Source organism: Thalassophryne amazonica, chromosome 17 (genome assembly GCF_902500255.1).
Source record: "Thalassophryne amazonica chromosome 17, fThaAma1.1, whole genome shotgun sequence".
Lineage (NCBI taxonomy): Eukaryota > Metazoa > Chordata > Actinopteri > Batrachoidiformes > Batrachoididae > Thalassophryne > Thalassophryne amazonica.
The window spans coordinates 35,711,541-35,999,898 of NC_047119.1; the positions used below are offsets into that span (position 1 = coordinate 35,711,541).

At 41.4% G+C, this 288,358-nt stretch overlaps 11 protein-coding genes, 2 long non-coding RNA genes and 1 pseudogene across 14 annotated transcripts; 9 read left to right on the plus strand and 5 right to left on the minus strand.

Moving 5' to 3' along the window:
* The first annotated feature begins 348 nt into the window (after positions 1-348).
* slc20a1b (solute carrier family 20 member 1b) lies at positions 349-16,126 on the plus strand. Its single transcript, XM_034191874.1, has 11 exons — positions 349-637; positions 6,125-6,834; positions 6,958-7,098; positions 7,241-7,326; positions 8,053-8,149; positions 11,759-11,878; positions 12,730-12,984; positions 14,113-14,719; positions 14,820-15,005; positions 15,148-15,232; positions 15,363-16,126. Exons 2-11 carry the CDS (start codon positions 6,486-6,488, stop codon positions 15,522-15,524), a joined length of 2,088 nt encoding a protein of 695 aa, XP_034047765.1. The 5' UTR covers positions 349-637; positions 6,125-6,485; the 3' UTR covers positions 15,525-16,126.
* A 10,187-nt stretch (positions 16,127-26,313) lies between these two features.
* LOC117529191 lies at positions 26,314-42,644 on the plus strand. Its single transcript, XR_004565945.1, has 3 exons — positions 26,314-26,333; positions 29,625-29,636; positions 41,365-42,644. It is a non-coding gene; the product is annotated as an uncharacterized LOC117529191 (long non-coding RNA).
* On the minus strand, positions 27,369-33,298 carry pcyox1 (prenylcysteine oxidase 1). The gene is made up of 7 exons (XM_034191880.1): positions 33,221-33,298; positions 32,745-32,881; positions 31,234-31,440; positions 30,974-31,148; positions 30,664-30,875; positions 30,436-30,588; positions 27,369-28,493 (listed from the first exon to the last, which is right to left on the minus strand). Exons 2-7 carry the CDS (start codon positions 32,863-32,865, stop codon positions 27,823-27,825), a joined length of 1,539 nt encoding a protein of 512 aa, XP_034047771.1. The 5' UTR covers positions 32,866-32,881; positions 33,221-33,298; the 3' UTR covers positions 27,369-27,822.
* fam136a (family with sequence similarity 136 member A) lies at positions 33,930-38,399 on the plus strand. The gene is made up of 3 exons (XM_034191890.1): positions 33,930-34,173; positions 37,637-37,777; positions 38,014-38,399. The coding sequence occupies exons 1-3, from the start codon at positions 34,087-34,089 to the stop codon at positions 38,200-38,202; spliced, it is 417 nt and encodes a 138-aa protein (XP_034047781.1). The 5' UTR covers positions 33,930-34,086; the 3' UTR covers positions 38,203-38,399.
* Positions 42,645-43,156: 512 nt separating the features above from the next.
* Positions 43,157-61,378, minus strand: gmcl1 (germ cell-less, spermatogenesis associated). Its single transcript, XM_034191881.1, has 16 exons — positions 61,062-61,378; positions 59,367-59,544; positions 59,133-59,256; positions 58,928-59,024; positions 58,753-58,850; positions 58,420-58,532; positions 58,267-58,332; positions 55,805-55,889; positions 55,619-55,709; positions 55,396-55,536; positions 48,023-48,092; positions 47,792-47,867; positions 46,780-46,925; positions 45,593-45,680; positions 45,318-45,487; positions 43,157-43,334 (listed from the first exon to the last, which is right to left on the minus strand). Exons 2-15 carry the CDS (start codon positions 59,540-59,542, stop codon positions 45,356-45,358), a joined length of 1,503 nt encoding a protein of 500 aa, XP_034047772.1. The 5' UTR covers positions 59,543-59,544; positions 61,062-61,378; the 3' UTR covers positions 43,157-43,334; positions 45,318-45,355.
* A 5,106-nt stretch (positions 61,379-66,484) lies between these two features.
* On the plus strand, positions 66,485-87,613 carry rcl1 (RNA terminal phosphate cyclase-like 1). The gene is made up of 9 exons (XM_034191883.1): positions 66,485-66,710; positions 67,102-67,173; positions 70,402-70,577; positions 71,117-71,191; positions 71,424-71,548; positions 74,060-74,185; positions 74,336-74,492; positions 85,401-85,504; positions 87,332-87,613. Exons 1-9 carry the CDS (start codon positions 66,542-66,544, stop codon positions 87,483-87,485), a joined length of 1,158 nt encoding a protein of 385 aa, XP_034047774.1. The 5' UTR covers positions 66,485-66,541; the 3' UTR covers positions 87,486-87,613.
* Positions 87,483-96,227, minus strand: anxa3b (annexin A3b). Of its 2 annotated transcripts, XM_034191886.1 has the most exons (14): positions 96,155-96,227; positions 95,846-95,884; positions 95,712-95,759; positions 95,010-95,097; positions 94,788-94,882; positions 94,584-94,697; positions 90,269-90,359; positions 89,968-90,047; positions 89,640-89,696; positions 89,050-89,143; positions 88,614-88,709; positions 88,389-88,447; positions 87,950-88,072; positions 87,483-87,830 (listed from the first exon to the last, which is right to left on the minus strand). In XM_034191886.1, exons 2-14 carry the CDS (start codon positions 95,855-95,857, stop codon positions 87,774-87,776), a joined length of 1,014 nt encoding a protein of 337 aa, XP_034047777.1. In that variant the 5' UTR covers positions 95,858-95,884; positions 96,155-96,227; the 3' UTR covers positions 87,483-87,773. The 2 variants fall into 2 exon arrangements, with proteins under 2 accessions (XP_034047777.1, XP_034047778.1); XM_034191887.1 differs by lacking the exons at positions 95,712-95,759; positions 95,846-95,884; positions 96,155-96,227 and adding an exon at positions 95,353-95,373.
* A 3,161-nt stretch (positions 96,228-99,388) lies between these two features.
* si:ch211-282j22.3 (ER degradation-enhancing alpha-mannosidase-like protein 3) lies at positions 99,389-119,420 on the plus strand. Its single transcript, XM_034191873.1, has 20 exons — positions 99,389-100,135; positions 103,554-103,599; positions 104,498-104,598; positions 105,247-105,286; positions 105,514-105,626; positions 106,393-106,546; positions 107,046-107,180; positions 109,336-109,441; positions 109,613-109,710; positions 110,793-110,918; positions 111,595-111,678; positions 112,415-112,498; positions 113,210-113,334; positions 113,551-113,716; positions 114,956-115,110; positions 115,191-115,308; positions 115,503-115,676; positions 117,064-117,229; positions 117,368-117,559; positions 119,062-119,420. The coding sequence occupies exons 1-20, from the start codon at positions 100,041-100,043 to the stop codon at positions 119,292-119,294; spliced, it is 2,511 nt and encodes an 836-aa protein (XP_034047764.1). The 5' UTR covers positions 99,389-100,040; the 3' UTR covers positions 119,295-119,420.
* On the minus strand, positions 100,391-102,474 carry LOC117529189. The gene is made up of 2 exons (XR_004565943.1): positions 102,416-102,474; positions 100,391-100,854 (listed from the first exon to the last, which is right to left on the minus strand). It is a non-coding gene; the product is annotated as an uncharacterized LOC117529189 (long non-coding RNA).
* A 14,096-nt stretch (positions 119,421-133,516) lies between the features above and the next one.
* LOC117529186 (neural proliferation differentiation and control protein 1-like) lies at positions 133,517-231,793 on the plus strand. Its single transcript, XM_034191893.1, is given in 10 exon segments — positions 133,517-133,826; positions 199,231-199,386; positions 223,073-223,179; positions 223,182-223,185; positions 223,384-223,650; positions 229,883-229,949; positions 230,472-230,562; positions 230,644-230,723; positions 230,807-230,906; positions 230,984-231,793. Coding segments are annotated over 10 exon segments (1,059 nt in total). The 5' UTR covers positions 133,517-133,711; the 3' UTR covers positions 231,056-231,793.
* Positions 231,794-241,660: 9,867 nt separating this feature from the next.
* LOC117529185 (POU domain, class 5, transcription factor 1-like) lies at positions 241,661-245,507 on the plus strand. The gene is given in 6 exon segments (XM_034191892.1): positions 241,661-242,646; positions 242,649-242,809; positions 242,962-243,073; positions 244,454-244,584; positions 244,808-244,969; positions 245,048-245,507. Coding segments are annotated over 6 exon segments (1,434 nt in total). The 5' UTR covers positions 241,661-242,039; the 3' UTR covers positions 245,309-245,507.
* Positions 245,508-250,416: 4,909 nt separating this feature from the next.
* LOC117530094 lies at positions 250,417-259,220 on the plus strand (annotated as a pseudogene).
* A 9,800-nt stretch (positions 259,221-269,020) lies between these two features.
* pou5f3 (POU domain, class 5, transcription factor 3) lies at positions 269,021-272,764 on the plus strand. The gene is made up of 5 exons (XM_034191891.1): positions 269,021-270,167; positions 270,320-270,431; positions 271,815-271,945; positions 272,169-272,333; positions 272,414-272,764. Exons 1-5 carry the CDS (start codon positions 269,397-269,399, stop codon positions 272,669-272,671), a joined length of 1,437 nt encoding a protein of 478 aa, XP_034047782.1. The 5' UTR covers positions 269,021-269,396; the 3' UTR covers positions 272,672-272,764.
* A 5,443-nt stretch (positions 272,765-278,207) lies between these two features.
* Positions 278,208-280,672, minus strand: LOC117529177 (fucosyltransferase 7 (alpha (1,3) fucosyltransferase)). Its single transcript, XM_034191885.1, has 2 exons — positions 280,500-280,672; positions 278,208-279,330 (listed from the first exon to the last, which is right to left on the minus strand). Exons 1-2 carry the CDS (start codon positions 280,521-280,523, stop codon positions 278,263-278,265), a joined length of 1,092 nt encoding a protein of 363 aa, XP_034047776.1. The 5' UTR covers positions 280,524-280,672; the 3' UTR covers positions 278,208-278,262.
* Between the last annotated feature and the right edge of the window lie 7,686 nt (positions 280,673-288,358).

The following is a 288,358-nucleotide window of genomic DNA, read 5'->3' on the forward strand; positions in this document are numbered from 1 at the left end:
GTAACAATACAATAAAATAAGAAAATGAGGTAGGAATAGAATATATATATATACATGATTTGAATTAAAGAATAGGAGCATCTTATTTACAATATGTGAAGTGATGGGGTCACACATTTAAGCAGTATGCAAAAAGCGTCTTTGGCGTTAACATTATTAATCATACCTTCAGAATCATACCTTCCATTAAGTTTTGTTTTTTTTTTCTATAAATTTTCTGTACTAGAAAGAGGAATTAGTGCACGCGCTCATTATGGGTGAGTCACGGACTAGGACGTGTCTACAGCTGGAGGCGTGGCCTGCAGTCGGCGTGTATCCAATAAAAAAAGGAGCCTGTATTTCCTTTCGGTACTGTGCACGAGGAAGTTCTGCGCGGGGTGGATTGATGGTCTTTTTGAAATTGAGATACATTTTTCAATTTAATTAAACACAAAGGACTTATTGCATATCAAACTCGCTGTTTTCATGGTCTAGACATTTTTTTAATCAAAGGCAATTTTTTGTTATTACATAATCAGTTTAATTTTAATTATCCCGCGCGCGCTCTCGTAACGGTGCGACGTGTCTGTGCGCGCGTTAATTATCTTAACTTGGTAGCAAGCGCTGCTCTTCACAGAACTAACAAGTTTAACGTGTGGTGAGTATATATTAAATTCTCTGTCAGAGTAGTGTATATGTTAATAGTGAGTGGTTATCGTAGAACCAAAAGGTAAATGTCGGCTGTCCATGTGAAGCTAATGCTAACATTAGCCGGTTTGAAATCATTGTCCCATTGTAACACACACGGTGACCTTTAAGGATTTCTTACATTTTGTGGGGGGCATTTTTGTCGTCCTATTGTCATGATAATTATTACGTCGACGTAAGATCCCATTTTTACAGGGTCGTGTTCAGCCGCTTTGTTCACTACACGCAAATAATGGCAACTAGCATATCACATTTGTTTAAAAAAAAAAAACGTGATGGTGATTATGATTATCCACCAGGCCTTTCTACTGCAAATTACTGCTATGGTGCCGTGGCTACCCCGTAAATTAAGTCATATTCGGTCTCTTTTTACGAAAATCCACGTCAACCATAAATTAAACTGCGTGTGGTCATTACAGGACCACTTACAATTATCCGAACAGTTTTTTTTTTTTATATTCTTTTTTTTTTCCGGCGAGCTTGATCAGTCTGGAACTTAAGAACCGTGTAGAAAGATAGCGCTCGTGAGCAGGGCGGGACAGTCTGTATGAATGAATGAGTGACACGTGCGCACCAAGGGGAAAAAAATAGATTCTAACACGTATCTGTAACAGTTTCGTCGTTTACAACACAAATGAACACGTAGCATTGAAAATGTATAATTCTGGTTGTTAAAATAAGGGTACGTTGCGGAGTCCTTGTGCCGGATATCCTTCATGCGACATTTACCCAAAAATGGCTTCCAGTTACCGGGAAAGTGCGAGTGGCGTATTTTCCGGTCTTGCACCAAATTCTGTGACTTAACCAGATTCTGGATACCGTTTTAAGAATTTTTTAATGTTCTCGGTTACTTGGCCACTATAAATATCGTATGTATTTATTTTGTTCATATTTAGTGTGTCTTGACCCTGGTGTGTTAAATTACTCTAAATAAACGCGGTTTTATGAAGACATCGACACTAGATGGGGAAACCTCCGAGAAACTACTGAAGTTCTTCCTTCATTTTTGGCTCATATTTTGTTAATGTGCCATTTCATATAAATTGACTATTGTGAGCTAAAATGAGGATTTCATGAAATAGTTTACCAGTGTTAAAAATAGCTGCATAGGTGGTGTAATTTCATATTTGTAACATCTTTATACTCTGTACTGGGGTACATTTTCTTGCCATAAGTCCCACTTTACTTGTGATTTGAGAAATAACTTAGTCATATAATTCAACCATATACCAGTTTGCATGATGGATATTTCAGTTGCTGTTTGAGCACTATTGATAGTTTTGGCCAAATCCTCATTCCCAGTTTGCACTATATGTATGCACACACACAAACCTAAACGTCCGTTTGTTTTAAAATGGGAATTTCTTAAGCATTTAAGCAAATTAACTCACTTTGTTGCAGTGTGTGCTTTATTGCTATGAAGATGCATACTGAAAAGCTTGTCTGCAACACAAGTGTCAAGTCTGTCCACTTGCTTGACCACCACAACATTTGTAGTGGATATTCTTCTGTGATTGGAAGAGGGCTTACTTTGGCTTTTTTGTCTGGAACACGTTGTGACGAGAGCAAGAGTGACTGGGTGGGGGTGGGATGTTAGGGAAAGAGAGTGGGGGGTAAGGGGTAGGGGTAGGGTTACAAATGGCAAAATAAAAAAATAAAGTGCCACGAAAATATTAAAATCCCATGACCTGCTAAAGTGGGTCACGTGATGATGTCATTATGGTCGACCAATCGCAGCGTGTTCTGGCCAAATAGCCACATATTGGTCACATTGGTCACAGAAGAATATCCACTGCCTCATAGTTAAGAGGATAAATGCACACAGTTGCTGAGTCTATTAGTAATAATGTACTGCTAGCACATAAACTATACAACGCTTCACTTTTTCCACATTTTGTTATGTTACCATTATTCTTGCCTTATTCCCCATGGAGGTAATTCATTTTTCCCTCATAATTCTACTCGCAACACCCATAATGAGAACATGACAAAAGGGTTTTTTAATTTTTTTGCAGCTTTCTTAAAACTAAAAATTAAGAAACCACATAAGTATTCACAGCCTTTGTGCAATACTTTGATGCGCCTTTGGCAGCAATTACAGCCTCAAGTCTTCTTGAACATGATGCTATAAGCTGGGCATATGGTGCCTTTTATTAAGGAGTGACTTCTGTCTGGCCACACTACCATACAGGCTTGATTGGTTGATTGCTGCAGGGGTGGCTGTCTGGAAGGTTCTCTTCTCACTACAGATCAGTGCTGGAGCTCTGGCAGAGTGACCATTGGGTTCATGGTCACCTCCATGATTAAGGCCCTTCTCCCCCAATCGCTCAGTTTAGACGGGCAGCCAGCTCTAGGAAGAGTCCTGATCCAAACCGTTTACTGATGGCCACTGTGCTCACTGGGACCTTCAAAGCAGCAGAAATGTCACTGTACCCTTCCCCAGACTTGTGCCTCGAGACAATCCTGTCTGAGGTCTACAGACAATTCTTTTGACTTAATGTTTGGCTTGTGCGCTGACATGCACTGTCAGCTGTGGGATGTTAAACAGGTGTGTGCCTTTCCAAATCACATCCAATCAACTGAATTTACCCAGGTGGACTCCAATTAAGCTGTAGAAACATCTCAAGGATGATCACTGGAAACAGGATTCACCGGAGCTCAATTTTGAGCTTCATGACAAAGGCTATGAATGCTTACGTGTATGTGATTCCTTTTTAATTTTTACCCAAGACCAAAATATGGCCATCAGGTATTGCAAGTACTTTCCTTGTGGTCGTCTGCCTTTGCTCAGTAGAAGATTATTCCTATTACTGGCAGGGTCTTCAGATTCACAGGGATCATTCAGCCCCGTGCTTCGACAAGTTCAAATATGGCTAATCTTGACTTGTTTTTGTTTCCTATATTTATACTCATGGCTGAGGGTATTTCAGCATTGCGTTATAGTGAATACATTTGCAAAAAAAATGGGGGGGGGGGGGTGCTGAATCCGAATCTGAGCTCAGATTTCCTCTATCGCATCATGCCCCCCCGTCTGCTTTAGTGCTGAATTGAAAAGATCAATTTGCCGATTTTAAGTCAATTCTCATTTTAAATCATACAGATCGATTCATACATCCAAAGATATATATATGTGTGTGTGTGTGTGCATGCACTTCTCGCCAGCATTATGACAGCATGTCTGGGGGAAAAAAATCTACGCTGCAGTTGGGCCATTGCGCTGTTTCCGAGGGTGAGTATTAGCCATTTAAATATGTTAATCATGACTACCGGGACTGTTGTTGCAGGCAATAATAGAGAATCGTCCGCCATTTAATTCACACATTTTTTTCTGTTCCTCGTAACGTGCCATTTCCATGGAACAGTGCACAAAGATGCTGTGGGAGCTGTGCTCTCCTGCTGCAGTAGAACTTCCCCCGCTGCAGGTTAATTTTTATAATAGTCGCGTTATCCTGCTGTAGCGTGCTGTGCTGGAGGCGCAGGTTTTGTAGGGGAGACGGGACCGTTATCCCCCAGAAAATATTTAAATTTATAACTCTCTGAAACACTATTGCTTCCATTTTGAGGGCCAGATTTTGTGAATTAGTATTAATAATGTTGCATAACTAGACAATCAGCTCAAACAGCTCAAAGAACAGTTTTAATAACACTAACCCAAATGGAGATCGTATTGAATTGAAATAATCGATTCTGATCTTGAAATTTGAATAGATACCCAGCTCTAGTCTCCATGTTCTGTATTGATGGATTATACAAAAGTTGCTTAATCAATTACGAGTTTGATGCCACTAATCATTCACAAAAGCATAGTTTTTAAACCAGGTTAGTGAAAAGTGAACAAGAGCCATAATATTGTGTGTGGTATCGAAGAGGTGTGTGAGACTGCAGCTTTTACTTCAGTGTTTGATAAGAGAAATGTGTTGGTGGGCACAGCTAACCAAAAGGTTAGCTTCAATAACCACTAATCTGCTAACTGAAAAGTTAACTTTTATAGCGCTAAACCAATAAACTCCTTAAATTGAGGAAGTTACAGCTAACCGCTAACTTTTAGTATTGACTCTGCACACTGTTGGCAACTGATAAACCAGTTTCAACTTTTAGCAGTGTAGATGAGACGCAAGTCGTTTTCACTCGTAGTTTCATTTATAAACAGACTAATTCCGGACAGTTTATCAACCACATTAACAGCAACTCTGTCATTTTTACAAAGTGAAAATATCACACCTTTAATTCTGAAGGTTTGAGTGTTATGGGAAGCCAGATTTGTGTGTCCCCCCACCCCCTGTCAAAACACAGAACGCTGCCATCCATGTGAAAAGTGGCCGACATGCTGAGTCAGAATTCACAAACAGAATTTTCAGTTTTGCGAATGCTTATATATATGTATATATATATATATATATATACACACACACAAATAGAAAACCACATCTATTTCATACCAACACACATTATTATTATTATTATTATTATTATTACTATTCCTTCCGGCAGCCAGACTGCCCACTTCTGGGGGAGTGCTGAGTTCCTTGCGGCAGCCTGGCTGTTGCAACATGCGCAACAGGAATTGATGTTTGGTTTTAGGGTTTACGAACGTTTTCGACTGTTCAGTCTTACTCACTATGCCAGCAAAGAAATGTTAGCGCAACTAAATTTAGTGGAAGCTAATTAATCTGCTGATGGTTTTCAAAGTTAGCTGAAAAGCCAACCTGCTAAAAGTTAGCTTAGCTAATTACCAGTTAGCAGATTAGCAGAACTGTACCCACCACTGGTTGTCATATCTGTTTTTGCCAATCACATCACAAAAACCGGATTTGGATTCAGTGCCCCCAAATTACGCAAAATCGATTGTGACAAATTCCATACAAGAAAGAACACGTTGACCAGTATTATACTGTATGAATTGTAGAATGGGCCGTCCAGAGGTGTGGGTTACACAGAATTTAGATCTCCCCCCTCCTTCAAATTATTCAGTAAATAATTTACTAGCAACTAACCATAAGTGGCCTTCTGGGTGCTTATGTTTGTAATGATTGAAGTTTTTAATCCTGAATGGTGTTCATCATAAGCCAAAAGCAGGTTTGAAGCAGCTACAAGCATGACAAAGGAGTCACATGTCGACAGTAGGAATAGACATGTTATTCAGCTCCTTTGCTTCCTGTTTGTCAAAAGCTTTGGAATTTGTCTGCATTGTCATCCCATCAATTTTATATTTACTTGTTGAAAGAGCTCAGCTCCAGTGATGAAACTGGTAATGTGCCCATCACACCAGTCTTTGTAACATATTTATTACTTGATGTTATTATCCATGTTGCTTTCTGTGCTTTTACCTTGATTGTTCTTTGCAGCAGCTCTCTGTGCCCCCCTCCCCCACAGTAAAATATCATGTGAAGTTTGACATGACATTATAATACAGCAACTCTTTTCTGTTTCTTTTCAGGATGTGCCCTTGTTCATCTGCAGTCCCAGATCCACAATGGCTGTCTGTTCAGTCTGCTTAATAGCTCAGCAACAAAGGATTAGCAACAGAGCTAGTATAATTACAGGATAGCAATAAGCCCAACCCACACTATACCTCTCTTTATTATAATTAATTTCTGGGCAATCCAGAGAGAATTATTATAGATTTGCACTTCTTAATAATAATAATTAATAATAAAAAAAAATCATGTTGGACAGGTCTGTATAAATCACTTATTTATTATATTTGTACCTCTTTATTTTAGTAGTTCAAAAAAATATATAGAGCTATATTGTCAGGCATTAGTTTCCTTAAATTGTGAAGTAATAGCTAAATAATTATGGTTTCTACAACTGCGGCTGCAATAACTGTGGCAATCACTGCAAGTGCAGCAACCCAGGCATACCTGACAGAGTACACGTGGCTTTTGGTTGTTGGCTTCATCATCGCGTTCATCTTAGCCTTTTCTGTTGGTGCCAATGATGTTGCCAACTCGTTTGGAACAGCTGTGGGTTCTGGAGTTGTTACGTTACGACAGGCCTGCATTCTGGCTACTGTGTTTGAGACGTTGGGCTCTGTGCTCCTTGGGGCTAAAGTGAGTGAAACCATTCGCAAGGGAATCATCGATGTTGGCATGTACAATGGCTCTGAGCAGGTGTTGATGGCTGGATCTGTCAGTGCTATGGTTGGTAAGTATCTGCAGTTATATTTTATTATTATTATCATCTTGCATATTTTACAGTGTTTCTGAAAGGTACTTGGAGCAACTAGAATGTGCTCAAGTCTTTTATCCATGAATTACTTCTTATCAGGTTCTGCGGTGTGGCAGCTGGCCGCCTCCTTCCTTAAACTCCCCATCTCTGGAACACACTGTATAGTTGGTGCTACGATTGGCTTCTCCTTGGTTGCCAGAGGCCAACAGGGAGTCAGGTGGTTGGAACTCCTTCGTATTGGTGAGTCAAACTACAAATGTCTTCAGTGTTTCATTTGATGGCATTACTAGTTAACTAAATAAATGTTTTGTGTGTGTCAAAATGGTCTCTTATTTAAAAAAAGTCAACTAATGTGCAACATCCTTGTATTTGATTTTCCCAGTTGGTTCCTGGTTCCTGAGTCCCCTATTGTCTGGTATAATGTCAGGCATTGTTTTCTACTTTGTGCGGATGTTTATCTTGCACAAGGTAAGCTTTCTGTATTTGTGACACTTGCTGAATAATTATATAGGATTAATTGCTGATAAGGGTCCTTATTCAAAAGGCAGTTTCAGTGTTTTCATAATGACCTTGACGCTACTTTTCATTCAGATAGTTCTGCATGTGTCATGGAGCCTGGTTCACAACTACTGTACAGTTGTTGGGCCATTAATTGAAACCAAATATTGACTGACTTTTTTAGGGATGTGCCTCTCTCCCTTTTATAAACAGATGTGTTCAGATACAATTTAGGAATGGTACTTTTTTGTTATGTTACAATGCAATCCGATACTGTACTTTGTTTATTGTAAACTTTCATTGTAATAATGATTCTGATTTTATATGGAACCTTTCAAGGAACCAAAGGTCACTTCTGTGAATTGGGATAAGCCCAAAATGATTTTGCTTGCTTTCAAATATTTCATGTGGGGGGACAGGGACCTTCTTCGGGTTTTTGCTGCTATGCTGTTCTTGGGGAAACGGAGTGCAGTAGCAGAAAGTGCTGGACACACAGACCACAGGAGTGCACACACTCTGTGATGGGTTCATTTATTTAAATGGCACCTTTTTAAACATTATGTAATTGCATGGGGCAAACAAATATTGTGATTATGATTGCAATGTGATAAATTGTGCAATGCTATATCTGTTCATTGTTTCCTCGTTTGTACAGAAGAACATATTTCTTATGTAGTACTCTTTTCTTTGCTGTAGAAAGACCCGGTACCTAATGGGTTGAAGGCCCTGCCTGTCTTCTATGCGATGACAATGGGAATCAACCTGTTCTCCATCATGTTCACTGGAGCGCCAAGTGAGTATCATTGTTTTGGCCATTTTTGCTCTGTATGCTTGACCGCAGCTTAAATAAGTGCTCCTCAGACAGATGGCCACATATTCCAGACTGTTTGCCATTCTCACTGAAAGTGTTATTTTAACATGTTTTTTGGGTCTGGCTTGCTTGTGGTTTTATGTGGGTCATAGCTGCAATGAAATTTTTAGAACAGAGCACAGCAGGGATCTGGAAATAAGATGTCACTGTCTATGCCCTTCAGACATGGAGGAGGAAAAGGGAAGTGAAGAGTGTTTGTAATAGTCATAGTTGCACCTGTTGGTAGTTGTGTTGCTGCTCAGGATTTAACTCTTTTTGTTGGCTTTTGATCTTAAAGAAACTTTATTAAATGAGCAACCTTTGCTCCTTTTTGTTTTCTTCTCTCTACAGGGCCTAACAGCTCAGGATGTTAGCTGGCCTGGGCCTTTAAATGCCGGCTACAGGCCAGAGTATGACCAGATAGTGTGCACTGACTGATGTGTACATGCACACTCAGAGGAGCTCATTTGCAGTTCTAGCATAGCCCCTAAACCCTGCTTAGTCAGTCATTCTGTACAGTATTGTGACGTCCATCACCCCTCAACACACTGTACATGGGGGGCATGTATTGGTTCCTCATCTTAAAAAGGTGTGAGATTGCATTCCATGCACACACATGCACACAATCTTCAATGAAGTAAACTTGACTAGGTTAGATATCACAGGATTCATACACACTAATGGAATTCTCAGGCACATTTAATTCAAGTCCTCAATGAAGCCATTGGGGTAAGATCTAAATGTTTGACTGAAATCGGCTTCCCAAGGACACAGTGAATAATTTCAGTTGCACTATTTTACTTGTAAGACATTTCAAGTTTTACAGGTAAACTGCAGAGGGACAAACTGTTCGGCTCCAGCAAAATATTGCTGTTGGCTGTGCCTGCCTGCAGCCATTATCTGCACAGTGTACAAAATGTTGTGATTCCTGTGATAGAACTTTGCATTCCCTGATCCTTGTGCTCTTCACAGTGATGTGAGCAGACACAAAGAAGCTTATTCCAGTAGTCACGACTTCAGTGCCAGAGACCACAATACAGTTTGTTCAGGACAAATTCGGGCTGAAGAATTTGGAGGTCAGATGTGGATCCTTCACAGCAGAGTCCTGGTGTAATTTTGAGTTTCTATACCCTTTAAATCAGTCACTGCTGTAGTGTGTTCACTGTAAAGTGCAACATTACACAGAAAAAGAATCCCGGTACACTTCTCGCTTGCTCCACATATCTTTGAAAATTCTTCTGTCGGCTCAGTTAAGCAATTCAGAAAATAATCAGTTCCATTTGAAGTGTTTTAACTTTTCTTTTTTTTCTTTTTTTTGGGATCTGGGTACTACAAAGTAATTGGTATGGTACAGGTTTAGGCTGCAAGTAACTATTGTCTGAAATGGATTAATCTGATTTCCTAGAGGTTTGTTTTTGTCTTATTTTCAAATTCAATGTCAATTTTCCTTTGGTTATTGTTTGCAGTAAATCATGATCATAAGTTCTATCACTTTAACTTTCAACTTTCCATTCAAATATTGTCTTAAAGTGTTTATTTTAATGTGTGTGTGTATATATATGTGTGTATATGTATATATATGTGTATGTATATATATATGTATATATATATATATATATACACACAATTTTTATCACAGCATATGAAGTGGCAAAAATAACATTACTGACCTGAGACAGCTCGGGATCCTCGCATATTTCATAAGGCCACAGCAATATTTTCCTGATCAGTTAATGTTTAATTATTAAAAAAATGGACTCAATTATTTATTGACTTACCAATATGCTTGGTGACTAATAATTGTTGCAGCTTTACTACATGTTGAGCTGGATATGTCATTACTTTATAGCTGGGTTGTACCAGTGCTTAATACCTACATTAGATGACCCCCCCCAAGAAGTCTCTTATAAAAGGGTTTTTAAATGTACAGTGTCATAGCGACCGTACATTATGACCCCCTCACATCGGCCTCTGTTGCATGTCAGTGTGTTTCACTAGAACACAAATTTTCTGCGTGAGTTGCCCTTTGGAAAACAAACACCAGTGGCATTTGTTTCTCTTTCAACAGTCAGTGGTGTAAGATTTACACTTGCAGTCTAGTGCACTTCTTCTTTTTTTTTTTTTTTTTTTTTTTTTTTTTTTTCTTGTACCGGTTGCTATTGTCAACTGCCGTTAAGAATGGTTCCCTCTTGTGTAGTGTGAATGATGGGATGAGACACATTTTCACAGCTGTTGCAGTGGTAATTTAATCCTGGTGTTCTTTTAAACGCTTACTGGTTTCTTTATAAAAATGAGGATAATTAAAGTACCGTTGCCAAGTGAGTCACAACTCTTTTCTGTGCTCTTCACAACCTGTGTGTGGGAGGAGAAAAAAACAAACCGTAGTGGAAAATAAACTAACCATGTTATTGTGTAATACCAGTCATGGGATTCTGAGAGGTTATAGGGAGCGGTCTGGAAGGCGGCTGTGGTTAAATTCCACTTCCTGCGCAGTCCTTTTCATCCCTCACTGCACAACTAAGGTTGTAAACACACCCCTTTGTGTCTGAGTGTTTATTTACCATCAGACAGTTCAACTGATGTATTTTTTTTATAATGTTTTATTTTATCACACTGTTCATCCAAACATTGTGATCACGTCGCCATGAATCCTGTTGATCTGTGTTCTTGTCATTCTCTGAAGCCACTAGGTAGAACCTCCTCCCAGTTTAAACTGTAATTCTGTGGGTTGTTGCAGTTCTTGCTCTTGAGCGTCTCCTGTGCTGGAGGTAATGTGCTTCCATTGCATAACAAAACCAACACATTGGTTGGGCACTCTGCAGTCTCGTGCTGCAGTGCGTGTCAGTACAGAGAGTCTGTTGTGGACTCTGCCCTTACATGAACACGGCGACCGAGACGCTTATCACATAGCCTTGGCCTTGTTTTCCTTTTGTTTCAGCTTGCCAATTAGTTGCCCAGTATGTCTTTGGTAGTTATGCATGGCTAAAGTCACCTCACCAGAGGAACTTTTCAGAATTTTTATGTCTGTTTTCTCCCTTTCCTGAGCAGTGCTGATTTGTATCCCTTGTGATGAAGGTGACTGCTTCCTTCTTAGTATAGAGACTTTTGCCAGCATGCTGGTGCATTAATTTATTTCTTCTGCACCAGCTTTGCTGCAGTCTTGGCAGGAGACGTAACATTGTAGCAGGACACTTCAGTGAATCACCACTTTTTGGGGGGATAGATTGTCCATGCAGTACTCTGGAAGTGGGAGTGCAGTGACTTTTCCTGTCAAAATTATTACTTTTATTATTCATATCAAAGGACTAAATATCCCCTTTTATTATGAGGGAGGACACTGTTTTTAACCTGTTGGTTGACATCCATGTGTTTTGTGAATTATTATATTGTTAAAATGTCCATATAACTTGGTAAAATTTTGTCTTATAACTCAGTTTCCCTGTGAAGACTGTAGGACCAGCTATCTTTTTTTTTTTTTTCTTTTTTTTTAACTGTTTTTTGCTTGCCTTTTGTGTGGTCTCCTCCTGTCTGTGGCACCTGGTGGTCCTTCAGCACTGGGATTTGACAAGATCCCCTGGTGGGGCATTCTACTCATCTCTTTGGCGTGTTCGCTGCTGACTGCAATAGTCGTCTGGTTTGTTGTCTGCCCATACCTCAAGAAGAAGATTCAACGTAAGTGAGCTTTTATTTATTTATTTATTTATTTATTTATTTATTTTTATGTAGGAAATGGTTACTCACGTCATTGTTCTCATATTGAGCTCTAACTTGACTTGATGGGTTTTCTCACTTAAGCCTCTGAAGTGAGGGATTTAGCAAGGCATAAGCAATTACATACTATTTACACACACAGCTCATAGTAATCCAGAAAATGAAGCAGTGGAATGAGAAAAAAAAAAAAAAAAAATATATATATATATATATATATATATATATATATATATATATTTTTTTTTTTTTTTAATGGTGTTGCTATAATGACAATCATCTGATAGTATTAGCACTCGTTTGCATTATGATTGGTATTGTCTGGAGTCCCCCATGGCCCACTTTCATCGCTGTAATGAAGATTGGTTATGTGGTTGAATAGGATCTGCTTTGAGCTACCTTCAGCCAGCTGTCAAAGCAACACAACTAGGTCAGTGATTCATTAATTGGTTTTTAACTGTGTCTAAATCTAGGGTGACTTAAGGTGTTGGCATGGCACAGGTAGAGTCAGGCTGACTGCTTAGTTTCCGGCTTGATTAGTTTAGATAAGTCAGGCTAACTTGCCAGAACATTCGTGGGATTATCACGTTGGCTCTCGGTATCTGATTCTTTTAAAACACAAACAGATGTCATGTGAGGTGCAGGCTGTATTGAGCGTTATTGTCTTTCATAAATCAAGCTGTGAGCAGCAGTCGATATGCACTTTGTGATAATTATGATCCTGTGAACAGATGAAGCACTTGCTGGACTTGTATTTGTCTGTTTAGTGTATGTTTGAACATGACCTCAAGGACATTCTTCTTCTCTCCTGTCAGGTGATGTCAAGTCTTCCAGCCCCTCTGAGAGCCCCCTGATGGACAAGAAAGATCTGAAAGAGCCCCATTGTCCAATCCTCAAAGAGACATCAACTCCTGCTGCCAATCGCACCCCTACTGCTGAGCTGCAGGCTGCCACTGAGGAGCGTAGGGTGGCATTTGACATCGAGGAGTCTGACGACGACACTAGAGAACGCAAAGTGGCCTTTGACATTGGAGATTCTGATGATGCCGACAACAATGGTGAAAATGAGGGTATGGTTTCCACTTAATCTGTTCTATTCTGAGCATGTACAACCCCTGGCAAAAATTATGGAGTCACCGACCTCGGAGGATGTTCATTCAGTTGTTTAATTTTGTAGAAAAAAAGCAGATCACAGACATGACACAAAACTAAAGTCATTTCAAATGGCAACTTTCTGGCTTTAAGAAATCAAGAAAAAAAGATTGTGGCATTCAGTAACGGTTACTTTTTTAGACCAAGCAGAGGAAAAAAATATGGAATCACCCTGTAAATTTTCATCCCCAAAACTAACACCTGCATCATATCAGATCTGCTCATTAGTCTGCATCTAAAAGGAGTGAACACACCTTGGAGAGCTGTTGCACCAAGTGGACTGACATGAATCATGGCTCCAACACGAGAGATGTCAATTGAAACAAAGGAGAGGATTATCAAACTCTTAAGAGTAAATCATCACGCAATGTTGCAAAAGATGTTGGTTGTTCAGTCAGCTGTGTCTAAACTCTGGACCAAATACAAACATTGGAAGGTAAAGGCACTGGGGAGATGGCTGTCATTAAATCATCGATAAATGCACAAGTTTACGTTGATATTTTGGACAATTGAAAGGATGTTTGGGGATGATGAAATCATTTTTCAAGATGATAATGCATCTTGCCATAGAGCAAAAACTGCAAAAACATTCCTTGCAAAACGACACATAGGGTCAATGTCATGGCATAGGGTCAATGAGCAGATCTGATTTGATGCAGGTGTTAATTTGGGGGATGAAAATTTACAGGGTGATTCCATAATTGTTTCCTCAGAATTGAGTGATTCCATATTTTTTTCCTTTGCTTGGTCTAAAAAAGTAACCGTTACTGACTGCCACAATCTTTTTTTCTTGATTTCTTATAGTGTTTCTTAAAGCCAGAAAGTTGCCATTTGAAATGACTTTAGTTTTGTCATGTCTGTGATCTGCTTTTTTTCTACAAAATTAAACAACTGAATGAACATCCTGAGGCCGGTGATTCCATAATTTTTGCCAGGGGTTGTATAAACCATGTGAAGAAATCGTGTAAAACGGATCAACCCAGTAGCTCGTTTTGAATTTTTTTTTTTTTTTTTTTTTTTTTTTTTTTTTGGTCTTCTCTCCACAGCACCCAAACAGGTTCAGTCAGACAACCAACATGCCAACGGCTCTACAAATTGTCCTCATCAAGTCCATTTCAACAAATTAGTACAGCTTAACAACAAGCCAGCGCATATGACAAATAATGGTTACAACCAGTACCACACAGTCCACAAGGACTCTGGCCTCTACAAAGACCTACTCCACAAGCTCCACCTGGCCAGGGTTGGTGACTGCATGGGTGAGGGAAGTGACCGGCCAATCCGCAGGAACAACAGCTACACCTCCTACACCATGGCTATCATCGGCTTGCATGGAGACTTCAGACATAAAGAAGCTGAGACTCGTGCTGCTGAGGATGGTGCCAAAGGTCCAGGGGGTCAGGACAGGAAGCGTGTGCGTATGGATAGTTACACCAGCTACTGCAATGCAGTGGCAGAGCACACGACTCCCGAGGGCCTTGGAGCAGGTGATGTGATAGTGGAAGTTGGGATGGAAGATGCCGGTAGTAGCCAAAGCTCTCTGGATGATGAGAGACCGGATTCAGACAAGCCTGAAGTTTCAGTTCTCTTCCAGTTTCTCCAAATTCTCACTGCATGCTTTGGATCCTTCGCTCATGGAGGAAACGATGTTAGGTATGAAATTGTCTTGATAATATTGGGGTGGAGTGTTGGGGTTTAATTGCTGTTCAGATGCAAAACATTGAACTTTAAAACTCCCTTCTTTCACCTGCAGTAATGCCATCGGACCATTGGTAGCCCTGTGGCTGGTTTACGAATCCAGTAGCGTGACCTCAAATGAGCAGACACCCACTTGGCTGCTCCTGTACGGAGGTGTTGGCATCTGTGCCGGGCTCTGGGTGTGGGGTCGCAGAGTTATCCAGACTATGGGCAAGGACCTTACACCCATCACTCCCTCAAGGTACACATGCAAACAGCGCACAACCTGTTTTCTCCTTAGTCAGAAAAACCACAAACTCCTCAGACATGACGAAGCTTTCAAATTAGCAGCCATGCTAAGAAAAACTCTTCTGAGACTCTGGTCTGGTTTTATTCCCCCACAGTGGTTTCAGCATTGAACTGGCCTCAGCCCTGACTGTGGTGGTTGCCTCGAACATTGGCCTCCCTGTTTCCACCACCCACTGCAAGGTGAGCAGCCCAAACACTAGTGTGGGAAGTAGACGAGACATGGAGGGAAAGAATGTTTGTGTGGGGAAGACTGTAAGCAAAATCCTAGCATGGCAGGTGTATTAAAAAAAATATCAAAACGTGTTTCCAGGTGGGCTCTGTTGTGGCAGTTGGATGGCTGCGTTCTAGGAAGGCAGTTGACTGGCGTCTGTTCAGAAACATCTTCATGGCATGGTTTGTAACTGTGCCTATTGCTGGCCTGATTAGTGCTGCCGTAATGGCCATTTTCATCTACGGCATCCTGCGCATCTAAACACTCACCCCACACAGGAAGAGGAGAAAGAAACTGCTTCAGTGTGCACCAGGAGAGGAGTCGAGTTAGGAAGCTGAAATATATCGCATCAAGCTGACAACTTGATTAGTGGAGGAAGGCGAAGCTTAAAAATTTGATGTGAGCACCTGATTTGTCTATCACTATTTTCAAAGCTGGTATTTGCTGTTTGTTTCGTTTGGACCACATTCATTCTCATGGGAAGTTTGTTACTCTGTTTTGACTTTTTCACTTCCTATCATTCTGTAAAAAGTTTTAAAGATGACTTTTCTACTATGTATTGCCTATTTTTACTCTGCAGTTCTGTGTATATGTTTTTGTGTGTGTGTTACAAGCTAGAAATGAACAGCTGAAGTGCAGTATTGGCAATCTGCAGACATATCGCCAATCATAACCAGCTGAAAAATATCGTAGCCAAAAGTATTTTAGTGGCAAAGAGAGACCAGTGGTATGAATCTCCCTTTCGCAATTTAAACTTGCATTTTGCTTCTAAAGTGTCCTGACAGTTGTTAAATTGACCTGTAACTGTTCCTGTAAATTTGAGAGTTGCAGAATGTTAGAATTGTTCTACTGCACAGAAAAAACAAGTGGTTCAGGTGCTTAAAATTGCTATTTGTATCTTATCTAGCTAGGTACAGCATTGTATGCAAAATACTATCATTAGCATTAAAGTCGGCATAATACAGAGGAGGGCAGATCTGTGATGGATAAAGTTGGATATCAATTATCATTCTTGACATGTATTTGAATAACTTTAATCTGAGAAGTATAACTGCAGAATGTTAATTCATTAAAAGACCTTAAGTTTCTTGTTAAAACTTGATTGCATCACCTGTTGGTTAAACGCTTCAGGCATGTTTCGGCCTTTGTAAAATTTTCAGTTCATCCTTCTCACCTAGTTTCCTGGTCTGCCAACATGTTTGCATTGCGCTTCCTTTTACTTGACCTGAGAAGTTCATTTACAGGTTTGTGTAGAGGAAATGACTACACACTGGAAGGTCTACAACTGCTAGGTGTGACGTATGATGCATGTTTGTGGTCATTCGGCAGCAGTACTAAATGCAACTCGATCCATTAGATGCTGTAGTTGCCTTAACTTTGTTTTTCCTCATTAGTACCAAAGATTTTTATTTTATTTTTTAAATGTACATCATAGTTTGAGCTATAGCTGTGGGCTTATAAACTGAAATAAAAATGGAAATGTAATGGACAAGAACTTTTCTTTTTTTTTTCCCCCTCTCTCTCTGAGTTGGACTGATGGCTCATGACATTGCCGTTTTATTCCTTTAAACATACTAAATTGTGGACACCAGACCATAGGCTTTGGCGATCAAAAGCTCATACATGAAACTTAAACTGAATCTCTGCTACATCTATAAGAAATACTTACTGCAGGTAGGTCTGAAGTGGTTATAGGGAATAACTAGTATGGCTACATGGGCTCTGATTGGCAGATTTCCCATATCAGACTTACTATGATGGTACAGCTCGTGTATCAGATTTGCAGCTTTTATAGTTTTCACAGCGCAAAATTTAAAAAAGCAAATTGAGTGGTGAAGAGACCATTCTGTGTGAATTTTATTACGCTGATGGGTTTGAATAAGTTTGACTTAGTATATTCCTGTGCAAAACCTCAACCCATTTGCTTGGAGCTTCACTTGCTTTTTCCTTTCACTGCACAATCCTTATTAGTGGGATCGTTTTAACTTTATAAACCATTGGAACATATTTTATGGTTTAGCACATTTCTGTGCAGAAATGCTCTATTGATGACTGTTCCTCTTCCTAATTTCCATCATCCATCAATTGTCCACTGACAGTCCAGCAGGTGGCAAACTCAACTGGGCTCGTTCAGAAGCAAAGCTGTTGCTTTCAGGATCAAAATGGTGCATCAAAGTTCACATTTGAATCAGTTTGTCCTTGTATAACTTTTTCAGTTGGAGATGTATAAATCTTTGTTTTTGATTTCTGTCAAACTGAGGGGGGCAGACTTAACTATTTTCTCACTGCATTCCACAGGGTATAATACATTTATATATTGTAAATGAAGAAAGCATGTTTGTTTAAAAACTTTAATTTTTGTAGAAGACAGGTTGTACTTGTTAGTGAAGTAGCTCCTTTATTATTTACAGTGGAGTGGATGTCTGGTACGGGCTGTGGGATCCACGTGGTGGTTTTCTGCGCTCACTCCAATACAGCTGTGAGGAACACAGGTTTAAATTACAAAAATAATCGTTTTCTCCAGGCCTGTCAAGAAATTCTTGAAAGTGTGTCTGACGTGTGTTGAATTTTGCCTTTAAAAATGCATTTCCTACATGTGCATCATGCCCTTTCAAAAACAATCCCATTCAGAGTAGTTTAGAATGAGGACAGCGTGTCTTAAAATAAACAGCACATGATGCCGTATAAATCAAGAACAATAACCAGCAGGGGAGGGACATAAGACTGGCCTGGATCTGTGGCCTACATTTCCTCACAGAGGCCTCAATCCATAAAAACTACCTTCAAAACCATGAACTAGTGCGTACAGTAAAAGAATCAGAAGCATTTTCCGGTTTATTATGAATCCAGTTTATAATTAGTCTCTCACACTATCTAAATCTTTGAGACTGGCTGAGAGTAGTCTGGTTTGTGAGTAACCCGTCATTTCGTCTTTATGTTCCCTGGCTCAGTCAAAACAGTTCACATCTCACCTAAGCTGGTAATAACTGAGCTCCCACAAAAATGTTAAACAGACTCTAAACCTGTTTCCTGTCAACATGAGGTGAAATGCAAAAACTTATGTATGGAGGATTTTGAGCTTTTGACCTGGTTCTGGAGCTGGATCATTGCTGACTCCGTCTGTGAAGGAAAAATTGGGATTTATAGGACTCTGGGTATTTGCGTTTCACAAGAACTTTGTGAAACCTTTTATTTAAACTTACCCAAACTGCTTGAAGCCTCTGTCGCTACTTCAACTTCTGGAAAGATACAAAAATGGACTTGAACAACAATCACATTTGGCCAAACCTTATTTTTATTTAATTCCAAACCTTTAAATAAATGGGAAAATTTTATTGTAATTAAAATAACTTGCTATTGAGCAATTAAGGAAGTTGTGGAAATATTAGTCGATTAAATATGATTTTATTATGGGTCCTTTCTATACCACTTGTAGAAGCCTGCACACAATACTAATGACAGAATATTATAATTATCTGTATTGCACTTTTTAGTACCAAATGTTACATTTTGAAGTGCTTTAATATTTACAATTACACATAATTGGAAGCACTATAAACGGTACAAAATTATAAAAACCTTTACAGTAAAACAATGTCTATACATATGTAAGAGAAAATATAGCACATGATGTAAATGGCATCAGCTGAATGCATAAAAAGACAAAGATATATTGTATTCATAAGTTATGTTAGAAGAGATGTCTAATTGATTTAAAAGAACAGTGTCAGACTGCCTTAGTACATACAGTATGTTTAGTAGGGGTCAACCAATTATTGGCACCAATAATCAGCCAGGCTGATTATATATATATATATGTATACAACCCCTGGCAAAAATTATGGAATCACCGGCCTCGGAGGATGTTCATTCAGTTGTTTAATTTTGTAGAAAAAAAGCAGATCACAGACATGACACAAAACTAAAGTCATTTCAAATGGCAACTTTCTGGCTTTAAGAAACACTATAAGAAATCAGGAAAAATAATTGTGGCAGTCAGTAACGGTTACTTTTTTAGACCAAGCAGAGGGAAAAAAATATGGACTCACTCAATTCTGAGGAATAAATTATGGAATCACCCTGTAAATTTTCATCCCCAAAACTAACACCTGCATCAAATCAGATCTACTCGTTAGTCTGCATCTAAAAAGGAGTGATCACACCTTGGAGAGCTGTTGCACCAAGTGGACTGACATGAATCATGGCTTCAGCACGAGAGATGTCAGTTGAAACAAAGGAGAGGATTATCAAACTCTTAAAAGAGGGTAAATCATCACGCAATGTTGCAAAAGATGTTGGTTGTTCACAGTCAGCAGTGTCTAAACTCTGGACCAAATACAAACAACATGGGAAGGTTGTTAAAGGCAAACATACTGGTAGACCAAGGAAGACATCAAAGCGTCAAGACAGAAAAAGCAATATTTCTCAAAAATCGAAAATGCACAACAAAACAAATGAACGAATGGGAGGAAACTGGAGTCAACGTCTGTGACCGAACTGTAAGAAACCGCCTAAAGGAAATGGGATTTACATACAGAAAAGCTAAACGAAAGCCATCATTAACACCTAAATAGAAAAAAAACAAGGTTACAATGGGCTAAGGAAAAGCAATTGTGGACTATGGATGACTGGATGAAAGTCATATTCAGTGATGAATCTCGAATCTGCATTGGGCAAGGTGATGATGCTGGAACTTTTGTTTGGTGCCGTTCCAATGAAATTTATAAAGATGACTGCCTGAAGAGAACATGTAAATTTCCACAGTCATTGATGATATGGAGCTGCATGTCAGGTAAAGGCACTGGGGAGATGGCTGTCATTACATCATCAATAAATGCACAAGTTTACGTTGATATTTTGGACACTTTTCTTATCCCATCAACTGAAAGGATGTTTGGGGATGGTGAAATCATTTTTCAAGATGATAATGCATCTTGCCTAAGAGCAAAAACTGTGAAAACATTCCTTGCAAAAAGACATAGGGTCAATGTCATGGCCTGCAAATAGTCCGGATCTTAATCCAATTGAAAATCTTTGGTGGAAGTTGAAGAAAATGGTCCATGACAAGGCTCCAACCTGCAAAGCTGATCTGGCAACAGGAATCAGAGAAAGTTGGAGCCAGATTGATGAAGAGTACTGTTTGTCACTCATTAAGTCCATGCCTCAGAGACTGCAAGCTGTTATAAAAGCCAGAGGTGGTGCAACAAAATACTAGTGATGTGTTGGAGCGTTATTTTGTTTTTCATGATTCCATAATTTTTTCCTCAGAATTGAGTGATTCCATATTTTTTTCCCTCTGCTTGGTCTAAAAAAAGTAACCGTTACTGACTGCCACAATTTTTTTTTCCTGATTTCTTATAGTGTTTCTTAAAGCCAGAAAGTTGCCATTTGAAATGACTTTAGTTTTGTGTCATGTCTGTGATCTGCTTTTTTTCTACAAAATTAAACAACTGAATGAACATCCTCCGAGGCCGGTGATTCCATAATTTTTGCCAGGGTTTGTATATATATATATGGTTGGTTGTCCATTCGGCTGCTCCCGTATTTTTGTGTGTGTGTGTGTTTGGGGTCGCCACAGCGGATACAACCAGATCCACAAAGGTTTTACACCAGATGCCCTTCCTGACGCAACTCCAGTGTTACCTGGAGAAACACACACAGCCGCTGGTGTATATATAGTGAGGAAAATAAGTATTTGAACACCCTGTGGTTTTGCAAGTTCTCCCACTTTTATGGAGGGGTCTGAAATTTATATCTTAGGTGCACGTCCACTGTGAGAGACATAATTTAAAAAAAAAAAAAAAAAATCTGGAAATCACAATGTATGATTTTTAAAAATAATTTATTTGTATGTTACTGCTGCAAATAAGTATTTGAACACCTACCAACCAGCAAGAATTCTGGCTCACACAGACCTGTTAATTTTTCTTGAAGAAGCCCTCTTATTCTGCACCTGTATTAATTGCACCAGTTTGAACTTGTTACCTGTTTAAAAGACACCTGTTCACACACACAATCAATCACACTCCAACCAGTCCACCATAGCCAAGACCAAAGAGCTGTCTAAGGACACCAGGGACAAAACTGTAGACCTGCACAAGGCTGGGATGGACTACAGGACAACAGGCAAGCAGCTTGGTAGAAGACAACAACTGTTATGATTATTTATTAGAAAGTGGAAGAAACACAAGATGACTGTCAATCTCCCTCGGTCTGGGATTCCATGCAAGATCTCACTTTGTGGGGTAAGGATGATTCTGAGAAAGCTCAGAACTACACAGGAGGACCTGATCAATGACCTGAAGAGAGCTGGGACCACAGTCACAAAGATTACATTAGTAACACATGATGCTGTCATGGTTTAAAATCCTGCAGGGCAGCAAGGTCCCCCTGCTCAAGCCAGCACATGTCCAGGCCGTTTGAAGTTCACCAGTGACCATCTGGATGATCCAGAGGAGGCATGGGAGGTCATGTGGTCAGATGAAACCAAAATAGAGCTTTTTGGAATCACCTCCACATACCACGTTTAGATGATGACAACCCCAAGAAAACCATCCCAGCCCTGAAGCATGGGGGTGGAAACAACATACTCTGGGGGTGCTCTTCTGCAAAGGGGACAGGACGACTGCACCGTATTGCAGGGAGGATGGATAGGGTCGTGTATTGCGAGAATTTGGCAAACAACCTCCTTACGTCAGTAAGAGCATTGAAGATGGTTCATGGCTGGGTCTTCCAGCATGACAATGACCCTGTTGGGAAAGTGTAGGTACACGGACCCACAACAGGGGGCGCAAATGAACGGACAATGGATGAGGTCAAATAACAACACTTTACTGTTGTGAATGGGCACAACAACTACAATCAGATTACAACAATAGACAAAAGCCAAATCACAAAAGGTGTCGTGTGGGCAGGCTCGAAGATAGGAGACGTCTGTCCAAAGCAGAACCGGAACCACACGATTTCCTCCGCCACCAGACCCGGGGAATACTGGAGCCGCCAAGTCCCGAACTTCCAGGTGGCCACTGCCTTCGCGTGTCGGACCTGGTACTGCTGGCGAGGAACAAAAGAACAATTAAATGTGGGTGCGTCTGCACCCAGGAATCCGCACGGCAGGAAAACTACCTCCACCACTCGTTGGAAAAGGAGTCAGCTAAACAACTCACAAAAGTCACAAAAGCTCACTGTTAACCAGTCAGCTGAGCACGTTACCTTCCAGGTAGAACGATATCTCGGCAAAGAGGTGGAGGCGTCGTCCTGCTGATATTCCCCTGCTGATCAGATGATGGGTAACATCTGTTGCAGGTGATGCGTGACAGCTGTCACACTGGCTGCTCCTGTGAGGCGGCTGCGCCCTCTCGTGCCTGAAGCCCGCACTTCAGGCAGGGCGCCCTCTGGTGGTGGGTCAGCAGTACCTCCTCTTCTGGCGGCCCGCACAACAGACCCCAAACACACAGCCAGGGCAACTAAGGAGGGACTCCGTAAGAAGCATTTCAAGGTCCTCGAGTGGCCTGGCCAGTCTCCAGACCTGAACCCAATAGAAAATCTTTGGAGGGAGCTGAAACTCCAAACCTGAAAAATTTGGGGAAGATATGTATGGAGGAGTGGACCAAAATCCCTGCTGCAGTGTGTGAAAACCTGGTGAAAAACTACAGGAAATGTTTGACCTCTGTAATCGCAAACAAAGGCTACTGTACCAAATATTAACATTGATTTTCACAGGTGTTCAAATACTTATTTGCAGCAGTAACATACAAAGAAATTATTTTAAAAAATCATACATTGTGATTTCCGGATTTTTTTTTTTTTAGATTATGTCTCTCACAGTGGACATGCACCTAAGATGAAAATTTCAGACCCCTCCATGATTTCTAAGTGGGAGAACTTGCAAAATCGCAGGGTGTTCAAATACTTATTTTCCTCACTGTATATATATATATACAGTGAGGAAAATAATCAAGGCTTTTAATCAAGGAAATACGGTACCCACTTTCCTTGAATCAGCCAGTGACAGTGCTGAACTTCATTTTGTACCTCTGTTACAACTGTGCACACCCAGACTACTCTGTACAGTACATGCGATGGGTTTTTAATGGAAATACACTGCAATGGGACAAGATGTTTTGTTCGATGTGAGCGAAAATCCGCTCAATCATAACAAGAGGCTCACCATCTGATTCCTCAGAGGATTCTGGAGAAAAGAGAAGTGAAATGAAGCGCCATTGGGATACTGGAGTCGACTAAATGCACTGGCGTTCTGTTAACAGTCCGTCATTGACATCTGCAGGCTGAGATTTAAACTGTATCCTACCTGCATGAGCTGCTGCAGCGGCAGGCGAACTCCCAGCAGGCTCTGCAGGAATATCTGGTTATATTTACACAGCTTGAAATCACCAAGTGAATATAAATATGTTATGACGAAAGGTTTTCTCTTACACACCTGTGGTGTCGTTGTCCTCAGAGTGCTCCTCATCTGGGCAAACATTTAAAGTTGGTATTTCCATGTCAGCTGAATGACTTCAGTTATGAGAATTCAACTACTTACCTGATTTGTCCTGAACAGCCTCTGAAAGATTTCATAGAAATCTTTTATCAGTCAAATGGGCAGTTTTTATTCAAACTAAATGTTGTGTAGCTCTCCTCACCCAGGTGGCGGCTTCCCTCATTCGACTCTTCTGTCACTTCATAGAGGAAAAAAATGACAAATTATCAGGAATGAGACAATTATTGTGAAAGTTAAAACAAACAAAAAAGGTAATCTGTCAGTCTTAAAGGCGTACCGTTCATTTGAGCGGCCTTGGCCTTTTGAGCAGCCTCGAACTCCATCTGATCTGTGAACACAGAAAAGTTTGTGTGTTGCTGGAAAGTAAAAACATTATTTCCCAAATCATTCAAAAACCAAAACTATCTGCTCTTGTACCTATTTTCTGCAGTGCTGTTAACCCATCTGCTGGGGGGAGACACAAACACAGGTTTTGGTGACCTGTAACATGACTCCTTTTGCTGATCAATGATGGATATATTGGACTTGCGGATGGTTTTCCTCACCGTGCTCAGCAGCTTTTTCCTGTTTATCTGCAGCGTCCAGAGATGCACAGATAGCTGGGAGTCATCACACACAAATGTACGAGTGGATTATTGTGCAGAAATGTAAGAAAAACCTCAAAAGCAAGATTTACTCGGCGCTTCATTTTTTTTTTTTTCCTCTTACCATTCTGAAACACTGCTACAGTCAGAAAAGCTGATAATGGCACTAAAAGTCTCATCTTGCGGCTCCGCTTGTGGATGTGGAGGATTTTTGGGGGGTTGCTTCAAGCTTTGTTGTTGTGGGTTTGCGACCCTTTTGTATGTTCGGTCACATCACATGCTTTGTGCGGATGGGTGGCTTTGGTACCATCGTCTCTGTGTACCTGAGAACACAGACGTGTCATTATTCAGGCTGTCAAAGCCGTCCTTTGTCATCTCCGCCGTCACACGGCTTTTTGTTGACGGTTTGTTTGTTCCACAAGAACAAAATGGGACTGTATGGAACAAAGCTGAAAACAGTTTGTTTTTCCTTTCTACTGCTCTTATGTCATTTTAAAGGAACATGAAACATTATTTGCAGAATTTTTTTCCCAAAGTTTTTTTACTTGACAGGCTGGAGAATCATTTTGGGATTACTGGGACTGCATGGTTGACATCATACCTACAGTAACTAGTCGTTCTCACTGCGTCTTGTACAACAACACTACTTTGAACCTTAGTGACATGAAATATGGGGTTCCACTGTCTTAACCCCCTGCTTTTCTCCCTTAATATAGCACCCTTTGGAAACATACTGCAGTGTTTTGGGATTACCTTTCATTGTTATGATGATGATACTCAGTTATACATGCCAATAACTGGTGGTAATCTCATATACATAAAATCCAAGGATTGCCTTGCATCAGTGAAAAGCTGGATGTCTAGCAATTTCTTATTTTTAAACTCTGACAAGACTGAAATGATGGTTCTTGGTCCAGCGAGACATTGGCATTAATTTGACCAGCTAAAGCTTAGCCTAGGCTCGTTCCAGTTGGCCTCATTTTACCAGAGTTGTGGCCCTTGAATAACAAAGCTAGACTCTGTCAGTTTCATGCTTGGGTGCCTGCATTCTGAAATCAACAACTCTCACACTTTTAGTAGGAATTTCCTGTAACTTGGTACAAATCCTTGTTATAGGTTGATAATAGGCATACTGTAATATTGTACAAGACTTACACATTTTGGCAGCGTTATGGCCCTTGATTAATAAACCTAGACACTGCCAGTTTCATGAGTTGGTGCCTGTATTCTGAAATCAACTTCTCTCACATTTTTAGGAGGACTGTCAGGAAACTTGGTAAAATTCCTTGAAATGTTATCAGAATGTAGTAAGCACTTGTACAAAATCAGCATTTGCCAGCGGGGATATTGTGCTCTTCGAGCACTCTTGTTCTACTAGTTTGGGAGGTACTGTGACATATACTCCAGGGCAAGTTACATACAGAATAATTACATTATTTATATAGTACTTTACTAGAATTCAAATTACTAAACAAAACAAATAATAAAAATAATAAAAGAATAAGTGCCGATAATAAATTGTACACTACAATAATGCACAAAAATCCCAAGTTAAAAGAGCTGCTAATACAGAAAAAAGGGTGTTGACTTATACGTGGGTTTTTTCCCTCTTGAAGAGGCATTTTAGTGGTGCAGCTTAGCTAAAATGTCCATAAAAACTGTTAATTTTGTGATAAAAGCATGGAATGTGGCACATGTATTCTAAATTAATGAATGTTTATTTTCAGATATGGAGCCATCCTGGAGCTGACCTCTAATGAGCTACAGGGATCAATAAAGAATTACACAGGGGTCAAAATTTTAAAATGCTCCAATCAAACTATAACTATATCATGTTATTTGTCTGATCATAAAGATTCCAAAAAGGTATGGATGATCTATGCCTGGATGTTCTGGAGTTATGTGTTAAATGGTGACAAAGGTCAGTTTCACCTTGTACAGGGGTCAATAGTTAAAGTTGTTCCAATTTTGTTAAAAAAAAAAGTGGTGCAAATTATTGGTTGAAATAAAAGGATTAATAAATGGAATAGTTTTGACTGTGTTAAATGGTTGGTCTCCAAAGTAAAAGTCAAACAAGGTTGACATCCATTGGATTCTATGACATATGACATATGTTACCCCGTAACATGGTAACTAAAGCATGACAGATGGTGCAAACTATTCCTTTTTAAAATGCTATTAACTCAACTAATATTTTGCATAATTTTTTTTTTTTTTACCAAAACTGGAGGAGCTTTAACTTTTGACCCCTGTACAAACTGAAACTGACCTTTGTCACAATTTTTGCTGTTTTTACCCCAGAACATTCAGTCATAGATAGTCCAAACTATACGTTTTTGGAATCATTATGATCAGACAAAGCATTTGAAGATGATTGGAGCATTTTAAATTTTGACCCCTGTGTAATTCTTTATTGACCCCTGTAGCTCATTAAAGGTCAGCTCCAGGATGGCTCCAGATCTGAAAATAAACATTAGTTAATTTAGAATGTGCGTGCCAAATTCCATGCTTTTATCACAAAATGAACAATTGTTTTGCTATGCCGCCCCACTATTTTTTAACTGGTGAGACTTATACTCCAGAAAATATAGGATACACCTTAATTAAAACACAAACAAATCATCACTTTTACAGCCAGTTTTCTTTACAAAACTCAGGGGATGAAACAAATATTTCCAAGTTCAACTTAATCTCTTGGTGTTAACTGAAATCAATCAGTAACAAATAGAAACTGTACAGTATCAGAATTTTATTTTGAATCATGTGACAAGTACACACTTCTGTTTTATACTGCGTTTACACAGACATGCACGTAAAACGATCAAAATTATGTGAAAAAGGATGAAGTCATTTAAGAACGATACAAACTCGTTACACTGATAGTTTTAAGGCAGCACATGTTCTGAAAGGCTTTGACATTGACAGTCTATAAGATTAGATCTTCTCCGTTTATCATCTTGATACTACGAAGGAAAAAAAAAACAATTAATACAAAGTGATTAACAGATTAAGTTTTCTAACAAACTCTTTTGTTGGAACCAATAAGGAAACAGTAGAAGTGCTACACAGGTAGAGAAGGAGAAAATTTATGAGAGTCAATCAGTGCACATCATGTCCAAAAAAAAAAAAAAAATCATTTACTCCATTTGGCACAAAGTGAGTTCTTAGACATTATCTGTACCGTATTCATATCAGCAGCAACATACATAAAAAAAACATCTAAAATATGTTCACTCATGGACAGACAGTAACCTGTAGATGTCGATCCTGATCTTGGTTCTCTGAGTGAACCTCACAGTGAAACCTGTTGCCCAATTTTTACTGCGGTTTGTGTCGCTGTTTGAGAACAAAGAACTGTGGCTGTTTAATGGTGATTAAACCTGATTGGGTGTTGCACCAACAGCGGGGTTATTACGGTGCGGCCGCGTAGTCTTTTTGTTTTTTGGATCTCCTGTCACTTCGTTTGTTCTCGTCAGAGTTCCCCTCGTAAACGCATGTGCAGGTCTTCCTGGTCAATCTTGTCCACTTGGTTGTGCCAGCGGTGGTGCGCCAGCAGGGCCACGTTCCTGGCAGAGATGGCGCTCATCTCCATGGCGCTAGCCGCCCACTCCACGGCATTGACATAGTAGAGCCGGTTGTGCAGGATAAAGGGCGGAGTCTTCCTGTGTGGTGACAGGTAAGCAGGGTAAGCTAGCCAAGGAGTCTCTGATACCAAATGTGAGGACAAAAACATGCGGCGCAGCTGTTCCTGAGAGAGCGTTTTTGGGGAGAACACCTTCCAGATTTTGGTCTGACTCGCTGGGAGGTGCTTGTAACCTGAAGGGATGTGAACAGGATCAAGAGAGATCAGACTGTTGATGATGGAACCCTTTAAGTCTGTGGTGAGGATGTCGGATACGGTGAACTCTGAGGCCGGCTGTGTAGTCCCGAGGTAGGACATGTTAAGCAGGCCGTAGACCAGAGTAGAGACTGTCTGGTGGTAGCGTCCAGGGTAGTGAGAAGGGATTGGTGGATAAAAGCCTGGGAAGCTGATGTCAGACATTCCCTGATGAAGTGGTGTTGCTACCACCACGATGTCATACAGAGCGTGTGCAGAGCCGAATTCTCCATCATAATTGACCTCGTAGAAAGTGGCCGCGCTGCCTGAGAACAAGGAAAAATAAAGTTCACTCAAAATGTGTTCATTACTGCTTAACTCAAACTTCTATTCTTCAATACTGCTTAAGAATCACTTGTATTTACACAGTGTGACACCAGATGGCGCAATCATGATTATGCATGTATATGCCTCCCCACCCCAAAATACAGTGGGTTTTTACTAGTTTCTGTAATGATATCAGGAAAGAGGTAAAAGTAATGCAGCCAGTCAGCAATCACCCATAAGTTCTATGTTTCACAAATACCCCTCATTTGTGTCTTTAAAGTGTAGGTGACATAAAAAAAAATGTGCACAAATAATCACTGAAAATGATGAAATGTTGATATTTAAAAAAATCTTGAACAATAAAAGTCGATAAGTGCTGCAGGTGAAGGATAAACTACAGCTGTCTAGAGCCTGCGCTCTATTTCAGCCCCGTTCAGCCATCAGCCACGGCCATATTGTTGCTACGTCATCACCAGAACAGCACCTGCTGATTTAAGGCCAAATCAATTGTAAACACAGTGGAGATCGAGCTGTTTTTGGACGATTTTTTTTTCTAGTGTGGAGCTTTTTTTATTAAGTCCAGTCTGGAAGATGATATTTTTGTAGTGTGGAGCTTTATTTTTTTAAGTCCAGTCTGAAGGTGTTTCTGAAGCAGCTGTGGGGGACACAGCATTTATGGTTTTGGGCCTTATTTAAATGACAATAAACTTTGGAGGAAAACCTTCACTCTGACAACAGTGATGATATTGGCAGAGGTCAAAACACAGAATGGTGATTATAACAAAAATAAATAATGCAGGCAATTTCGGCATGGGTGGAGGGGATAAACTGTTTTGTTTTCCCAGCTCTTTGGTCATAATCAGCTGATAAAAAAAAGTTTTACTATTTGTGACGTCAGAAAAAAGTGATGTGTGGATTTTTTTATTTTTTCTTAGAAACAATTTCAAATCCGAAAAATGTCATGAGGGACTGAAAATATCAGCTATTTCAAAAATAAATATTGTTTCCTCCTTGACTACATTTAATGTACTGTATGTAGTAGCGTTAACACATTATTATTAAATATTAAAACCATCCACTTTTACAAAATGACATCTGAAAATAATTTAATTCCTTCTGTCTTGGCTGAGAAAAGTCCATTTGTCACATGAGAGTTTTGGTGCCACCAGCGCCAGCTGTAATACGTTATTGCAGCTGATGGATCAGTCTCTGTTGTTAACAAGTGGCTTTGCGTTGCAAGAAAAATTATGCAAGTTATTGGTTGAAATAAAAGGATTAATAAATGAAATAGTTTTGACAGTGTTGAATGTTTGGTCTCTAAAGTAAAGGTAATGTCCATTGGATTCTATGACTTGTGACCCCGTTATGTTACCCCATAACATAACTAAGCGTGACAGATGGTGCAAACTATTCCTTTTTAGAACCCTATTAACCCAAACAATAATTTGCATCAGTTTTTACTGAAATTGGAGCAACTTTAACTTTTGACCCCTGTACAAACTGAAACTGACCTTTGTCACCATTTGTGTTGTTTTTACCCCATAACTCCAGAACATTCAGTCATAGATAGTCCAAATTATACCTTTGTGGAATCGCTATGATCAGACAAATAATGTAGTAAGGTTTTTTTAACATGACTGGAGCATTTTTTACATTTTGACCTCTGTATAATTCTTCATTGACCCCTAGCTGGCTACAGCTACCACTCTAGGATGGTTATCATATATTTTTGTGTAGGCCATGGTACACTGAGGCTGGATTCTAAGTGTCGTTTTGTCACCTTAAGTGGTACCGAAAACCTGCTTGGCCCATGGACTACAAGTGCAACACCACTGCAACTTTTTTCTCCCGGGTGTGCCTAATTTGATGATATGTCAGACTTATGCATGACATATTATTCAAGTCTTGAAGTGTCCACTTGTGCACCAAATTAAGCGATACCTGTCTTGGATGGTCGAACCTTGACTGAAATGGACGTCACTCTGGCTGGGATGAGTTCGCTCTTGCTGTGGTATAGCAGTCCTGAGCACATTCTCTTATTGCCCCCGTCCACTGCCCACAAGCCTGAATCTGCCCCTGCCAATGACACCGCACCTACAAATAAGGCAATAAAATATTTATACTGCCATTTCACACTTCAGCATGAAGCTGAAATCCTTCAAAACATACCCACAAAGCCATTGATGCGGACACTTTGGCCGTAATTGACACGAGTGATGGGTGCAACAATGTCATTGATGAAGATCTGTGAAAATCCTTCTTTCATCATGGCTTCCTCCAGGGTCTGATTCATCAAGGTTAGGAAAGTCTTGCCGCCCATGGCATGTAAGAGGCTCTCCACACTGGAGAAGGAGTAACCGTACTGCTGATACTGGTAGATCCTGTGAATAACAGCTCACATAATCAGCTTCATCTGTGTTAAAATGTACACTGAGACTTTCAACAATGTTCTATGTAAAATCAGAAAATAAAGGGTCACCTCATGAACTTGTCCAAAATGCTCTCCACCCACATGTACATCCGAAGAAAGTTGAACCCGTATCTCCAGAGCATGCGCAGGAAATTCACAATAAACCAGTCGCTCTCTTCAAAAGTCAGCTCCTTCCCATCGAAGATTGCTATCTTAGAAGGAACGTCTTTCCTTTGGGGAATACCTGAACAATTTATTTTTATTTTTAAATCACTAAAAATATACAACATACTGTAAAACATGCGCAACTCAGAAAATTAGTATTTTACCTAGTGTATCGATAAAGTGCTTCATATGTAGGTTCAAAGGATGGATTATAGAGCCTCCCGTCTCATACTCATCATCTCCAAACTTCACTGTTGCAAGTCGCCCACCGATAGTGCCAGATTCAAAAACATCGATCTTCACCCCGATTCCAAACTCCTGCCTGAGATAATATGCTGCTGCTGTGCCACCAATGCCTGCTCCAATCACAGCTTGAAAAGAGAAGAAGAAGAAAAAGCAACTTCAACGGGTTCACCTGGAATTGTTCTGTTAGGGTTACTGGATTCACACATTTTAACTCAAAATCCACATCCCTGTACAGCAGCGAATGCATCACACAGCTACAAGATGCAGGCTGTGGTTTCATCAGGGCTAGTCTATTAGCAGGATTACTGTCTGTCCAAAGAGGAGAAGTTTAAGTGTCTTGGGGTCTTGTTCACGAGTGGAAGTAAGTTGGAATGTGAGATCAATAGACAGATTGGGGCGGGGCCTAATGTATTCTGGATGCTGTACAGGACCATCGTGGCGAAGAAGGAGCTGAGTCAGAAGGTGAAACTCTCAATTTACACGCCAATTCATACTCCTGTCCTCACCTGTGGTCATGAACTTTGGGTAATGGCCGAAAGAATAAGGATGTGGATACAAGCAGGAGAAATGAGATTCCTCCGTCGGGTATCTGGGTTCACACTCCTGGACGGGGGGTGGGTAGAAGGTCAACCATCTGGGTGGGACTCTGAGTAGAGCCGCTGCTTCTTTGCATCAAAAGGAGCCAGCTGGGGTGGTTCATTCATCTGGTGAGGATGCCCTCTGGTCTTATCCCTAGGGATGTCTTCCAAACATGTCCAACTGAGAAGAGGCCTCGGGGAAGACCCAGGACACGCTGTAGGGATGATATTTCCCAGCTGGCTTGGGAATGCCTCAGGTTCCCCAGGGAAGAGTTAGAGGACTTGAGGATAAGTAAGTGTAGGATGAGCTGCGTGGTCTGCTGCTTAATCTGCTGCCACCATGACCTTGACCCAGATAAGTGCCAGAAAATAAATTAATGAATGAGCATTATTATCCTGAATGCCAGCATTTTGTATCTTCACAAAACAAGTGAGCAGATTTTCACAAAATTTGGCATGAATATTTATTGTGTTAGTGTCTCCAGATGGTTAACCTTTGAGGCAAGCCAGTCAAAGTAATCAAAAAGGTAATCAAAAAGTCTGAAAAAACACATTTTTCTAGTATAACACCACAACCACTAGGGCTAAAGCAATGATCAACAAAGCCTCTGAGTAAAAGCCCCATTTTCACTTTCTCAGATATGCTTCTCAGATTTGAGATCTTGTGATGTTCTTTGAAAACAATACCAGGAAGGTATCCGTGATGAACCGGGATGTTCATTTATTAGTATTATGTAGTTTTTCTAACTAGTAGATGCTAAATGGGGCTTTGGGTAGTTAAGCGTTTGGTGAGGCAACTGGCTTAGAATCCTTGACTTTATCTCACCATCAGTTACCTGGACCAGACTCACCTATCTTCCTGGGCTGGTCTTGGATCTCTGGAGCAGAGGCTAGACTTCTCTTTCCAGTGTGCCACAACCCCAGAAAAAGCAGGGTTCTCAGAGACAAAACTCTCAGAATCATGGTTGACATCAACTATTATAGTGCACTAAAATAAATAAATAAATGAATGAATAAATAAAAATACACATTAACCACATCTGCTAATTATAACAGCTTCTATCAGCGGCGGCCAAAGGTCACACTGTCAAGATTGTAACCAAAGAACAACAAAAGAAACGCAGGTATAAATGATTATAAGTTCAGCTCAGTTGATATTTTTAACTTTTAATGTATAAAACGAGCACTTCAGGTAGTTTCCATTCAATAGTGAGAACAAATTTTTTTTTGTCTCATTTGCACAATTAACTGACGAATACAGTGAAGTTAAAAGTTAAAAACACATCGAATAAGTTCTGTGAATTCAAAAGTAAATAAAATTACTAACTTATCTGAAACTTTAAACAACACGAACGTCACAGAAAGCGCTGTTGAACCGGTTCTTCTTCGTCTTCTGTTAATAGCGTTCAGCAAAAACAAGAATAGGTGCGTTACTGCCACCAGGTGGTATGGAAAGTGATCGGACTCTCAGTACGCCGTGTATTACACAATATTCAAAGTCTATAAAACGAAGCTAACAAAGCACAGACACAAACTACGGTGCTGTTTGTATGTCTGCATGTAGTCGGCTGTAGTAGGAGACGAACGAGGGAAGCCGCCAAGACACAGGCTTTTGTGCAACTTTAGTCTGCAACAAAACTACTTTTATAGCTTCATGCTGTAATACAAAAGAGGACTTTACAAAAGAAAAGTACAAAAGAAAGTTTGCAAGAAAGGTACATGAGGGACGCAATCCTGTGTTATTTATTTATTTGTTTAGTTAATTTGAATAATGTTCACATTATTTGGTTTTTGGTCCAAAGACTGTATCGCAGGGCCTATATCTAAAAAAACCCAATAATATTAAAGAGAGAAAATGCCTTTTATATTACGGAGAGCAATGGATAAGAAAAAAAGTTTAAAAAAGTAAAAATTGTAAAGTTCTGAGAATTTTAATAAAAGTGCTAGACCAGCGAATCGGTGAACTTGCAGATTTTTATTTTGACAGACAGCCGGCAAATGTAGCGGAAGTTGATTTTCCACTGGAACAGATTGCGGCATCAAACCGGAAGTAGTGTTTGTCAGCGTGAAGCATGGTTGAATGGAGGTGACCTTAGGTTCAGTGAAACTCTAAAATACAGGTATTTGGATATCGTCGTGCTGTTTTGTCTTGATGTAAGTTTTGAGTAGTTTTAAATCGCAAGAAGAAAGCAGATGGCGGAGGCGCACCAGAGCCACATGCAGGCTGTAGTGGAAGAAATGGTTCAAAGTCTAGAGAGGGATCACATCCGGAAAATGCAGGTTTGTGTGTTTTGTGTCCATTAAAAAAAATACCGCTTCAAAATGCTCCTCCGTGTGCAAACACTGGTTTTCTGACCTAATGTGGATAAACATTTGTGATAAAATTGTGTTAAATTGCACTAATTGTACAAAACCAGACCTGTTTACTTTGTACAACTCTAGTCAGAATTAAAAATCGTTAGACTTTTTTTCCACAAATTGCTGAAAAATTAATGAATCACAAATAGTATAGTTCTAGATGAACTCATACTGTTTTACATAGTTTTTATACAAACACTGTGCGTGCGTGTGCACAAATCCTGCACTGATTCTCCCCTTCAATCTAAAATTCGTAACGTGATATGGTTGCACATTCCTGAACCTTACAGGAGATGGCAGTGTCTTCCTTTTTACAAGTACACCAAAATGTGGTGGTAATAAATTAAGCAATCTCTTATCATGCACCTGTTCTGTGGAATGATCTTCCTGCGTCAATAAAACAGTCAAATTTTTTAGAGACTTTCAAGTCCAGACTTAAGACAATTATTTTCCCTTTCGTATGGCTAGCATACTGGCATAGTATGTTACTATGCTTCCTACCCTTTAAAATTAATTTTATTAGGAAACGGTGCTGACCGCAGCCTCAACTTTATCTAAGATCTGGGTCTTTTAGTGAAGCTTAGGGCTGGTGGCTGACGATCACCTTAGTATTTCTTCTGTTTTTCTTGTTGCTTAATGCTAACAAATTATACCATATTTGTAGTTTTTCTGCTGCCTGATTCTGTTTTGTTTTTTTTCCCCTCTGTTTGAGGTGTGGCTTCATCCAGAAGTCAGAGTGGGTGTCGTCTTCTGCAAGCCTCCTGTCCTGGCCACCAGCATGGAGTCCCAAAATTTAATCTATATTTGTATTGTCAACTGTATTGGTAGCATGGAACAAGTAGAGGATCACCCCCTTTGAGTCTGGTCTCCTTGAGGTTTCTTCCTGAAATCATCAGAGGGAGTTTTTCCTTACCATTGTCGTCTGTGTGCTTGCTCTAGGTTGGTAAGGTTAGACCTTACTTGTGTGAAGCATCTTGAGGCAGCTTTGTTGTGATGTGGTATATAAATGAAATAAATTAAATTGGAATTGAAGTAATGAATTGGAATGGTGTGTCATTGCAGAGTGTTTTTAAGAACCTAAAGCCCCAGTCACACATAGCAAGAATGTGCCGGAAGCATGCCCGATATGGCAAATATTGCCATAATCCGACACAGTCAGGAGGAAAAGAGGCGTGGTCTGCAGTGTCTGAGCCAGACAGACTGCCTCGTCCACACCTGTCAGATCGCATCCAGAGCGCATGTAGACGACACAGACTTGTCAGGCTGCCCAATCTCCAAATGGCTGATGGGAAAACACGGGACTCAAGCCTTTGTGTGCGTGGAGCACATACTCTCCTCGCACACGCCCGGGGCTGCAATTATCACTCAGCCCTGTGTGTGTCTGTGTGTATGCGTAACGCTGCATGGGCCACTAAGTGCGCATGGGCCACTGGGCAGCTTCGCTTCAAAGTTTGCTGGCATTGAGCCATGCAGTCCCTCAGACAGAGCGCCTTCCAGGGAACTTGCTTTTTTCTTGTTTGCCCACTTCAGGAGCACAACGCAACTCTGGACACCGCAATGGTTGGATTATCACATGGACTTAATTTTTTTTCTCATGGGTGAGAGGATTTTAACTGCAGGCTGTGGTGCTGTGAAACCCTCCTGGACCACTGATGGAGGTGAGATTCATTGTTTATTAATGCTGTAATGGACTGGCACAAGTTCCATGTCATATCTCCAACAGAGTTAGAAGGTGATCATTTATTACAGCATGAGATCCATTCAGCTCCGAGCCTGACGTGTGCAATGACGCGTTACTGCGCACCACAGAGAGAGACGCAGCTCTGTGTTATGATGGAGAAAATAGTTCACATTATTTAAGTCACCCATGGGAAAGAATAGACAAATATCTGTACTGTAAGGTCTATTGTGGATATAAAAGCCTGTTCAGATTTGTGGCAGCATGCACGCAGTAGCGCACAGAGCTCTTGGTTCGATAGATGCTGTTCACATTCACTGTACATGATAATAATTCATAATTATTATCATGATGAAGCGTACCACATACATTTTAACAGTTCCTTTGCACTCCGGTGGGGGGTGGACATTATTATATGTAGCATGTGCAGGTCATACTGGCAGGTTTTGCGGTGCCAGATCCATCTTGAGTTTCCCTCGTATGCGCTCAGATCATTCCAGATCCTGTTGTGCCACCATCAGAATATGCAAATTGCGGTCAGATGGTCCTCAGATAACACATGGACCACCGTGGGATAGGTGTCCCATCTTGACCGCGCCTGGAGAGTTTTGAACATGTTATCACACCCGGGGCCACCGGCCGATTTTGACCAACTGTGTCGACTTCTATAGATGGCTGTCAGAATGTTTTGGAACTGAACTCCGACACTTTTCAGATGTGCACGAATTCATAAGTCTGACACTACTCTGCGTGATTCCGGCTATGTGTGACAAGGGTATTAGACCTCAATTTTTAGAAGAGGAACTCAACCCTTTTTTTCCTGTTAATTATGTAATTTGTAATGTTAATTTACTGTCTTAATGTATTTATAAATTGTATAGGTTGTTATCATATACACAGTATTATCATTATTTTTTATTTTATTTTAACTTCTATCTTGTCATTTGATTTTTAAATGGACCACAATGAAAATAAGTGTTTTCACTTTCTTGTGTCATTCATGTATTTTTAAGTTGTTTTCAATTATATGCACTTATGTTTTTAGTATAAAGATGATTTACTGCCCCCTGCTGGAAAGGTGTGCGAGTCCAAAATGTAATTAGCAACGTTAGCAAATATTCGTAGCTTCTCCAAAACCATTAGTCCTATCAGTGTTCTGTTTTGGCGCCGTTCATCCTTGACCCAAAATACGTAAGCACATCAAACAGCAATTGTTAGCTGTGCTCAGTTTGTCTCTGATCGAAGCTGCACGCACGAGCACAGCTGCAGTAAGCAGGTGGTTTTATTTTGACCAAGACAGCGGCTCAAGACATTAAAACCACTAAACATTTCACTCATGGTACCAACATGAAACTTAAGTCACTCCTGGTAATAGCAACATTGAGTTACAAAAATACAATAAATGAATAACACTAACAACACTGTTAAACTAACATAAACCACAATAACAACATTTAAAACTAGCCCCAAACTCCCATGGTGCCTTGTAGCACAGCATTCATTGTTTATTGGTTATATAACTTGCTAATTTCTCCAAAAATATGTCCTGTCAACTTTCCATTTTCGCAGCATTCATCCTTGACCCAAAATACATAACAATAACAAATGTCAGTTCTCCCCCTTTTTTTTTTTTTTGTAATGAAAGAAATGAAATTAAATGTGACCACATCGTATTTACGCTTCTCATCTGCTGCATTTGTGCTTCAGGGCCGCATGTTCAAGTGCAGCGCAGAGTGCTGCGATCGCTCCACAGACTCCATGTCACAGGTGCACCAGTGCATTGACCGGTGCCACACTCCCTTGGCCAAGGCTCAGGGACTCGTCTCCTCGGAGCTGGAGCAGTTTCAGGTCCGGCTTGTGCACGGTGTAAAACCAAGTTTACATTTTCACAAATTTGTAATGATTACAAATTTGGATTACAGATATACTCTATCATTGATCCATTGTATAAAATTTTCCAAGTTGATCAAATAATAGCTTGAATTATTGTGTATAGACACACCGAGACTGTTAGAATAATTGTAAAAAAAGCCATAACCTATCAAAGCCATATCAAAGGTCTTTGCTCCTGTTCGTCCTTGTAGGATCGCCTGACCAGGTGCACAATGCACTGCAACGATAAGGCCAAAGACCTTTTTAACTCTGGTGCCAAGGAGCCAGCCGTGCGAGCTCTGATGGACCACTGCGTGGGCAGCTGCGTGGATGACCACATTAACCTGATCCCTAGCATGACCCGAAGACTCAAAGAGAACTTGGACTCTATAGAACAGTGAGGAGGAAGGTGTCATCCATCCCGCTGTGGTGCACAAAGGCTCCTCGTGCAGGAAACATTTTACCTGTAACACCTGAATAATAAAGGGCTTGTCACCGTTAAGATAGCTTGAAGTGTAAAATGAATCCTGTGATTCTAAATTTGAGGGTAAAAGATAGTTCATAGTGTATGAATAGATATTTTGTTTTGAGCTGACATTGAGTCTTGTTGTATTTTGTTTACTATGACTGCGAATTAGAAGCTGAAACATTTTGTAAGATCTCAGATTTTTATTTTGTGATCCCATTGATGTACCGATTATGTAGTCAAAAGCAAAAAATTTGCATGGTTTAAAAACTAATTTGCTCTGCACAGATGTGACCACTCAAGAGCATACAAACCTCTGCCAGGATCTAACAGTTTGTGTTTACGTTTCCCCTTTCTTTGATCCTGATCTGTGAACTTTGATTTTATTTGTCAGTGTATTTCAAAAGACTTAATCTTGATCGCTGAATGTAGACCCTGATTACAGCCACAAAAGAATCAAGAGTTCAACGATTCCCTATTGTAAGATCACAGAAACCAGGATCAAAGAGAAAAGATCAAAGCCAGGCTATGTGCCTTGATTTGTATCTGCTGTAAAATTTAATCTACTCTTTGTTGATTTAAAGTCTACCTTTCCACCAAATTTAACTGAAATCCGTTCACGTCCTGTTGAGTTTCCCTGCTGACAAACCACAATGAAACTACCTTTGACAAACATTCCATCAACAGGTTTCAGAAAGTGCATTTATTTAACGTGGAAGTTTGTGAATGTAATCTTTTCTAAAAAGGAATTGAATCTCATCCTCCACACTAGTTCATTCATTGGTCAGTTGTTGGTCTGCGTTCATGTTTCATGCCTTGGTGAGAGATGACACGTCAGAATTAAAAGTAAGGTCTGTGTAACTGGCTTTGGGCTGCATTACTTCGAGTTAATGTTACAATTAAACAGCAGTGACACTAGCAGCAGTTTTTAACTTGTTTTAATTATTGGATGAAAATAGCCGGTTTTACAGACATGGGAGAAGAAAGGCAACACTGTTAAGGTTCCAACATAAATGACTGCTGAAGAAAAAACTGCAAGAACAAGTGTGGACAACACAATACACATGACAATCCCAAAAATCCATTCCTATTGGGCCACATCAAATTAATGAAACATCTGAACTAATGAACCACAGGTGGAGAAACTGTTGATGCCATTTATTTATGACAAAACCCAGGAACTGAAACAAAATCAGCATTTCTGCAGACCAAATGTGATTAAATTTTAAGTGATAAGTAAAAGCAAGAATGCATGCTTGAAAAACAGTCATTACACCAAACTAAATTAATTTTCCTGAGTGTTTGGGTTTATGGTGTTAGATTGCACACATTAATATGTCAAAGTAGGTGGACAGTTTTGTCAAGTACATCCTGATGAATCTCACCAAATAAAATAAATAAAACTTCAGCATAAAAGCAATGAATAAAGAATGCATCTTCTCAAAAAAAAAATTCAACTTCTGCAGATGCTGCAGAAGTGTATATACACAGCAGTAACTACTAATGCAGCAGATAATCATTCACATGGTGATAGAAACACCAAATTTAGAACAAATACTCCTTAGACAATACTTGTTTGGAAAAAAAAAAAAAAAAAGCCAGCTAGGGGTCAATTGAATTGCACAGGGGTCAAAATGTAAAAAAATGTTCTAATCATATTGAAAGCTATACCACATTGTGTGTCTGATCACAAAGATTTCAGAAAGGTATAGTTTGGACCATCTATGACTAAATGTTTTTGGGTAAATCCATTAAGAATGGTAAGAAAGGTCAATTTCAGTTTATATAGCGGTCAAAAGTTAAAGTTGCTCCAATTTTGGTAAAAAGTAATGCAAATTAGAATTAATATTAAATTCTATTAAATTAATAGAATTAATACATGGACTGGCTTTGACTGTGCTGAGTGCTTGGTCTGCAAAATAAAGGTCAATGTCGACGTCCATTGGATTCTATGGTATGTGACATATGTTACCCTGTAACAACCAAGCATGGCACATGGTGCAAACTATTCCTTTTAAAAACCCTATTCACTCAACCAATAATTTGCATCACGTTTTACAATAATTGGAGCAACTTTAACCTCTGGCCCCTATACAAACTGACTGTCACCATTCTTGCTGTTTTGACCCCGTAAGAGTCAGTCACAGATAGTCCAAACTGTACCTTTCTGGAGTCTTTGTGATCAGACACAAAATGTGGTATAGTTTTTAAAAAGACTGGAACATTTTTAAATTTTGACCCCTGTGCATTCCTTCAGCTGACCCTTACCTGGCCACCTATTGAAAATTCAAGTGGCTACTTGTTTTATTTTTTTCAAAAGAGCAATGTCTAAGGAGTATTTGTGCCAACTTTGGTGCTTGTATCACCATTTGAAGGATTCCTCTGTAAATATTCTGTCATCTGCTGCACTATACAGCTGCAGTAAAGGACTACACTGGAAAAGATTGTGTGATAGCACCACGGCCCACATGACTGGGCAGTTTATCGATGGTTGATATTTTCCTCAGCCACAATGCATCTATACAAACAAAGTATAAAAAAGCCTTCAAACTTAACAGCTGTTAAGTTGTAACTGTACAGGCAAGTTATTTTCAATACTGCGAGTTAGCTGTACATGTTAACTTTACACTTCGAAAATGTCCACATCACACAACAAAACACAATGCCTTCAAAACACAATGAGATGATCACCAGATTCAAATTAATAACCGCAATCTAGACTATCTGAACCTAAAGAGGTGCCGTTTGTGTGCTGCTAAAACAGGAAGGTGGAAGTTTTCACTGATACAGGAACCTTCTGTTGTGACGAAAATGCACGGTGGAAAAAGCTGTTCGAAACTGTCTCTGTGCAACTTCAAAACTAGTTAAAAAAAAAAAAGTTTACATACTACATAATCGTTCATGAGGCAGAAACCAATTTTGACCTAATCGGTACCACTTAAGGGGACTAAATAACAGTTACAATACAATCTCAGTATGGCCTACACAAACTGTATGGTGATCATCACAGGGTGGCAGCTATATCCAGGATGGAGTCAATGGAGCATTACACAGTGGTCAAAAGTTAAAGTTGCTCCAATTTTGGTTAAAAAAAAAGTGATGCAAATTATTGGTTGAGCTACGAGGATTAATACATGGAATAGTTATGACTATGTTGGATCTTGGTATCCAAAGTAATGGTCTAAAAAGGTCAACGTCATTCATTCAATGACCCCTACCAAGCTGTAGCTACCATCCTGGGATGGCCACCACATGTTTTAAGTAGACCATTGTATACTGAGGCTGGACTGTGAGAGCTGTTTAGCTCAAAGTGGTACCGAAAACAAGCTAAGCACATGGATTAACACTAACATCTGGGTGAGAAGCACTTGACAACTTAATGAAACTGGGCAATATGGTGAGAAAAAAAAGTCAGCTGCACAGTTAAAGCAGACAGGTCTGAAAATAAGGTGGAATTGGGATCACTGACGTGCATGTGAGAGTGTTGTGAACTGGCAACACAAAACCCGGTCAATCGTCCTCCAAGTTTTAACCTCGATCACCACGGGGTGTTCATTTAAAAAAAATAAAAATGTTCTAAGTCATGTAACTTTCAGCCAAACTATAACCAACTGATTTACAAAATGTTCCACTCTTGCAAAAATGGACAAAACATCAAGTTAACTGGTTGCTTTTGACATTCATTCAATGATTCAAAACACTTGAAACCATAAATAACTGTTTCAAACAATGACTCATTTTCAAAACAATACTCTTATGTTTGAAAAATTATTGACTTTTCCAAAATCGCTGCAAAAGCTAAATGAAACACATGCATCAGAAAATGAATCTTTGTCTACACAGTGATGGCAGAAACAAGGCTTCTTTTACTTTGAAGCAAATTAATTAACCAAGGGGTTCACAAAATGATTCCATTTCAAAACACATGAAACAGTCAACAAAATTACTGCTTTAGTCAATAGTAAGTATCTTCAGATGTATTCACTGTGGGTCACCACAGCAGACCCGAAGTGGATCTGAATGTTGATTTGGCCCAAATTTTAAGCCGGCTACCCTTCTTGATGTCACTCCACATTACATGGAAAATGGGCAGGGGTGGGTTTGAACCAGGAAGCTTCCACATTGGAAACAAGCACCCTGCTCTGCTTTAGACAGTATTTGTTTAAAAAAGCTCAAAACAGCAAAAAAATGCCATCACTGTAGCAAACAATTCATTGTTACAAAACACTCAAAAACACTAACAAGTGCTCTGAAAACAAAAGTTATTATTTCACAATGTTTGAAATGATTACTGAAATAACTGCTTCAGTCAACAACTAACAGTTTTGTCTCAAGTGATTCGAAAATGCCTGAAACATTTCAATGGCAACATCTACTGACGAGCGCCCCCACCCAGAATGACTTCCTTTGAACCAAATGTCCAGTGACACACCTGGATCCAGGCTGGGTCAAGACTTTTGGCAAGTACTTCAGAGATCAGACAACGCATCTTAAACCTGTGTCATGACACTTCCTACTTGAGACAGAACTTTTTACCGCTCACAGTACAGCCATCAATTTCCACAAACGGGGGGGGGAAAAAAAAACCTCAACAGAAACTGGTGACACTGACTTTCCAAAGACCTTTCTCACAACAAATCAAGACCAGTTTGAATTTTAGCAGCCAACAGGCGGTGACATAAGTATCCAGAACTGTGGCGCCAACTTGTCCTATTTAAATAAAAAAAAAAAATCCACTGAAAATTTGACAAAGGTTTGCTGTCCGGTGAAGACTGGGATTGCTTGGTACAGGATATATAGTGAGTGTAATTTAGAAAGGTGAAGAGCTGCAGATGTGATTCCCCCTCCCTGATCCTTTGGCTGCAGAACACCTTCAGCAGGATTTCCACACAGTTTTAAAATGAGGGCCCTGCATCAAAACATCCAGCAGTTTCAGGTCTAAAGCTTCAAAACAGCTCTCCAGAGAACTGCAGGTGCTGCATCCTGAAGAACGTGCCAGCGTCGCAGTGTAAACAGGCAGAGATCCAAAGAGGACTGAAGCTGCTCTGAAGGCAAACACTGGCCCTCCTGGATACACAGAAGCATTTGTTGTGTATCAAGCCTCGTGCAGCTGATGTCATCAGATCATATAATCCACCATATTGGACGGCAAGAAAGACTTGTAATCTAACTTTCTTCAAAAGTCTCATTTGTTGACAAAAGAGTTACGAATCAATACAGGTTTTACATGGTCTCTCCAGCCCTGTTAGATGTGCAGCTATACTGGAAAATGTGTTTTTTGATTAACTGTTTTGCATGATCATTCTGTACCATAGTTTATAGAACAAACGGCAGCATGTTAAATTGTACAGACAGTCTGCATGAATCCTAAACTCCAACTAAGTGTACATTTTTAGCACATATTGCTCTTTAGTGGTGGTGGTCCAAGTTCACTGCTCTGCTCTGCAAGCAATGGACTCGGACACCACTACGATTTTGGTGCTGTTGGATCATCATATTTTACTCGATAGCCTGGAGAATCACTTTGGGATTACTGGAACTGCCTGTGTGTGGTTGACGTCCAGTCATTCTCATTGTGTTTTGTACAAAAACACTACCTCTAACACTACCTCTGATCTTAGGGACATGAAGTTTGGGGTTCCGCAGGGATCTGTTTTAGGCCTCCTGCTTTTTTCCCTTTCCCAGCGGCGTTTTGGGATTGCTATCATCACTATGCTAATGATACTCAACTGTACATACCGATAATCTTAAATGGTTTCCATCTGCATCAGACGCTCAAAGCGCTTTACAAATAATGCCTCACATTCACCCCGATGTGAGGGTGCTGCCATGCAAGGCCCTCAGTGATCCTCCAGTCAGGCTGGGATTTGAACCGAGGATCTTCTGGTCTCAAGCACAACGCCTTAACCACTAGACCATCACCTCCCCTAATCTTACGCACATGTCCTCTTTAGAAAATTGCCTTGCATCAGTGAGAAGTTGGATGTCTAGTAACTTCCTACTTTTAAACTCTGATGAGACTGAAATAATGGTCCAGCAAGACATCGGCATCAATTTGACCAGCTAGCGCTTAGCTTAGGCTCGTGTGTTATACATCATACAAACTGAGGAACCATGGGGTAATTCTTGAGCCTACGTTGTCCTTTGACCTCCACATTGGAGACGTTACGAGGACTGCTTTCTTCCATATGTGAAATATAGCAAAGATTAGTCACGTCCTGTCTATGGCTGATGCTGAGACTCTGATACATGCATTTATCTCTTCCAGATTGGACTATTGCAATGCTTTAATTTTCTGGTTTACCGCAGTCCAGTACTGGGGGTCTTCAACCGGTTCAAAATGCTGCTGCCAGACTTTTGACACGAAGCAGAAGGTTCGACCACATTACACCCATTTTGGCATCCGTTCATTGGCTTCCTGTCTCTTTGAGATCAGACTTTAAGGTGTTGTTACTGGCCTATAAAATTGTTCACAGACTGGCACCTCCCTACCTGGCCGACCTGGTTAAGCCCCACATACCGGCGCAGGCCTTGCGTTCGCAGGGTGCAGGACTGTTGTGTGTCCCTAGGGTGAACAAAAAGTCAGCGGGTCACAGAGCCTTTTCCTATCGTGCGCCGGCTCTATGGAACGATCTGCCCGCGCACATATGACAGTCATTTTTAAATCTAAATTGAAGACATTTTATCGCTAGTTATTGCGTGTCTTCTTTTATTGTTTTTACTTATTTACGTTTTAATTCTTTTACTGTGCTTTTAAAAAAATCTTTTAATTAATTTTGTTTTGCTTTTTTAAGTTGTGTTGTGTGAAGCACCTTGAGGCGACCCTGCCGTGAATTGGCCCTATATAAATTTTATATCTTAATTTTATCCTCACAATCTAAGTATTCAATATTTTTCAAGGAGCAGATTTGTGTGAGCAGATCCAGCATCTCTCTTGCCCAACAAACGGCGACTTCATATGTGACAAATGAAGACAATTTGTCCAGTGTGCAAGTGGTACTGTGTAGCAGGACTGTAGACACGTTTGTGTCAGCAGGAGTGAAGCATTACCACAGGAATGGAAACAGTTAGCTGCCGTTTAACAGGTATCAGGAAATGCTGCGAGTGCTGCTGTCTTGTTCTCTGCTCTGGTCCGAATGGGGCGACGTATAGAGGAAGTTACAGCACACATACAACGGGAATGACAATAAGCGGCTGTCCAGGTTCATCACCACGTACTCCTGAGTGAGCAAAGGAAGCAATCAAATGATAAAACAAGCCTGAAATTGCATTTTATGGGCTGACATTTGAGTTGTCACATCTACACTTCAGTGGCGCTCACTGACCTGGTCTTTTTCAAGGGTGAGAAGCTGGTAACCTGTTGAGCGACTGCAGACCAGCTTTCCACGGCTGTCAAAAGACACAAGACGTAATCTGGGCAAAGAAAATCGAAAAAGGTAAAGCAATCTTATTTACAGAACACTGCAGCTGAAACCATTTTGATAAGCAATTTCATTGTTATTTTAGTCAACAAAGCTTTTACGATTTGTTCATCTACAAATGCGATGTGAGGATTTGCTCTTTTTCTCCGCTGAAATTTTATGACACACTGGTTTTGATTAGTTTTTAAACTCTTCTATCCCAAAGACAAATACAACCACATCCTGTTCAAAGTGACCAATCCAAATGAGATGTTATCCAGCTCCGGACCTGTCCAAAAATCAACTCTAAGTGAGAAATGTCTCACAGAGAGAAAACACAGACAGAAAGATGAGCAATAGGGAACATTACTGTGAGTCTACTCTTCAGCAATAAAATTGATTCCTACCAAATATGGTTGCACCTACCATTTTTCCAGACTCAATGTTATAGATTTTTTTTGAATGTTTTGAACTAGATTGGGATGTCCTGTGACTTATAATCCCAAATGATGTACATGAAATAATACTACATTTTCAACTAAGGCCACCATCTACATGTGTAATACTCGTAAACTGCCCCTGTACATTGAATGAGGTACTGTGATTCACACTCCAGAGTAGAAGGTGGCAGTAAAGCACCCTTAAACTGGGTGCCACCTGCTGAAAAACAAGAAGAAAATGATCTGAAAGAGAAATGTTAGTTTCTTAGAGAATAAGTGAATTTAAGAAATCATGCTGTCAAACTGAAAGACTAGAATAAAAATAGGCAACATCATTTTCATACTACCTGGCACATTTGTTTGGACAGTGCGAGACAACAAAAGCATTTATTGACAAAAAGTGGTTTACGCACGTTTTGTGCCTTGCAGAATAAAGTTAATTAGCTCATTTGCTTCTGCTCACTAATGCATTTAAATTAGAAATACATGGCAGTTCCATTAATTTTGTGACTTGTGTTTTGACTTGTTTTTTTCCCCCTCTTCATTTTTGGACAGATACTCTGATGTAACTTGCACTCCAGAAAATATGGTGGTTTCCCTCTTCAACAATACATCCATAAACACAACTTTCTGCAGTATTTAAAATATGCTGTTTTAAGGTTTACTGCACACCTGTATGCCAGATGCCTCCGTGGTTGTAGGCTCACAGCGCCCCCACATGGCTGGCTCAGAGTATTCCTTTTGAAGACGATAAATCTGTTTGTGTAAGTCACCAGTAGGTCAAAACCAAAGTTGAAGCCTGTCCACCGCCAGCAGTACTAAAGAAAAAAAAAAATGTTTGTTTCAGTAGAAATGAATAAAAAACAAAAAATATTCACTGATTGACCACTTCATTAGGTAGCCTTGCTAACAGCATCGCGGGTAACCCCCTCAGAAATGCCTTAGTTCTTCATGGCATAGATTCAACAAGGTGCTGGAAACAATCCTTCGAGTTTTAGTTCATATTGATGTGGTAGCATCACAGATGACACGTCATTACACAACCAGCAACCTGAATTGTTGTTATCAGGTAGGATGGAGCCACGTTTTACACCAAATTCTGACCTTACCCCTGAATGTCACAGCAGAAATCGAGACTCCTCAGCTCAGGCGTAACCGCCAGTGTGGTCTTCTGCTACTGCAGCTCATCTGCTTCAAGGTTCGACATGTGTGTTCAGAGATGCTCTTCTGCATTTGGTATGTTGTTTGTAAAGAGTGGTTATGTAACTAGTACCGTTCCATCGGCTCAACCAGTCTGGCCATTCTCTGACCTCTAGCAACAACAAAGCCGTTTCAGCCGCTGCTCACTGGATGAGTCTCATTTTTTGGATCATTCTCTATACAGATCTCAGAGGTGGCTGAGTGAAAATCTCAGCAGATCATAAGTTTATGAAACATTCAAACCAGCCTGTCTGGCGCCAATAACCACACCCTCTTTAGAGGCATTTAATTCTCCTTTCTTCCCCATTCTGATGCTTCCTTTGAAATTCACCAGATCCTCTTGACCATGCTTACATATCTAAATGTGTTGAGTTCCTGCCACATGATTGGCTCAATTGACATTTGTTTTCAAGAAAGGTTAAGCAGGTGGCCAGAAGAGTGTAGATAACCACAATAACTTTGACATGAACCATGTCCAACTCACATCACCATCTTTAGTCAGCTTCCTTCCACACCTCATACTGTTCAGCTCAAACTCTTCTTTGTTCGCTTCCTGTGGGCTAATAAAGAGAGGAGCATTTGTCATTAAAAACATAAAAAAATAAATAAAATAAAAAAAATCATATCCTTGAATAGAATTCATGTAGTTAAATTTAATTGCCCCAACATTTGAAGAATACTGATCACTAGTAACAGCTTAGTCTCGGATTCTCACCCATTGTCACTGTCAAATTCTGTCCGGAGCATCGCGAACCACTGGTTTTTGTACACTGCTGTTAACCAATCTGGAAAATGAGTCATCCACACAGAACATTATTAACATACTTCACATATAACAATGTGTCACCACATAAGTGGGACGAGCTTAGGACTCCGGCAAGGGTGGTTGCATCTCCTCCTCTCTCCTCTATCTCTGCTCCAACCGTCAAAGTTCCTACTTCACCGGACTGAGAATTCAAGAAAATCAGGGTTGGGAGACCCTGTGTGCCCAGGTGGAACCTACCCTGCGGGCTATGTTCTCGACGCTTGGGAGAAGTGGCCCGTTGCATGCTTGGTACCACTCTCTGTGGAGGACGTCGAAGACTTATTTATATTTGGTTTTATAGTGGGAGGGCTGGTGCTTATTGGTTTATGTGCTGCCCTGACCTACCGGAGAATTGGCAAGACGGCTGCTACCAGAACCACGACCCCTCACCTGTCCGCCATGATTAATGAGTTGGGTAAGGCAATACAGACGTAAGTTGGAAAACATCTCGGAGCAAATGTACGCCTTGCAAAGGAAGATGGAGACCAGGGAATACTCATAAACTGGATTTGGTTGGTCAGAGGAGCTGTAAATGGTGTTTCTCTGCTTAACCCTAAACATGGCAGGCTTATTAGCCTCTGAAGGTAAAAACGCTCCAGAACAATCTCTATGGTCTTGGTGAACCATTCGGCTGCCCCTCTTATCTTTCTGCCCTGCCCTACAGTCTGATGTTGTCAAGGCAACTCCAGACATTATACACACACTGACAGAAACTTATACAACTCATCTGACTGGTACGAACTCATCTCATCTGCACACATGACGCACACCCCCACCCTCCTGCCTCCACCCTGCCATTCGCCCCGAGCTCACGCCTGCATGGGATACTCCTACAGCCACCCTACACTCACACTGTCTCAATTCAGATGACGGAGTGTCTTAAAGTTTAGCATACATAAACAATCAAATGTACAACCCCTGGCAATAATTATGGAATCACCGGCCTCGGAGGATGTTCATTCAGTTGTTTAATTTTGTAGAAAAAAAAGCAGATCACAGACATGACACAAAACTAAAGTCATTTGAAATGGCAACTTTCTGGCTTTAAGAAACACTATAAGAAATCAGGAAAAATAATTGTGGCAGTCAGTAATGGTTACTTTTTTAGACCAAGCAGAGGGAAAAAAATGTGGACTCACTCAATTCTGAGGAATAAATTATGGAATCACCCTGTAAATTTTCATCCCCAAAACTAACACCTGCATCAAATCAGATCTGCTCGTTAGTCTGCATCTAAAAAGGAGTGATCACACCTTGGAGAGCTGTCGCACCAAGTGGACTGACATGAATCATGGCTCCAACACGAGAGATGTCAATTGAAACAAAGGAGAGGATTATCAAACTCTTAAAAGAGGGTAAATCATCACGCGATGTTGCAAAAGATGTTGGTTGTTCACAGTCAGCTGTGTCTAAACTCTGGACCAAATACAAACAACATGGGAAGGTTGTTAAAGGCAAACATACTGGTAGACCAAGGAAGACATCAAAGTGTCAAGACAGAAAACTTAAAGCAGTATGTCTCAAAAATCGAAAATGCACAACAAAACAAATGAGGAACGAAATGGGAGGAAACTGGAGTCAACGTCTGTACCGAACTGTAAGAAACCGCCTAAAGGAAATGGGATTTACATACAGAAAAGCTAAACGAAAGCCATCACTAACACCTAAACAGAAAAAAAAACAAGGTTACAATGGGCTAAGGAAAAGCAATCGTGGACTGTGGATGACTGGATGAAAGTCATATTCAGTGATGAATCTCGAATCTGCATTGGGCAAGGTGATGATGCTGGAACTTTTGTTTGGTGCCGTTCCAATGAGATTTATAAAGAGGACTGCCTGAAGAGAACATGTAACATGTAACAGATTGATGAAGAGTACTGTTTGTCACTCATTAAGTCCATGCCTCAGAGACTGCAAGCTGTTATAAAAGCCAGAGGTGGTGCAAAAAAATAGTAGTGATGTGTTGGAGCGTTCTTTTGTTTTTCATGATTCCATAATTTTTTCCTCAGAACTGAGTGATTCCATATTTTTTTCCCCTCTGCTTGGTCTTAAAAAGTAACCGTTACTGACTGCCACAAGTTTTTTCCTGATTTCTTATAGTGTTTCTTAAAGCCAGAAAGTTGCCATTTGAAATGACTTTAGTTTTGTGTCATGTCTGTGATCTGCCTTTTTTCTACAAAATTAAACAACTGAATGAACATCCTCCGAGGCCGGTGATTCCATAATTTTTGCCAGAGGTTGTATATGCATGGTTGTTTTAATTCCGATGTGTGCTATTATTACGTTCAACTAGTAGTAATTGTGGATTAATTGCTGTATTTTTGTCTGAGGTGATTGGGTGTGAAGATAATTTCGTTGCACTTGTTGTAATGAGAATAAAATCTATCTATAACAGTTCAGTTTAAACAGTCTGGTATTTCCAGAAAATTTATTTCTCACATTACTCTCACTAAAATAGCCACAATTAAACACATGAAGTTGAGTTTCATTGACCAGAAATGTACATATTAAAAATGTGCTGAGAACATATACTACTGAAACTGTGTTTGTGATTTACTTCATTCAAAAACCACTTCACAGCTTTAACTTTGTATAACCCAAAATCAGGAAAAAGTCGGGACAGCAAAAAAAAAAAAACCTGCATGATTCTTGCAGAAAACAAAGATATTTCATGTGTTGTGTGGTCAACTTCATTTCAGTTAATATAAATCCATTCAGTGCATTTCAGGTCTACAACACATCCCCCCCCCGCCAAAAAAAAAGGTGGAACAGAGGCAATTTAGAGCTAGTAATGAAGTAAATATGTCAAACAGGTGACTGTAATCATAATTTGGTACAAAAGCAGCATCCACAAAAGGCTGAGTCTTTGAGGAGCAAAGATGGAAAGATGATGTCTAGTTTTTCAACAAATGTGTGTGACAATAAATGAAATGTTGAGGCATATTAAATGAGGCAATAATTGTGTAAAGTGCTTTGAGCGTCTGATGCAGATGGAAAAGCGCTATATAAATGCAGTCCATTTAAATGTGTAAAAACAACATTCCTCAAAGAAAGCTTGGGAGGGATTTGCACATTTGTCCCTCTGTCATGCATAATATCCTTCAAAAATTAAAGGACTATTTAGGAATTTCAGTGCATAAAGGGCAAGGGCAGAAGCCTAAATTTAACACCAGTGATCTCCAATCTCTCAGATGGATCAAGCACATTCATCAATAGCTGGTATAACCACATGAGCAAGGGATTACTTTGGGAAAACTTTGTCAAGTACTACAACCCCAATTCCAACGAAGTTGGGACATTGTGTAAAATGTAAATAAAAACAGAATACGATTTGCAAATCCTCTTCAACCTATATTCGATTGAATACACCACAAAGACAAGATATTTAATGTTAAAAATGATAGACTTTTTTGTTTTTGTGCAAATATTTGCTCATTTTGAAATGGACGCCTGCAACACGTTTCAAAAAAGCTGAGACAGTGGTATGTTTACCACTGTGTTACATCACCTTTCCTTCTAACAACACTGAATAAGCGTTTGGGAACTGAGGACGCTAATTGTTGAAGCTTTGTAGGTGGAATTCTTTCCTATTCTAACTTGATATACAACTTCAGTTGTTCAACAGTCCGCAGTCTCTGTTGTCGTATTTTGCGCTTCATAATGTGCCACACATTTGCAATGGGCGACAGGCCTGGACTGCCGGCAGGCCAGTCAAGTACCCGCACTCTTTTACTACGAAGCCACGCTGTTGTAACACATGCAGAATGTGGCTTGGCATTGTCTTGCTGAAATAAGCAGGGACGTCCCTGAGAAAGACGTTGCTTGCATGGCAGCATGTCTTGCTCCAAAACCTGGATGTACCTTTCAGCATTGATGGTGCCATCACAGATGTGTAAGTTGCTCATTCCATGGGCACTAACACACCCCCATACCATCACAGATGCTGGCTTTTGAACTTTGCGCTGGTAACAATCTGGATGGTCTTTTTCCTCTTTTGTCCAGAGGACACGATGTCCATTATTTCCAAAAACAATTTGAAATGTGGACTCAGATCACAACACACTTTTCCACTTTGCATCTGTCCATTTCAAATGAGCTCGGGCCCAGAGAAGACAGCGGCGTTTCTGGATGTTGTTGATGTATGGCTTTCACTTTGCATGGTAGAGTTTTAATTTGCACTTGTAGATGTAGTGACAAACTGTTAACTGACAATGGTTTTCTGAAGTGTTCCTGAGCCCACGCGGTAAGATCCTTTACACAATGATGCCAGTTTTTAATGCAGTGCCGCCTGAGGGATCAAAGGTCACGGGTATTCAATGTTCGTTTTCAGCCTTGCTGCTTATGTGTAGAAAGTTCTCCAAATTCTCTGAATCTTCTGATTATATTATGGACTGTAGATGATGGAATCCCTAAATTCCTTGAAATTGAACATTGAGAAACATTGTTTTTAAACTGCTGGACTATTTTTTTTTCACGCAGTTGTTCACAAAGTTGTGATCCTCACCCCGTTTTTGCTTGTGAATGGCTGAGCCTTTTGGGGATGCTCCTTTTATACTGAATTATGACACTCGCCTATTTCCAATTAACCTGTGGAATGTTCCAAACAGGTGTTCTTTGAGTATTTGTCAACTTTCCCAGTCTTTTGTTGCCCCTGTCCCAGCTTTTTTTGAAATGTGTTGCAGGCATCCATTTCAAAATGAGCAAATATTTGCACCAAAACAAAAAAGTATCAGTCTGAACATTAAATATCTTGTCTTTGTGGTATATTCAATTGAATATAGGTTGAAGAGGATTGTCAAATCATTGTATTCTGTTTTTATTTACATTTCACACAACGCCGCAACTTCATTGGAATTGGGGTTGTACAATAAGGAGTTACATTCACAAATGCCACTTCAAATTTTACTGTGCATAGAAGAAGCTTTATGTTAATCTTGTCGAGGAGCGGCATCACCTAGGCTTTGAGACATCTGTGTTAGACATTCACAAAGTGGAAATATGTACTGCGGTCAGATGAAGCAGTATGCCACATTGTTTTTTTTGAAGAAATAAATGCTGTGAGCTCCATACCAAAGACAAAAAGGGTGATCTAGACATTATCAGCAACAGTTCCAAAAGCCAGGGTCTCTCATGGTGTAGGATTGTGTCAGTGCCTTTGACAAAGGTAACTGACACTTTTGATGGCTGCATTAATACAGAAAAGTACATTGAGATTTTAGAGCACTACATGCAGCCTTCAGGACATTTTTTCCAGGGACGTCCATGCCTTTTTCAACAAAACAATGCAAAACTACATTCTCAGTATCCATAAAGTACAAAGTCATGGCTGTGGATTAGGTGGATATGAGTACTGGACTGACCTTTCTGCAGTCTCGACTTGTCCCCAACAGAGAATATGGTGCACCTGGAAAGTATTCACAGCACTTCATTTTTTCCACATTTTGTTATGTTACAGCCGTATTCCAAAATTTAGTAAATTCATTTTTCCCCCTCAAAATTCTACTACCCCCATAACAACAACAAGAAAAGGTTTTCTTTTTTTGCACATTTATTAAAAATAAAAACTAAGAAATCACATGTGCATCAGTATTCACACCCTTTTCTCAATACTTTGCTGATGCACCTTTGGTAGCAATTACAGCTTACCCTCAAGTCTTCTTGAATATGTCGTCACAAGCTTGGTGGACCTATCTTTGGGGAGTTGGATGGGAAGTGTTTGTGCACAGCCATTTTCAGATCTCTCCAGAGATGTTCAATCAGATTCAGGTCTGGGCTCTGGTTGGGCCACTCAAGGACATTCACAAATTTGTCCTGAAGCCACTCCTTTGATATCCTGACTGTGTGCTTAGGGTCATTATCCTGCTGAAACATAAACCGGCGCAGGTTTTCATCCAGGATGTGTCTGTACGTTGCTGCATTCATCTTTCCCTCAATCCTGACTAGTCTCCCAGTTCCTGCCACTGAAAAACATCCCCACAGCATGATGCTGCCACCACCATGCTTCACTGTAGGGATGGTGCCTCGTTTTCTCCAAACATGACGCCTGGCATTCATGCCAAAGAGTTCAATCTTTGTTTCATCGGACCAGAGAATTTTGTTTTTTGTGGTCTGAGAGTCCTTCAGGTGCTTTTTGGCAAACTCCAGGCAGGCTGTCATGTGCCTTTTACTAAGGAGTGGCTTCTGTCTGGCCACTCTAGCATACAGGCCTGATTGTTGCACAGATGGTTGTCCTTCTGGAAGGTTCTCCTCTCTCCACAGAAGAATGCTGGAGCTCTGACAGTGTGACCATCGGGTTCTTAGTCACCTCCCTGACTAAGGCCCTTCTGCCCTGATCATTCAGTTTAGACAGGCAGCCAGCTCTAGGAAGGGTCCTAGTGGATTCAAACACCTTCCATTTATGGATGATTGAGGACAGTGCTCATTGGGAACTTCAAAGCAGCAGAAGTATTTCTATTCCCTTCCCCAGATTTGTGCCTCGAGACAATTCTCTTGACTTCATGCTTGGTTTGTGCTCCAACATGTGGGAGCTTATATGTAGACAGGTGTGTGTCTTTCCAAATCACATCCAATCAACTGAATTTACCCCAGGTGGACTCCAATTAAGCTGCACAAACTTCTCAAGGGTGATCAGTGGAAACAGAATACATGAGCTCAATTTTGAGATTCATGGCAAATGCTGTGAATTCTTATGTACATGTGATTTATTTTATTTTTTTTATTCTTAATAAATTTGTAAAATAAAAAACTTTTTTCACATTGTCATTATGGGGTACTGTGTGTAGAAATGTGAGAAAAAAATAATTTCATCCATTTTGCATTAAGGCTGTAACATAAAATGTGGGAAAAGTGAAGCGATGTGAATATTTTTTGGATGGACTCTACGTATATGAAAAATGCAACAATGCTGACCCCTCCGTACCATTGCACATCTTAAGATGTATTTGCAGGAAGAATTTGACAAAATAATACCTGAACCCCTTCACTGCTTGGTATCCTCAATTCCAAAAGATCTTTTAAGTGTTGTAAGAAGGAATGGCAACATTACAAAGGGGTAAGTGCTTTACAACCCCAACTTTTATTGAAGTGTGTTGCCAACCTAAAATCCAGCAATGAATATATGTCAAACATAATGAAATTGACCAGAAAAACATGAATACTGTCTGCAATGAAACAGAATTCAAATCAGTGCAGGGTTTTTGCATTTTCTGTGCCATACCATCTTTTTCTGATTTAGAGTTGTATATTTGCATTTTGAAAAACATATACCATGGACAACATCTTACCTGGTGGTAAAATATTGTCTCTCTCCAGGATGCGTGCAGAGGCAAGGTCATTGATGATAAACTGAAGACGAACACATTTGAAAACTGAACAAAAAGATGAGCCCTCTTCTGTGTTCAAAAATGGCTCTATTTCACAGAGATCTGTCAAAAAAGTGGGTCACACTGTAACCATCAATCTCTGGGGTCACCAGCAAAAAAATACAGTCTACAAATGTGTCCTTACCGGTCCTGCGTTTACACAGCCAGGCATCGGCGTCGGCCAGAAGTTGCTTGATCGGGCCGTCCCATGACGGATTGAGCTGCAAGAACATCCACTGAAAATACAAGGCATCAGGAAAGGTGGCTTTTAAAAAAGGAGAACATACAGAGTGCAACTTGGACAGATCAAGTGTGTCTGTTTTGCTTCTACCTTTTTCAGAGCAGTGTAAACGTCCATCTCCACCTGCATCACAAACAGGTCTGAAGACTGGATGAGCTGCTCCATCACTTCTATTCTGTAGGTACAGGACAGGTGCACAGTGAACAGCACTGAAATTGAGTAGCACAAATTTACAAATTTTCCATGCAACAAAGCATTTTAATACTAAAGGCAGGGCCGATGAGAGTGTGACAAACTTGTGGTAATAAGGGATGTGTGGGACAAGTGGGTGCAGCGTTTACTCATGCTTTACAATCCACGTCCCAACATGACAGTTGATGAGTACTTGGTTTCATTTCGGGGGCGCTGTCCATTTCGACAATATATGCCAAGCAAACCTGCCAAATATGGTATGAAAATATGGGCAGCATGTGATGCACAGTCCAGCTTTGCCTGGAACATGCAGATTTATACAGGCAAATCTCCTGGCGAAGCACTGGAAAAAAAAAAATCAAGGCACAAGGGTTGTGCTTGATATGGCTGAAGGACTGCATGGGCATAATATTACATGTGATAATTTTTTCACATCTTATGCCCTGGGTGAGGAACTGCTCAAAAGGAAAGCTATGATGTTGGAGACAGTGAGAAAGAATAAACCAGAGCTTCCCTCTGAACTTTTTGCTGTCAAGAATAGGAAAGTAACATCTTCAGTGTTTGCCTTCACTGACAAAGCAACTGTGGTCTCCTATTGCCTCAAGAAAGGGATAAATGTCCTTCTGCTCAGCACCATGAACAAAGATGCTGCCCTGAGCAGCAGAGAAGACAAAAAATAAATAAATAAATAAATAAACACAAATGGTGCTGGACTACAATGAGACCAAGGGAGGGGTGGACAACCTGGACAAAGCCACAGCTACATACAGTTGTCGACGCATGACTGCCCGTTGGCCCCTTGTCATCTTCTTCCACGTCACTGACGTGAGTGCATACAATGCGTTTGTGATATGGTGTGAAATAAACAAGGATTGGAACAAGGGAAAACTGAGTCAAAGGAGGATTTTCCTGGAGCAGCTTGGAAATGCACTGGTGAAACCTCAGATTGAGAGAAGACCGTGCCTTTCAAGAGCATCAACAGCTGCTGCAGCTGTTGTGAAGGACATACTGTCAGAGACAAACATCCCAACTCCTCCAATGACACAAACCGCAGGCAAAAAATGCGGCAGGTGTCAGGTTTGTCCTACCCGAAATGATTCAAAGACCAGCATGACCTGTTCACTGTGCAAGAAATATATCTGCAAGGAGAATGTGCACATTGTCTGCACATCCTGTGTAAAGTACTGCAGACTACAAGCTTGACTGTGGAATGGTTCCATGTTCTGACTATCTGACTCGTTATGATTTTCTGTTTCACAAATGGGTGAATTTTCTAACATGTACACCCCCTCACAGACACCAAAAAAAGCAAGCAAGCAAACAAACAAACAAAAAAACAAACTTTGTAACTCTACCTTTGCCAGTCCCAACCCCGGATAACAAAAGCGGAGGGGTGAGTGAGGCTTTATAGTTAACCACAAATATGTTACAAAAAAGGAAATAAAATAAGTAGATTTGGAAGGTGTGGGAACCAACATCAATCAATATGATTGATATTGGTCACTCGGGAGGAGCTCGGGTATTTACATATTCAACAAACAAACAAAGTGCTTGGCACAAAAACTTGGTCAACAATTTTCTGTAAATCATTGTTGGAAGCAAATGACCCAGGGGTCAAGTTGACCCCAAGGGTAAAAGGTGTTAGTAAAATTTGAGGAGGAGGGTTAAGAATAGTGGAGGTTGACAAACAATTACAATACCCTCCTCAATGGCCTTCACCATTACAGTTTAAAACTACTGTAGTTCAATTAATTTATGCAGCACCAAATCACAACACAAGTCATCACATGGCACTTCACACAAGCAAGGCGTAGCCTGTATCCAGAAGCAGGCACACTGGCAACAGTGATAACAAAAAACTTCTGATTACAGCAAGATATCTCAAGCAGACCAGACTCAATGAGGTGACCATCTGCCACAGCCATACTACCAAAATACAACAAAATCACAACACTGACATGGCAGATGATGCAGTGACAGAAATATCACAGCTCAGCAACCATATACAGTCCAGTGTTCACAAGTTGAAAAGACAACCAGTAGGTGAGGATCAGAGGCTCAGTTAAACAGACTGTAATTAGTTAGATTAGATAGTGACTGTTTGGATGCCAGATCAGACATTGAAAAAGGCCATTTCCCGCTGCTCAACTCAAACTTGATACATCTCCAACCAACAGACTGCACCACATTCAATGCAAGAGACTCACATTCAGAAATGATGTAACCAGACTTCATACCACACCTATTCATATTCCACTATTCTTTGAGCACAAAGGATCATCTTGAGCATGATTGGATTTTATCAAGACCCTTAAAGCTGGTGGAAGTCTGCCTTACAAATTTAGGATGAGCACACATACCCAAGTTCCTTCATTAAGTCGACATTCTGGTGGGTCATCAGGTTGTTCAGAAGCCACTCAACACATCTGCAGAAACACACACAGTCAAATGCAATGAAAACTCCCATATTAATTCTGTAGTTAGAAATAAAAGAATATGTTAAAAAATCTAACTTTTTCATGACTGAATCCAAGCCATAGATATTAGCAGAAGCATAGTAACCGCACACCGTCTTCACGCTGATGTTTTCTTTCATGGTCTCTCCACACTGTTGGATCAAGCCATCCTGGTCAACATTAACAAACCATGAGATGAGTACTGGTAATGGCTCCTCATTAATATGCAACTATAATGTTAGAATGTAACTGGATCTTATAAGGAGTACATATGGTGTAAGTATCAAGTGTATACTAAAGTAAATAATTCCTGTGTTCACAAGAATGTTTACACACATACTTCTGTATTTCACAAACAAGACGTAAACTAAAATCTTTTCATCTACTAACCAGCTGCAGCATACAAGCAGCAGCAAGTATGCTAACAACTCTGCTGGGCTTGATTAGAACATCATCCCGGTACAAGGATCCAAACACAACCTGTAGAGCTATACACACAAAAAGAGAAAAATTGGTCAATGTCAAACCGACCCACAGATCTTTTCCATGAATCAGATATACCAACCTTCTGTGTCAATGTTGTGGTCTGGAATCTCCAAGCTGATTTCCATCATGCTGGACTCCTTCCAAGAGCCGCTGAACATGCTGGAGAAATACCCTGACTGGAAAACAATGGGAATGTGGGGGAAAAGGAAAACAAAAGGGAGAATGAAATAGTCTATTAGTGATAAGAAGGCAATGACAACTTAACAGTATATGTGCATTTTTACCTGACATAGGTACACTTTATGGAGATTCCATTCTTGTCCCAAAGCACAGATACGAATGTCACTATTTTCTCCATTCAGGAACAAGGTCTGATAAATGTACCTTGAAGTGCTTTTCAGTTTCTTCCTGTTTAAATTTGGAAAATGGGGGAAAGGGCATCAGCAAGATTAAGACAAACAGCAATGTTGATATTTGACTGAGAATGGGTTATTAGCTTTTTTAAATACTAGACTTGCCGGCGAGGTGTATCAAGTACAATGTCATCATCCTCTTGTTCACTTTCACAGTCACATTGGGCATTTCGTTTCCTCTTCTTGCACTCACATCCATGCTTGTGGCCGCTACTTGCACCCTCTGCAGCTTCCTCGAGTGCTTGCGACGAAGACTGCAACCTGCTGCCCAAACTGCCCATCCCTTGAAATTGAAAGAAAGAGCATCATCAAAAATAGCAGTATTGTATCTTTAAAGATCAATACATGCATGTAATAGAGGATAAGGTCCAATAGGCACTGGGGCAGCAAAGACATGGAGGGATTTCTAGGCAAAGAGGAGGATTTTGTAGGAAATACCGGACATAACTGTGTGCCAGTCATGGTGCATGAGCACCAGTGGAGGGTGGTGGATGTGCTGCCAAAGCTTAGTGCAGGTGTGCTCTTAGTTCACCAAGTTCTGCACATACTGAGAGTGTTTAGTAACAAATGACACCTAGGTTGCAGACCATGGATGGAGAAATGGAGCAGCCATCATTGTTGGCATCCATCTGTCTCATGAGACAATGGAGTCAGTGCCTAGTTGTATCTATTTCTGTATTGCACTACAATGCCTGCTATGGCTGATTCTTGAATGGCATAGCTTGCTGCCGGTATCAGGGAAATGATCCTCCAGGCTGTGGTCACTGGGCTGCTCGCCGTCATCTGCATGTTCTTGCATCAGTCTGTTTCTTGCCTGGTGCAGTGTATCGCCCTGCTTATCAAGAATATCCTCTAAGCTTCCTGCACATCAATAAAGGACGGCAGGCTGTACTGGGTCAACAGCATGCTATTAGCTGGGGGCTGCCCAGCTTGAGGTGGGCAGTAGCTGAGGAGTGGGGCATGATTACCCCTCACACCATCGAAGAGGCAACCTGCAGAGCACAGTGACTATGCCAATCATCTCAGGTTAAAAACTCATGACGGCTGTCTCCTGTGTTGTACTGCCAGTGTAACCAGTGGCAGGTGAGTGGCCTGTACAGAGCGCAAGCCTGGACCAAGTATATGGAAACTCTGTGTTGCCCAATCATCAGAGTTCCCCTCTCAGCCTTGTCAATGTTATCCAAAGGAGTTATCCAAAGTGTTTGCCAAAGGAGTGCAGGCATGACATTTGGCACCAATTTGTCTGCAGGAGATGCCGGAAGGGGAACGAATAGTCCTCTCACAAGCAGACTGCCATCAACATTAAGGCAAAAATCACCCACCTTCCAGAGTAGTGGCTTGGGGGCCACAACCAAGATCTCTAACTACTGGACATCTATGACCATCATCCAGGAGATATGTACGTAGTATGTATGTGATCATTATGCCAGTTAGGTATTCTGAAGTAATTCCATCCATTTCTGGAATCTTCTTTTTTTGTTGTATGGAAACCTTTGACCAACTTAAAATCTAAGTAAATAAAAACTGAAATAAATCTAGTTTGTCACTATTGTTTCTAAATTATTTTATTAGAAATAAAGTAGACATTATAAATGTCTTAACACAAGCATTGTTTCTTGAAGTGGAATATGTGCAGTGATGGAAAAAAGAAGATTGATTTTAATTAGTGTGTGTGTGTGTGTGTGTGTGTGTGTGTGTGTGTGTGTGTGTGTGTGTGTGAATGTAAAGCACACAAAACACATCCACGTCATAATTTTCTACAAATCCGGATTATAAATTAAAATTTTAAATTTAATTTACCTGATTAGTGGTGTAATCCGTGTGAGGTGATTTTGGAAGTAAAAAACAAAACAAAAAAAGCTTCTGTTTATCTCTGATCCAAAGCAGCTAACCTTAAAGCTAGTTTAGCTGCCGAATCCAAACAAAATCTTCCTGAAATTACCCGCACCGCTGCTGTCGACAAGCCATTGTCACAGACTATCCCCCGAAAGGAAAGCCCCCGCGTTTTTCCACTTATAATTTCTAAATTACAGTAAATATAAACAGAGATTCAGGATATGATATAAAATGCTTTTGTTATCTTCTCTGCTAAACTGAAATCAGAATGTATTAGCTTCCTCCTTCTTCTACGTTCGTGTTTGTCATTGTCAAAAAAAAAAGAAAAAAAAAGCGTTTGCTACATTACCGCCACCTGTCGGAAATACATGATTGCGGGTCAGAAGTCTGTCAGCGTACACAAACATATTAAAATCTTTAATGAAATCCATAAAATGCCTGTCAACGGGCTGTGAGTTTCTCCTGAGGAAGATTTATACAGTAGCTACAGTCTGTATGTCTTCTTGTTTTAGTATTTATTTGTTAAAATTATTTTAATTTTATTCATTGATGTTATGAATGAATATGTAGCTTGATTCAAAGTGGAACATTTGGGGACCCTGTTGGAATTAGGCTGTGTCCATTCCTTGTTGTGTCTGGATATAATATATTAAATATTTATTCGCAATACCCTAATTATGATGATTACTATTATTATGAGAAAAATGTACACAAATCAGTGGTTGTCATTCCATCTTACTTCATCTCCAAATACAAAATAAAAGTGCAAAGAACATGTATTTTTGGAAGTGTGTGTTAAGTGTATTTTTTGTCTAACTACTTACATATGGAAAGAGATTTATTGGGAGAAGGGGATAACTAAATAGCAGCAAAAATAACTAAAAAGAAATGGTCACATAACACAGACACAGAGTGACACGTTGATGTGTGTTCTGAACTGACAGGAGGTGTGGCTGCTGACAGCTGTAGCTGTTGAGATCTCTGGTTCTAAATGTCTCAGCTGGGGAACACGTACCGTGTTTGGACAGACATGGATTTACAACTGTCCACTCTGACGTGCATGTCTGCTTACTGTCATCACATGGACATACACAAAAACATATATCACTGTTGCGATGGGCTGCAGCGAGCGAGCGCACAGCACGCACATTGACAGGCTACCCCAGGTGAAACGGACGGTCAGATCATAACACTCAGTGGGTGATCTGAATGTCAAGTCGCCCACATGAGCTCTGTTCCACATGAAACTGTGTCTGTCCTGCAGCGCGCCGTCCACAGGACACACCAGGCCAGTAGATGTGGACATGATAAGAGCGCACTGCTCCATTCATGTCATTTCATGACTGTACGTCTGTGAACATGGGTTATCTACAGAGGAACAGACGGTTCATACTTGTATTGTTCACTCGATAAGAGGGATTCAATAAAATACGGTGTTGTTGTGTGGTTACTTTTTTTGTAAATACACTTATATCCTTGTTGATTTCAGCCATTTGTCCGCACCTTTTATAGGACAGTGATGGTAGTGCAGTGGTAAAGTTTCTAGCTGGCAATCAAACTTTTGTAAATTGCAGGTTCGAATCCCGTGGGACATATGTATTTTTTTTTACAGGAGCTGCGCAATATGATTACACATACTCTAGCTGCTCACACTGTGTTCCCGCTGTGACAGTTTTGTGCATGCTCCTGCATGAAACTGTCGCAGTGGGATCGTTCACGCCTGCCCGACAACGTGTCCCTCCTGACGTCGGCTCGATGTTTTCATGGTTCACTTATACGAACTGTTTCACCATGATTGGCCTTATTTGTATTTATTCGTACTATTTCTGTGTAGGCTCTCAGTTGTCCAGGTGGTTTCCATAGTAGAGAAGCTTGAATCTTTGACTGGACTGGGTTGCTTGACGCAAGGACGTTTCACTTCAAATCGCAGAAACTTCCTCAGCTACAATTCTTGTGCTGGTAGTCTGACTTCTGTCTTGACTCTTGTAGAGAAGAATAAACCAGAAGCCAACAAAAGCTGGAGTTTTTAACCTAACCAGACCCCTCCTACCGAGAGGCTGACTGCTATAGGCTAGTGACTAAACAATAGCTCTAATTAGCACCTATTGTGCTCTAGTTAGCACCCTCCTAATGATGGGATGGAAGCCTCCCCTGATAGCTCCCCTTGACGACTCTCCTGATGACATGAATGACTCATTACCATGAACAAAGGACTGAAACTGCTTTGACCTGAGTACCCCATTGTAAACAGGGGACAAAGCGTGTCTGAGACTCGCCCCCGGTTAAGGCTGGGTTTCAACTGTTTTACAAAGAATGCTTCCTTGACACCTCTCTCAAACCATTTCTTCTCTCTGGCTAAGATTTTAACTTCCTTGTCCTCAAACGTGTGGTTAGTGTCTTTCAGGTGGAGATGAACTGCAGACTGAGGTCCACTGGCGACCTCTCTGCGGTGCTGGTATAGCCTCTTGTTTAAAAGCTGCTTAGTCTCACCTATGTAGTGTTCATTACAGTTTTCCTGACATCTGATATAATACACTACATTGCTCTGTTTGTAACTAGGGATCCTGTCCTTAGGGTGAACTAATTTCTGTCTCAAGGTGTTAACCGGTTTAAAGTAAACTGGGATTTTGTGCTGTCTGAAGATCCTCTGTAGTTTTTCCCCTACTCCTGCTAAATAAGGGAGAGGAGTGTCGCTCTATGTGTGAAGGGGCCCTTACACATGTACAAACGTGCTCTTGAAAGTTGTCCAGCTAAAAGCCCCAAAAGAGGACTGTATACAGAGCTTCTTTCTCGTGCTCCCTTTCTGCAGGTCAAGAGAGGTGAGTTTGGCAAAGTGGTCCAGAAAAACATTCTACAACATTTCTCTTAAGATTTTGAGCCGTGAACATTGAATCTGTGAATATCTTTCTAACTTTACCAGAGTGTGACTGTTGACACATTTGGAGCTTGTTATGTCCACTAAGGATGTAATAAAATTACCTGCATTTATTTGTTTGTCTGTCTGTCAGGATTACGTCAAAACTACTTGCATGGATTTTGATGACATTTTCACCACAGATAGATATTAGGCCAAGGAAGAACCCATTAAATTTTGGAGTCAATCCGGATCCGGATTCTGGATCAGATTTCACTTTATATAGGCTTTGGAGGATTACTTCAAAACTACTTCACAGATTCTCACCACATTTTTACCACAGATACATATTAGGCCATGAAGAACTCCATTACATTTTGGAGATGATCTGGATTCGGATTGGTGTACGTCAGAAATCTCTGATTGATTTTGGAGGTGATCTGGATCTGCATCCGGATTCTGGATCAAGATTTCACGTTATATATGCTTTGAAGGATTATGTCAAAACTACTTCACTGATTCTCGCCAAATTGTTATCACGGATACATATTAGGCCATGAAAAACTCCACTAAATTCTGAAGGTGATCTGGATCCAAATCCGGATCAAAATTTCACTTTATATGCGCTTTGAAGGATTACGTCAGAACTACTTTGCGGATTTTGATGATATTTTCACAATGGATATATATTAGGCCATGGAAGACACCATTACATTTTGGAGGTGATCTGGATTTGGATCAAGTTTCATTTTATATAGCCTTTGAAGGATTACAACAAAACTATTTCTTGGATTCTCACCAAATTTTCACCACAGATACATATTAGACCATGAAAGACTCCTAGATTCTGGATCAAGATTTCACTTTATATAGGCGTTGGAGGATTGCTTCAAAACTACTTCAAAGATTCTCATAAAATTTGCACCACAGATAGATATTAGAGCATGGAAGACTCCAGATCCGGATTCTCGATCAAGATTTCACTTTGTTTAGTTTACTAGTTTATTTAAGGGACAATGTACAGCATCATTAAGCTCAAAGAGACAGAGATGAGCTGCCCCAGAATATAGCCCCAGAAATAGCTCATTTCCATCCACAGTCCCTGGGCACATCAAACAAATTAACAATGAAGTAGCACAATATTCTAAAACTCCTGTTGTGAAAGTGTAGTGACACGGACCCACAACAGGGGGCGCAAATGAACGGTCAATAGATGAGCCAAAAAATAACAATTTAATGTTGTGAAGGTGCACAACGAATACACAGACAATCTCAGAATATGATTACAGTCAATCCACAAAGGTGACGTGTGGGCAGGCTCGAGGATAGAAGACGTCTGTCCTGAGAAGAGCCGGAACCACACGATTTCCGCCGCCACCGAACCTGGTGAATACTGGAGCCGCCAAGTCCCGAATTCCCAGGTGATCACCGTCCCCGACTGTCGGATCTGGTACTGCTGGCGAAGAACAAAGACAGTCAAGTGTGGGTGTGTGTACACCCCATAACAACAACGGTGGGAATGCCACCTCCACCTCTCACTCAATATGCTGATGAATGTACAGTGATCCCTCAGAGGAAAAGAGTGCCGTCCTGCACTAACTCAGCCTCCAGTACCTCCTCTTCTGGCGGCCCACACAACAACTCCTCTCCCACAATAAATCACTTTCTCAGACAAACAAAGTCAGACCATATCGCAGTCAGTCACAATCAGATCATATCACTTGCATTCATCTACCTCAGAACACTTCACCATTCTCTACACAATACTATCAATTTCATTTCTACTGGTATTTACAACACACCTTAAGTAAGTAAGTCCCTTCGGCTGCTCCCTTGTTTGCACTTGGGGTCGCCACAGCAAATCCAAGGTGGATCTGCATGTTGAATTGGCACAAGTTTTACGCCGGATGCCCTTCCTGACGCAACTCCACATTACATGGAGAAATGTGGCAGGGGTGGGATGTGAACCCGGAATCTTCTGACTGAAACCAAGCGCATTAACCACTTGGCCACCACTTACAACACAGCTTAAGTCACTTTAAAATCCACGCCCCCTAGAGGATGTACTATTACACATCTGAATCAAGAAAACATGGAAATAACATTGAACAATTTATTACACAGGTGAGAAAAACAGCCTTAGAGTCAGTGCTGGCAGGTCTGATCATTCAACAGCCACTTTTTTAATTCAGTGGTGAAAAGATAACCTTCACTGTGCCTTGTGATGGTATTACAACGATGACCTGTCCAAGATGGCGGCCACATTTCTTGTGCCTCAGCAATCAATGCGGCGTCTATTCTTTATAATGTCTATGGCAGTAGCGGTCGATGGGGCGTCTACGCTTTAATGTTTTTTATTTTTATAATTAATGATGCAAAAATATTATTTTATTTATTATTATTTCGTTTCGTCTACGCTTTATAATGTCTACGAATAATTAGTCCAGGTTTCAGGCGCCTCTACTGACCATCTGAAACAATCGCACCCACACCACACCCTAAATGAACGGTAGAGTTTGTCCCTCCTGTCTTGCCGTGCCTTGGCTTTCCACTAACGTCTTCCTGACGAGAAACACGTGGATTTCCACTGATGCCAGATAGAAACAACAACAACAACAACAACAACAACATGGCAAGCCAGGGGCTCGTCTACGACGGCTGCAATTTTTTCAGACAGCGCCTGGTGTTATCTACACTCAGCGGGAAACGTGTCAAAATCAAAAACATCAGATGGAAAGACGACGAGCCCGGATTGCGCGGTGAGTGGCGGCCCGTCCGCGGGGTTAGCTCGTCGGCTAACAGGCTAGCTGTTACGCAGTTGGGGATTGCGCTTCTTCAGTGGGCGTAAGAAGCGCAGAAATGACCGCAGATTGTTGGAAGGGTGGCATATGTACAGTCTTAGTAAAGACAACACATTTCATGTTGTTTATTACTTTTTAGGAAGCGTTTGAAGCGCCCCGTTTTGGTTTTTTTCCCCTTTCTTTTTTGCAGTAAATGAGTACGATCGCAGGTTTCCACAGTAAACAAACATTAGCTTAGTAAATAGCATAATGAAATTCAGATACTTTTGCTAAATGTTAGTGGATAACATTTAAGGGAGAACTGCATGTTCCCCCAACATATGGTTACGTGTTTTTTGTTGTTTTGCAGAATTTGAGGCCAGTTTCGTCAGACTTCTAGACAAAGTAACCAATGGTTCTAGAATAGAGATCAACCAAACAGGTGAGTGATCCCAAAAATATCCTTTTAATAAAGTAATAAAGAGCCCCATCAATAAATATTTATTTATTTTTATTTCTGGGCGGGGTACCAATATCAGAGAGTAAAAGTTTAATGATACCACATATCAATACAGCATCATTCAGCATTTGTGTAAAATAGACTTTGTGTCTGTTTTAGTGCCACCTAGGTCACAGCATAGCAACCACTTGACCACTCTCTCTGATTGAAAATGAATAGTAGTTGGTGCTTTGTCTCGGTCTCTTGTAGCTAATGTGACCAAGGGGTGATGCGGGTCCCAGCCTTGCTTGACGGCATTGTAAACAATGCTGTTGGAATGCCATATGCCGGACAAACTTTGTATTGACACCATTTCCAGCAGCCAAAGTGTTTTTTCTGCATTGTTTCCCGGGTAAAATTTTTATATCGGCAAAAATATTTAAGTAAGGCCCATGCTGATGTTTGGGAAAGGCTCCTGAGTTACAGCCACAATCCTGCTGTGATGCTGAGAGTTTCTATGACCTTCACCATGCACACCATGCGCATTAGCCAAGTGGCCTCTGCATGTGCGTGCATGTGTGAGTATGGCTTCGATCACACAGAAACCAGTCAGAGCTGACATTTGCCATTTGGTACGCTTATGTATTATGGGTCAAGGATGAATGCTGTGTAAACGGAAAGTTGATAGGACTAATATTTCTTGCAGATATTATCAATTATAGCTAACCATTCTCCTGCAGTGCACCACCGGAGTTCAGGGTTTGGGGTTTAAAATGTTATTGTGGTTCATGTTAGTTTAACAGTGTTGTTGGTGTTATTGTGTTTTTTAGTTCAATTGTTTTATTCAGTTTAGTTAATTATCATGTTGTCATTACCATGAGTGAAAAGAGTATTGCTTTTGATGTCTTTTCCACTGTGTCTGTTTGTGTATGTATAAAAATTAAAAGCACCTGCTTGCAACAGAATGCAGAAGACAAAAAGCTCTGCGCATGTGCAACTGCAGATAACTGACATTTGCCATTTATACTTATGTGTTTTGGGTCAAGAATGAACAGTGCCAAAATGGAACGTTGATACGACGACTAATATTTTTGGAGAAACTACAGATATTAGCTAACGTTGATAATTACATTCTGGACTAACATGCCATTCCTGCATTTCTTTATATTAAAAGCGTGAGTGCGTGCATGATTTTATTTAGTAAGTGCAGGTTATATTAAATTAGATTAGATGAGATAAAACTTTGTTAATCCCTTGGGGAGACTCTCTCAGGGAAATTGAGATTCCAGCAGCATTGTATAGCAGCACACAGGGTAAGAAGCAGAAAGAGTATCAAATAGAAGTAAAAAAAAAAATTGCAAAATGTAAATACAGTAAAAACACCAAAAATACTGCTCGCTACTGGCTCACTGGCTACTACTGTTCTCCTGTCTTCCTGTTATTCCTCTTCCTCCCGAGTGCAGAGTTGTACAGTCTGATGGCCTGAGGGACAAAGGAGTTTTTCAGTCTGTTGGTTTCAGTCTGTTGTTCCTGCACTTGGGAAGGAGCAGTCTGTGGCTGAAGAGGCTCCTCTGGTTGCTGATTACAGTGTGCAGAGGGTGACTGGCATAATTCATAATGTCCAGCAGTTTGTCCAGTGTTCTCTGCTCTGCCACTGTCACCAGAGAGTCCAGCTTCATGCCAACCACACAGCCAGCTTGCCTGATCAGTTTGTCCAGCTTTGAAAATATGTTAAAAATACATGGATGACACAAGAAAGTGAAACACTTATTTCCATTGTCATCCATTTAAAAATCAAATGACAAAATAGAAGTAATAATAAAATATAATAATAATAATAGTACTGATGATAATAATAATAATGATGATAATAATAATAATAGTGCGTATATGATAACAACAAGCAGGGGTGGTGGCCAAGTGGTTAATGCACTTGGTTTTCAGTTCAGAAGGCTCCAGGTTCAAATCCCACCCCTGCCACATTTCTCCATGTAACGTGGAGTTGCGTCAGGAAGGGCATCCGGCGTAAAACCTGCGCCAATTCAACATGCAGATCCATCTTGGATTTGCTGTGGCAACCCCGAGTGCAAACAAGGGAGCAGCCGAAGGGACTTACTTTTTATATGATACAACAACCGAAACAATTTATAAATACATTAAGACAGTAAATTAACATTAAAAATTACATAGTTAACAGGAAATAAAAGGGTTGAGTTCCTCTTCTAAAAACTGTTGAGGTCTAACATTCTGAAAACATTCTGTACTCACACACCATTCCAACTCCTTATACAAGCTTTACTTAATTTATTACCACCCTTGAAAAATGTCAGCTGCCTATTTTATAAACACTACCCAATCTAGAGCCTGTGGATCCCCACTGGCAACAGGCCAATTACTGTCTGAAGCTTTGGTTCCACCAAATAATAAAGCCATGAAGAATGATCCACGTATGGATTTGTCAGAAATTTCAGTGGTTATTCAAATAATGAGCCACGTATATGAACATTGTGCAAGCAATTAAAAAAAGCACTGCAAGTGATTGTGTCAGTGCACACAGCGCAGCTCACCTGATCAATTATTACAAGATGTTAAATTTATCATAAACATACTTTTACAGCTGCTTATAAGAAGGAATGAACAAGCCATTACAATATACAATACAACAGCCAACTTTGAGTGAAAATGATTAATCCGCTACAGAATAATTATTTTCTATACAGCGTCCAGCACACAAAGCAAGTGGGATTGTCACGGCGAAGTGTATGCGAGGGCGCAGCCAAAATAGCATGTCCAAAATAGCCTGGCCTGTCATGTTAGCCGCCAGGTATTCAGATAATGGGCTTCTAACAGCCTCATCCTCACCACTAACATCCTCGTTTGTCTCTGTGGTATCTCGTACACAAACTGCCCCACGCTGTTTTTGCTCAATTTTGAACTTCTTGAAATTAGCACCACGCTCAGAGATGAGTCTCATTAGCCGAATATTCTGGCTCTAAGATCCACTATTCTCCCACATTTCTTGATCACTCCACTCGTACCAGGAAAAACATGCTACGTGGCTCATTATTCATCGTTCATTTTTCAGTGGGACCAGTGCTTAAGTTTCTTGCTCAAGGACACTTTCACACAGAGACAGTAGCAGCCAGGACTCAAACTACGGACTCTTCAGTTAAAGCACAACCTGAGTTGTGCCAAACTCACTCAGTCTCTTTGTGTTTCTGTACTTACAAGGCACCATGTTGTTCTACCAGCCTGGGTTGCTGTATGGGGGTGCTGTAGAACACGACTGCAACCCGCAGCGGTCCATCGGATACTACCTGGAGGCCCTGCTCATGCTGGCTCCATTTATGAAGACACCTTTAAAGGCCACTCTGAGGGGAGTCACCAATGACCCAACTGACCCAACAGTGAGCATGCATGTTGCATCAAACCTTTCATTGACTTATTTCTTTTTCCTTTGATTTAAGTTCTATTTTCATATTATTATTATTGCTGTACTAAATCCTTGCAAATATGCATTACATCTAAATAGATACTGCCCTCTTGTGTACTCAGTAGAAGTATGTTTAAGTCTTAGACAAACAATTTTCTGTATGCAGTGTTGGATTGTTGCAAAGTAAAGTGGTGTCATCAGTTGTTGGTGTAAATTTACTTCACTTATTAGCCTGATCCTTAATGTGAGAAAAATAGTCCGTTTCCATTTGGTTCCAGAATCTTGGCATCTTAGTTTGTTTGCATATTAAAATGCACACGTGGCGTCTCTGCAAACCACAGGCAAAGTAAGAAAGACCTCATCCCCCTGGAGAAAGGTGTTGTCATGGAAACTATCTTAGGTCCCAGTGATGTGTGATGGTCTGTTTTTTAAAAGGTTTGTTTTGCCATTCTTTTGGAAGGTAGCAGCTGTTTTCCAGCTTGGTTGTGGATTCATGCAGTCTGTCTCCTGCAGGTGGACCTGCTGAAGGCCACAGCCATCCCTCTGATGAAGAAGTTTGGCATTGAAGGAGACGGATTTGATCTCAAGGTGAGGAAACCACAGAGGCCTACGGTGAATCTAGTTATAAAGTCTCAGGTGCATGTCTGTGATCTGCTTTTTTTCTACAAAATTAAACAACTGAATGAACATCCTCTGAGGCCAGTGATTCCATAATTTTTGCCAGGGGTTGTAGTTGCTACATGGAAACAAATTGGTGTCCATTTATTGATTTTTATTTTTTCTTCTTTTCTTCCCCTCCCCGGTACTGTGGCTATCCCAGGTGGTAAAGAGGGGGATGGCACCTGGTGGTGGAGGAGAGGTTGTCTTCACATGTCCAGTCTGCAAGACTGGCAAACCAGTTCAACTGACTGACCCAGGGAAGATCAAGAGGCTCAGAGGAGTGGCGTATCCTTCTCATAATCATGGCTTTTGGCTAACATTTAATCTGACAGGTTTTTGTATGTTGAATACATTAAGTTGTAAAATAAATTATTTAACCCTCTGGACACACACACACACACACACACACACACACACACACACACACACACACATATATATATATATATATATATATATATATATATATATATATATATATATATATATATATATATATATATATATATATATATATATATACGAGGTCTGTGAGAAAAGTAACGGACCTTTTTATTTTTTTCAAAAACTATATGGATTTGAATCACGTGTGATTACATCAGACAAGCTTGAACCCTCGTGGGCATGCGTGAGTTTTTTCACGCCTGTCGGTTACGTCATTCGCTTGTGGGCAGGCTTTGAGTGAGGAGTGGTCCACCCCTCCCGTCGGAATCCCTTTGTCTGACAACTTCCTGAGAGACTGGCGCTTTGCTTTATCAAAATTTTTTCAGAACCTGTGAGGCACATCGAAGTGGACACCATTCGAGAAATTCAGCTGGTTTTCGGTGAAAATTTTAACGGCTGATGAGAGATTATGGAGTGTTACTGTCGCTTTAAGGACTTCCCACGGAGCGGAACGTCGCGCCGCGCTCCGAGGCTCCGTCGTCAGCCTGTTTCGAGCTGAAAACCTCCAAATTTAAGCCTCTGTTGACCCAGGATGTCGTGAGAGAACAGAGAACTTTCAGAAGAGGTCGGGATCAGCAGTTTATCCGGACATTCCACTGTTAAAGCAGATTTTGTAATGAAAGACGTGCGGATGGATTGGCGCGGCGCGTCGCCACAGGAAAAACACCTCCGTTGGAAGCCTTAAGGACAAGTTGGAACATGTCCAGCTGTTAAACAATTTCTCAGATACTCACTCAACTGAAAGCCATCAAAAGCCACCTGGTTTTTACAAATGGTTATCAACACGGAGGTGTTTTTCCTGTGGCGGCACGCCGCGATGGCTGCCTGCCAACGTGCGAATCCGTCCGCACGTCTTTCATTACAAAATCTCCTTTAACAGTGGAATGTCCGGATAAACTGCTGATCCCGACCTCTTCTGAAAGTTCTCTGTTCTCTCACGACGTCCTGGGTCAACAGAGGCTTAAATTTGGAGGTTTTCAGCTCGAAACAGGCTGACGATGGCGCCCACTCCATGGGAAGTCCTTAAAGCGACAGTAACACTCCATAATCTCTCATCAGCTGTTAAAATTTTCACCGAAAGCCAGATGAATTTCTCAAATGGTGTCCACTTCGATGTGCCTCACAGGTTCTGAAAAAATTTTGATAAAGCAAAGCGCCAGTCTCTCAAGAAGTTGTCAGACAAAGGGATTCCGACGGGAGGGGTGGACCACTCCTCACTCAAAGCCTGCCCACAGGCGAATGACGTAACCGACAGGCGTGAAAAAACTCACGCATGCGCACGAGGGTTCAAGGTTGGCTGATGTAATAATCGCACGTGATTCAAATCCATATAGTTTTTGAAAAAAATAAAAAGGTCCACTTATTTTCTCACAGACCTCGCATATATAAAAAATAGAATTTGTGTGTGGAGATTTCTTCTTTTTCCCATTTTTGCAGACTAAACTATCAGAAACATTCAACTTTTTTTTCTTTTATGGTTTATGAAATTGCATCTGTCACATTGCAGAAAACATTTTTAAATTCTCTCTTTTTCTCGCCATGATTAAGGCACTTTGACACTTGTATGACTTTGATCCGTGCACTGCCACGCAGTCTGGCGTGTCAGTGAGTTAACCCACCATAAACTCTGCGAGGCTGCATGCCAGTATGCATAGAAAATTTTGAAATGTTCCAAATAATCTGGCACATATTAACTTTGTGCCACTTGTGTGAGCTAGTTGTGAATGTTGCACAACCTATTTGAAAACACTGCGTGTCAATGTGTCATTGTGCAAAGCGCATTTGAACGATTGTGATGAGAATTTACTTCTATAATAAACGTAACTTGACATATGCATTATCTAACTCATAAGAAGGAATGAAAATTTAACTGTTTTACCAATCCATTAGAATATATATTATAAATAATTATCTTTAAGATAAGATTCCAAATGTGTTCTCCGCGGCACGAGACAGCCTGCAGCTGTAGATAATTTCTCTGTGATTCTGGGAGCGATGAGAGAATGGTTTCATCAGCCAAGTTCTGAGAACAAATGCGTCATTGGCTACAAATTGATTATTTTATATAGTGCGGGAGACATTGGAAAGATGCAGCAGTGCGGGGATCACATTCATGCAAGTATCAAGGTGCCTTTATGCTGTTTCTACACAGGTCCAGGACTTGTAGGTATGGGGGGGTGGTGCTGGAGCAGAATCTGCTTGAATCTAATTTATGGCATGGCAAATGATGGGTTTTTTGCACTTTTAAACTCATTTGACAAAAGATAATTGTATTTATATTGTTCTTAAGTGTAGAGTTTTTTAACTGTATATGCTCAAACTGTAATCTGGTCCTTGACGGTCTAAACCAAGGTATTCGGTCAGGGTTTCCCCTCAGATGGCAAACAGGCTTGTGGACTCGGCCAGAGCTGTTCTTAATCTGTTCCTTCCAGATATTTACATCTACACAGACCACATGAAAGGAGCCAACTCTGGCAAGTGAGTTCTAAATGTGTTTTTTTGGGAAATTGCTTTGGATCTTTCCAGTTTATTCTTACAATCCATTTTGAAAACAATTTTATATTGACAGGACAGTCATTTAGTGAATACATCGCAGACACTAGTCTTGACAATAATCCAACTCTGTAGGTCTCCTGGTTTTGGGTTGATGCTGGTGGCAGAGAGCCTGAATGGTACCATCCTCAGTGCCGAGATGGTGTCCACACCACAGGGGCAGGGTGAACCTGTACTCCCAGAGGACCTCGGCAGGAACTGTGCCAAGCTTTTATTGGAGGAGATCCATCGGGTAGGAACTGCTCAGTCACATATAAAGTGCTTTTTCACCAGAAAGGCTTTTTCATAGTTCTTAGAACTGTTGGGGGAAGGACCCCCTTTGTTGTGAGTTTGCACCACATGTAACTGGAGACAGTCGGAGTTCTTTGAATGCTGCTTTATGGGAATTGTTTAGCACTTACTTCAAGGTAGGGACCACTAGTGACGCAAGTATCTGTTCCTACTGGTGGTATGAATGCAAACTTTAGAATAAACGCCCTTGAGTAGTGTGCAGTTCTTGGTGGAGCTCTCCCTCTGGGTTGTCCCTAGAACCACTTGGTCTGAAAGCGCCTATACATTGCATTTATGTTAAACATGTTGGTCTCAAAAGATTGTTTCACATTTTGTAGAATCAATTTCATGTGGTGTTGGACCTGAATGTTTGAATGCCAACACATATCTGTACAATTATGTTTGTATACCTGTGTTGATAAGGGACTTCAACATGTGCAACATTGTTCATGTAAGTTCTCTTGTATTTGAAAATTTTCAAACTATAACAACTAGAGGGCACATCAGGACCAAATTGTTCCTGGACAATCTGGAGTATCTTGCATTGATGTCACACCTACTGTACCATGCTGGCATAATGGACTTGTTCCACCCCCTGATGTTTGTGTGTTTAATTGCATCTTGGAGGTGTGCAGTGCTAATTTCTTAGGCTGTATGCACCAAAAAATGCAGTAGGGGAACAGTTAAATGCAACTTTCATCTCATTGTAACTAGTCCACATTTTGCCCAAGCTTCAATGACTATTATAGGAACAAATGTTTGAGATATTGGTGTTAGACTTCCAATGTATAGATCGTGGTTCAATTCTAGGTGTGTGCTCCAGGCTACCTGTCCATGTTCTTGATCAAGACACATAATCTGCATAGTCCTAGTCCAGTGGCTTGGTTTGGAAAGATAACCCAGTGGACTGGCATCTAATTGAAGACTCTCTCCACACTGCAGTGTCCAGGGATAAGCCAAAGGCCCAGTGGGCCTTAGGGGCTGGAGAGGAGTCACTTTTTAATCCCACGTATGTAATGAAAGGCACGGATCTACGCTTAGCCCCCAGAGGTCACTTGCCATGCTGGCCGAGTTGAGGGTCAGATCTGTTTGCTACATGGCAAGTAAACTAATATCTGCCAGTGCTGAGTCCTGATCCAATGCTTGTATTTTCCTTGCTATTACACTTGCACAAAACGCATTGCAAACACATGAAAATAAATCCATTGTTCATGCTTGATGGGTTAACAGCTCTGTTAACCCATCAGTAATTTTTGTGTTCATGTTTAGACATGATCTGTTGCGTTATGAAGCACAATTTGCTGAAGTCATATGTTTGGATAATTGTAGAGATGGAACAGGAACAATCCATGCAAGTATATGGTTTTCTGAAATCGTAATAACACCATATTCTAATCCATGTGACAGACTATGTATTATAGATCCATCATCTCGCCAATATGGGAAAATATGCTTTTTATGACTTAAATAAGCAAGAAAATGGGACTGAGAAATGCCTCTCATTTAGCTTATTCCACTAGACTGCGCCAAATTTCATTTAATATTTCAAAAGCAGTGGTGATATGCAAACACATGGGTTTGACTCAGTTTCTGTGATATTGCAGTTTCAATTTTCTGTTACTTAGCCTAACTGATACACAAAGTAAGTTAACTTTCAACACACATCCTCCCGTTTGCACATTTTAGGTCTTTCTCACCTTCAGCAAACCTAAGTGGATTTTACATCATATAATCCAACTTTAATTTCTTATTGAGGTGTTTCTTCATTTTTTTCCTGGATTTTCTTATTTAACACTTGGAGTTTGCATTATGAAGAATGCAGTATTGTTGGCTGATGTCTGTATTAGTAGAGGGTTCCTGACCATCAGTATCAGGTGTCGGCTGCTCTGTACTGCTACAGCTACTTGCTGAACGTTGTAGACAATAAGAGTTTTTGGGGAATACCTGACACACGGCCTCGCTGCATATTAACATTGCCACATGTCTCTGAACATACGCGGTCTTTGTTTACCCAAATTCCCCATTGATGGCTGGAATTGTGCTGAGGAAATTTTGAGGAGAGAAAGAATATTTGGAAAGCGGAGAGTGGCTGTGCCAGTGAGCAAAGAATCCTGTTTGATAAAGCAGCTGTGAAAAGCACGTGTTAGATACGTTTGGTCTTGTTTAGCATCTTGTGAGCTCAGATTGACGTTAATTAATTCATTATTGAAAAAGTATATACTGTTAAGCCTTTGCATTTGTGTTTTATTTTTAAATGACATCTGGGAAAAAAAAAGTTCAAACTGGGTTCATTAACCCTCTGGGGTCCGAGGGTATTTTTTGGACAGTTCACTTGCCTGGCATAAATGTTTTATTATTGCTGTTAACAGTTCTCCCTGCATCCCACAATCAAGATTTATGTCTTTTTTTTTTTTTTTTCAGGACAACCTGTGCTTTCAGAATATATATGTTTTTGTTGTGTTTTATAGGTGTAATAAAGGTTTACAATCAAAAATAGGCAAGGAAAAAATAAAGCAAACTATAATAAACAAACTGTTTTGACACTTTATAAAGGTAATTTGAGGTCTTGTGTGAAAGAATGCACAACAAAAAGATAAGATAAGAAAGCCTTTATTCATCCCTCAATGCGGAAATTTCAGTGTCACATCGCAGCATAGAACAGTAGGAATAGAAGGGTATGCAATAAAACAGACAAGTATCTCTTAAAAAACAAGAACTAAAAAAAGCACTGAGTGCCGGGTAACGCTAAGGCTACCATTGTTCAGTTCAATGCTGCACTGCCGGGATGATATACCGTATTTTCCGCACCATAAGGCGCACCTAAAAGCCTTAAATTTTCACAAAAATTGGCCATGCGCCCTATAATCCGGTGTGCCTTATGTGCGCACTGAATTCCAAAATCTGTAAAAACGACCGTTGTCTTTGACCGTCGGAATATCGGACACAAGGACGTAATACGTAAAGTACATACGCTAGCAGCGTAGAGTACGTACCCTGGCAGCGATAAACCAATCAGAGAAGAGTCTGTGAGTCCGTGGTATGTACACTTACCTCCGCCACTCCTCCGGTAGTTACCGTATACTACAGGTATCCTGCAAAACAACATTTGTTTGTCTAAGGACCCCTGAAAATGGCGCCAGCGAAGAGACATGCTTACGAGGCACAATTCAAACTGCAGGCTATCAGTTACGCGGTTGTTCATGGGAACAGAGCAGCTGCGAGAGGAAACAAGAAAATGAACTGCGCCAAGTTAAAAAGACCAAATGGAGTTTCCGCAGAAACAAAGCGAGGTGGCCACAGCTAGAAGACCAGCTGTTCAATTCAGACACAGAAGATGAAGACTTCGATGGATTTGTGACAGAACCATAATAAAAAATAATGTAACATATTGTTAAATACCGGTTGTTAAAAAGTTCAAATAAACTCACCGTTTTGCTTCCGTGACCTTGTTTTTTTTTTTTTTGTAGACTATATGTTTTAGCATGCGCCTTTTGTAAGGGTTAAGTACCTGCTAATTGAGGCCGCGCCTTATAATCCGGTGCGCCTTTTGTAAGGGTTAAGTACCCGCTAATTGAGGGCGCGCTTTATAATCTGGTGCGCCTTATGGTGCAGAAAATACGGTACACTGTCGGGATGTAAAAGTGATCAGATAAAGTGACTTCAGTGTGAAATGCATGATAAGTTACTCTGATATTTACAATATGGACAGGTTAAAATATAGTAGGTAAAGTGACTTAAGTTTGCACCATAAGTTAAATTATTGCACCTAATAAATAAAGCAGGTAATGACATGAGTATTGTCCTGGTTGCTATGGTTACCACAGTACTAGCATTGTTCATTGTACAGTCTGACAGCAGCCGGGAGAAACGATCTGCGGAATCTCTCCCTTACACAGCGAGGGTGGATGAGTCTGTCACTGAAACTGCTCTCCAGAGCAGACAGAACGTCCTGCAGGGGGTGACACTCGTGGTCCAGCATAGATGTAAGTTTAGCCAGGACCCGTCTGTCCCCCACCTCCTGCACAGAGTCCAGAGGACAGCCCAGGACAGAGCAGGATTTCCTGATGATCTTATCCAGTCTTTTCCTGTCCCTCTGTGATGCTGCTGCTCCAGCAGACCACACCGTACAGGATGGCTGAAGCCACCACAGAGTCATAGAAGGTCCTCAGGAGTAGTGGCCCCCTCACTCCAAAAGGCCTCAGCAGGAGGTAGAGGCGGCTCTGACCCTTCCTGCAAAGTGCGTCCATGTTGTGAGTCCAGTCCAGTTTGTTGTTCAGATGAACACCCAGGTACTTGAGTCCACTCTCTCAATGTCCCTTCCCTGGATGTTCACTGGGGGGAGTGTAGTGGGGCAGCGTCTGTAGTCCACCACCATCTCCTTGGTTTTCCCCGCATTGATGAGGAGGTGGTTCCTCTGACACCAGTCCACAAAGTCCTGCATTAGTCCTCTGTACTCCACGTCATCGTCGTCCATAATGAGTCCTATGAGGGCAGAGTCGTCGGAGAACTTCTGCAGGACACAGCTGTTCGTGTTGTCTGAAGTCTGCAGTGTGAAGAGGAAGGGCGCGAGGACCGTCCCCTGGGGGGCCCCACACTGCAGGTCAGGAGGTCAGACACGCAGTTCTTGGTCCTCACAAACTGGGGCCGGTTTGTGAGGTAGTCCAGGACCCACTCAGCCAGGTCCTCGTCCACTCCTGCAATCACCAGCTTGTCCCTCAGGAGCCGTGGCTGCATGGTGTTGAAAGCGCTGGAGAAATCAAAGAAGAGAATCCTCACAGTGCTGCCGGGCCTCTCCAGGTGGGACAGCGAGCGGTGCAGCAGGGAGATGATGGCGTCCTCCACTCCGATGCTGGGCCGGTAAGCAAACTGCTCTGGGTCCATAGCAGAGCTCACTGTGGAAAGGAGGTGACACAGGACAAGGCGCTCTAGGGTCTTCATCAGGTGGGATGTAAGTGCCACTGGCCTGAAGCTGTTGAGGTCCTTGGCGTGCAGTGTTTTGGGCACTGGGACCACATGTGACGTTTTCCAGAGGTGTGGCACCGTCCTCAGCTTCAGGCTCAGGTTCAAGACCTGCTCCATGACCCCACACATCTCATCTGCATTTGAGGAGCTTCGGGCTAATCTTGTCTGGGCCTGCTGCCTTTTTGCTCTTTATTCTCTTCAGCTGACTCCTGACCTGATCTGCCGTGAAGAGTAGAGAGCAGGTGGGGGGGAAGGTAGGGGGGGAGGAAGTCTGGTTGGTGCCAGGATGTGTATTGGGAATGAAGCAGTCTGTGGCGGCGGTGTGAGTGGAAGTGTAAGGAGGGGGAGGGGGGATATTGGGCAGAGGCACAGGAGACAGAGCAGTGGGAGGAGGGGTTGTGTCGAACCATAGGAAGTGCTTGTTGAGGTCGTTTGCCCATTGATGGTCACCTTCCGCCTGTTTGGGAGGGGGTTTGAACCCAGAGATGGTCTTCAAGCTGCTCCACGCCCCCCGGATGTTCTGGTGTTGGAGCTGCTCCTCCACCTTCCTCTTGTAGGCGGTCTGAGCCTTGCGTATTTCCCTCCTCAGTTCTCTCTGTGTATTCTTCAGGGCCTGTCGGTTCCCTGACTTAAAGGGAACCGAGGTAAGGTTCAAACAATAAACACAAATGCACATTTTGAACAATATATACAAAATGGTCTATGCGTTTTGTTGTCCATTGATATGGTAAACAGTGCTTTACGCAGAGAAAGCAACAGAGTTATCCAGTAACATTCACATGCAAACAAGTGAAGCAATCCTGATAGTTACACACTCTTTGTTTGAGCATGTGAGATTGTCAGAGGCTCTCTGTCTGCTCCTGCTTTCACTGATCACTGTGCATAATGGCGCAGGGCACACTGAGTATGTACTAATAGTATGTACTCATTGGAGCACCCAGGGGGCTGTTCAAATGGGCCAACTAGTAACATATCACTCCTGAAAACGGATCTTTGGCTTTTCACGTGAGGTAATTCTGCCCTACGATTGGAGTTTGGAAAACCATGTGACGGTGAACCAATTCCGATTGGACACTCATATTGCGCACGTCATCACACAGCTTCTATGAGGAGTACAGAGATGGCCGATGGCTGGCTCGAAAGTCTGTGGAGTTAACTTTTCAGTAAAAAAAAGTAAGTTTCTATCTCATATCATTCAAAAGTTATTTAGTAAAGCTTGGTCTTAGCCGTCGTATACGACGGCGTCGGCCCCAGAGGGTTAAAGTAGAAACGCTGGAATTATGATATAACTAAACACACAGAGTTGGAGCGTAATGATGCACCTTGCTCACGATTGTCCGCTAATGGTTTAAAAGTTATGGTATGTTCCTGGCAGAATTCTTCATATACGTATAGAACAGAGCATTTGCACAAAATGAAAAAGGTAGAAGAATATCACTTGAAATGTTCAACAGCTTATATGAGGATCTAGTTTCCACATCCTGATCATTCCACCTAAAAGTCTTTAAATCGCTTTAAAAGCAAACATTTGAACATGACAACACAATTCAGTGTGTCAGTCTACAGCATTTTTGTGACACACACACACATTATTGAAATCTGTGTTCTTATGCTCACTTTGATATTTTAGACCATATTATTCATTTCTACAGATTTGCCTTAAAGTTGTAGAAACATAGGTTGAAAAAGTGTAAAAAAAAAAAAAAAAAAAAGCATTATTCAGAGTGCATTCCTCTGCTGAGACCCAACCCGCTGTTTGCCAGCGCCCGTCTCTGCTGGTCAGCCCTCTCTGATAGGAACCATGTGAGTCTAGTTAGCGGGTCAGGGTATCACTGATTAGCCTCGAGAATGGAATATTGTTAAATACAGTTCCAGCCACAGTTGGTCTGTTTAGCAACTTGTAAGACGGTCAGTGTTTATTATATATATATATATATATATATTTTTTTTTTTATGTTTCTTTTAGGCCAGTTAGAGTCACCACTTAAATTACCACCATTTGACTGTTTGTTGGATTTAATATCCAGCTGTAGCAGAATTGTTTGCCACGAGTTTTGAAGAGTTAAATGAAAGTCAAGCTTCAGTTTGTCTTTATTGTTAATTGAAAGCTAAAAACATTTTTTTGGTGGTGGGGGGGGGGGGGGGGTTTGCATGTAAGGACGTGGGCGCTGTGAACGTGTGCGGCTGTTTGTTTAATGGTTAATCAGTAGTTTTCTTGTAGTAAAACAGTACCATATGATAGACATTTTGTGTTTTTGGAAGCGACATCAACAGTGGACAAACACTTATGCAACTACTAAGGTCAGTAAATTTCTCCTACCTGTTTTCCGCTATTTGTTAACACAGCCAGTTTATTGCAGCGCATAGTGTTGAATCAGTTTCGTCAGGCCCAGTATTTTGTTGGTAGTCATCTTCTGATCTATTTTGTACGTGATTGTGTTTAGTTTGTAAGGTAACAAAAACGTCGACAAAGGTTTGTGCAATAATTCTGGAGTTAAAGAATTTGCAGTCAATTACGTATAATGAGAATGAGTTTTTCTTTGACATGAATCAACATTTTCCTTCAGCCTTTTTTGTTTTCTGGTCTGTTATTTGTAGAAAGAGTAGTTATACAAAAATCAGTCCTCAAAAGCCTAACATTTGTTTGAATCAGACTTTATCTAACAAATTAAAATAGGGATTTGTCACTACTTTCAGAATTTTATCTACTAATACTTGTTAAATGTATAACTGATGAAGTCTGAGGGTTAAATAAGACTAAATTCTACACTTCATTATTGTTTTGACCTGTAGATCTACATCTTTGTAGGGTGGAAGTGATTTATATTAAAGAACAAATGAAACTGAAATAAAGCCTTTGTTTGGAACAGGGTGAGAAGGATTTCAGGTACTTTTCCATAAGGCTCTGACTTCTCACAGCTCATTGGTGGCTCCTTATCACATCACAGGTGATGTGTTCTTGGAGCTTAAAATCAGCTGTCAAACTTCATGTTCACTGGATTTATTTCTTTTTCTAAAATTAAGCTGCTTGTTATGTCTCATTTACTATGTGGAAACAAAAGTTGAAAAAAGTGGAAAAGCACTTGTTGCATCACTTCTTACGTGTTACACCCGCTCCTCTCTAAGGTAAGGTGATCTGACGAGGCTTTTTCAACCTTAACGTTTTGTGCTAAACAGATGAATAAGGTCGAGACTGAATATATAAATATGCTGGGGGTTGTTTTGTTTTTTTCTTTTTAATTGAATAGGAAGAACTTTTTCAGTGGTTAGTTAATAAAGTTCTTTTTATTTTCTTAGATCCTGAATTACGTTTGAAATGACAAATGCTGATGCTAGTAAATTTAGATTTAAAAAGTGCAGCAGTAATGCAGCATTCACATGTTGACTGTATGCAGCAAACTGTAAACTGGATTGTTGTCATTGAACGGACAGAATGAGGTTGGCAACTGTGCACCGCCACCACGCTTTGCTGTCAAAAATGCTCTACTTTTATCACTTGCCGTAACAACAAGGACAAAGCGGATGTTGTTTTTATCTTCAATGATGTGGAAAGTTGAGCAGTACGAGAGACTATCGAATTGCAGACGTTCCTGGTTTTATAGCACGTAAATGGAAATGATTTGCGATATTACAGAAAGATTCAACTTTGAGGTCATAGCCACAGCTTCCTGTTGTGCAAAAAGCTTAAACAGTTGGATGTTACAATGAAGCAAATTTTGCCGGTGTTCTTGACACAAAAACATGACCGTTTCATTCCATCTACAGTCTGCTGTTGCATGTGAGAGTGATTGTGCTAACGACTGACGACGACTAGTATGACTTTGTTTTTAATACAGTAAACATAGATGATAAATATGTTTCATGTGTGAGCAGCAGTTTTAAAGCATGTTTTATAAAGTTCTGTTGGGTGTATCCAGCACTACATAGTACTCCTCATTGTGACTGGGGAATGGATCGACGCACACGTCATTTAGCTGTTAAGTAATCACAATGGCATGTGCTGGCTGAGATGCACACACGCTGGAAACTCAGTTAAATGTTTCGTATTTTTGGAAAACAAGGTGGGGACCAAGGACCGAAGGAAAGTTGGATTTGTTTTATGGTAAAACAAAAGTAGTTTAAAGAAAATAGATAACTAGAACACCCTTGCCCCAGTAAAACGGTACATCACCTTGTCCCATCTATTTCTCCTTGATAATAAATTTACTGATGTAGCACTTTATGCAGAAAATTTTACAAAATACTTAGTATAATGAAACAAATAAAAGGTCTTTATAAAATGTCAAAAATAGCTGCAAATATAGTTCAGAAACAATAATAAACCTTTAGAAAATAAAAATTTTAAGATTTGCCATAGAAGATTTATTCAACATAGACTTTAAATTGTCAGCAGGCAAACTGTTCCACAGTGTAGAAACACCTGGATCACAGATAGAGAAATGCACCACATGACCAAAATGTCATAGCAGGTGATCCCTCATTGTGGAAGTGATAGTCCTCAGTTTACCAAGTAACTGTTCATTTGAGTCATTCTTGTGGTACCCAAAGTTCCTCAAAGATACCTGATAACAAAGACATCCAGTTAGTGCCAAAGTCTCACAACCATACAGTAAGAAAGGAAGCGACAAGTCTCTTAAAAACCTGGGATTGTCATTCTCCACGATGTGCACGGAGGCAAATCATTCTGGTCCCACATCTTTAATGGGAGATAATAGGACTTCAGGCTGACATGCATACCAAAATGTGTAAACTAAACTGAAAATCACACACCAAACTCAGTGGTGGGCACAGTTCTGCTAATAAACAAACTAATTATGGAAGCTCTCTGTTGTGATAGCGGCTTAGCTTGAAAGCTAACTTTGTAAACCATTAGCAAGCCAATTAGCTTCCAGTAAATTTAGTTCCATTAACTCTTATGTAAGCTTTTAAAATCAAGTATATTTGTTCAAAATGTTTGTAAAAACTAAAATCATTCGATTGTATACACTAATCTAGTAAATCAAAACCTCATGTGAAGACAACAAGCATTACTTCAAGGAGATTGAAGAGGAGAACCTCAAACCAGTTAATTCATGAATTGCATTCTTAAAATTATGTGTATTTTTATTCATTCAATACTTTGTGTATTGTGAATAAACTGTTGAATGGAAGCTACTGGTTAACTGTATTTTGTTGAATGGAAGCTACTGGTTAACTGTATTTGTTCATTTAATTATGTCTATATTGATTGTCTGATCTTGGCCTGCTAAACCTTTTTAGGAACCTCCGTATTTATGCAGTATTCTCAAGGTCGGCGCTACGTCACTTCAGCAAAGTTAGTTTTATTTTTTATATATATATATATAGGCATCCAATGTGGACAGCAAAGTAAGAATTTCATTGCACAGGGAAACATGTTTCTTTACTGTGCATGTGACAAAAGCTTTGAATCTTGAAAGTTTAAGCAGCTTAATTTAGCAGGTTAGCTGTTATTGAAGCTAACTTAGCTTAGCTGTGCACACAAACAGGAGCTGTGTTTTGTTTGCGTTGTTGGTCATATAATCCAGTTTGAAATTCTAGCAACCTTTTCCCATCTGGTTTGTACAAAACATATTTGGCCTACCAGAGCAGGTGTTTATTTTGGATCATGACCAAAACTTGTTTTCTCTCTGTTGGGTCTCAGCACATGTATTTTGATGTAGAGTTAAAAGGTAAGACTTCGGTTTTCCTGCATGTGGGCCCCCAGCTGAAAAACATCTGGCTTCTTTACAGTACTCTTAGATTCTTGCTGCCCCCGCGGTATTCGGCTCGATGTGGTGAGGTAGCAGAGTTCTTTCCAAACTTCCCCACCTCATTGACACTGTGTTGTTTTTGTTGTGTAGACCAATCGCCCCCTTTTTTTTTGTTTGTTTCCCTCTTTGTCCGTTAGGGCGGCTGTGTGGACTCGTCCAATCAGAGCCTGGCCTTGCTCTTGATGACCCTTGGCCAACCAGACGTGTCTAAAGTTCTGCTTGGACCGCTCTCCCCATACACGTAAGCTGCCGTCATCCAGTGATACACGCACATACACAGCTCAGTGGCTTTCACAGAAAGGCACGTGGCTGACATTTAGTAAATTAATGGACACAGTCTACCTCCAAACTTAAAACTCTACATGTGGTTACTCTTTTACCAGTTATTTGACAGTGTAATATTCCAAAGTTCATACTGTAGCACACAGAATGGTGGAAAATTAAATAATGGGGTGTCAAATGTACACTTTGCTTTTTTAATCAACTCTTCATTTCCTGATGTACTGAACATTTAAGCCTTTACCTACAATTGTGAACTAAAAGGTGATAAAGTTGGAAACATGTTGGAGCACCAAGTTAATTTCTCTGTGGACTCGTCTTCTTCAGGAAGGAGGCTCAGACTATGAACTGTCCATTTTCAGTTATCATGGTACCGGTGCTGTGTCCCTCTCAAGTACAGTACTATGATAACTGAAGATTGGCAGTGCCATCACAATACACCCGTCCTTATCTCCAAGAACTCAAATCATCATCATCAGTTACTCTTCGTGCTACTGAAGTACTGAGTGGTTCTCAAGTTGACAAACCAGATGGTCACAGTATCACGTTCATGTTTAGATTTCTGTATTTGTATCACCAATAATGTTTGTGTATGTATAGCCAAATTACTCAAGGAATAATTTTTGTGTAACACTGTACACAAAAAAAGTTTGGCAGGTTTTTTTTTTTTTTTTTAAACACGAAGAAAAACAATTCAGGTCTTTTCACTGTATTAGTAATCAGGACAGTTGACAGTTTTACATATTTTCTTCCATTTGCCCAAAATATAAATAAAAACATTTTCTTTATAGGTGCTAAATAGTACCAGAAAAAAAAAAATCGAATTGCTTAGATTGGTCTGTCAGACAAAACTGCCAAAAATGATCTGCTTCACACTTCAGATTTGGAACTTTCCATCAGTGTAAGAAGGCTAGACTATTGGTTTAAAATAGTATTAAGGTATGGCCTTAAAAGATGGCTGATCTAAATTAATAACTATAAATTAGTTGATGCTTAGTGCTGTATCCAAACTAGTTCAGTTTAAGATGAGGTTTGAACTCAATTGGTAGATTTTGATAGTATGTGTACACACACACTTACTTTGGAGTCAGGTCCATATGTATTTGGACATCAACCATTTCTGCTGTTTGGATTTAGCTTTTATACGCCACCACAGTGGAGTTGATCTGAAACAGTTAAGGTGTAGTTTTATTGTAGACCTTCAGCTTTAATTGAAAGGATTAAACAAAAATATTGCAGCAACTATTTAGGAATTGGAGCCATTTTTAAATCAACAGTCCCTGTGTAATCAAACCAAATGTAATTGGACCAACTAAATATAAAATACTGTTTTGAATGTGAATCACTTTTCCAGATAGGTTACTTTAAGCAAGTCAGAAGATTGACAAACATTTTCAAATTACATATGTCTTGGACTTTAAACTATTAAGAAATGCAAACCGTGTGATACTGTATGGTAAATCTGTCTTTAGTAGGCAATCATGAAAAACTGGGTGCAAGGAGACCAGTGAGGAAATGTTAAACTCCCTAAATTAAAGCTAAAACTACAAGGACATAGTTTAATTTCAACTCTATTAAAAAAAAAAAAATTACATCACTGTCCAGCTACATATGGACCTGACCGTACAAGTGGCTGGGACTTTAATGTCCTCCAGCGCCTACAATTCTGTTCTTGCAAAAACAAAAATTCATATTAAGTTTTCTGAAATGATATACAAACTGTTCCTTTTAAATAAACTGAAATGCTCTCCCACACAGTAATGGCCTCTTTCTCCCACATTCTCTCTAGGATCGAGTTCCTCAGACACATTAGAGACTTCTTCCAGCTCACGTTCAAGATTGACACCCAGAAGCCTTCAGAAGATGAAAGAAAAGGGGGAGACAAAGTCCTGATGACCTGTGTAGGAGTTGGTTATAGCAACATAAGCAAAACCCTTAAATGATTTTATAAATGTGTACGTTTTTATTTTCACAAGTCCAAAAATGGTGAACTGTGCTGGACACTTGTTTTCTACTGAACTGTATTACATTGGGCAAGATCAAAACACTGACTAAGAAAGTGTTCAATTACTGAGTGACTTTTTGTGTTGATCCAAGACTTGAAGCAGTACTTTATTTTATAGATCATGTATCAGCAGCGCTTTGTGGAGGCCAAGCATGAGTTGGATATTCGTAGGTTCTGTTTGGATCTCAGATGGATGTGTGATCCTTGTGTCTGGATTCGAGGGGATTTAGTCTTGGCCACACAATTGTTTTAGGGCTTCACCATAATTACCGGAAACTTCATCCTTCAAATAGAAGAAGCAAGAACATCAAATTTAAAATTCAGCCCAATTTGAGCTCGGTCACTGAACACTTTCATATGCCGAGTGAAGGCTAAATGAAATCTGTGGCTATGTTTACTGACCTCTAGTTGGGAATAGAGAGTATAGCCAAAAAGCTTCTTGTAGTCAGTTTTGATGTCCTGCAAATCAATCTCAGAGCGGCTCACAATGATCCTGGTCAGAGTGGACTCTGTAGTCCCCGCACCCTGAAACAATCAAACATACATCAGGGGGTAGTTCAAACTTTGGCAAGTTTTAAATCTCTGAATGCTGACTCTCCCATCATTATTTTTAATCCTCAATCTTGAATTTAAACACAGTAAAGCTTCTAATTCTGCATGCAGCAGCATTCTTTAGTCAGCCTTTGTTTATTCTGCCAACGTGCACACAGCAGCAGCAATAAAAGAATGGTTCAGCATTCCCTTCCACCCCACCGGCAACCAAACAGAATGTTCTGTTGTGGCAGACTGGGGTCCAGAGAGATTTGAGAGAAGGTGATGATAAACACGGTGCATGAATTACCTTCATGCTTTTGAAGAGTATCTCTGCCAGATACGTAGGCACACTCTTCACACACTTCACTGGAGAGAAAAGTTTGCATCTCAAACTATGTACTGATAAATGAATCAGTATGAATTATCTATATAATATATCATATTATATAATATAAATAATAATCTAAATGAATTTTAAAAAGTAAACTACAATCCAGAGTGTATGAGCAGCAGGTGGTGATGTTTCTCTCACCAACTGCCACCAGTAACTTCTCCAGGTCACCAGACATCTCGCTCTCGATGCTCTGCTGCAGCGTCTTCTTGCTGATATTCTTATACTCTACCAGAGCTGTCACAACACACAGATGGGACTTTGTCATTTAATGTTAGGTTGATTGGGTGTTTTTTTTTTTCAAATGTATTCCTAATCACCTTTTTTAATCCTGACCATTAACCACTGAACTAATCAGCAATCCCGATTGCAGGCAGTAAGGATTCACCATCAAAGATTAATACTCAAAGATCAAAGACAGTGCCAAGCATTAAAAACAGACTTTGCAGACTATGCCACTTGTACAGGAATGAAGGTTTCATGATCAAGGCAAGAGCTGCTTAATCCAGACAAACAAATGGCAAGGAAAATACAATCACTTCAGTGGCTGTAATAAATGTAATAAAGGTTTACCCACTCTGTTGAAGCTGTGGAATGCTCCTGTGACAGAGGATGTCAATGAATTTTGCCTCGTCAGTGCCCCATTTCTTCTCTCCTGCTTCATATAGGGCCTGAGAAGGAAGAGGATATGAGCATACACAACTTTAGAGGCAAATTTTAATAAAATACGTACTTTTAAAAGTTGATAGTGCAGTGATGACGGCAAGCACAGGCTTTTTTGTAACCACTCGTGTTTCATGCACAAAGAATCTTAATTTGACCGGTGATGCCAGTGCTCACCCCAACTTAAAATAAGACCCAAACGAAAGCAATTACTAAAAAGTAGTATTATGAAACTCGAATTTGTTGGAACTGCACTGGAATTCTTGCTCACACTTACTCAAATACAAGATAATGCCTTTAATTGAAAATGGGAGAATTGCATTATACACCTAGTGGGAAGGGTAAAAACTGGTAGTAGACTTAAGCTTTTTGTTTGGTGGGAGTGTGTTTTTGCCCCACTTACTGCTTTATGTCTCTGTATATGGCACTAAAAATGTCAGTATTCCAAATTTTGCTTGACAAAAAGCTGAAACAATCCTACAAACAAAATGCTGTGTGCCATACCTTTGCATCTGCTTTAGCTTTTGCAGAATCCACATTGGTGCTTTCATCTCTCTTACCCTGGAGGGGAAAAAATGCTCATGAATGCGGCACTTAATGCTTACTCTAAAGTCAAGTTACACAGTTAGACTAGTCACTCTGACTTATACTGTTTTTATTATTCCCTCTTCAGTCATTTTTGGCTGCAGTTGATCACCAGTGTGAGCTGCTTGTTTTTTTTTTTTTTTTGGTAACAGGAATGTTGTCAGGTTGCAATAAATTGTTTTCCTCTGATCTTTCACTAGAAATTTTTCATGCTAATCCAAACCATTAGTTTTACAGTTTAATGTACCTCAGCCAAGATGAGCAGAGCTTTGGCGTAATCACCAGACACCTCCGACTGCAGATCATTAATGATTGACCTTCCTGTTTCTTGATGGAAAGAGAACACTGAATTTATGAGTTACATCGCCACATTTCTGCATATTTTTTTTTTTTTTTTTTTTTTAAACTTATGCACCTTACAGAAGTTGCTTCCAATAATTTTGTTTTTCAGGCTACTGCACAATAATGACATCTTGTATTTTACACTTGTTAACAATAGCAGAATGTACTAATCAGTGTGATTACAAGTTGGTGGCTAAGAGGCTAACCTGCCAGGTAGGCCTCAGACAGAGCTTTGATATGTCTGTTGGATCGGGATGCAAAGATTTCAGTCAGCGTGCTTTCAGTGGTTCCAGCTCCCTGTCAAGTGATAGACAAAATTATAAACAGCGTGTGTGAAAGATAGTTACTTTACAACAGTCATGCATGTGCAGTTGAATAAAGTCTCAGATACTGCAGGTGAGAAAATGAACTTAAAGTTACAATGTGTAGGATTTAGTGTCTTCTAGTGGTGATGTTGCAGATAGTATTACGGCATCGCTGGTCCCAATTTTGTTTCCCTTCACTTATTTGACTACCTCTCATTCCCTTGTGATATGCAGGTTTAGCATCTAAAGATTTAAAGTCCCACTTAAAGCGACAGTGTATAGGATGTAGTGCCATCTAATGGTAAGGTTGCATATTATGTTATCCCATAATCTGTCACAATTTTCAAATTTATTTATATAGCACATTTAAAACACAGCTGCAGCTGACCAAAGTGCTTCACAATAATAGCAATACAAAAGTGTAAAATATTAAAAGAATAAATAAATAATCTAAAAATACAAAGCAAAATAGAGCAAAGCATACACCACTTAGCCAGTGTTAAAAGCCACGGAGAACAGATGAGTTTTCAGTCTGGACTTAAACTCCCACAGACTCTGACGACCTGACAGTCAGCGGAAGATCGTTCCAGAGTCGTGGTACTGCCACAGAAAAGGCTCTATCACCTCTGGATTTAAGCCTGGCTTTAGGAACAGCCAGGAGAAGCTGGTCAGCTGACCTCAGAGCCCTATGTGGAGTGTATGGCTGCAAGAGCTCACTCAGATACATCGGGCCTATACAGTGCAGACACTTAAAAACAATCAACAAAACTTTATATTTAGCACGAAAGGAGACAGTGTAAGGTGCAGAGCACAGGGGTGATGTACTCATGCTTCTTTGTTTTAGTCAAAAGGCGGGCTGCAGCATTCTGTACACTGCAGGCGCTGTAGGGAGCGCTGGTCCAGCCCAACATAGAGAGCATTACAATAATCCAGACGTGACGTTATAAATGCATGGATAGCTCTTTCAAAATCAACTCGAGTAAAATAAGATTTAATCCTGGAAAGAGTCCTCAGCTGAAAGAAGCTAGCCCTGATGACAGAGCTGATGTGCTTATCAAATCTGAACAATGGGTCAACTATCACCCCTAGATTTTTTACAAAAGGGCGGTAAAAAGTGGACAGAGGACCAATAACACTGTCTTGTCCTTGTAGAGGGTTACTTTGCCCTAACACTAAAATATCAGTTTTATTAAGATTCAGAAAATTAGCTCTCATCCAGACTTGTACATCATTTAGACAGTCCTGTAGTATTTTTACAGCAGCCAGGGTATCACACGAAATTACAGGAAGGTAAATCTGAATGTCGTCTGCAAAACAATGAAAACAGACTTTGTGCTTTTTAAAAACAGACCCAAGAGGGATCATGTACAAAGCAAAGAGAAGTGCTAAAATTGAGCCCTGGGGCACGCCATATTTAAGAGGAGACACAGAGGAAGAGTACTGTCCTACATTAACAGAAAAACTTCTGTTGGAAAGATAGGACCGAAACCAATTCAGCGCTGAACCCTTAATACCTATGGGCGTCTCGAGGCGAGTCACAAGGACACTGTGGTCCACGGTGTCAAAGGCTGCAGATAAATCTAAAAGCAGAAGAACCGCAGAGTTCCTAGCATCAACAGTTAAAAGAAGGTCATTGAAAACTTTTAAAAGGGCTGTTTCAGTACTGTGTCCTAATTTAAAACCAGATTGAAACTTCTCCCCTATTTCATTAAGATCCAGATAAGCCTACAATTGGTCATAAACAGCTTTCTCGAAGACTTTAGACACAAATGGCAATTTAGAGATCAGTCTATAGTTGGACAACACATTTGGGTCAAGATTATTCTTTTTGATGAGCGGCTGGACTACAGCATGTTTTAGAGCTGACGGAAAATAGCCACTTGATAGAGAAGCGTTCACAAGTTCAGCAATGTATGGACCAATACACTGAAAAACATCTTTAAACAAATGACCTGGAACAATGTCCAAAGTGCAGGAAGAAGACTTAAGATTAACAATTTTAGTCAGCTCACAAATAGATACAGGATTAAAACAATCAAAAAACAGCATGACACATGGATGGATCTGCTGACTCCACCTCAATTACAGGAGATGATCTAAGATCAGAGATTTTATCTCTGAAATAAGAGAGAAAATCTTCACAAAGGCTGGCCGAGGGCACAGCAATATTGCTTGCACGAGGATTTATGAGCGAATTCAGAGTGTTAAAAAGCACTTGAGGTTTATGACAGTTTGAGGACAAGATCTGACACGAATCTAGTTTTAGCAGCTTTTAGCACAATTTTGCTTCTTTATCAACAGGGATTCATGCTCGCTCTTGTGAAAATAAATACTTATGAGCCCCCAGTTCATAAAAAAAAAATTTCTCCAGTGATGAAAGTTTTCCAGAAATTCTCAGAATTTCTGTTTTTGGGGAGAAATGTAGAAATTTCCAGCAAAACTCAAGTAGCGTTTGAAGCAAATTGTCAAGAGTTGTTCCTGTTGGCCATTTTGAGGTTTACTGGACCTGACAGCCACTCACAAGGCTGTACATGAGTACACTATGCTGGCCTCCCATTGGTTGGTTGTGTTATGTGACTAGTGGTGAATGTTTCGAGGTTATTTTTGTTTCCCTGTTGTGTGTAGGATTTAATCTGGTCTAATTCCATGATGTTCATATTTGTAAAATCATTTGGAAACATCTCTGAGATGTCACAGTGTGTTTAAAGGGGAGGTGATGGTCTACTGGTTAAGTGTTGGGCTTTGGACCAGAACATCGGGGGTTCAAATCCCAGCCTGACCTGGAAAACTCATTAAGGGCCCTTGGGCAAGGTCCTTAATCCCCTGGTTGCACCCAGTGTGTAGTGGGCGCCTTGCATGGCAGCAGCCTCACATTGGGGTGAATGTGAGGCATTGATGTGTAAAGCGCTTTGAGCGTCTGATGCAGATGAAAAAGCGCTATATAAATGCAGTCCATTTATATATTTCAATATTTTTTCCCGTGTCATTCCATTTTATTACACATACAGCGCATACTGAAAAGATTCACAACGCTTCACTTTTTCTACATTTTGTTACGTTACAGCCTTATTCTAAAATGGATGAAATTATTTTCCTCAAAATTCTACACACAAATACCCCATAATGACAATGTGAAAAAAGTTTTTTGTTCAGATTTTTGCAATAAAAAAATATTGAGAAATTACAAGTACATAAGTATCCAAACCCTTTGCCATGAAGCTCAAAATTGAGCTCAGGTGCATCCTGTTTCCACTAATCATCCTTGAGATGTTTCTACAGCTTAATTTCTGCTGATCTGAAGGTCCCGATGAGTACAGTGGCCTCCATCATCCATAAATGGAAGAAGTTCAGATCCAGCAGGACTCTTCCTAGAACTGGCCACCCATCTAAACTGAGCGATTGAGGGGGAAGGACCTTAGTCAGGGAGGTCACCAAGAACCCAATGGTCACTGTCAGAGCTCCAGCATTCCTCTGTGAAGAGAGGAGAACTTTCCAGAAGGACAATCATCTCTGCAGCAATCCACCAAATCAGGCCTGTATGGTAGAGTGGCCGGATGGAAGCCACTCCTTAGTACAAGGCACATGGCAGCCCACCTGGTGTTTGCCAAAAGGCACCTGAAGGACTCTCAGACCATGAGAAACAAAATTCTCACTGATTGATTCTATCTACTCAAAGTGACAATCAGTGAAATCACCTGGTGGAGTGGGTGGTTGCAAAGAAAAGCTGCACCCTCTTGGCCCTTTCTGGAATCAGTTTGATACCTCTGGTATATTCCATCTCTGCTAATACACCCCCCCCAAAAAAAAAAAAAAAAAAAAAAAAATCATACAGACTGTAGTTTTAAATTGAGAAACCTGCAACTTGGAAAAACGCTGATGCCCTCTTTCCAAATACCCATTTTTACGCACTCCCATCTACTACTATAAGCAACAGGTTGTGTCCCACAGCAGCCTATATTGAAGGTTCTTGAAATAGAGTAATAGCGCCACCTGATGGACATTTACAACAGCAACAATATCACCAAGAGCTCTCGTCAAATAGACTTCACAAATTACCTGCATAAACCTGTTGTATCAATAACAGTAAAACAATACACTTGGGCCATGATATGAAAAATATCACAATTTGCCCCCCCCCCACCGTGAATCGAACACCCACACAAAAATACCCATTAAAAGATGATGCAATGTTTTTCTATTTTTGAAGCAATCTCACCTTGGTGGCTTTGATGACCTCATGACAGTCATAGACTGCGGGAAGTGTAACCAGAGCTACCAACAAGTCCTCAAAGTCTCCATGGGTGTCGCCCTTGAGGTCAGCTACCAACGCCTGAGGGTGCGACACCATCGTCAGTGCAGTTTTGGTTCGGATGTTTGTCCAAATGGTCACAATAAATATCTGAAGCACACATCTACATACCCTCCCTGTAGCCTTCTCGTACGCTTTAGCAATAAGCTGACGTTGAGCGTTACTTCTGTGGGTCAGCACATCAATCAGAACCTTTTCCGTTGTACCTAAATAGATAAAGAAAAAAGTAATGCCACCCCTGCATTAGTGTGACAGCGCTCCAAACTGACAGATACCCTAGATTAAATCTATATATTAGTTCTACCCAAATGCTGATAAATGTCATTGACTTACCAATGCCTTCGATGGCCTTTCTTAGCGCAGACACATCATCTTCCACTTTAAAATTGGCCATGTCTTTCACAGTTCCTTTTGTATGGGACTGACAAATACAGAAACAAAACAGGCACAATTTAGCAAATCAGGGGAAGTTAGGTCATGTGTTCACTTTCTACACCTGCTTCCTCCAATCAAGGGTCACTTGGCCACAGGATCACTGGAGGCTAACCCAGCATTCACAGGGTGTGAGATACCCTGATAGGATGCCGGTCTATTGCAGGGTCACATATAGAGAACCAAACACATTCACATCCGTATGCATGCTTGTGGTTAATTTAGGGTCACCAGTCCACCTAACCTGCATGTCTTTGGAAGTGGGAGGAAGCCGGAGCACCCAGAGTGAACCCACGCAGACACTGGGAGAACATGCAAACTCCACACAGAAAGGACCAGGCAGGAAGCGATCCCATGACCATCTTGCTGTGAGGCAACAGTGCTAACCACTAAGTCAAACATTTGCTTATGTTTTCACTTTTTTTTTTAATTAGTAGAGATTAATTAAATATCAGAAAACTGTAACGATGGTACGAAATGTTAAAGTGGATCCACAAATTATTAAATTATTAATTACTATATTAAATTACAATCAGTGCTCGTTGCTTAAACGTGATGACCCACTCATCTAATTAATCCAGCGTAAATGAAAAAAATTCTTACTGTGACTGTGAGTGAGGATGGAGAATCTAAAAGCAAGTCCAAGTCATCCTTGAATAAAAACAAGCACATGCTGATGTTGGCATGTGCATTTTTAAACTTCACATTTGATCAAACAATCACAGATAAATACTCACCCAGACAGACATTGTTGTGGTTGATGAAACAGTTTAAAACTGGTGAGAAAATGAAGCACAACTTCACGAGATAACCGTCCACTGTTAGTACATCTGACACAAATAATTTCACCGGTTTACTCTTTTATATGCTTTTATTTAACTCATAGTGTCACACGGTTAGAGAGGTTAAAAAGTTCAGCAAGCGGACACGACGTGAAAGCATAAAACACAGCTTTCCTGATCAACAAAGGACAAAACTCAAAAGCACAAACATAATAGATAACATCAAACACTTAAAAACAATATTAAAAACAATTTTTCTCCTACCTGCGACAGTTTAGCGTGGATGCAAAGGAAGTAACTTTCACACAGTGGCCACACCTTTCAGAAAAGTGGCGAGACACTGCCCCCCAGCGGAAGGAAGGAGAATCACCGAGTTCTTTTCCACCCTTAAGCTCCTCCCTTTTTGAGTGTGGCTGCTTCTTTCAGCAGGGTTGCATGGTGTGTGTGTGTGTGTGTGTGTGTGTGTGTGTGTGTGTAGTAATATAACATAATTCAGTGGGTCCAAAGTTATGTTTGTTCTGAGGGAAGGAGAGGCAAGATATGAGTCACAAATAAAAGGACGTCATCCAGAAACAGGAAGCTACGTGTTTGCATGACTATAATTATACCATCAATCAAACATGGGTGTAGCCATAAAAACTGGCTTCAAGCCAGTTATCCAAGATGGCCACCAAAATCGTTTTTTTTTCCCCCCCACTAAAACACCAATGATTTCTGTCATTATTAAGTCTAATTGTTTGTTCCTACTATGTATTTTAATGATAAGGGTCTATTGGTGGCCATTTTGAACACCATTTTGCATCTTAAACCCATGAATGAATTTAGTTTAGCCACAATGAAGTTTGGTGTGACCTGCAATTGTCTTCCCATTGAATCACTGTGGTATTTAAGTTGTTATATATTGTGTAAAGGTGTTTTAGTGAAAAAAAAAAAAAAACTATTTTGGTGGCCATCTTGGATAACTGCCTTGAGGCCAGTTATTATGTTTGGGAACATCCTGATTGTGTTTTGGGGTCATCTAAGGAACCTAAAACAGTTGGTTTGGGTCAATCCTGGGGGGGGGGTGTTGCAAATGTAATGGTTGTAGCTCCCCTAGTAGAAGGTGTTATTGAGGGTTTTTGGCACTTTGAAATTCAAGTGTCATTTAAAGCTATAGTGTGTAGGATTTACAACCATCTAGTGTTGTTGTTGCAGGTTGCATTATGTCATTATTTTGCTTCCCTTCATGCTTTCACGTCTTTCACTTCAAACGGGATTTGTGCTCCACTGCCTTCTCTTTTGATAAGCAGTTTGCATTTCACAAACATGCAATGTTCATCCTTGACCCAAAATACATAAGCATACCAAGCAGCAAATGTCAGCTTTCCCCAGTTTTTGTGTGATTTAAGCCACACACACACACACACACACCACACACACACACACACACACACACACACACACACACACACACACACACACACACACACACACACACACACACACACACACACACACACACACACACACACACACACACAGCCATGTCACTTCCAGCGAAGTGGCCAATCCGAAAGAGAGAATTCATACTTCTGCAACTGGCCGTCCGATGAAAACCACCTCGGGCTGCATTGATTGTCTTTTGAAATCAGCCGGTTCTGTTTTGTCTCTAACTTGCTTCTAAGAGCCAGCTGATAGCTCTCACTGCCTGAAGTAATGAGATTTATACACCAAACTGATCTGAAATGAACCACTGTACATTAAATTGACTTTACTGACGCGTCTTACCCCTTTGAAAAGTGACCTAATTACATGTATTTGTATCGAGTTCGGCGATATTTTCATCGGCCAGAAATGGCCGCCAGAGGGCGCTCGGTGTAAAGTCCCGGGCAACCCACAGTGAGTGGGCTGTTTCGCAGCCACTGTAAATATACCGAAAGTGGATAACTTTGTCAGTATATGTGGTGACTACAAAGTATCCATAAACCCTTGGTTGGAGGAGATCAGTACCCCATTCCAAAACCACAAGACTTCTTCACAAAGTTGACAGGAGGTGACAGATTCACAAAACTGGACTTGTCACAAGCCTATCAGCAACTGGAACTAGACGAGAGTTCAAAACATTACTTTATATATCTATATATAGTAATGAATACATATGTAGATACATATACGTATCTATAAATCTATTTATTTATTTATTTATTACATTAGAAAAGACATGAACACCTTTGACGCTACTTGACTCCTCCCACCTTGTGATGTAAACCATAGACATTATAAAGGGTAGACGCCGCATTGGATGCTGGGCCGCGAGAAATGCGGTCGCCATCTTGGATCGGTCATCGTTGTAATTCTATCACAGGGCACAGTGAAGGTTTGATTTGATATTCTTGTTTATTTTTATTTTTTCTCTTTCCATAATAAAGCTGCTTTGTTCCTTGTTATTTTCTCTGTTCTGTAAAGTGTCTTTTAGCACTGTGTAAAGCACTATATAAATAGAATGTATTATTATTTGTCGTATTATAATAAGGTGCTGAGAGCTGCAGAGAGCTCTGTATACAGTCCTCTTTTAGAGCTTTTAGCTGGAAAACTTTCACGAGCAAGTTTGTAGATGTGCAAATATGGTTTGGGGCGGGACGTCATGTTCTTGTGTTATTTTGACAATTTACATTTACATTTTATTCTCTCTCTGCTTTGTACAGCTCTAGTACGTTGATACGCTATGTGATTTATATATTATCATTTTCTGACATATAACGTTTATCTATTATTAACATATCTATTGTTATGTTTGTTATTATTGCTATAATGTAGTCAGTATTTAGTTTATATATGTAAATATTTATATATAGCCTAATCATATATTGTCTCTTCAAATTACCAAAATAGTTTACTTTACTGCCACTATCTGCTTCTCTATCATATATTAGTGTGTGTCTTTATGTATGTGTTTACAGTGTTTGCAAAATACCTGTCTGCAGTCTAGGCTATATCATAATATTCTATTACTGTTAATCCCATTATGAATATTAAAATACGACGAACCATTTGTCCTGTATCATAGCTACATGTGTGACGTTTGCAGAAAAAAAACTGCGTGAAAATCAGTTTAGTATTCAGAGCGATAGAATGGATTAAATGCGCTGCGCCTGTCGAACAGCACTGAGTCGAGCGGGTCGGATGACCGCTCTATTGGCTCGTCAGCGCCAATAGGCAGCAGCGGCTGATGCGGCGTCTACCCTTTATATTGTCTATGATGTAAACGCTTTCTATATTTTACCCAGCATCTTACCTGTCAGGCTTTCTAAACTCCAGTGCTTCTCTCTAAAATATCCGACACTAATTCATATCTCCAACCTAACTAAAGCTTTTTGAATGAATCACCTGAGTCAAAACGCAACATTTCGCTATTTGAACATGTTCAGTCGATAACGGCCGAGTTAGGTTTGCCTGTCAAGCAATGCTGAGGGCAATAAATTCCCAAACGACTCGTTTGTCACCACTAGCCGTCGCTGGCTCGCTGCTGCTGTACAGCTGTCAAGAAGAAACAACTGGTACTTTGAGTATGTTTTGAGCAGCGCGTTAGCTATTAAAATCTGTTTATACGACAGGTGAAGTATGGTTCTTCCGATGAAAGTGTAATTTTTTTTTCTACAGAGCTGTGTTGGCTTCCAGCGACAAGGAGCCTCTCTGCGATAGCTAGCTATGTAACTAGCTAGCTAGCTAATTCGCTAACCATCCGTCATGGAAAATAAACTATATTCTTCCAAAACTGTTCTCCGTAACAGTTTTTCGTCTTTTCTCATTCAGAGTTAGTTTTTGTTTCGGGATTTCATTGAAGGTGAACGGTTGTATCTGTTGTTTAGATGCTGCTGGCTGCGTGTGAACATGTGATGCTCGTAAACAAACAAACAAGGCTCAGTCACAGAACAGTCGCTGGAAACATGGATATGGTGCTGGGAGGTAGCTAACGCCTGTTAGATCTACACAGACTGGGATGATCAGGACTCTAAAGGAGGACGCCTCCCCCTGGACTCTTTGACTTTGAGTGGGTGTTGGTGGACACTATACAAGTGTGTCCATTTTAAATCTTAACCAGAGGCGGGATTACGTGAGGAAACTAGGCAACAAAATCTCCTGGGAACCAGTCTGTGCTTCAGGTGCAGCCATGATGTTAAAAACCTTATTGATCACCGGGCTTCTTGGCTGGGCCACATGTCAAGACAACCAGAACATGACACCAGAGGAGAAGGCTGCTATCAGGTAAAATATGAGTAAACACGCAAATGATGGCTATTTAAAGTGTTTGTATGTGGATGCATGAAAGCGCTCACCTCTGTCAAGGACCGACAGACCACCAGAAATCCTTTGCCTTGAATCAGTGCTGTGTTGTGAACAGCTAGTCATGACTAGGGTGACCATATTTGGGGTCCGAAAAGGAGGACACCTTTTTTTTTTTTTGGACAGGGGGGCATTCATCGGTGTATCGGTGTATGTTATGACACAAATGACATGGTGTCTGTATAACAATTGCATTTATTGGCCCGAATAACACAAAACAACATATATACACTAACAAAAACATATGTACACTGACATTTTTGAGTGTTAGTGGTAGACTAAGTAAAAAAGAAAAAAGAAGTAGGGCCATCGGTGCAGCATTTGAGAAAAAAAAAAAAAGGCTCCTCTTCAGTTCTCCTGAAAAAAATTGGCTTCTCTTCAGTCCTCCTCTTGCGGGGTGTATTTGTCAGAAGATTGCATCTCTTTCAACAGTTTACGATTACCCATTAAGTAGGTATGAAAATCTTTGCAGGTCATGTTCCTGAAATTGTACTGGGTGCACAAAGTCCCTTTCAGTGAATCCACAGACATGCGATTCCTCTCCTTTGTCCACTGCGCTTGCATTAGTGAAAAGATGTGCTCCACATTTGCATTGTGGGCAGGTATGGCACAAAAAAAAAAAAATATACCATCTTGAGCAGCTCTGAATGAAAATCAACACTTTTTGACCTTTCAAACAATTTGGTCCACCTCTGATGTGCTTGTAGATCACTGAATCCCACACCATTTTTCTCAATGAATTTCTTGAGATTGGTGACCTGATCAAAGCACTTTGCATCATCAACTTCGACTCCCTTTTCAGCCAGGTTCCTGATGCAGGCCTCCACATCATTCCAGTCTGGAATTTCACTCCGATCCATCCACATAAAAGTGGAAAACTCCTCCATGTGTGCCTTCCATTTCTGAAGGTAGTCAAGACATGAACTGTACAGGCCCTGAACCTGAGCACTGAACTGGTCACACCGTTGCCCATATCCATCCTTCTGCTTTTGAGCCAGCATACTCTTGACTTTAAGAGGCATGAAGTTGTTCATCTTGCGCTCATGAAGCAAGCTCTGGACCTTGTTCAGAATCCTCTTCACCTCCACAATGGAGTTATCCTCCCTCTCCATCTCTTGAATATTGGACTGAAACACTGACATCAGTGAATGCATTTGCCACAGGTAAATCTCACTGAACTCATCCTCAAAAAACATCTTGATCTGCAGTGGTGGCCTGTCCTGGGACAAAAAGAATGCTTTCAAAGCTGGATACATTTGCAGTAATCGCTCAATCCCTGGGAATAATGACAGCCGTCGTGTCTGTGAGAGAGGAGAACCCTGTAATTAACAGTACTCCTTCAAATTCTCTGCGGACAGTGTAGATATGAAAGTAGTGATAGATTTTGAAAATGATTAGTGATGTGTACGCTAATGATCAGTGTCAAGTGTCTAGTGTGTCTGCGCCATGGTGAACACAATTGTTCAGAATATGAGCTGGACAGCCAACACCAATAAGAGCTGTGTTCTGCAGGGACTTCTTTAAATTTGCAAAAACAGTTTCCTTCCTCATTACGCCGGATTCCTCCAAACATTGTATTGCAGTTATCTCCAGTAAATGCAATGCATTTAGAAAAGATTCCCTTCTTTTGCAATGTGTCTTTTATGTACTTAGCAATGGTGTCAGCTGATTCATTTGGGGTGCTTTTAATTTCGATTAATTTGCTTTGCACATCACCATTCTTCCAGTCGTAATATTGGATCAGCAGAGGGAACAGTTTTACTGCTCCATGGTTGCTGCCATCAGTGGACACGTCACAGTAGGGAATACCTTGAAGTGCTTCTAAAGCACCATCAACAGAATGGGGGGCTATCACAGAATTTACAATGGCTTCTGTCTTCGTTCGGGTGCATGAGAATTTTTGAGCTGTTGGGGAGTCTGTGAAAACCTTCCTTAAGCCAGATGTGCAGTCCATTGACCTGTAGCTTTTGTGGTGCTTAACTGTGTGAAAAGCATAGCTGCCTTCTGCTGCAGTGACAACTACACTCTCGGACTTAGTCACAAAGAAATCCGTGACTTTAGATGATGAGCTCTCGCCCCTCGCTGCTTTTGTGTGCCTTGTTGAATTTATGTGTACCTGCAGGTCGTTGGCACCTTTATTTGCCACAGACACGTAAGTGCCTGCCTTACACGTCAAGCACTCAGCTTCATAGGGATCACGACCCTGGCGAAAGCACGGGAATTTTTTCTTCAACTCATCCATGAACGTGCATTTTCCTTTCGACGTTGCCATAGAACCGGCAGACACACGTGCTTTCGCTTGTTAACACTCAGGGTAGACTGGCTAGCCCACCCTACTTCCTTCACACACACACACACACACACACACACACAATGCAAAGTGACTAGATTTGAGGAGAAGGGCGTGACTAATTTGCGAACGATACAGAGAAACCTGGAATGGAGTAAAATGGAACGGAGTGGCAATTCTATTGACAATGTACTGTACATGTATTATGTTTGAGGCAGTTGAACAAAATCCCGGACGATTTTGAAATTCCCCCCGGACATTTTTTTAGGTCTCAAAAGTAGGACATGTCCGGGAAAAAGAGGACGTCTGGTCACTCTAGTCATGACGTGTATTGACCTTGAGTTTTCATTGTCATGCATTTTGTGTGTGCCTGTGTTATTGATAAAAAAATGATCAAAAACACATCATTGCTCAAGCACTGATAATTGGCAGTTAAATAATTGATTCCTGGAGTTGGATCCAAATTATCACCTAATGTGTTTAATGTGTTCCAGAAGGAAAAATACATGCTCCAGTGAATATCGCCTAATTTACCGACCAGTGTCCAAGCCAACATTAAAGCCAGTTTTCTACTGCGTTGGTTTCCTTGGAAATGATTGGAGTTGCTTTTTTTTCTTTCAATAACTCTAACAATAACTCCAAAACTCTGTCAGTATCTTACTTACTGTGTGACATGTTATATAAGAAATAATGTGAATAACTCTTGGTCACTATAGATATTTGGTAATGCATTAAAATATTGTTTGATTTGATTATTAAAGGACCTGTTACCAGTCCAACCAGAACAGCTGCTAAATACATATGCTCATAATACTTAGCCACCCTTAATTACAAAGGGGGAAAAAAGACATGTATGCGAGTTGTTTTTTTTTTTTTTAAACCCTATGCTAATTTTCCTCAAGCAGCAGGTGCATGAGCATCTTTTTTATGTAAGGAGTTATGTATATACATAGACTGCCATGACACTGTGCTTTTCTCTGAAAAAAGTTAAAGCTTTTATGCTGATCTTATTTGATTCATTTTTGTTTTTTGTTGTCGTTAATGTTTTAGGGACCAGATTGTTGAAATGTTTGACCACGCTTACGGCAGTTACATGGTAAGGTGTTAAAGCATCAGTTTTCTTGATCTAGTTCAATACTGCAGCATGATAGTACTGTACGATGCAGCTTTTAATCACAAAGACATTGACAATTAAAAAAAAAAGTTTGAGAAGGTATACCAGTCAATATGTGAATAACTGTGAATAAAATCATTGAGTAAAGTTTTGCTTATAAATATGTTAGGAGAAAATGTGATACAATTGCTTTTATTTAGAAATTTTCAGACATTTGACAAATCGAGCATTTGATACCTAAATCAACAGATTGAGAAATTAATCAACAGTGAAAATAAGTCTCAGCCGTACTGACACTGCTGCTAAGAATTTTTGTGTGTAGGTGGTAGAGAAGTATGGTAGCTGTTTTACAAACCTGACAAAATCCTGCAGGCTTATTTTCTACACAACAGTGCAAAATTTTTTTTTAATAAATAAAACTAAGTTAAGAACAATTAATAACAAACACATTTAAGTCTTGGATTTCAAATCTAAATATGGACTTCATAGCTGGTGAAATTAGAATAAAAAACTGATATCTCACAAAATGAGCGTTCTTTTGTTTTTCATGATTCCATAATTTTTTCCTCAGAATTGAGTGATTCCATATTTTTTCCCTCTGTTTGGTCTAAAAAAGTAACCGTTACTGACTGCCACAATTATTTTTCCTGATTTCTTATAGTGTTTCTTAAAGCCAGAAAGTTGCCATTTGAAATGACTTTAGTTTTGTGTCATGTCTGTGATCTGCTTTTTTTCTACAAAATTAAACAACTGAATGAACATCCTCCGAGGCCGGTGATTCCATAATTTCTGCCAGGGGTTGTATAAAAATTTGCAGTTAGTGACATTGAAAAGGACACTGGAATCCTTTTACACGGGGTTGTTACTGTTTGTTATGCAGAAATATGCTTACCCAGCAGATGAGCTGATGCCTCTAAGCTGCAGGGGGAGAGTCCGTGGCCAAGAGCCAAACAGAGGTGACATTGATGACTCCTTGGGGAAGTAAGTTCAACATCCACTGGTAGCTGGAGTCTAGGTCATCCAGTGAGGATTATGAAACCAGAGTAATTTCATTCTATAAAACAAGGACCCACGCATTTCACATCCATAACTCCTTGCCTGCTGTCAGTATAAAGTAACATCAGCTGCACTGTAGCAAAATTAATTTTGTTGAGAAAAAAAAGTTGTATTATATAAAATATTGCTATAGGTTTTCTGCTTTGTTATGGATTACAAACAAAAAGTCCTTGCAAGTGCATTTTTGTGACAATGTAAATGTTAGGTTTTGCAATTTTAATGTACTTTCTCTCTCTTTCTTTTTTAAACTGTTTTTAATCTTTCATTAAGATGGGTATTTCTGCAACCATCATTCTAATTATTTTGTGTTTGCTCTTAGAAATTGAATTTGACTTGCTGTAGATGGCCTAGTATTTTTTGTGGGGCTGCAATAATTAGAGTCTAATAAAATTTATTGAATATTTATTCTTGAATTCATTGTAAAATATATTTATTTGTGGGAGTAAAGTTCCACAGTGTCATTTTGCTAAAAATAAGGCAACAGATTAAACATTTGATTGCCACTTAAATGAAAATTAAGCTATCAGCTGCAGAAATACACACATCAGTTTATTTTCTTATGTCATTTTACAGATTTTCACTCACTCTGATTGATACCCTCGACACCCTGGTGGTGAGTGAGTGTTTGTCCTCTTTTTACATGGCAAAATATTGGCAATTTTGAAGTCTGACCATGTAGCTGAAATGTGACAGTAACATTTGGACACATTCCTCAAACATCTTTGGGCCAACTGGTCCATAGGTCTTATAAGGTGTTCCACACAAGCTTGTGTAGGATTTTGTCAATCATTTTCATCTGGTAAATACACTTATTTGGCCTGCTTCTTTTTTTATGCGCAGGTGTTAAACAAGCTTGATGAATTTGAGGATGCAGTGAGGAAGACTGTGATGGAAGTGCGCCTCGACAATGATGTGGTGGTCTCAGTGTTCGAGACTAACATCAGAGTTTTGGGGTATGAAACAGAGGTCTTATTTAATATGTTACCTGGGTTGTCAAAAAAGTGATACTCAGATACTAATGAATCGTAAAAATTGCTGTTGGATAACATACTCATTTACAACGCTATCGGTACTAACATTTGCCTATTCCAGTTAAATTGAGGTTGCATTGTCTCGTTTAAGTGTTGTCTGTTGTCAAAGCTGTTATTTACGGTTCCGCTAACAGCTTCATGCTAAATGCTTGAAGATGGTTTGGAAAGCCCAAACTGGAAACTTCTCTTCACTTAATGAACTCTGAAAACAGTATTGTTTCATGTAATAATATTTGAGCTTTCTTGTATTTACAATGAACAGATGCGTAAGTTGTTTTGTTTATTTATTTTTTGCGCTACCTCAGCCTAAAACTGTCTTTTGGATGTTTAGCTTGTTTTGTTCTACTTGCGTATATAAAATATAGTGCAAAATATTTTACACATTACTGTATTTTTGTTTTGCACGACATCAGACAACTTAAAAATAGTGTTTACATTGATGTTATTGTTTGTATTGTTATAATCTCTACTTAAAAAAATATGCCTCTTTCACCCCCAATAGTACTGAATATTACCTAGGGTATTGGTATGGAGTTTGAACTTCTAGTTTCGTGACAATCCAACATGTTACCAACAGCAGTCTAGTTCATTTCTGTTTCAGAAGTGACCTCTCTTTCATGTTAAGAGAGCAGCATCAGTTATATTTCATTTTAAAAAGTCTTCTTTGTATCTTTGTGAATCTCTCCAGAGGGCTGTTGGGAGCTCATGTGATGGCTGACCTTCTCCATGAGCGTGGAGAGAGGATGCAGTGGTATCGAGATGAGCTTCTTTATATGGCCAAAGAGCTGGGCCACCGATTACTGCCTGCCTTCAACACCACAAGTGGCCTTCCCTACCCTAAGGTCGTCCTTTATGACTTGTAGAATTTAACTGAACAAAATCTTGTTTCTGAAATGCTCCCAATATTTGACTGTTTCAGCTTAGCAACATTAATGTGTTGCTTATTGACACTACAATATTTCATTGTACATCTTGGCTAATGATTAAAAATCCATTTTTCTGAGTGAACGTTTCTCATAAATATGAATCACACGTAATGTTTCTTTTCAGTAATGGCTGAATATCTCTGCAGTAATGTCAACACTTTAACTTGAGTTGAATTTGGTTTTTACTTTCTTACGCACTGTGGATGTCTCCAAAAGACTGTGTACAAAAACATATGTGCTTGAACTTTTATTAGACCGCAGTATTTGTGCAGAGACTCAGAATTGGCCACACAAATTCAGGACCAATTGGTCTAATGTTCTTGTAAACCATATAGCATGGATAGTTCTTCATTTATGCTTTTCCATCTAGTCATATTTTCTTGAGTTAAATAATGAGTTCAGTCTCATTTTTCAGGTTAATTTGCGGTATGGGGTCTTGAATCCACTTTCACGCACAGGCAGTGAGTCGGACACCTGTACAGCCTGTGCAGGAACTATGATCCTTGAGTTTGCTGCTCTCAGTCGACTGTCTGGAGAGTCTGTATTTGAGGTATTACCCCCTTTATGCATCCCCAACATTACTTTTTACATTTTGTATTTGTAATCTTATTCTGTGTACTCCCATGCAATCGTGGCATCCAGTTCTCTTAACACTAGTGGACAGGCAGTGCCCAGCTAACAAAGAAGTTCTGTTCTTATGACTGTACCAAAGCTGTTTTTGCCTAAATACACCATGTATAGAGCTTTGTAACATCACAGTGCAGTACTCCCTGATCTAATTTATACATATTGGATTCAAAATGTATTGGACAGTCAGTCACGCTGGCAGATGAAAATATAGGCAAATAAGTATTTGATCCACTGTCAATTTTGCAAGTTTTCCCACCTACAAAGAATGGAGAGGTCTATAATTTTTATCGTATGTACACTTAAACTGTGAGATACAGGAAAAAAAACAAAACATAAAATCACATTGTATGATTTTTAAATAAGTAATTTGCATTTTATTGAATGAAGTAAGCATTGATCCCCTACCAACCAGCAAGAATTCTGGCTCTCACAGACCTGTTAGTTTTTCTTTAAGAAGCCCTCCAATTTTGCACCTGTTTGAACTTGTTGCGCATATAAAAGACACCTGTTCACACACTCAGTCAATCACACTCCAACCTGTCCACCATAGCCAAGACCAAAGAGCTGTCTAAGGACACCAGGGACAAAATGGTAGCTCTGCACAAGGCTGGGATGGGCTACAGGACAATAGGCAAACAGCTTGGTGAGAAGGCCAGAGGTGGGGCAAAGTCACCAGCAAGTCACTCTCAAGTCATGCATCGGCAAGTCTCAAGTCAAGTCCTAAATCAGGTCTCAAGTCATAATGACCACCAGTTGTTTACAAGCTGACTTGAGATTTCACTTGAGAATGACTTGACAGTGACTTCGTCCCACCTCGGGAGAAGGCAACAACTGTTGGTGCAGTTATTAGAAAATGGAAGAAACACAAGATGACTGTCAATCTTCCTTGATCTGGGGCTCCATGCAAGATCACGCCTCGTGGGGTATGGATCATTCTGAGAAAACCTAGAACTACATGTGAGGACTTGGTCAATGACCTTGAAGAGAGCTGGGGCCAGAGTCACAAAGATTACATTTGTAACACACTACTACGCTGTCATGGTTTAAAATCCTGCAGGGCAGCAAGGTCCCCCTGCACACACCAGGCCCATTTGAAGTTTGCCAATGACCATCTGGATGATCCAGAGGAGGCATGGGAGAAGGTCATGTGGTCATATGAGACCAAAATAGAGCTTTTTGGTATCAACTCCACTTGCTGTGTTTGGAGCATGAGAACAACCCCAAGAAAACCATCCCAACTGTGAAGCATAGGGGTGGAAACATCATTTTTGGGAGTGTTTTTCTGCAAAGGGGACAGGATGACTGCACAGTATTGAAGGGAGGATGGATGGGGTCATGTATCGCAAGATTTTGGCAAACAACCTCCTTCCCTCACTAAGAGCATTGAAGATGGGTCATGGCTGGGTCTTCCAGCATGACAATGACCCCAAACACACAGCCAGGGCAACTAAGGAGGGGCTCCGTAAGAAGCATTTCAAGGTCCTGGAGTGGCCTGGCCAGTCTCCAGACCTGAACTCAATAGAAAATCTTTGGATGGAGCTGAAATTCAAAACCTGAAAGATTTGGAGAAGATCTGTATGGAGGAGTGGACCAAAATCCCTGCTGCAGTGTGCAAACCTGGTGAAAAACTACAGGAAACGCCTGACCTTTGTAACTGCAAACAAAGGTTTCTGTACCAAATATTAAGCTCTGTTTTTCTGTTGTATCAAATACTTATTTCATGCAATAATATGCAAATTAATTATTTAAAAATCATACAATGTTATTTTCATATTTTTTTATTTTTTATTTTTTAAGATTCTGTCTCTCACAGTTGAAGTGTACCTACAATAAAAATTACAGACCTCTCCATTATTTGTAGGTGGGAAATCTTGCAAAATTGACAGTGGATCAAATACTTATTTGCCTCACTGTGTGTGTGTGTGTGTGTGTGTGTGTGTGTGTGTGTGTGTGTGTATATATATATATATATATATATATATATATGTGTGTGTATATATGTGTATAAATTTTTTATTATTTTTTTTTTTACTTGAAACTTTAAAAAGGACTTAATATTCATTTCCATGTGACAGGAACATGCAAGAAAAGCATTGGATGTCCTCTGGGAGAGAAGGCAGAGAGGGAATGACTTGGTGGGGACTGTCATCAATATCCACAATGGAGAATGGATCCGTAGGGGTGAGGCAATATCAAAACTCATATGCATAATGTTCAAGCTCCAGATCAAATTGGGGCTGTGTATGTTTCTAAAGAAACACGGGCTCAGCATGTCAGAGAACAGTAATAGTTCAGGAATGCGCATGGCTCCATATCTGGCTTCTGTTTTAATTTGAATTTGTCTGTTTGTAGACAGTGGAGTTGGTGCTGGCATCGACTCGTATTATGAATATCTGATGAAGGCCTATATCCTGTTAGGCGACAGTGTCTACCTGGAGCGGTTCAACATTGTAAGTCCCCAGTGTGTGTGTGTGTTCTGTCATTCACTTTGCCTATAAAAAGTATTCACCCCATTCAGCTTTTTACCTGTTTTATTTACTGTTTTATGACATCAGTTATAGGTTTTGCTTTAAAAAAAAAAGCTTTATACAGTATATTTTAAAACTAAAGTCTTCAATCTCAAAGTAAAACCATCTGTAAATGATCCCAATTAAATAAACTATCTTAAATATAAAGAATCACAGATATTCACCCCTTCGTTCAATAAGAGTATTTTATTTAGAAAGCAAAACTGGGTAAACTTCCAGCTTACTGCTGTACCCAGTCTAAGGTCTACATTACCAGCTGTGCTCCTCCAAGTAGGTACTTTTTTATTGTGTCCCGGTTTTTGGCAGATATGTGGAAATCTGTATTTTACAAATTAGTACCCTGGAATATTTGTGCAATTTTATATAATTTGTGTGCTCATCAAATTTCATCAACATATTCTCACAACTTTCTCAGTTAATGTGTTGATATGTGCCAAACATTTGTCTGGATCTCTGTTCCACAATATATTCTAAATCACCTCTAAAATTGAATCTATTAACTGTCCAAATATTTCATTGAACTCTATTCATTACTTTTTGAGTTATCCTGCTAACAGGCAAACAAGCAAAGGCCTGTGAAAACAGTACCTCCTTGGTAGAGGTACAGATACATAAAACTACACAATTTTCTTCCAACGAACTTCAGTTACCCATGTGCCCCTTGACCAACTCAAACTTTAAATTTTTGTCTCTTTTCTGACAGTTAGTTATGTTAAAGAGACTGTAGCAACTCTTCATCTTACTCTCTACGAGTATCCTTTTGGTTGAAGCGGTACATAAGGATCCACCAAAGAGTTGTTCTAACTGCGTAGCCTCAGTCTCACAACCATGTGGTGTGAAGAAAAAAAACCATGAGTAAAAAGTCCAAGGAGTTGGATACTTTCTATAGGATTTCTAAATTTGTTTCCAACTAATTGGTATCTGCTATGTTGTTGTTATTCAGCTCATTAGTTAAACACGTTTTTCCTGTTTGGTCACATTTATTTTCATGACGTATGCAACAGCACTACAGTGCCATAATGAAGTACATCAGTCAGCCCCCTCTGCTGCTCAATGTGCACATGCACAACCCCACTGTGAGCGTGCGCAGCTGGATGGACTCTCTGTTGGCGTTCTTTCCCGGCTTACAGGTCAGTGATCCAGACTTCAGCAGCATGGGAGAGGTGCATTTAATAATGCATATAGCACCATGAGAGGGTGCCGATGGTTGTTGGTAACAGATCATGGGCATTATTGTGCACATAACAAAATGTGATCTTGTCTGCATGTACATACATGAGGGGAAAAATGCTTCAGAACTAACATCAGGAAAATCCACATTACATTTTGTAATATTTTAAAAAGTGCCTTTTTTGTTTCTTTTTGGGGATCAGCTCAAAATGTTGTGGTTTCTGTTCCATGGTAGACCAAAACTTTTATGAAGTTTTATTAAAATTGTAAGAAAAAAAAAAGACTGTTAAACACGTTTTGGCACCGGTGCAGTGTCCTGGGGAAAAACATTAAGTATTGACTTGTGCTGCACAAATACCATGTTGAATGAGATCTGATCTGCTGTGACTGCTAATGTGTCTCTGAAGAAAGGAGTAGAGAGATTTATACTTTTAAGGCTTCAACACAAGACACATTAGACACAAGTGGTGACGTTTCCGGCTCGAAATGTCACCAGTTTTTTGCATGGGAGCATTCAGGCTGTGTGGATTTGTCTGGTTTTGATCTGTCGTTCTTGATCGAGCATGCCGTTATTATATATTTCGGATGTGCGTGTCTTTTTTGTATTATTCTTATAAATCTTTGTTTTATACCCAGGTTTTGAGAGGAGATCTGAAACCCGCTATCGAGACACATGAGATGCTTTACCAAGTCACCAAACAGCACAAATTTCTCCCAGAGGTACAAAATCTCTGTGCGAGTCACTCACCCATGCAACATTTCATTGTGCGCAAGATAGCTTCAGTTGTAGTGGCCCAGCTGTTATCAAACCTGGTATGTGTATTACAAATAGAGACTCCAAGAAGACTGTTGAATTTGGGGTCAATACATCAAAGGTCATGGTCACTGGAGTGTAGTCTGTAAAAATTTGGCAAGTGCAATAACTTCTTTCCCAAATGCCTGATTGCCAACAAGCTCTGTATGTTTGTTAGGACCCCTAAGAAGCCTATTGAGTTTGAGCTCCAAAGGTCCAAAATTCCTGATGTGTACTTTATAAAATGTTATCCAGAAAAGTGTAATTTTTAAATGGTAAGCTTGTTAATGTATGTAATGCCACACTGTATTTCTGAAAATTCCTGACAAATCATGTTAGTCCTCCAGTTATAAATGCTTATAAGCCCAGTTTTGTTATAAACCTGCCCCACTCAAATTATTTATATTATTTGCTAATATAACACAGGATTTTAAAGGAAACGGTAACCTCGTGTGGGAGCAGTACAGAAAAATCTCTTAGTTGAAGAACTTTGCGTCTTGTTAATTTAAAATCAAGTTTTAACAAGTGAAAAGTAACATAATGTTATGGCATCATCTTCTCAGGTCATTAATATTTGAAAAGAAGATTTTTCTTTCTGCCTTTTTTCATGAAATCTGCACATTAATGTGAAGAGAAAAAAAAGTCTGTTTGATCTCCCTGTAGGCTTTCACTACAGAGTTCAGAGTACATTGGGGCCAGCACCTGCTGAGACCAGAGTTTGCAGAAAGCACATACTACCTCTATAAGGTAATAATAATCTAAGCGCATGTGTGTTTATGCAACTTATCACTATTACTTTTCAAAAGCAAATTTCTCCATTAAACAAAATTTACCAATTGATAATCCCTCATGTCATCTGTTTTTTTTTTGTTTGTTTTTTTAGCAAAAGACATTTTGATAAGCCTGGGTGATGTTTGGATTAAAGAATGTGTTTATCTTGACCATTTGGACAATTGGGCGTGGCCTTCTAAAGCCGCACCTAACTGAGTTTGCAAACCTGAGTTGCAAACTCAGTTAGGTGCGGCTGGTTTTTCCCCAAACAGCTCTTGCTTGGCTGCATTTGGCATTGAGTCCTTCTGAGCAGAAGTCAGGGAAAGTTGTTTTTTCCCAAAGCTCAGTGCACTCCCAGCCACTTTGGCCCTGGCCGTGTTCTGCTTGGGACAGCCCGAGGCAATTCAGTGTAACTTGGTATTCACGCTGTCCTCAACTGAAATTCAGCCAGTTGTAAGACCTGCTTAAATCTTAAATGTGATCATTAATTAACTTTTATCCTGTATTTTTTTTTTCCAGCCATGCTTGCTAGTTTGTTAGCTTGTTATTCTCAAGAGACTGAAGCAAACACATACTGTGCAAAACTTTACAAGAATGTTTTGTGTGTGCATGTCCACTTTTCATTTTGAAAGTCCTCTGAATGTACTCCGTCAGGAATAGTTTGGGATAACATGTCTTTCTCTACAGGCGACCCGTGACCCATACTACCTCAGAGTCGGACAGTCTATTGTGGAAAAGCTCAATGCATATGCCAGAGTGCCTTGTGGGTTTGCAGCTGTACAGGATGTCCGCACTGGAACCCATGAAGATAGGTAGTGTGAAGGACAAATGCTTCTTGAAATGTGTTTAAATTCACTGGTATAACTGTGCAGATTCTCAGTCACCTAGGTAATAGTCTCCAAGTAGACTGAGGGCAAAACACCTTCAAGGAACTAAGCAAGTCCAGTTGACCTGACTCAACCCACTTGGATTTACTGGTATCTGGTATTTGTTATGAAAATGTGCTAATGATTTGTGTGTCTGTGTAGGATGGACTCATTCTTTCTGGCAGAGATGTTTAAATACCTGTACCTGATGTTTTCTGAGAAGAGCCACCTACCCATCAATATGGATGACTACATCTTCACCACAGAAGCTCACCTCCTCCCCGTTTCTCTCTCCAACACCCAGCTGCCCTGCCAAGTGAACATTACGGTAAGACCTCCCTCTGTCTATGTCAAAATGGGTACACACATTTTGTCATCATTTTTTTTTTTTAAGTTTCTGTATTCCTTATTGATAAAAGGTGCGAAAAGTGGATACTACCACAAGGAGGTGCCATAATCAAAAACTTTAAAAGTTCTACGCACAAGTAGAACTTGACATTAATGCTGCATTCACACCAGATGCCACGTGACTCCACAAATTCACGTCCCTCGCCTGACGATGGGATGGGTGCGACACCATCACCCGGTGTGTCGCTCTGCTTGGGCGGAAACTTTTGTGCAAAAATTTGCCCCGATGCCTCATCAAATAGGAGGAGCTTCCATTCCGCTCGCCGTCAAGTCAACATGGCGGACCTTGATCACACGGAGCAAGTTGCTGTGCTCTATTTGTTGTGGAAAGCTGACAAATGTCGCCAGCGGCACCGTCCCTGGGTTCACAACATCCTCATGAGACGTTCCCAATTTGGGGAGTTTCATCATTTGCTGCAGGAGCTGCGTCTGGATGACTGTTGCTTTCAGCGGTACTTCCACCTCTCCAGGACCCAGTTTGAGGACCTCCTGTCCCGTTTGTGCACGCACACTGGCTGCTGCTGTAGTTCCTCGTTCTCCCCTTCAACTATGTCATAATTGTGTTATAAACCAGTCACCATTTGTTTTATTATACATCTGTGTAGTTAATAAAATTATTTTCATGGATGATTTGTTTGCGCGCGCACATGTAAACAAAGAAAAAAAAACTGGCTGCTTCTGCAGTTCCTTGCTCTCCTCTCAAACTCTGTCATAATTGTGTTAAATAAAGTACAAAAGAGACATAAGTCCTGCTCACAGGCTGATTGCCAGAGACAGGACATGTCCACATCAAGTATAAACTCCAGACAGCTCCATGTCACTACATATCCAGTCCCTGATCGGTCATCGCGGCGTGATAAGACGAAAAAGCGATATCACGCCACAAACGCACTAATCGCTCAGAATCGCTTTATTCGTGTCGCTTTATTTGCATCCATCGCGGCTTGGACTTTTGTGGCACCACAACGCGTCCTTCCATAGGGATTACATGGCAGTCTCTCACTGCCGTCGCTTGCGTGGTGTCCGGTATGAACGCGGCATAAGAATTCTGAATCATGTTTTTACATTAAGAAGACTTCATGGCACTTTGACGTTTTTGACTTTGTCATGTGCACTGTATTTTATAAGTGCCTCGTTAAAATCGGTCACCCTGTTCCAGGAGTCGGATCATGCTTCTCATGAAGATCTGTTCACACACTCTTGTCCCAGCACACAAACATTGTTCCCCAACAATCCGTCGTTTGCCAAAACTATCCGGGACAGCTACAAGTACCTCACTGGTGTGGGACGAGCCTTCCATCCCTTACCTGTCAGGTGGGTGCTTTGGCATTGAGAGTGAATCACTGGTGGAATGTTCTGGTCACGTCACACCTTTGTGTGGTTGTACTTTGCAGGGAAATTGAACTACCACTCCATGATAACGGCATGGAACCCATAGAGTTCTTGAAAAGTATGGGCATTTCTCTCACACCAGTAAATGACATCAAGATGGGTGGCTCAGGACATCTGAAGGTATTTTGGATTCTTTTATTTCATCTTGGAAGATCTACACTGTCTCCTCATTGTCCTAAAGGTTATTTAGCAGAATAGGGGGAAAAAAAAAGATGGAAATAGCTGTGGGGAATACGTATTTTAAGGCGTGGCATATGGGGACATATGAGTGGTGGAGAAGAGGAGGTTTTAGATCTTTGTTTTTCTTTTTTCAGGAGCACAAAGGAGTATACAGAGTTAAACTGGTGGCAGAGGTACACCAGACAACAGAGGAGGAGGTGGTGGTGCCTCATGTGGTTCAACTAATATCCCCACCATTTTTGGGAGGAACAGTCCTCACTGCTGGACCTGCCAAGTTTGGAATGGACCTCACTAAGCAGGAGCATGGGGTGAGAGTCTGACCAGGCACTTATATGGTATAGACTGTCAACCTCAATGTTACATAATTCTTAAGAAACTTAATGTTCTACCTGCCCTACATTTTAATTGTCCTCCCTTGATATGTCTGTAATTAATTGTTGTCTCTTGATGTCATCTGAGTTAAACTGTTGATTTGTAAGTGTACTTTTTATTTTTTTTTCTTACTTAATAGATTATGTACAGCACTTTGGTCAGCGTGAGCTGTGCTTAAATGTGCTCTGCAACAAATTTTACTTACTTACTAATTTACAAGATTGATGAACTCTGTGTACATGCCTAAATAATAGAACTAAAAAAATACATATACATTGATAATATTTATCTATACAGCACTTTAAATTATGCATACAAAGTAGCGCACAAAATAAAATACAGATAAATGCCAATGAATAAGAAAGTTTTAAGATACAGATTTTAAATATTAAGAAAAAAAGCTGACCATTATTGATTATAGAGTACATAGTATGACAGCATATGGTAAAATAAAGTCTTAAGTCTAGTTTTAAAACCCTCAGTGGCTCTCAATTGCATATCATCATTTGGTAAAGCATTTCATAATGTTGTGGCGTGCCCTAAAAATTTCCTACGACCTCTGTTTTTTTTTCTTCAAAAAATCTGGATCAAAGAGCCGATCTTGCCTTAGGTCTCTGATTGAAGGCAGTTAACTTGAAAGCAAGGGAAACTACAGAAGCAATAAATTAACTTGATAAAGTAACTTATTGGTGGCAGGTGACCACGAAATTGGGTAACTTTAGTGACTAACAGTAAGAAATTCACTTCAATGAACTGAGTAAATATACTTGTTAACCTGACAATACCTGATAGTAACTATGCACCAGTAACTTGGTAAATTAAGACAACTTGATCCCTCCTGACCTTTGATTCTGAGGATCTGTTAATCCTGGTTACATGGTCAAAGCAGTCAGGATCTAGGTTGTGCAGTAAGGATAAAAAGCATCATCAGCCCCCTGATCCTGATGTCCAGATCAAATCAAGACAGACAAAAGGGCAGTGACAACATATAACCTCCTTGGTGAGGTTCCAAGATTGGTGACCACGGTCAAAGGCCCGCAGTCAAAATCAAAATTCACGAATTAGTCAAAGATGAGAGATCAGGATCACTAGTCAGCAATCACAATCAAAGATGAGCATGATCTGGAAGAAAGATCAGGAGCTCTCGTCAGCAATCAGGATTAAACCATGTTAGAGACAACATCAAAGGAACAGCCCTCTTAAAAATGGAAAAAGGGACAAAAGTAAAAATGTCAACACAGGACTATTGGATCTTGGTGAGGGATGTGCTGTCCGAGTACACTTCTTGTTCAACTTGGAATATTGCAAACTTTTGTGCTGTAGGTGAAAGGCAGCATAGTGAAAGTCTCCCCCTACACAGCGTGTCAGCCATTAGATAATGCTGCAGAGCTTAAAGGTCGTATCGCTCTGGCACTGCGTGGTGACTGCATGTTTGCTGAAAAGGCTCGTCGACTGCAGGAGGCAGAAGCCATCGGAGCAATCTTTATAGGTGAGAAAACTACAACTACATCCAATATTAAACCCATGTCATGAAGCTCACTACACAATTAGCATTGTTGCCAATACCGTGAAAGCTGTAGGTTAAAAATAAAATTCCATTCTTTTGTTTATTTATTTACTGTTTTAGACCACCATGAGGGGAGTAATAGTGAGGAAACTCCCCTCTTCCAGATGGTTGGAGATGGTGGCTCCACTGAAGACATCAGGTTACCTTTGGTCTTCCTGTTCAGTCGCGAAGGTGCTGCTCTTACAGCTGCCCTAGAACAACATCACAATGTTGATGTGTTGCTGCTGCCGAAAGAGAGGCAGCTGGGAAAAGGTGAGGATCAGAAAGAAACAGTTTGCACTTATCTGGGAATTTGGACTGAGGGCCTGATTTACTAAAGGTTTGTGTGCATAAACTCTATAGCGTGATCGTTACCGTCACTGATGTGTCACCCTTTGACGTCAAATCACACTGATACACCTATCGGAGTCTGTGTGGGACCTATGCACAGACGGCTGTGCAGAATGCAGCGTAATGATTAACCAGTTTCATTAAATACCGTGGATGGAATGGTAATTGTCTGAAATAGGACGTTGATTGTTTTGTTTTTTGTTTCTTTTTAATTGCCAGTCAGTTAAGTTTGGGTGTAGGAATCACAAGGCACAGACCTGCAAGTGGTTGAATAAATTTAATTTTGCACTTATGGCCTTTAACACGCACAAAATTCTTATGTATATACTGCTGTCTATGACAGATTACCACCCACTATCAGCTGCACAGTCAGGCTTAAGTGTCTGTTACACAATGACTGATTGAAGAAAGGCTTGAATAATTTGTATGTAATTATGACAACTGTTTGCGTCCAGTTTTGTTCTGTATAAGTCCTTTTTTGTCATTTGTTAAATGTGTTCCTTGTCAGCTGATGTCCAGCGGATACTTCAGAAAGTTTTGTGCATGCTCAAAAGTTTGAGTGCTTTCCCGGTGGTTGCATGCTTATTGACTGTTTTGCCTTGTACTTGTTTTTTTGCTTCTGCGATATTCATGCATTCATATCTTGTGGTTGTCCAATGCTTCAAACTGGGCTTCTGATTGGCTGAAGCCTGGCACAGGGTTTGAATTCTGCATGAGGAGAGAGACTGTTTCTGATGCAGTAATATTCAGTGTGGCTGTGTGTTTTTATCTGGACACTCAGCAGATTCTCTTGCACCAGAAGGTTGTTTAAAGTACTTGCTGTTGCAGCCACATTGAGCACCGACCAGCACAGTAGAGGACGCTGTCAGTGTAGTGAGGACATATGATGTCATCCCCGACTTAGCCTTGTTGTAGCCACATTTGCGTTTAGACCTCTCCAAATCCAACTCCTCCAGCACACATATTTGTCTTGAAACCGGGAAAATTGACGTGTTGAATGAGTCTCTTTGTGTTTCCTTTGGAAATGTCACGCCATCTGTCCATCAGAGCCCCAGATCCACTGGAGACATACAGATAAAGCGATATTTGCCATCGGGCTAATTATTTCAGTCCGTTACGAATCAGTTTACTCAATCCGTCATAGTCTGACAACACCTTTTACTTGAATTGTCTCCATTCCAACGTGCAAACGTTTGAATTGCCCACACAATTTCACACTTATTTGGATCTTAGTAAATCAGGCTCTGCAGCCTCTTTGTATGAGTTAAAACAGATGAAAGCTGATGTTTCACCTTCTTAAATCTGATGGATGTAGCTGATTTAACTTTTAACTGTGTATATGAACTCCTCTGCAGAAAACTGGAAGAACATTCATTTAGTAGTGGAAAATCTGTGTCTAATTAGCTGTTGTTTTCATTGTCCAGATAACAGAGAAAAATCTGTCAGCATGAACTTGAAGCTGCATTTGGCAGAAGAGGGCGAGCTGGATGAGACGACAGGTAGGGTGCCCACCCTGGAGTTTGTATTGGAGAAAGGAGGTGTGTTCCTTCAGGAGAAGGAGGAAGGGGAGCTCAAACCCTCGCAACAGCAGTCACACGCACAGACAAGAGATAACGACTGTACTGAACGCTGTTCAGCAGCGGTGGATTTGTCTTAAAACTCAAGTCTGAATGTGGACCAGATGCAGATCTGTGACCCCTTCCGAGTGCCAAGCAGACACCTTTCTCAAGTGATCCTCCATCCATGTCGGAGGGGCGTGTGCATCAGAGTCTTTCACTGCCCCGCGTGTCTACAGTGGTAATGTACATGCTCCTCCCACCCTGCATCCGTAACGGATGGATGGAGACGGTCACAGAAAGACTACCTCCGTGATGCAGGTCTGTTTGGAAATGGTGCGCATGCGTGAGTTTTTTTTACGCGTGTCGGTGACGTCATTTCCCTGTGGGCAGGCCTTGAGTGAGATGTGGTCCCGCCCTCTCGGCTGAATTCCTTTGTTTCACATGCTGCTCGAGACGGCACGCGTTGCTTTATCAAAATTTTTTCTGGACCTGTGAGGAATATCTGAGTGGACACTATTCGAGAAATTAAGCTGGTTTTCGGTGAAAAGTTTAACGGCTGATGAGAGATTATGGGGTGTTTCTGTCGGTGTAAGGACTTCCCACAGAGCGGGACGTCGCGCAGCGCTTCCAGGTGCCGTCGTCGGCCTGTTTCGACCTGAAAACATCCTAATTTAAGGCTTAATTCACCCAGGACGTCATGAGGACTTTATGCGGACATTCCACTGTTTAAGGACGTTTTTTAATGAAAGACGTGCGCGCAAATCTGTGTGCGCCGCGACAGGAAAAACACCTCTGTGTTGAAAACCATTTGTAAAATTCAGGCGGCTTTTGATGGCTTTCAACAAGTGAGTAACAGAGAAATTGTTCCAACTTGCCCGTTAAGGTTTCCAACGGAGGTGTTTTTCCTGTCGCGACCCCCCGCGGTCGGGTCCGGCCCGACATGCGACTCTGCCCACACGCTCTTTCATTACAAAATGTCCGTTAACAATGGAATGTTCGAATAAACTCCTCATGCCGACTTCTTCTGAAAGTTCTCTGACGACTTCCTGGGTCAACAGAGCCTGAAATGTGGAAGTTTTCAACTTGAAACGGCGAGACGCTGCCACCGCGAAGCGCAGATCGCCGTCAGGCACCGTGGGCCGTCCTTACGGTGACACTACCAGACCAAAATCTCTCATCAGCCGTTAAAATTTTTACCGAAAACTAGCTGAATTTATCGAATGGTATCCACTCAGTTGTGCCTTACAGTTTTGAAAAAAATTTGATCAAACAAAGCAGCAGTCTATGAGCCATTCCTAAACAATGAAAAAATCGACGAGAGGGTGGGCCACTCCTCACTCAAAGACTGCCCACAGGCGAATGACGTAACCGACAGGCGTGAAAAAACTCTCGCATGCCCACGAGGGTTCAAGCATGTCTGATGTAATCACACATGATTCAAATCCATATGGTTTTTTATGGTGATGCTGATGTTGAGACTTTAAAATGACCTCACAGAAGAAAATTTAAAAAAAAAAAGGTTTTACAAACAAAAAACCCTTACTTATTACATTTGTATGCATTGCAGCCTAATTTTTGATGTAGATCTAGATTGCACTTTTTCACTTCAATATGTACTGTTAATTAATAATTGCAAAAAAACTCTAACCTGGCCAGTCAGTGATGTTGGTTACTGTAACTTTGCAGTAATCTAATGGTGGCTGATGAAGGATATAATGTGAGGCCAATTTGGGAACTTTATTCTGTGTTAAAAATGACTTCAGGGATTTTTAAAACTGTGCAATTTGATGTTTTTATGTATGTGTGCACATGTGAACGTATGTATTCTGTGCAATTATATCCAAGGTAGTGTCTCCACTAAAACATTCATTTCACTAAAAATAATCTTGTTTTGCACAACGTCCTCCTCCTAGGCTTTCAGAATAAGTGTCTCTACTCTTAACCTGAGTTATGAAAAATATTCTGTTTTGCTTTGGAGGTCATGTGCCTGTTTTGTGCCCACATCCCATAAACAACTGTGACATTTCACTCATAATATTTGATAAAAGTGACCAAAGGATAGTTTTAAAAGTAAATGAAGCAGTGTGTAGTATGCATGCATTTGAGAGTCAGTATGTTGGTCTCCATTCCCATAGTGCTCTGCATTTGAAACTAGAGCCTGACCGACAGTAATTTTTTTGGGTACCGATACTGATATGCTGATAAATGCATTTTTAAAAAATGGTAATGATTCCCAACATTTTGTTATTAAACACTTATGACAAAAAAATGTAATTGAGGCTTGAGCTACAATTTAACATTAAATTTATCATAAAAATAATTATAAATAAAACGTACATCCTGCTGCCTCTACTCGGATTGGCAATTGTCATGTTGCACCACTCAGCATTTTTGCATAAAATAGATTTTCTTGTCTATTTTTGGCCTGCCTCGTGATATAACAACCACTTGTCTATTATCACTATAAAGTGGCTGGTTGCTTTGCCTCTCTCTTGTAGCTAATGTGCTCAAGGGGTCATTGGGTCCTGCACCCATGCTTTACAACTTTGGAAAAGTAATGCTGTGAGAGTACTCTCTGCTGGACAAACTAGGTGATAACACAACAAAGTGTTTTCTGTATTTAGTATAGGCTCTGGGGGGGGGGGGGGGGGGAGTCGTGTACATTTCTCTAAGAGAGCCAAAACTTGCATTTTCACCTTACATATGAGGACATTCAAAAAAGCTTGGTTAAGATTTTCATCCGTGGTACGTTTTTTTCTGCTGCACGATTTATGCCATCACAGTCCATGGCTAATGGGTCGAAATTCAAGAATTCAGGTTTGACAGAATAACTAACAAGAAGACAGTATCAGAATGAAAAAATCACCTTTATCTATCATGTTTAGACATAGCATACACATTTGCTACATGATTTAATGTCATTAACAGCATTTTGTATCCAAAAACATTATTTTTTCATTTGATATGTGGAAGAAGTCCCTGGCTGGTTGGAGGCAGATTTTGATGAGAACTATCCTTTTTCTGGTGGAAAACCTCTGCCTGCATAGTTGAGAAATCCTTGGCGTCACTTCCTGGTCTGAACACTTTCACCAAGTACTGTTCTGCATCACTGATGATGGGCGCAGAAAGGTGTTGCAGCTGCCCAAATTGTTTCAGTAGCTCCTCAGGTGTAGCTTTTAAGGCAGCCTTCTTAGTACCAATTTTGCTCGTGATGTCACATCCAGTAAGGCTGTGCACAGCCGGAAGGACTGAACAAAGGTTACTTCCAAGTTTGTCATACAGAGTATGAAGGGGCACATAGCGAGTAGTGTCTCCAACTCCGCACGTACCCACAGCTCCAGAAGGTTTTTCCTTAGAAATACAGGCATGTGGTACAAAAGGGCAACAATCACATCAGTGTCGCTCGTAATCACAACACATACTCTGTGTCCATTCTCAAGACAGTCAAGGACATGAATAGGGATGCGCAGGTCAGCTTCTTCAAAGCTTGACTGAAGATGTGGACTCACACTCAGTTTCCTACTGTATACCATTGGAATTTTAGTACAAAAGCTCAAAAAAAGAGGGCAGCACTAGTTGTTAGAGTCCCTTCTTGTTATGAAATCAAATAAAAGTACAATTCTTGATTTAGATGAGATCACTGTGTCCATACACTAATGACATAAACATAATGTATTTCTGTTGTAGGCTACTAGTGAAATATGCTTGGGTTCGATAGGCCTACACACCAGACATCCATGAAATCACTTCTTGGCCACTTAGGCCATTGTGAATCCTAAGAAGGCCTTCACAAATACATAAAGGTCAGAACAGACTATGATGATGTAGATACGATCATCTGTTATTACTCTGGAAACTTACCTATCAGCTCTACTTTGTAATAGCACATACAATAGCTTAGAGAAAGGTGACAAGGTCACTTCATTTTCAAAACAAAGAAGAAAATGGCTTCTTCCTACAAATACAATGGCTTAAGGTTACAAGATGTGGGTCACTTTAAGAACAATAGATGGCAGCGTGGTCTTGGGTATGCTTGGCTCTAGGGAAATGGATGGGGAACTTAGGCCTTACATGCATGTATTAGACATAGACCAACTTCATGTCTCCTGGGGCCATGTGGAGGACATTTTGGCAGCCATTTTGAAATAATGCAAATGAGGCAAAATTGAAAGGGGTTAAAATGGTGTCAGTGAACTTCGAGATAACAACACCCTGTACCCTAATAGCAAAATCAAGTTTCAATATCAATTATTCCATGAATTAGAACTAATCAGCTGATTTGGTAAATACCATTTTTTGGGGGTAGGGGAAACTTTGGGTCACATTAACCCCCTCAATGACCCTGCAGTATACTGAAAATAAAAATTGAAAGTGTTTTTATTAAAAGGACCCCATAAGGATGTTTTTCACAAAAGCTGGCTTATTTTTGTATACAAATAGTATCTAGGAAGGCTTGCAATCTTTTAGTGGCTTTCAAACTGAAAGTGATTTTTCGGCAAAATTAGGGGGAAAAAAATCTTTTTTTTTTGTCAAAATATTCTCTAAATGACATCTAAACATGATGCAAATGTATATGCTACATCTAAACATGACAGGTAAAGGTAATTTATTTACTGTGCCACTGTTGTCTTGTTAGTTATTCCGTAAGATATGAATTCTAGAAATTTGGCCAAATAGCACTGAACCATAATTGAAAATTGGGCGCTGCAGAAAAAACGTACCACAGACAAAAATCTTAAACAAGCTTTTTTGAATGTCTTCATCATAGGTAAGGTGAAAATGCAAGTTTTGGTTCTCAAAGAGAACTGTACACGAAACCCCCCCCAGAGCCAGGACTAATTGTTTATTATGTAAAAATACATTTTCAGATCAGCTAAAAATGACGCCAATACAGATACGTTCGTGAAAGGCTCATGTTGGTCTATTATAGGCCAACTGATACATCGACCGGGCTTTACTTGGAACCGCAAGGCAATCATACCTATTTTCTTTGATATGTGTTGCTGTAACACATTTTATTCCCAGTCATGAATTATAGTTGCATGGTAAAGTGATGAACATATATATTTGCAGTTAAAATGTCAGGAATTGTGTGATCTTTAAACTTCATTTAAGAGTAACAGTCAAGTACAAAAGAAAAAGTTGGATTCTGTGTATTGTTCCAAAAGCATTACTGCCACTTATGTACTGTACGTAGAATCTGGTCCATGTGTATTTGGACTGTGAGACAATATTTGAAGCATTTAGATGCAAAATCTTCCAGTAATTTTTTTAAACTGAGGTAAATGCAATTTTAATATGGAGTTTAAAAGGAAAGTGTACAGCTTTCTATCAATAAAATTAAATATTTTTTTTATTAATTAACAAACTGATGGTCACCTAAACAAAAAAGTGCAATGTGGGCTCAATGGAAAAAATTAAGCTTTTGGATGTGGTGGGTTTTGCGTCTCAACTTTATTTGTACATTTTGCCTCTGCATAACAGTTTAAATGAAACGGTCAAAATGTGCATGTAGTGTTGACTTTCCTCTTTAATTCAAGGGGGTTTAATAAATGTATTACATTAACAATTTAGGAATTACACTCTTTGGTATATAAACTGACATTCCACGTCCCAACAGCCAGGGGCTATGAACATGGACCGGGCCGCCGGGCCACCCGCCCTCGACCGCCACCCAATCCTCTCTGCACCCGACCCCCATGGCCCCCTCTGCAGGTGGTGAACCCACAGGAGGGCGTGCCCACATTGCTCCTTTGGGCTGAGTCCGGCCGGGCCCCATGGGCTAAGGCCCGACCACCAGGCACTCGCGCGCAAGCCCCAACCCCAGGCCTGGCTCCAGGGTGGGACCCCGGCTCCGCCATACCGGGCGACGTCTCGGTCCTTGATCTTTCACTGGTCATGGAGGTTCTAAGCTGCCCTTAGTCTGACCCGTCACCTAGGACCTGTTTGCCTTGGGAGACCCTACAGGGAGCACAAAGCCCCCGACAACATAGCTCCTAGGATCATCCGGATACGCAAACTCCCCCACCACGATAAGGTGGCAGCTAGAGGGGGAGCACTGTTTACGGTGCGGGTGGGGAGCTGTTGACCCTGACTGGGGATGTTGTTGGGCGGTGGAAGGAGTACTTTGAGGATCTCCTCAATCCCATCGTCACGTCTTCCGAAGAGGACGCAGAGACTGGGGACCCAGAGGCAGACTCATCCATTACCCAGGCAGAAGTCACTGAGGTGGTTAGAAAGCTCCTCGGTGGCAAGGCTTCTGGGGTGGATGAAATCCGTCCTGAGTACCTTAGGTCTCTGGATGTTGTGGGACTGTCTTGGCTGACACGCCTCTGCAACATCGCGTGGCAATCAGGGACAGTGCCTCTGGATTGTCAGACCGGGGTGGTGGTCCCTCTGTTTAAGAAGGGGGACCGGAGGGTGTGTTCCAACTATAGGGGGATCACACTCCTCAGCCTCCCCGGTAAGGTCTATTCCAGAGTACTGGAGAGGAGAATTCGACCGATGGTCGAATCTCGGATTCAGGAGGAGCAGTGTGGTTTTCGTCCTGGTCGCAGCACACTGGACCAGCTCTACACGCACCATCGGGTGCTCGAGGGTTCATGGGAGTTCGCCCAACCAGTCCACATGTGTTTTGTGGATCTGGAGAAGGCGTTCAACCGTGTCCCTCGGGGCGCCCTGTGGGGAGTGCTCCGGGAGCACGGGGTCCGGGGTCCTTTGCTAAGGGCTATCCGGTCCCTGTACAACCGCAGCAGGAGCTTGGTTCGCATTGCCGGTAGTAAGTCAAACCTGTTTCCAGTGCACGTTGGCCTCCGCCAGGGCTGCCCTTTGTCACCGGTTCTGTTCATTATTTTTATGGACAGAATTTCTAGGCGCAGCCAGGGTTTAGAGGGGGCCTGGTTTGGGAACCACAGAATCTCGTCTCTGCTGTTTGCGGACGATGTGGTTCTGTTGGCTTCGTCAAATCAGGACCTTCAGCGTGCACTGGGGCGGTTTGCAGCCGAGTGTGAGGCATCCGGGATGAAGATCAGCACCTCTAAATCCGAGGCCATGGTTCTCGACCGGAAAAAGGTGCTTTGCCCTCTTCAGGTCGGTGGAGTGTCCTTGCCTCAAGTGGAGGAGTTTAAGTATCTCGGGGTCTTGTTCACGAGTGAGGGACTGATGGAGCGTGAGATCGATAGACGGATCGTGCAGGGTCTGCAGTGATGCGGTCGCTGTATCGGACCGTAGTGGTGAAGGGAGAGCTGAGTAGGGGGACAAAGCTCTCGATTTACCGATCGATCTACGTTCCGATCCTCACCTGTGGTCATGAGATTTGGCTCATGACCGAAAGAACGAGATCACGGGTACAAGCAGCCGAGATGAGTTTCCTCCGCAGGGTGGCTGGGAGCTCCCTTAGAGATAGGGTGAGGAGCTCGGTCACTCGGGAGGAGCTTGGAGTTGAGCCGCTGCTCCTCCACGTTGAAAGGAGTCAGTTGAGGTGGCTCGGGCATCTTCTCCGGATGCCCCCTGGACGCCTCGCTGGAGAGGTGTTCCGGGCACGTCCCATTGGGAGGAGGCCCCGGGGAAGACCCAGGACACGCTGGAAGGATTACATCTCTCGGCTGGCTTGGGAACGCCTTGGGGTTCCCCCGGAGGAGCTGGGGGAGGTGTGTGTGGATCGGGAGGTCTGGGCGGCTTTGCTTGAGCTGCTGCCCCCGCGATCCGTCTCCGGATAAAGCAGAAGAAAATGGATGGATGGTATATAAACTGCCTCCATTTTCAAAGTTCATTAATAATTGGACACAAAAATATTCTTTAAAAAACACTTGTCACTTGTCTGCAAGTGATTTAGCACCAGGTTCTCCACAAACATGAGTTGCGTGGGAGGAGAGGGGTGGCTGCATATCCGGCCGCGCCCCAGTCCAGTCACGAGCGGCTCTGCTCACCCCCCCCCCCCCTCCGGGGGGGAGGCCCAGCTATCAGGGGCCAACCGAAAATCCACGGCGCTTCGGTATCGCTTCGTCTAGGCAGGATTCTGACTTAGAGGCGTTCAGTCATAATCTCACAGATGGTAGCTTCGCACCGTTGGCTCCTCAGCCAAGCACATACACCAAATGATGAGTCACTGAATGTCTTGGATTTCATTTACATCAATCATTAAGCAATACAAACAGGATGGTATTGGACGGTGGAAGTAGACTAGACACCAAGACCCCATGACATCTGTGAAGGTGTTTTTGGATTCTGTGGCTTTGATTTAGTTATGCAGATCCATGGTGGAGTGAAACAGAAGGATTTTCTTAAAAGATGTAAAATTTTTAGTTTGCCAAAAGGCACATGGGAGACTCGGTCTGAGATTTGACACTTTCTTAAATGTATATCGTTCTGCAAGTACACCTCAGTTTGAGTGCCATTGGGGTGGTATACAGTCAAAATGCCAAATGTTGTCATGTTCAACTACCTGACTGTTGTTCTTTGAATCACCTTGAAATAAAAAAAAGAGAAAAACACTGCTTTTTCTACTCTGACAGACTCTGGAGAAACCGTATCACAGGCTTTATGATTCATGAATTTATGCAAAAGCTGAGAATTGACCTTTTTTTTTCTTGTCTACTTTATTGCATGAGTTGAGTATTTGTGTGGTATCTGTGGTTATCTGAGCTGACTGAGTGGGAATGTGAACAGATGTTTGTTTGGGGAATTTTTTATTTTTTTTGGTTAAGAGTATTTTCAGTGACACACTTCTGCTGCTAAATTAAACTCAAGTCTTATTCCAACATTTTTGTGATTGAGGCATCGTCAAATGATATACCTCAGGAGTCTGTAGGCGGTTACTTTCTAACTTTTGTTTTATGCTATTTAATGTTGGGTTTGGCTGTTTTGTAACATTTTTGTTGACAGGTACCTGAGCTCAAAAAGTGCCCAGAGAGATTTGCAACTTGGATTCAGTTTGTTTCACATCTTCTCATCTTTGAAGATTGTAAGCTAAGGCAATCTTCTTGTCAATAAATGTCAAAATATTGTTGAAAATGTGCCTCTCTTTCACTTATGTATCTGAAATTTTCACCGCTTGGCATTTTTATTATCAGTGCTTGAGATGATTATGCAGGTAGATTGCAGAACACATCAGCAAACGTATATTTGTCACGTCTAGGTGGAATACCATATATCAGGGCCACACTTTCTTAGCTGTTGATGTTAAAACAAGCTGCTTGTGATTCTAAGCTCACAGGGTAAACTGACTGGACACTAAATAAATGTTTCTGATTATTAAATAAAATGAACAGGAACAAGAAGCCAGCTGAGTCTCAAGCAGTACGTGGCTTTTCCAGAAGCTCTTAACATGTAATTTTCATTTTATGATCAGAACCAGTTTTTCTTGTCAGGAGTCACAAGGCTTAACTCATCTGTAAACTGCTGCCTTCGAGTGCTGTGGGAAATTATGAACACTGAAATACCCAAATGGGCTGCTTGTAATAATATTTATTGCCAAAAGTCCTGTAGCAGTGCTTTTCTTTGTCTTATGCCGATAATGACATGATACATTGTGAAAGTGGGAAGTTAGCTTTGAGGGCTTCCTTCATTTTAAATTTGATCTATCTGCATTTTTTTTTAAATGGATGTCACATAATAAGAATCTGCGCTTTCAGAAAGTGCATAAAACACAAATGTATTATATTTAATAGAAAATTAACATGCTGAATCTAAAATGAAACGTCAACATAAAAATGTTACTTTAATCTGCTTAACGGTAATTGATTAATTTGCAAAGAGCTTGTCGACTTCCACACCCCGTCAAAATACAGGCAAGTTCAGCTAAATATGGTTTGTGGGCCCCAATTTGGGGAACTCTGTTCTATTCTTGAATTCTGGGTGTAATTTTAGATGACCTTGTTAACATCTACTGTCAAGGATAACACAAGAAAGCTTCCAAAATAAGGGGCTTATGTACATCGTGGTCCTTGAAGACACTGATGGTAGCATGTATTGGACTAATAATATCATAATACAAATATTTGACGTACACACCAAAAAAAGACATTACACCAAAGAAATTAGACAAACTATAAATCAAACAAACCACATCAATACATTCAAAAGGAAAAAAAAAAAAATCCTAAAACATAAAAAGCAAAAATATCAATAGGAAAAAAAGTATTCAAGACATAAATACAGCACATACAGATGCAGATTCTGTATTGTCATTGCAACCAGTACAACGAAAGGTAAGGTGCAAGCCTTTCAGTGCAAATATAAACCTGAGTAAACCACGTGCAGACTTGAAAGGTCTGGAGAAGAGAATAAAAAACAAAACTTAACCAAATGAAAGAGGTATGTCCAGAGTGTAAATTAAAAAAGAAAAAATTATAAGAACATAGTAGCAAAAAAGAGAATGCATATAAAAAAAGAAAAGTATGTACAGAAACTGGACATTGCACATAAACAAATATTGCACTAATTTCAAGTGTGGCGTGTGACGTGGCTATTTGGTTCCAGTTCTAGCATGCAGCAGTTGAGTAGAAACTATTTTTCAGTCTATTTGTACTTGCTTTAATGGTCCTGTACTGTCTGCCTGATGGCAGTAGCTCAAACAGAGAGTGTCCAGGGTGGGATGAGTCCTTTAGGATGGTGTTGGCTCTTCTGAGACAGTAAGAACCATGAAGGGCCCCCAGTGTGGGTAGAGGGCACCCAATGATCTCTGCCATTTTGGTAACCCTCTGGAGCTCTTTCCTGTTTGCCACCGTGCAGCTGGCAAACCATGTACAGAGACAGTACGTGAGGTTAATCAGAAAGTGGTGTCTTTGCTGTGCCTTCTTGACCAAGTGTGTGTGGTGTTTCTCATCTGTGTGGACTCCAAGGAAACACAAGTCCCTGACCCTTTCGACACAGGTCCCCCCCAATGATAATGGGCTGAAAGACTGTTTAGATTCTCCTGAAGTCTATAATTGGCTCCTTGGTTTTGGATGTGTTCAGGAGCAGGTTATTTTCTCTACACCACACCGTCAGCTGTTCCACCTCATCCCAGTAAATTATGGCTGGTAGTCATTCAAGCTGGTTATGGGAGATTTCTTGGGTAGGGGGACTATGGTGGATGTCTTCAGGCATGACGGGACAGCAGACTGTCTCAAGGACCGGTTAAAAATTTTGGTGAAAATCCAGCAAGCTGGTCTGCACAGTCTTTCAGCACTCATTTGGAAATGCTGTGGGGGCCCGTTGCTTTGTGTGGGTTGACTCCTCTCAGTGTGTGTGTTGTTTATAGACTAAAAAAACACAAAATCTTAAAGTCATGTGTATAAATATCTTGACTAGAGTTAATTGTGCTATTTAATAATGATGTTTGAAGAAATAGCAGAGTGTCCATTTTTGCCTGTGCACTGCCCGTAACGTAGAGTACCAGGTCCTTTACACGCCCCTTAAAGGCCATTAGGGCACATGGAGATGACAGTGTTTTTTTTCAGGTTGAGCTCAACCGAGTCCCACGGTTGTAGATCCTCTGCCCCAACAGGCATTCGCTTACAAGCTTCCCCCCACATGTCTGGCACCAGGAGGAGGTCCCGTGTCCCTAATCCAGGCAAAAGTGACTCCATCCCTTTGTGTGTCCATCATAAAGGGTCTCTTGAATTGCCCTTTGTCTGTCTCCTTACCTGTGAGCAATTTGCCAAGGGTGGCCTTACCAGGAACTAATGTTCCAGACAACACAGCTCCCAGGATCACTGGAGCCCACAAGCCCCTCCACCACAATATGGTGGGGGTCCAGGGAGGAGATGATAAAACCTCTGTCAGAAAAGGGTGGACTAACCCCTCTGAGTTATTGCCCCTGGTGGAGGAGAAGTGTCTTGTTCACGATTGGGGATAAGTTGGAGCATGAGATCGATAGACTAATTGGGGTGGCGTACAATGTTTTACAGATGCTGTGTCGGACCGTCGTGATGAATGAGCTGAGCCAGAAGGCGAGAGTCTATATTTCAGTCAATTTATACTCCTATCCTCACCAATAGTCATGAACTTTGAGTAATGACTGAAAGAATAAGAATCATGGATACGAGCGGTGAAAATGAGATTCCTCTGTCAGGTATCTGGGCTTACACTCTTGGACAGAGTGAGAAACTTGACTACAACCCCTGGCAATAATTATGGAATCACTGGCCTCGGAGGATGTTCATTCAGTTGTTTAATTTTGTAGAAAAAAAAGCAGATCACAGACATGACACAAAACTAAAGTCATTTCAAATGGCAACTGCAGTCTCTGAGGCATGGACTTAATGAGTGACAAACAGTACTCTTCATCAATCTGGCTCCAACTTTCTCTGATTGCTGTTGCCAGATCAGCTTTGCAGGTTAGAGCCTTGTCATGGACCATTTTCTTCAACTTCCACCAAAGATTTTCAATTGGATTAAGATCCGGACTATTTGCAGGCCATGACATTGACCCTATGTGTCTTTTTGCAAGGAATGTTTTCACAGTTTTTGCTCTATGGCAAGATGCATTATCATCTTGAAAAATGGTTTCATCATCCCCAAACATCCTTTCAATTGATGGGATAAGAAAAGTGTCCAAAATATCAATGTAAACTTGTGCATTTATTGATGATGTAATGACAGCCATCTCCCCAGTGCCTTTACCTGACATGCAGCCCCATATCATCAATGACTGTGGAAATTTACGTGTTCTCTTCAGGCAGTCATCTTTATAAATCTCATTGGAACGGCACCAAACAAAAGTTCCAGCATCATCACCTTGCCCAATGCAGATTCAAGATTCATCACTGAATATGACTTTCATCCAGTCATCCACAGTCCACGATTGCTTTTCCTTAGCCCATTGTAACCTTGTTTTTTCTGTTTAGGTGTTAATGATGGCTTTCGTTTAGCTTTTCTGTATGTAAATCCCATTTCCTTTAGGCGGTTTCTTACAGTTCGGTCACAGACATTGACTCCAGTTTCCTCCCATTTGTTCCTCATTTGTTTTGTTGTGCATTTTCGATTTTTGAGACATATTGCTTTAAGTTTTCTGTCTTGACGCTTTGATGTCTTCCTTGGTCTACCAGTATGTTTGCCTTTAACAACCTTCCCATGTTGTTTGTATTTGGTCCAGAGTTTAGACACAGCTTACTGTGAACAACCAACATCTTTTGCAACATTGTGTGATGATTTACCCTCTTTTAAGAGTTTGATAATCCTCTCCTTTGTTTCAATTGACATCTCTCGTGTTGGAGCCATGATTCATGTCAGTCCACTTGGTGCAACAGCTCTCCAAGGTGTGATCACTCCTTTTTAGATGCAGACTAACGAGCAGATCTGATTTGATGCAGGTGTTAGTTTTGGGGATGAAAATTTACAGGGTGATTCCATAATTTATTCCTCAGAATTGAGTGAGTCCATATTTTTTTCCCTCTGCTTGGTCTAAAAAAGTAACCGTTACTGACTGCCACAATCTTTTTTTCTTGATTTCTTATAGTGTTTCTTAAAGCCAGAAAGTTGCCATTTGAAATTACTTTAGTTTTGTGTCATGTCTGTGATCTGCTTTTTTTCCTACAAAATTAAACAACTAAATGAACATCCTCCGAGGCCGGTGATTCCATAATTTTTGCCAGGGGTTGTATTCAGGAAAGACTCAGAGTAGAACCGCTGCTATTTTGTATCAAAAAGAGCCAGCTGAGGTGGTTCAGGCATTTGGTGAGAATGCCACTTGGTCGTCTTTCTAGGGAGGTCTTCCAGGCACGTCCAACTGGGAAAGACCCTGGGGAAGACCCAGGACATGCTGGAGGTCTTATATTTCCCAGCTGGCTTAAGAACGCCTCAGGATCCCCCAAGAAGAGTTACACGATTTGGCATGTTGGGTGAGCTGCCTGGTCTGCCATCATGACCTGCATTTGGATAAGCAGCAGAAAATGAATGAAATGAACGAGTGAATGTCTGAGTAGCTTAGATAATAATAAATGGACTGTTACAAAATTTGGCAAAAAAAAAAAACCTTGCACTTTATTGTGTTAATCCTTTTATGATCATGCTATATATATATATACATACATATATATATATACATATATGTTTTATGCAATGCCATATTATAATGAATCAAATCAAGACTGAATTGTCTGTTACATGGCATTGCTAATAATGGTTAACCAGCTTTAGATAAATGCGTTTTGTGAGTGCATATTCTATTGATTGTTATTACTGGAGAAGGTCACAATTTGATTTTATGCCATAATCTGATGAAAAGTAATCGGAGTGAAGACGAATGGAATTTACGAGTGGACCCTGAATGCAGCACGGCAGCCTCACTCCCTCCTCCCCCGGAGCTCCGCTATCTTTAGCACCGCGGCGGCGGATTACAGCGCGCTGTTCTTGCGCAGACTGCGCTCCTCTGCTACCTGCTCGTCTCATCGCTGTGCGCACGCTGTGCTGAAAGTTCACTCGCTCGCTGGCACTCACAAACTGGAACGGAAAAGTAAAGCAGACGACATGGTGGAATGACGAAAAGCTCTGTCCCCGCGTGCGACCACCCGACACCGAGAACACCGCGAGGATGACGCCGCTTGTGGCGCCGCTCTGCCCGCGGAACGAGCGGCAGCGACCGGCCTGGCTGCTGCTGCTGACCGCGGTGCTGCTCAGCGTGTGCGCCACCTGTGCGGGACACCCAGGTAAAAAAACAAAATAAAACAAAAAGATCAGTTAGCGCAGTTATCGCACGAATACACGTGTCAGAACATCTTTAGTGAGTCAGCTCTGAGAATAAACGAAGCTTTGGCACCTGTTTTATTTACTTTAATTGCTATTTGTGCAAGTGAAGGACTAAAACACAGAAAGCGTAGTCAAAAATTACCTCATAAAATATATGAACCCATTGTGTTTGAGTTCTTTATCTATCTATCTCTGGCTTTCTGTTTAATTTTTCTTACATCAAATCAAATTCTTAGTACGAATTTAAAATGGTAACATCGGTAATAAGTGTTAAATAAGTGGTATTAGGGCCTTATTAATCCTCAAATAACACTTAACATAATTATGTGTTGATTAAAGGATATAGCATTGTTTAAAAAAAAACTAGCGTGTTGCCCGTGGGGATCCACGGGTTCTAGATTGGGTAGTGTTTATTAAATAGGTAGCTGACATTTTTCAAGAGTGGTAATAAATTCAGCAGAGTTTGTATAATGAGTTGGAATGGTGTGAGTCCAAAATGTTTTAGAACCTTAGACCTTAACAATTTTAGAAGAGGAACTCAACCCTTTTATTTTCTGTTAATTATGTAATTTTTTAAATGTTAATTTACTGTCTTAATGTATTTATAAATTGTTTAGGTTCTTGTTATCATATATTATTTTGTTATATATATTATACATTTGTTATTAATAATGTAATTGTAATTGTCGTGATTAATAATAACAGTTATGACTATTTATAAAGAAATTCCCAGAAATCCAAGCACTAAACAACCTCTTAATTAGCGCGTTGCCTGTGGGGACCCACAGGCTCTAGATTGTGTAGTGTTAATAAAATAGGTAGCTGACAACCTTACACCTCAACAGATTTTAGAAGAAGTCAACCATTTTCTTTCCTGTTAATTATGTCATTTTTTAATGTTAATTTACAGTCTTAATGTACTTATAAATGGTTTACATTCTTGTTATCATATAATAATAATAATTATTATTATCATCATCAATATTATTATTATCATTTTATTTTATTAATACTTCTATTTTGTCATTTGATTTTTAAATGGACCGCAATGAAAATAACTTTTCACTTTCTTGTGCCATCCATGTATTTTTAATGTATTTACAATTATATTATGTACTTATATTGAACTTACTAAATAAAATGACGCATACACACACAATTTCAATAGATAGATGATTTACCACCCCTGCTGGAATGGTGTGTGAGTCCAGAATGTAATTATCACATTGTTCAGTGTTGTTAGCTAATATGTGTAGTTTCTCCAAAAATATTATCAGGTTTCTGTTTTGGTGGCTTTCATCCTTTGGCCCAAAATACATAAGCATACCAAAGGGAAAATGGCAGCTCACCACAGTTTGTCTGTGATCGAAGTTATACACATGGCACGCATGCAGAGCTTTTTGTCTTTTCTGTATTCTGCTGCAAGCAAGTGCTTTTAATTTTACACACCCACAAACAGAGACGGTGGTGGAAGACATCAAAAGCACTACAATTTTCACTCATGGTAATGGCAACATGACACTTAACTCATGCATGGTACCAGTGTCGCAGACCGAATGGTCTGCCCTGCCTCCACTGAGCATGCCTCATTTCGGAGTTTCTTCACCCAAAGCGATCAAATGGATTAATGGGATTAATTAATCATCAGATGACAAGGTAAAACCTCTTAAATCATTCTAAAGTCAGTTTTAAGCAGAAACGAGGCAATACTTGGTGACGCTTTGAAATGACTGACGCGCAGTGAAAGCATCAGCTAGCAGGTCGTGTAGCCGCGGCACTCTGATCGCATCCTCCATCTTTTACAATGAAATAATGCTGAATTTATGTGGAAATGATTGTTGTACAAAAGCTTCAGATATGATGACTGGAGTGCAGTTTTCAGCAGAAACAAGGTGATAATCCGTGAACCAGGGCCAGTGAAGGCAGGGCGGACTGATTTTTTTGGGGGGGGGGGGGGGGGGCGTTCGGTCTGTGACACCGGCAGAATGGCACTTAGCTTACTCATGGTAATGGCAGCATAACACTTAACTAAACTGGCTAAACCAATTGAACTACAAAAACACAATATATCAATAACACTAACAACACTGTTAAACTAATGTGAACCAACATTTTAAACCTCAGTTCCCAGAACTCCTGTGGTGCATTGCAGTACAAGATCCATTGTTCACTGTTATTAGCTAAAATCACTAATTTTTCCAAAAATATTTGTCAATTTTCCGTTTTCTTAGTGTTCATTCTTGACCCAAAATACATAAGCACACCAATTCATCAATAAATACAAGCTCATAAGGGGTTTACTGATGTTCTGAAACTGTTTCTATACTGATACCAGGTTTCTTATCAGTGTTTATGAATGTCCAATTCTGCAGTAGTAAACATGTTTATTATACAAACACTTGCAGTTTTTTTTCCACACAAATAGCATTTATAATCATTACAAATTACCCACTGTATGCTCATTAACATAAATCATTACAAAAAACTATTTCCTCCTTTTATCTTTTAAATTTGAAGAAATTTCTACAACCTTATTTATATCAAATAGATATGTGAAAAACAAAATAATGCTTTGCATAAGTACGCATGCAAATATTCCACAATCAAGCCACCACTTTTACAGCTATGATAGTTATGAGAGTGACTTTAGTTTGAATCACTTAGTAAGAAATAGAAATAATATGTCATAGTATTTTTGTATTATTGTTATTATTAAAAAGTGTGTAGGAGCTTAATTTTAAAGAATTTTGTCTGTAAAATGTTGTACCATTGTTGTAATTCAGAATCAAATTGTTTGGACACTGAGAAAACAAAAGTCATAGAATCTTCTTGTTTTGAATCAGCACACAATGCACAATATGGAAATGATAAATTTCATATTGTCAGAAAAAATAAAATGAAACATTTTGCATTTTTACTTCTTTAGAATTGTCCCCCCTCCCCCTTCAAAAAAGTTAAAAAGCTGATTTTTATTAAGATTTGTGTTAATCTGTTTGCACTTCTGGAGTTGCACATTCTAATGAACAGCTACAGTTTATTTTTACAACCAGAATTAGTTTATCACACCAGTTTTTATTTGCAATTATTGATAAAATAGGAATGTGCCACGTGTACACTATACTATATTTTAGCGCTTGCACCTCTTCATTTGACCGTGAGTGTGTCATGGAGATAATTTGGTTCTGGAGCCATGCTGATGTCTGGAAAATTCTCCAGCTGGTCTCCGTGTGATCTTTATCCTTCATCTGGAGTGACACGAAAAAATGATGTCACAGTACATTTAAACAATTTTCCTGGTTACCTAGTACTGTGAAAAATGTGCGTCAAGATATTTAAAAATAAGCAGGAGTGGCCTTGTTGGCTACTGGAAGCTGATAAACAAAAAGTGAATTTCATTTCAAGCTATATAACGTCTAAATCACACACGTTGAGAAAGAGACAGAAGGAAGAAGCATTTGCTTTGACTACATTCATACATAATGCTTCCACCACTTGTGGGCTTGTGGCCTTTGTTAATTGTGATTTAGAATATAACTAATGTGATGCAGTCAGAAAATAATGTTTTCTGATTTAGTGCATTTGTATGTGGAAACGCAATCTCTCTCTCTCTCTCTCTCTCTCTCTCTCTCTGATCTCATTTACTGTATACCTCACTCTGTTATCTCCCTCACTCTTTTTGTTCATCAGCTAAATTCATACACAGTCCTTTCCATGGGGCTGTGTGCAGGTATTACTTTAGAATATAACTGTTGTGACTTGTGACTAATTGGCAAAGCTTCTGGGGAAAACCTGGTCTTGTTAGGAGAGACGGCATCCATCCCACTTTGGATGGAGCAGCTCTCATTTCTAGAAATCTGGCCAATTTTCTTAAATCCTCCAAACCGTGACTATCCAGGGTTGGGACCAGGAAGCAGAGTTGTAGTCTTACACACCTCTCTGCAGCTTCTCTCTCCCTGCCATCCCCTCATTACCCCATCCCCGTAGAGACGGTGCCTGCTCCCAGACCACCAATAACCAGCAAAAATCTATTTAAGCATAAAAATTCAAAAAGAAAAAATAATATAGCACCTTCAGCTGCACCACAGACTAAAACAGTTAAATGTGGTCTATTAAACATTAGGTCTCTCTCTTCTAAGTCCCTGTTAGTAAATGATATAATAATTGATCAACATATTGATTTATTCTGCCTTACAGAAACCTGGTTACAGCAGGATGAATATGTTAGTTTAAATGAGTCAACACCCCCGAGTCACACTAACTGCCAGAACGCTCGTAGCACGGGCCGAGGCAGAGGATTAGCAGCAATCTTCCATTCCAGCTTATTAATTAATCAAAAACCCAGACAGAGCTTTAATTCATTTGAAAGCTTAACTCTTAGTCTTGTCCATCCAAATTGGAAGTCCCAAAAACCAGTTTTATTTGTTGTTATCTATCGTCCTCCTGGTCGTTACTGTGAGTTTCTCTGTGCATTTTCAGAACTTTTGTCTGACTTAGTGCTTAGCTCAGATAAGATAATTATAGTGGGCGATTTTAACATCCACACAGATGCTGAGAATGACAGCCTCAACACTGCATTTAATCTATTATTAGACTCAATTGGCTTTGCTCAAAATGTAAATGAGTCCACCCACTACTTTAATCATATCTTATATCTTGTTCTGGCTTATGGTATGGAAATTGAAGACTTAACAGTATTCCCTGAAAACTCCCTTCTGTCTGATCATTTCTTAATAACATTTACATTTACTCTGATGGACTACCCAGCAGTGGGGAATAAGTTTCATTACACTAGAAGTCTTTCAGAAAGTGCTGTAACTAGGTTTAAGGATATGATTCCTTCTTTATGTTCTCTAATGCCATATACCAACACAGTGCAGAGTAGCTACCTAAACTCTGTGAGATAGAGTATCTCGTCAATAGTTTTACATCCTCATTGAAGACAACTTTGGATGCTGTAGCTCCTCTGAAAAAGAGAGCTTTAAATCAGAAGTGCCTGACTCCGTGGTATAACTCTCAAACTCGCAGCTTAAAGCAGATAACCCGTAAGTTGGAGAGGAAATGGCGTCTCACTAATTTAGAAGATCTTCACTTAGCCTGGAAAAAGAGTCTGTTGCTCTATAAAAAAGCCCTCCGTAAAGCTAGGACATCTTACTACTCATCACTAATTGAAGAAAATAAGAACAACCCCAGGTTTCTTTTCAGCACTGTAGCCAGGCTGACAAAGAGTCAGAGCTCTATTGAGCCGAGTATTCCTTTAACTTTAACTAGTAATGACTTCATGACTTTCTTTGCTAATAAAATTTTAACTATTAGATAAAAAATTACTCATAACCATCCCAAAGACGTATCGTTATCTTTGGCTGCTTTCAGTGATGCCGGTATTTGGTTAGACTCTTTCTCTCAGATTGTTCTGTCTGAGTTATTTTCATTAGTTACTTCATCCAAACCATCAACATGTCTATTAGACCCCATTCCTACCAGGCTGCTCAAGGAAGCCCTACCATTATTTACTGCTTCGATCTTAAATATGATCAATCTATCTTTATTAGTTGGATATGTACCACAGGCTTTTAAGGTGGCAGTAATTAAACCATTACTTAAAAAGCCATCACTTGACCCAGCTATCTTAGCTAATTATAGGCCAATCTCCAACCTTCCTTTTCTCTCAAAAATTCTTGAAAGGGTAGTTGTAAAACAGCTAACTGATCATCTGCAGAGGAATGGTCTATTTGAAGATTTTCAGTCGGGTTTTAGAATTCATCATAGTACAGAAACAGCATTAGTGAAGGTTACAAATGATCTTCTTATGGCCTCAGACAGTGGACTCATCTCTGTGCTTGTTCTGTTAGACCTCAGTGCTGCTTTTGATACTGTTGACCATAAAATTTTATTACAGAGATTAGAGCATGCCATAGGTATTAAAGGCACTGCGCTGCGGTGGTTTGAATCATATTTATCTAATAGATTACAGTTTGTTCATGTAAATGGGGAATCTTCTTCACAGACTAAGGTTAATTATGGAGTTCCACAAGGTTCTGTGCTAGGACCAATTTTATTCACTTTATACATGCTTCCCTTAGGCAGTATTATTAGACGGCATTGGTTAAATTTTCATTGTTACGCAGATGATACCCAGCTTTATCTATCCATGAAGCCAGAGGACACACACCAATTAGCTAAACTGCAGGATTGTCTTACAGACATAAGGACATGGATGACCTCTAATTTCCTGCTTTTAAACTCAGATAAAACTGAAGTTATTGTACTTGGCCCCACAAATCTTAGAAACATGGTGTCTAACCAGATCCTTACTCTGGATGGCATTACCCTGACCTCTAGTAATACTGTGAGAAATCTTGGAGTCATTTTTGATCAGGATATGTCATTCAAAGCGCATATTAAACAAATATGTAAGACTGCTTTTTTGCATTTACGCAATATCTCTAAAATTAGAAAGGTCTTGTCTCAGAGTGATGCTGAAAAACTAATTCATGCATTTATTTCCTCTAGGCTGGACTATTGTAATTCATTATTATCAGGTTGTCCTAAAAGTTCCCTGAAAAGCCTTCAGTTAATTCAAAATGCTGCAGCTAGAGTACTGACGGGGACTAGAAGGAGAGAGCATATCTCACCCATATTGGCCTTTCTTCATTGGCTTCCTGTTAATTCTAGAATATAATTTAAAATTCTTCTTCTTACTTATAAGGTTTTGAATAATCAGGTCCCATCTTATCTTAGGGACCTCATAGTACCATATCACCCCAATAGAGCGCTTCGCTGTCAGACTGCAGGCTTACTTGTAGTTCCTAGGGTTTGTAAGAGTAGAATGGGAGGCAGAGCCTTCAGCTTTCAGGCTCCTCTCCTGTGGAACCAGCTCCCAAATCGGATCAGGGAGACAGACACCCTCTCTACTTTTAAGATTAGGCTTAAAACTTTCCTTTTTGCTAAAGCTTATAGTTAGGGCTGGATCGGGTGACCCTGAACCATCCCTTAGTTATGCTGCTATAGACTTAGACTGCTGGGGGGTTCCCATGATGCACTGAGTGTTTCTTTCTGTTTTTGCTCTGTATGCACCACTCTGCATTTAATCATTAGTGATTGATCTCTGCTCCCCTCCACAGCATGTCTTTTTCCTGGTTCTCTCCCTCAGCCCCAACCAGTCCCAGCAGAAGACTGCCCCTCCCTGAGCCTGGTTCTGCTGGAGGTTTCTTCCTGTTAAAAGGGAGTTTTTCCTTCCCACTGTCGCCAAGTGCTTGCTCACAGGGGGTCGTTTTGACCATTGGGGTTTTTACGTAATTATTGTATGGCCTTGCCTTACAATATAAAGCGCCTTGGGGCAACTGTTTGTTGTGATTTGGCGCTATATAAATAAAATTGATTGAATTGATTGACTTGTGGACTTGTGGCTGTATTAATTGTGATTTTTATACTGCAGCTGATTTGAAACAGTCAGAAAATAACTTTATGTTTTTGATGTACTGCTTTTCTGTGTGAGAACGGTCTGTCTGTCTGACTCAATGACAAGCACACCTGCTCCTAATTCATCATCAATCTAGCATCCACCTACCAACCAGCAGGTGGCATATAAGTCCATAGGATGTTGCATAGGTACGTAAAACAAAATTGCTTAGCGCTGTTACCTCAAAGCGGGAAGGTCCCAGCCAGATTTTAATCCAACCTGGACCTCTCTGTGTGGAGTTTACATGTTTTCCTTTTGTTTTGTTTTTTTGCATTGGTTCTCTCTGGGTAGGTTCGCTCTCTCACCCAATGACCTGTGGGATAGGCTCCATCCCCAACCACATGACCCTTAACTGGTATAAGTGGGTTAAAAAGGCAGCATTTATTACATCCGCCAAGGATGTAATGAAATCAACGGTGTTCATTTATTTATTTATTTGTCTGTCTGTCTGTTAGCAAGATGACATCAAAACATCTTCGCAGATTCTCACCAAATTTTCACCACAGATACATATTAGGGCATGGAAGACTCCACTGAAATTTGGAGATGATCCAGATCCGGATCCGGATTCTGTATCAGCTTTTCAGGATGAGGTGATCCAGATCCAGATTGGCGGACATCAGAAATCTCTGTTTGCTCTTCTTTATTTGTCTGTCTCTCTGTCTGTTAGCAGGATTACGTCAAAACTACTGCACATATTTTGACGTAATTTTCACCACAGATAGATATTAGGTCATCGAAGACTCCATTAAAGTTTGGAGGTGTTTCAGATCTGGATCCAGATTCTGGATCAAGATTTCAGTTTATATAGGCTTTGAAGGATGATGTAAAAAAACAAACAAAAACTACCTCATGGATTCTCATCAGATTTGCACCACAAATAGAAATTAGGGCATGGAAGTCTTCGCTGAATTTTGATGGTGTTCCGGATCCGGCTCGGTGGATTTCAGAAATCTTGGATTGCGCTTGTTGTTTTTGAGTTATTGTGTTAACAAACTGGAAGGGAAGGACTTATTTCCAGTTAGCATACATTACACAAGTCTAAAATGGACCATTTCAGGCCTAAATTTAGCTTTTAAGTGGATTTCTGCTTGTACAGTCACAAACTGGTGGGAATTTGAGAGTGTTTATGTTATATGGCTGGGGGGGCCTGGCTGCCGGTTTGTTTCTGTCTTTTGGTTTTCCTCCAAGGTGGCGTGCGTTTGGGACTGAGTGGCTGTGTTGCTGAGGCTGTCAGGACCTCACCCTGATCACCTGCGACTCGTCAGGACTCACAGCTGTGGTGCATCTGGATGGATTGGAACATGTTGGCATTTAAGACTGGAGTGCACAGTGTGTATTTGCCAGAGACTCGACCTTGTGACCAGACGGGTGAGATCGTCGTCTTGGGAGCCATCTCATCAGCAGCGGATGCTGAGAACGTCCAGGTTTGATGCACAGTCTGTGAAAGAGGAGGGGGTGAGGTTTCACGCTCGTCAGCACACTTCCTGAGGTATGTTAGATTTTGTGACTAACAGTTATACAGTCAGTAAATGTGGTGTCCCTCACACCTTATTGTATTGAGCTGTTTGTTAGTCATGTATCAGCTTTCACTGCAGTGGAGTTTTGTGAACTGATTGTTCCATGCCTGCAGGTTGGGAAGCTGATCAGTAATCAAGCCAGGAAGTGTTTGCTGTTTGTACACCTTTAAGTGTTCTGTGTGTAGAGTGTGGACTCACATAATGGTTCCTTCTTTCACAGACTCGGTTGTTGCGGCCACCTGGGGGGTGTCGGCGGGGTCCTTGGGTCCGAAACAGCTTCTGGCTCCGGACCGTTAGCGCTGCTGGGAGCGCACCACGCCAGGCCGCACCTTTTGTTATTATATTATCACTGTTATGTATTAAATTCAGTTAGCCTTTGAACCGTGCTCTGCTTATTTCATACTGGGTCCTTCAAACGCTGGTCGGTTCTCCGAGCTGCGTCCGACACATAACAGTTTAACTTGAATTGTGAACTAATTTAAATGCAAAACATTGCTAAAGCCCCATTTTTTGCACAGAATAACCCCTTTAAATTATGGTGCGTTGTATCAATTTCCTCATGCTTAAGAAAATTATATGAGGAGACACAGTCTTGGCAGGATTTCCTCTTGAAGTTAGGTGATTCAATTTCTCACACATTTGAATTTCACTGAGCCTGAAAATTTTTTTTTTTTTTCCAAGCGGTAAAACACAGTATGAGAAACCATCAAAACAACCACCAGCCACCAACAGTGCTCATGTTGTATCGTCATTGTCGTAGCTGTCCCTCGGTGGCAAGGAAGATTGTCTTTCGGTCCATTCCTGGACAGGATGGTGGATATGGAGATGACTGAACAGGCCCACAGTCTTTACACATGCTATTTCTTACAGATGCTGCACGTGGTTGTTGCAGGAAGCTTCTGCCGGTCAGGATAATGCTCTCTCGCCTTCCTTTTTCTCCTCTTCTGTGTTGTTCACATTTTTTTAAAGATTTCCACTCCAGTGCAGGTCATTGCTTGCCAGCTGGCTCGTTCTCTCGTGTTCTTCCCAGGTCTTCCAGTCAGTAATGCAGTTCTTGAGGTTGTATTTCATGAGGTCCTGATAGCGTTTCTTCTGCCTTCCTCTGGGCCGTTTCCTTCACTCATCTGAGAGTAGAAGATCTGCTTGGGAAGTTGGCTATTATCCATTCTAACAACTTGGCCCACCCACCAAAGCTGGTTCTTGATGATGACCCACGTGATGCTCTATATCTTGGCTTCAGCCAGGACGCTGATGTTGGTATGGTAGTCTTCCCACTTGACGTGGAGGATACTCCTCAGGCAACGTTAGTGGAATTACTCAAGGGTCTTCAGGTGGCAGTAGTAGATGGTCCAGGTCTCAGATCCGTAGAGGAAGGTTGGCATAATGATGACTTTGTAGACGAGGAGTTTTGTCTCATGCTGGAGGTCTCTATTGTTGAAAACACGGTTCTGTAGCTGGCCGAATACAGTTCCCGCAGAATTGAGTTGGAGTTGGATCCCGTCACCAATGTCAGCGTTTGATGACACAAGCCTGTCCAGGTATGGAAAGTGGGTCATATTCTCCAGGACCTGTCTGTGCAGTTTCACAACAGGAAGCACTGGATTGACCATGTTGGGTGGAGGCTGGTACAGGATCTCTATCTACTTCAGCTTGCTGTGAAGACCAAGTTTAGTGTAGGCTTTGTCGAAGGTTTTGTTGTGGCTGGCGTGCCTGGCTGGCTTTTGTGTGTCTTCTGTTTCTGTCTTTTGGTTTTCCTCCCAGGTGGTGCGCATTTGGGACTGAGTGGCTGTGTAGCTGAGTTTATCAGGACCTCACCCTGATCACCTGAGGCTGATCACGTGCAGCTCGTCAGGACTCACAGCTGTGGTGCATCTACACGGATTGGAACATGGTGGCATTTAAGTCTGGAGTGCACAGTGTGTGTTTGCCAGAGACTCGACCTTGTGACCAGACGGGTGAGATCGTCGTCTCTAGAGCCATCTCCCATCAGTGGATGCAGAGAACGTCCAGGTTTGATGCATGGTCTGTGAAAGAGGAGGGGGTGAGGTCTCACGCTCGTCAGCACACTTCCTGAGGTACGTTTGGTTTTGTGACTAACATTTATACAGTCAGTAAATGTGGTGTCCCTCACACCTTATTATATTGAGCTGTATGTTAGTCATTTAAATCAGCTTCCACTGCAGTGGAGTTTTGTGAACAGGGTGTTCTATGCCTGCAGGGTGGGAAGCTGATTTGCAATTAAGCCAGGAAGTGTTTGCTGTTTGTACACCTTTGAGCGTTCTCTCTGTGTGTTGAGTGTGGACTCACATAATGATTTCTTCTTTCACAGACTCGGTTTGTCGCGGCCACCTGGGGGGTGTTGGCGGGGTCCTTGGGTCCGAACAGTTTTCTGGCTCCGGACCGTTAGCGCTGCTGGGAGCGCACCGCAATCCACCACGCCAGACCGCGCACTCTTTTGTTGTTTTCGTATCACTTCACTGTTATGTTTATTAAACTCTGTTATCCTTTGTACCGTGCTCTGCTTATTTCATACTGGGTCCTTCAAACGCTGGTCGGTTCTCCGGGCTGCGTCCGACACATAACAGGTTTCAAGGATTTTCTAAAGTCCTTCTTTTGTAAAGGATGTCACACTGCTGTTGTCGGCATACTGGAAGTCCAGGAGCGAAGTGATGGTGATTTTCATCTTGGCTGTCAGTTGGCTCAGGTTGAAGAGCTTTCCATCTGTTCTGTACACAGTGTCAGTTAATAGTCAGGTGGAGGATTGTTGCCATCAAGATGATGAAGAGTGTAGGGGGGACGACGCAGCCCTGCTTTACTCCTGATTGAATATTGAAATCATTAGTTTTTGTGCCATTTACCAGAGTTTTGGTGGACATGTCATCATGGAGAAACCTCAAGATCTTGATGAATTTCTCTGGACAGGCCGTTATGCTCAGAATCTTCCACAAAAGTGGGCGTGGCACACTGTCAAACACCTTTGTCAAGTCAATGAAGGCAAGGTACAATGGTTGGTGTTGTTCTTGACACTTTTCTTTCAATTGGCAGACAGTGAAGATCATGTCTGTTGTCCCTCTTGATGGTCAGAAGACACTCTGGGTTTCAGGTTTAATGTTGTATAAGATGTAGTCTGACAGTGATGTCACTGTTACACCAACCATTGTTTGTTTGTTCATGTTTACAAAAATGTATTTGTAAACAAGCTGCATCTGTTCCTGCAAACCAAAAGCTATTCACGATGCTAAAATTGAGAACAGCATTTGTTTAAAAGGATTAAATAAATGTATGCAAGAGGTGTCACCATAATCTTAAAGCTCATCCATTAAGGTGGCTCATGCTGTTGCCAGTTTCACATGCTGGGGTGCAACAACAGCCTGGAGTGCATAGTAATCAGGAAGTTGATTCAGCACACACACAAACACATCATTCTGTGCAAATACACCACAAAGTGTCACAGAACACAAGTAATCAAAAATTTACTTAAAGTGATGTCATAAAATGTCTGCACAAAAATGCTTAAATATTTACCTCAGGTTCAGTGGTGCTTATGACTGTATTATATAGTTTTTTATTTACTGCAGTATTTTTATGAATAAATTCCAAATAGATGTCAGTTGATAATTATTATTCAGAGAAAATTTGCCCCAGGGCTTAATGCATTAAAGCTATGGGGCCTTTCGAATTTCACAAAGCGGACAAAATTTAGTTTCTACCGAAATCCAAGTATTATAATGTAGGCTTATTTTTGTAACATGTTGCAAAATTACAGCTCATTTTAATGAAGAGGACATATTTATCTGAGAATAAAATTCCATAATTAATATTTTCTTTTCCTTTATCGCTGTCTTGCAGACTAACTACAGGAAGCGTGTGTGCGCATATGTCAGATTTTGAGGTTACCCGTGACCCATTTTACGTTAACATCCATAAGATTTCCTGTAAATCACTTCCAAATTTACCAAATGTTTCCAGATCTACCAAATGTTGCTTATAGAATCTGAGCCTTTGAATTTCTCCCCCTCAGGGGTTGAAATTCAAGATTGTTTCCAGACACCATAAAGTTTGATCGTATTGGCAGTATCATATCCCTCATCTAAATGCTAAGGAATAAGATTAGAGTGGTGCCAAAGAAAATTCTTTTTATGACTTAAAGCTTAAAAAACTCAGTGGCACTATACCTTTAATGTATTCGTGTCACACTTTCTCTCTCGCTGTATCACTCTCACATGCACACTAGCCTCAATTTTTTTGTTTAGTTTTTTTTTTTTTTTGGTTGTTTTTTTTGTGTGTGGGGGGGGGCTAATCACCTTTTATGCTTTGCAGCAGAATTAGTCATCGACATTGCAGTGGGAAGTGAGAGTTGTGGAGAGCGTGCTGGACGACTGATTGGGTTTTTTTATACTGAGCACAACTTCCAGTGCGTCATGAATTTGATTTTTAAGGACATGATGTAAATATGTAGTAGATCTTGGTGCAATCATGGAGTTGTAGTGCCCTATTGGTGAAATTCTTTGCAAATCCAAATGTGAAAAGACTCTATAGCTACATACATTGCCCTTCAAAAGTATTGGGGCACTTGATATTTCACACATTTTAATTTGTTTATGCTATTTCAGATACAAAAAGTAAATCAGGCTTCTCAATATAAAAAATTCTAAAATTCTGTTCCTTAAACTTAAACTCAAAGCAAATCTCTACAACTTGATATAAATTAATAAAAAATAGAAAAGCCAAGATGATGGGCTGCATAAGTCATGGAACACTTTGGTATAATACCTGTAAATAATCAGTTTTATTGCCAGTTTTCTTCAGACAAGTCAGTCTGTGTGGTTGTCTGTTACATTGTTAGCCTCATCCATTCTGTGGTTTCACAAGTTCTCCACATTAGTTCTGTAAAGAGTGGTGAGAGTGGTGCTGTTTGTTGTTTGATCACTGTTGAGTGGTTTTCCACATCGTGTTGTCTGTTTGTTCCACGTAGGTTTTGCTGTTTCGGGTACGCTATGTTTTTGTTTTATATCATGTTTGTGAGATATGAAAACATTTCTTGCATCAAGCATTGAAGCAAAAGCTGCAGTCTCACACAACTTTTCGGCAGCATAAACAATATTACAGCTGTTGTTCACATTTCGCGAACCTGGTTTAAAAACTATGTTTTTGAAGCTGCTTTTGTGCATGATTAGTGGCGCCAAACTCGTGAGTGAATAAGCAACTTTTACATAATCCATCAATATGGAACATGCAGATGGCAAAATAATGTGATGTGATAGAGGAAATCTGAGCTCACATTCAGATTCAGCACCCCAAAATGACCCTAAATCAGTTCTCAAAGTCCATGCATGAAAAAAAAATGTTGACTAGTGTTAAGGCCCCTTCACATATAGCACAAATCAGGCTGAATGGGCAAAATTTGCAAAGTTTGAGATGCAGTTGGGAGGGACAGGCATTCAGGCAGCCGTGTACGAATACTGTACAAATGCCGTCTGAATACCCAGAATGTGTGTCGAAACCGCCTTGAATGATTCGCGCACATTTGGTGTACTGCAGCTCTAGAATCCATGTAGCCTGTGCCTGGAACATAGTACAAAACAGGAAGAAATGCAAACAAAAGAAAAAAGAACACAGCATGAAACCCCACAATGCCAGTATAATGCAGCAGGAATATGCATAATGCATGCCCAATGCCGTATGTGCCACCCAAAGTCTGGGTGGAAGGGGAAAGGGGGAGGGAGTGCCTGGACGAGCACTGTGGTCTGCTCATTGGAAGACCTACCGTGTCCCACATTATATGTCAGTACATGGGTTGGATGTCAACCCCCTGCCGTTGCACATGCACCCTCTCTCTCTCTTTCTCTCTCTCTCTCTCTCTCTCGCTGGAAATCAGCTGTTTACGGGGGCATAGCACAGTGTGGTCCTCTCTCTCTCTGCTAGATTTCAAGTGACATCCAACCCATGACGTGATTACATGTCAGCCAGGGTCCCCTGATGAATGCATGACTGTAGTGAATGTGATCACGTGTGATCATATTAATACATCACATCATCGACGTGCACACCCACAGCCATTATTACCGGTAATAGGCACCAGTCCGTGGTACATCGCAGACACTCAACTCATGATCATGTGACTGTGGTTCACATGCATCAGTCTATATAGTGGATCAAAGACGTAATCCAGAGGACAGGTAAAGCAGATTCTGTTATCAAAGCATCACACAGCAACTGCACCCCCCCACGCACGCGCGCTCTCACCTTCTGTCCATGTCACTCCCTCTCTCTCTCTTCTCTTTGTTTTTCATTTTACTATATTTTTCACCCCCTCTCTGTCTTTTGTCTTTGATTCCTATTTTTCCCCTTTTTTCACTCTCTTTCCCTCAACCTCCAGTATATCAGATGTCTAGTGGGCAGCGACACGCCCCTCTGTCCAGAGCAGCAAAGCGATCACATGAATGAGCTCATGGCTTTCCGCTCTCCAGGATGTAGGGCCTGTGAGCTGGCCACACTGTGGTATATGCGTGTCTCCTGGCAGTTAGTTAATGCTCCACATGACAGACTGTGTGGACGTTGCACATTACATGGCATGACATGCAACGGGCTATCGCGCTGTCCTGTGGGTTGGCACGCTGGCTGCAGAACGCTGCGTCATATTGGATTTACTTGTCGTGGTGGACGACGCGTTTGTGAGCTGACGTCGGGGCCTGGCAGCAGGATGGGAGGGTGTTCAGTGCAGGCTGCTGCGTGGTTGGTGTTCGCCCAGTGCTGTGACATGCACCTGGAGGTGTTCCAAAGCTGAGTTTTTATTTTTATTTCGGTTGTGGCAGCCTGGCCATGCTGTATATGTCTTGATAGGTGTATTACAGCTGTCACATCCCGGTCAGGTGTGTTGTGTGGCAGTGTGCTGGGCCTGTGACACGCATTAACTCACCATGGGCCAGCAGCGCACTGCACACACATGCATGTCATGTTACAGCTGTGATGATCATAATGTCTCACAATCATTATGTAACCCATGGGAGGGGATGACAATGTATCTGTTAAATTCCAGATGTGCGCGCTACGCTGCACAGAGATCGCATGCACTGTTTTTTGCCACTTTGACCGCACCTCAACAATAGTAGTCGTATGGGCCGCCCGATTAGACCTGGCTGTTGAGAGTGCACTGTGACTGCTGTTGGAGGTCTTTGGAGTGTGCCTTGACTTTGGTAGTGTCAGTCAAATTCAGGTACCATTCGCCCTCATTCAGCCTCTTGTGTGAAGGCTGGCTCGGTCGGGACTTTCGGCCAGGATTCAACATGGCCAAACATTTCGACTGCAGTCCGAATGGTTCGACTTGCGTAAGACTTACCATATGAATATTGTGACTACAGTAAGATTGCGGTATGACTGCAACTCGACCACTGTTCAGTTGTTTTTCAACACAAGCGCAACGCGAATGTAGAGTGCATGTGCTCTGGACACACGGATGTGCCCACTGCTGTGAGACTGCTGTTTGAGTCATTCGAGTGCAGCTCAAATTTGCACGACTGTAGTCCGAATCCTCTTCCTTACCATTTGGCCTCATTCGTGCTATGTATGAAGGGGCCTTTATCTTTGACTCCCTGTGTGAGCTCGTATGTTCGGTTCCCGATTCCTGTCACACGATTCCTTTGTCTGTCTGCACCAGTTTGTCTTCAGTTTCTAAGTGTTCTTCTCACCGTCAGTTTTTGACAGTTGTTTTTTTTTTGTTATCCCCACGTATTGTTTGTTCAGCTAGCCTTTTGCAGAATTTTTGGATTGTGTCACCTGGGATTTTTGGAACATGTCTGTATTTTCTCTGCCACGGTTGGAACAATAAACACCTTATTCCTTGTACATAACCTCTGTTATCTGGCTACCTGCATCCTGGTGGCCAATCTTGACTCTCCGTGGCTCAAAGCATAACACAGATTTCAGGAAACAGCTTCAGTGAAAATTACAATGGAATGAGGAAGAAAACATAGGACTAACTCAAGCTTTAGATTGGAAATCCCCACAAGGGATCTCTCAAACAATCTGTTCATTTCTTGCTTCAGTAATAAAATGCTTTTAGAATGTTTGCTATTATACAAATGATGAATGTTTACGAGGGCAATGGTAAGAATATGTCATGAGGTGAAAGATGGAATGTTCCATTCAACGAGGCGCAGGTAAAGGGAACACAATGGTAAATGGTATGAAGTCATGTGACATACAAACCACCAATCAAATGACAAAGATCTATTCAGGTGTTATATGATACTAGATATATGTGTTGATAGTGTTTTGCTGCATTCATGACATGCCTTATTTGAAAAAAGAAAAAACTTCTTAATTATCTTGTTTTTAATATATTTTCCACTAATGCTTCCAAGAAGAGCTTCTGAAAACAGGGTTTGAATCTTGTAAATCGTTTGGTTTCAAATGGAGATGTTAAAAGCTTGTGTGGTTACTACTAGCAGAAAGTGAAAATTACATCACAGCTATATGGTGATAACACTCAGATTAGACAACAGACAAGAAAGCCTTATCAACATTATTGATCTGTTGTGGTCCTTGTTGTTTCTTGGAAAATAAGTGGTCAATCAAGGCTTTGGTGTTGTGGTGTCTGCGGCCTCTATAAATCTCTTTGCCTGACCTTTAGGCCTGTCATTTTAAGGCATATTGATGACATTCTGGAAGTGAGAGTACCACAATTAATCATCCTAGAGAGCACTTAAGATTTGTTCACACTATTTTAAGTTGTTTCTATCTGGAATGAATCATGTATTAAAAGTACTTCTCATCAGTGATGCTGCAATACGTAACTGTTTGCAATTACGTATTGCAGCTGTATTGCCCCCTCCCATCCTGTTGTGGTGCTAATTTGTCCTAAAACCTGTCAAATGAAAAAAGAGGTGAAGTATCACATGTGTTTTTGCAGTTGCAGGACTGTATGTTTCAATTTATTTCATTTATATAGCACCAAATCACAACAAAGCTGCCTCAAGGCACTTCACACAAGGAAGGTCTAACCTTACCAACCCCTAGAGCAAGCACACAGGCGACAGTGGTGAGGAAAAGCTCCCTCTGATGATCCTGGAGAAGAAACCCCAAGCAGACCAGACTCAAAGGGGTGAGCCACTGCTTCGGTCATATTAATAAAAAACATTTTTAACAATACAGAGGAACATCAAATTTTAGAGAATTATTAAGTCCACGCAGACGTCTAGGACAGCACCAGTTGGTTAGGGAGGGCAGGGGAGGGGGGGTTGTGTAGTGGTAATGTTTGTGTAGCCACATTGGCTGCTCCAGTGAGTAGAAAAGTGCAGCACATTCCTCGATGTCAGTCAAACTGATCAATAGTGGGTAATCGAAGCAACTCTCAAAAGTGGTATTGGTACATCTTTACAGATGAGTCTGACACATCTAGGAAAATGTGGTGTTTATAGTCACCAATCCACAGGTTTTTCTTCCACCAAGTCACTTGAGGAGGTGATTTTACAGGAGTGTTGACCAGTAAAATGAGCTGGTACAGTACCAAAATGTAAAACTGTAAAATTGCATCGTCTATTGCCGATGGCTGACTGGTGTCACAATGTGGAGGCAGCATGGTGATGCCACGCCCCCCCCCCCCCCCCCCCCCCCCCCCCCCCGCGCCTGTAGCATACATACAAATCATACAAATTCCACTGTCTCTGCTATAATGTAAATATATGTGTTATCTTACCTTCTCTGTAACAAAATAAACCCAATCAGAACATTTTATTACAATGTGATACCCAGTAAATCTAACAAGACGTAAGATAAATCTTCACTGCAATTCAACCATAGATTATTAGAGGATTGGCTTGCTGGGCCAAGGGCACTGTCAGATTTTGTTTAGCCATGGCAACAGGCATGATTTACTGTACATAAAATACATGTCAAATGATGGGTCCCATGGACGGACAACCACCTATGTATACAGATGAAAAGAGGAAACATTTGAGAGAGAGAAGTGGATTTTCTTGTGCAAAAATCAGTTTTGGAACAAAGTAGATACTAAAGGCCATGTTTTTACGTTTATTTAATAATTTCAAAGATTTCTGCAGTCAGAGTTCACATATTTAGCAATGTCACAAAATTTCCAAGATGTTGGATTATTGTGTTTCTGAAATAACAATTTTAAAAAGTGTTAATCATCTGCTTGTCAAGACATTTTAGTGTTTTTTTTTATCATGATTGTCTAACCTGAGAATGTCTAAACTTGATGCCATCTTATTTTTCTGAAGTTTGCAAAGGTTTTCTGTATTCTTTATCATATATTCAAGAATAATAAGTCTTTACCTTTGGGTCTGCCATTTAGGCGGAAATTGTTTCAAAAATACCTGCAGGTAGTAAATGGTTAAAATATGTGCAGTGAAAGGGTGAGAATATGGGTTGAGGTTAACATGGTTGTGTGTTGGTGGAGGTATGCATTCTAACAAGTGCACTGCCCTTAGAATATGTTTTAAATCTGTTTGCTCTTGCGTGTGCTATGTTTCTGTGCCACACCAATATTAATAACACAGAAATTATGACCTGCATTGTGTGCTCCACTTGTCATTGTTTGACATATCGAATGACAGGCACATTGAGAGATAAAGCTTGTTCCACCTCTTGCTTCTACAAACATTCTGTTGTGGAAAAAAATCTTTGGTTTACTTCCTCTTAAGCTTTAGTCAAATCTCTCAAACAATCTGTTCATTTCTTGGTTCAGTAATAAAATGCTTTTAGGCTTCTGTGACTGTGTTGCATGACGTGCCCCATTTTTTCCGTTGAGCAAAGTAAAACATTTTGACGTGTCGGACTTGTTGCCCCAGATTATAATGGAACATCAGTGTCTATGCGCAACAGTAGTACCATGAAACTGGTAACTTACCTAGTTTCCACAGCACTTAGTGATCTATTTTTGGCTTGGGGTTTTTTTGTCATGGCTTCCTGAGAAAAGATGCAGTCTTGCTTGATTAGAGTTTTCTTTAGTTTGATTTGTTGAAATTTAATCCAGTTCCACCTGTGTGGCCTTTAATCTTCATTAACGTGTTGCCCGTGGGGATCCACGGGCTCTAGATCGCATACTGTTTATAAAAAGGTAGATGACTGTTTTTCAAGGGTGGTAATAAATTATCCAAAGTTTCTATAATGATTTGGAATGTTGTGTGAGTCCAGAATGTGATTATCAATGTTGATTGTTCACTGTTGTTACGTAATATCCCTAATTTCTCCAAAAATATTAATCCTATTAATGTTCTATTTTGGCAGTGTTCATCCTTGACCCAAAATACATCAGCATACCAAACGGCAAATATCAGCTCTACCCAGTTTCTCCATATTAGGGCACTTGGCTTTTAATATATAGATGATTTACCAAATCAGTAATTGTTCACTGTTGTTACATAATATCCCTAATTTCTGCAAAAAATATTAGTCCTATCAACTTTCCGTTTCTGCGGCGTTCATCCTTGACTTAAAATACACTGAAAAAAATGTGAAGTGATATTTACTTGAAAAAAACCTAGGAAAGTTTTTTCACTCAGAAATTCCAAGTAAATTTTACAAGGGGAATTCTGACATAAATTTTACTTGCATGAATTAGTTTTCTAATAGAATAACTCAAATAACGTGCTAGCAATCATCAGTTCAACATTTTCATTAAATTTTACTCTCTTTATTAGTAAAAAAGTAAAACCCTTTGGCTGCTCTCACAATCTGCATGTTAATTTGGCACAAATTTTACACTGGCTGACTTTTCTGACCAAACTCCATATTACGTGGAGAAATGTGGCAGGGGTGGGGTTTGAACTGGGAACCTTCCGCATTGAAGCCAAGCTCACGAACCACTTGGCCACCACCTCTGCGCTGAGTAAGTGAGTCCCTTCGGGTGCTCCCTTGTTTTCACTTGGGGTCGGCACAGCAGATCCATAATCTGCCATAAGGACTGACTTACTCAGTACAGGGGTGGTGGCCAATTGGTTAGTGCGCTTAGTTCCTGTGCAGAAGGTTCCCACTCCAAACCCCACTCCTGCCACATTTCTCCGTGGAATTGCGTCAGGAAAGGCATCTGGTGTAAAATTTGTGCCAGATCAACTGTTGGGAAAGTGTAGTGACACGGACCCACAACAGGGGGCGTAAATGAACGGACAATGGAAGGAGTCAAATTATAACACTTTACTGGTGTGAATGTCACAACCAAACACAGCAGAATCAGAATGTGCAACAGTCAATTAATAAAGGTGTCGTGTGGGCAGGCTCGATGATAGGAGACGCCCGTCTGGAAATGAACCAGAACCACACGATTTCCACCGCCACCTGAACCCGAGGAATACTGGAGCCGCCAAGTTCCGGAGTCCCCAGGTGGCCACTTTCCCGGAGTGTCGGATCTGGTACTGCTGACAGAAAGTAAAAGACAGTCAAAGGGTGGGTGTGTGAACACCCAGTAACACACCCGACGGCATCTCCGCAGGTGGGCCTGGACCGAGGGCACACCGACCTCACCCTCCACCAAAGGAAACAAAGGGGGCTGGTACCCCAGACACACCTCGAATGGGGAGAGGCTGGTGGCAGAGGACACCTGGCTGTTATGAGCGTACTCGATCCAGGCCAGATGTTCACTCCAAGCCGTCGGGTGTGCGGAGGTCGTGCACCTGAGGGCCTGCTCCAACTCCTGGTTGGCCCGTTCGACCTGTCCGTTAGTCTGCGGGTGATACCCAGACAAGAGGCTTACAGTGGCCCCCAGTTCCCGGCAGAAACTTTTCCACACCTGCGAGGAGAACTGGGGACCGCAATCCGAAACGATGTCTGTTGGTATCCCATGCAGCCGGACAACATGGTGGACGAGGAGATCCGCCGTCTCCTGGGCCGACGGGAGCTTCGGGAGGGCCACGAAGTGGGCCGCCTTGGAGAAACGGTCCACTATCGTGAGTATGGTGGTGTGTCCCCAGGACGGCGGGAGGCCCGTGACAAAATCCAGACCGATGTGGGACCAGGGGCGGTGAGGCACAGGAAGTGGCTGTAAAAGTCCCTGTACCTTCTGGTGGTCAGCCTTGCCCCTGGCGCAGGTGGTGCAGGCCTGGATGTAAGCCCGGACATCAGTCTCCAGGGACGCCCACCAGAAGCGCTGCCGGACCACTGCCACGGTCCTACGCACCCCTGGGTGGCAGGAGAGTTTGGACCCGTGACAGAAGTCCAGGACGGCAGCCCTGGCCTCTGGTGGGACGTATAGTCTGTTCGTCGGTCCTGTTCCGGGATCCGGGCTCCGTGCCAGGGCCTCCCGGACGGTCTTCTCCACGTCCCAGGTCAGAGCAGCCACGATAGTGGACTCCGGGAGAATGGGTTCCGGTGGATCCGACATCTCGGTCTTGACTTCCTGTTCATGCACCCGGGACAGGACATCCGATCTTTGGTTTTTGGTCCCGGGGCGGTAAGTGATCCGGAAGTCAAAACGGCCGAAAAACAGTGACCAGCGGGCTTGCCTGGGGTTCAGTCGCTTGGCGGTCCTGATATACTCCAGGTTCCGGTGGTCAGTGAAAACCGTGAAAGGCACTGACGCTCCCTCCAGCAGGTGTCTCCACTCCTCAAGGGCCTCTTTCACCGCAAGGAGCTCTCGATTGCCCACGTCATAGTTCCGCTCTGCTGGGGTCAACCTGCGGGAAAAATAGGCACACGGGTGAAGAACCTTATCGATTTCTCCGCTCTGGGATAGCACGGCTCCTATCCCCGAGTCAGAGGCGTCCACTTCAACCACGAACTGGCGACCAGGATCGGGCTGCACCAAGACCAGTGCAGTCGAGAACCGGTGTTTCAACTCTCTAAACGCGGCTTCGCACCAATCCGACCAGGTGAAGGGAACTTTTGGTGAGGTCAGGGCCGTCAGGGGGCTAACAACCTGACTATACCCCTTAATGAACCTCCTGTAGAAATTTGCGAAGCCGAGGAACTGTTGCAGCTTCCTACGGCTTGTCGGTTGGGGCCAGTCTCTCACCGCTGCGACCTTGGCCGGATCCGGGGCGACGGAGTTGGAGGAGATGATAAACCCCAGGAAGGACAAAGAAGTGCGGTGAAACTCACACTTCTCGCCCTTCACAAACAACCGGTTCTCCAACAACCGCTGCAGGACCTGACGTACATGCTGCACATGGGTCTCAGGGTCCGGAGAAAAGATGAGTATATCATCCAGATATACGAAGACGAATCGGTGCAGAAAGTCCCGCAAGACGTCATTAACCAAAGCTTGGAACGTTGCGGGGGCGTTAGTGAGGCTGAACGGCATGACCAGGTACTCAAAATGACCTAACGGGGTGTTAAATGCCGTCTTCCATTCGTCTCCCTTCCGGATCTGAACTAGGTGGTATGCGTTCCTAAGATCCAACTTTGTGAAGATTTTGGCTCCATGCAGGGGGGTGAACACTGAATCCAACAAAGGCAACGGGTATCGGTTGCGAACCGTGATCTCGTTCAGCCCCCGATAATCAATGCATGGACGAAGACCGCCATCTTTTTTTCCCACAAAAAAGAAACCCGCTCCCATCGGAGAGGTGGAGTTACGGATCAGCCCGGCAGCTAAGGAGTCCCGGATGTAGGTCTCCATCGATTCGCGCTCAGGTCGGGAGAGGTTGTACAGCCTGCTGGACGGGAACTCCACGCCTGGCAACAAATCGATGGCACAATCATATGGACGGTGCGGGGGAAGAGTGAGTGCCCGATCCTTGCTAAAAACGTCAGCAAGATCGTGGTACTCAACCGGCACCGCCGACAGATTGGGGGGTACTTGGACCTGCTCCTTCGCCTGGGAACCGGGAGGAACCGAGGATCCCAAACACCTCCGATGGCAGGTTTTGCTCCACTGTACCACCACCCCGGACGGCCAATCAATCCGGGGATTGTGTTTCAACATCCAGGGGAACCCCAGAATCACATGGGAGGTAGAAGGAGTCACAAAAAACTCAATCTCCTCCCTATGATTCCCTGACACCACCAGAGTTACTGGTGGTGTCTTGTGTGTGAGTAAAGGGAGTAGGGTGCCATCTAGTGCTCGCACCTGCAATGGTGTAGGTAGCGCCACCAGAGGGAGCCCTACCTCCCTGGCCCATCTGCTGTCTAACAGATTCCCTTCTGACCCTGTGTCTACCAGTGCTGGGGCCTGAAGGGTTAAATCCCCACTAAGGATTGTAACTGGGAGTCGTGCGGCAATATGTGTGTGTCCCACGTGAAGTTTTTGGCCCACCCGAAGCCCAGTCTCTAGGGGCGGGCGTTGTTGTTTAACCGTTCGGGGCAATCGCTCAATTGATGCTCCATTGAGCCACAAACAAAACACGCCCCGCGTGGAAACCTCCTCTGTCTATTAGGTGGTCTAAATGTGGCCCTGCTTGTGTCCATAGCTTCGTCAGCAGGGGGAGCTGTCGCCCCACGGGACGTAGAGGCTAGGGAGCGTGGGAAGGGCGGACCCTTCTCGGACCCGGAAGGAAGAGGGACGGCGCGCGCCCGGCCACGTCCTTCGTCTCGTTCCCGACGGCGTTCCTCCAACCGATTGTCTAACCGTATAACGAGATCAATAAGCCCATCTAATTCCCGCGGTTCATCCTTGGCCACTAGGTGCTCCTTTAGGACTGACGACAGTCCGTTTACAAAGGCGGCGCGGAGCGCAGCGTTATTCCAGCCGGACCTCGCAGCCGCGATGCGGAAGTCGACTGCATAAGCGGCTGCGCTCCGGCGTCCCTGTCTCATCGACAGCAGCACAGTTGAAGCGGTCTCTCCCCTGTTAGGGTGATCAAACACAGTTCTGAACTCCCTCACAAACCCAGTGTATGTGTGAAGGAGCCGTGAATTTTGCTCCCAAAGCGCCGTAGCCCAAGCGCGTGCCTCTCCCCGAAGCAGAGTGATCACATAAGCTATTTTGCTTGCGTCTGACGCGTACATGACGGCACGTTGTGCGAAGACGAGCGAACACTGCATAAGAAAGTCCGCGCACGTCTCCACGCAACCTCCGTATGGCTCAGGAGGGCTTATGTATGCTTCAGGGGATGGTGGGAGGGGTTGTTGGACCACCACTGGAACATTAATATCTAGCACAGGATTGACAGGAGGAGGAGCTGCAGCAGCGCCCTGAGTGCTCGCCGCCACTTGCGCGGAGAGAGCCTCCACCCTGCGGTTCAGGAGGATGTTTTGCTTGGCTATTTGATCCATTCGAGCCGTAAAGGCAGTGAGAATATGCTGTAGCTCACCAATCACGCCTCCTGCAGATGCCTGCGCTCCCTGCTCTCCCATTGGTTGTTCAACAGCCTGGTGACGCCCCTCGGAGTCCATGACGCTGGCCGAGATATCCTGTTGGGAAAGTGTAGTGACACGGACCCACAACAGGGGGCGTAAATGAACGGACAATGGAAGGAGTCAAATTATAACACTTTACTGTTGTGAATGTCACAACCAAACACAGCAGAATCAGAATGTGCAACAGTCAATTAATAAAGGTGTCGTGTGGGCAGGCTCGACGATAGGAGACGCCCGTCTGGAAACGAACCGGAACCACACGATTTCCACCGCCACCTGAACCCGAGGAATACTGGAGCTGCCAAGTTCCGGAGTCCCCAGGTGGCCACTTTCCCGGAGTGTCGGATCTGGTACTGCTGGCAGAAAGCAAAAGACAGTCAAAGGGTGGGTGTGTGAACACCCAGTAACAAAGGTGGGAATGCCACCTCCACCTCTCACTCAGCGCGTTGCAGCGGTCTCAGCTGAAAAGGAGCGCCGTCTTGCACAGCCTCCTCACAAACGACCGGTTCTCCTGCAAACACTCACAATAATAGATTTATCGATCACAAAAGGGGCTGAGAGTATTACCTCCAGATGAAGATGATATCTCGGCAGTTTGGTGGAGGTGTCTTCCTGCTTTTATACCAGATGTGTTGATTAGTGACAGCTGTCACGGATGATGGGTGACAGCTGTCACCACGGCTTGTTCCTGAAGCGGCTTGTTCCTGAAGCCCGCACTTCAGGCAGGGCGCCTTCTGGTGGTGGGCCAGCAGTACCTCCTCTTCAGCGGCCCACACAACAACATGCAAATCCAACTTGCTGTGGTGACCCCAAGTGAAAGCCAGGGAGTAGCTGAAGGCCTTTACTTTTTTCTAATAAAGAGAGAGTAAAATTCAATGAAAATATTTAATTGGTGATTGCAAGTAAATGTTACTTGAGGTATTCTTTTAGAAAAACTAATATATGCAAGTAGAATTTACTCAAGAATTCCACTTGTAAAATTTACTTGGAATTTTTGAGTGAAAAAAAATTTCCTAGGTTTTTTCAAGTAAATATCATTCCAAAAATTTTTCAGTGTACATAAGCGGCAAATGTCAGCTCTCCCTGGGTTTCTCTATTATATAATACACACGCATGCACACATACATGTACACGTAGGCCACAACAGGCCAGTGATAAGTCACTTGACAGTTGATTTTCAAAACACAGTACTTAATATAATAATAAGAAATATTGATAAATCTAACTTTTACACCTTAGTCTGAGCACAGGACTAATAGAGTCAGCGGATTGACAAAATTTCCAAGTAACTGAAAACGACTGCATATTCAAGTCTGAAATTTTGAGTTCTTATAGACACAAGCGAGGATCAGTGAACCTCCTACTTTGGACTATGTTGGTACCTTTGAACCTGCACAATGATCACAACATTAAATAGAGACACACAGGCCTGCGTAATTGCATATGAACCTTTATTGCTCATTTCAGGATCCTGGTGACCATTAAGGTCACCTTTGTTACTATTCAGAAGCATTTGACAACACAATAGCAGTGCTTAGCTCATATGATACTTATGGTGGCTAAACATTCCGGACTGGTTGCTTGATGTTTGTTTTGTTTGTTTTGCCATTTGAGATGAGGCGGGGTAGATAAACAGGGGCACAGAAGCTCAGCTATTTAAAACGCCTCTGCACCATGATGATGTACACTCACACATACCGTCTGTGGAAATAAACACGGTGCCAACATTTGAAGTACATGACACTCAGTCTGTCTAATGTGTTCACTTGTTCTCGAGTGTTTTTTTATTTCCTGCATGCTGTCAGACGCTCAGGAAGCTCACACAATGGATATGCACGGCTCTCGTGCTCTGCCCATTTCCTGTTCAACTCTATGACACACAAAGTTACAGACTGGGTAACATTTGTTGCACTCTGCATCCAGAACAGCATGAATGTGAGCATATCTGTAGACATGTGCATGTGTGTAGGTGTTAAGCAGGTTGTGTCACAATCCCTCTGTGTGCCTCTCAGTCGTGGACGAACAGCTGGTGGATCACAGCCTGAGGTCTGATACACACCGCCAGGGTCAAATGTGCATCGCGGCTGTGTCGGATGTTGATTTTCATTTAGGTCGCCGTGTTACCAGATTAAACTTTGCACACCGCCAGCATGAGTGTACTCTACACCTCTGAAGAATATACCCACCAGCTACTTTTTCACAAGTGTTGTGAGCAGCACACTTTGAAAATACACAGAAAATTATGTGTAGGCAGTTCCTTTGGATGTAGGGTAGTGGCTGTATCAGCTAAATGATCAAGTTAAAAAAGTACACACACACACACACACACACAAAAGCCCAAAGTGATTGCATCTTGAAAATCACATAAAAAACTGCCACAGAGGATACATAATGTGGAATAAAAGGCATTATCAAAGACAAATAACATGGAAAGATTGAACACAAGTGCAGCTGAAACGCAGCTTGGTGTAAATATATATATATATTTGCAGTAACTGCTGCTTGTGACACACGTCTGACATAACGCACACATGACACTGGTGCTGTGTTTCAGGCCTGATAGCAGCAGCAGCACCACATGGTTAGTCAAACCATTTTCCTCTTAATCCAAGGACGTGCGTCGCGTCCCCGATTTACGTCATGATTCCTGTCATTCAGTCTTTGCCGGTTCCAGAACAACCTGACGTACCGCAGAAGTACTTTGGTTTATTTTTCTCATGTCTTTCTTTCTCACTGTTTTGTATTTCTATCTGTCTATCTCCTTGATTGAGCTCTGTAATTAGCAGCAGCACTCTGTGGGAGTTGATGCGAGGCCGTGTCTCATGGTGACTTGATATTCATGTTGCGGTGTCTTTATAAAGAGACTTGAGCCTCTTTGTCATGATTAACATGAGCACGTTTATCAGTTAAGGTGCTTTTAAAGAAAAATGCCATTTTCGCAAGTACGAGTCATTGAATTTGATGAGGTCTAGTTATCTATTTTATATACTGGTGCACCAAAAGTATGTTTTTCAGTGTCATTCTGAACATGTCCCTCTGTCTGAAAACGTGGTGTGTCATGTACCCACATACAATTCTGACTTTCACTTTTGATCCCATTTATGGAAAAAGTTGTGTGGACCACATTTCGTTTTGTCTAGATTTACAAGTACTCAACTGTCAAATGTCATTGCTTCCACCACACTATAGAACTGCCTTGGGTCCTGGATGCAAGCACCCAGGCAGACGGCCAGTCCATCTGTCATCTCTTAAATTTGGCCATCTATCTGCCGGAGCCAGGTGAAACGTGACCACTGGGGGACTGTGTATTCAATACTTGAATATTATAAGCTCTTGGGGAAACTCTTTTGTATCTGCCTCAACGCTAAATGTCCACCAGGTGGAGATATTGCTCCATTTTAAGAACCTGAAGAAGACTGTTGTGGGACACAACGACGAGCCTGCTGTTTATAGTAGTAGATACTGATACTGATTATGATTAATTTTGGCATCACTTTTTATTTATAAGATGTCACAGAGTGACAGGAAATGTGTGGCGAGAAGTGTGTTTAGCAGAAGGTCTCCATGTATAGCTGAGATTCAAACTGAGGACATCAGTAAATGGACAGCATTTTAATATTTACATATATATATTCCATCTGAATCAGAAGCTCAAAGTGTTTCATAATTATGCCTCACACTCACCCATTCACACACCACTGTCAGGGTGCCGCCATTCAAGGCGCTCACTACACACCGCAAACAACTTGGGGATTAAGGACCTTGCCCAAGGGCCTTTGTTGATTTTCAGGCCTGACAGTGGTTTGAACGGAGGATCCTCTGGTCTCAAGCCCACTTCTTAATCACTTGACCATCACCTCTTCTTAGTTTCTCAATAATGGTTTAAAACTCCTATTACCATGACAGCACAAGTGCAGAAACTATTAAATGGCTTTTTTATGTTTGGCTGCTGTGCTTGTTCTTTTTTTAAATGAAGTGCACACAGTACGGATGTGTAACTCTGGCATTTGGAGAATAATTGTCCAGGTTACTGAGATGGCAGTATGTTCCACCAGATTAATTTCCACTGTGATGAAAAACTGATGTACTGACCTACTGGTTTCTGTGGTTTGACCACTTGTTAATGGAATGGCCGTCATGGCTGAGCGAGTGAAGCCAAGCCACTGCATTGTCGGCCATCTTGCGTCTCCCAAAAGGTGCAAATGCCGCACAGTGGAATCAAGTCGATAGTATAGGGTCAAACTCACCAATTTCTGCAGAATGAAGCCCTTCGTCGAGTTATGCAATATTATTAAGCTCTGTTAAGGCCATTTATAAGACTTGTACATGCAGTGTAGTTTTTGATAGATTACTAAAGTAAATAGAAACAAAAACTTATTAAATCTATGGACATTATAAGTTCTTGCAATGCAACACTATTTTAATACTTTTTATCATATTATACGCTTGTGAACACGCACAAAGCCCCCCACACACACACATAATGTTCATTTGACACACACAGTCACACATAATGTTCATTTGACACAAAGCACGCACACACACACACACACACTCACTCACTCACTCAAAACACCCCCCAAATGGTGCACATCAACCACAATCAAATGCACAAATACTTTTTAATGTCATATTATTAGAATGTATTTTAGTTTTGCAGAAGTAGGAACATTGCAACAAATCACAATCACAGTTGATGTAAAGCAGTCAATCCATTCACACATGTCAATGTACACTCTATCAAATTGAAAATTAACTATGTGACAGCTTTAGTGTCTGAAACAGCAAAATACAACTAGAGCAATGGCCCAATTTTAAATGAGTTGTTTACATTTAAAAACTTTACAGCATCTGATTAACACATTTTGAAAAATACCTTTTTATATATGCACAGAGCGTGTACTTCATCATCAGATGGAGCAGCATCTTATTTAGATCCAAAATAAAAAATAGTATAGTAATATTTTTTGATAATGCTCTATAGAAGTTAACATTTTCAAAGAAGCCAGACAAAGTTAGAGGCTGAAAACTTCAAAATGTATATTACATGTATTATATGTATTATATAATATATGTATTATTATTATATTATATATTACATATATTATATATTATAATATAATATATTATTATTATATATATTATATGTTTTACTGTATAATATATGTATTATATGTATATTACTGAATAATGTATATTACTGACTCTGGCCCATCAACTTCATGGAAAACTCCTAATAATAAAGCAAAACTGAAAATCTTGAAAGTCCTCTCCCACGATTTTCACGAGTATCACGATTCATGCAATTAATTGCGGCGCAAGACGGCATTTTGTAGTGCAAACAAAGCTAAATCAAATCAGACAAAGCTAAATCTGCGATTATTAATCTAAATTGTGCGTGTGTGATGAGCGTCTTTTTTATATCGGCGTTCGAAGTTCTGGGGGACACAAGATGGCGTTTACTGTACTTCCGCCGGCTTCACACCTCAGCAGCCAATCAAGGTACAGTGATCGATCGGGCCCATTCCACGTTGGAGGTCAGGGCTGTAAGGGGACCAACAACCTGACTATAGCCCTTAATGAACCTCCTGTAGAAATTTGCAAAGCCGAGGAACTGTTGCAGCTTCCTATGGCTTACCGGTTGGGGCCAATCTCTCACCGCCGCTACCTTGGCCGGATCGGGTGTGACGGAGTTGGAGGAGATGATGAACCCCAGGAAGGACAAAGAAGTACAGTGGAACTCGCACTTCTAGCCCTTCATAAACAGCCGGTTCTCCAACAACCGCTGCAGGACCTGACGTACATGCTTAACATGGGTCTCAGGGTCCGGGGAGAAGATGAGGATATCGTCCAGATACACGAAGACGAACCGATGCAGGAAGTCCCGCAAGACGTCATTTACCAACGCTTGGAACGTTGCGGGGGCGTTAGTGAGGCCGAACGGCATGACCAGGTACTCAAAGTGACCTAACGGGGTGTTAAATGCTGTCTTCCATTCGTCTCCCTTCCGGATCCGAACCAGGTGATAAGCATTTCTAAGATCCAATTTTGCGAAAATTTTGGCTCCATGCAGGGGTGTGAACACTGAATCCAGTAGAGGTAACGGGTATCGGTTGCGAACCGTGATCTCGTTCAGCCCTCTATAATCAATGCATGGATGGAGTCCGCCGTCCTTCTTGCCCACAAAAAAGAAACCTGCACCCAACGGGGAGGAAGAGTTCCGGATTAATCCAGCAGCTAAAGAATCCCGGATGTAAGTCTCCATTGATTTGCGCTCAGGACGTGAGAGATTGTACAGCCTACTGGACGGATACTCAGCGCCCGGAACCTAATCAATGGCACAATCATACGGTCGGTGCGGGGGAAGCGTAAGTGCCAGATCTTTGCTGAAAACGTCAGCAAGATCATGGTACTCAGCCAGCACCGCCGTAAGATTTGGGGGAACTCGGACCTCCTCTTTAGCAGTCTCACCGGGTGGGGCCGAGGATCTTAAACACTCCCGGTGGCAGGTTTCGCTCCATTGAGCCACAACCCCAGTCGGCCAGTGGATCCGGGGATTGTGTTTAATCATCCATGGATAACCCAAAATAATTCTGGAGGTAGAAGGTGTTACAAAAAACACAATCTCCTCCTTGTGATTTCCAGAAACAACCAGTGTAAAGGGCTGTGTCTGGTGTGTTATTATTGGAAGAAGGGTGCCATCTTGTGCCCGTACCTTCAAAGGTGAAGGAAGGGCCACTAGAGGGAGCCCTACCTCCTTTGCCCATCTACTATCCAGTAGTTTCCCTTCTGACCCCGTGTCGATTAGTGCTGGGGCATGAAGGGTTAAATCCCCCACAGAGGATTGTGCAGATCTTCGTGTATTTCCTGCGTGTGTATTAAGGCCCACCCTTAACCCAGTCTCTAAGGGCGAGCGTTGGCGTTTAACCGCTTGGGGCAGTTTTTCTGCAGATGCTCACTCGAGCCGCAGTAAAAACACTCTCCGCGGGCCAGCCTCCTTTGTCTGTTGGCTGATTTCACTTTAGCCCTGCTCGTGTCCATAGCTTCGTCAGCAGGGGGAGCTGTTGTCACGCGGAGCGCTCTGGCTTTGAAGCGGGGAGAAGGCGGCTCTGCTTCGGACCTGGAAGGAAGAGGGGTGGCACGTGCCCGGCCACGTCCCTCGTCTGGTTCCCGTCGACGTTCTTCTAATCGGTTGTCTAACCGTATAACTAGGTCGATAAGCCCGTCTAAATCCCGCGGCTGATCCTTAGCCACCAGGTGCTCCTTAAGGGCCGGAGACAGCCCGTTTACAAAGGCAGCGTGGAGCGCTACTGTATTCCAGCCGGCCCTCGCTGCTGCGACGCGGAAGTCGACTGCATACTCAGCGGCGCTCCGGCGCCCCTGTCGGATTGACAGTAGCACATTAGAAGCAGTTTCGCCTCGATTGGGGTGATCGAACACCTGTCTGAACTCCCTCACAAACCCACTGTATGTCGCAAGGAGCCACGAATCCTGTTCCCAAAGCGCCGTAGCCCAGGCGCGTGTCTCACCTCGAAGCAGATTAATAACATAAGCCACCCGGCTGTGGTCTGACGCGTACATCACAGGGCATTGTACAAAGACGAGCAAGCACTTCACCAAGAAGTCCGCGCACGTCTCGACACAACCCCCGTACGGTTCCGGGGGGCTAATGTATGCTTCAGGGGATTGGGGGGGGGGGGTTTGTTGAACGACCACTGGAGGGTCTCTATTCAGCGACAGGTCCGCAGGAGGAGGAGCTGCAGCCGCGCCCTGTCCGCGCGTTTCCACCTGAGCGGTGAGAGCCTCCATCCTACGATTGAGCAGTATGTTCTGCTCGGTCACCAAATCCAGCCAAGCAGTGAGGGTGGTTAATATCTGCTGCAACTCACCCAACATGTCTCCTGCTGGAGCCTGTACACCTTGCATCTCCATTGAATGTTCAACAGGTGGTATGTGCCCCTCGGAATCCATGACGTGGCCGAGTTATCCTGTTGGGGAAAGTGAAATGCACGGACCCACACCAGGGGGCATAAATGAATGGCCAACAGAGATGCCAATAAATACAATTTATTGCTGCAAATGTGCACAACATGTTGTGAAAGTGTAGGAACACGGACCCACAACAGGGGGCGCAAATGAACGGACAATGGAGGAATCAAATAACACAGTTTTTACTGTTGTGAAAAAAGGCACAACAAATACAACCGATTACAATATGGAGATTGAGTCTAATTACAACGGTGTCGTGTGGGCAGGCTCGACGATAGGAGACGTCTGTCCAAGTCGAACCGGAACCAACCCGATTTCCTCTGCCACCGAACCCCGGGAATACTGGAGCCGCCAAGTCCCGAATTCCCAGGTGGCCACTGCCTCTGCTCGTCGGATCCGGTACTGCTGGCAGGAAACAGAAACAGTCAGGTGTGGATGCGGCTGCACCCAGCAACACGGAGGGTGGAGAGTCCACCTCCACCTCTCATCAACAACAATCAAGAAATGTAGGCAGGTGAGTACTTATCCACACGCTGTCTGATAGTCAGCTGTCCTACAGATAATCACAAGAACACAATTAAAGTCACACGTATGTGTAGGCTGAGTTGGTTACCTCTTTGGTAAGGCGATATCTCGGCAAATGAGGTGGAGATGCCGTCCTGCTGATATACCTCCTTATTGATTGGGATCAGCTGTCTCCAGTGATGGGTGACAGCTGTCATCCTGGCTGCTCCCGTAAGGCGGCAGCGCCCTCCGGTGCCTGGAGCCCGCACTCCAGGCAGGGCGCCCTCTAGTGGTGGTGGGCCAGCAGTACCTCCTCTTCAGCGGCCCACACAACAGGACCCCCCCCTCAACGGGCGCCTCCTGGCGCACGACCGGGTTTGTCAGGGTGGCGACGGTAGAAGTCGGCCAGGAGGGCCGGGTCCAGGATGAAGCCCTTCTTCACCCAGGAGCGTTCTTCGGGGCCGTACCCCTCCCAGTCCACCAGATACTGAAAACCCCGGCCCATCCGTCGGACATCGAGAAGCCGGCGCACGGTCCAAGCCGGCCCTCCGTCGACCCGGAGTGCAGAGGGGTGAGGTGTGATGGGGTTTAATCCTAGAGACGTGGAATACTGGATGAATCCGCAGTGAGGCCGGAAGCTGGAGCCTCACTGCGGCGGGATTGATGACCTTGAGTATCTTGTACGGGCCGATGTATCGTTCTTGCAGTTTTGGGGAGTCCACTTGAAGGGGAATGTCCTTGGTGGACAACCACACTTCCTGCCCAGGACGATACGTGGGAGCCGGGGCCCGCCGCCAGTCTGCATGGTTCTTCGCCCTCGTCCGGGCCCTTAACAAAGCAGAACGGGCGGCACGCCACACCCGACGGCACTTCCGTAGGTGGGCCTGGACCGAGGGCACACCGACCTCCCCCTCAACCACCGGAAACAATGGGGGTTGATACCCCAAGCACACCTCGAAAGGGGAGAGGCCGGTGGCTGATGACACTTGACTGTTGTGGGCGTACTCGATCCAGGCCAGGTGGGTACTCCAGGCCGTCGGGTGCGCGGCTGTCACACAGCGTAGGGTCTGCTCCATCTCCTGGTTGGCCCGTTCTGCTTGTCCGTTGGTCTGGGGGTGATACCCGGATGAGAGACTGACCGTGGCCCCCAGTTCCCGGCAAAAGCTCCTCCAAACATGCGAGGAGAACTGGGGACCGCGATCGGAGACGATGTCTGATGGTATCCCATGCAGACGGACGACGTGGTGGACTAGGAGGTCCGCTGTCTCCTGGGCCGTTGGTAGCTTCGGAGGGCCACGAAGTGGGCCGCCTTGGAGATCGGTCCACTATCGTGAGGATGACGGTGTTTCCCTGGGACGGCGGGAGACCCGTGACAAAATCCAGGCCGATGTGAGACCAGGGGCGATGAGGCACGGGCAGCGGCTGTAGCAACCCCGATGTCTTGCGGTGGTCGGCCTTGCCCCTGGCGCAGGTGGTACAGGCCTGGATGTAACCCCGGACGTCGGCCTCCAGGGACGCCCACCAGAAGCGCTGCCGGACGACTGCCACGGTTCTTCGCACCCCAGGATGACAGGAGAGCTTAGAACCGTGACAGAAGTCCAGGACTGCAGCCCTAGCTCCTGGTGGGACGTAGAGTTTGTTCTTCGGTCCGGTTCCGGGGTCCGGGTCTCGTGTCAGGGCCTCCCGGACGGTCTTCTCCACGTCCCAGGTGAGGGCGGCCACGATAGCGGACTCCGGGATGATGGGATCCGGGGGATCCGACGACTCCGTTTTGACCTCATCTTCATGTACCTGGGACAAAGCATCCGATCTTTGATTTTTGGTCCCGGGACGGTAGGTGATCCGGAAGTCAAAACGGCCGAAGAACAGTGACTAGCGGGCTTGCCTGGGATTCAGCCGCTTGGCGGTCCTTATATACTCCAGGTTCCGGTGGTCAGTGAAAACCGTGAATGGCACGGACGTTCCCTCCAACAGATGTCTCCACTCCTCAAGAGCCTCTTTCACCGCAAGGAGCTCTCGATTGCCGACGTCATAGTTCCGTTCGGCTGGGGTCAACCTGCGGGAAAAATAGGCACACGGGTGAAGGACCTTATCGGTCTTCCCGCTCTGGGACAGCACGGCTCCTATCCCTGAGTCCGAGGCGTCCACTTCAACCACTAACTGGTGACTAGGATCGGGCTGCACCAGAACAGGTGCAGACGAGAAGCGCCGTTTCAACTCCTTGAATGCGGCATCGCACCGATCCGACCAGGTGAAGGGGACTTTTGGTGAGGTCAGGGCTGTCGGTGGGCTAACTACCTGACTGTAGCCCTTAATGAACCTCCTGTAGAAATTAGCAAAGCCTAGGAACTGTTGCAACTTCCTACGGCTTGTGGGTTGGGGCCAGTCTCTCACCGCCGCAACCTTGGCTGGATCAGGAGCGACGGAGTTGGAGGAGATGATGAACCCCAGGAAGGACAAAGACGTGCGGTGGAACTCACACTTCTCGCCCTTCACAAACAGCCGGTTCTCCAACAACCCCTGCAGGACCTGATGTACATGCCGGACATGAGTCTCAGGATCCGGAGAAAAGATGAGTATATCGTCTAGATATACGAAGACGAACCGGTGCAGGAAATCCCGCAAGACATCATTAACCAATGCTTGGAACGTCGCGGGGGCGTTTGTGAGGCCGAACGGCATGACCAGGTACTCAAAGTGACCTAAGGGGGTGTTAAATGCCGTTTTCCACTCGTCTCCCTTCCGGATCCGAACCAGATGATACGCATTTCTAAGATCGAGCTTGGTGAAGATTTGGGCTCCATGCAGGGGTGTGAACACCGAATCCAACAGGGGCAACGGGTATCGGTTGCGAACCGTGATCTCGTTCAGCCCCCTATAATCAATGCATAGACGAAGTCCGCCGTCTTTTTTACCCACAAAAAAGAAACCTGCGCCCATCGGGGAGGTGGAATTCCGGATCAACCCGGCAGCTAATGAGTCCCGGATGTAGGTCTCCATTGATTCGCGCTCAGGCCGTGAGAGGTTGTACAGCCTACTGGACGGGAACTCACTGCCCGGAACCAAATCAATGGCACAATCATACGGACGGTGGGGGGGAAGTGTGAGAGCCAGATCCTTGCTGAACACGTCGACAAGGTCGTGGTACTCCACCGGCACCGTCCCCAGATTGGGCGGGACTCTGACCTCCTGCTTAGCTTGGGAGCCGGGAGGAACCGAGGAACCTAGACACACCCGATGGCAGGTCTCGCTCCACTGAACCACTACCCCGGACGGACAATCAATCCGGGGATTGTGCTTCAACATCCAGGGAAATCCTAAAACCACACGGGAGGTGGCCTGAGTCACAAAAAACTCGATCACCTCCCGGTGATTTCCTGACACCACCAGAGTTACAGGTGGTGTCTTATGCGTGATCGGAGGGAGTAGGGAGCCATCTAGTGCCCGAACCTGTACAGGCGAGGTAAGCGCCACCAGAGGGAGCCCTATCTCCCTGGCCCATCTGCTGTCCAGCAGATTCCCCTCAGAGCCCGTGTCCACCAGTGCTGGGGCCTTCAGGGTTGAGTCCTCATAAAGGATCATAACTGGGAGTCGTGTGGCAATGTGGGTGTGTCCCACGTGAATGTCTCGGCCCACCCCTAGCCCAGTTTCTAGGGGCGGGCGTTGGAGTTTAACCGCTCGGGGCAGTCTCTCATATGGTGCTCTATTGCACCACAAACAAAACAAGCTCCGTGGGCCCGTCTCCTCTGTGCATCCGGTGCCCTAAATGTTGCCCTACTCGTGTCCATAGCTTTGTCAGCAGGGGGAGCTGTGGCCCCACGGAGCGCAGGGGCCGTGGAGCGTGGGGAAGGCGGAGCGCGGTCGGAACCGGAAGGGAGAGGGACGGCGCGTGCCCGGCCACGCCCTTCGTCTCGTTCCCGCCGACGTTCTTCTAACCGGTTGTCTAACTGTATGACAAGATCGATGAGCCCGTCTAAATCCTGCGGTTCGTCCTTAGCCACCAGGTGCTCCTTAAGAACCAAAGACAGTCCGTTTACAAAGGCGGCGTGGAGGGCAGTGCTATTCCAGCCGGACCTCGCAGCCGCAATGCGGAAGTCGACTGCATAGGCAGCTGCGCTCCGACGCCCCTGTCTCATTGACAGTAGCACGGTTGAAGCGGTTTCGCCTCTATTAGGGTGATCGAACACGGTTCTGAGCTCCCTTACAAACCCATCGTATGTCAGAAGGAGCCGTGAATTCTGCTCCTAGAGCGCTGTAGCCCAAGCACGTGCCTCACCGCGAAGCAGGTTTATTACATAAGCTACTTTACTAGCATCAGTTGCGTACATGACGGGACGCTGTGCGAAGACGAGCGAGCACTGCATAAGAAAATCCGCGCACGTCTCCACACAGCCTCCGTACGGCTCTGGGGGGCTTATGTATGCTTCCGGGGAAGGTGGGAGAGGTCGTTGAACAACCAGTGGAACGTCTATGTTACGCACAGGGTCTATGGGAGGGAGAGCCGCAGCGGCGCCCGGAGGGCGCGCTTCCACCTGCGCGGCGAGAGCCTCCACCCTGCGGTTCAGGAGGACGTTCTGCTCGGTCATCAAATCTAACCGAGTCGTGAAAGCGGTGAGGATCCGCTGCAACTCACCGATTACCCCTCCTGCGGACGCCTGCGCGTCCTGTTCTTCCATTGGCCGTTCAACAGCCGGTTGACGCCCCTCGGGATCCATGACGTTGGCCGAGATATCCTGTTGTGAAAGTGTAGGAACACGGACCCACAACAGGGGGCGCAAATGAACGGACAATGGAGGAATCAAATAACACTGTTTTTACTGTTGTGAAAAAAGGCACAACAAATACAACCGATTACAATATGGAGATTGAGTCTAATTACAACGGTGTCGTGTGGGCAGGCTCGACGATAGGAGACGTCTGTCCAAGTCGAACCGGAACCAACCCGATTTCCTCTGCCACCGAACCCCGGGAATACTGGAGCCGCCAAGTCCCGAATTCCCAGGTGGCCACTGCCTCCGCTCGTCGGATCCGGTACTGCTGGCAGGAAACAGAAACAGTCAGGTGTGGATGCGGCTGCACCCAGCAACACGGAGGGTGGAGAGTCCACCTCCACCTCTCGTCAACAACAATCAAGAAATGTAGGCAGGTGAGTACTTATCCACACGCTGTCTGATAGTCAGCTGTCCTACAGATAATCACAAGAACACAATTAAAGTCACACGTATGTGTAGGCTGAGTTGGTTACCTCTTTGGTAAGGCGATATCTCGGCAAATGAGGTGGAGATGCCGTCCTGCTGATATACCTCCTTATTGATTGGGATCAGCTGTCTCCAGTGATGGGTGACAGCTGTCATCCTGGCTGCTCCCGTAAGGCGGCAGCGCCCTCCGGTGCCTGGAGCCCGCACTCCAGGCAGGGCGCCCTCTAGTGGTGGTGGGCCAGCAGTACCTCCTCTTCAGCGGCCCACACAACACAACAGGTCATATACTGCTTTTAGTCTGTCAATCAATCTACACAAAAGATGACGCGTGGGCAAGCCCGAGGGTAGGAGACGCCTATCCAGAGAAGAGCCGGGACCCACGAGGTTCCACCGCCAACGGAGACCTGCAACACACCGGAGCCGCCAAGTCCTGAGTCCCCAGGTGGCCACCGCTTCCAGCTGTCAGATCCGGTACTGCTGGCAGGAACAGACACAGGTTAAAGGTGGGTGTGTTTACACCCAGCAAACAGTCAGCAAAAATACAGTTCCTTCCTGAGGGAAAAACCTCCACCTCCAAACACAGGAACACAGAGTACGTGCAGTGCCTTATGTATCACTTAAAGTCTGAAGTGAGGAGTGGAGACGCCAACTCCTCCAACTTCCACAAACTCGGCTACAAGCTGCAAGTGTACATAAAGGTTACGACTGCAAAAAGCTCTGCTGCAAAACGTGTGCGTACGGCATAGAACGGCTGAGTAGTTTACCTAACGGGTAAGCTGATAACTCGGCAGAGTTATGGTGTCCTTCCCAGGCTTTTATGGATCAGGTGATGGGTGTTTGATGACTGACAGCTGTCAATACCGGTGCTCCTGAGAGGCGACTGCACCCTCTGGTGCCTGAAACCCGACGACAGGCAGGGCGCCCTCTGGTGGTGAGCCAGCAGTACCTCCTCTTCGGGCGGCCCACACAACATAGTGTAGAGTTCAGTGGTTTGAACTCACACAGATATTTAAATTTAGCCTGATTGTTATCATTGTGGAATGTCTGATTTACATTTTCTCAGTATTGTTCAATGAAATATCAGAAAACAATTAAAAATACCATCTCAGTTTTCTGTAATCCAGGTTGATATCATGAAATGATCCAAAACCTAAAAAATAAATAATAAATCACAATTATTTTTGAAACACAATGCTACTGCTTTATGCAACAAGAAGCAAAATGAATTTAATCTGTAGATTATTTATTTGTAATGCAAACACTGTTAACAAACAGAAGCTAACCAGCTAATTGATATAATTTGTATTATACATTTGTTCTCTTAAGCCCCGGTCACATGGCACTAACGAAGGACACCAAAGCCAAAACGAAACAAGAAATCTGGACTTATGTTGAGTTTAACCGTCGTCCAGCTTCGTTCCTGTAGCTGGCGCGTTGTCAGAATATTCAAACTGTTGAAAAATGTGAACGAATCCCGATGACAACTTCAATTCGTCAGTATTCTGTTTTGCTTTCTGTCTTGACAGTTCCTCATCATTTGCGTAGTTCCCGTACTGTCAGCGTTCTGTTTGATTGTCGTTCAACTTCGTCCAACCTCCCAAGTCCGACGTCTTGACAATATTTGAACTGATCAATAACTAAAGATCCGACGAGCTGAACGTGACTCGTCCATGTGTAGGAAGAAAAGCAACATTTTCATACAGAAACAGTAGAGGCAAGAACGTTTGATCAACTACCTTAATTATTTACGCACGTTGCAGCCGTCTCTGGCTCCAATGTGCATGTGCACGCACACGTTGTTGTAGTGAAGACAGACCTGTTGTCAAGACAATGCAGCTGCAGGTGGCTGTGGAGAGCACAGACTCGCTGCAGAAATGATCACAGCGTCAAGGTTGCCGTTTGCTTTGTTTTCCTTTTGTTAGTTTCGGTTTCATTTCGGCCTTTTATACGCTCTGCACTCACAGGCTTTTCGGTGATGAGAGAAGTGCAAGCTCATTCGTCCACTTTTTCTCAACGATTTGTGGCTTTGTGACTTTTTTCCTTCGTTTAGCTAACGCAGTGTGCCATGTGACCGGGCCCTTAGACTGAGCATGTCCTTCTCATTCAGATCTTCTTGTTTTACAACAGTTGGCATTCAGCTGAATGGTGTATTACTGCCACCTTCTGCTCCCGAGTATGTATCAGATAGTAAAGGTACCTTGACACACAAATTTGATCATCACACTGGCATGCGTGCCAGTAAGTAAACTTATAAACTGTTGTAAACTGTGTGTGAACTGTGCGCGGCTGCATGCCAGTGCACAAAGAAAATTTTGAAACCTTCAAAATTTATAGCATGCATAAATTTCATGCCACTTGCGTGAACTAGTCATGAATATTGCACAACCTATTTGAAAACATTGTGTGTCACTGCATGCAAGGCATTTGAACGTGAAATTAGATTATGAAGAGATGGTACATCTATAATAAATATAACTTTGCAGATCCATTATACAACTCATAAGAGGGAATGAAATGCAACTGTTTTGCCAATCCATTACAATGTATATTATAAATAGTTCCCTTTTGAGACAAGTTTCCAAATGTGTTCTCCACCGCATGACAAGCACGAGACAACCTGCACCTATAGATAGTTTCTCTGTGATTCTGAGAGCGATGAGAGAATGGTTTCACTAGCCAAGATCTGAGCGCAAATGCTTCATCGATTTGAAATGATATGGCACAGGCTTTATTTTATATAGCGTGGCATCAAGCGGGACAAAGCGGGATGCATTGGCACGACAAATTGCACAGTACTGAGGGGATCAAATTCGTGCAAGTGTCAAGGTGGCTTAACTCAATCAGATCAGTATACTTTACAGGAACATCTTATCATGCATGTAGACACCACCATCTTGTGGCAAAAAATAATAATGCACTATATTTTTGACAGAAGTCACTTTGAAATATAAATTGCAGGACCAGTCAAACAAGTTAAAAAAAAGTGACCAACTTACAGTCCAGAAAATATGGTAAATTCATCTGCAGAGGTGACCTTTTGTACTGGTGAATTGATTAAATGTTTAGGCAGACCCAGCTTCAATTTCAAGCTGCTTTTGTCTCTTCAATATTGCAAGATTTTTATTTGTTTTTTTTAAGATTTTGAGAATTTAGAACAAGAATTCAAATGAGAAATTGTTAGGTTTTACAGAAAAGAATGAGAGAAAGGTTGACTATACAGCAGAGCAGATGCAGCAATATAAGATAAGATAAAATAAAATAAGATCAGATAATTCTTTAATAGTCCCACCGTGGTTAAATTTATGTTACAGCAGAATAGGAACAGTCACAGAACAACAGTGAATAAATTGAATTGAAAATTGAATAGATTATACTTTGTACAAGCAGAAAGAATGTTTTGTAATATTGCACGAGTGTTCAAGTGATGTTGTACATGAATGTACAAGTATTATTGCACAGAATGTGTAGTATTATTGCAAATGGCTGAAAAATTATTGTTATAATGATATTAATGAGACTCCCATGGTTGTGGAGTCTGACAGCAGCAGGCAGGAAGGACGTGCGGTATCGCTCCTTCATGCACTTTGGGTGGAGCAGCCTGTCACTGAAGGAGCTTTCCGGTGCAATCAGTGTGTCATTCATTCGCCCTTTTCAGGTTTCAAATCCCGCAAAACCTCACAGAGGTCGCCGCGCTGCGAGATCTCAGGAACATTGAGAACTGCATTGAGACGCTCTGATCGGGCTGCACTTTAACCGCTGCACACAGACAACACCATTAACATCGCAACATAAAACTATTTTTATATTGTGGCTAAAACTCTTATGAATATATTCTCTGGGTTTATAGACATTGTTATTGTGTTTGTTTTATGTAAATATGCGAGAATCACAGGCTGTCTCTCCGTTATTTTCATTGGGAGCTGCTGTGAGCAACAATCGCTTCCTGATCATGTCGTTCTGGGGAAAAGTGAAGTTTGCTCTTTAACGTCTTGATTATTGTCCTTTACAACACTGTTTGTCCTCTTTGTTCCAGACTAATATATATATATATATATATATATATATATATATATATATATATATATATATATATATATATATATATATATATATATATATGTCTGAAAGTCGGTTTGCGTTTATTAAATTCCGCACATATTAAATGTAGCAGACACAGATTATTTGTTATAATTGTTTTAGCAAGTTTTCAGGGTATCATGCAGCAGTCTCTTATTAACATGATGAAAAGCATAAAAAATTACATTTTTGTAGTATAATATTCATTTACAATTGTCATCGTGTGGATTCTCTATGTTGTTTTGACAGCAGCGACTCTCTGGCGTGCAAGGGATTATGGGATACATGAAAATCCTGAATGGGGTGGGAGGCATTCTCCAGCAGGGATGACAGCTTAGTCGTCATCCTCCTTTCTCCTACCTCCTGCACCGAGTCCAGGAGACTTCCTAGGACAGAGCTGGCCTTCCTGATCACTTTGTCAAGTCTCCTTCTCTCAGCAGTTGTGATACTGCTGCTCCAGCAGACCACTTCGTAGAAAATGGCTGATGCCACTACAGAGTCAAAGAAGGCCCTCAGGAGCGCCCCCTGTACTCCACAGGACCTGAGTCACCTCAGCAGGTAGAGTCTGCTCTGGCCTTCCTTATAAAGTGCAGCAGTGTTGTTTGACTTTTAGGCATCCACTATCTCAGTATCCGTTCCCTGGATCTTTACTGGTGTCGGTGCAGCGCGCCTGTGCCTGCGGAAGTCCACCACCAGCTGTTTGGTTTTTCCTGCATTGATCTGGAGGCGGTTCCGCTGACACCAATCCACAAAGTCCTGGGTCACCCCTCTGTGCTCTCTGTCATCCTCGTCAGTGATGAGGCCGGCCATAGCAGAGTCGTCAGAGAATGCAGCCATTCATTTCAAATATGTAACGTAAAATAACAGTTTGGCTTCACATACGAGGTCTGTGAGAAAAGTATCGTACCTTTTTGTTTTTTTCAAAAACTATATGGATTTGATTCATATGTTTTTACATCAGCCAAGCTTGAACCTTCGTGCGCATGCGTGAGTTTTTCCACGCCTGTCGGTTGCGTCATTCGCCTGTGAGCACGCCTTGTGGGAGGAGTGGTCCAGCCCCCTCATCGGATTTTCATTGTCAGGAAATGGCGGAATGATTTGGGCTTTTTTTCCATCAGAATTTTTTCAGAAACTGTTAGAGACAAGCAGCTGGAAACCATTCGAAAAATGTATCTGGCTTTCGGTGAAAATTTCACGGGCTTCACAGAGAATAAGGACTGTTACTACAGCTTTAAGGATGCCCCACAATGGCGCACGGCGCGCCGCGCTCCGAGCCGCCATCGAGAGGCAGAAAACACCACATCATTTCTAAATGGATCGAATTTTCACCGAAAGCCAGATAAATTTTTCAAATGGTTTCCAGCTGCTTGTCAATCTAACAGTTTCTGAAAAAATTCTGATGGGGAAAAAAAGCCCAAATCATTCCGCCATTTCCTCGTAATGAAACAACAACGAGAGGGGTGGAGCAGTGCTCACTCAAAGCCTGCTCACAGGCGAATGACGCAACCGACAGGCGTGGAAAAACTCACGCATGCGCACGAAGGTTCAAGCTTGGCTGACGTAAAAACATATGAATCAAATCCATATAGTTTTTGAAAATAATTAAAAGGTACGATACGTTTCTCACAGACCTCGTACACTTGGATTGTAAGATTTAAAAATAACTGAAAAAGAAATCAATTAATGGTTAGATATGTGCTGCACATATTGTGTATAGATGACAACTACAACCCCAGTTTCAATGAAGTTGGGACGTTGTGTAAAATGTAAATAAAAACAGAAAACAATGATTTGCAAATCCTATTCAACCTATATTCAATTGAATTCACCACAAAGACAAGATATTTAATGTTCAAACTGATAAACTTTATTGCTTTTGTGCAAATATTTGCTCATTTTGAAATGGATGGCTGCAACATGTTTCAAAAAAGCAAAGACAGTGGTATGTTTACCACTGTGTTACATCACCTTTCCTTCTAACAACACTCAATAAGCGTTTGGGAACTGAGGACACTAATTGTTGAAGCTTTGTAGGTGGAATTCTTTCCCATTCTTGCTTGATGTATGACTTCAGTTGTTCAACAGTCCGGGGTCTCCGTGCCGTATTTTGCACTTCATAATGTGCCACACATTTTCAATGGGCAACAGATCTGGACTGCAAACAGGGCAGTCTAGTACCCGCACTCTTTTACTATGAAGCCACGCTGTTGTAACACATGCAGAATGTCTTGCTGAAATAAGCAGAGACGTCCCTGAAAAAGATGTTGCTTGGATGGCATCATGGATGTACCTTTCAGCATTGATGGTTCCATCGCAGATGTGTAAGTTGCCCATGCCATGGGCACTAACACACTCTGCACTGGTAACAATGTGGATGTTTTTTTTTCCTCTTTTGTCCAGAGGACATGACATCCATGATTTCCAAAAACAATTTGAAATGTGGACTCATCAGACCACAGCACACTTTCCGCTTTGTGTCTGTCCATTTCAAATGAGCTTGGGCCCAGACAAGATGGCAGTGTTTCTGGATGTTGTTGATGTATGGCTTTCGCTTTGCATGGTAGAGTTTTAATTTGCACTTGTAGTGACAAACTCTGTTAACTGACTGGTTTTCTGAAGTGTTCCTGAGCCCACGCGGTAAGGTCCTTTACACAATGATGTCAGTTTTTAATGTAATGCCGCCTGAGGGATCGAAGGTCACGGGCATTCACTGTTGGTTTTTAGCCTTGTCGCTTACTTGTAGAAAGTTCTCCAGATTCTCTGAATCTTCTGATTATATTATGGACTGTAGATGATGGAATCCCTAACTTCCTTGCAATTGAACATTGAGAAATATTGTTCTTAAACTGTTGGGCTATTTTTTTCATGCAGTTGTTCACAAAGTTGTGATTCTTGCCCTGTCTTTGCTTGTGAATGGCTGAACCTTTTGGGGATGCTCTTTTATACCCAGTCATGACACTCACCTGTTTCCAATTAACCTGTTCACCTGTGGAATCTTCCAAACGGGTTTTCTTTGAGCATTCACAACCACAGGCAGTGGGATGGTTTGCAAATTATTTCTCTAGCAGAACCCAGGCGGTTCAGCCAGATGGTTTCATATCTGTGGTACTGCATATATAAAGGTGTGCCTCAAGGGGTTCAGTTCTGGGACCGCTCTTATTTACTATTTTTATTAACTGCCTGGGACAGAATGTTCCAAATGCAAATTTTCATTTTCATGCTGATGATATGGTCATTTACTGCTGTGCACCTACACCTTCACTAGCTTTTGTACATCTTCAGCATGCTTTTAATTTGGTTCAGGATCAGCTTAGGCAGCTGCAACTTGTTCTGAATGTGAAGAAAACTAAACTCATGTTTTCATCTACAGGAGCAACAGGAACATGGTCTGAGAAAATTGTTAATATTGACAGGCAAGAAATTGAGCTTGTATCTTCTTTTAAGTATCTGGGGTTTTTATTGGATGAAAGCTTGTCTTTTAAAGGGCATATTCAGCATGTTGTTAGAAAGCTGAAAGTTTTATTAGGTTTTTATTATAGAAACAAGTCCTGTTTCTCTTTTAATGCCTACATTCTTACCTCTCCTTGATTATGGTGATTTTTTTTTATACATGAATGCCTCTGCTCAGAGTCTGCAAATGTTGGACAGTGTGTACCATGGAGCTTTGAGATTTATAACAAATTATGTTTTTTAACTCATCGCTGTACTTTATTCACTAAAGTTAGTTGGACATCTGTAAGTATACTCCATCTTGGACATTGGTATGTGTTCATTTACAAAGCTGTTCTTGGGAAAATTCCTGATTACCTTTCCTCCTTATTGATTTTGAAGGATGGATCACATAACCTGAGATCATCGAGCTCGAGATAATCGAGATAATTATAGTGGGCGATTTTAACATCCACACAGATGCTGAGAATGACAGCCTCAACACTGCATTTAATCTATTATTAGACTCTATTGGCTTTGCTCAAAAAGTAAATGAGTCCACCCACCACTTTAATCATATCTTAGATCTTGTTCTGACTTATGGTATGGAAATAGAAGACTTAACAGTATTCCCTGAAAACTCCCTTCTGTCTGATCATTTTTTAATAACATTTACATTTACTCTGATGGACTACCCAGCAGTAGGGAATAAGTTTCATTACACTAGAAGTCTTTCAGAAAGCGCTGTAACTAGGTTTAAGGATATGATTCCTTCTTTGTGTTCTCTAATGCCATGTGGCAACACGGTGCAGAGTGGCTACCTAGGCTCTGTAAGGGAGATAGAGTATCTCGTCAATAGTTTTACATCCTCATTGAAGACAACTTTGGATGCTGTAGCTCCTCTGAAAAAGAGAGCTTTAAATCAGAAGTGTCTGACTCCATGGTATAACTCTCAAACTCGTAGCTTAAAGCAGATAACCCGTAAGTTGGAGAGGAAATGGCGTCTCACTAATTTAGAAGATCTTCACTTAGCCTGGAAAAAGAGTCTGTTGCTCTATAAAAAAGCCCTCCGTAAAGCTAGGACATCTTTCTACTCATCACTAATTGAAGAAAATAAGAACAACCCCAGGTTTCTTTTCAGCACTGTAGCCAGGCTGACAAAGAGTCAGAGCTCTATTGAGCTGAGTATTCCATTATCTTTAACTAGTAATGAGTTCATGACTTTCTTTGCTAACAAAATTTTAACTATTAGAGAAAAAATTACTCATAACCATCCCAAAGACGTATCGTTATCTTTGGCTGCTTTCAGTGATGCCGGTATTTGGTTAGACTCTTTCTCTCCGATTGTTCTGTCTGAGTTATTTTCATTAGTTACTTCATCCAAACCATCAACATGTTTATTAGACCCCATTCCTACCAGGCTGCTCAAGGAAGCCCTACCATTATTTAATGCTTCGATCTTAAATATGATCAATCTATCTTTGTTAGTTGGCTATGTACCACAGGCTTTTAAGGTGGCAGTAATTAAACCATTACTTAAAAAGCCATCACTTGACCCAGCTATCTTAGCTAATTATAGGCCAATCTCCAACCTTCCTTTTCTCTCAAAAATTCTTGAAAGGGTAGTTGTAAAACAGCTAACTGATCATCTGCAGAGGAATGGTCTATTTGAAGAGTTTCAGTCAGGTTTTAGAATTCATCATAGTACAGAAACAGCATTAGTGAAGGTTACAAATGATCTTCTTATGGCCTCGGACAGTGGACTCATCTCTGTGCTTGTTCTGTTAGACCTCAGTGCTGCTTTTGATACTGTTGACCATAAAATTTTATTACAGAGATTAGAGCATGCCATAGGTATTAAAGGCACTGCGCTGCGGTGGTTTGAATCATATTTGTCTAATAGATTACAATTTGTTCATGTAAATGGGGAATCTTCTTCACAGACTAAAGTTAATTATGGAGTTCCACAAGGTTCTGTGCTAGGACCAATTTTATTCACTTTATATATGCTTCCCTTAGGCAGTATTATTAGACGGTATTGCTTAAATTTTCATTGTTACGCAGATGATACCCAGCTTTATCTATCCATGAAGCCAGAGGACACACACCAATTAGCTAAACTGCAGGATTGTCTTACAGACATAAAGACATGGATGACCTCTAATTTCCTGCTTTTAAACTCAGATAAAACTGAAGTTATTGTTCTTGGCCCCACAAATCTTAGAAACATGGTGTCTAACCAGATCCTTACTCTGGATGGCATTACCCTGACCTCTAGTAATACTGTGAGAAATCTTGGAGTCATTTTTGATCAGGATATGTCATTCAAAGCGCATATTAAACAAATATGTAGGACTGCTTTTTTGCATTTACGCAATATCTCTAAAATCAGAAAGGTCTTGTCTCAGAGTGATGCTGAAAAACTAATTCATGCATTTATTTCCTCTAGGCTGGACTATTGTAATTCATTATTATCAGGTTGTCCTAAAAGTTCCCTAAAAAGCCTTCAGTTAATTCAAAATGCTGCAGCTAGAGTGCTGACGGGGACTAGAAGGAGAGAGCATATCTCACCCATATTGGCCTCTCTTCATTGGCTTCCTGTTAATTCTAGAATAGAATTTAAAATTCTTCTTCTTACTTATAAGGTTTTGAATAATCAGGTCCCATCTTATCTTAGGGACCTCGTAGTACCATATCACCCCAATAGAGCACTTCGCTCTCAGACTGCAGGCTTACTTGTAGTTCCTAGGGTTTGTAAGAGTAGAATGGGAGGCAGAGCCTTCAGCTTTCAGGCTCCTCTCCTGTGGAACCAGCTCCCAATTCAGATCAGGGAGACAGACACCCTCTCTACTTTTAAGATTAGGCTTAAAACTTTCCTTTTGCTAAAGCTTATAGTTAGGGCTGGATCAGGTGACCCTGAACCATCCCTTAGTTATGCTGCTATAGACGTAGACTGCTGGGGGGTTCCCATGATGCACTGTTTCTTTCTCTTTTTGCTCTGTATGCACCACTCTGCATTTAATCATTAGTGATCGATCTCTGCTCCCCTCCACAGCATGTCTTTTTCCTGGTTCTCTCCCTCAGCCCCAACCAGTCCCAGCAGAAGACTGCCCCTCTCTGAGCCTGGTTCTGCTGGAGGTTTCTTCCTGTTAAAAGGGAGTTTTTCCTTCCCACTGTAGCCAAGTGCTTGCTCACAGGGGGTCGTTTTGACCGTTGGGGTTTTACATCATTATTGTATGGCCTTGCCTTACAATATAAAGCGCCTTGGGGCAACTGTTTGTTGTGATTTGGCGCTATATAAAAAAAAAATTGATTGATTGATTGATTGATTGATTTGTACAGTTTGTTGTCCCCAGAGTTCGAACTGAACTGGGAAAGAAGGCCTTTAGGTTTTCTGCACCCACTACATGGAATAATCTGCAGACTGAATTTAAACTGTCTTTGACTGTTTTTAAATCTGCAGTTAAAAGGCTGGAATGCAGACTTTCTGAATGTCACTGTTTTAACTGATGTTTTCTTACATATTTGTACTGTATTGAGTCTGCGTGACTGTTTGTTGAAACTGTGTATTCAAATCAAATCAATTTTATTTATATAGCGCCAAATTACAACAACAGTTGCCCCAAGGCGCTTTATATTGTAAGGCAAAAGCCAAACAATAATTACAGAAAACCCCAACGGTCAAAACGACCCCCTATGAGCAAGCACTTGGTGACAGTGGGAAGGAAAAACTCCCTTTTTAACAGGAAGAAACCTCCAGCAGAACCAGGCTCAGGGAGGGGCAGTCTTGTGCTGGGACTGGTTGGGGCTGAGGGGGGAGTGGTGCATACAGAGCAAAAAGAGAAAGAAACACTCAGTGCATCATGGGAACCCCCCAGCAGTCTAAGTCTATAGCAGCATAACTAAGGGATGGTTCAGGGTCACCTGATCCAGCCCTAACTATAAGCTTTAGAAAAAACGGAAAGTTTTAAACCTAATCTTAAAAGTAGAGAGGGTGTCTGTCTCCCTGATCCGAATTGGGAACTGGTTCCACAGGAGGGGAGCCTGAAAGCTGAAGGCACTGCCTCCCATTCTACTCTTAAAAACCCTAGGAACTACAAGTAAGCCTGCAGTCTGAGAGCGAAGCACTCTATTGGGGTGATATGGTACTAAGAGGTCCCTAAGATAAGATGGGACCTGATTATTCAAAACCTTATAAGTAAGAAGAAGAATTTTAAATTCTGTTCTAGAATTAACAGGAAGCCAATGAAGAGAGGCCAATATGGGTGAAATATGCTCTCTCCTTCTAGTCCCCGTCAGTACTCTAGCTGCAGCATTTTGAATTAACTGAAGGCTTTTCAGGGAACTTTTAGGACAACCTGATAATAATGAATTACAATAGTCCAGCCTAGAGGAAATAAATGCATGAATTAGTTTTTCAGCATCACTCGGAGACAAGACCTTTCTAATTTTAGAGCTATTGCGCAAATGTAAAAAAGCAGTTCTACATATTTGCTTAATATGTGCATTGAAGGACATATCCTGATCAAAAATGACTCCAAGATTTCTCACAGTATTACTAGAGGTCAGGGTAATACCATCCAGAGTAAGGATCTGGTTAGACACCATGTTTCTAAGATTTGTGGGGCCAAGTACAATAACTTCAGTTTTATCTGAATTTAAAAGCAGGAAATTAGAGGTCATCCATGTCTTTATGTCTGTAAGACATTCCTGCAGTTTAACTAATTGGTGTGTGTCCTCTGGCTTCATGGATAGATAAAGCTGGGTATCATCTGTGTAACAATGAAAATTTAAGCAATGCTTTCTAATAATACTGCCCAAGGGAAGCATGTATAAAGTGAATAAAATTGGTCCTAGCACAGAACCTTGTGGAACTCCATAATTAACCTTAGTCTGTGAAGAAGACTCCCCATTTACATTAACAAATTGTAATCTATTAGATAAATATGATTCAAACCACCGCAGCGCAGTGCCATTAATACCTATGGCATGCTCTAATCTCTGTAATAAAATTTGATGGTCAACAGTATCAAAAGCAGCACTGAGGTCTAACAGGACAAGCACAGAGATGAGTCCACTGTCTGAGGCCATAAGAAGATCATTTGTAACCTTCACTAATGCTGTTTCTGTACTATGATGAATTCTGAAACCTGACTGAAACTCTTCAAATAGACCATTCCTCTGCAGATGATCAGTTAGCTGTTTTACAACTACCCTTTCAAGAATTTTTGAGAGAAAAGGAAGGTTGGAGATTGGCCTATAATTAGCTAAGATAGCTGGGTCAAGTGATGGCTTTTTAAGTAATGGTTTAATTACTGCCATGGTATTGCTGCCATTTTTGGTCAGGTCTCCCTTGAAAAAGAGATCTTCTGATCTCAGGGGGACAAACCTGGTGAAATAAAGGTTACAACAACATTCATCAACTTTCCCAGTGTTTTGTTGCCCCTGTCCCAGCTTTTTTGAACTGTGTTGCAGGCATCCATTTCAAAATGAGCAAATATTTGCACAAAAACAAAAAAGTCTATCAGTTTGAAGATTAAATATCTTCTCTTTGTGGTGTATTCAACTGAATATATGTTGAAGAGCATTTGCCAATCATTGTATTCTGTTTTTATTTACATTTCACACAACGTCCAACTTCATTGGAACTGGGGTTGTAACACACATGTATGTGCCAAGCTAGAGCATTACACAGATTTTTAAATGTGCGTGAAGCCCATGAGTGAAGTGATTTGTTATGAATGGAAACTGACATTTGTGACATTTAGCCGTGCATTGCTGTGCTGAAAAGTGAGACGATGGTGACAGATGAATGGTAGAATAATCACTCTCATTGTGTAATCTGTGGTTTCCATGTCGTTAGCTCCTTGGCACAGAACTGATGCCAGATTGTTTTGTGCTGTGCAGTGAGTTCTTCCAGGAACTAATGTCTGATCTAATCTTGAACCGTGTGTGTGCCCTGAGAATCCTGTTCTGCCAGCCTTGTGACCCAGTTTTGCACTTGTCTCCTATTACTTCCCTGTTCATCTTCTGACAACCCAGAAGAGGAACCCGGTACGGACTAGAGGTTGACCGATAGGGCTTTTTCAGGGCCAATACTGATTATTGCTTGTGTAGGAGGCCAGAAACAATATTTGAAACTAATATTTTCCTGCAAAAAAAAAGGTGTCAAAATTTAGAATAACACAAACACAAAACATTCTTGAAATGCCTTCTGGCATGTGTTTAATTAACAGAAACCTTCAACATGACCTTCACACAAAAAGTGCAGGGAGCTATAAGCAGCATTATAATGAAGTTGAACAAATTAACAAATAATTAAACACAACACCATCTGCACTCTGCTGCCTTCTTTGACACCAGTCTGTGGGACAGTAGTAACTTTCAGCGTTGATAGGCTGAAGTTGTGATGTCTAAAGGCACCTTGACACTTGCACAAATTTGATCCACACACTGGCAGGCAATCTGGCGTGCCAGTGTGTAAACGTGTCCTAAACTGTGCATGAACTGTGCGTGGCTGTGTCAGTGCACAAAGAAAACTTTGAAATGTTCAAAATTTCTGGCACGTATTAATTTCGTGCCACTTGCATGAACTAGCCGTGAACATTGTGCAGTCTGTTCAAAAAACTGCGTGTCAGTGCGTGTCATTGCATGCAGGGAATCTGAATGATTATGAAGAGATGTTACATCTATAATTAACATATTTTTACAGATACAGGGTGTCCCCCCAAAAAAGTGACAGAAAAATAAAGCCATAGACAATCTATACACCTTTGGATGCTGATATCTGCCATATGTCATCTTGAAGCATATCTCAGGGAATTTTATCTCTGGTGTTCAACTTTTATCTCAATTTGTAAGAGTTTTGTCATTCACAAGATGTGCTCACTATGTGCACCGCTCCTCTGGTTCGGGCAGATCTCCCTTTGTTAACATTGTGAACAGTTCTGTCAGTGTGAAACTTCTTTGCAATCCTCCATATTGTCTTTCTATCTGGAGCTTTTCTAACTGCAAAATGACATTGATATTGTCATTGGATTTGCACAATCGATTTGGTCTCAAAGTAGAATTGCACCAGTTTACCTTTCTGATCGATTGTAAGCGGCATCCTCATTAGATCAGTGTCAAACTACATCATAAGAAATTCCTCACGTATATCTTGATGTCTGAAAAAAAAAACCTGAATTCAGATTAGCCATTGCAGAATTAGAGTCAAATGATGTGGTACTTTTTTGGGGACACCCTGTACATTATTTAGTTCAGAAGAAGGAATGAACATGCAGCTGTTTTACCATTACATTACAGTATGTATTGATAAGGAAAGGGTTGATATAATCTGAACGGTGACTGGAGAGGATGCTGGCGCTGACTGTTCGCCGCTTCTGTACAAATCCATCCAATCCATTAACTTATTTCACTGTAGTTTTCGGGTGTACTTCAGTGGGATAGCGCCTGGAGATTTTCTACTCACTGTATGATCTCCAGAAGCTGTCTCTGCACAGGGGCTAGGAAGCCTGATGGCCCCTGGTCTGGGCAGACAGAGCTAAAGCTGCTGCTAGCTGCTATTCCAGTGGCTCTGCGATGTCTGGTCATCCTCCACAGACACCGTGTCTCCTCCACATTTAACTGGATGTGTACACATGGTCTGCCATCCCTGTGGAAGCTGTGGATCATCCTCCCCGCAAGTCTAGCTATCATCGATTACTGTTCACTGGGTACATGGCTAACAACAATTAGCACCGGTGCTACCTCTCTCATCATGCAGACCGATACCCTGTCGCACTCTTGCTGGCTATACAACGGCGAATCACCGCTACCACCAACACTGGATTTACCGCGCAGACCTAGCTATATCCACAGGGAATCGGGCTGCCAGTTTACTTTACTGAAACACAGCGGTGAGAGCTCCATCTCATCTCTCTGGTCTGTAGTATGTCCCGTCACACGACAGCTGCATCTTAATCTGTGACGTCATCAGAGCACTGCCACACTGGGTACTGATATTGCAGGGAAACGCCGGAATGTCAGAAAACCCTGAGTGGACTACAGTGTTCTTCGCCTAATAAACAAGCTGGACTCTCAAAAACCCATCACACTTGAACAACTAAATGTTCAATCTGTTGGGAAAGTGTAGTGACACGGACCCACAACAGGGGGCACAAATGAACGGTCAATAGATGAGCCAAAAAGTAACAATTTAATGTTGTGAATGTGCACAACGAACATACAGACAATCTCAATATCACAACAGTCAATACACAAAGGTGACGTGTGGGCAGGCTCGAGGATAGAAGACGTCTGTCCTGAGGAGAGCCGGAACCACACGATTTCCGCCGCCCCAGAACCTGGTGAATACTGGAGCCGCCAAGTCCCGAATTCCCAGGTGATCACCGTCCCCGACTGTGGGATCTGGTACTGCTGGCGAAGAACAAAGACAGTCAAGTGTGGGTGTGTGTACACCCAGTAACAACAACGGTGGGAATGCCACCTCCACCTCTCACTCAATACTTGCAGCGGTCTCAGCTGAAAAGGAACGCCGTCTTGCACAGCCTCCTCAAAAACGACCGGTTCTCCTGCAAACACTCACAATAAACAGATTTACAAAAGGCTGATGATATTACCTCCTATGAAGTATGATATCTCGGCAACGAGGTGGAGATGACGTCTGGTCTTTATGGAGTGAGATGATGTTGAGTAGATGGGTGACAGCTGTCAAGAGGTAATGAGCGACAGCTGTCACCCCCGGCTGTGTCCATGGCGGCAACGCCCTCTCGTGCCTGAAGCCCGCACTTCAGGCAGGGCGCCCTCTGGTGGTGGGCCAGCAGTACCTCCTCTTCTGGCGGCCCACACAACACAATCACTGTTTAACAAAGCTGGACAGCCATATTTTAGAAAAGGGGATAGATATTATGCCTCAGTGAGACATGGCAACAGCCTGATGTTTACTCTGCCTTCATTGAGGCCTGGTCCCTGGGTATTCGTACCTAGAAAAGGCCTGCGCAACTGACCTTGGCGGGGGCCTTCCTGTTTTATATCACAGCAACATCAATCTATCTCCTCTACCTGTCCCCTCTGTTTGCTCTTTTGAAAGCCTGGTTTTCAACTGCAAACACCCATTCTCTGCCACAATAGCCCTCATCTATCACCCCCCTAAACCACTGCCATCTTTCATTTTGGACATCCATGGTTTTCTCATGTCGCTTTCCATATCCTATGCAAACATTCTGATCATTGGAGATCTCAACATACACTTGGACTCTCATACATGTCAACAAGCTTCTGATTTCAAACAAGTGCTATCTATCTCAATCTATCTCAATCTACAATAACTGGTTAATGGCCCTACACCTAGCAAGAGTCACACACTGGACGTAGTAATCACAGACTCAACCCCAATCACAGATCTCCAGGTCTATGATATTGGTGCCTCTGACCATCAGGCAGTTGTCATCAAAGTCCCCATATCCTCCAATTTTACCAAACAAAAACATCAAATAACATTTAGGAACATCAAGAACATTGACTCCTTCTCTCTCAAACGGGACCTTCAACTTCTCTCTCCCCCCCCGAATCATCAGTTGCCGACCTTGTTGGCTATTACAATAAAAGACTTAGCTCCATGCTGCACTCTCATGCTCCACTAAAAACCGGGACTGTCACATTCACCTGCTCAGCTCCCTGGTTCACTAACCAACTCCAGGCAATGAAAAGGTCTGGTCGTGTCCTGGAACAGGCCTGCAAAACATCTGGCCTGATGGTGCATAAAATGGCCTCCCAGGAACATGAAAGATCTTATGCTAAAGCTCTTTCCACTGCAAGGTCAGGACACTACTCCAACAATAATCAATAACAATCCAGATAACTCCAAAAACTATCATTTACACACAGCTCCACCCATGATACCCCAACAACACTCACTACACAACATCTGTCTCACGATGCAGCAGGAGGTCGAGAAGATCATCCGCACTTCAAAACCATCTACTTGTTTCTTAGATCCCCTTCCTTCCCCTCTGCTCAAAATTCACTTCAAGTCCATTAGTCCCATCATTACCAAAATCATTAACCTCTCTCTTGAAACTGGAACCGTCCCAATCTCCCTCAAAACAGCTCTCGTCAAACCATATCCCACATCCACATCCCTTCTCATTCTTTTTGACCTCTCTGCTGCATTTGACACCATTGACCACCACATCCTCCTGCACCGCCTCCAGCACCACATTGGCCTTTCCAACACTGCCCTTCACTGGTTCCACTCCTACGTCACTGACAGGACCGAGCACATGGTCCTGGGGGATGCTAAATCCCACCCCCACACTGTCACCTGTGGGGTCCCCCAGGGCTCCGTGCTCGTTCCCACCCTCTTCTCCATTTATATGCTTCCCCTTGGATGTATCATCAGCAGGCATGGAGTTAATTTCCACTGCTATGCTGACAACACACAGCTCTACCTCAAGGTCACCCCCTTTGCCTCCCCCTCTGCCACTGTCACTCGCCTTAGTGCCTGCCTGGAGGAGATAGGGGCATGGATGAGTCAGAACTTCCTGCAGCTGAATGGCTCAAAAATCGAAGCCATTCTAACCGGTACTTCTCACCAACTTTGCTCCTCTCCTATCACCTCCATTCCTCTCTGGCCACAGCATTCCCCTTTCTCCCTCTGTTACAAACCTTGGGATGAAATTTGACCCCCATGTTTCTTTTGACAACCATGTCACCCACATCTGCAAAACGTCCTTCTTTTACCTCTGTAATATTTCCAAACTCTGTTCTTCCCTTTTCCTCCCAGCTGCAGACAAGCTCGTCCATGCCTTCGTCTCCTCCAGGTTGGACTACTGTAATGCACTCCTCATCGGGATCCCTGGCAGGAGCATTCAAAAGCTCCAGTATGTTCAGAACAGCGCTGCCAGGGTCCTGATGAGGGTGCAGAAACACAAGCACATCACCCCCATCCTCCACACCCTCCACTGGCTCCCCGTTCACCTCCGTATTGAGTACAAGGTCCTTCTGCACACCCAACACTGTTTCTTTGGTGATGCCCCACCTACCTCACAGATCTGCTCAGTCTACACACCTCAGGTAGAACCCGGTCAGGCCAACAGCACCGTCTTCTCCTGCCCAGGACACGGTTTAAGACCATGGGGACTGAGCCTTCGAGGCTGCTGCTCCGTCTGTGGAATGCTCTTACCAGACCACCTCAGGGCCCCACAGACGGTCGATGCTTTTAAGAAATGATTAAAAATGTATCTTTTTAGGAAAGCTTACAGCCAATGTTATTAACTGATGTCTATATTTTAATGATGTTTTATTGTTATTTTTGAGATTTGGAATCAGATGTAAAGTGCAGTATAAATAAAATTTATTATTAATATATTCTAAATAATTACCTTTGCGACAAGATTCCAAATGCATTCTCCACCACACAAGACAATGTGTAGCTGTACATAATTTCTCAGAATGGTTTCATCAGTCAAGTTCTGAGAGCAAATGCGTCATTGGCTATGAAATGATTGTTTTATATAGCGTGGCGTGAAGTGGGACAAAGCGGGATGCATTAGCATGACAAATTGTGCGGCGGTGCGGGGATCAAATTCATGCAAGTGTCAACGTACCTTAACAAATCAGGGAGGGACATTCCTAAAGACCAGAAAGCACTGACTGCAGCTATATCAGAGGCAAAGTAGTACATTTTAAAATTAAATGTAAAATGTCGTTAAAATACACTTTAACCGCTAGACCATCACCTCCCTAATCGGCTTTAAAAATTACAGACACTAATAATTAGAGCATGCCATAGGTATTAAAGGCACTGCGCTGCGGTGGTTTGAATCATATTTATCTAATAGATTACAATTTGTTCATGTAAATGGGGAATCTTCTTCACAGACTAACAGACTGGAGTTCCACAAGGTTCTGTGCTAGGACCAATTTTATTCACTTTATACATGCTTCCCTTAGGCAGTATTATTAGACGGCATTGCCTAAATTTTCATTGTTACGCAGATGATACCCAGCTTTATCTATCCATGAAGCCAGAGGACACACACCAATTAGCTAAACTGCAGGATTGTCTTACAGACATAAAGACATGGATGACCTCTAATTTCCTGCTTTTAAACTCAGATAAAACTGAAGTTATTGTACTTGGCCCCACAAATCTTAGAAACATGGTGTCTAACCAGATCCTTACTCTGGATGGCATTACCCTGACCTCTAGTAATACTGTGAGAAATCTTGGAGTCATTTTTGATCAGGATATGTCATTCAAAGCGCATATTAAACAAATATGTAGGACTGCTTTTTTGCATTTACGCAATATCTCTAAAATTAGAAAGGTCTTGTCTCAGAGTGATGCTGAAAAACTAATTCATGCATTTATTTCCTCTAGGCTGGACTATTGTAATTCATTATTATCAGGTTGTCCTAAAAGTTCCCTGAAAAGCCTTCAGTTAATTCAAAATGCTGCAGCTAGAGTACTAACGGGGACTAGAAGGAGAGAGCATATCTCACCCATATTGGCCTCTCTTCATTGGCTTCCTGTTAATTCTAGAATAGAATTTAAAATTCTTCTTCTTACTTATAAGGTTTTGAATAATCAAGTCCTGTCTTATCTTAGGGACCTCATAGTACCATATCACCCCACTAGAGCGCTTCGCTGTCAGGCTTACTTGTAGTTCCTAGGGTTTGTAAGAGTAGAATGGGAGGCAGAGCCTTCAGCTTTCAGGCTCCTCTCCTGTGGAACCAGCTCCCAATTCAGATCAGGGAGACAGACACCCTCTCTACTTTTAAGATTAGGCTTAAAACTTTCCTTTTTGCTAAAGCTTATAGTTAGGGCTGGATCAGGTGACCCTGAACCATCCCTTAGTTATGCTGCTATAGACTTAGACTGCTGGGGGGGTTCCCATGATGCACTGAGTGTTTCTTTCTCTTTTTGCTCTGTATGCACCACTCTGCATTTAATCATTAGTGATTGATCTCTGCTCCCCTCCACAGCATGTCTTTTTCCTGGTTCTCTCCCTCAGCCCCAACCAGTCCCAGCAGAAGACTGCCCCTCCCTGAGCCTGGTTCTGCTGGAGGTTTCTTCCTATTAAAAGGGAGTTTTTCCTTCCCACTGTCGCCAAGTGCTTGCTCACAGGGGGTCGTTTTGACTGTTGGGGTTTTTACGTAATTATTGTATGGCCTTGCCTTACAATATAAAGCGCCTTGGGGCAACTGTTTGTTGTGATTTGGCACTATATAAATAAAATTGATTGATTGATTGATTGATTGATTAATAACCATATCGGTGTCGAATATCGGCACCAGTAATCGGTCAGGACAATAATTAGTTGACCTTAGTATGGACTAGGGGTTGTACACCAGCGTATTCGCTCTGTCTTGTTCATCTACTGTAAATGGTTTGAAGAGGAAAACTTACTCCAACTCTGGTCTGTTTTTACTATTACCCTGCTAGACCGCTCTCTTCTTTGGCTTTCAGAATTTTTCTCTGTTTCATATGAAATAATACAAGATCTTCGATTAAGAAAAAAATACAAGGAATATATAGAAAAACATATGCAGTGTTGTGCAGTGTTGTGTGTTGGGGGGGGGGTTGGCTGGACATTTTGGTGTTCTTTTCTTTTCTTTGCTCTCCAGGTGGTATGCAAACTGATTTATTGTCTGTGGAGAAGGTGCTGGCAGAAGAGTCCTTCACCCTCATCAACGTGATGTGCAGCACCTGTGGATGGTGCTCATGTGCAGCCTTAAAGACTTTCAGCTGAAGCAGATAATGAGATGGCGTTCTGCATTTAAGCCATGTGTGATTCAAGCAGAATTGCCGGGAACTCGACCTTGTGATGTTCGTTTGTGAGACGCTGAGGACCGTGCCTGGGTTTGACACATCATGCCTGTGAAGGAGGACGGGTGAGGGACACATGCTGTCAGCACACATCAGAGGTGATTAATTGTCTGAATAAGTGTTAACGTAATTTGGTATTTTGTTACGCAGTATATGTGAATATTGATAAGAGTTGTGCAGTTTGCTTCTCACTGCCGTGGCGTGCGGACTGATGATCCTCCACCTGTTGTGAGAAGTTGCTCATTTACATAAAGCTTAAATTCAGACCTGAATGTGTTGCTGATAGTGTGTGCCTTTGAAGGATATTGGTTGTAGCTGCTGACTTACCTCACCTTTTCTATCCTTTGCAGAGTCGGTTTGTCGTGTCCACCTGGGGGGTGTTTGGCGATGAACGTGAGTCCAGAAGCGCCGGGCTTCGATCCCTTTAGGCGCTGGAGAGTGCGCTGTCCTTCACTCCGACAGATAAACGCACTTTTATGTTGTACACAATTATTGCACGAAAGGGGAATAAATGTTTTGTTTTTGGAACCGCTTTCTGGTTATTTAGCGCTGGGTTCAGTCAGACGCAGGTCCGCTCCTCAACCCGCGTCGGCACATAACAGTGCAGTTCTGAATCACAGGGCACACACAGTGAGTCAGGTGGAAGTGGTTTCTGAGGAACACTGCGGTGTACAGATCATGTAGTATTGTGTCAGATTTCGTCTTCGTGTAGAGAGAAGCCAACAGCTTTCAAGAGGTTCTGCAGCAGATCCTTGTGCAGCGCAGCCTTACTTTTAATGGGAAGAAGCCCAGCTGCAGAGCCACGCTGTTCTCAGGACTCAGAACATGGCAGCTGTGATGATAAAACTACTATGACCTTTATTGCTATAATCCACAGTAGAGGATTTGAGGCTGCTCATCTTTGGGATAAAAACAGAATGTGATTGACCTACATATTGGAGTTGCTAGATGCTGAAATTAATGTCCTACAAAAGAAATTATTTTGTTTTGGCAGCTTTTTTCCCTCCACAGTTTGGTTTGACTTAAATGGGCCATATTTTAGACCTTTGCAGCTAATGATGTCTCAGTGGATATTTGCAACATAAAAATATCCCATAGACCCCACAACTCTTTTTAGATTTAGGTCATTTCATGAAAAGGGGCCGCAAGTATGTGACAATTTTTAAATTTCCTAGCAAGGTGCTATAGACTGTAAGATATGAATATACAGACCATGGGGAATACATAAAATCCACTATTGAGCTAAGTCATGTTATACTTTTTTTGGATGGATTCGCGGGAAAGCCCCAGAGTGATATTTTTGGGACTATATTAGAACATAAACTTGAACCAAACATAAAGCGACTAATTGATGACTGTTACTTTATTGTTCAACTAAATTTGATCTCCCCATGGGTTTAAGGATCTCAAGAGTGGTGCTTTCAAACAGCACAACTGGACTTTTATTTATTGAATAAATTAGCAGTTTAGGAACATGGGTTTTAAATGTAACAGACCGGGACACTACGGGTTACATTCAACACCACATTTTTGGAGTTCTCTCTGCAACTGTACCAAGTGATTAAGACACTGGTCTGTGGGAGGAAATTAATTTTACCATGTGCCCATCAAATCAGAAGTAAATTCAGACAAATTAAGTATTTCTCTTTATTTTTACTAAAATAATACTTAGGTGTTGTGTGTCACAAATTTGGTGGAGGTTTGGTGTCTCCCTTTTCAGATAAAAACTCAAAAAAGAAGAAATTCCAAGATAATTATGTCCTCTATGTTGTCACAGTTATTTAATCAATATATAGAGAGACAATCATTTTATATTTTTTCCCTGCACATAGGGCTGTTCTGTTTTTACTGACCAATAATGTTGGCTTGTGTAATGTGACCCATTTTCATGAAATGACTGATTTGGAAAAGAATGATCTGTTTCTTTGCATCTTTTATGGCTTATGAGCATTTTTTCTAAATTTCAGCCTGAATGACATGCCCCAAACTAAAGGCATATTACTTTTAAAAATGTGGTTATGAAGTCGTTGACATTGCACCAACTGACAGAAAACCAGATTTTTAGATTTTCAGGAAAATTGGTTGAATTCATGTTTAGACACTCTGAGGTTCAACATTGATAATTAAAAACACTAAATTGTTTAGTAAATGTTTTTTTGTTTTTTGTTTTCAAAATTATGCATTTCTCAAAAATGTTTATTTCAGGAACAGAAGAAGGCAGGTTCTTGGATTCATGTTTATAATGATGCTAAATATGTGAAATCTCACTACAGGAGATTCAGAATTATTATACAAACTGAGGACAAAATATTGCATTTGGAATAATTGTTGTACAGTATGTATTTTGGCATAAAACACATGATGTCTGATTTTTTTTTCCCACACAAACAAACCTCCATAAAACCAGAGGTGGAAACTCGGCTTCAATGAGTAAAAGCCCCACCACATACAGTATTGGTTCTACTCACTAAATAAGCTGATTTTAATTAGTTCAAATGTGAACTCACCTGTTTTGGGTGCACAGGTAGGAACAATACATAATAGGTCTTTTACTCACTGAAGCCAGGTTTTTCCACCTCACACAGCGTTTCCATCTCAATACAACTGTGTGTCACACTGAAGGACCCATCGTTTTTAACCCGAGGGTCCGAGGACAGTTCACTCGCCTGGCATAAATGTTTTATTATTGCTGTTAACAGCTCTCTCTGCATCCCACAATCACGTTTTATGTCTCTTTTTTCAGGACAACCTGTGCTTTCATAATATATAAGCTTTTGTTGTGTTTTATAAGTGTAATAAAGGTTTACAATCAGAAATAAGAAAGGAAAAAGTAAAGTGGAAAATAATTTTCCACACACATTTATTCAAAACACAGAGCAAACTATAATAAACAACTGTTTTGACACTTTGTAAAGGTAATTTGACGTCTTGTGTGAAAGACTGTACAACAAAAAGGTTCAAAGAATAAACACAAATGCACATTTTGAACAATATATACAAAATGGTCTATGCTTTTTTTATCTTCATCTCAAAGCAATTTCTGTCTGCTATTACATAAAGGTTACATCACAAACTTCTACTTCTGCTGTGTTTCGGAGTGTTCTGTGCTGCCCCTAAATCAGCTTTCATTCACACTTTGGCCCACTTTGGCTTCTTACAGTCTGAGGAGCGGCCCTCCCCCTCGCTCCATTGATATGGTAAACAGTGCTTTATGTCAAGAAGGCAACAGAGTTATCCAGTAACATTCACATGCAAACTAGTGGAGCATTCCTGATAGTTATACACTTTTTGTTTGAGCACGTGAGATTGTCATCAGAGGCTGTCCGTCTGCTTTCACTGATCGCTGTGTGTAATAGCGCAGGATGCATTGGACCTGAATAGTATGCACTCATTGGAGCACCCAGGGGGTTATTCAAACTAGTAACATATCACTCCTGAAAACGATCTTTGGCTTTTCACGTGAGGTAAATCTGCCCTACGATTGGATTTTGGAAAACCATGTGACGGTAAACCAATTCCGATTGGACACTCACATTGCGCACGTCATCACGCAGCCTCTATGAGGATAACAAAGATGGCCAATGGCTGGCTCGAAAGTCCTTGGAGTTAACTTTTCAGCAAAAAAAAAGTAAGTTTCTATCTCATATTATTAAAAAGTTATTTATAATTTAGTAAAGCTTGGTCTTAGCCATCGTATACGATGGCGTCGGCCCCAGAGTGTTAATGCATATTTTCACAAGAAACCTGAACCTGTTGCCACAGTTATACAAAAGCTGACAGGATGAGTAACCTGTCAGTCTAATACTCTGTGAATCTATAGTCAAATTATAGTAAAGGACTTTCAAATTTAAACACTCCTGGAAATGATGTCACTCTTGTTACGGAATAGTATAACTGCCCAAATTAGACACATTCAGTTGAAGTGTTTCAGCGTAGACTTAAAAACTCAGCTTTTTTCTATTAATTATACAGTAAATAGCAGATTTATTTTATCTAACTGTGATCAGTTTGATTGGGGTGTCGATTTTTGTCTTGTTCCTGTTTGTGGCTTTCTTTTGATTTATAAATTGTTTTACAAACTTTACAACTCAACTCAACTTGTAAAGTTGAGTTCAGCATCCAAAAATTGTAAGAGCTCTTTATGTTAAAGAGATGTAGCACGTGGACATAACTAAATGTGCTGCAATGTTTTAGAGTGAATACACTTTATAAATAAAGTTACTATTAATTAAGGAAGCTACATTTTAGCCCAAACGTTATCTTGTGTTTCTTAGATTTTCATCAGGATGGCTGCATTGGAAAATGTTACACCTAACCACTTAACTTCTGTTCTATAGAAAATACAGACTTTCCATTTATATCCATATATTGTCATTTGATTGTAAAATATTCCATTTCAAAATTTTAGTGAGCAGACCTTCATGACATATGTCACAGGAGTCAAAACGAGTTGTTTTAGGCCTTAATTTTACTTATAGTGCTTGGGTTCTACATGCACATCATAGAATTGCGGGACTTTCGGGAAATTTAATATTAAATTCCAAACATAATTAACCATAAATAGTAGCTAAAACCCAATGTTGCACAATATGATCCGTTTAATCAGACATGAGAATTTTTATCATTATCACTGTCTCATAAAACTGCAGCCACACGTCTCCATGCTGTGCAGCGCTGCTGATGTACTTATCATCCACTCGGGATTGCTCCTCCTGCCCTTTGGTACCAAACACACCTTCTGTGGTTTTGCGTCCCACTTCTTCCACTGTGCATGCTGTGTGTGTTTGTGTATCTACATAAATAGAGTGTGTGGGTGCAGGTTCTGCGTCAGATGGCAGTAATCAGGTGAAAAGATAATCTCAGCTGATTGTGACCCTTTAGTTGACGTTACTTTGGTTTGAGCTGTTTGGATTGCAGGTGGGAACGTTTCACCACATTTCAGTATTTAAATGGGACTGAGCCGTGGCAGCAACTTATTAAAAACTCAAACTGTCTAAATGTTCTCTGCCATTTTTTGTTTTATTTTGCCTGAATACATAAGGAATCCTGTTGGTGAGCAGGATGCTAACAAAGCTCTTGTTGTCACTCTGTCTCACCCAGCTGCCAAACACTGCCAACGTTTAGACTGTGTCAGCAAGGGACGGCACATCTGTGAGCGTGGCTCCTCCCACTGTGGACCGTGCCTCTCCCCACTGGAAGAAAATGAAGAAGGACGCTGTGTGAACATGCTCAAGCACCGTCAGAACAGTTTGAAGAGTAAGAAATATCTGCATTCTCCGTCATTCAACAATTTTGTAGTTCATTATCACATCGGAACATCTTGATTGTTTTTTTTAAGTTCCTCTACTGTGTACATAGTGTTCGGGACACAGTGTCATCATGCTTGCGTGTGTCTGTGTGTGTACACAATATCGTGAACATGATCATTCTTTTATCATACATAATTAATGCTTGATACTTTCACCATATGTACACTGTGGGAGTGGGGTGGGTGAGGGGGTTTGATAAGCTGATGACATTTTTGGTGTTTGGTGCATGTTTGCACATATATATATATATATATATATATATATATATAGTGAGGAAAATAAGTATTTGAACACCCTGCGATTTTGCAAGTTCTCCCACTTATTCTGCACTCTTTACCTGTATTAATTGCACCTGTTTGAACTTGTTACCTGTATAAAAGACACCTGTTCGCACACTCAATCAGTAACACTCCAACCTGTCCACCATAGCCAAGACCAAAGAGCTGTCTAAGGACACCAGGGACAAAACTGTAGACCTGCACAAGGCTGGGATGGACTACAGGACAACAGACAAACAGCTTGGTAGAAGACAACAACAGTTATGATTATTTATTAGAAAGTGGAAGAAACACAAGATGACTGTCAATCTCCCTCGGTCTGGGATTCCATGCAAGATCTCACTTTGTGGGGTAAGGATGATTCTGAGAAAGCTCAGAACTACACAGGAGGACCTGGTCAATGACCTGAAGAGAGCTGGGACCACAGTCACAAAGATTACATTAGTAACACATGATGCTGTCATGGTTTAAAATCCTGCAGGGCAGCAAGGTCCCCCTGCTCAAGCAAGCACATGTCCAGGCCCGTTTGAAGTTCACCAGTGACCATCTGGATGATCCAGAGGAGGCATGGGAGAGGGTCATGTGATCAGATGAGACCAGAATAGAGCTTTTTGGAATCAACTCCACTTACCATGTTTAGAGGATGAGAACAACCCCAAGAAAACCATCCCAACCATGAAGCATGAGGGTGGAAACATCATACTCTGGAGGTGCTTGACTGCAAAATATTGAAGGGAGGATGGATGGGGTCATGTATTGTGAGATTTTGGCAAACAACCTCCTTCCCTCAGTAAGAGCATTGAAGATGGGTCATGGCTGGGTCTTCCAGCATGACAATGACCCCAAACACACAGCCAGGGAAACTAAGGAGGGACTCTGTAAGAAGCATTTGAAGGTCCTGGAGTGGCCTGGCCAGTCTCCAGACCTGAACTCAATAGAAAATCTTTGTAGGGAGCTTAAACTCCAAACCTGAAAGATTTGGAGAAGATCTGTATGGAGGACTGGACCAAAATCCCTGCCGCAGTGTGTGCAAACCTGGTGAAAAACTACAGGAAACATTTGACATCTGTAATTACAAACAAAGGCTACTGTACCAAATATTAACATTGATTTTCACAGGTGTTGAAATACTTATTTGCAGCAGTAACATACAAATAAATTATTGAAAAATCATACATTGTGATTTCCAGATTTTTTTTTTAGATTATGTTTCTCACAGTGGACATGCACCTAAGATGAAAATTTCAGACCCCTCCATGATTTCTAAGTGGGAGAACTTGCAAAATCGCAGGGTGTTCAAATACTTATTTTCCTCACTGTACTATATATTCAAATGCAGTGATTTCTCTTGGAACTTGGAACTAGACATGAACATTGCACAACCTATTTGAAAACACTGTGTGTCACTGCGAGTCAGTGCATCTCATTGCTGCAGCACATCTATAATAAACATAATTTTACAGATACATTATCTAACACATAAGAAAGAATGACAGTGCAACTGTTTTACCAATCCATTACAATATAAAGTATTACCTCAATTCCAAATGCGTTCTCCACCGCACAACGTGCATGAGACAACCTGCAGCTGTAGATAACTTCTCTGTGATTCTGGGAGCGATGAGAGATGGTTTAATCATCCAAGTTCTGAGAGCAAATGTGTCATCGGCTGCGAAATTATTATTTTATATAATGTCGAAATCTGTTCCAACAAAAGTAAATATGTGAGATATGTTTTTACTTCCACAATAATAAAAACATCTTTGTAAGTGTACTGGCCAGTAGAATGCCACACAAACACAGTTGCAAATTATCATGCAGTATTAAAAGCACAAAATGTAAAACACAGTTACTCAGTTACTTGCTATCCTTAAAATAGTTTTGAGGTCCTGTGATGTATAATCTTGTGCGAATTATATACCGAAAAATCACATGTAAATAGAAGCCAATTGTCATATCAAAGCCATCATCAAAGTTGAAATTCATCACACATTTATGAATATCAGCTTTTCATATTGTTATGGTTTTATGATGCATTAAATGTGCCTAAAATGTTTGCGCAATACTGTATATTTGCACAAAGATAAAGTGGATTTTTGTTCCTTTATCTGAGAATGCTTTATGACCGTTACTTTATAATTCAGAAAATCAATAGTTGTTGTTCGGCTGCTCCCAATTTCTTGGGGTCAGTACGACAGATGTCCGACTTTCACTTATATTAACGCACTTATGTTAATTTTCAGGTTCTCTAACATTATTTACTCAACATTGATTTTTTTGTCACAGCCTGTTTTTCTGATCTTTGTATCTTCTTGCCCACATCTTTCTTCCACTCGTTTCTTTTATCTCACTTGTTTATCGATTGTTTTCCTTCCTATCCTTTCCTGTATGTTTGTTTCTTCTCTCCTTCAGCCGCTCCTGTATGTCCTCCAAATCTCCCACCCAGACTGTATCTTTGTGAATTGTGTGGTGCAGTCTGAGCCTTTGTTTCTCTAATCCTCTCCTGCTGCTTCTAAAAAAATACACACATGCATTAACCGCCCTTGCGCAGTGACAGTTTTAATCACTTAGATTACTTGCTTCCCTCTCCCACTCCTCACATTCTCCATCACTCATCCATGAGTCTAATACCAAAGACAGAGCAAAGTGGAACAAAATTAATCAGATTTTTCCAGATTTCCGTGGCAGTTTATTGCACTGCTGGCGTCTTCCAACACAACACTAAATAAAATTAGAAATTGCCTGAGAGGGATGGAATTGTGCTGTGTGTATCTGTGTGTGTTTGTGATTGACTGTGTTCTCTGGAGGTTTAATACTTTTGATGGGTCTGCAGCAGCACACAATCCAAACTCGAGCAAATTACTGGCAGCAGCATCGGGGTGGAAAGTAAACATGACAAGGACACATCTTACAAAGGCAGAAAGGACATTTGCTGCAGATGTAGGAAAATTGATGAGGTGCAGTCAGATCTTCTGCTCTGTGTGGTCATGTCTGGGAGCATGCTGCATTCCCCACACAATGGAACTACCCCAGGCCCTGGATTGCAACCACCCAGGTAGACATCGGGTCCATCCATCCACTGCAGCTAGGAGAAACGTGGGGGTACTTTTGGCCTTTTGCCGTTGCTGAGGTCCTCAGTGCAGAGTCACCAGTGTACCTGATCGTGCCTGGAGAAACTTGGAATATGGCCAAAATGTTGTAGCTGATGTTCCATCGCTGTGCTCTCACTGCCTTCCACCTCATCAGAGTGTCTTTGATTAACCGTTCTTTTAATGTAAAATCATTCTAACTATACAGTAAGACAAGAAGCACCTGGACCCTAAAGACTTGGAACTTTGTTCTCTAGATACTTCTGTCCCCATGGTTTCATAACCTCTTCTCAGGCATTTCTGCAACGTCAAAGTCCAGGAACCCAGAGACATGAGCGTCACTGTTGAGATAAGCGAATCAAGACATACAACCCCAACTGACCAAAATATTACCATAACAACATGTACAATCCTGCAGTAATCAGTAGGAGTAGTCATAATCGTGTGTGAATACATTTACGTAGCCTGTTGCCACACCATCCCAGCTCCAAATAGGTGGCTTGCACTGACGTCACGGATTTCCCATGATCCTCTCTGATTCGCTAGTGTCCGCCATCTTTGATGTACAACAAGGCTGTGGCAACTGTTGAGCAAGGCGCAAAATGGGAGTTATATGCACAGTTGTCAGGTGTTCTAACAATTCTGGTCAAGGGCCAGGAGTGTGCAGTGGGTCTGTCTTTAGGGCGAAGAACCACAGTATGCTGTCTTTTGAAGAGTACAAGGAGCTGCCATGTTTGGGCAAGCCAGAGTCCTCAGATCAGCCAACAGGGATGGTTTCTTAAACAACGGAGAAACTTCCTGAATATACTTCACTTCCAGCGTCACCTCTCCGCTAGCCTTCTTCAGTGCCTGCACCGCCAGGTCGTGCGTTGCCTTGCGGAGGTCGTTGCTGTTGACAGACAGGTTTGCGTCCCTGACCCGCAGAGCTTGGCTCTGGTCAGCGGCGAGTCCTGGGAAGATCTTGGAGATGAGGATGGGCATGCGGTTCTCCCGGCCCCCTTTCATACTGATCCCCAGCCTGCTGAACACCTGCTTGACCACCTGGACCTTCTGCACCGCTTCTGAGGAGATGTCCGGAATGACAGGGAAGTCGCCTTGCCGAGACCCGAAGCTGGACCCGGGCCTTTCGTAGCTGGAGCCGGGGCTGCCGTAGTCCGAGTTCACGGGGTTATCAGGACATTGCTGTAGGGATCGATCCCTCCACACTCTGATCTTTTCTCGATATCTGACCTTGTCATTGGTACTTAATTCACAATAAATCTTAGAATAACCACACGCGTCTGCCATTGATTTTTGTTGCCATGCAATTATATACATCAAAGACACGGACACAAGTGAATCGGGGTGGATCATGGGAAATGTGACGTCAGTTGCAATCAGAGAAGTTGCTAATCTGTCCTAAACTGCATAAAATGATCCCCCAAGATCTGGTGGGCAGAACTATAGCTGTTTCCAGAGGGTGGCTGAGTGCTTGTTTCTGTTTGTCTTTTTGTTTTTGCTCATGAATACTTTCACTTTTAAGGTATGTGCTGCTGTGTTTTGTGAATCCAGGACATGGTTGGTTTCAGCTAAGCTCCCTAAAACTATTGCGTAAACCCTGAGAGACCACATTGACTCAGCAGGGAGACTAATTCTGTCTTGCACACTGAAATATAAATAAATATTTCTGTAAATACAAAACACAGTAAAAAAATGCTACTACTACTACTACTGATAATAATAATAATAATACGTATATCCAATCAGTGCTTTTGCACACTGATTTCATGTTTGGTTATTTGGTTTGTTAGAAATCATTTACATCTCTTGCTGCATCAGAAAAAAGAGAGATGCTGTCACTTTGTCATTTTTGCAGCTTTAAAGTGTTTCTGTTGTTGCTTCAGAAGCAGTGTGATGATTTTTCTTTTAGAAATAGACAGTTGATAAACTCAAACTGTTACAAGCATGCTGACGCCTGATAAAAATCACATTTCCAAAATATGTGATTAGAAAATCTCTAATCACACAACATTTTGTTATGTGGGCCGCTGAAGAGGAGGTACTGCTGGCCCACCACCACCAGAGGGCGCTCTGCTTGGAGTGCGGGCTCCAAGCACGAGAGGGCGCCAGACCCAGAAGAAGTGACAGCTGTCATTCATCCCCTGCACCAGCTGTCACTCGTTCATCATCATCACCATCATAAAAGCCGGACTGCAACTCCACCTCCTCGCCGAGAAATCGACTACCATTAAAAAGGTAATTTCTCTGCTGACAGACACTTTGTGTGCTTAACCTGAACTTCTGTTACAGCCGTTTTCCTGGAGTGTTTCCTTATCTGAGGGATTGGCGTTTGGTGTGACAGCGACGGCTTCGCCTCACATCCCAACCCAGATAAGTGGGTAAACCAGGAGCTGTACGAGTGTGTGATTGGAGGTGGAGGAGCTCCCTCCTAACTGTGTATGGACTGTGAATTACTGAGTGTGCGGACTCACACTCATACATCATATCTCTGCTTTCTGCCAGCAGTACCAGGGTCGACAGCCGAAGACAGAGGCCACCTGGGGACTCGGGACTTGGCGGCTCCAGTGTTCTTTAGACCGTTGGTGGTGGAAGCCGTGTGGGATGCGGCTTCTCTCTCGTCAGGGGTCTTCTATCTTCGAGCCTGCTCACACGTCACCTGGTGTTTATTGACTGTGCAAATTTCTGTACATTTGGTTGTGTATTATCACAACATTAAATTGTTACCTTTTGGCTTACTCATTGTCCGTTCATTTGCGCCCCCTGTTGTGGGTCCGTGCTACGACACCTTCCCAACAGGATTTCTCGGCCATCGTCATGGATTCCGAGGGGTGTCAACCCAAGCTTGAACGGCCAATGGAAGAGCCAGGAGCGCAGGCATCAGCGGGAGGCGTGTTGAGTGAGCTGCAGCAGATCTTAACCGCCTTCACGGCTCGGTTAGATTTAGTGACCGAGCAGAATGTCCTCCTTAATCGGAGGGTGGAGGCTCTCACCGCCAGGGTGGAAGCGCACAATCAGGGTGCTGCTGCAGCCACTCCTCTGGCTGGTCCTGGGCCTGTATCAGACGTTCCACTGGTCGTTCAACGAACCCCCCCACCGTCCCCTGAAGCATACATAAGCCCTCCGGAACCGTACGGGGGCTGTGTTGAGACGTGCGCAGACTTCCTCATGCAGTGTTCGCTCGTCTTTTCACAGCGCCCTGTCATGTACGCGTCAGACGCCAGCCGGGTGGCTTATGTTATAAATCTGCTTCGAGGAGAGGCACGCGCCTGGGCTACGGCACTTTGGGAGCAGAATTCACGGCTCCTAACGTCTTATACTGGGTTTGTACGGGAGTTCAAACAAGTGTTTGACCATCCCAACAGAGGCGAGACCGCTTCGAACGTGCTGCTGTCTATGAGACAGGGGCGCCGCAGCGCAGCCGAGTATGCAGTCGACTTCCGCATCGCGGCACCGAGGTCCGGCTGGAATAACGTTGCGCTCCGCGCCGCCTTTGTAAATGGACTGTCCCCGGTCCTTAAGGAGCACCTACTGGCTAAGGAGGAACCGCGGGATTTTGACGGGCTTGTCGATTTAGTTATACGCTTAGACAACCGTTTAAACGAGCATCGTCGGGAGCAAGCCGGGGGGCGTGACCGGGCACGGGCCGTCCCTCCCCCTTCCGGTTCCGAAAAGGTGACGTCGTCCCCACGCTTCACTGCCAGAGAGCTCCGTGTGGCTACAGCTCCCCCTGCTGAGGAGGCTATGGACACGAGCAGGGCCAAAGTGAAAACAAACATTAGACAAAGGAGGCTGGCCCGCGGGGAGTGTTTTATCTGCGGCTCTTGTGAGCACCGGCAGAAGGACTGCCCCAAACGGTCAAACTACAACGCCCGTCCTTAGAAACTGGGCTAAGGGTGGGCCATAACACGCACGCGGGGAAACCCCGCAAATCTGCACGAATCCTAGTAACAATCCTTTGTGGGGATTTAACCCTTCACGCCCCAGCACTGGTAGACACGGGGTCGGAAGGGAATCTGCTGGATAGCAGATGGGCAAAGGAAGTAGGGCTCCCCCTGGTGGCTCTGCCGGCACCATTGCAGGTGCGAGCACTAGATGGCACCCTGCTTCCATTAATCACACATCAGACACAACCAGTGACTTTGGTTGTGTCTGGGAATCACAGGGAGGAGATCGTGTTCCATGTAACACCATCTACCTCCCGAGTGATTTTGGGCTTTCCATGGATGGTGAAGCACAATCCCCGGATTGATTGGCCGTCCGGGGTTGTGACGCAGTGGAGCAAAACCTGCCACCGGGAGTGTTTAGGATCCTTGGTTCCTCCCGGCACTACGGCTAATGAGGAGGTCAAAGTCCCCCCCAATCTATCGGCGGTGCCAAAGGAGTACCATGATCTTGCTGACGTTTTCAGCAAAGATCACTCTTCCCCCGCACCGACCGTACGATTGTGCCATCGATTTGGTCCCGGGCGCTGAGTACCTGTCCAGTAGGTTGTACAACCTCTCACGTCCGTAACGCGAATCAATGGAGACCTACATCCGGGACTCCTTAGCTGCCGGGCTGATCCGGAACTCCACCTCCCCGATGGGTGCTGGTTTCTTTTTTGTGGGTAAAAAAGACGGCGGACTCCGTCCATGCATTGATTACAGAGGGCTGAACGAGATCACGGTTCGCAACCGATACCCGTTACCTCTGTTGGATTCAGTGTTCACGCCCCTGCATGGAGCCCAAATTTTCACGAAATTGGATCTTAGAAACGCGTACCACCTGGTTCGGATCCGGAAGGGAGACGAATGGAAGACGGCATTCAACACCCCATTAGGTCACTTTGAGTACCTGGTCATGCCGTTTGGCCTCACTAACGCCCCCGCAACGTTCCAAGCGTTGGTAAATGACGTCTTGTGGGACTTCCTGCATCGGTCCGTCTTCGTGTATCTGGACGATATCCTCATCTTCTCCCCGGACCCTGAGACCCATGTTAAGCATGTACGTCAGGTCCTGCAGCGGTTGTTGGAGAACCGGCTGTTTATGAAGGGCTAGAAGTGCGAGTTCCACCGCACTTCTTTGTCCTTCCTGGGGTTCATCATCTCCTCCAACTCCGTCGCCCCTGATCCGGCTAAGGTTGCGGCGGTGAGAGATTGGCCCCAACCAACAAGCCGCAGGAAACTACAGCAGTTCCTCGGCTTTGCAAATTTCTACAGGAGGTTCATTAAAGGTTACAGTCAGGTAGTTAGCCCCCTGACTGCCCTGACCTCCACCAAGGTCCCCTTCGCCTGGTCGGATCGGTGCGAAGCCGCGTTCCAGGAGTTGAAACGCCGGTTCTTGACTGCACCAGTTCTGGTGCAGCCTGATCCTGATCGCCAGTACATAGTAGAAGTGGACGCCTCTGACTCAGGGATAGGAGCCGTGCTGTCCCAGAATGTGGAGGCTGATAAAGTTCTCCATCCTTGTGCCTTTTTTTCCCGCAGGTTGACCCCAGCTGAACGGAACTATGACGTCGGCAATCGGGAGCTCCTCGCGGTGAAGGAGGCTCTTGAAGAGTGGAGACACCTGCTGGAGGGGGCATCGTTGCCCTTCACGGTTTTCACGGACCATCGGAACCTGGAGTACATCCGGACCGCCAAGCGGCTGAACCCCAGGCAAGCCCGCTGGTCTCTGTTCTTCGGGCGCTTTGACTTCCAGATAACGTACCGCCCCGGGACCAAGAACCAAAAATCAGATGCATTGTCCCAGGTGCATGAAGAAGAAGCCAAAGCGGGGCTGTCGAACCCCACCGAGACCATCATCCCCGAGTCCACTGTCGTGGCCACCCTCACCTGGGACGTGGAGAAGACCGTCCGGGAGGCCCTGACAAGGAGCCCGGACCCGGGGACTGGCCCCAAGAACAGACTGTACGTCCCACCAGAGGCAAGAGCTGCCGTATTGGACTTCTGTCACGGGTCCAAGCTCTCCTGTCATCCCGGAGTGCGTAGGACCGTGGCAGTAGTCCAGCAGTGCTTCTGGTGGGCGTCCCTGGAAACCGACGTCCGGGACTACGTCCAGGCCTGTACCATCTGCGCCAGGGACAAGGCAGACCATCGGAGGACTACGGGACTCCTCCAACCCCTGCCGGTGCCTCATCGCCCCTGGTCTCACATTGGCCTGGACTTCATCACGGGCCTCCCGCCGTCCCAGGGCAACACCGTAATTCTCACGATAGTGGACCGGTTCTCCAAGGCGGCCCACTTTGTGGCCCTCCCGAAGCTCCCGACGGCCCAGGAGACGGCAGACCTCCTGGTCCACCACGTCATGCGGCTGCATGGGATACCATCGGACATTGTTTCAGATCGTGGTCCCCAGTTCTCTTCGCAGGTGTGGAAGAGTTTCTGTAAGGAACTGGGGGCCACCGTGAGTCTCTCGTCCGGGTATCACCCCCAGACAAACGGCCAGGCAGAGCGGGCCAACCAGGAGCTGGAGCAGGCCCTTCGATGCGTCACCTCCGCGCATCCGGCGGCCTGGAGTCACCATCTGGCCTGGATCGAGTATGCCCATAACAGCCAAGTTTCGTCTGCTACCGGCCTCTCCCCTTTTGAGGCATGTTTGGGGTACCAGCCCCCATTGTTCCCGCTGGTGGAGGGAGAGGTCGGTGTGCCCTCGGTCCAGGCCCACCTCAGGAGGTGCCGCCGGATGTGGCGGGCCGCCTGCTCTGCCCTGTTAAAGGCCCGGACGAGGGCCAAGGCCCATGCGGACCACCGGCGTTCCCCGGCCCCCACATACCAGCCCGGGCAGGAGGTGTGGCTCTCGACCAAGGACATCCCTTTGTGTGTCGACTCCCCGAAGTTGAAGGACAGATTCATAGGACCCTTCAAAATCCTCAAGATCATCAACCCGGCCGCAGTGAAGCTTCAACTCCCGGCTTCACTGCGGATTCACCCTGTTTTTCACGTTTCCCGTCTCAAGCCACACCACACCTCGCCCCTCTGTACTCCGGGACCTACGCCGTCTCCTGCCCGGCTCATTGACGGGGAGCCTGCCTGGACAGTCCGCAGGCTCCTGGACGTCCGTCGTAAGGGCCGGGGGTTCCAATATCTGGTGGACTGGGAGGGGTATGGACCTGAAGAACTCTCCTGGGTGAAGAGGAGCTTCATCCTGGACCCGGCCCTCCTGGCCGATTTCTACGCAAGACATCCGGACAAGCCTGGTCGGACGCCAAGAGGCGCCCGTTGAGGGGGGGGGGTCCTGTTATGTGGGCCGCTGAAGAGGAGGTACTGCTGGCCCACCACCACCAGAAGAAGTGACAGCTGTCATTCATCCCCTGTACCAGCTGTCACTCGTTCATCATCATCACCATCATAAAAGCCGGACTGCAACTCCACCTCCTCGCCGAGAAATCGACTACCTTTAAAAAGGTAATTTCTCTGCTGACAGACACTTTGTGTGCTTAACCTGAACTTCTGTTACAGCCGTTTTCCTGGAGTGTTTCCTTATCTGAGGGATTGGCGTTTGGTGTGACAGCGACGGCTTCGCCTCACATCCCAACCCAGATAAGTGGTTAAACCAGGAGCTGTACGAGTGTGTGATTGGAGGTGGAGGAGCTCCCTCCTAACTGTGTATGGACTGTGAATTACTGAGTGTGCGGACTCACACTCATACATCATATCTCTGCTTTCTGCCAGCAGTACCAGGGTCGACAGCCGAAGACAGAGGCCACCTGGGGACTCGGGACTTGGCGGCTCCGGTGTTCTTCAGACCGTTGGTGGTGGAAGCCGTGTGGGACGCGGCTTCTCTCTCGTCAGGGGTCTTCTATCTTCGAGCCTGCCCACACGTCACCTGGTGTTTATTGACTGTGCAAATTTCTGTACATTTGGTTGTGTATTATCACAACATTAAATTGTTACCTTTTGGCTTACTCATTGTCCGTTCATTTGCGCCCCCTGTTGTGGGTCCGTGCTACGACACCTTCCCAACACATTTGTTCTCAACACTGCAAAATAGAGAACATGTGACCAATTTAAAAAACAATACTGCAATTTATTACAGACACCTTCATGTGTTAGTTTGTCTCAACTTAAATTTATCATTTAAGATTTCAACCAAATTAAATTATATCTTGGGGAAAATGTGTGTATTTAGGTTTTGTTACAGTAATGTTTAAAGTGTTATGTGTTGGACGCGGGCGGAAAACCGACCCAGCGTTTGACAGGACCCAGCATAAAAGAAGCAGAGCACGGTTCAAAGGAAAACAAGTTTTAATTAACATAGTGTATTAAGTGATAATAACCCAAAAGTCAACGGTCTGGCGAGGTGGAAAAACGGCATGCTCCCAGCAGCGCAAAAGGACCGGAGCCACAGCAATTCTGGACCCAAGGACCCCGCCGACACCCCCCAGGTGGCCGCGACAAACCGAGTCTGTGAAAGAAGAAACCGTAAGGTGAGTCCAACACTCTCCACACAGAGAGACAGCTCAGAGGTGCACACAATCAGCAAAACACTTCCTGGCCTAAATGTAAAATCAGCTTCTCTCCCCGCAGGCACGGAACAACTCAGTTCAAAACTCCACTGCAGTAGAAGCTGATTTAGACGATTAGCATAGCATAACAACTCAATATAACAAGGTGTGAGGGACACCAAATTTACTGACTTCATGAAAGTCACAAAAACCAAAATACCTCAGGAAGTGTGCTGAAGAGCGTGAGACCTCACCCAATCCTCTTTCACAGACCGTGGCGTCAAACCTGGAGCGGTCTCTGCGTCCGTAGTGGTGAGCTTGTTCTCCCAACGTTGATCTCACACGTCTGGTCACAAAGTCGAGTCTCTGGCAAATACACACTGTGTATTCCAGGTTTAAATGCAACATGCCCTGATCAAGACAGATGCACCACAGCTGTGAGTCCTGATGAACTGCACGTGATAACAAGCCACAGGTGATCAGGGTGAGGTCCTCAAACTCAGCCCCACGTCAGCCACTCAGTCCTGAACGCATACCACATGTTGGGAGAAACAGAAAACAAAAACAAAGCCAGCCAAACACCCCAGCCCACAACATAAAGCTTTTTAAAATTTCACTCTTCAGCAAAGGTCATTTATCAACAGTGGGACAAATGTATGTTAAAAAATGGTTTGTTCATTATTTCTTCATCCTGTTGAGAATACGAATATTCTGGGACTACTAGATCCCAGCAGGACCATTGAAAGCAGTAATGGACGTGACGGTCTCATGGAATTGGTCATCTCTATTCTAAGAATTTCTTTGAGAATAGCACCATGTGTTTTATTTAAATTTTTTTATGCAGAGCTGTAATAATATCTCCGTTTCAGTAATATCTCCGTTTCACTATTGATACTAAAGAAGAAGTTGAAGTGCAGTAATTAGAATGCATACCTCTACCAAAGCCAAAAACACCCCATCATACTATTTTAAAAAATAAAGTATGAAATGATCTAATTAGTAATTTTCTGGCTACTTTTGAGGATCCTCTCCAGATAATAATAATAATAATAATAATAATAATAATAGAACCTATTCCATGAAAGCTCCAAGTTTACGTGTGTGTGTGTATGTAAAATATTTCTTTCTTTTTTTTTTTTTGCAGCTAAATTGTGATTCTTAGTAAGTTTGTTGAAATTCACGTTATCACTTTTTGAGTTATCCTCAGAACGAACTATCAAACACACAGTGAAAAAAAAAACGTTTTAGCAGAGCTAAAAAAAAAAAGAAAAAAATTAGATTAGGACATCTGTGATGTTTATTTTACTAATGAGCTTCGTCACGGCTTCTTTCATCTGTAGAAGATAAAACAGTGACAGGTTTTTGTTTAAAGCGGTGGATCAATGATGTGACAAATCAACTCAAGACATCAGCGGCACAGTAACTTCTTCAGGGCAAAATAAACTCTGCCGGGATGACATTTGGTCCCACTCCAAATACAGTTAAACTCTATCACAGCATTAAATCAACTCTTTCATGCTGTGAATGACTCTTATTGCAGTTGAAAAATTTGATTTGGCAAGACGTTATAGCTGATTTCACACTATAATAGAATCTGTTTAACTCTTGTTGGAAAAGGAATCGTAGTCCCTGTAAAGTGCATTTTACACCGCAAAATTTGCTGTGTATCTGCGTTATTAATGGAAAAAAGACATTATTTTTGATTGGCTTATCATTCCCTTTAATCACTTAGTAATCATAAAAAAACCATCTTCCTCATTGATTGAATTATCTTCTCATTACGGTGAGTTCACCACATTTACCATTTTTAACTGGAAAGTGAACTGATGATTCTTTTCCTCTTTGAAATTGCACTTCTTTCATATAAAGAATTTTCTGTTTTTTGCACTGAGGATTGTTTGAAGTATAATGTGTAAAATTCACACAGTAGATGCAGAGTGGATGAGAACACAAACTGCTGCGGGTGGACAACAAGTAAGACAAGAAATTTTTAGGACGTGTTAATATTTGACATGGAGGCGTGCACTCACATCGGTAAACACGCAATGCCTCTGAGCCATGTCATTTGTTTCCATTAGGAACAAACAAACTGTGAATGATATATATAGCTTTACTGGGTACAGCGCAGTGACATGAAAGGTTTGGACAGCCTTGGACCTTTACACATGGCTGTATTTTTTTTATGACATCAAATTAAATTATTCAGGCTTCTCTATCATAATCTTTTTTTAAATTATGCTCTTCAAATTTACAGTTCAAACAAATATTTACTCCATCCTGCTAAGCAAATTAAAATATTAAAGCTAAAGTAATGTGTGGGTATGGTTTAATATAAAATAATAATTACTTTTACAGCTGGTTTAATTTATATAGGTCAGTATATATGATCATTTCCAAGACACTGGATTTCGTGGACTAAATTTCCATCAATCATTAATAAATACAAGCAGTACTTCTTCTCTACAAGAGTCAAGACAGAAGTCAGACTACCAGAGCAAGAATTTTAGCTGAGGAAGCTTCTGTGATTTTAAGCGAAACGTCTTCCCGTCAAGCAACCCAGTCCAGTCGAAGATTCAGCTTCTCTACTATGGAAACCACCTGGACAACTGAGAGCCTTCACAGAAACAAGCAGTACTGTAAATCTGTCTGGAGTAGGCAGTGATAGAAGGAGGGTAGTGAGGGAAGCCACCAAGATGTTGTGGTGGCTTCCCTAGACAACTCTGAAAGAGTGACATACTTCTGTGGCTGTGATTGGAGAAAGTGTTCATAGTGCAACTTTTGTCTGTTGCACCGTCAGTTAGGTTTGTGGTGGGTGGAGTGGAATGACAAGGATTTTGTTAAAATAAAACAGAGCATATCTAGGCTCATATCTCCATTGTTCCTTCTGGAAAACTGTAGCTGAAATTTCACATCTCTTTTGAAGAAAGTATTTCTTAAGTACTATCTTTTTGGCATAAGATTCATTCTGAATTGGAAATCATATTTGAGACAAAAATTACTTTCAACTAGAACAAACATTTTTGGGGAGCTCTTAACTTCCATGGCTACAAATATTAGAAATAAGAAACTGTTTGGAATACTGAGTTCAGCAGCTAGAAAAGCAATTACAAAGAAATGGGTTAAACCAGATACCCTATCTATTAAGGAGTGGTATAATATTATACATGACATCTATGTATTGGAACAAATTACATTTTCTTTGAGGCTCCAGAAAAGGAAATTTGAAGGAAGTGGATAATGGATATTTCCCTGAAATGCCCAACGTCTTTAAAAAAAAGGCACTTTGTTTTTCTTTGTATTTGGATATGATAACAACCCATGTTCTGTTCTAATTTAGGTTGTAACACGATGTGTATTGATATAGTATAAAAAAAATACGGGAAAAAAACACATAGATCAGATGTATAAATGGAAAAAAAGAATGTAACTCATGATGACTATGTTTCTCATATAATGATCCTAAATAACTTTTTTTTTTAGAAAAAAGAAAGCAAATATTTCTTTATTTGTGCAGTATGCACAGTTTGCCAATCGCAGCCACAAGGGCGTATAACTATTCAGCTTGGTCTTGGTGGCTCACGAGTTTCCTTGCCTGGTCACAATTTTTGATGACTACCTTCTCCAGACAGATTTATCATACAGAGCCATACTGTTTGTATTTCTTAATGATTGATGTAAATGAAGTCCAAGAGATATTCAGTGACTTGGAAATATTCATGTATCCATCCCCTGAGTTGTCTCAAGAAAACTGGCTGTAAAAGTGATGATTTTGTTGTGTCAGACTGAAGGTTTCCCGCATTTATACATTCCATTGTTTTTGCTGTGATAGTTTCATTTAATTTGTATCATGTTGTACAGATTTAAGGGGCATATTTTTTAGAAATTTTAACTCAGAGAAGCAGAAATCCTTAATAATTAAATAAAATTGGGTAACATTAAAAAACATAAAAAAATGTATAAATGCTCGAGGCTTTCCAAAGGTTTTCATGTCAATGTGTTTGCACATATAAGTGGATAAATGTGTCTGATTTGAAAACACCATAGAGTAAATTATGTGATCACACTTTATTCTCAGAGGACAGTGTGAATAAATTTATAAAATCTATATATTAAAAGCCAAGTGACCTCTGTGTACGTGCATGCATGTGTATGACTTCAATCACAGAGAAACTGTGGTGAGCTCACATTTACCATTTGGTTTGCTGATGTATTTTGGGTTAAGGATGAACGCTGTGAAAACGGAAAGTTGATAGGTCTAATATTTTTGTAGAAATTGTAGATATTACGTAACAACAGTGAACAATGGATGTTGATATCACCATTAATCAGTCCCTGGTAACCAGACAAGCTCTGAACAAAGGAAATATCTCAACCTTGCCGGTTGTAAAACACAGCATCAACTAAATATGCCAAATAATAAGTACAATTATTCACAAAACTTTCAAATTTTTATTTCCTGCACATTCAGTTAAAATCATTATAGAACCTTTGCATAATTTATTTGAAAGATTTACAAACCATACCCAATCTAGAATCCATGGATCCCTATGGGCAACTCGCGAGTTAAAAATAAAATCACAGGTACACTAATCGTGCTAAAATGTATAGCAGCAAGTCCACCTAAATTTACACAAATGCAACTAACACTGTATAGCTGCGATAAACATTTATTAGCTGTTAACATGCTCCTGCTGCTGTGTTTGATGTCAGATGATAAAATGATTTGTTCGATAATGATCATAGCTGAAGTCTAAGCTGATTTCTCAAACAACATTTAAATGTATTGTCGAAGATTTTTTTGAATTAAACATGAGCATAATTTTGTTTTGTTCATAAACTTGTTTGTAAAGAAAGTATTCAGAGCCGTGCTGATCTGCTGTATATAAAATCTCCAGTTTATGAGTAATTTGTTTTTGACCCACATCCATAATTACGGAAATAATCTTGTCATTGTAACATCAGAACTTTAGCAGCAAAACATTTTTTTAATTAATTTTTTTTACTTTACATTTAATTTCATTTAGTTATTTGCATCACAGCAAATAGTCTGCGATATGTTTGCTTTTGGGTGATAATCAACAGAAGTAAAGTGTTGTTTGAACAATAACAGCAAAACATTGTGAGTATTTTAATGTTGAACAGATTTTTTTTAAGTTTTATTTTAAATGTTAATAAGTAAAAAAAACAAAAACAAATCAGTGAGTCTATTTGCTCTTAAGAACAGTGCTGGTCTGATTTCTCACAGTGACTCACTGAGGGAAGAATTTATGAGGGACTTCACCTTTATTAACTTTAGATTTTATGGCACAACTTTTTACTTTGTGTCGCACCTTTATTTGAAAACACACTAAATAAAGTGGACATAGAGGTAAGATCATTTGACCTGTGACCTTTTCAGCCCCTTTTATATCACCGGCCATTTGAATTAGATTTTTCTTTTTTCCCAATAACTGCTACAGAAGCAGAATGAGCTGGAATGTTATTTACAACTTTTTGACTCACTGACTGGAAGTCTTCAATGGATTTTGTGTTCCGGCATGAGCCACAAAAGTCCTGATTCTGGAGAATTTGATTTCGGACCATCTCTCAGTGTAACTTGCAGTCCATCACATCCTTCCTCCGTTAACCTATTGTCCACTAGGGGGCAGTAGGAGACCCTGAGTATGGGGGAAGTAGGCAGAATAACTCACTGCATTACAAACAAAACAGTTGTGCTGTAATTCTCTCATTGATAACTGGACATCCAGCTATCTGCTTCTCACACTGGAGACAGGAATGTTTGTGAACAAAATGATTTAAAGTTTTGAGAATTAGCTTAACAAAAAGATATTTTCCCCCTTCTCTACTTATTTATTTTACAGAAGAGAAATTACACCCAAATTTGATCATTTTTAGTCATGTGAATAAATAATATGGTGAAAATAAAAAATGCTGGTTGATTGGAAGAGATTTTCTTATTTCTTATTTATATCTCAGTCTAAACTGAATAAATATTCCATTTTACTTTTTTTTTTCTCAGGCTGTTGGTCCATCTGTGCTGTTTGGTGAACCTGGGGTTACACGTTCAACATTTTATCCTCTAAACATGTTTTCTGAAGCAAAAGAAAATTACTATTAAATCAAATAATTATTATGCCTGCGCACAGTGGTGGTGCATGTCAAGGTAATTGTTTTTTTTGTTTTTAAGTGCAAGAACGGGGCAGGATGTGAGTATGTGTGCACATCATCATTGTCACCAGGGGAGAAAGAAATGTGAATGGTTTTTAAGCTTTTTTAAGGTTGTTTGACTCTGTGTTGAGCTGGTTAGTGTTTGTTTGTTGTACCCAGTGACACCCCCCCCCCCCGTGTGCCTCTCAAGGGGTTATGGGTCATTATCAAGCCGGTGACAAAACTCAAGGAGAGGTGTGCACGCTCCCTCAGTGTGTGATAATTCACACACACACACATATTCATCGCTTTTTACAGTGAATTATCTTTCATACGACACTTTTGTGCATCAAATTTTTTCACTTGCACATTTTAAATTAAATAATATATGTGTGGCAATTCTTCTTGAATTGAAACTTGCTTTAGCGAATGAGTCTCATGCTTTTTTCGTGCTCTAGTCATGAAATGAGTCACATTTCATGATGCATGATCTTTTTTAAAATTGTTTTGATATTTCTAATCTTACCCCTTCCCCTAACCCTAACCATAACTTCCACAGACTAGAGGCCCTTAACCAAACATTTCTTGCTCCCAATGAATTTGTACTCCTGTCACAAAAAGCGGCACATTTTCATGACGGTAGCACAAACAATACATTCATTTACTTTTCGTCATGCCATCATGAAATGGCATGAGATTGGGTTGACATACCGACACTGCTGGAGTTCCCAACCACCTGCAAAGTACAGATGGTGCAATCCGCCTCCACAGACACCTGCTATGGATGCACTAAATGGCCATTAGTGGAGGGGGGTAAGAACATGACAAAGCAAGCAGTGAAAGTGCCGGCATGTCAGCCAGATGGCTGGTCTTCTGGAGTTAAAGTCACAAAGTAATCTTTAACCCTCTGGGGTCGATGCCGTCGTATACGATGGCTAAGACAAAGGTTTACTAAATTATAAATAACTTTTTAATGATATGAGATAGAAACATACTTTTTTGCTGAAAAGTTAACTCCGCGGACTTTCGAGCCAGCCATCGGCCATCTTTGTACTCCTCATAGAAGCTGAGTGATGATGTGCACAATGTGAGTGTCCAGTCGGAATTGGTTCACCGTCACATGGTTTTCCAAAATTCAATCGTAGGGCAGATTTACCTCAAGGGAAAAGCCAAAGATCGTTTTCAGGAGTGATATATTACTAGTTGGCCCGTTTGAATAGCCCCCTGGGTGCTCCAATGAGTACATACTATTAGTACATACTCAGTGCACCCTGCGCCATTATGCACAGCGAACATGAAAGCAGACGGAGCAGACGGAGAGCCTCTGATGACAATCTCACTTGCTCAAACAAAGAGTGTGTAACTATCAGGATTGCTCAACTAGTTTGCATGTGAATGTTACTGGATAACTCTGTTGCTTTCTCTGTGTAAAGCACTGTTTACCATATCAAAATAACAAAACGCGTAGACCATTTTGTATATATTCAAAATGTGGCATTTGTGTTTATTGTTTGAACATTTTTATTGTACAGTCTTTCACACAAGACCTCAAATTACCTTTAGAAAGTGTCAAAACAGTTGTTTATTATAGTTTGCTGTATGTTTTGAATAAATGTGTGTGGAAAATTATTTTTCGCTTTATTTTTTCCTTGCCTATTTTTGATTGTAAACCTTTATTACACTTATAAAACACAACAAAAACATATATATTCTGAAAGCACAGGTTGTCCTGAAAAAAGAGACATAAAACTTGATTGTGGGATGCAGGGAGAGCTGTTAACGACAATAATAAAACATTTATGCCAGGCGAGTGAACTGTCCAAAAAATGCCAACGGACCCCAGAGTGTTAATGTGGGAGTTATTATACAAATAATGAATGTTTATGAGTTCAGTGGTATGATTATTTCATGAGGTGAATTAAATATTGGTTCCATTGAAAGAATGTAAAAACATTATTTGTTTTATATAATGGCTAAAATAGATCCTTGTTATTTGATATTTTATTAATTTATAAACAACAGAAAAGGGACTTAGGTTTTTGGTGTTCCACTGCTGCTAAAGTCCAAAATGTGACATGTAGTCCGGTGATGCTGTGCACTGACTTCGGACTTCCATAAAAAAAAGACTTTGTGTAGTTCCTCAGTTCAGCCGAAAATCATGTCAGCTTTTCATCTTTTCATCTGAACAACTCTTCATGCATCCAGACGGCTTACAGTGAAGTGGATTGTGTGTGTGTGTGTGTGTGTGTGTGTGTGTGTGTGTGTGTGTGTGGGTGGGTGTTACAAGAATTAGCACCGTCAGTTAGCACAATCAAATCGTCGTCTTGCTTGTGTCATTGTCCCACGCGTATGTACGCGCGCGCTCACAAATCCAGGTCGGTACTTGTGTGCGCGTGTACATCCTCAGTGCAGCGAAAAAAACTCACGTCAGAAATTAGTCCAGCTTTTCATTCTAACTTCCTGCTAACAGCCTCCAGACAACGCAGTGGATTTGTTTTGTGTGTGCCTGTGCAGGTGCGTGCATGTGTGCGCGCGTGTGTGTAGGGGTGTGTGTGCACAGTGCAATGGTACCAAATGTATGGAACCAAATTTGCACTCTAAATGGAACCAAATTCCACTCTAAATGCAATGCAACACAAATGGGACAAATAATCCATGTCATGTGACATACAAAGCACCAATCAAATGAGAAAGATCCACTCAGCCGTTATATAAAATTATATATTTGTTTTGGCTGTAGTATTGTTTTGTCATTTAGTTTTCATCCTTGTTTTGTCAATGATGTCATACTAAATAGTTGTACTTACAGTGGATAATCATCCCAAGTATGTGAGCTTACTATCTGCATGGAATGAACAAGATTATTTTTAAAGAAAATTTTGTAATTTTGCTTTTTTGTTAATTTCTGACTTCTGATTGTGATCAAACTTGGCAGGTGCACTAGGCCTACGCTTAAGAAGAAGTGACTTGATATTTGATCATGGTTGGGCAATGATCAATGTCAGTGAAAAGTTAGCCATGGTTGCCAGAGTAGTTTGGTAAAATAATACAGTAAAAATGCATGAATACCTTCACAGAAGAACCTGTAAATTTTATGGTATAAAATTGTTGTAATTTTCATTTTAAACCAGTTAATCCAACAGCATTTTTGGGGAGGCTAAATTGCATGATCATGCTGTTTTAAAACTACTGACTTCCTTATTCAGTGAGCTTTTGTTGTGCTGCTCCCATTTTGCTCAGGACCACCACAGGAGGTTTGGCATGGGATCTACATGCTGAGCTGGATTTTTTAAACACAACTTCAACTGTGTAAAGAAACTGGGCCTCAGGCAGCCTTGAACCTGGGATACTTTGCTTGGGAAGCACTGTTTCCACCACAATGTTGTCACACAATAGAAACTACTCTGAAAATATAATGAACTGTGTATCATATTGGCATACTAACATTTAACAGTATTTGTACAATGCATGTTAATATGAGGAGTTGTGAAATAAATCATATTTGTTTAGAATTGAGCAGGTTATATCTCAATGGGATAAAATGGATTGTGCATTTCATTACATTTTCAGACAAACTGGCAGCATTTACAGAATGACGGTGCCAGGACTTACTTTTTGCTAAATTCTGACAGTTTTATACTGTAAAATTTATATTTTTAATTTTTATATACATGTGCTGGCATCAGTGCATTCTCCCAGAGTTGGCTCGATACCTTGAAATGTGGGTGCAGTGTCATTGTGCTCTCTGAGCACTTTTGACAGAAGAAACAAAGGGTTATTTATTTGGAATCATATCTGTATGTCTGTTATTGTATGTTTGCATAAATCAAAAACTATATCTGGACTTCACTTGAAAATTTCACGCAAGGTATTGAAAATAAGGAGTCACTACTCACTGGTCCTCCAGGATCACCTGGAGTTGGACTTTAAAAAAAAAAACAATTATGTTCCGTTGAATATTACAGGTAGTATACATTCACTGATGTCTGCCAAGGTGTATGAAAGAAATCTGGCGCTGAATCTACAGACATGCATGTTTCAGAGAGGTGTGATCACAGTGAGACTCTGTAATATTTGGTCACTCCCGCTTATTCTGTGCGTTTGCAAATACCCAATAATTTGATATTTGCTTTACTGCTTTGTAGAGGGAAATTGGACTTTGATCACCTCCATTAACAGTGGGCTACAGGATCTATTGTGAGCACAGAAGCACGACAAGGCAGAGAGAGGATAGGTTGTTTTCTCCTGCCCCCCGTGGTGCTTTCTTCCCCAGCCACACACACACAAACACATAGCCCTGGTCGTCCCGGAGACATCGGCAGTACTGCAGGAATGAGTCTGGACTAAAGAGCTGTTAAACAACAATTTAATGTCATGTCTGTTTTTACAAACGAGGCACACGGGCGTACTCCCTGTCTGTGTCCATCACCCCCACAGGCAAGACTGAAAGACACGTGTGCAGCTGTGGGATTAGGAGTGCATCATGACTAAACAGTGTGTGTTTTTTTTACGAGCTCTCTCAGTCTGGACCATTTGGTCAATCATGGACACAAGCCTGATGGAAAATCTGATTTTTGACTGGTTGTATTGTACTGGTTTTGAACTGACGCTGTTGGATCTGGTAGTCTTCAAGTCTGATGTGGTTTGTATCTGATCTGTGATGATGTGACTGCTTTTGGAAACACTCAGGTCAGGTATAACATACTCCAAATCAAAAACAAACACACAAAATATGATTTGGCAAAATATTCAGATTAAGGTGACTTCAACCAATAATGTGAACATAACACATTTGTAAAATACCATACAGGCAAATAGCAGACAAACAGGATGGGTCAAAAGCAAGCAATAGATCAGGAAACGGGTGATCAGTCTAACAGGCAACAGTCTTTCTGAGGAAAGGCAAAAATAGTGGAAGTAAGCACTGTAACAATAATGCGAGAAAGCACAACAAACATATACAATCTGGCAATGAGGAAATGCTTCTAACATGGTTAAATTGGTATGTAAACAATCAAACCTGAAATTTATCAAAGGGGCCAAAATAGGAAGTTGAGCTACACAGAACGAACACAGAAGACACATTAATGCAAAGTGCCAGAGAATATCTACCACGAGAAGAATTAGCCAGATAACACAGAGATTAATAACAATAAGGATCATGCCAGAGACAAAATAATATGAAGAAAAACCCTGAACATCAAAACAGAATGTTTCAAACATTGTTATGGAGAACAAATGAAAAGGCAAACATCATGTGCTGTGCTGCTACCTGCTGAACACTGTCACCTGCTGGGCAGTTCAGAAATGTGTATCCATATCAAATTATGAATTTCTTATTCAAAAGGCTACATTCAGTGCAGGGTCTGCATGTTGTACAGGCACTGTGTTGCTTGTAATAAAAGTATCTGTGTCATAATTTACAAGAATCAACGTTAAGCTCTTGAAATGTCTTGTTTTAGTTGGCCAACAATTGCAACAGCAGATATATTAAATTTCGAGTGCTAATGCAGAGAAAAGTACCATATTGTCATATTTGAGAGTCAACAATCAGAAAATTAGTCATTTTTGTTTAGTTGTTTCATCTACTGTGTCTTGATTTCCTAAATTTTAATTTTATATTTATTTTTTACATTTTTTATATATATTTTTTGGTTGGTGTTGCAGTAAACTGCTGAATCTTCTGTCCACCAGATAAAGTGGTGTTCTACCCAGGAGTGGATGAAGAGATTGATTATCTGCACTCTGTTGTTGAAAAGCAGCAAATAACACAGAATAACCTCAGAAACAACCATCCAAACCAGCCGGTGAGATCTATAATTGTGGAAGTGTGTTTTATCTGTTTTGATTTTATCTGCAGCAAGTACTGGTGATTTGATTACAATTCTGGGTTCTCTCTCTCTCTCTCTCTCTCTCTCTCTCTCTCTCTCTCTCTCTCTCTCTCTCTCTCTCTCTCTCTCTCTCTCTCTCTCTCTCTATATATATATATATATATATATCACCAGATGTTGTCTTCTCAACACCAGATGTTAACAAACCCAAGCCAGGCCATGCCCCCGTAAAGGAACAGCAGATCAGAGTTCAATTAGCTAAAGCTGTCCTCACCAAGGCTGGGACCCCCCACCATGCAGCTTCTGCCAGTTTTAAACCGACTCCTCAACCCACAGTTTCTGCCCACCCTCAGGTGACCTCCCAGCCCAGGGTCACCAATGTTAATGGTCGACGTGGTCCCATAGCTGTCAAAAGGCACAGGAACGATGCAGTTATTATCAGTAAGTACGATTTTATTTATTTTCTAAGTCTATGGGCCCTGTCACACCTTGATGATTTAGCCAGTGTATGCCGACGTATGAAAAATGCGCTGAATACAATGGATACATCAAATAAGTTGTGCAGCTGTCACATCATGACGATTTAGTCAGCGTGTGCTGATAGCCCCGTTTCCACCGAGCGGTCTGGGTTGCTATGATCCAGGTCGGAACAGTTAAGTCCACCTTGGTTTGCATTTCCACTGCCATCAGAACCCTTTTGTTTGGCAGGCGGAACATGTAAATATTGACAAGCAATTTTTTTTCTCAATTTAATTTCAATTTATTTTCATTTATATAGCGCCAAATCACAACAGAGTTGCCTCAAGGTGCTTCACACAAGTAAGGTCTAACCTTACTAACTCCCAGAGCAGCAGTGGTAAGGAAAAACTCCCTCTGAGGAAGAAACCTCAAGCAGACCAGACTCAAAGGGGTGACCCTCTGCTTGGGCCATGCTACAGACATAAATTACAGAACAATTCACAAAACAAATATATAGGAAATGCTGTTGGTGCACAAGACACAAATACCACAGCACAAATACCACAAATAGCAGAAATACCACACCCATCTCTGGATGGAGCTGCACCTTAAACAGAGAGAAAAAACAGAATCAGGCATCAGAAATACAAGAAATTCAATATAATTTGCCAGCATTAAACAACAATAAAAACAGGAAATACTACGGTGATCGCCGGCCACTAGCCCTAAGCTTCACTAAAAGAATATCAGACAAGCACATCATCAAGCACACGTAGGCTGTCGCGTGCCTCTCCCCTGCACTCTGAGGCCAAAGAGAGTAATTTAACATTTTTTTAAAATTTGATTTAACTTTTTCTCTTGGTGGATCATGGGATTTATTTTCATTGCATGCAGAATGCAGAATAATTGACTGATGTCCTTTGATAAACGCTGACGTGAATGAATTACTGTGACTCTCAACTTTTAAATAAGTTCATTGTCTTGTGCGGGGACACAGTGCTGGCGTTCTCTGGTTCAGGCTGAGAAAAGCACAAAACACAGAGGGACATCTTTTAAAATGCTACATTTCTTCAGCCATGACAGGGAATTAAAGTATTTTCAGACGTCATTTTCCAAAATCAGGATGCTTTATGTGAATAAGTTTTTGTCAGGCTGCGATTATGAATCCGACTGAAATGAACTGGTAAGATTAAGACTTTATATTTACTCCATGTGTGAATAGTTTTAATGGTCTTCAATGGTGAATGGTCTTCTTCTCTACAAGAGTCAAGACAGAAGTCAGACTACCAGAGCAAGAATTTTAGCTGAGGAAGCTTCTGCGATTTGAAGCGAAACGTCCTCGCGTCAAGCAATCCAGTCCAGTCGAGTCAAGCTTCTCTACTATGTGAATGGTTTTAATAATTGAAACAGTCTGAACTGCATGAGAATTACAGGGTTTCAGTTCAGTCAATCAATGGACAGCATTAATGAAGGAGTAACTTACAAGAAACGTGTTAACAGTCGCATAACTTACCTACAACTTATGGCCCACGTATGCGGATGTATGAGCCATATGCTGGCATACATGGAAAATAATGTGCATGCACAAAATTTTTCGATGTACTCACCGTATTACCAAGTATATCAGTATGCTTCAGCATGCTCTTAACTTACACAAAATGTACCCATAACTTACTACACATATGCCTGCCGCATGCCAGTGTTTTTAATATGGTCGGCATATGCTGGCTAAATCTTCAAGGTGTGACAAGGGTGGATATCTGGGCTAATAATCAGGAACAGGGTGAGAAGCCCGACTATCTGGGAGGGATTCTGAGCAGAGACGTTGCTTGTTTACATCCAGAGGAGCCAGCTGAGGTGGTTTGGGCATCTGGTAAGGATGCCCCCTGGTCTTCTCCTAGGGAGGTCTTTGAGGCACTGGGAAGACCCAGGACATGCTATTTCAATTTCAATTTATTTAATTTATATAGCACCAAATCACAACAACCCTGCCTCAAGGTGCTCCACACAAGCAAGGTCTAACCTTACCAACTCCTAGAGCAAGCACACAGTTGACAGTGGTAAGGAAAAATCCCTCTGATGATATTGAGGAAGAAACCCTCAAGTAGACCAGACTCAAATGGGTGACCCTCTGCTTAGGCCATTCTAACAGTTACAAGGTTTTTACAGGGTTTACAAAGGTGAAGAAACAGAAAACAGGAAGTCAAAACAACATGGCATAATAACAAAGGAATATGTGTTTGATGAGAAGTCCATGCAGGCAGTTATGCCACAGTCAGAGGTTATCCAGCATTCCTCATGCCGTCAGTGATATTGTTTTGATGAGAAATCCATGCAGGCAGTTATGCCACAGTCAGAGGTTATCCAGCATTCCTCATGCCGTCCAGTGCAGCTGTGCCCACAGAATGTCCATTCCAAATGCAGGCTGCTGTGTACGGCACCAGTTTCAGGCGTGGCATCTCACGGTCAGTCCAGCACTCTGTCTTCAGTAGCCGTCCGCTATCCATGCATTGGACAGAGAGAAAAAGAGCAGAATCAGTCGGCCGGAAAAACCACACCTAAAGTATCATTCATAAGCAGTAAATCAACAGGAAAGCAGAGAATATTTCATTTCATTTAATTATTTATTTAAAAGGGACAACACATATTAATGAACAACATAAAGTGTAAATATGTCAGGTTATAGCCATGGGCTAATTTCCATCTGTAGTCCCTGACAGACTATAAGAATTAAACAATTTACAGTAAAAACACACAAACATCACAGGAGCTTACAATACAACAACAGACTACATTACATAGGGGTCACCAACTACTACAACAAGACACAGACTAGACAAAAGACAGGAAACAAAAGGACACTGATATGATCTGAGCATGAAGGTTAGTTTACACAAACTCAGTCAAAGGTGGACACATAGTTAAAAAAACAAAAAAACTACATGTACAATTCAATTGGAATAAGTTAATTAAAATTGCAAGTCTAATTTCATACATTTATATATTTTAAAAACCAGAACTTTAAGAACAATAACTTATAAAGTGCTGTAGTGCATTGCACAGTGCCTACAGTTCTTCTTAGTTTCTACAATTGAGTTCATAATGCTCACATTTTTTATTTGATTTGAGCAACTCCTTTAAGTGACTTTTGAAGGCTTTCAAGCTTGGAGCCTCTCTCACTGTAGTTGGCAAAAGCGTTCCATTGGAGACTGCCTTTGTAGGACAGAACATTTGTGAAAAGCTGTTTTTCGCACAGACACTTCATAATCCCCTCTGCTCATAGCCCTGGTGACCCTCGGACCAACTGTTCTATACTCAACAAAAATATAAACACAACACTTTTGGTTTTGCTCCCATTTTGTATGAGATGAACTCAAAGATCTAAAACTTTTTCCACATACACAATATCACCATTTCCCTCAAATATTGTTCACAAACCAGTCTAAATCTGTGATAGTGAGCACTTCTCCTTTGCTGAGATAATCCATCCCACCTCACAGGTGTGCCATATCAAGATGCTGATTAGACACCATGATTAGTGCACAGGTGTGCCTTAGACTGCCCACAATAAAAGGCCACTCTGAAAGGTGCAGTTTTATCACACAGCACAATGCCACAGATGTCGCAAGATTTGAGGGAGCGTGCAATTGGCATGCTGACAGCAGGAATGTCAACCAGAGCTGTTGCTCGTGTATTGAATGTTCATTTCTCTACCATAAGCCGTCTCCAAAGGCGTTTCAGAGAATTTGGCAGTACATCCAACCAGCCTCACAACCGCAGACCATGTGTAACCACACCAGCCCAGGACCTCCACATCCAGCATGTTCACCTCCAAGATCGTCTGAAACCAGCCACTCGGACAGCTGCTGAAACAATCGGTTTGCATAACCAAAGAATTTCTGCACAAACTGTCAGAAACCACCTCAGGGAAGCCTCATCTGCATGCTCGTCGTCCTCATCGGGGTCTCCACCTGACTCCAGTTCGTCGTCGTAACCGACTTGAGTGGGCAAATGCTCACATTCGCTGGCGTTTGGCACGTTGGAGAGGTGTTCTCTTCACGGATGAATCCCGGTTCACACTGTCCAGGGCAGATAGCAGACAGCGTGTGTGGCGTCGTGTGGGTGAGCGGTTTTCTGATGTCAATTTGTGGATCGAGTGGCCCATGGTGGCGGTGGGGTTATGGTATGGGCAGGCGTCTGTTATGGATGAAGAACACAGGTGCATTTTATTGATGGCATTTTGAATGCACAGAGATACCGTGACGAGATCCTGAGGCCCATTGTTGTGCCATACATCCAAGAACATCACCTCATGTTGCAGCAGGATAATGCACGGCCACATGTTGCAAGGATCTGTACACAATTCTTGGAAGCTGAAAATGTCCCAGTTCTTGCATGGCCGGCATACTCACCGGACATGTCACCCATTGAGCATGTTTGGGATGCTCTGGACCGGCGTATACGATAGCGTGTACCAGTTCCTGCCAATATCCAGCAACTTCGCACAGCCATTGAAGAGGAGTGCACCAACATTCCACAGGCCACAATTGACAACCTGATCAACTCTATGCGAAGGAGATGTGTTGCACTGCATGAGGCAAATGGTGGTCACACCAGATACTGACTGGTATCCCCCCCCCAATAAACAAAACTGCACCTTCAGAGTGGCCTTTTATTGTGGGCAGTCTAAGGCACACTTGTGCACTAATCATGGTGTCTAATCAGCATCTTGGTATGGCACACCTGTGAGGTGGGATGGATTATCTCAGCAAAGGAGAAGTGCTCACTATCACAGATTTAGACTGGTTTGTGACCAGTATTTGAGGGAAATGGTGATATTGTGTATGTGGAAAAAGTTTTAGATCTTTGAGTTCATCTCATACAAAATGGGAGCAAAACCAAAAGTGTTGCGTTTATATTTTTGTTGAGTGTATATTTAATATAATTTGCAAGAGGTGGAGGAGCCAACCCATATAAAATTTTATATATTAGACAAGCATTTTTAAATTTTAGAAAATTTTCAAAACTAAAGTTATACTTTGTTAAAATTTTGCAGTGATGATATGAAAATGGTCTTTTACCTACTTTTTCAGTGGTCTTTTATAAATATAAAGCCTTTCAATCAGTTTTAAAATTGTCACATCCGTGAGAGACCGTAGTAACCTACATGAGAAAAAAATCATACAGTGCAAGAACATCATAGCCGCTTGATCTGTCATTGACCTCCTTATTTGGTTGAAGTTAAACACATTGTATTTAATTATTCTAGTTATCATTTTAATATGATTTTTAAAGGAGAGTGTTGAGTCTAGCAACACTCCCAAATATTTGAATTCCTTAACTAACTGCAGTTCATCATCTCCAATGTACAAATTGGAGCGCTTAATATTAAAAGACTTTTTTGAAAAATACATAGACAGTTTTCTGTATGTTTAATTTCAGACATGATCCGTTAAGCCAATTTAAAATATACTTTAGGGCTGACGTAAGAGTTTGAGCTGCTGCCTCAGGTGATCTTGCACTTGTGTAGATTACTGCATCATCAGCGTAAAGTTGTATGGTGTACACCGACCGCTAACCCTAAGCTTCAATAACAGACCCAGAATTTAAATAAAGTTGAGGCTGACACCTGTTCCGTTACTAATAAAATGAATTTTAAAGGATAGGAAGCATAGTTCCATACTATTCCAGTATGTTAGCCATACGAGAGGGAGAAGAAATGCTTCTTAAGTCTGAAATTGAATGTCTCTACAGAAACTGACTGTTATCTCCATAGGGAGATCATTCCACAAAACAGGTGCACAATAAGAGAAGGCTCTGTGGGCAACAGACTTTTTATTTACCCTAGGGGCACAGAGTAGTCCTACACCCCTAATTTTATAGATTAGTAACAGAACCTTAAAGTCCGACCTTACAGAGACAGGAAGCCAGTGATGAGACACCAAAATGGGTGTAATGTGGTCGTTGGTCGAACTTTCTGCTTCCTGTCAAGAGTCTGGCAGCAGCATTTTGAACCAATTGGAGACCCCTAATGCTAGCGGGATTATATTTCCCAGCTGTCTTGGGACACCTCGGGATCTCCCAGGAAGACTTAGAGGATTTGGCAGAGGCTCGGGAAGTGTAGCATGAGCTGCGTGAGCTACTGCCACTGTGACCCAGAGCCAAATTAATGACCAAATTTTGTTTTGTTTTGTCTTTTTATTTGAATGTGCAGTCATCATCTCCCTGTGTGTGGTAGCTGGCACGGTAGCAGTCATTGTGGCAACCGTCTGTTACATCAGGTAAATGCCTAAAGTTATATGTAACCCTTTTATTTGCAGAATCTTACAGAATTCAATTTATGGCCAATAAAATCTGAAGCAGACAATGTACCTGACTTGAAAAATATATATCTATATATAGATATGTATGTATATAGATATCTATATATCTATATATACAGTTGTGCTCAAAAGTTTACATACCCTGGCAGAATATTTGAATTTTTCGGCCATTTTTCAGACAATATGAATGATAACACAAAACCTTTTTCTCCTAAATATCTGTGGGTTGTGAACAAAACAAGACATTTGAGGATTGCATAGGCTCGGGAAAACACTGATTGATATTTTTCACCATTTTCTGACATTTCATGGCTCAAACAACTAAGCACTTAATTGAGAAAATAATCAGCTGATTAATCAATCATGAAAGTAATCATTCGCTGCAGCCTGGTTTCATTTTGTTGCCTGTTAAAAGTTCATTTGCTGCCACTGATGGTCACAGCTTTCAGCTTCTCATCAGATTCATGCTGCCCCCAACAGGACACAGAAAGAATCACGCCTAGCTCAGAAGTTGGACTATCCTACATTCAGGGGTGTGAGCTTACCACCTACTGCTGCCAACGGTATTTCGGTGAGCACCTGGCATTTGCTTCTCTGTATTATTTTTTGCTTGTACAACGTGCACCGATCCTCACTTCTGTTTCGTCCTCAGATGGGAGACAAGGCGCTGGCTCACAACGCTCAAATGTTTCACTATCAGCATCAAAAACAACAGATGCTCTCATTGGGAAAGTATGTTTGTCCTTTTGCATGTTCTCCGCCGCGTCTTTCCTTACAAACACCTCTCCTCCTCAAATCGCCTCTTTCTGTTTCAGACACACACCTGAACAGAAAGTCCTGGACTCCGAGGCCACATCAGAAGAGGAGGAAGTGGGCGGAGACTTCACGGTGTACGAGTGCCCTGGCCTCGCACCGGTGAGTTGCACACGTCCGACATGCATGTTGCGTTTGTTTAGTGATGGAGGCGTCATTACCTTTCTCCTTTTTGACAGACTGGAGAGATGGAAGTAAAGAACCCGCTGTTCGATGAGTCCAATGAACAGTATCAGCAGAATCAAAAGTGAAACACACACGACACATTTTGGTGGAAGGAACCAATTCATCCCGACACTGCATGCGCAGAAACAGAGGATTCAGGCAGAGGATCGGTTAATAAAAAGGACTTTTAGTGTTCACATCCTCATTACTGATTTTAACCATAAACACTTTAGATCCTTTATTTTTCATTGTCTCATTTTGTCACTTTAAGGTCTCCTCTCGCTTACCTTTGTTATATTTCTTTATTTCTGCAGCTATTTCCAAAGAATGTGATAAAATAGCAGACACAGTTGTTAAACAGGTGTCCTCTCTTGTTTTGTCATGCATAACTAGTGACTAAACCACATTCCTAACAGATAACCTGCAGCCAGGAAATGATGTAAAAACTCAGTGACTCCGTCTCACAAGGTTTAGCGTCTGAAATGTTACCGTCGGTGTTGGCACTTTTATTCCTTGTACTATAACCTGCACTTAAGAAGAATTTAGAAATATAGACTATAAATATGAGCTTAAATGAAGTATATTTGATTACGTCTGTTGCATGGTTTTTCTGCACTGTGTTTGAATCACAGCAATGCTTTGATATTTATTTTGACTCCTGTGTGGATGCATCATATTGCATGAGGTAAAAGTGACTTATAAGCCCTTTAAAGAACTTTTCAACATAGGCTATACAGATGGAGATACTCTGTAGGTGGCAAATATCAAAATGTCATACTATCATTTTCTCTTTTCTGGCCTAAGATAACCTGGTGCTGCAAAAATGTACGCAGAGTGAAAGCGTTCACTTTTCTAAACATTTATACATGCACACCATTGATTGCAATTAAACTCTTTTTACCACATATGAAAGTTATGCTTTTATGCCTTTTTCTTGTAGCATTCAGTGAGAACATTTTAAGAATTTAACAAAATGGAATGCCAGATTGTGCAAAAACTCTGAGCTACTGTAATGAAGGAATTGAGGGGAAAAAAGTATGTTTTTTTAGTGGCAATAAATTCTCTGCAGGCAGTGGATTTTGCATTTACAGCTGCTGAATATGCAAAATTGCAATTTGTGCACCAGTCCTGAATGCATCAACAGCAAAAATGCACTTGTGCATCAAAGGAATGGAACTCAGTTGAAGCAGAAAGAAATTGTGTGGAGACAGTAAAAGTTACAGGTGATGTTGTATATTCTGCCTGTCCATCCTGATGTGCTTTTGTGGATGTTGTTCCATTTTCAATATAGGCTTCATTTTGATGTCAAATTATTCTCACCAACCCTGCTCCTGAAGATCACCTGACCTGCACGTTTTCCATGTATTTACCACTGCACCCACAGCTGATACATCAAGTCTGGTGTTTCCTTGACTGGGTGACCAGACATGATTTTAGTAGTGGGTGGTGAGGGAGGTTCAGGTGATCTGCAGGAGAAGGGTTGGTGATACCTTCAAATACACAGGGCCCTATCTCAATGCTCTTCAGTGCACAGGCTGAAGTGAAAGTGAACATTTTGGCTGGAGAACCATCTTCATAATCACCTTCCCAGCTGCGAAGGTTTTTCAGGATTGTAGTTTGGTCTTCTTTGTCCATGGAACGTTTTTCATGCATAGCAAAAACAAGCAAACATATTTTCTGTAAATCAAATGTTTTATGTTGTTGATGTTGTTAAATTAGAGTTAAAATTCAAACTTTTGGATTATTAGGAAAATATTTTTTGGTGTACATGTATTTCTCATTACAGACCCCATGTTTTGGTAAAATTCTCATATTAATTGTCCAGATTAAATATAATTACCGACCAAGGTCTCTCCAGTCCTCAGAGCATATCTTGGGGTTACAATGGCAGAGAAAACTACTGAATGTCTTGACAGGACGGCTGGCAATGATACACCTTTTCTAATACTGTTGACGCCCCCTCAGGGCCAACCTTCTTGTGAATGTGATTTGAGTATAACAGATTAAAATCAACACAAAATGTGCCAGGAAAAAGAATTCTGCTCCAATAATTATAAATTGGAGCTATCTAGTAACATTTTCCCGCATTTAAAAGAGAAATACATTTCTGAAAAGTACCTTACGTTAACTTTGAACGTCTATTTCTAATGGTGTCTCTACCCCGCAAAGGGTTACAAAAAACAACTTATTGCATAGGTGATACATATATCATTATTTTACAGTGTGTGACCTGTTGGTCTTGTCCTGTTTGGATAAGTCTTGATTTACTTAAGTACCTTAATGTACTAATTAACCCTTTTATGTGAAATGTGGATCAAAATGACTTGTTTTTATGTCATCCCATACTTGCCTGAATGGTCCTTTTTTATAGGCTATTTTAATATATTTTATTATTTAATCATTTAGCCTAATACTCCTGGTAACTATAGGCTGTACATATTATTTCCACACTTTTTATGTTATTTTTCATTACGTAATTCATCAGGCTTGGCTTGGTATTTTTGCATCAATATAACATATATCTATTAAAAATGAGTGGCATCTCTTGTGGCAGCTACAGCTGCCACCAGAAGTGCTGAGACAACATGCCACTGCTACAAAATGTGCTTGTCCTTGTTGAAAAATCATATGTATCGTCTACATTTTGGTCATTAAGTTGGGGGGCCTTTGGTTGCCACAAAAGTTCTGGTGGCCAGATCCTTCTTGTTGCCTCCCAACTTCAGCCCCCAATTCTTAAAAAAAAAAAAAATTAAAAGTAGCAGTAATCATTGTCCACCATCTAAAATCACTCAGCCTTCTTTTCTTTCTGGCTGCACCATTTCCCGCAGTGTACCACAGTGTGACCAAAAACACAAATGATTGATCTCCTTCTGCCCGTTTCTCATTTCTGCTACCACGTCTGGGTCCTTACCTCAGGTGACCTCATGTCAGTCCCACCACCCTTTGTGCACTCCAAGATGTTCATTTCGCTTTTTGTATATTTATCACGGAAACAATCGAAAAGACCCTTGTTGACCTTTGACCCCATCGCTGCTCTTTGTATTTCAGCACCGGACCTGTAATTCAACATTTCGATATAACGGTGAGTGTGACGTATCAGTCACAGCTGAATATCTTTGTTTTAAACGTATGTAGAAGCAGAAAAGGTTTTGCATGTTCTGAATCATTTATGCCACTAATCCAAAAGTCTGCTTTGTGCACAATTCTGTTGTAGAGGATTGTGTACCTTTGCAAAAATTTCCCTCACACTGCAGATTATCCTAATTCAAAGCACATGACATATTAAATTGTCTTTTGTGTAGATTTTTTTCAAAGTCACAGCACACTTCAGAGCGTTGGCGATGCCTCAGAGTGATTCTCTTTTGTCTTTTTTCTCTTCACGGTGCAGTTTGACCTTGTTTTACCTCAGAGACACAAAAGTCCGACACCCAGAAAGTGGTTGTATCAGTACGCGGGGGTGGGGGAAGAGAGGTGCTCGCATCTACCTTTTGTGGGGTTTTGTGATATGTGTTTGCATGTCCGTGTGTATGTGTCGGGGAGGGGACGGAGGAGTCTGCCGTCCCCACTGAGCTACATGCCAAGGGCCATTAGGGCCCATTGTGGTGGTGCACAGTGAAAGGAAGGCAGCCATTGGACCGCCGGTGAAATCCGGTTGTGGGTGGAGGGGCTGTGAAGGTGGGTGTCAACGGCCGAGCCATTAGGAAGAAAATCAAAAAGCCATCAGACTTGTTTGTGGGAGACAATTGTGCTTCTCAGCAGGAGGGCCGGCATTGAGCTTAAATCATCTAAAAATGTTTCAAACAACAGCTGAGAGAATTGATCACAAAGGTTTTGCTTCATTGACCACATTTCTTGGACATAAACTTATTTTGTTTTACAGTTTAAAAAAACAGCTCATGTTTTAGAATTGCCTGATGGTCATGTTTGTGGAAAAAAAAATCTAAATGGCCTGTCTTTACAAGTATGAAGCAAACATGCACACCAGCTGTGTCGAACAGTTGACTGCTATTTTGAAATTTCTGTGTGACATCATTATGAAGTAATTTATATCACAAGTATTTATCCATCTAGGCTTCTTACACTGAACAAAAAATATAAATGCAACGTTTTTGTTTTTGCTCGCATTTTTCATGAACTGAACTCAAAGATCTAAAATATTTTTTATATACACAAAAGACCTAGTTCTCTGAAATATTATTCACAAATCTGTCTAAATCTGTGTTAGTGAGCAATGAGCACTTCTCATTGCCGAGATAATCCATCCCACCTCACAGGTGTGGCATATCAAGATGTTGATTAGACAGCATGATTATTGTACAGGTGTGCCTTAGGCTGGCCACAATAAAAGGCCATCTTATATTTTTGTTCAGGGTAGTTGAGACATATGGAAACTGTGTTTTCTGGACCATGTTTTCCATGATCAAACTTCTCCCAAATCTAATCACCTACAGATATCCCTTCAAGTAATATCCCCACCAAGTTTGAAGGAAATTCATCCAGGTGTTTTTGAGTTATCTTCTCTGCAGACACACACACCAGTGAAAACAACACCCTGCTATCGCTGCTTTGCTGCTGCACATGGTAGTGAAAGACATATAAAGTGAAATAGGTGTAGAGAACACTTAAACTGTAACATTGTGGTGTTCTTTTTAAGTGGACAGTGGATTTGACTCAATATAAACTTTCTGAAATGATTTGCTGGAGGTGAGAGAGGCTTATGAACAGTGCCTCCTGGTTTGATTCCCACCAGAGAGGTAGTAACTCACTAAGGTGCCCTTGAGCAGGCCTCTCTGCTGCCAAATTGCCCCCGCATTGCAGTTGAGTGCCTTGCATGGTAGCACGCTGGCATCGTTCCAAAGTGCTTTGTGCCGTCTGCATCAGTTAAAAACACATGACAGACATGCAGTCCATTTACTATTTTAGCTTCATGCAAGCATGAGTTAGACACGCTATGGTTAGTGCGTTCTTTTGCAACATTTGTGCACAAAGCCTGCACTTTGGCAATTAAACCTTCAGAGACACCGTTGTGCACGATTTGAAGTTCACAGGAAAAAAGGAAGAAGTTTGCTACTTTTTCATCTAATGTGCATTTTTAATCAGTACATTATTATTATTGTTATTGTTGTTGTTGTTAAGGCAGGGATGTCGGCCAAGTGGTTAGTGCACTTGCTTTTGGTGCGGCAGGTTCTCGGTTTCAAACCCCACCCCTGCCACGTTTCTGCATGTATGTAATGTGGAGTTGGGTCAGGAAGGGCATCTGGAGTAAAACTTGTGCAGATCAGCTGAAGGGTCTTACTTTTATTGTACCTAAACAACAAGCAGTCATCAAAAGCATCAGTCTTGTTACTCCATGTTGGCTGCAGTCTTCCTTGATTTTAGGAACGAATATAACAGACAAAAAGTTATATGAAAAAGTAACAAGTGTAATAGCTTTTTTTTTTTTCAAGTAAATCTGTTTCTTTTTCCTCTGCTGGTTTTTCATGTCATTTTCTATCCCTGCAGTTTTCTGTGTCTGTCAAGTAAAAGATATTGAGCTTATGTTCACAACACCAGCTGAAGAGACCCGATTAGAGTTTTCATTATTTATTTATTTTAGGTTTGGGGCAATATTCATGACCTGTGTCCAATTATATTTGTCCCAAATTCCAGAGGTCAGAAACAATTAAAAACAAGAACAGTAACTACAAATGTGTTTTGAAATGTTAACATAAAGTTAAAAACATTCTATATGTCACATTTAAATCAGGACAATTCAGTGAACAGTGAACATACTGTTTGGTACAGACGCACACTGCAAATTAATTATTTTGTATTTGAACGTAACTTTTGGAACTTAATCTTTAATAAGCTGGAGACAAGATAGAAATAAATCACACTTATCTTGTTGGAATACAAAATGATTTGACTTTCCAAATAAAATGTTCTGTTCTTCACTTATTAAAAACAAATATATTTTTGGTAACAGTTTATTAGTCCCTAAAGTTTTAGTGCAGTAATATATTTAAATGATGGGATTTCCACTGTGATTTGCCTTTTTTGTAACAATTAGGAATAAAATGGACATTTAAGAAAAATTGTAAAGGAAACTGGAACCAAAAGGTTTTAAAAGTGTTGCTGACCTGATGAGAGGGACAGAGATCATCTGTAACAAATGGTTTCAGAGCAGAAGGAGGGAGTTAAAACATTACATGACACTAATAACTGAATGCACACAGAATTTTTTTTTTACAAACTTTTTCTCTGCAGACAGCAAAAACATCTCATGAAGGGGCTGCTTTAAAAGAACTAAAGATCTGAGACATCTCCTCCTCCTATTTCTCTTCCACCGTCACCCTCCCTTGTGTTGTGTGGACACCCTGGGAGCTCTCCTCGCCCTTTCTCTTCCCTGAAGTCTACACTGTTCTTGCTGTCTGTCTTTTGCATGACAATTCATCTCCCAAGTCCATGTCCCAGGACAATGCTCACATCGTTGGGGTTTGATGTCTTTTAAGCTCTGTGGAGGTTTCCCTGTCCTGGATTTAGTGGGGGTTCCTCAAGAAAGAACAAACCGTACTTGATTCAGCAAAACTGTATTTCTATATTTGATATATAATAAGGAAAAGCAGGAATTCACATGCAACGTGATGACATAAATGAATTGTCAAAATAATAATTTTTCCATTGATCACCTAACCAGTGGTTTTAGTGCTTTTCAAACCTGAGGTGACAAAGAAGCAGAGGATTGTAGGAAAGAAAGTAACAGCAAAAAGTAACATAAATAAAAGAAGCAAGAAAAAAATACAGTCAAAAAGTGACAGACAAAAAAGAAAAATGTAGCGGACAAAAAGTATCATTAATCAAGTACCAAACAGTAAAAAAGAAGAATGTAACCAGCAGTGTTGTGGAAAGTAACTTTGACAAGTTACTTTTTTAGTTACTTTTTTTAGTTGCTTTATACAGGTGCTTTATGCAGTTACTTCATTAGCAGCTTTATGCAATTACTTGATTAGAATCTGCAGAAAACTTGCAACTAATAAGTAATGTAACTAATAAGGTAACGAGTAATCTAACTTGGTTACTCGTAAGATTGAGCAATCAGCAAAGTAACTAATCAGCAAAGTAACTAATAGTTACTTTTCTGAGTACTAAATCTTAAAAATAACCAAATTAGATTATGAGTAACTTTATTATTACATTCAGCAGCTGCCGACAAGGTGTCCGCAGCTGCTAATGAAGTAAATGTAAGAAGTAACTGTAAAATAGAACTGTATAGATTAACTAATGAAGTAACTTTCCAAAGTTACTTTCCCCAACACTGGTAACCAGAAACAGCAGATTTACCAGATTTCACCCAATTTGCATATTCATGAAAATTTAAATAAAAATGAGAGAAGTGGAAAACAAACAGATGTGCTAATTTTTACCTTTAGATTATATTTAGAATTTTTCCTTCAGTAAATACAAGCAGATATGTCATTGCTTTAATTTGATATAACAAATATTGCAAAATAGTCCAGACAGACTTACGTTATGGTTATGGGTAGAGTTAGGAATACTAAAATAATAATAATAAAAAAAAAACATCACGAAATATGACTAATTTCGTGACGGGGACACATAAAAAAAAAAAAAAACAAACAAACAAAAAACTAAATGTGAGACTGGGCTGGAAAGTACGACTCCCACTTGGACGGACACAAATAATAATAATAACAATAATAATAATATGAAGAAGAAGAAGAACAGTTTATCAGATACAAGTGGTGGACATTTTTTAATTGCCCCTTCATATTTCGACCCTTTTCCCTCAATAAACTCAATAGCAGATCTTTTAATATTACAAGTAAAGCAAAATAGTCCAAATGGCCTATAGCGGAAAAGGTTAATTCCTTTATATGTTTTAAGTGATTGTTCTGGAAGTGTTGATTAAAAAAAGAGGAGAACTACACATTTGTGTAAATTACTATATCTTCATCACAAATGTATTTTTAAATTAAGGCTAGGTGAGGTGGTTGCACAAAACCTATAAATATGTATATATGAAATATTTACAATACAAATAAGATTAAAAATAAAACTTTAGAAGTGCATATATGTTTTATTTATATATTTTAGCTGTGTTTTGTCCAAAATGTTACACCTCAAAATTATCACATGAAATATTTCTGTACTCCACAGTGTTTTCACAAAAGTACAAACAATCTTTTAAAGGTTTTTTTTTTTTATGTAACTTTTCCTTGATGCCATGATTTAATATTTTGTGACTGGGACATTTTTTTTTTTGTTCATCCTTTTCTTCTGTGTGTAGATAGAAAATAACAGGGGAAAGTGTCATCACAGATCTGCTCTTCTGAAAAGATAAAACTAACAAAATTTCACTACTTGTCTTGTGTTATTTTTTAGTGTATATTAACGTGATAATAAGGTGAAATGGATTGTCACCATTTTAACATTTTAAACTTCATATCTTCACTCAAACTTCTCTGTAGAGGGCAAAGAAGATGGTGGGATCTACATTATTGTAACTTCGAGCTTTGCTTCAATGACAAGATTTAAATTTTATTTATTTTAGGGAGCAACAATGAAAAATGGTGTTGCCTTAAATCTGAGGCAATTTAGTTTATGTTACCTTTCAAATGAGATGTTGACAGAGAAGGCCTCAAACTGATCTGCTCTGCAACTCTACCAAACAGAATGCACTGCCCAACTTAAAAATGAATAAAATATGGCAACAATTTGCATTAATCATTTTAAAGTAAATCCAACTCATCCATTGCTGACTGCGACTGAGATTTTTGTAATTAGACTAACTCAAGTTTAGCAAAGTATTTAGCAGTTTAGTGAGTTGATTTGCTTTGTCCACTATAAGGTTAATTAAAATGTTTTAGTATTACTGGGTAGCCATTTTTTAAGTTATTCTAATTTCTTTGACCTCAGAAATGTCCATGCAAATTTTTACCTTAATTTTGAGATTTTTTTAATTCAATTTATTAAGTCAGACTAAATTACATGTTGCAATTCCAGTTTTATTACAAAAAACTATTTTAAAACCACTGTCAACCTACGACCAACTGTTTTTAAAACTGAACAATTTTATACCAGTAATTGTAAATTATCCACTTAAAACATGCAAACACCTTTTTCATGCTGAGAACACTTCAATTTAAGTTACTAACCCCATGAAGCATTTTTAGAGCGTACATACAAAACAGGAGTTTGCTCGTTTTTATTCAATTTGATAAAAAAAATTCTAAATATTCCACTGGAGTTTGGAATAATCTTTTTTTTTTTTGTTTTTTTTTTTGTGGAGACGTTTTGAGTGCTGGTGTTTTCCCATTTGGCTATTTCATGTAAAATGCAGAGCTGCAACATGATAAAACGCACAAAGAATGTATTTATTTGCTTATTTAATCCAGTTATTCGCCGCTATATTTGACGCAAACTCTGCGTCCTTAGATGAACTTCTCATTTCAAGATGAGTAGTATGTGCGTAAAACAAGCAACAGGATACCGTGTTCAGGGTGGGAAAAGATTCAAAGAGAGGTTTATCAAGTGGATTATGACACCTGCAGACAACAGTGCAGTGCTCAGACCTGTTTCAGGCCAAAGCAGACCGCGTGCGTCCTGCAGACCTGCAGACCGGAGTGTTTGCTGGTTGTGGTGTGGGGCGGAATCAAAGGGTGAGACTTATTGTTCCAATCTGAAAAGGAGCTAATGGTCGACCATCGCTACTCGGGATCTGAAAGCCACAGGGTGCCCCGAGGCTAGGCCGTACAATGGCACCCCCCCCTCGCCCTCCCCGCGGCGCGTCTTCCTGCCTCAATCTGCGGCCAACAACTCGCGCCGGGGGAGCGCATCTGTACGGTGCTGCGGTCATCCAGGCTTTTGAATGGCCACAGATCAGGGCTGAATGGCAGGTCACCTGAATGCTGTTGCAAATTTTTTTTTTTTTTTTTTATGATTTACAGTTTCTCTCGCTTCTGTTGTGATTCAAAATTGGAGACGAGGGCGACACCCTGACGCACGCAGCTGTATCTGCAAACTTACATTTATATGCGTTTTATTGTATGTCAAAAAAAATTACAATGATTCTTATTTTCACCGATTTCAACAAATCAGAACATAGTTCATTAGAGATAATCATCCAAATTTCCTTTTAAATCCTTGTAAAATCTTAATAAACCGTTTTAAATGGCAACTCGTTTAAAAACGTCATTAAAGATGGGCTTTTAAAAATAATCATCTGTTGAAAAGATTTTTAAAACACCTCCGATGTATGCGTCGTGCGTAATTTCTCACCAAACTTTTCCTTTGGCTGCAAGTAAATCCTGAAAAGCACGCATTAACCAGGTTATCTATTCAAGCTTGATCGCCTGTTTATAAATCATTTGTTACCTAATTAATGGCAGTAACCTGTTTTATTGGGGATCACACCACCAAACATTTATTTTAACGAAAAGAGATTCAGGACAGGCTGCAGAAAATTTTCATTTGAAAGCCATCTGCTTAGCTGTGAATAATTTAAACAAACTGAGCATTATAATTCATGTATGAGGTGAGTTATAATGTTACAGTATGGTTGCGTTGCCTCGTGCCTCTTTAGCAATGTAAAACATTCCTATAAATGCTCCAGGCGGGCATCTAGTCACTGCACCTGAGGTTTTTTTTTTTAGAAGTTTTTTTTTTTTTTTTTTTAAGAAAAATAAAAACTATAATGGTGCCGCAGCAAAGTGGTTCATTTCTTTTGGGAAAACACGCCCACTACTTTGGGAAAAATCAAGGTCATTCACAAATTCACCATCAGCTGTGCGCAATTGTCTGCAGCGGCCAATGAGCGAAGAGATACGAGAAGTCCAACACCCCGCAGCTGAGATTAGGAAAACCTGTGGCGCAATGCAGGGAAGGCGCATTTGAGCTTGAAGGTGGAGGTGAGGATTTTAAGTGCTTCATGGGAACTAAAAGGCCGCAGGAGCGTTGTAGGTGGTAATGGTGCGCCAAGACGACGGGCTACTTTTTGCGCATTTGCTAAGCAGCTTCCTCTCGCTCACTCAGCTTTCTTGATTTTTGCAAGAAGATCACATCGTCTGCAGTATGTCTGAAAGATCTCAGAGTCCAGGTTCGGAGTGCCAAACCCGGCCTTATGACTTCAGCAGGGCCAGCTCCTGCACCCAGGGTTTGGATCAGGACGGATTGAGCGGCGCTGCGTCATTCCAGATGCCTCCTGGCGTGTTGCCAGACCCGAACCTTCTGTACAACAAAAGCGCCTACAGTGGGCTGACCTCGTCTTCGGGTCAAACCTTTTTCCCTTTCCCACCCGTCGGAAATGACTACAGGGGAGCTGAGCATCAGATCGGGGAGTTTGGACAACCCAAACACTGGTATCTCTTCGCTGCGCCGGAGTACACCGGACAGGTACCCGGTGTACCGGTGGCGGCGCAGCCGTCAAACCCAAGCCCCCCCTTAGCCGCCACCAGGGAGCAAATCAAACTGGCCCAAATAAAGACTGAGAAGGACAGTGGTGAGGATTACCCCACGGAGGTGATGGTTCAGCAGTACGCGGCACCTTCGGCCTCCACGCCCCACGGCGTCTACTACTCGGGGCCTTGGAACCCGTCCTTCTGGCCCGGACTTCCCCACATGGCACCGCCCGGCGGCGGCAGCAGCAACAGCAACCAGAACCACTCGGCACCCTCGACGTCCTCCCGTCCATGTCCCCGTCACCCCCCAGCAACGGCCTGCCAAGGAGCGCCTTCTTCAGTGGGAACGCGTCGCAGGCCGCCAGCGGGGCCCAGACGCAGAACCCGACCTCCTCTACGCGCAGCAGCGGCTCCTCCAGCGGAGGGTGCAGCGACTCAGAGGAGGTAAGAACACATTAATGGGATTATGTGCGAGCTAAGTAAATGTCATCTCCTCTGGAGAGTACCGATGTGAGCTGTCTAACCACTTAATCACTCAAGAAAATGATTAATGATCCACAACCTCCACTTTCATGTTTGTGATTCCCCTATAAAAGGACAACCTCTCCACTGAGGAGCTGGAGCAGTTTGCCAAGGAGCTGAAACACAAACGAATCACTTTGGGTTTCACTCAAGCTGACGTTGGTCTTGCCCTGGGGAAGCTTTATGGTAAGTGTAGATCTCAAAGGAACGTGACGTTATGATGACGTGCATTGGGGTGGTAACCCCAACTACACCAGGGGTGAAACAATGAAGGGCTAAACCACCAGATACCCTTACACATTGTGCAGTGACGTCTCCTTATAATGAAGTCCCCCAAGACTAGGCCAGATACCACCAGGAACTTCATATTTATAAACAAATGATGGTACCACTTGTCAACCTGTAGTTCCATTTGTACATTATTTCTATATTATCCATTATCTGTCATCTCTGACGCTCTGTGTAATGTAGTTCGGTGGTTAGAAAATTCCTTCTGGAGCACTCGGCAATCAATGTAAAAAAAAAAAAAAAAGTATGTACAGAGGATGTATATAATGTAAACACAAATGCAAATCTGTCTCCAAATGCAACGCTCTTAGTGGCTTTAAAATAAGGCTGTGGCTATGGGTACGGACCCGTATCTACAGAGACCGTTCTAAAGATATGGAGGGTGTTTTACCGACCAATCAGAATGTGCAAATATGTCTGTACCTGTACCATATGCGGCTAAAGGTCCAGCAAGGCTTCAAAACTCATCTATACATGCACTGTATCTTCAGTGAACCTCAGGTCCTGCAGAAGATACGGATGTACGTACCCGTAGCCACTTCATTAAAATAAATTCCCGGCACAAATCAACATCACTCAAACAAATTAAACAGAGTAGCTATAGCACACTTTGTACGCTTGCATGTGCTACAGGTTGGCCGGGGAAGTAACCAGTTCCTGGCCTGTCCACAGGCACTCGTATGTCGATGTAGTTCACTGATAAGACTACGAGTGCTGTCTGGAATGTTTGACTCTGTCAGAGATCTTATCCACTTGTTTGATTTTTACTTTGTAGACATTTCATAGTGTGGAGTCCGAAGATGATTAGGCCTCAGCTCCTATATAGTAGTACTTATTGTGCATTCTATTTCCACCTACCTGAAGGTCATTATTCTACAGTTACAAGTAGGAAGTTTCCACTGTAACTTGTTTGTGCACCACGAACTCTGGGTTCACAATCCAAGACGGCCGCTCCAAGCGTCGACAGTGATTAGTTGTAGTTAAGTGTGTCAAATTTAAGTCATACACACAGTACCATCATACTGTTGTCTGTGCACATGCATAGAATGGCAAATAATGTAACTCCCAAAATGTTTGTTGTTTGTGTGGGTTTTTTTTTTTAAAGCTATTCAGTGGGGTGATAGTTTTTACAGATGGGGTGGTGGTAAGATGACATTAAACTGCCTTGTGGTACCCAAATTGTGTGTTTGGAAAAACTTGTAAATGTTGCCTACGTTACACTGGGGTCAACTTTACCTATGGTCCTGATTTGTTTTTTTTTCTTCTTTTTGCCTTTAGGTAAGATGTTTAGCCAGACGACTATCTGCCGCTTCGAGGCTTTGCAGCTGAGTTTTAAGAACATGTGCAAGCTGAAGCCCCTCCTTCAGAGATGGCTGAATGAGGCAGAGACCTCAGAAAACCCCCAGGATGTAAGTGCGCCACACTCGCATCTGCTCCTGTCCTGCTTCATCTACTTTACAAGACAACAGATTTTCCTGTGGTGTTGCCAATATCTTGCTGAGCAAACCTGCTTTAACATCTTGCTTAACCTTCTACAGCATGAAATGATGCCATCTAGTGGCCCCAAAGCCATCTTGATCTAATACTTATAGTCTGGAAGTAAACTTTACTAAAAGTTCTCTGGTTTCTCAGATGTACAAAATTGAGCGAGTGTTCGTTGATACCAGGAAGAGGAAGCGGAGGACCAGTCTGGAGGGAGCTGTGCGCTCTGCTTTGGAGTCCTACTTTGTCAAATGTCCCAAACCAAACACCCAGGAGATCACACACATCTCAGATGACCTGGGCCTGGAGAGATGTAAGGGATAAAATAAATCCTAAACATTTGTCTGTTGCATTGAAGCATTTGAATTGACAAAACTGTGCCGTTGTTGCCAGGTGGTGCGTGTGTGGTTCTGCAACAGGAGACAGAAAGGAAAGCGCCTGGCCTTGCCGCTGGATGAGGAGTGTGAGGGTCAGTACTACGAGCAGAGTCCCTCACCGCTGAACATGACCACGTCGCCTATTCCCAGCCAGGGTTACCCTCCTTCCAGTTACCCCGGAGGCCCGCCTGCGCTCTACATGCCACCTCTTCATCGACCCGATGTCTTGAAGCAAGCTCTGCATCCTGGACTGGTTGGTCACCTGACTGGGTAAACATGTTCCGCTTCTCTATCCACAGATTGTGTTTTTGCCCAGATTAAGGTGGTGATGGATAAGTCCCTTTAGCAGTTTTTGGGACAGAGCTGTTTAAATGAAGCTTTAGCAGGTTGATTCAGTGTAGTCTGCTGTACCAGTTGGTAAGAGACTTTATCAACCACTTCCCTTTTTTATGTTTCGAGTCCCCCCATCCCACCACCACCACCACAATTTGTGACTTGTGACTTTCATTGTGGTTGTTGTAGTGTCTCAGCTGTGTCACCACACAGCTCCTGTCAAACTCTAACACAATAGTTTTGGTTGCTGAAATGTAATGTTTAAAAAAAAAAAACACACACATTGCAGGAAAGCCTGTAACATTTTAATCACACAGCAGATGTTGAAAGATGGGGATGGAGTTGTAATTGTGTAGATGGCTTTAAGAAGGTGATTTGTATGAAAATGTGCCACCTCCCTCGGTAAGATTTAATCAACCACTGGCTTCCAAATAACAAAATATTTACGAGTGTTTTTGTTCATCCCTTCTGTTTGTTGAAAAGATATTTCAAAGCTGAGAAGTCTTGTTAAAGTGACATCTTGAAGTAATTTGACTTGGGTACCTGAATGCGTCGGCAGTGACACTTTTTACTCTTCGGTGTGATGTCTTTGTATTTTAATGTGAAAGGGTTTTTAATGTTTATGAATGTTGGACACAGTGTTACTATTAGCTCGATCTTGTATCCTACAGATATAGATGGTAAGTCATTACAGTGACTTTTTTAATGCCTGATTTTTATACAAGTAGCTAACTGTTCTAATATATCAATGATTAAGAAGTTTAAGCCATACCTGCATTTTTTTTTTTTCTTCTAAAAGATGTGGCTATAGAAATGAGACTTGTATCCCAAGTGATAGTGGCTACAGGTATGAGATTCTTACACGCAGTAGTGCACTGATGCTGCATGGCTTCCACAGAACCCAGTAGTATGAACATATTGTAGTACTACTACAAACCCAGTCAATTATCCATATCATAGCTGAACTGAGTATAAATTGAATTTTAGTACAAATCAAGGCACATGTGAAGTGTATATACACAAAAACATGGCTAGCACAAAGTGAACGCTTATTTCCGTTGTGGTCCATAGACTGGCTGACTCCGTCATGCAGCGTTTCTGTCAAATTCAAAATGGCAACAAGTAGCACATAAAATCTGTTTTTTTTTTTTTTTTAAATAAGCGCTACTATTCTCAGTGGTACCGCAATACTTTCAGTTACCACAGGGTGCTATTGGGTTCTGTTTAGTCAATCGGCATCAACATGTTGCATGCCTGTAGCCGTGACAACACTCTAAAAATGTTTGCTTAATATGTCAACAAAACACGGTCATTTAAATGCATGAAATCCTAACAATTGGGTACAATTTGCTTTTCCAGTTTAAACAGTTTTGTGGAAATGGTTGAAATGAGATGAAGTAATTGTAACTCTCCCAAACCCCACTTAGGATACAAGTCTTGTACTCGTATCCGTGGAGTTTTAGTAAATCGCTGAAATAGTTTGCTGTTGGGAACTCGGATTATCGATGAGCTGCTCTGACCGTAAGTCATTTTCATGACTTGAATTGTTTACTGATGAGTGCAATCCTGTTTGGCTTGAAGCTCCTGTGGCACATTTCCTGCAGACTTTCTGATCAATAGATCGTATGCAGATTAAAATTGTAATTTATTGTTGGCTACACTGACGTCCTGTCACTCAAACACCCTCTCTCTGTAATGTGGAAGAAAGTTGACTTCCTTCATTTTTTTTTTTAAGATTCTTTGTTGAATTGTAAATGTTCTGACATGTTTACAGATTTGACTTTTTTCTTCAGTAAAGTCTTGGCACATATCTCACAAAATGAAGTTGTTTTTCTTTATGGGTATGTTTATAGTTTATTTAATGCAAAAGTCTGACTTTGTGTGTTTCATCTACAGCAGGTGAGACTGTTCCAAAGCCGCTGACTGTAGAACTGAAGGCAACCTAAAGTTCTCAGTCTTCACAAGTTTAAATCAATGGTTTCAGTAATGGTTCCCTATTTTGTGAGACTTTACAAATCTTTAGTCACTTGTTGTACAAATCCTGGAACTTTGCATTCTGTTGAGCAATACTGGGTTTGTAGGAGCAGTAGTTGGCAGTCTTGCTTGTCAGTGGTAAACTCCTGGGATAAAGTCACTCTTTCTTGTCTATGTACACTGGAGTTGCACCACAAATAAAATTCACTGGTCCACCTGAATCCATTATGTCGGTTTTACTGTATTCAGTCCGCAGGCAACCATGGGTATACGTGCCCCCCACAACTCTATGAACCTATATTTTACTAAAGCCTTAATGAACTCAAATGTTGGCATTGAATATTTTGGGATGCACTACCTGTTTTCACACAATAGACATACCCTGTAAGCACCACTTGTGGGATAACTCATATTCGTCACCAAGGTATGCAAGGTTACAGGTTATGAAAATGTTATAGTTCAGATGCAACAATAGTCTAAAGTATTCTGGTGTAAAACAATGTTTTTGAATAATTACCTCTTGATGAAAGAGGTACCCCATAATTGTACAATTTCATACTTATCAGTGTTTTTTAATGTAGAAAAATATGACTCCTACGAACATAACATGCAACAGAACTCATGGTATGAAACTTAATATGCGCAAATGCATCCTGGATGTTTGTTTGCACTTAGATGGGACAGTCTCTTTGGAGGTCTGTGGTCTTGTATCAGATATTATTCATATGCAGTCGGGAGGGGACAAAGCATATTAACAGTATTTCATACAAACTTAAACTGTCATTTGAAATTTTAAGTCTTTCTCAGAATCACAAATTTGAAACTGTACGAAACCAGATAATTTACACTTAAGAATACTTGAGACATTGCGTTTGTGCAGAACTGCAATATTTGCATAACCTGTAACCTTATTACCTCTTGAGTTTTTGCATAATGAAAAATGGCGACTATAAGGGTATGTCTGTGTGAAAACAGGTAGTGCATCTCAAAATTTTCAGTGTTCGGTTTCATTGAGACACTAAGGCTTCAGGAAAATATAAGCTCATAGTTGTGGGGGTGCATGTATCTATACCCATGTTCCATTAATTGGCTTTCAAATTTTGTCATCTGTGTTGCTTTAATATATAAAATGTGCAGCTGCAAAAGGAAAATTGAGATCAAATACCAGCCAAAAAAGAAAGTTAATGTTGATGCAGATGAAGTGTTTTTCCCCCTCATTTCTAGTTATACCATGAAATTCAATATGTGGACTTGTGCTTGCATTGTGTTGGCTGATTATTTTGCAGTGCTGCACATGGATATCATCTCAACCAATGTTCAGAAACGGCTGTTTTTTTTTTACATTTCAATCTCCCCACTAGGGGCAGTGGTATATGTGGATAAGAAGCTTGGCCTAAAAGCCATATTTTGTATCCCTACAAAATATACAGGGATCCTTTGTAGGATATGTATCCCTACAAAAGATATCTTTTACTGTGTAGTTTGTGCGTTTGCAAATACCCAATAATTTGATATTTGCTTTACTGCTTTGTAGAGGGAAATTGGACTTTGATCACCTCCATTAACAGTGGGCTACAGGATCTATTGTGAGCACAGAAGCACGACAAGGCAGAGAGAGGATAGGTTGTTTTCTCCTGCCCCCCGTGGTGCTTTCTTCCCCAGCCACACACACACAAACACATAGCCCTGGTCGTCCCGGAGACATCGGCAGTACTGCAGGAATGAGTCTGGACTAAAGAGCTGTTAAACAACAATTTAATGTCATGTCTGTTTTTACAAACGAGGCACACGGGCGTACTCCCTGTCTGTGTCCATCACCCCCACAGGCAAGACTGAAAGACACGTGTGCAGCTGTGGGATTAGGAGTGCATCATGACTAAACAGTGTGTGTTTTTTTTACGAGCTCTCTCAGTCTGGACCATTTGGTCAATCATGGACACAAGCCTGATGGAAAATCTGATTTTTGACTGGTTGTATTGTACTGGTTTTGAACTGACGCTGTTGGATCTGGTAGTCTTCAAGTCTGATGTGGTTTGTATCTGATCTGTGATGATGTGACTGCTTTTGGAAACACTCAGGTCAGGTATAACATACTCCAAATCAAAACAAACACACAAAATATGATTTGGCAAAATATTCAGATTAAGGTGACTTCAACCAATAATGTGAACATAACACATTTGTAAAATACCATACAGGCAAATAGCAGACAAACAGGATGGGTCAAAAAGCAAGCAATAGATCAGGAAACCGGGTGATCAGTCTAACAGGCAACAGTCTTTCTGAGGAAAGGCAAAAATAGTGGAAGTAAGCACTGTAACAATAATGCGAGAAAGCACAACAAACATATACAATCTGGCAATGAGGAAATGCTTCTAACATGGTTAAATTGGTATGTAAACAATCAAACCTGAAATTTAATCAAAGGGGCCAAAATAGGAAGTTGAGCTACACAGAACGAACACAGAAGACACATTAATGCAAAGTGCCAGAGAATATCTACCACGAGAAGAATTAGCCAGATAACACAGAGATTAATAACAATAAGGATCATGCCAGAGACAAAATAATATGAAGAAAAACCCTGAACATCAAAACAGAATGTTTCAAACATTGTTATGGAGAACAAATGAAAAGGCAAACATCATGTGCTGTGCTGCTACCTGCTGAACACTGTCACCTGCTGGGCAGTTCAGAAATGTGTATCCATATCAAATTATGAATTTCTTATTCAAAAGGCTACATTCAGTGCAGGGTCTGCATGTTGTACAGGCACTGTGTTGCTTGTAATAAAAGTATCTGTGTCATAATTTACAAGAATCAACGTTAAGCTCTTGAAATGTCTTGTTTTAGTTGGCCAACAATTGCAACAGCAGATATATTAAATTTCGAGTGCTAATGCAGAGAAAAGTACCATATTGTCATATTTGAGAGTCAACAATCAGAAAATTAGTCATTTTTGTTTAGTTGTTTCATCTACTGTGATCTTGATTTCCTAAATTTTTAATTTTATATTTATTTTTTACATTTTTTATATATTTTTTGGTTGGTGTTGCAGTAAACTGCTGAATCTTCTGTCCACCAGATAAAGTGGTGTTCTACCCAGGAGTGGATGAAGAGATTGATTATCTGCACTCTGTTGTTGAAAAGCAGCAAATAACACAGAATAAACCTCAGAAACAACCATCCAAACCAGCCGGTGAGATCTATAATTGTGGAAGTGTGTTTTATCTGTTTGATTTTTATCTGCAGCAAGTACTGTGTGATTTGATTACAATTCTGGGTTTCTCTCTCTCTCTCTCTCTCTCTCTCTCTCTCTCCCTCTCTCCTCTCTCTCTCTCCTCTCTCTCTCTCTTCTCTCATATTATATATATATATATATCACCAGATGTTGTCTTCTCAACACCAGATGTTAACAAACCCAAGCCAGGCCATGCCCCCGTAAAGGAACAGCAGATCAGAGTTCAATTAGCTAAAGCTGTCCTCACCAAGGCTGGGACCCCCCACCATGCAGCTTCTGCCAGTTTTAAACCGACTCCTCAACCCACAGTTTCTGCCCACCCTCAGGTGACCTCCCAGCCCAGGGTCACCAATGTTAATGGTCGACGTGGTCCCATAGCTGTCAAAAGGCACAGGAACGATGCAGTTATTATCAGTAAGTACGATTTTATTTATTTTCTAAGTCTATGGGCCCTGTCACACCTTGATGATTTAGCCAGTGTATGCCGACGTATGAAAAATGCGCTGAATACAATGGATACATCAAATAAGTTGTGCAGCTGTCACATCATGACGATTTAGTCAGCGTGTGCTGATAGCCCCGTTTCCACCGAGCGGTCTGGGTTGCTATGATCCAGGTCGGAACAGTTAAGTCCACCTTGGTTTGCATTTCCACTGCCATCAGAACCCTTTTGTTTGGCAGGCGGAACATGTAAATATTGACAAGCAATTTTTTTTCTCAATTTAATTTCAATTTATTTTCATTTATATAGCGCCAAATCACAACAGAGTTGCCTCAAGGTGCTTCACACAAGTAAGGTCTAACCTTACTAACTCCCAGAGCAGCAGTGGTAAGGAAAAACTCCCTCTGAGGAAGAAACCTCAAGCAGACCAGACTCAAAGGGGTGACCCTCTGCTTGGGCCATGCTACAGACATAAATTACAGAACAATTCACAAAACGAATATATAGGAAATGCTGTTGGTGCACAAGACACAAATACCACAGCACAAATACCACAAATAGCAGAAATACCACACCCATCTCTGGATGGAGCTGCACCTTAAACAGAGAGAAAAAACAGAATCAGGCATCAGAAATACAAGAAATTCAATATAATTTGCCAGCATTAAACAACAATAAAAACAGGAAATACTACGGTGATCGCCGGCCACTAGCCCTAAGCTTCACTAAAAGAATATCAGACAAGCACATCATCAAGCACACGTAGGCTGTCGCGTGACCTCTCCCCTGCACTCTGAGGCCAAAGAGAGTAATTTAACATTTTTTAAAATTTGATTTAACTTTTCTCTTGGTGGATCATGGGATTTATTTTCATTGCATGCAGAATGCAGAATAATTGACTGATGTCTTTGATAAACGCTGACGTGAATGAATTACTGTGACTCTCAACTTTTAAAATAAGTTCATTGTCTTGTTGCGGGACACAGTGCTGGCGTTCTCTGGTTCAGGCTGAGAAAAGCACAAAACACAGAGGGACATCTTTTAAAATGCTACATTTCTTCAGCCATGACAGGGAATTAAAGTATTTTCAGACGTCATTTTCCAAAATCAGGATGCTTTATGTGAATAAGTTTTTGTCAGGCTGCGATTATGAATCCGACTGAAATGAACTGGTAAGATTAAGACTTTATATTTACTCCATGTGTGAATAGTTTTAATGGTCTTCAATGGTGAATGGTCTTCTTCTCTACAAGAGTCAAGACAGAAGTCAGACTACCAGAGCAAGAATTTTAGCTGAGGAAGCTTCTGCGATTTGAAGCGAAACGTCCTCGCGTCAAGCAATCCAGTCCAGTCGAGTCAAGCTTCTCTACTATGTGAATGGTTTTAATAATTGAAACAGTCTGAACTGCATGAGAATTACAGGTTTCAGTTCAGTCAATCAATGGACAGCATTAATGAAGGAGTAACTTACAAGAAACGTGTTAACAGTCGCATAACTTACCTACAACTTATGGCCCACGTATGCGGGATGTATGAGCCATATGCTGGCATACATGGAAAATAATGTGCATGCACAAAATTTTTCGATGTACTCACCGTATTACCAAGTATATCAGTATGCTTCAGCATGCTCTTAACTTACACAAAATGTACCCATAACTTACTACACATATGCCTGCGCATGCCAGTGTTTTTAATATGGTCGGCATATGCTGGCTAAATCTTCAAGGTGTGACAAGGGTGGATATCTGGGCTAATAATCAGGAACAGGGTGAGAAGCCCGACTATCTGGGAGGGATTCTGAGCAGAGACGTTGCTTGTTTACATCCAGAGGAGCCAGCTGAGGTGGTTTGGGCATCTGGTAAGGATGCCCCCTGGTCTTCTCCCTAGGGAGGTCTTTGAGGCACTGGGAAGACCCAGGACATGCTATTTCAATTTCAATTTATTTAATTTTATATAGCACCAAATCACAACAAACCTGCCTCAAGGTGCTCCACACAAGCAAGGTCTAACCTTACCAACTCCTAGAGCAAGCACACAGTTGACAGTGGTAAGGAAAAATCCCTCTGATGATATTGAGGAAGAAACCTCAAGTAGACCAGACTCAAATGGGTGACCCTCTGCTTAGGCCATTCTAACAGTTACAAGGTTTTTACAGGGTTTACAAAGGTGAAGAAACAGAAAACAGGAAGTCAAAACAACATGGCATAATAACAAAGGAATATGTGTTTGATGAGAAGTCCATGCAGGCAGTTATGCCACAGTCAGAGGTTATCCAGCATTCCTCATGCCGTCAGTGATATGTGTTTGATGAGAAATCCATGCAGGCAGTTATGCCACAGTCAGAGGTTATCCAGCATTCCTCATGCCGTCAGTGCAGCTGTGCCCACAGAATGTCCATTCCAAATGCAGGCTGCTGTGTACGGCACCAGTTTCAGGCGTGGCATCTCACGGTCAGTCCAGCACTCTGTCTTCAGTAGCCGTCCCGCTATCCATGCATTGGACAGAGAGAAAAAGAGCAGAATCAGTCGGCCGGAAAAACCACACCTAAAGTATCATTCATAAGCAGTAAATCAACAGGAAAGCAGAGAATATTTCATTTCATTTAATTTATTTATTTAAAAGGGACAACACATATTAATGAACACATAAAGTGTAAATATGTCAGGTTATAGCCATGGGCTAATTTCCATCTGTAGTCCCTGACAGACTATAAGAATTAAACAATTTACAGTAAAAACACAAACATCACAGGAGCTTACAATACAACAACAGACTACATTACATAGGGGTCACCAACTACTACAACAAGACACAGACTAGACAAAAGACAGGAAACAAAAGGACACTGATATGATCTGAGCATGAAGGTTAGTTTACACAAACTCAGTCAAAGGTGGACACATAGTTAAAAAAACAAAAAAACTACATGTACAATTCAATTGGAATAAGTTAATTAAAATTGCAAGTCTAATTTCATACATTTATATATTTTAAAAACCAGAACTTTAAGAACAATAACTTATAAAGTGCTGTAGTGCATTGCACAGTGCCTACAGTTCTTCTTAGTTTCTACAATTGAGTTCATAATGCTCACATTTTTTATTTGATTTGAGCAACTCCTTTAAGTGACTTTTGAAGGCTTTCAAGCTTGGAGCCTCTCTCACTGTAGTTGGCAAAGCGTTCCATTGGAGACTGCCTTTGTAGGACAGAACATTTTGTGCAAAAGCTGTTTTTCGCACAGACACTTCATAATCCCCTCTGCTCATAGCCCTGGTGACCCTCGGACCAACTGTTCTATACTCAACAAAAATATAAACACAACACTTTTGGTTTTGCTCCCATTTTGTATGAGATGAACTCAAAGATCTAAAACTTTTTCCACATACACAATATCACCATTTCCCTCAAATATTGTTCACAAACCAGTCTAAATCTGTGATAGTGAGCACTTCTCCTTGCTGAGATAATCCATCCCACCTCACAGGTGTGCCATATCAAGATGCTGATTAGACACCATGATTAGTGCACAGGTGTGCCTTAGACTGCCCACAATAAAAGGCCACTCTGAAAGGTGCAGTTTTATCACACAGCACAATGCCACAGATGTCGCAAGATTTGAGGGAGCGTGCAATTGGCATGCTGACAGCAGGAATGTCAACCAGAGCTGTTGCTCGTGTATTGAATGTTCATTTCTCTACCATAAGCCGTCTCCAAAGGCGTTTCAGAGAATTTGGCAGTACATCCAACCAGCCTCACAACCGCAGACCATGTGTAACCACACCAGCCCAGGACCTCCACATCCAGCATGTTCACCTCCAAGATCGTCTGAAACCAGCCACTCGGACAGCTGCTGAAACAATCGGTTTGCATAACCAAAGAATTTCTGCACAAACTGTCAGAAACCACCTCAGGGAAGCTCATCTGCATGCTCGTCGTCCTCATCGGGGTCTCCACCTGACTCCAGTTCGTCGTCGTAACCGACTTGAGTGGGCAAATGCTCACATTCGCTGGCGTTTGGCACGTTGGAGAGGTGTTCTCTTCACGGATGAATCCCGGTTCACACTGTCCAGGGCAGATAGCAGACAGCGTGTGTGGCGTCGTGTGGGTGAGCGGTTTCTGATGTCAATTTGTGGATCGAGTGGCCCATGGTGGCGGTGGGGTTATGGTATGGGCAGGCGTCTGTTATGGATGAAGAACACAGGTGCATTTTATTGATGGCATTTTGAATGCACAGAGATACCGTGACGAGATCCTGAGGCCCATTGTTGTGCCATACATCCAAGAACATCACCTCATGTTGCAGCAGGATAATGCACGGCCACATGTTGCAAGGATCTGTACACAATTCTTGGAAGCTGAAAATGTCCCAGTTCTTGCATGGCCGGCATACTCACCGGACATGTCACCCATTGAGCATGTTTGGGATGCTCTGGACCGGCGTATACGATAGCGTGTACCAGTTCCTGCCAATATCCAGCAACTTCGCACAGCCATTGAAGAGGAGTGCACCAACATTCCACAGGCCACAATTGACAACCTGATCAACTCTATGCGAAGGAGATGTGTTGCACTGCATGAGGCAAATGGTGGTCACACCAGATACTGACTGGTATCCCCCCCCCAATAAAACAAAACTGCACCTTTCAGAGTGGCCTTTTATTGTGGGCAGTCTAAGGCACACTTGTGCACTAATCATGGTGTCTAATCAGCATCTTGGTATGGCACACCTGTGAGGTGGGATGGATTATCTCAGCAAAGGAGAAGTGCTCACTATCACAGATTTAGACTGGTTTGTGACCAGTATTTGAGGGAAATGGTGATATTGTGTATGTGGAAAAAGTTTTAGATCTTTGAGTTCATCTCATACAAAATGGGAGCAAAACCAAAAGTGTTGCGTTTATATTTTTGTTGAGTGTATATTTAATATAATTTGCAAGAGGTGGAGGAGCCAACCCATATAAAATTTTATATATTAGACAAGCATTTTTAAATTTTAGAAAATTTTCAAAACTAAAGTTATACTTTGTTAAAATTTTGCAGTGATGATATGAAAATGGTCTTTTACCTACTTTTTCAGTGGTCTTTTATAAATATAAAGCCTTTCAATCAGTTTTAAAATTGTCACATCCGTGAGAGACCGTAGTAACCTACATGAGAAAAAAATCATACAGTGCAAGAACATCATAGCCGCTTGATCTGTCATTGACCTCCTTATTTGGGTTGAAGTTAAACACATTGTATTTAATTATTCTAGTTATCATTTTAATATGATTTTTAAGGAGAGTGTTGAGTCTAGCAACACTCCCAAATATTTGAATTCCTTAACTAACTGCAGTTCATCATCTCCAATGTACAAATTGGAGCGCTTAATATTAAAAGACTTTTTTGAAAAATACATAGACAGTTTTTCTGTATGTTTAATTTCAGACATGATCCGTTAAGCCAATTTAAAATATACTTTAGGGCTGACGTAAGAGTTGAGCTGCTGCCTCAGGTGATCTTGCACTTGTGTAGATTACTGCATCATCAGCGTAAAGTTGTATGGTGTACACCGACCGCTAACCCTAAGCTTCAATAACAGACCCAGAATTTAATAAAGTTGAGGCTGACACCTGTTCCGTTACTAATAAAATGAATTTTAAAGGATAGGAAGCATAGTTCCATACTATTCCAGTATGTTAGCCATACGAGAGGGAGAAGAAATGCTTCTTAAGTCTGAAATTGAATGTCTCTACAGAAACTGACTGTTATCTCCATAGGGAGATCATTCCACAAAACAGGTGCACAATAAGAGAAGGCCTCTGTGGGCAACAGACTTTTATTTACCCTAGGGGCACAGAGTAGTCCTACACCCCTAATTTTATAGATTAGTAACAGAACCTTAAAGTCCGACCTTACAGAGACAGGAAGCCAGTGATGAGACACCAAAATGGGTGTAATGTGGTCGTTGGTCGAACTTTCTGCTTCCTGTCAAGAGTCTGGCAGCAGCATTTTGAACCAATTGGAGACCCCTAATGCTAGCGGGATTATATTTCCCAGCTGTCTTGGGACACCTCGGGATCTCCCAGGAAGACTTAGAGGATTTGGCAGAGGCTCGGGAAGTGTAGCATGAGCTGCGTGAGCTACTGCCACTGTGACCCAGAGCCAAATTAATGACCAAATTTTGTTTTGTTTTGTCTTTTTATTTGAATGTGCAGTCATCATCTCCCTGTGTGTGGTAGCTGGCACGGTAGCAGTCATTGTGGCAACCGTCTGTTACATCAGGTAAATGCCTAAAGTTATATGTAACCCTTTTATTTGCAGAATCTTACAGAATTCAATTTATGGCCAATAAATCTGAAGCAGACAATGTACCTGACTTGAAAAATATATATCTATATATAGATATGTATGTATATAGATATCTATATATCTATATATACAGTTGTGCTCAAAAGTTTACATACCCTGGCAGAATATTTGAATTTTTCGGCCATTTTTCAGACAATATGAATGATAACACAAAACCTTTTTCTCCTAAATATCTGTGGGTTGTGAACAAAACAAGACATTTGAGGATTGCATAGGCTCGGGAAAACACTGATTGATATTTTTCACCATTTTCTGACATTTCATGGCTCAAACAACTAAGCACTTAATTGAGAAATAATCAGCTGATTAATCAATCATGAAAGTAATCATTCGCTGCAGCCTGGTTTCATTTTGTTGCCTGTTAAAAGTTCATTGCTGCCACTGATGGGTCACAGCTTTCAGCTTCTCATCAGATTCATGCTGCCCCCAACAGGACACAGAAAGAATCACGCCTAGCTCAGAAGTTGGACTATCCTACATTCAGGGGTGTGAGCTTACCACCTACTGCTGCCAACGGTATTTCGGTGAGCACCTGGCATTTGCTTCTCTGTATTATTTTTTGCTTGTACAACGTGCACCGATCCTCACTTCTGTTTCGTCCTCAGATGGGAGACAAGGCGCTGGCTCCACAACGCTCAAATGTTTTCACTATCAGCATCAAAAACAACAGATGCTCTCATTGGGAAAGTATGTTGTCCTTTTGCATGTTCTCCGCCGCGTCTTTCCTTACAAACACCTCTCCTCCTCAAATCGCCTCTTTCTGTTTCAGACACACACCTGAACAGAAAGTCCTGGACTCCGAGGCCACATCAGAAGAGGAGGAAGTGGGCGGAGACTTCACGGTGTACGAGTGCCCTGGCCTCGCACCGGTGAGTTGCACACGTCCGACATGCATGTTGCGTTTGTTTAGTGATGGAGGCGTCATTACCTTTCTCCTTTTGACAGACTGGAGAGATGGAAGTAAAGAACCCGCTGTTCGATGAGTCCAATGAACAGTATCAGCAGAATCAAAAGTGAAACACACACGACACATTTTGGTGGAAGGAACCAATTCATCCCGACACTGCATGCGCAGAAACAGAGGATTCAGGCAGAGGATCGGTTAATAAAAAGGACTTTTAGTGTTCACATCCTCATTACTGATTTTAACCATAAACACTTTAGATCCTTTATTTTTCATTGTCTCATTTTGTCACTTTAAGGTCTCCTCTCGCTTACCTTGGTTATATTTCTTATTTCTGCAGCTATTTCCAAAGAATGTGATAAAATAGCAGACACAGTTGTTAAACAGGTGTCCTCTCTTGTTTTGTCATGCATAACTAGTGACTAAACCACATTCCTAACAGATAACCTGCAGCCAGGAAATTATGTAAAAACTCAGTGACTCCGTCTCACAAGGTTTAGCGTCTGAAATGTTACCGTCGGTGTTGGCACTTTTATTCCTTGTACTATAACCTGCACTTAAGAAGAATTTAGAAATATAGACTATAAATATGAGCTTAAATGAAGTATATTTGATTACGTCTGTTGCATGGTTTTTCTGCACTGTGTTTGAATCACAGCAATGCTTTGATATTATTTTGACTCCTGTGTGGATGCATCATATTGCATGAGGTAAAAGTGACTTATAAGCCCTTTAAAGAACTTTTCAACATAGGCTATACAGATGGAGATACTCTGTAGGTGGCAAATATCAAAATGTCATACTATCATTTTCTCTTTTCTGGCCTAAGATAACCTGGTGCTGCAAAAATGTACGCAGAGTGAAAGCGTTCACTTTTTCTAAACATTTATACATGCACACCATTGATTGCAATTAAACTCTTTTTACCACATATGAAAGTTATGCTTTTATGCCTTTTTCTTGTAGCATTCAGTGAGAACATTTTAAGAATTTAACAAAATGGAATGCCAGATTGTGCAAAAACTCTGAGCTACTGTAATGAAGGAATTGAGGGGAAAAAAGTATGTTTTTTTAGTGGCAATAAATTCTCTGCAGGCAGTGGATTTTGCATTTACAGCTGCTGAATATGCAAAATTGCAATTTGTGCACCAGTCCTGAATGCATCAACAGCAAAAATGCACTTGTGCATCAAAGGAATGGAACTCAGTTGAAGCAGAAAGAATTGTGTGGAGACAGTAAAAGTTACAGGTGATGTTGTATATTCTGCCTGTCCATCCTGATGTGCTTTTGTGGATGTTGTTCCATTTTCAATATAGGCTTCATTTTGATGTCAAATTATTCTCACCAACCCTGCTCCTGAAGATCACCTGACCTGCACGTTTTCCATGTATTTACCACTGCACCCACAGCTGATACATCAAGTCTGGTGTTTCCTTGACTGGGTGACCAGACATGATTTTAGTAGTGGGTGGTGAGGGAGGTTCAGGTGATCTGCAGGAGAAGGGTTGGTGATACCTTCAAATACACAGGGCCCTATCTCAATGCTCTTCAGTGCACAGGCTGAAGTGAAAGTGAACATTTTGGCTGGAGAACCATCTTCATAATCACCTTCCCAGCTGCGAAGGTTTTTCAGGATTGTAGTTTGGTCTTCTTTGTCCATGGAACGTTTTTCATGCATAGCAAAAACAAGCAAACATATTTTCTGTAAATCAAATGTTTTATGTTGTTGATGTTGTTAAATTAGAGTTAAAATTCAAACTTTTGGATTATTAGGAAAATATTTTTTGGTGTACATGTATTCTCATTACAGACCCCATGTTTTGGTAAAATTCTCATATTAATTGTCCAGATTAAATATAATTACCGACCAAGGTCTCTCCAGTCCTCAGAGCATATCTTGGGGTTACAATGGCAGAGAAAACTACTGAATGTCTTGACAGGACGGCTGGCAATGATACACCTTTTCTAATACTGTTGACGCCCCCTCAGGGCCAACCTTCTTGTGAATGTGATTTGAGTATAACAGATTAAAATCACACAAATGTGCCAGGAAAGAGAATTCTGCTCCAATAATTATAAATTGGAGCTATCTAGTAACATTTTCCCGCATTTTAAAAGAGAAATACATTTCTGAAAAGTACCTTACGTTAACTTTGAACGTCTATTTCTAATGGTGTCTCTACCCCGCAAAGGGTTACAAAAAACAACTTATTGCATAGGTGATACATATATCATTATTTTACAGTGTGTGACCTGTTGGTCTTGTCCTGTTTGGATAAGTCTTGATTTACTTAAGTACCTTAATGTACTAATTAACCCTTTTATGTGAAATGTGGATCAAAATGACTTGTTTTTATGTCATCCCATACTTGCCTGAATGGTCCTTTTTTATAGGCTATTTTAATATATTTTATTATTTAATCATTTAGCCTAATACTCCTGGTAACTATAGGCTGTACATATTATTTCCACACTTTTTATGTTTATTTTTCATTACGTAATTCATCAGGCTTGGCTTGGTATTTTTGCATCAATATAACATATATCTATTAAAAATGAGTGGCATCTCTTGTGGCAGCTACAGCTGCCACCAGAAGTGCTGAGACAACATGCCACTGCTACAAAATGTGCTTGTCCTTGTTGAAAAATCATATGTATCGTCTACATTTTGGTCATTAAGTTGGGGGGCCTTTGGTTGCCACAAAAGTTCTGGTGGCCAGATCCTTCTTGTTGCCTCCCAACTTCAGCCCCCAATTCTTAAAAAAAAAAAAAATTAAAAGTAGCAGTAATCATTGTCCACCATCTAAAATCACTCAGCCTTCTTTTCTTTCTGGCTGCACCATTTCCCGCAGTGTACCACAGTGTGACCAAAAACACAAATGATTGATCTCCTTCTGCCCGTTTCTCATTTCTGCTACCACGTCTGGGTCCTTACCTCAGGTGACCTCATGTCAGTCCCACCACCCTTTGTGCACTCCAAGATGTTCATTTCGCTTTTTGTATATTTATCACGGAAACAATCGAAAAGACCCTTGTTGACCTTTGACCCCATCGCTGCTCTTTGTATTTCAGCACCGGACCTGTAATTCAACATTTCGATATAACGGTGAGTGTGACGTATCAGTCACAGCTGAATATCTTTGTTTTAAACGTATGTAGAAGCAGAAAAGGTTTTGCATGTTCTGAATCATTTATGCCACTAATCCAAAAGTCTGCTTTGTGCACAATTCTGTTGTAGAGGATTGTGTACCTTTGCAAAAATTTCCCTCACACTGCAGATTATCCTAATTCAAAGCACATGACATATTAAATTGTCTTTTGTGTAGATTTTTTTCAAAGTCACAGCACACTTCAGAGCGTTGGCGATGCCTCAGAGTGATTCTCTTTTGTCTTTTTTCTCTTCACGGTGCAGTTTGACCTTGTTTTAACCTCAGAGACACAAAGTCCGACACCCAGAAAGTGGTTGTATCAGTACGCGGGGGTGGGGGAAGAGAGGTGCTCGCATCTACCTTTTGTGGGGTTTTGTGATATGTGTTTGCATGTCCGTGTGTATGTGTCGGGGAGGGGACGGAGGAGTCTGCCGTCCCCACTGAGCTACATGCCAAGGGCCATTAGGGCCCATTGTGGTGGTGCACAGTGAAAGGAAGGCAGCCATTGGACCGCCGGTGAAATCCGGTTGTGGGTGGAGGGGCTGTGAAGGTGGGTGGTCAACGGCCGAGCCATTAGGAAGAAAATCAAAAAGCCATCAGACTTGTTTGTGGGAGACAATTGTGCTTCTCAGCAGGAGGGCCGGCATTGAGCTTAAATCATCTAAAAATGTTTCAAACAACAGCTGAGAGAATTGATCACAAAGGTTTGCTTCATTGACCACATTTCTTGGACATAAACTTATTTTGTTTTACAGTTTAAAAAAACAGCTCATGTTTTAGAATTGCCTGATGGTCATGTTTGTGGAAAAAAAAATCTAAATGGCCTGTCTTTACAAGTATGAAGCAAACATGCACACCAGCTGTGTCGAACAGTTGACTGCTATTTTGAAATTTCTGTGTGACATCATTATGAAGTAATTTATATCACAAGTATTTATCCATCTAGGCTTCTTACACTGAACAAAAAATATAAATGCAACGTTTTTGTTTTTGCTCGCATTTTTCATGAACTGAACTCAAAGATCTAAAATATTTTTTATATACACAAAAGACCTAGTTCTCTGAAATATTATTCACAAATCTGTCTAAATCTGTGTTAGTGAGCAATGAGCACTTCTCATTTGCCGAGATAATCCATCCCACCTCACAGGTGTGGCATATCAAGATGTTGATTAGACAGCATGATTATTGTACAGGTGTGCCTTAGGCTGGCCACAATAAAAGGCCATCTTATATTTTTGTTCAGGGTAGTTGAGACATATGGAAAACTGTGTTTTCTGGACCATGTTTTCCATGATCAAACTTCTCCCAAATCTAATCACCTACAGATATCCCTTCAAGTAATATCCCCACCAAGTTTGAAGGAAATTCATCCAGGTGTTTTTGAGTTATCTTCTCTGCAGACACACACACCAGTGAAAACAACACCCTGCTATCGCTGCTTTGCTGCTGCACATGGTAGTGAAAGACATATAAAGTGAAATAGGTGTAGAGAACACTTAAACTGTAACATTGTGGTGTTCTTTTTAAGTGGACAGTGGATTTGACTCAATATAAACTTTCTGAAATGATTTGCTGGAGGTGAGAGAGGCTTATGAACAGTGCCTCCTTGGTTTGATTCCCACCAGAGAGGTAGTAACTCACTAAGGTGCCCTTGAGCAGGCCTCTCTGCTGCCAAATTGCCCCCGCATTGCAGTTGAGTGCCTTGCATGGTAGCACGCTGGCATCGTTCCAAAGTGCTTTGTGCCGTCTGCATCAGTTAAAAACACATGACAGACATGCAGTCCATTTACTATTTTAGCTTCATGCAAGCATGAGTTTAGACACGCTATGGTTAGTGCGTTCTTTTGCAACATTTGTGCACAAAGCCTGCACTTTGGCAATTAAACCTTCAGAGACATCGTTGTGCACGATTTGAAGTTCACAGGAAAAAAGGAAGAAGTTTGCTACTTTTTCATCTAATGTGCATTTTTAATCAGTACATTATTATTATTGTTATTGTTGTTGTTGTTAAGGCAGGGATGTCGGCCAAGTGGTTAGTGCACTTGCTTTTGGTGCGGCAGGTTCTCGGTTCAAACCCCACCCCTGCCACGTTTCTGCATGTATGTAATGTGGAGTTGGGTCAGGAAGGGCATCTGGAGTAAAACTTGTGCAGATCAGCTGAAGGGTCTTACTTTTATTGTACCTAAACAAACAAGCAGTCATCAAAAGCATCAGTCTTGTTACTCCATGTTGGCTGCAGTCTTCCTTGATTTTAGGAACGAATATAACAGACAAAAAGTTATATGAAAAAGTAACAAGTGTAATAGCTTTTTTTTTTTCAAGTAAATCTGTTTCTTTTTCCTCTGCTGGTTTTTCATGTCATTTTCTATCCCTGCAGTTTTCTGTGTCTGTCAAGTAAAAGATATTGAGCTTATGTTCACAACACCAGCTGAAGAGACCCGATTAGAGTTTTCATTATTTATTTATTTTAGGTTTGGGGGCAATATTCATGACCTGTGTCCAATTATATTTGTCCCAAATTCCAGAGGTCAGAAACAATTAAAAACAAGAACAGTAACTACAAATGTGTTTTGAAATGTTAACATAAAGTTAAAAACATTCTATATGTCACATTTAAATCAGGACAATTCAGTGAACAGTGAACATACTGTTTGGTACAGACGCACACTGCAAATTAATTATTTTGTATTTGAACGTAACTTTTGGAACTTAATCTTTAATAAGCTGGAGACAAGATAGAAATAAATCACACTTATCTTGTTGGAATACAAATGATTTGACTTTCCAAATAAAATGTTCTGTTCTTCCACTTATTAAAAACAAATATATTTTTGGTAACAGTTTATAGTCCCTAAAGTTTTAGTGCAGTAATATATTTAAATGATGGGATTCCACTGTGATTTGCCTTTTTTGTAACAATTAGGAATAAAATGGACATTTAAGAAAAATTTTAAAGGAAACTGGAAACCAAAAGGTTTAAAAAGTGTTGCTGACCTGATGAGAGGACAGAGATCATCTGTAACAAATGTTTCAGAGCAGAAGGAGGGAGTTAAAACATTACATGACACTAATAACTGAATGCACACAGAATTTTTTTTTTACAAACTTTTCTCTGCAGACAGCAAAAACATCTCATGAAGGGGCTGCTTTAAAAGAACTAAAGATCTGAGACATCTCCTCCTCCTATTTCTCTTCCACCGTCACCCTCCCTTGTGTTGTGTGGACACCCTGGGAGCTCTCCTCGCCCTTTCTCTTCCCTGAAGTCTACACTGTTCTTGCTGTCTGTCTTTTGCATGACAATTCATCTCCCAAGTCCATGTCCCAGGACAATGCTCACATCGTTGGGGTTTGATGTCTTTTAAGCTCTGTGGAGGTTTCCCTGTCCTGGATTTAGTGGGGGTTCTCAAGAAAGAACAAACCGTACTTGATTCAGCAAACTGTATTTCTATATTTGATATATAATAAGAAAAGCAGGAAATTCACATGCAACGTGATGACATAAATGAATTGTCAAAATAATAATAATTTTTCCATTGATCACCTAACCAGTGGTTTTAGTGCTTTTCAAACCTGAGGTGACAAAGAAGCAGAGGATTGTAGGAAAGAAAGTAACAGCAAAAAGTAACATAAATAAAAGAAGCAAGAAAAAAATACAGTCAAAAAGTGACAGACAAAAAAGAAAAATGTAGCGGACAAAAAGTATCATTAATCAAGTACCAAACAGTAAAAAAGAAGAATGTAACCAGCAGTGTTGTGGAAAGTAACTTTGACAAGTTACTTTTTTAGTTACTTTTTTTAGTTGCTTTATACAGGTGCTTTATGCAGTTACTTCATTAGCAGCTTATGCAATTACTTGATTAGAATCTGCAGAAAACTTGCAACTAATAAGTAATGTAACTAATAAGGTAACGAGTAATCTAACTTGGTTACTCGTAAGATTGAGCAATCAGCAAAGTAACTAATCAGCAAAGTAACTAATAGTTACTTTTCTGAGTACTAAATCTTAAAAATAACCAAATTAGATTATGAGTAACTTTATTAATTACATTCAGCAGCTGCCGACAAGGTGTCCGCAGCTGCTAATGAAGTAAATGTAAGAAGTAACTGTAAAATAGAACTGTATAGATTAACTAATGAAGTAACTTTCCAAAGTTACTTTCCCCAACACTGGTAACCAGAAACAGCAGATTTACCAGATTTCACCCAATTTGCATATTCATGAAAATTTAAATAAAAATGAGAGAAGTGGAAAACAAACAGATGTGCTAATTTTTACCTTTAGATTATATTTAGAATTTTTCCTTCAGTAAATACAAGCAGATATGTCATTGCTTTAATTTGATATAACAAATATTGCAAAATAGTCCAGACAGACTTACGTTATGGTTATGGGTAGAGTTAGGAATACTAAAATAATAATAATAAAAAAAAAAAACACATCACGAAATATGACTAATTTCGTGACGGGGACACATAAAAAGAAAAAACAAAACAAACAAACAAAAAACTAAATGTGAGACTGGGCTGTGAAAGTACGACTCCCACTTGGACCGGACACAAATAATAATAATAACAATAATAATAATATGAAGAAGAAGAAGAACAGTTTATCAGATACAAGTGGTGGACATTTTTTAATTGCCCCTTCATATTTCGACCCTTTTCCCTCAATAAACTCAATAGCAGATCTTTTAATATTACAAGTAAAGCAAAATAGTCCAAATGGCCTATAGCGGAAAAGGTTAATTCCTTTATATGTTTTAAGTGATTGTTCTGGAAGTGTTGATTAAAAAAAGAGGAGAACTACACATTTGTGTAAATTACTATATCTTCATCACAAATGTATTTTTAAAATTAAGGCTAGGTGAGGTGGTTGCACAAAACCTATAAATATGTATATATGAAATATTTACAATACAAATAAGATTAAAAATAAAACTTTAGAAGTGCATATATGTTTTATTTATATATTTTTAGCTGTGTTTTGTCCAAAATGTTACACCTCAAAATTATCACATGAAATATTTCTGTACTCCACAGTGTTTTCACAAAAGTACAAACAATCTTTTAAAGGTTTTTTTTTTTTTTATGTAACTTTTCCTTGATGCCATGATTTAATATTTTGTGACTGGGACATTTTTTTCTTTTTGTTCATCCTTTTCTTCTGTGTGTAGATAGAAAATAACAGGGGGAAAGTGTCATCACAGATCTGCTCTTCTGAAAAGATAAAACTAACAAAATTTCACTACTTGTCTTGTGTTATTTTTTAGTGTATATTAACGTGATAATAAGGTGAAATGGATTGTCACCATTTTAACATTTTAAACTTCATATCTTCACTCAAACTTCTCTGTAGAGGGCAAAGAAGATGGTGGGATCTACATTATTGTAACTTCGAGCTTTGCTTCAATGACAAGATTTAAATTTTATTTATTTTAGGGAGCAACAATGAAAAATGGTGTTGCCTTAAATCTGAGGCAATTTAGTTTATGTTACCTTTCAAATGAGATGTTGACAGAGAAGGCCTCAAACTGATCTGCTCTGCAACTCTACCAAACAGAATGCACTGCCCAACTTAAAAATGAATAAAATATGGCAACAATTTGCATTAATCATTTTAAAGTAAATCCAACTCATCCATTGCTGACTGCGACTGAGATTTTTGTAATTAGACTAACTCAAGTTTAGCAAAGTATTTAGCAGTTTAGTGGAGTTGATTTGCTTTGTCCACTATAAGGTTAATTAAAATGTTTTAGTATTACTGGGTAGCCATTTTTTAAGTTATTCTAATTTCTTTGACCTCAGAAATGTCCATGCAAATTTTTACCTTAATTTTGAGATTTTTTTAATTCAATTTATTAAGTCAGACTAAATTACATGTTGCAATTCCAGTTTTATTACAAAAAACTATTTTAAAACCACTGTCAACCTACGACCAACTGTTTTTAAAACTGAACAATTTTATACCAGTAATTGTAAATTATCCACTTAAAACATGCAAACACCTTTTTCATGCTGAGAACACTTCAATTTAAGTTACTAACCCCATGAAGCATTTTTAGAGCGTACATACAAAACAGGAGTTTGCTCGTTTTTATTCAATTTGATAAAAAAAATTTCTAAATATTCCACTGGAGTTTGGAATAATCTTTTTTTTTTGTGTTTTTTTTTTTGTGGAGACGTTTTGAGTGCTGGTGTTTTCCCATTTGGCTATTTCATGTAAAATGCAGAGCTGCAACATGATAAAACGCACAAAGAATGTATTTATTTGCTTATTTAATCCAGTTATTCGCCGCTATATTTGACGCAAACTCTGCGTCCTTAGATGAACTTCTCATTTCAAGATGAGTAGTATGTGCGTAAAACAAGCAACAGGATACCGTGTTCAGGGTGGGAAAAGATTCAAAGAGAGGTTTATCAAGTGGATTATGACACCTGCAGACAACAGTGCAGTGCTCAGACCTGTTTCAGGCCAAAGCAGACCGCGTGCGTCCTGCAGACCTGCAGACCGGAGTGTTTGCTGGTTGTGGGTGTGGGGCGGAATCAAAGGGTGAGACTTATTGTTCCAATCTGAAAAGGAGCTAATGGTCGACCATCGCTACTCGGGATCTGAAAGCCACAGGGTGCCCCGAGGCTAGGCCGTACAATGGCACCCCCCCCTCGCCCTCCCCGCGGCGCGTCTTCCTGCCTCAATCTGCGGCCAACAACTCGCGCCGGGGGAGCGCATCTGTACGGTGCTGCGGTCATCCAGGCTTTTGAATGGCCACAGATCAGGGCTGAATGGCAGGTCACCTGAATGCTGTTGCAAATTTTTTTTTTTTTTTTTTTATGATTTACAGTTTCTCTCGCTTCTGTTGTGATTCAAAATTGGAGACGAGGGCGACACCCTGACGCACGCAGCTGTATCTGCAAACTTACATTTATATGCGTTTTATTGTATGTCAAAAAAATTACAATGATTCTTATTTTCACCGATTTCAACAAATCAGAACATAGTTCATTAGAGATAATCATCCAAATTTCCTTTTAAATCCTTGTAAAATCTTAATAAACCGTTTTAAATGGCAACTCGTTTAAAAACGTCATTAAAGATGGGCTTTTAAAAATAATCATCTGTTGAAAAGATTTTTAAAACACCTCCGATGTATGCGTCGTGCGTAATTTCTCACCAAACTTTTCCTTTGGCTGCAAGTAAATCCTGAAAAGCACGCATTAACCAGGTTATCTATTCAAGCTTGATCGCCTGTTTATAAATCATTTGTTACCTAATTAATGGCAGTAACCTGTTTTATTGGGGATCACACCACCAAACATTTATTTTAACGAAAAGAGATTCAGGACAGGCTGCAGAAAATTTTCATTTGAAAGCCATCTGCTTAGCTGTGAATAATTTAAACAAACTGAGCATTATAATTCATGTATGAGGTGAGTTATAATGTTACAGTATGGTTGCGTTGCCTCGTGCCTCTTTAGCAATGTAAAACATTCCTATAAATGCTCCAGGCGGGCATCTAGTCACTGCACCTGAGGTTTTTTTTTTTAGAAGTTTTTTTTTTTTTTTTTTTTAAGAAAAATAAAAACTATAATGGTGCCGCAGCAAAGTGGTTCATTTCTTTTGGGAAAACACGCCCACTACTTTGGGAAAAATCAAGGTCATTCACAAATTCACCATCAGCTGTGCGCAATTGTCTGCAGCGGCCAATGAGCGAAGAGATACGAGAAGTCCAACACCCCGCAGCTGAGATTAGGAAAACCTGTGGCGCAATGCAGGGAAGGCGCATTTGAGCTTGAAGGTGGAGGTGAGGATTTTAAGTGCTTCATGGGAACTAAAAGGCCGCAGGAGCGTTGTAGGTGGTAATGGTGCGCCAAGACGACGGGCTACTTTTTGCGCATTTGCTAAGCAGCTTCCTCTCGCTCACTCAGCTTTCTTGATTTTTGCAAGAAGATCACATCGTCTGCAGTATGTCTGAAAGATCTCAGAGTCCAGGTTCGGAGTGCCAAACCCGGCCTTATGACTTCAGCAGGGCCAGCTCCTGCACCCAGGGTTTGGATCAGGACGGATTGAGCGGCGCTGCGTCATTCCAGATGCCTCCTGGCGTGTTGCCAGACCCGAACCTTCTGTACAACAAAAGCGCCTACAGTGGGCTGACCTCGTCTTCGGGTCAAACCTTTTTCCCTTTCCCACCCGTCGGAAATGACTACAGGGGAGCTGAGCATCAGATCGGGGAGTTTGGACAACCCAAACACTGGTATCTCTTCGCTGCGCCGGAGTACACCGGACAGGTACCCGGTGTACCGGTGGCGGCGCAGCCGTCAAACCCAAGCCCCCCCTTAGCCGCCACCAGGGAGCAAATCAAACTGGCCCAAATAAAGACTGAGAAGGACAGTGGTGAGGATTACCCCACGGAGGTGATGGTTCAGCAGTACGCGGCACCTTCGGCCTCCACGCCCCACGGCGTCTACTACTCGGGGCCTTGGAACCCGTCCTTCTGGCCCGGACTTCCCCACATGGCACCGCCCGGCGGCGGCAGCAGCAACAGCAACCAGAACCACTCGGCACCCTCGACGTCCTCCCCGTCCATGTCCCCGTCACCCCCCAGCAACGGCCTGCCAAGGAGCGCCTTCTTCAGTGGGAACGCGTCGCAGGCCGCCAGCGGGGCCCAGACGCAGAACCCGACCTCCTCTACGCGCAGCAGCGGCTCCTCCAGCGGAGGGTGCAGCGACTCAGAGGAGGTAAGAACACATTAATGGGATTATGTGCGAGCTAAGTAAATGTCATCTCCTCTGGAGAGTACCGATGTGAGCTGTCTAACCACTTAATCACTCAAGAAAATGATTAATGATCCACAACCTCCACTTTCATGTTTGTGATTCCCCTATAAAAGGACAACCTCTCCACTGAGGAGCTGGAGCAGTTTGCCAAGGAGCTGAAACACAAACGAATCACTTTGGGTTTCACTCAAGCTGACGTTGGTCTTGCCCTGGGGAAGCTTTATGGTAAGTGTAGATCTCAAAGGAACGTGACGTTATGATGACGTGCATTGGGGTGGTAACCCCAACTACACCAGGGGTGAAACAATGAAGGGCTAAACCACCAGATACCCTTACACATTGTGCAGTGACGTCTCCTTATAATGAAGTCCCCCAAGACTAGGCCAGATACCACCAGGAACTTCATATTTATATAAACAAATGATGGTACCACTTGTCAACCTGTAGTTCCATTTGTACATTATTTCTATATTATCCATTATCTGTCATCTCTGACGCTCTGTGTAATGTAGTTCGGTGGTTAGAAAATTCCTTCTGGAGCACTCGGCAATCAATGTAAAAAAAAAAAAAAAAAGTATGTACAGAGGATGTATATAATGTAAACACAAATGCAAATCTGTCTCCAAATGCAACGCTCTTAGTGGCTTTAAAATAAGGCTGTGGCTATGGGTACGGACCCGTATCTACAGAGACCGTTCTAAAGATATGGAGGGTGTTTTACCGACCAATCAGAATGTGCAAATATGTCTGTACCTGTACCATATGCGGCTAAAGGTCCAGCAAGGCTTCAAAACTCATCTATACATGCACTGTATCTTCAGTGAACCTCAGGTCCTGCAGAAGATACGGATGTACGTACCCGTAGCCACTTCATTAAAATAAATTCCCGGCACAAATCAACATCACTCAAACAAATTAAACAGAGTAGCTATAGCACACTTTGTACGCTTGCATGTGCTACAGGTTGGCCGGGGAAGTAACCAGTTCCTGGCCTGTCCACAGGCACTCGTATGTCGATGTAGTTCACTGATAAGACTACGAGTGCTGTCTGGAATGTTTGACTCTGTCAGAGATCTTATCCACTTGTTTGATTTTTACTTTGTAGACATTTCATAGTGTGGAGTCCGAAGATGATTAGGCCTCAGCTCCTATATAGTAGTACTTATTGTGCATTCTATTTCCACCTACCTGAAGGTCATTATTCTACAGTTACAAGTAGGAAGTTTCCACTGTAACTTGTTTGTGCACCACGAACTCTGGGTTCACAATCCAAGACGGCCGCTCCAAGCGTCGACAGTGATTAGTTGTAGTTAAGTGTGTCAAATTTAAGTCATACACACAGTACCATCATACTGTTGTCTGTGCACATGCATAGAATGGCAAATAATGTAACTCCCAAAATGTTTGTTGTTTGTGTGGGTTTTTTTTTTTAAAGCTATTCAGTGGGGTGATAGTTTTTACAGATGGGGTGGTGGTAAGATGACATTAAACTGCCTTGTGGTACCCAAATTGTGTGTTTGGAAAAACTTGTAAATGTTGCCTACGTTACACTGGGGTCAACTTTACCTATGGTCCTGATTTGTTTTTTTTTCTTCTTTTTGCCTTTAGGTAAGATGTTTAGCCAGACGACTATCTGCCGCTTCGAGGCTTTGCAGCTGAGTTTTAAGAACATGTGCAAGCTGAAGCCCCTCCTTCAGAGATGGCTGAATGAGGCAGAGACCTCAGAAAACCCCCAGGATGTAAGTGCGCCACACTCGCATCTGCTCCTGTCCTGCTTCATCTACTTTACAAGACAACAGATTTTCCTGTGGTGTTGCCAATATCTTGCTGAGCAAACCTGCTTTAACATCTTGCTTAACCTTCTACAGCATGAAATGATGCCATCTAGTGGCCCCAAAGCCATCTTGATCTAATACTTATAGTCTGGAAGTAAACTTTACTAAAAGTTCTCTGGTTTCTCAGATGTACAAAATTGAGCGAGTGTTCGTTGATACCAGGAAGAGGAAGCGGAGGACCAGTCTGGAGGGAGCTGTGCGCTCTGCTTTGGAGTCCTACTTTGTCAAATGTCCCAAACCAAACACCCAGGAGATCACACACATCTCAGATGACCTGGGCCTGGAGAGAGATGTAAGGGATAAAATAAATCCTAAACATTTGTCTGTTGCATTGAAGCATTTGAATTGACAAAACTGTGCCGTTGTTGCCAGGTGGTGCGTGTGTGGTTCTGCAACAGGAGACAGAAAGGAAAGCGCCTGGCCTTGCCGCTGGATGAGGAGTGTGAGGGTCAGTACTACGAGCAGAGTCCCTCACCGCTGAACATGACCACCTCGCCTATTCCCAGCCAGGGTTACCCTCCTTCCAGTTACCCCGGAGGCCCGCCTGCGCTCTACATGCCACCTCTTCATCGACCCGATGTCTTGAAGCAAGCTCTGCATCCTGGACTGGTTGGTCACCTGACTGGGTAAACATGTTCCGCTTCTCTATCCACAGATTGTGTTTTTGCCCAGATTAAGGTGGTGATGGATAAGTCCCATTAGCAGTTTTTGGGACAGAGCTGTTTAAATGAAGCTTTAGCAGGTTGATTCAGTGTAGTCTGCTGTACCAGTTGGTAAGAGACTTTATCAACCACTTCCCTTTTTTATGTTTCGAGTCCCCCCATCCCACCACCACCACCACAATTTGTGACTTGTGACTTTCATTGTGGTTGTTGTAGTGTCTCAGCCGTGTCACCACACAGCTCCTGTCAGACTCTAACACAATAGTTTTGGTTGCTGAAATGTAATGTTTAAAAAAAAAAAAACACACACATTGCAGGAAAGCCTGTAACATTTTAATCACACAGCAGATGTTGAAAGATGAGGATGGAGTTGTAATTGTGTAGATGGCTTTAAGAAGGTGATTTGTATGAAAATGTGCCACCTCCCTCGGTAAGATTTAATCAACCACTGGCTTCCAAATAACAAAATATTTACGAGTGTTTTTGTTCATCCCTTCTGTTTGTTGAAAAGATATTTCAAAGCTGAGAAGTCTTGTTAAAGTGACATCTTGAAGTAATTTGACTTGGGTACCTGAATGCGTCGGCAGTGACACTTTTTACTCTTCGGTGTGATGTCTTTGTATTTTAATGTGAAAGGGTTTTTAATGTTTATGAATGTTGGACACAGTGTTACTATTAGCTCGATCTTGTATCCTACAGATATAGATGGTAAGTCATTACAGTGACTTTTTTAATGCCTGATTTTTATACAAGTAGCTAACTGTTCTAATATATCAATGATTAAGAAGTTTAAGCCATACCTGCATTTTTTTTTTTCTTCTAAAAGATGTGGCTATAGAAATGAGACTTGTATCCCAAGTGATAGTGGCTACAGGTATGAGATTCTTACACGCAGTAGTGCACTGATGCTGCATGGCTTCCACAGAACCCAGTAGTATGAACATATTGTAGTACTACTACAAACCCAGTCAATTATCCATATCATAGCTGAACTGAGTATAAATTGAATTTTAGTACAAATCAAGGCACATGTGAAGTGTATATACACAAAAACATGGCTAGCACAAAGTGAACGCTTATTTCCGTTGTGGTCCATAGACTGGCTGACTCCGTCATGCAGCGTTTCTGTCAAATTCAAAATGGCAACAAGTAGCACATAAAAATCTGTTTTTTTTTTTTTTTTAAATAAGCGCTACTATTCTCAGTGGTACCGCAATACTTTCAGTTACCACAGGGTGCTATTGGGTTCTGTTTTAGTCAATCGGCATCAACATGTTGCATGCCTGTAGCCGTGACAACACTCTAAAAAATGTTTGCTTAATATGTCAACAAAACACGGTCATTTAAAATGCATGAAATCCTAACAATTGGGTACAATTTGCTTTTCCAGTTTAAACAGTTTTGTGGAAATGGTTGAAATGAGATGAAGTAATTGTAACTCTCCCAAACCCCACTTAGGATACAAGTCTTGTACTCGTATCCGTGGAGTTTTAGTAAATCGCTGAAATAGTTTGCCTGTTGGGAACTCGGTATTATCGATGAGCTGCTCTGACCGTAAGTCATTTTCATGACTTGAATTGTTTACTGATGAGTGCAATCCTGTTTGGCTTGAAGCTCCTGTGGCACATTTCCTGCAGACTTTCTGATCAATAGATCGTATGCAGATTAAAATTGTAATTTATTGTTGGCTACACTGACGTCCTGTCACTCAAACACCCCTCTCTCTGTAATGTGGAAGAAAGTTGACTTCCTTCATTTTTTTTTTTTTAAGATTCTTTGTTGAATTGTAAATGTTCTGACATGTTTACAGATTTGACTTTTTTCTTCAGTAAAGTCTTGGCACATATCTCACAAAATGAAGTTGTTTTTCTTTATGGGTATGTTTATAGTTTATTTAATGCAAAAGTCTGACTTTGTGGTTTCATCATACAGCAGGTGAGACTGTTCCAAAGCCGCTGACTGTAGAACTGAAGGCAACCTAAAGTTCTCAGTCTTCACAAGTTTAAATCAATGGTTTCAGTAATGGTTCCCTATTTTGTGAGACTTTACAAATCTTTAGTCACTTGTTGTACAAATCCTGGAACTTTGCATTCTGTTGAGCAATACTGGGTTTGTAGGAGCAGTAGTTGGCAGTCTTGCTTGTCAGTGGTAAACTCCTGGGATTAAAGTCACTCTTTCTTGTCTATGTACACCTGGAGTTGCACCACAAATAAAATTCACTGGTCCACCTGAATCCATTATGTCGGTTTTACTGTATTCAGTCCGCAGGCAACCATGGGTATACGTGCCCCCCACAACTCTATGAACCTATATTTTACTAAAGCCTTAATGAACTCAAATGTTGGCATTGAATATTTTGGGATGCACTACCTGTTTTCACACAAATAGACATACCCTGTAAGCACCACTTGTGGGATAACTCATATTCGTCACCAAGGTATGCAAGGTTACAGGTTATGAAAATGTTATAGTTCAGATGCAACAATAGTCTAAAGTATTCTTGGTGTAAAACAATGTTTTTGAATATATTACCTCTTGATGAAAGAGGTACCCCATAATTGTACAATTTCATACTTATCAGTGTTTTTTAATGTAGAAAAATATGACTCCTACGAACATAACATGCAACAGAACTCATGGTATGAAACTTAATATGCGCAAATGCATCCTGGATTGTTTGTTTGCACTTAGATGGGACAGTCTCTTTGGAGGTCTGTGGTCTTGTATCAGATATTATTCATATGCAGTCGGGAGGGGACAAAGCATATTAACAGTATTTCATACAAACTTAAACTGTCATTTGAAATTTTAAGTCTTTCTCAGAATCACAAATTTGAAACTGTACGAAACCAGATAATTTACACTTAAGAATACTTGAGACATTGCGTTTGTGCAGAACTGCAATATTTGCATAACCTGTAACCTTATATACCTCTTGAGTTTTTGCATAATGAAAAATGGCGACTATAAGGGTATGTCTGTGTGAAAACAGGTAGTGCATCTCAAAATTTTCAGTGTTCGGTTTCATTGAGACACTAAGGCTTCAGGAAAATATAAGCTCATAGTTGTGGGGGTGCATGTATCTATACCCATGTTCCATTAATTGGCTTTCAAATTGTTTGTCATCTGTGTTGCTTTAATATATAAAATGTGCAGCTGCAAAAGGAAAATTGAGATCAAATACCAGCCAAAAAAGAAAGTTAATGTTGATGCAGATGAAGTGTTTTTCCCCCTCATTTCTAGTTATACCATGAAATTCAATATGTGGACTTGTGCTTGCATTGTGTTGGCTGATTATTTTTGCAGTGCTGCACATGGATATCATCTCAACCAATGTTCAGAAACGGCTGTTTTTTTTTTACATTTCAATCTCCCCACTAGGGGCAGTGGTATATGTGGATAAGAAGCTTGGCCTAAAAGCCATATTTTGTATCCCTACAAAATATACAGGGATCCTTTGTAGGATATGTATCCCTACAAAAGATAATCTTTTACTGTGTAGTCTGGAAAGTTATGCCAGTGCATTCCTGTGTAACCAGTATTTGTATAGCTCTTATTGCTGATTAAACAGTGTTTTACAAGAAACTATAAAAATCATACCATGACATATTCATATCAAAGCCACAGTGTATAGTATTTAATGCCATCTAGTGGTGAGGTTTATTGCATTACTTCATCACCAGTCAAGATGTCGTTTACTTCATCCATGGGGACTCGTATTGTTGCCTTTTCTTGTGCTAAGCAATATTATGATCCATTTCACAGAAACAAGGATGGTTAAACTCGTTAGCCTGTACTAGCAACCAGTAGACAGTGTTTGGTGGAACAACTGTTAAGTCATTTTTAGTTCTTCAGTCTTCTGACAGCTCTGCAAAAAAAATAGATGTCTGTCCTTTTTAAAGCTCCTGTATCAGCATAGTGGTGCGACATGGTGACTAATAGTGCAGCATATAACAGAATATTTGCAGAGGAATCCTTCAAATCTGGTTACAAGTACCAAAGTTTGACTGTGTATACCTTTTGGTACATATTTTAGAAAAATATTAGTTTGGACTGTGACTGAATGTTATGGGATTAAAAACAGCAAGCATAGTGGCAAAGGTCACTTTCAGTTTGTACAGGGGTCAAAAGTTAAAGTTGCTCCAATTATGGTAAAACATTATGCAAATTATTGAGTTAGTAGGATTTTAAAAAGGAATAGTTTGCACCATGTGTCATGCTTAGTTGTCATGTTACGGGGTAGCATATGTCAGAATCCAATGGACGCTGACATTTTTTGACCTTTACTTTGGAGACCAAACATTCAACACCGAACTATTCCATTTGTTAATCCTATTAATTCAACCAATAATTTGCACCACGTTTTACCAAAACTGGAGCAACTTTAACTTCTGACCCCTGTACAAACTGAAACTGACCGTTTGTCACCATTCTTGCTGTTTTTACCCCATAACTCAAGAACATTCAGTTATAGATAGTCCAAACTATACTTTTTTGGAATCTTTGTGATCAGACACATACATAATGTGGTATAGCTTTCAATATGACTGGATCATTTTTTTTTTTTTTTTTTTACCCTTTACAGTTCTTCAATTGACCCCCCACTTGGCCCCCTATTGAAAATTCAATGGCTTATGTTTTTTCTACAATATGTACCAAAAGGTATACGGGTGATTCTTAGACTACGGGCACTTATGTCCTTTGATCATATTCTATGAAAAACAGAAAAAAGGGGAAATTTCACACTTTTATAGTTATCTTTACAATGAAAGTGTTAAGAAATTTGTTCTAGTAGTCTGACTTTTTCACCTTTTTTCAGCATCATTATATGCAAATATTGCCGTTTTGTGCTTGTCCCACACCTAGACTTTTGATCTTCAATGATAAAAATGAATGGTAAATGTTTTTTTCTGTTTTAAAATATCTATGAATAAAATATCAGTAAAATAATCAAAACATAATTGGGGTATTCAGTGTCATACAACTGCTGTGATTTTTTTTTTTTTAAACAAAATGTAGTTGTCCCACACTATTGCCGTAATTTCCACCACAACACTGTAATGTCCCTTTAAACAGTTTGTATGAAAGATTGTTTGGGTAGTTTCTATGGAGATAAACAGTGACATCAGAGCACGTGTGTGTGTGTATAGCGCCAAATCACAACAAACAGTTGCCCCAAGGCGCTTTATAGTGTAAGGCAATGGTGTGGTGGAAATTACATTTACAAGGCCAATAGTGCCCATAGTTAAAGAATCACCCATACACAGTCAAATTTTTGTGCTTGTAACCGGATTTGAATGATTCTTAGTTATCTGCTGTACTATAACCATGAGGGAGCCTTTATCGATTTGAAGGCCTCATGCTAAGCTCCCGAAAGCAGTTTATTACAGATAACTACACATTCAGACAGGTGGTTATGCTCATGAATGCTTTGATCAGTTTCTGTTCATGAATACCCCTAAATACTACTTTTAACATACAAGACACTTTGACTTATTAATTTGCTAAACATTTGCGTCGTTTAATCTTGCGGGTAGTCCCTAAAATCATAAGTTCAACTTATGTGTTGGCTGCATTTAGCCACGCGTGCAGGTCCGTGTAAACCTTGTGCTGAGGTAAACTGTTGTACACGGTGCAGATTTTACACAGTCTTTCCCTCCAGTCTGTGTACAGCTTCACTTTCCACTTGTGTCTCCACCTAAAATACTCGCTGTATCTCTTCTTGTCCCCTGCGAGCTGCTGCAGGTGCTTCCCTAAAGCCTCTATGGAGGAAAAGTTATCGACGTGAATGAAGGAGTTGAGCGGAGCAACTGCTTTGTAGTCACCGATGGGAGGGCCCAGGACGACTGGCACCGCCCTGGCTTGGTAGGCGTTCTGCCAAAGCTTCTCTGTGATGTAATCTTTGCTGATTGAGTTCTCAAATGATAAATAGAAGTAGCAACGAGAGATTGTAGGCAGCAGGGCTTCGGCAGTCAGGACTCTGTTGGCCCATCGCCCGTATACCTTCACAGGAACTACAGCCTTCAGCTTTTTAAACACTTGGCTTCTCCTGTGGTGGCTGTTGTAGTTGCTGACGACCCAGCAGATGAGATTAGTCTTATTTGTTGGTGCCTCATCAGCCATCTCACCAGCTTCCTTTGGCAGCAGCTCACCATAAGGGATGGTGACGTCAGCGTCCCTCCTGTAGGTTATGGTGAGGTTGAAGATATTTGCATACTTCTGTAGTTTACCATTGTGGACAGGGGCTTCCAGGGACATCCAGGCCCACCTCTGGCCACTAGGTTGTGGGAGGTGAAAGGGCAGCTTCTGGCCCTGGGTCAGTTCTTTGTTGTGGAACACCACCACATCAGCTGCTGGGTAGAACAAGTGCTGGTCCACGAGGGTGCAGTGGGGGATGCGGTAGAGGTCCCAGCACACGTCGCCCTTCAGGCTGAGTGACATCTTCAAGGGCCAGTACCACAGCAAGATAACAATATCTCTGCCAGAATTAGAGTGACCAGAGTCCGGATTTGCCAGCTGGAGTCGTGTCCAGCAGCCATAGAACAGGAACATCAGTGAAAGACAGATGAAGCGGAGGAGATGGTGCCTCAAAGAGCTGAGCAGTGCCTTTCTAGTGGTATTCCACCCCTATAAAAAAAAATGTCAAGTAGTAGTAAGATTGTTTGGTGGTTTTGGGTGTTTCAATGCCATTGCACATATATCACCATAATGTTGAAGTGTACAAATATTTCCCAATATTTAGGAATCATTTCTTAACGGCAAGAAAGATATGGGAAGCAACTGTGCATTTTATAAGCACCAAATCTGCACAGACACTATTTGAAGACGATATCATTCCAAACTCTCCTTTTCTCACCTGTTGAATCCATGCCAACCACAATTAAACTGATTAATTTTATTTACAGCACTTTATCAAAATAAAGTGCTTCACAAACCACAAAAGCCACACTATCACGAGTTAATAAAAAGTAAACTTAAATTGCGTAGACAAAATTAAGACACTAAGCAATAACATTTTCCACCATCAAAAATTGAAAGCAGCCAAGAAAACACATACGAGTATTTTAAAATGTCAATAGAACTTGACTGTTTAATTTCAGCTTTCAGTTAGTTCCACAGTGCATGAAATGCAAGTGATCAAATTTGCATTTGATAATTCTACAGCTATAAACAATAGTTGTCATATTTACATTAAAAACAGTGTAGGATTTTTTTTTTTAAAGGGTTAAAGACTCAAATGTGACCTTGACGTCAGCCTGAGTTCATGGGTTGTTAAGAAAATGGTGTGGGATATCTTGGCACATTTTGACTTTTGCTCAGAAGCTCTAACAGAAATAGCTAACACATAGAAAATTTAACCATTTTTAAAAGTAAAGTTTAAATATGTCTGTATTGCCCCCCCCCCAAACAGAAGATAAATCTTGGTTTTAGTTCTACATATTTTTCAATTGTCTTTCAGACTAACATAAAATTTATACTGTAAAATGCTGAACATTACATTTGTGGTGAGGTAATTTACATGTGAAAACCGTGCACTCATTCACTTGCATATCTCAGTTGAGGTTTAAAATGTCCTGACACTAAATGTTAAAGTGAACAAAGTCATCTGGCTCATCCCCAAAATGTAACTATCGGTACTCGTTCTGAGACCCAGAAGCAAACTCCTACAAGAAATCTTTATGAAAATCTGTTCCTAATTTTGTGAATTATCCTGTCCAAAACAGACAAATGAAGTCATGGTGTTAGGCTCCACAGTGGTAGGAATTCTAGCAGACATGACGAATGTAAAGACTCACCATCTGGAACTTCCAATGGAGCATATGGCCCCCCACTATCACCAGGATTCGGCACCACTTCCCCAAATCAGAAGGCACGACTACTTCAGTCTCAAGAAAGTCGCAGAAGGGGCGGTGATCTAGTCATAGAACATCAGCTACTTCAGCCAGCCAGTCAATGGTGATTACAAACAGCAGCAGATACAGTAGTGTTCAGGATAATAGTAGTGCTATGTGATTAAAAACTTTAATCCAGGTTTTGAGTATATTTCTTATTGTTACATGGGAAACAAGGTACCAGTAGATTCTCACAAATCCAACAAGACCAATCATTCATGATATGCACACTCTTAAGGCTATGAAATTGGGCTATTAGTAAAAACAAGTAGAAAAGGGGGTGTTCACAATAATAGTAGTGTGGCATTCAGTCAGTGAGTTCGTCAATTTTGTGGAACAAACAGGTGTGAATCAGGTGTTCCCTATTTAAGGATGAAGCCAGCACCTGTTGAACATGCTTTTCTCTTTGAAAGCCTGAGGAAAATGGGACGTTCAAGACATTGTTCAGAAGAACAGCGTAGTTTGATTAAAAAGTTTATTGGAGAGGGGAAAACTTATACGCAGGTTCAAAAAATTATAGGCTGTTCATCTACAATGATCTCCAATGCTTTAAAATGGACAAAAAACCAGAGACGCGTGGAAGAAAACGGAAAACAACCATCAAAATGGATAGAACAATAACCAGAATGGCAAAGGCTCACCCATTAATCAGCTCCAGGATGATCAAAGACAGTCTGGAGTTACCTGTAAGTGCTGTGATAGTTAGAAGACGCCTGTGTGAAGCTAATTTATTTGCAAGAATCCCCCGCAAAGTCCCTCTGTTAAATAAAAAACGTGCAGAAAAGGTTAATTTGCCAAAGAACACATCAACTGGCCTAAAGAGAAATATAGGAATATTTTGTGGACTGATGAGAGTAAAATTGTTCTTTTTGGGTCCAAAGGCCACAGACAGTTTGTGAGACGACCCCCAAACTCTGAATTCAAGCCACAGTTCACATTGAAGACAGTGAAGCATAGTGGTGCAAGCATCATGATATGGGCATGTTTCTCCTACTATGGTGTTGGGCCTATATATCGCATACCAGGTATCATGGATTAGTTTGGATATGTCAAAATACTTGAAGAGGTCATGTTGCCTTATGCTGAAGAGGACATGCCCTTGAAATGGGTGTTTCAACAAGACAATGAACCCAAGCACACTAGTAAACAAGCAAAATCTTGGTTCCAAACCAACAAAATTAATGCCTCACAGATGTGAAGAAATCATGAAAAACTGTATATTAGTTTAGTGATTCACAGGATTGCTAAAAAAGCAGTTTGAACATAATAGTTTTGAGTTTGTAGCGTCAACAGCAGATGCTACTATTATTATGAACACCCCCTTTTCTACTTTTTTTTTACTAATAGCCCAATTTCATAGCCTTAAGAATGTGCATATCATGAATGCTTGGTCTTGCTGGATTTGTGAGAATCTACTGAATCTACTGGTACCTTGTTTCCCATGTAACAATAAGAAATATACTCAAAACCTGGATTAATCGTTTTAGTCACATAGCACTACTATTATTCTGAACAGTACTGTACTTCTTAGCCTCTGCTTTTATCCAGAGGGTTATATTTGGATTAAATCACATTTTAAATGGAATTTCTGCAACTTAAAATGTGTGTACTGATCAAAAGTTATCGTTAGGATTCTACAGATGAACTGCTGAGAATATCTGCTCTTAAGTTATGAAATCATACAAATCCACAAACACCAGATTGTTACATTTTACAATGTTAGAGCGGATCCAAATAGACAGGAAGTAAGTGCAAAAGCTCAGGTGATTTATTATCCAAACAGTGGCACACACTCCAAACAAAATGAGGTGTGGGAAGAAGGGTCCAAAATGTCATGAGGAATGTATCAAAAACACTAGGAAGAAAACAGGCAGTCTCAGAATACTCACAACACAGACAACATGAAGAAACCATCAAACAAGCAAGGAAGAGGTGCCACTTGAGTACAAAACCCACTAATTAACAAATGAAAGATGTGTGTGAATCAGGGAGAAATGGTCAAAGGTCACATGACATCTTAAAGGACACAAGATGACTAAAAACTAAACAGACATCAGGTCAGTGGAAAACAAAACAACACATAACCGAAGCGAAACATCACAAACCAAAATACAGATCCAAAAATGCATAATGCAAAAACAAACATAGAACTCAAAAGTGAACAAAGTGCAAAAGAGGAAAATCTGACATGAAGACTAAGAACAAATAAAGGAGGCAATCAAAACACAAACAATAAGAACTAATAACCAAAAACTAAATCCATGAACAAAAAGCAGAAAACTAACGTGGAACTCAGAAGTGAATAAAGTGAGAACCGGGGGAACAAGTGGCCAATAATCAGCCAATATATATGTACGTATATGTGTGTATATATCAGGCATGCAGATAACTGATACTCATGGTGCTTGTGCATGCTAAAAATAAATGATGTGCAGCAGAAAACACAAGGGAAACGGTTCATAAGCGAAAAAGTGTTTCCATCTGCTGTGCATCAATAATGTTTCACACACATGAGCATCATGAGTACCAGTTATGTGGACTCCTGGTATATATGATATCAAGCAACACACACACACACACACACACACACACACACACACACACACACACACACACACACACACACACACACACACACACACACACACACACACACACACACACAGGTTAATGACACAGAAGAGGAACAAACAAGAGGAACTTTATATCAAATGGGAAATCAATTAAGTCAGTGAGCTCATCTATTTCTCATAGAGTTATACAGTCTGATGGAGTTACATTTACACTATTTCAATTACAATTTCAACTGATTCATATTCAGGGTACAACTACTTGTATGTTTACAGGGATGTTAACTATTTGGATTGGAATTGTTATGGTTTCAGCTGAGCAGTGAGTGTGTATTTGTACACTTCTTATGCATTCAGGTGGTCTGCAATACTTTGACACGCTTTCTGTCATTTTATAACTGTTGAGGTGTTTTTTTTTTGTTTTTAACCGTTAGTCCATGGGCCAAGCAAGTTTTCGGTACCACTTAAAGTGGATATGAAGACTAAAAAATTAGGTAAAACTGATATAAATATCAAAAATATACATACAGCATCACACTCAAAGTAATCCTACCCAACCTTGGTGGTGTTGTTACCTTTCTTTCTAATTTGCTCCTTTACGTCCTCCTAACCCTCCATGAGGATTTCTGCCTCCACCCGAGAGAAGTACGCCGCTCTGGTTGCCAGGGAGCATTGGTGAATCTGTAACCAATGGCGGGGTTGGTGTGAGGAACCCGTGTGCATGCACTTATCCAGGATTGGTGTCACCTGGCTCGTAGTGTCCGTGTCAGCTCATCCTGACTTGGTCTCTGTGGAACCAATTGAGCCTGAATGCTCCTGATGTGGATACGATGAATGCAGCTCAGTCATTTATCCTGGATGTCTGAATCCTCTGTTTCATGTAGTGGGAGGCAAACCACAACAGGCTGACTAACATTAAGAGGAAAAACAATTGTGCAACATTAAGAGGAAATACAAGTGTTTAAATTGTGTAAGGACAGGAAAATTACATATACTGAACAGCTTACAAAAAGAGAAGTGAAGACAAGTGACACAAAAACACTCTGGATCTATCGATTGTATGTCAAAGTAAAATATGTCCAAAAGAGTACACACACACACACACACACACACACACACACACATATATATATATATATATATATATATATATATATGCACAAATCACCAAAAAATTAATTACACCTTGTAGAAATGATCAGGTGATGTATACATAACTTAAAAACAAACAAACAAACAATGGCTTTGTCTTCTGTGGTGGAATTCCTTTTTCAGGCATTTTTTTGTTTGGCCATTTTTCAGAGAATATGAATGATAACACAAAAACTTTTTTCACTCATGATTAGTGGTTGGGTGAAGCCATTTATTGTCAGACAACTGTGTTTACTCTTTTGAAATCATAATGACAACACAAACTACCCAAATGACCCTGATCAAAAGTTTACATACTCCTTCTCTTAATACCGTGTGTTGCTCCCTTTAACATCACTGACAGCTTGGAGTCTTTTGTGGTAGTTGTGGACGAGGCTCTCTGATGGTAAAGCTGCCACTGAATATGTCTTGGACTTTATTTACATTAATTACAAAGAAATACAAACAATATGGCACTTCATGGTAAATCCGCATGGAGTAGACAGTTCTCAAAAACTGAGATGGTGAGAGTATTTTAACTGTAGGTGGTTGTCCTGGCTTCATGTCCACATTGGCGCTGTGAAACACTTCTGGACCGCTGTTAGAGGTGAGATTCATGTTTATTAATGGTGCAATGGCCTGGCACAAGTTCCATGTTATATCTCCTCCAGAGTTAGAAGGTGAACATTTATTACAGCGTGAGATCCATTCAGCTCGCGTGCAGTGATGCGTTACTGCGCACCACAGAGAGGCTGCCTGTGTTATGATAGAGACAATAGTTCACATTATTTACGTTGCCCTTGGGAAGGAATGGACAAATATCTGTACTGTAAGGTCTATTGCAGATATAACAGCCTATTCAGATTTGCGGCGGCATGCGCACAGTAGCGCACAGAGCTTTTGGTTTGATTTCCGTGTTCACATTCACTTCATTCAATAATTCATAATTATTATCATGAAGAAGGGTGCCACATACATTTCAACAGTTCCTCTGAGCTCCGGGGGGTGAAGTGGACGTTATTATATGTCCACTGCTGGTCATACCGAGAGGCTTTATGGTGCCAGATCCATCTCGAGGTTCCCTTGTATGTGCTCAAATAGTTTCGGATCCTGTTTTACCACCATCGGAATATGTAAATTGCGGTCAGATGGTCCTCAGATTACACATGGACCGCTGTTGGATAGGTGTCCCTGGAGGGTTTTGAACATGTGCATCACACTCTGGTCCGCCGGCCGATTTTGACCAACTGTGTCGACTTCCACAGATGGCTGTCAGAACGTTTTGGAACTGAAATCCGACACTTTTCAGATGTGCACCGATTCATAATTGTGACGCCACTCTGCGTGATTCCGGCTATGTATGACAAGGGTATAAAGCTTGATCCCAGTAACATGTATGATTTCAATTAATTTAATTTCATAACTAATGCATGTAATGCCTGATATTATATTTCAAGAAATGAGAAAACTAGCTAAATATTAAAAAGATGAAACAAAAATGCCCCTTTAGTTTCATACTGTGATGTTTATACAGGAATATTGTTATTCTTACAAGAATAATTTCTCAGGCTTATTTGATATATACTAGATGTGTTAAATCTTTAAGGAAAAAATGAATACTTCAAAAATAAATCAGAAGTAATCAAACAAGTAAAACCTATTTAATGGAATTCTCTATTCCTATTTGATGGAGAAACTTTCAATATCAATTCAAGTTTGGATTGTCCATTAAATTACAATTCCTTTTGGAATTCAACCCAATCCTGCTTCCTTCTTTCAGGTTCTGGTTCCTGGGTGGTGTCGTTTGACAAGAAAACAACACATTTTTTACTCATGCTAGTGCACCAAAGCAAATGGAATAAGGGGAAAAATACACACTGGGCAGCGTGAAGTTGCTCAGTTGATCACTGTGCAGTGCATGACCATTATCTCACGGCTGCTATGGAAACCAGAGGTGCAAGAGAACCCGATTAATCAGAGTTAGGTAGGACTCTGAGGCAGTAAACGGGATGTTAAATTGGAAAAGTCATTTTTCTTGGGCTTACGGCAGGGTTAAAACGTTAGGTGCCTGCAGCCCCATTTAGACCCCATCTAGAGGCGCTTATGAAAGCAAAACATTTTTCACATCTTGCAAAAACAGAACTGCCTGTTGGTTTTGTTCCTGTAATGACTGAAATGAATCATTGGGCACCAAGAGGAAACTCTGGTTTCAGGTGTCTGTTGATCTCTGTAGGTTGTCAGCAATTTTATCATTTACACTGTAAATATATTGATGGTGTGTTATCTGTCAGTAAAAGTGGAAACGAACAGAAATTAAGAAACTAGAATTTGGATATATTAAATAAACACATCAGACTGTTTCATCTGTGGACTTGATGTTAACTCCGACACGTTCTGAAACTGCAAAGTGGAAAATGACTTCAGTTCACTGACAGCGCTAATTATTTGTGACTCACTGCTGAAAGTGTTACAAATACTGTGAATTCAAATCAAATTTTGTAAATGTTCATAACTCATTTATTTGTATGAAAAAAGGTACAGGGAGTATATACACTCACCGGCCGCTTTATTAGGTACACCTGTTCAATTACTTGTTAACTCAAATAGCTACAATAAATCACATGGCAGCAAATTGATGCATTTAGGCATCTAGACATGGTGAGGATGACTCACTGAAGTTCAAACCGAGCTTCAGAAGTGACTTTGAACGTGGCGTGGTTGTTGATGCCAGGCGGGCTGGTCTGAGTGTTGCAGAAACTGCTGATCTACTGGGATTTTCACACACAATCATCTCTAGAGTTTACAGAGAATGGTCCAAAAAAGAGAAGACATCCAGAGAGCAGCAGTAGTGTGGACAAAAATGCTTTGTTGCTGTCAGAGGTCAGAGGAGAATGGGCAGACTGGTTGAATGGGCAACTGCGTGATGCCATCATGTCAGTATGGACCAACATCTCTGAGGATTGTTTCCAACACCTTGTTGAATCTGTGCCATGAAGGATTAAGGCAGTTCTGAAGGCAAAAGGGAGTCCAACCCAGTACTAGCAAGGTGTACCTAATAAAGTGGGTGGTGTATATGTACAACATATTCATTTGATTAAATAAATACAATTTTAGAAACACTGATGATGTTACAATAACTGTAATATTTTTCAAAGCATTTACATATGGGGAGAGAACACCACATGTCAACAAGCTGATGCACAACGCCATTATATTCTACAAAATCAGCCACAATAAAGTGCTGATTGCCCGGTTTAACATAAATAAGTAAATAAATTAAAATTTAATCAAGACAACAGCATCAACAACAAAACAAAGGCATCAGAAGGCTGATGCATACCCTGCATGCTCTACACAGCACAATATAAATACAACTAAATACATACATCCATATACATACATCTGTAATGGTGTTTTTGACTATAAGTCTTCATCATTTGACTCATCAACCAAAGTATTTTAAACTCTAATCACCTCTTGATATCTGTCAAAGTAACAAAGCACCAAAGTTGAAGGAAACCCATCCAGCTGTTTTGTCTGTTATTTTGTCCACAGTCACCACATATGTCACTGAAAAAAAATATGCAACAGAATATGTAGCTTCATGGATGTTCAGGGTAATTAAATAAATGCAATTTTTTTTTAAAAGTGCAAATGCAAATAAAAAATTTCAAAAATTCTGTGATCTGGTAAGACAGGAGGTTATAGAGTTTTAAATAAAAAAAAAAAACCCTATAAATTCCTATAAATAATTTATGCAATTTTGCATTTGTCACTAGACCTCTCAGTTTTATAATTTTAGCGAATTTGTGAAAAAATTGAAATTAAAAAGCACACTCAGAATAATAATGGTAAACTTTATTCCTATGAATGGCACTCATAATATTCACATTAAATGTAAATTTACTGTCATCAGCATCTGTTATCACTGACTTCATCATTCCTCTGGTGGAAATGTGGGACTTTGGTGATATTTAACATGGAACCCCAACACGGTAATCTATAAATTGTCTGATGGCATCTTTGAAGAGGAAAAAACCTTTTGAGATGTTAACCAACTTC

Excerpts from the sequence above, each read along its gene's own strand:
- slc20a1b (XM_034191874.1), top strand. The coding sequence starts at position 6,486 with ATGGTTTCTACAACTGCGGCTGCAATAACTGTGGCAATCACTGCAAGT. Across the intron at positions 6,835-6,957 it reads ATCTGTCAGTGCTATGGTTG|GTTCTGCGGTGTGGCAGCTG; the intron begins GTAAGTATCTGC and ends ACTTCTTATCAG. Across the intron at positions 15,006-15,147 it reads ACACCCATCACTCCCTCAAG|TGGTTTCAGCATTGAACTGG; the intron begins GTACACATGCAA and ends ATTCCCCCACAG.
- pcyox1 (XM_034191880.1), bottom strand. The coding sequence starts at position 32,865 with ATGTCAACCATGATTCTGAGAGTTTTGTCTCTGAGAACCCTGCTTTTT. Across the intron at positions 31,149-31,233 it reads GCACTTTATCGATACACTAG|GTATTCCCCAAAGGAAAGAC; the intron begins GTAAAATACTAA and ends TAAATTGTTCAG. Across the intron at positions 30,589-30,663 it reads CCGCATCAATGGCTTTGTGG|GTGCGGTGTCATTGGCAGGG; the intron begins GTATGTTTTGAA and ends CCTTATTTGTAG.
- fam136a (XM_034191890.1), top strand. The coding sequence starts at position 34,087 with ATGGCGGAGGCGCACCAGAGCCACATGCAGGCTGTAGTGGAAGAAATG. Across the intron at positions 34,174-37,636 it reads ATCACATCCGGAAAATGCAG|GGCCGCATGTTCAAGTGCAG; the intron begins GTTTGTGTGTTT and ends TTTGTGCTTCAG. Across the intron at positions 37,778-38,013 it reads CGGAGCTGGAGCAGTTTCAG|GATCGCCTGACCAGGTGCAC; the intron begins GTCCGGCTTGTG and ends TCGTCCTTGTAG.
- gmcl1 (XM_034191881.1), bottom strand. The coding sequence starts at position 59,542 with ATGGGCAGTTTGGGCAGCAGGTTGCAGTCTTCGTCGCAAGCACTCGAG. Across the intron at positions 55,710-55,804 it reads TTTACACTGCTCTGAAAAAG|TGGATGTTCTTGCAGCTCAA; the intron begins GTAGAAGCAAAA and ends TTGTATTTTCAG. Across the intron at positions 55,537-55,618 it reads GCTGTGTAAACGCAGGACCG|ATCTCTGTGAAATAGAGCCA; the intron begins GTAAGGACACAT and ends CTTTTTTGACAG.
- rcl1 (XM_034191883.1), top strand. The coding sequence starts at position 66,542 with ATGCCAGATAGAAACAACAACAACAACAACAACAACAACATGGCAAGC. Across the intron at positions 66,711-67,101 it reads CGACGAGCCCGGATTGCGCG|AATTTGAGGCCAGTTTCGTC; the intron begins GTGAGTGGCGGC and ends GTTGTTTTGCAG. Across the intron at positions 85,505-87,331 it reads GGACCGCTCTCCCCATACAC|GATCGAGTTCCTCAGACACA; the intron begins GTAAGCTGCCGT and ends CATTCTCTCTAG.
- anxa3b (XM_034191886.1), bottom strand. Across the intron at positions 94,698-94,787 it reads ACGAGAAGGCTACAGGGAGG|GCGTTGGTAGCTGACCTCAA; the intron begins GTATGTAGATGT and ends TCGCACCCTCAG. Across the intron at positions 88,073-88,388 it reads TACTCTTCAAAAGCATGAAG|GGTGCGGGGACTACAGAGTC; the intron begins GTAATTCATGCA and ends TGATTGTTTCAG.
- si:ch211-282j22.3 (XM_034191873.1), top strand. The coding sequence starts at position 100,041 with ATGATGTTAAAAACCTTATTGATCACCGGGCTTCTTGGCTGGGCCACA. Across the intron at positions 103,600-104,497 it reads ACGCTTACGGCAGTTACATG|AAATATGCTTACCCAGCAGA; the intron begins GTAAGGTGTTAA and ends TTTGTTATGCAG. Across the intron at positions 113,717-114,955 it reads CCTGCCAAGTGAACATTACG|GAGTCGGATCATGCTTCTCA; the intron begins GTAAGACCTCCC and ends ACCCTGTTCCAG.
- pou5f3 (XM_034191891.1), top strand. The coding sequence starts at position 269,397 with ATGTCTGAAAGATCTCAGAGTCCAGGTTCGGAGTGCCAAACCCGGCCT. Across the intron at positions 270,432-271,814 it reads TGCCCTGGGGAAGCTTTATG|GTAAGATGTTTAGCCAGACG; the intron begins GTAAGTGTAGAT and ends TTTTGCCTTTAG. Across the intron at positions 272,334-272,413 it reads ACCTGGGCCTGGAGAGAGAT|GTGGTGCGTGTGTGGTTCTG; the intron begins GTAAGGGATAAA and ends CGTTGTTGCCAG.
- LOC117529177 (XM_034191885.1), bottom strand. The coding sequence starts at position 280,523 with ATGCTCCATTGGAAGTTCCAGATG. Across the intron at positions 279,331-280,499 it reads TCCATTGGAAGTTCCAGATG|GGGTGGAATACCACTAGAAA; the intron begins GTGAGTCTTTAC and ends TTTTTTTTATAG.